At 43.9% G+C, this 288,358-nt stretch overlaps 5 protein-coding genes, 1 long non-coding RNA gene and 1 pseudogene across 17 annotated transcripts in view; 5 read left to right on the top strand and 2 right to left on the bottom strand.

Annotated features, from left to right (window-relative positions):
• LOC147033755 (uncharacterized) overlaps positions 1–6,384 on the top strand; it is a 31,259-nt gene extending 24,875 nt beyond the window's left edge. For all 4 annotated transcript variants that reach the window (XM_085870266.1, XM_085870272.1, XM_085870281.1 and 1 more), the window contains exon 5: positions 5,835–6,384. In XM_085870266.1, coding sequence (XP_085726392.1) covers positions 5,835–5,859 — 25 coding nt within the window. In that variant the 3' untranslated portion in view covers positions 5,860–6,384. The remainder of the gene's footprint in view (positions 1–5,834) is intronic.
• A 17,952-nt stretch (positions 6,385–24,336) lies between these two features.
• On the top strand, positions 24,337–61,871 carry CEP55 (centrosomal protein 55). 6 transcript variants are annotated; one of them, XM_085870186.1, is made up of 8 exons: positions 24,337–24,451; positions 24,749–24,829; positions 27,526–27,594; positions 27,860–27,986; positions 37,010–37,188; positions 51,861–52,203; positions 52,330–52,505; positions 57,811–61,871. In XM_085870186.1, the coding sequence occupies exons 2-8, from the start codon at positions 24,773–24,775 to the stop codon at positions 58,006–58,008; spliced, it is 1,149 nt and encodes a 382-aa protein (XP_085726312.1). In that variant the 5' UTR covers positions 24,337–24,451; positions 24,749–24,772; the 3' UTR covers positions 58,009–61,871. The 6 variants fall into 6 exon arrangements, 5 of the variants coding, with proteins under 5 accessions (XP_085726312.1, XP_085726319.1, XP_085726328.1 ...); XM_085870193.1 differs by having other exon boundaries at positions 24,354–24,451; positions 24,752–24,829; XR_015055191.1 differs by having other exon boundaries at positions 24,421–24,498; positions 52,330–52,576; positions 57,811–57,950.
• Positions 61,872–75,124: 13,253 nt separating this feature from the next.
• Positions 75,125–117,774, top strand: LOC147033753 (uncharacterized). Its single transcript, XR_015055181.1, has 3 exons — positions 75,125–75,674; positions 110,137–110,383; positions 117,514–117,774. It is a non-coding gene; the product is annotated as an uncharacterized LOC147033753 (long non-coding RNA).
• Positions 81,213–130,665, bottom strand: LOC147033751 (potassium channel subfamily K member 18-like). 2 transcript variants are annotated; one of them, XM_085870136.1, is made up of 4 exons: positions 130,341–130,665; positions 110,126–110,375; positions 98,770–98,925; positions 81,213–83,420 (listed from the first exon to the last, which is right to left on the bottom strand). In XM_085870136.1, the coding sequence occupies exons 1-4, from the start codon at positions 130,650–130,652 to the stop codon at positions 82,741–82,743; spliced, it is 1,398 nt and encodes a 465-aa protein (XP_085726262.1). In that variant the 5' UTR covers positions 130,653–130,665; the 3' UTR covers positions 81,213–82,740. The 2 variants fall into 2 exon arrangements, with proteins under 2 accessions (XP_085726262.1, XP_085726272.1); XM_085870146.1 differs by having other exon boundaries at positions 110,197–110,375; positions 130,341–130,616.
• Positions 126,240–126,380, bottom strand: LOC147033752 (signal recognition particle RNA; annotated as a pseudogene).
• A 24,399-nt stretch (positions 130,666–155,064) lies between the features above and the next one.
• On the top strand, positions 155,065–163,484 carry LOC147033750 (uncharacterized). Its single transcript, XM_085882497.1, has 3 exons — positions 155,065–155,192; positions 161,172–161,769; positions 163,374–163,484. Exons 1-3 carry the CDS (start codon positions 155,065–155,067, stop codon positions 163,482–163,484), a joined length of 837 nt encoding a protein of 278 aa, XP_085738623.1.
• PDCD11 (programmed cell death 11) lies at positions 163,246–287,851 on the top strand. Of its 3 annotated transcripts, none has more exons than XM_085870109.1 (30): positions 163,250–163,417; positions 163,994–164,106; positions 173,230–173,430; positions 174,987–175,148; positions 175,872–176,027; positions 194,612–194,735; positions 210,787–210,968; positions 211,197–211,298; positions 219,201–219,407; positions 219,713–219,837; positions 221,514–221,574; positions 221,954–222,100; positions 222,907–223,158; positions 224,957–225,088; positions 226,063–226,283; positions 226,383–226,424; positions 228,907–228,994; positions 234,140–234,229; positions 253,820–253,922; positions 255,449–255,686; positions 256,777–256,899; positions 257,088–257,210; positions 268,386–268,953; positions 269,246–269,362; positions 269,562–269,705; positions 269,980–270,239; positions 276,969–277,137; positions 278,092–278,245; positions 278,564–278,729; positions 286,658–287,851. In XM_085870109.1, the coding sequence occupies exons 2-30, from the start codon at positions 164,002–164,004 to the stop codon at positions 286,830–286,832; spliced, it is 4,737 nt and encodes a 1,578-aa protein (XP_085726235.1). In that variant the 5' UTR covers positions 163,250–163,417; positions 163,994–164,001; the 3' UTR covers positions 286,833–287,851. The 3 variants fall into 3 exon arrangements, 2 of the variants coding, with proteins under 2 accessions (XP_085726235.1, XP_085726245.1); XM_085870119.1 differs by having other exon boundaries at positions 269,559–269,705; XR_015055180.1 differs by lacking the exons at positions 269,980–270,239; positions 278,564–278,729; positions 286,658–287,851 and having other exon boundaries at positions 163,246–163,417; positions 269,559–269,705.
• The last annotated feature ends 507 nt before the right edge of the window (positions 287,852–288,358 follow it).

The raw sequence follows: 288,358 nt of genomic DNA, 5'->3' as shown, positions 1-288,358 counted from the left end.
CACCACGTGATTCAGAAGGATGATGGCTGGCGCTGTTTAGATTTTGGTCAAAATCGGTCAAAGGTCAAGGTCACAGTGAGGTCAAACATTCGATTTTTTTATGGTTTGGTACAGAATCATCGTAGAAACTTCTGGTTTGCGTCGCTACCTTCTCTAGAGACAGCTTTTATTAGACAAGGTCAGAGGTCAAGTTGACGATTTCGTTAGTACCAGTCTATGACTGCTTGTTTGTTTGTTTGTTTGTCTGTCTGTCTGTGTGCAGGATATCTCAAAAAGTTGTGGATGGATTCGGATTAAACTTGGTGGACATGTTGTGTGTGTGACCATGACTAATTGATTCAATTTTGGTGAAGATTCGGATCCACATCTGGATACAAGAATTATGAAATTATTAAAGCGATTCTTCACGCATGAGAGAGGGCCAAAAACGATATACACATAGCATGATATTTACCTTCGCATTCTGCGAAAGGTTATGTTTTGGTCGGCGTGTATTTATTTATTTATTTATTTATTTATTTATTTATTTATTTATTTATTTGTTTGTTTGTAATCTTGTGATTCGTATAACTCAAAAAGTATTAAACCGAATTGCATGAAATTTGGTGGGATGATTGGTTATTAGCCAGGAAGCATTCGATTAGATTTTGGGATCGTTCGGGTCAAAGGTCAAGGTCAAGAAAAGGTCAAAATCGTCTCTTTACGATAACACGGTCAATTTTTATTCAATTTGCATGCAACTAACGCCAAAATGTTCAGAATTCAACGCCTCATCTTGTGATATGAAATATGACACAATGATGCCCATACTCTTGTTACCGGTTAGGGGTCAAAGGTCAGGGGGGTCATGACCTTGAAAAATATGCGGTTTTTGTCATAACGCGGTCAATTCTTGTCCGCTTTACATTAACCCAGCACCAAAATGTTCAGAATTTAATGCCCAATCTTGTGACACAATGACGTCATAACACATGTCACCGGTTGGGGTAAAATGTCGGGGGGGGGGGGTCACGCCCTTGAAAAATATGCGGTTTTCAGCATAACTCAGTCAATTCTTATTCGATTTGCATGAAACCAGCATCAAATGAGATTACCTTCTCTTGTTGAAACATATTCACCGAGCTTGCGAGTGAAGACTCGCCAAAACGACGTGAGTTGATTGTTGTTTAGTCCGTAGCCCCCGAAAGTCGGGGGGGGGGGTCATGACATTATATAGATATGTGGTTTGTGTCATAAGACCATTAATATGAAACCAGTTCCCCACACTCATACCAAGAACAAAAAAGTAGTGGCGGCGAAGGTATGCGCTCTATGAGTGCCCGTTCTAGTTCAAAAATGTATTGGACCAGATATGTTCTCGTGGATCAGGCATTACGTGGCGGAGGGATGCTCTCTACCGAGTGCCCTTTAGCTTATGAGTTTATTCCAGACTTTTTCACTCAACCCGATAGTTTGCGGATGTGCCGGGACATTTGAACATGCACTTGCACGAAGTGCACTGTGGCTGGTTCAAACCGATCTTCACTTGAGCTGACCAACTGATCCTCCTTTCGGCCTGATCCCTTTAGTGATTTCTTCCCTAACCCGAACCCTTAACCCTTCTTCCCAATTTCACTTTACTCCTTCCCCTTGCTCTTTTTCTTCCACTGCTGGTCCAGATATTTCGAGTTACGCTCGCCAGAGGAGAAGGTATTGCATTTTGGTGTTTGCTTGTTTGTTTGTTACTTGCAAAAATCGAAGAGTTTTCAAGTATGTTGGTTGGTTGCGTGTATCATTCTATCTGCAGAATGAAGAATCGACATCGTTTAATAATCTCATCATTACCTCCAAAAAACTGTCTCCCAGACGTCATTCCAACCAATCTCCATTGCGGCACATTTACCACTGCTTGCACTCCCTGCACCCTCTCCACTGCCTCCCCCTCTCCACTGCCTGCATACTCTCCACTTCCTCCACCCTCTCCACTACCTGCACATCCTGCACCCTCACCTTGCCTCATCACTGCCTGCACTCACTACACATGCATCAATGCTTGTAATGGCTGCTTCACCACTGTTTGCTCCCACTGCACCCTCACCACTACGCCCTCCCCCCTTGGCCTCAACACTGCCCGCTCCCACCTTACCCTCACCACTGCCCGCCCCCGCCTTGCCCTCAGCAGTGCCCGCTCCCGCCTTACCCTCACCACTGCCCGCTCCCGCCTTACCCTCACCACTGCCCGCTCCCGCCTTGCCCTCACCACTGCCCGCTCCCGCCTTACCCTCACCATTGCCCGCTCCCGCCTTACCCTCACCACTGCCCGCTCCCGCCTTACCCTCACCACTGCCCACACTCGCTGCACCCTCACCACTGCCTGTTCCTGCTGCACCCTCATCACAGCCCACACACGCTGCGCACTCACCACTGCCTGTTCTTGCTGCACCCTCACCACTGCCTGCTCTTTTTCACCCTCACCACTGCCCACACTCACTGCACCCTCGCCACTGCCTTCTCATGCTGCACTCTCACCACTGCCCGCACATGCTGTACCCTCACCACTGCCCGCTCCCGCCTTGCCGTCACCACTGCCCGCACTCGCTGCACCCTCACCACTGCCTGTTCCTGCTGCACACTCACCACTGCCTGCACATGCTGCACCCTCACCACTGCCTGCACACGCTGCACCCCCACCACTGCCCGCACACGCTGCACCCTCACCACTGCCCAGACACGCTGCACCCTCATTACTGCCCGCACACGCTGCGCCCTCACCACTGCCCGTACACGCTGCGCCCTCACCACTGCCGCACTCGCTGTGAACTCACCACTGCCCACACTCGCTGCGCCCTCACCATTGCTCACACTCGCTGCATCCTCACCACTACCTGCTCCTGCTGCACCCTCACCACTGCCTGCTCCTGCTGCACCATCACCACTGCCTGCTCCTGCTGCACCATCACTACTGCCTGCTCCTGCTACACCCTCATCACTGCCCGCACACGCTGCACCCTCACCACTGCCCGTACAAGCTGTACCCTCATCACAGCCCACACACGCTGCGCACTCACCACTGCCTGCTCCTTTTTCACCCTCACCACTGCCCACACTCGCTGCACCCTCACCACTGCCTGCTCCTGCTGCACTCTCACCACTGCCCGCACACACTGTACCCTCACCCCTGCCTGCTCCTGCTGCACCCTCACCACTACCCGCACTCGCTGCACCCTCACCACTGCCCGCACTCGCTGCACCCTCACCACTGCCCGCACTCGCTGCACCCTCACCACTGCCCGCACTCGCTGCACCCTCACCACTGCCCTCACTCGCTGCACCCTCACCACTGCCTGCTCCTGCTGCACCATCACCACTGCCTGCTCCTGCTGCACCATCACCACTGCCTGCTCCTGCTGCACCATCACCACTGCCTGCTCCTGCTGCACCATCACCACTGCCTGCTCCTGCTGTACCATCACCACTGCCTGCTCCTGCTACACCCTCATCACTGTCCACACTCGCTGCACCCTCACCACTGCCTGTTCTTGCTGCACCCTCACCACTGCCTGCTCATGCTGCACACTCACCACTGCCTGTTCCTTTTTCACCCTCACCACTGCCCACACTCGCTGCACCCTCACCACTGCCTGCTCCTCCTGCACTATCACCACTGCTCGCACATGCTGTACCCTCACCACTGCCCGCACTCGCTGCACCCTCACCACTGCCCGCACTCGCTGCACCTTCACCACTGCCCGCACTCGCTGCACCCTCACTACTGCCCACATTCGATGCACCCTCACCACTGCCCATACACGCTGTACCCTCACCACTGCCCTCACTCGCTGCACCCTCACCACTGCCTGCTCCTGCTGCGCCCTCACCACTGCCTGCTCCTGCTGCAGCATCACCACTGCCTGCTCCTGCTACACCCTCATCACTGTCCACACTCGCTGCACCCTCACCACTGCCCACACTCGCTGCATCCTCACCACTGCCTGTTATTGCTGCACCCTCACCACTACCTGCTTCTGCTGCACACTCACCACTGCCTGCTCCTTTTGCACCCTCACCACTGCCCACATTCACTGCACCCTCACCACTGCCTGCTCCTGCTGCACACTCACCACTGCCTGCTCCCGCTGTACCCTCACCACTGCCCACACATGCTGCCTGTTGTTTACCTTTTAATACCCTGTTGACCCCTTTGATGACCTTTAGATACTTTTTATACATTTTAAGACCCTTTAGACCCCCTCAGACAATTCTTACCCTTTAGACCTTAAATTACACCCTTTAGACCCCTCCAACCTTTTCAAATCCTTCAGACACTTGAGACCATTTCGACCCTTTAGACATTTTCAAACCTTTCAACCCTCAGACCATTTGACCTTTGCAACTTTTCAGACCTTTGACCATTAGACATTTACAACTAGACCATTTAGACCTTTCATTTGCAATCAATGACCTTTCATTTAGTACATCCCTCTTTTTATTTGCCACACAAAATACACCACACAAAACAAGTTCTGCTGAGGGTCTGCAATCTCTGATTGCTCTTTCTAGTTCAGGATCGTTATTGGTTTTTTTTGTTCCAATGTTTTTCACTTTCCATCATTGTACGTCTGCAATAGATTATTCATGTTATGTATTGTCAAGGTGGTGTTAATCTTTTGCTCCCCGTGGTACAACTTGGCTATAAATGAACCCATTTGGGAGGTTAAAACATTTTTTGTCCTTTTCTTTTTTTGTATACAAAGTCAAGGCTCGTAGAAGAGCGAGAGCACAGTTCTAACAGATCAGGATGCAACAGAAAAAAGGAACAGCATCAAGATAAGGGGGAGCTCCAACAGCAGGTCTCGGAATAAAACAGAGGGACACTTGGACAACCAAGCGTTGTGGGGAAGAATAAGGGGTAGAAGAGGACGTATGGGGTGGACAAGATGGATACAGAAGCAAAGTCTCAGGAAGGAAGGAGATGAGCTTGGATGGGGGCTAGAGGGAGTTAACAGGGGTAGAAACTATCATGGTTCTGGATCGGGGATGATCATAAATGGTGGTGAACAGCTGCCTTGAAGATCTGGAGGGAGAACGTTGATTCCACAGGTGGGGGGGGGGGGGGAAGACTAACGAATGAGTGGAGATGAGCAGTCATTCTGGATTTTGGGAGTTTCACCAGAAGGGGATTGCTGGTGGACTGTGTGCACCCTACAGAAACTTGTGGGGGATTGGGGGGGGGGGAGAACAGGAGACACAAAACCAGGAATGAGGCAGTAGAAGACAGAGAAGCCACCCATCTGTCTGTGATGGTGAAGTCATAGGCCCATTGACTCGGCTTCAATGGCAAAGTCATAGGCCCATGGACTCGACTTAATCACGAGAGATTCCAATTATCTTCAAGGCTTTGGTTTCCATGGTGTCAAGCTGAACCAGATACGATGTGAGTCGGGGGCTCCAGCCCAGAGGGGAGAGCGGTATTCCATCAAGCTGTGGATGAAGGCCTTGTATGTGGATAAGAGTTCAGTTGTGCCAAGGAAGAACTTTACATGACGGAGGATGCCTGTTTGGCGATTGGCCTTGGAGACCAACTTTGAAATATGGTTTGTTCAAGAAAGATTATGGCTGATAGTGTATCCCATTTATGGACTTGACCCATCTGGATATCCGAGCTCACAATTGTTAGATCTCTGGCCTCACAGTGTTGTAAACTGCTGCCGGGTTGTGCGAACAAGAATTGTAAGTTACCCAATTATATCATAAATCAGTTTTTGTGGCAATTTCAAGTCATAGATTCTGGTTCTAACTCATCAATTGGTTTTCTTGACGTTGTCTGATTACGTATGTACGTGCATTTTGTACAGGTTGTCCTATGGGGGAGCCAAGTAGATTGTGGAGCAATTGCAGAACAGGAGGCAGCAAATCATTTCACACTGGCCAGGTGAACGTTCCTTCATCAATGCACAACCACAGACTGCCCAGCAATCATTGCCTGATTATGCTTTCTGAGAGCATTGTTTTTACTCGTTAAAGTTGAAATTATACTAACATGTGACAATTTGTCCGTACTGACAAATTTTGTTAAAAGCAGTCGTGGTCGGTCCTCGCCGAGGCTCATATATCAACGATTGCTTTCTTTTGTATTTCCCGCACCATCGTTGGTTGTAATGAGTTACATAAACAAGTTACCAATGTGATAAGTAAAGGGGAATTTTCATTGGCTATGGATTTAGATGTTGATGGTGATTAAAGCTGGGTTGACCCAGGGCGGTTACCTAAGTGTGGGATTTCTGGTGGCATCAGCTGATTCAGATTGACTTCATTATTTCTTTGCAATGGCCGCATCTCCTTCTGCTTTCGGTGCACCCCACCCATCTTTATTATTGAAATAAAAGTTTGATGCCCTGCTGCAGATATCACTGTTGCTAGCATATAAGACCCGTCGCTGACGGAAATACCGAGCTTTGCTGCGATAGCTAATCTACGGAGCAAGAACAAAAAAGGGAGATCCTGCCCTCCATGCGGGGATAACTAGCATCACAAGTTGACGTTTGAAGTTTTGCCACGTGTGCCCATTCACAAACCTTCCTTCCATTTTTTTATTTATATTTTTTGCATCACAAACTTTCTTGGGAATTACCCTGAATCCACTGTCGTTGGTTTCATTGAAATGCAATAATCCGTTCTCAAGTTATAGCATGACTAAGAGACGACAGACACATCTCCTTTTATAATGTAGAGTGTGCAGCAGGAAAGATGGGGCTGCCAAGTGATGTGGCATCATTATTTTATACCTCCAACTGAAGTCTCCATCAGCTCAGAGTTTGAAATGATTGCCCTATGTCACTTTGGCTAAAAGGAATGTACCACCATTCCAGGTATTGACAGGTGAGTGAACTACAGGAGGTAGTTTTATGATAATGATGGTTCTGGCCCTCCACTGAAACGAATGAAATAATTTGATGATCAAGCAAGTAAATAATTAAACAATGCTTTTGGGCTCGGCCTTGCCTCTATACCCAATTTAATTAAACAATTCACCACCACCCCTTTTAATTACCAGTTTCAGACATGACCCATGAGATGGACTCTTCTCAAGAATTACCTGTTTTGAAGGTCCTTTTGTTATTATTTTTTTCTGTTACAAGAAGATGAATTTAAATTCATATTACAATCTGGAATCTACAAATACACACAAAGAACATGGGCCAAAATCTGCAGCGTGTAATTTCATTGCAAATTTTTATGGGCAACCTGGTATTGATGCTAAGTGGTACCTAATATTGTTATAGTCATCACAGTTGCCCGGTTTGAATCCGGTGCGTCACCTCAATGCTACCTTTACGGTCAACTGCTTCGGGGTCTTCCCCACCAGATTACGTGTCTAATGCCGAGATACCATACGGATTGGAAGTCCGAATTGGCCCAGCGTCATGCTGATGAAGCGTCACACGTCTTATGTTAATTAGGCTCATTGAGCCTGACGTGATACGCAGTTCAGGTGTGCAGTATTGAGAACTGCAGACAATTACCTCAACAAGTCCTTCTTATAATTGCCAAGGAGGACCACAACGGCCAGAATTCACCCCGAAGACCAGGTAGGTTTAATTACAAGTGACGGAGAAGGGAATATACAAGAAGCAACTAGTACGTAATAAATAAATGGCAACAGCCCTTTAACCCAGACCGATGCGCGCCTACAACCCAAGTGAAAGAACGGGATTCCTTAAATATCCTAAGCCTGAGGGCCCGATCAGACACACCACATGAGAGTGACAAAGCGGGAAGGACAATACAGAAGAGTTGCAATACAGTGATGACAGGTGACGAGGTGAACGTCCCATGGGCTCAGGAGAAAGGGGGGGAGAGAGAGGCGGAGGATCCAGCTGGGTGGGGGCGTGGCTTTGCATGGCAGCTCTTGGTCAGACGTGGCTCTCTACTTGTTGCTCTTGGGATTCTCCTCCCACTTCCGTTGTTGCTCCCACCTTTATGGTCTCTGGTGTACATGTCACCGATGACGTTCCACGCTCCTCCCTTTCACTCCCCATTGGATGCTTCTTCAGTCAGGTGGGCGGAGTGACTTCTCACCCTCAAGCTTTGAGGTATCACGGCCCAGTTGCGATGGTCAGGTGGCTTTTGGTGCCAAAACTTGTGCCGCCAGCTGAGTGAAATGCTAAAAAGCACATAAATTACAGATTACAGAGCGTAAAACAGTAAAAATGAGGTGAAAAGGGTTGTTAATTTGCGACAGAGACATTGGGATGGATTGATATATTTTCATTAGAAATAAAAGCAACACATAATGTAATAGCATCATTGACTCTTGCGTCTAGACATTCACTTTAAGGAAATAACCGTTCTATTGTCAGCGGTATTAACCCCTCGGAGTTATTTCCACAACATCACCCCCACCTTCCCCCTTCACAATCTGGAGTCTGCATTCAGAAGGGGGAGCAATATTGGGCATAACTCCATTGGGAGTTATCATGCAAGACAACTCCCCACCCGGGTCTTACAACCCGCATGTGCAGAATTCACGAACAGCATTAAACCCGAGTCGATTGCATCGCTCCAATAATCCGACTCATCCATCCACCAAGCATGTAACTTAAACTATTACATCCAGATGCAATTTTGAAACAATACGGAGTTGGGATGGGGGTGGATGCACCAGGAAGGCCTCGTCTTCTTTCTCTGAAGAGTTTACGAAGCGTCTTAAATCTGGACCTCACCCCACCCGATATCAGACCCCTCCCCTAACGCTGACTATCAAGACCCTGGATCCCAGCACTACAAATGTCCTCGATGACCACAGGGCCTGTCAGCACCTGGTGCTGTCCTTTGCCCAAATGGCCTCTACACAACTGGTCTTTGTGGCCCAATACCAATTGCACAAAGGGCCCATGAGGCGTCCCACAGTAAGGAGTCTTTGGCCCGTGTAGCTCAATACATTGAAGCAAATGGTCCTTGTGGCCCAACAAGTAATAAGATAAAATCGGCCTATGTGGCCTTGAAACAGGGTCTTCGGCCTTTATAGCCCACAGCAAAAAGTGACAGCAGGCGAGTGGTAAAGCAGGTGGCTTTGCTGAACAGGTGGCTTGACTGGAAAATGGCATGGCTTGCAGGAAAGGGCTGACTGGCAAGGTGAATGGGCAGGAGAGTGGCCGCAGATGTAAGCCAGCCGATGGCACAAGCCGGCAGCAGGAATTGTCAGTGGCAGCAGAAGAAAGTGGTGGCATCAGGCAGGATGGCCGGCTTCGGCCCTAACCTCTTCTCCTAACAATATCTGCTCCATGAGGTCCTCGATTCGAATCCATGGCTCCTGCCCCTCCAAGTCCCCAAAAGCTAATCTGTCCCTCCCAGGTCCACAAATCCAATCTAACTCAGCTGCCTCCAGGGAGGAAGATCAAGGCACGTCCTGTGACACCAACAATGAAGTGGCATGGCCTCACATGACTCGCCGGCGAATTATCCCCGATGGGGCACGTACTTTCCCCTATTCGAACAACTTCAGACTCAATTGGTACTCACAAAATCTAATGACCCTATTTGGTTTATCCCACCGGCCACAGAAATCAATGACTGACTCGCTCACCTACAGACACTGCTCGATCACATAAGCTCACCAGATTAAAGTCCAGGTGAGCTAAAAATGGTGCAAAAGTGGATCATCCTCAACTATCCAAACATTTTGCAGAACACATTTTCTCTTCTTATCATGAACTCTTATTACCATGAAACACATTTTCTTGACACTAGTTCTATATAAATAATCTCCCAACTGCTCCACATGTTGATGCTCCATCAATTCAGGTCTGGCCCTCAAATTTTTTTCTTTGTCCCTTTGCACAATATTATGGTTAGGTGGTGTGGCTGTCCTTGGAGGTCCTGACTTGCTCTCAGTCACGGCATTCCATGCCGAGGGGGGGGGGCTCTCTGGCTCCCCCCAAGAGTGCCCTCATGGACATGTGGTGCCACAAGTCCTTTTCTTGGACACTCGGGCCCACTCCACAAAAACTCCAGCCCCTATGGGCTCTCTGGTCCTCCCTGGCACGTTGCACGCCCAGTGCCGGCATGCCTTTCCATTAAAACCGACTCGCTGTGAGCCACAACCTCAGCCTGTCAATTAACTTTTGCACCAAAATAATTGTTGCTGTACTTATTTCGCACCAACATTGAAACAGTATCCACGTTCTGAAACAGATGAATCCCCCCTATCTGCTGCTCACCGGAGTGGTCCAGGCAAAAATGCTCCAGTTAGAACTATAGTATATGAGAGTTGTACTTTCACAAACTATAGTTGGTAACAGGTCCTACTATGGTAGTCTGCAGAGAATTACGACAGGAATGGAATGCAATTTTTGCCTGAGGGGGATTCTCTCCACAGGGGAATGTGCTCCCTCTTCATCAATTCACACCCTCTTCACACCATTCACTCAATCAATAAGTGTCCTCCATAACTCCAAAATAATGAATCCTAGGGGCCCCAACTTTTGTATGCATACCAGAGGAACTCCAAGGAAGTGCAAGAATGAAAATAGGATGTTTGGATACATTTATACACCACTTTTTGAAGATAATTCGAGGCTTACCTCCATGAAAGCCTTATCTTTGGTCAGCCCAACTTCGCCTCACAGTGGTCTGAGCCGCCATTTTGATTCAGCTTATTCAAACATGCCCTGCCTTGGAAACACGATCCACTCTAATGGACTCATTAAAATATATCATCAAAAGTTTCTGTCAGATTTCAGGAACGGATCTTGTGGACTAAAGTGTCAAAATCTGGAATAAAATCTGAAAATGTTCACAAATCAGTGATTTTTATAACTAAGTATATTTATTAAAGCAAACATGAAACTTAACTTTTTCTCCTGAACGTATGATTATATTGAGTGAAGAAAAGATTAAGAAATGTGAAGAAAATGTAACTTCATTGATGCAACGAAAAGAATTAACGAACGGGATGGCCAAGCTCTGCAAGCTGATTTTTCAAGCCATGGTGAGATGGTCCACAGGGGTCCTTTAGGTCGGCAATTACGCACGGTTTGTTTTGTCACCGTTTTGTGAGATTTTTAATTAGAGTTAAGAGAAATATATTAATAGTTGCTGCTGCAAACGAAGACGAACATAGACAGCACTCACGGATGTGGTTGAATGGGTTCAAATGACTCCACGGTGGTGGTGCCTGCATACTAGAATACATATGTGCGGTGCGCGGCTTTTGCTGGTACGCGGTCTGAACTCGCACACAGGCTTGTGGTGCGTGGCGCTGTGGAGGAGGTTACACGGCCGTCTCAGGAACGATGTGCTTCTGCATGTGGGCTGCAGACGTGTTGCGGCACCAAAGCCCTTGGAACATGCAGTGCAGGTGTGAGGAAATCCATGTATGTGTGAGAGTGAAAGAATGAGGATATCAGCAGTGTGCGTCCTTGATGAGCATGGACCGGGAGGAGGTTGGAGGAACGTGTATGGGGGGACATGTTAAGGACTGACAGTTTAGTTTTTCATTTAAAACGGCTTCCCCAGTGTGTAGCATGTACGAATCGGATGAGGAGAGAAGTGACCAGAGGGATGCAAAGCTCATTGTATGTGCAAGCAAGCTTGTATGCGGATATGCCTTTGGCAGGTGGATTGCGTGGGCTTTAAATGCTCCTGCCTGGTTTTATGGAGAACACGGCAGTTAAAAAGAAACTGAGCTTTTTGGGTGAATTTTATAGACCCGGTAACACCCTAGTACATTGTTTTCCCTACCCTCACACTGCCTTCCCTTCCCCTCACAGCACCTTCCCCTCCCCTTATGCTACCTTCTCCTCCCCTCATGTTCCTTCCCCTCCCCTCATGCTGCCTTCCTTTCCCCTCATACTGCCTTCCCCTCCCCTCATGCTGCCTTCCCTTCCCCTCACACCACCTTCACCTCCCCTTATGCTACATTCTCCTCCCCTCACACTGCCTTCCTCTCCCCTTATGCTGCCTTCCTCTCCCCTCATGCTGCCTTCCCCTCATTCTGCCTTCCCTTCTCCTCACACTGCCTTTCCGTCTTCTTATGCTACCTTCCCTTCCCCTCACATTGCCTTCCTGTCTTCTCATGCTGCCTTCCCCTCCCCTCACATTGCCTTCCCATATTCTCATGCTGCCTTCCCTTCCCCTCACACCGCCTTCCTGTCATGCTGCCTTCCCTTCCCCTCACGCTGCCTTCCTTTCCCCTCACACTGCCTTCCTCTCCCCTCATGCTGCCTTCCTCTCCCCTCATGCTGCCTTCCCCTCATTCTGCCTTCCCCTCATTCTGCCTTCCCTTCTCCTCACACTGCCTTTCCGTCTTCTCATGCTACCTTCCCTTCCCCTCACATTGCCTTCCTGTCTTCTCATGCTGCCTTCCCCTCCCCTCACATTGCCTTCCCATATTCTCATGCTGCCTTCCCTTCCCCTCACACTGCCTTCCTGTCATGCTGCCTTCCCTTCCCCTCACGCTGCCTTCCTTTCCCCTCATACTGCCTTCCCCTCCCCTCATGCTGCCTTCCCTTCCCCTCAAACCACCTTCACCTCCCCTTATGCTACATTCTCCTTCCCTCACACTGCCTTCCTCTCCCCTCATGTTTCCTCCCACTCCCCTCATGCTGCCTCCCCCTTCTCTCACGCTGCCCCTCCTCCCCTCACGCTGCCTTCCCTTCTCCTCACACTGCCTTACCGTCTTCTCATGCTGCCTTCCCTTCCCCTCATATTGCCTTCCCGTCTTCTCATGCTGCCTTCCCCTCCCCTCACATTGCCTTCCCGTATTCTCATGCTGCCTTCCTTTCCCCTCACACTGCCTTCCTGTCATGCGGCCTTCTCCTCCCCTCACACTGTCTTCCCTCTCCCTCATGCTGCCTTCTCTTCCTCTTCCCTCACCCCACCTTCCCCTCCCCTCACCTCATGCTGCCTTCCCCTCCCCTCACGCTGCCTCCCCCTCCCTCATGCTTACCTCCTAACAAAGCCCTATCCTCTGTCCCCCATGGACGTCTCTGGGTGGTGTCCGGCCATTGTTTAGTATGATCAGTTTGAAAGTCCCGTTTTGATGTACCCCATGTCTTTCAATCGTGTACTAATACCGGCAGAAGGGGACCATATCGCCAACCCCCCCCCCCACAGTTTCCCTCAAGACCCCCTGTCAAATGCAAGTCCAGAACACCCCCTTTCCCTTTCCCTCTCCCTCTCCATCCTCTTCATTGCCACCCCCCCTCCTCGGAGTGTATAGCTATGTATAGTGAGGCGTCACTCTCCCCCCATTCCTCGCTCTCCCCCACCTTCCTAGCTCCCCCTTTATCACCTCCTCTTCCCTCTCCCACCCCTCTCCTCCCTACCCCCCATATTAATATTCCTGTCAGCAAAGCGACGGGTTGTATTTGCGACTGTGTAATACATATCTCAACTCTCTGTCCGTGTCTCACCTTATCTGGCCACCTGGCCTGTACCCACTCTCAGCACGGCCACCCAACCTCAGTGGAGGATGTCCCAAAGTACAAGACATCACTTCACCTCTCGTGATTGGTCCTGTGCAGTGGCTCCAGCTGGCTTATGCCCCGGATTGGTCCGGCTTTGATTGGGCATGTGCTTTGCTTGATCCGGATTTCACTTCTGTCAGTTTGGTGACATTTGATCAGTTCTACCTGGTTGTACAGGACTCCCTGGTGTTAATAAGAGGTGGAAAGAAAGCAGCAATCTGTGTTTTAGGAATGAAGAAGCGAAAGAGAAGGAAACTGTGTGTGTGTGTGTGTGTGTGTGTGTGTGTGTGTGTGTGTGTGTGTGTGTGTGTGTGTGTGTGTGTGTGCGTGCGTGCGTGTGTGCGTGCGTGCGTGCATGCGTACGTCGTGCGCTGTAGAAGCGAGAAAGAGAAAAACAAGGTGTGATGTGGGAAATGAACATGAAACACTATCTTTCTTTCTATCTGTATTTAATGCAGGAAGGGATGCAATGAGCAGGTGAATATTCAACAAAGGGGACATTTATTTTCAATGCAGATATATGTGGTTAGAGTGATCACGTGCTTGCACGGGATATAGGAGTGCGCGCCGCCTGAGGCGTGGTCGTTGTTGCTGTAGCCGTTGTGGCCTGGGAGCCTGTAAGTCGTGTGGCTTGTAGAGTGCATCGAGTACGTAATAAAGGGGAGTTACGGGCAACGTACGCTCACGCTCTCGCCCGTGCAATAAAGCAGGGTTGAACTATTCCCCCGCTCGTGTCTGCCTTGGAGCACCTCTAACCACTCCTCCACCACGCTCCCCCACATCATGCCCTGCCCCCGCAGGCCCGCTACACCACAACGGCAACACTTACACAGTTTTACTTTACAGACAGCGCCAACAACACATTTACTCAAAAGCAAAAGAAAAGGCCACCCTCAAAGACAAGGGAGCAGACGAGGCCTGTGGGCCAATACTTGCGCGGGACCTGAATGAGCGGTCAGGTCCGCGAGACCGGGTGTGTCCTACCCGCGTCTTTGTGATGAGCCGCAAATGTGGCAGCGCGGCGGTGCCCCGACTTCGTGCTCCTTCGCGGGTTTTGTTGGCACTGCTTGGAGTGGGGAAATCTCAGCACGGGGGAAAGGGGGAATTGTTGATGCTCTGGGGAAGGAGTATCGCTGGCTTGCTTGGGTCCCGTGATGAGCGATTCCACCGCGACCTCGTCGCCGACCGCCGTCTTCCTTGCCTCGGACCCGAGCTCCTCGGACTCTTCCCACAATTCTCCTCAGCCGACTGCAGAAAACCACCTGGACGCCCTCGCCTCCCAACTCCACTCCGCGCTCCAACCCGACTTGACTGCCTCGCAACAACAACTCTTGCGCAACAACTCTTCTTTCTCTCTGCCCCAAAACTCTCTTCGCTTTTCTGCTACTCACTCTGTTTTTCTGCTCGGCGTTTTATAGGCGGCAGGAGAACCCATATGCAAATTTCCGGATCAGGATGAGCTCGGGGGCGGAGCCACGCTCGCCCATTGGACGGAGGAAAAGGGGCGTGAATCTCCCCTGATCCTAGAATTTGCATATCTCTATTCCACACAGACGCGCCTGGAGGTGGGGCCAAGCCGCCCCGCGCTTGCAGATTGGACGGATCAGAAGTGGGCGTGGAGCATTCCTGATCCGAATTCTCCTCGGAAAGGCCGCATTTTGCACTCGCGGCTCGGCGCGTATCTTGTACGAGCCCAGGACAGCCCGACGCTCGGTGCTCACAGGTGGTGCGGGAATGGCGGTAGAAGGAGGGAGGTGAGGGTGGTGGAGGGTTTATGGTGGTGGTTTGATGGTCATGGTGCGTTTGGGAATGGCATGATGCGATGATGTGGGAACGAGTTGTGAAGCTTAAGGTCATGGCTGTTGGCGTTTTTGTTGTTGTGAAGCGGCGTTGTGGTTGGTGGTTGTTGTGTGATGGCGGTTGGTTCAAAATAAAGATAGAACAGAAAAACGGCTATCTCAAAGCGTCGCAGCCCGAATGAATCACATTTCTTCCCTCTAAACAACGGGTTTGGGGCTAACTACAGATGTACTTACAGAGATATCTCACCTACGGGACTTGAATGGTGGTTTGCGAATTTCCACAACCGTAACAATATATATATATATATATATATATATATATATATATATATATATATATATATATATATATATATATATATATATATATATATATATATATATATATATATATTGTTACCATTGTGGAAATTCACAGAACACCATTCAGGTTCCCCAGAGGTCAGTTATTTCGGTAAGTGTGTGTTCCAGGTTCGAATTCCCCACCGATGTATAAAGGGCATTATTAGTCTGCCGGGCTGTGCATCTTTGAGTTAGCCGTTATTCTGTTCTCTTTTATTTCAAACAAACAGCATCTCTTCAACGACACCACAGCGCCAACCACACTGCAACCATGCCACCTCCACAACCACAGCATCTCAGAAACCACGTCATCCCCACCACATCGCCAACCACGACCTCTCAACCACCACACCATCTTGAACAAACACCGCCATAGGAGCCACATTCTCCAGAAGGAAGACCCTCCTCTACAAACAAAGAGCCAAGCCGAACTCTCCTGGAATTTTCCCTCAGAACGACGTAAGAAAAGAATGTCGGTTATCAGACCAAAAGAGCCAAGCTGAACTCCCCTGGAATTTTCCCCCACGCGCCGAGAAGGGAGGGGCGAACGCCTTGGGGCGATAAAGGGCCACGTTGGAACGCCGAGAGGGGAGTTGGCAGTTGGTGGTTGGCGAGTGTGTGAGAGTCTCTCTCCTTAGTCTTACTCCTTGGTCTCCTTGGTCATTGGAGGCGCCGTTGAGGGCGTTGTCGGAGGCGTCGTTTGAGTCGAGAGTTGAGTTGGTTTGCTGGTGGAGTCCATGGAGTGTGGGCAGAGATATCGAGGGTTGCCCGGCGAGTCACCAAGAGGGTGGCTGGTAGCCTGCTCGATCTCTCGGAGCCCTTGCGGTCATCCCGGCTCCGAGCAATCATAAAGGCTTACTCGCCCGGTGCTTTTCTTTCTTTCTTTCTTTCTTGGGGTTTTTGCATGAAAGTCTGTGGCGCCTTGTCTACTAAGTATTGAACTGACTAAGTGCATGTAGATAATAAATAGATATCGGCTGTAGGTCTTTTTGCTCGTGTCTTGTCCCCTACCCCCATTCATTGCCTTGTTGCATATATCTGCATTGAAAATAAATGTCCCCTTTGTTGAATATTCACCTGCTCGTTGCATCCCTTCCTGCATTGAACTGCCATCATTGCGTTTGGAATATTAGCTGGTTTTTAACACCGATAAGATAATCGGGTCCGACAGGGCTTGTCGATATAAAACCGCTCGGCAATCACAAACGGTACGAGCTGCTAAAAGCGGCTCGTTTTCGTGCAGGCTCCGTTGAGGTGTAAATCCCTGGCATTTCTGTCTGCGCGAATAATTAGGTACATCAACAATTTGGCAATCAACCCTGTCGCACGTGGATAGAAGAGTTGGCTGATTTATGGTGTGGTTAACAACACCCGGGGCTGGGTTTCGGCGTTGATCCGAAAAGCTGCTACTGGATTGCTCGTCCGGTGGGCGCGTGCGGCCGCAAATTAGCTTAAGGCGTTCGCCCGCATGCCGAGCAGGTGAGAATCCACAACAATATATATATATATATATATATATATATATATATATATATATATATATGTATATATATATATATATATATATATATATATAAATATATATCTCTATCAATATTTACATATCTCTCTATCAATATTTATATATCTATTTTTCTATATCTATCTATCTGTATTGATCTATCTACATTTATATATCTATCTATATTTATATATCTATCTATCTATATTTATATATCTATATCTATATCTATCTATCTGCATCTGTCTATCTATCTATCCTAATATATAAGCTGATACGCAACACATATTTATCCACATGTATGACACACACTTAACTGAACAGATACGTTGAAATAACTATCAATGATAAATACATGTACAATGATAAATACAGGTACGATAGAAATACAGGTATGATGATAAATACAGGTGCGATGACAAATACAGGTACGATATAAATACAGGTACGATGATAAATACAGGTGCGATGATAAATACATGTACGATAGAAATACAGGAACGATAGAAATACAGGTACGATGATAAATACAGGTATGATATAAATACAGTTACGATAGAAATACAGGTACTATAGAAATACAGGTACGATAGAAATGCAAGTATGATGATAAATACAGGTGCGATGACAAATACAGGTACAATATAAATACAGGTACGATGATAAATTCAGGTACGATAGAAATACAGGAACGATAGAAATACAGGTATGATGATAAATACAGGTGCGATGACAAATACAGGTATGATATAAATACAGTTAAAAAAGAAATACAGGTACGATGATAAATACAGGTATGATATAAATACAGTTACGATAGAAATACAGGTACGATGATAAATACAGGTATGATATAAATACAGTTACGATAGAAATACAGGTACTATAGAAATACAGGTACGATAGAAATGCAAGTATGATGATAAATACAGGTGCGATGACAAATACAGGTACAATATAAATACAGGTACGATGATAAATTCAGGTACGATAGAAATACAGGAACGATAGAAATACAGGTTTGATGATAAATACAGGTGCGATGATAAATAAATGTACGATAGAAATACAGGTATGATATAAATACAGTTACGATAGAAATACAGGTACGATGATAAATACAGGTATGATATAAATACAGTTACGATAGAAATACAGGTACGATGATAAATACAGGTACGATGATAAACACAGGTGTGATAAAAATACAGGTTCGATAGAAATAGAGTTATGATGATAAATACAGGTACGATAGAAATAGAGTTATGATGATAAATACAGGTACGATGCTAAATACATGTACGATAGAAATACAGGCATGATAATAAATTCAGGTACGATGATAAATACAGGTATGATGATAAATACAGGTATGAAGATAAATACAGGTATGATAGAAATGCAGGTATGATGATAAATGCAGGTAGGATGATAAATGCAGGTACGATAGAAATACAGATACGATGATAGAAATACAGGTACGATAGAAATGCAGGTACAATGATAAATACAGGTACGATAGAAATAGAGTAATGATGATAAATTCAGGTACGATGATAAATACAGGTATGAAGATAAATACAGGTATGATAGAAATGCAGGTATGATGATAAATGCAGGTAGGATGATAAATGCAGGTACGATAGAAATACAGATACGATGATAGAAATACAGGTATGATAGAAATGCAGGTACAATGATAAATACAGGTACGATAGAAATAGAGTAATGATGATAAATACAGGTACGATGCTAAATACATGTACGATAGAAATAAAGGCATGATAATAAATTCAGGTACGATGATAAATACAGGTATGATGATAAATACAGGTACGATGATAAATACAAGTACGATAGAAATACAGGTACGATGATAAATACAGGTATGTTAGAAATACAGGTACGATACAAATACAAGTACAATGATAAATACAGGTACGATAGAAATACAGGTACGATGGAAATGCAGGTACAATGATAAATACAGGTACGATAGAAATAGAGTTATGATAGAAATACAGGTACGATGATAAATACAGGTACGATGATAAACACAGGTGTGATAAAAATACAGGTTCGATAGAAATAGAGTTATGATGATAAATACAGGTACGATAGAAATAGAGTTATGATGATAAATACAGGTACGATGCTAAATACATGTACGATAGAAATACAGGTATGATAATAAATTCAGGTACGATGATAAATACAGGTATGATGATAAATACAGGTACGATGATAAATACAAGTACGATAGAAATACAGGTACGATGATAAATACAGGTATGTTAGAAATACAGGTACGATACAAATACAAGTACAATGATAAATACAGGTACGATAGAAATACAGGTACGATGGAAATGCAGGTACAATGATAAATACAGGTACGATAGAAATAGAGTTATGATAGAAAACAGGTACGATGATAAATACAGGTACGATGATAAACACAGGTGTGATAAAAATACAGGTTCGATAGAAATAGAGTTATGATGATAAATACAGGTACGATGCTAAATACATGTACGATAGAAATACAGGCATGATAATAAATTCAGGTACGATGATAAATACAGGCATGATGATAAATACAGGTATGAAGATAAATACAGGTATGATAGAAATGCAGGTATGATGATAAATGCAGGTAGGATGATAAATGCAGGTACGATAGAAATACAGATACGATGATAGAAATACAGGTACGATAGAAATGCAGGTACAATGATAAATACAGGTACGATAGAAATAGAGTAATGATGATGAATTCAGGTACGATGATAAATACAGGTATGAAGATAAATACAGGTATGATAGAAATGCAGGTATGATGATAAATGCAGGTAGGATGATAAATGCAGGTACGATAGAAATACAGATACGATGATAGAAATACAGGTATGATAGAAATGCAGGTACAATGATAAATACAGGTACGATAGAAATAGAGTAATGATGATAAATACAGGTACGATGCTAAATACATGTACGATAGAAATACAGGCATGATAATAAATTCAGGTACGATGATAAATACAGGTATGATGATAAATACAGGTACGATGATAAATACAAGTACGATAGAAATACAGGTACGATGATAAATACAGGTATGTTAGAAATACAGGTACGATACAAATACAAGTACAATGATAAATACAGGTACGATAGAAATACAGGTACGATGGAAATGCAGGTACAATGATAAATACAGGTACGATAGAAATAGAGTTATGATAGAAAACAGGTACGATGATAAATACAGGTACGATGATAAACACAGGTGTGATAAAAATACAGGTTCGATAGAAATAGAGTTATGATGACAAATACAGGTACGATAGAAATAGAGTTATGATGATAAATACAGGTACGATGCTAAATACATGTACGATAGAAATACAGGCATGATAATAAATTCAGGTACGATGATAAATACAGGTATGATGATAAATACTGGTATGAAGATAAATACAGGTATGATAGAAATGCAGGTATGATGATAAATGCAGGTACGATAGAAATACAGATACGATGATAGAAATACAGGTACGATAGAAATGCAGGTACAATGATAAATACAGGTGCGATAGAAATAGAGTAATGATGATAAATTCAGGTACGATGATAAATACAGGTATGAAGATAAATACAGGTATGATAGAAATGCAGGTATGATGATAAATGCAGGTAGGATGATAAATGCAGGTACGATAGAAATACAGATACGATGATAGAAATACAGGTATGATAGAAATGCAGGTACAATGATAAATACAGGTACGATAGAAATAGAGTAATGATGATAAATACAGGTACGATGCTAAATACATGTACGATAGAAATAAAGGCATGATAATAAATTCAGGTACGATGATAAATACAGGTATGATGATAAATACAGGTACGATGATAAATACAAGTACGATAGAAATACAGGTACGATGATAAATACAGGTATGTTAGAAATACAGGTACGATACAAATACAAGTACAATGATAAATACAGGTACGATAGAAATACAGGTACGATGGAAATGCAGGTACAATGATAAATACAGGTACGATAGAAATAGAGTTATGATAGAAATACAGGTACGATGATAAATACAGGTACGATGATAAACACAGGTGTGATAAAAATACAGGTTCGATAGAAATAGAGTTATGATGATAAATACAGGTACGATAGAAATAGAGTTATGATGATAAATACAGGTACGATGCTAAATACATGTACGATAGAAATACAGGCATGATAATAAATTCAGGTACGATGATAAATACAGGTATGATGATAAATACAGGTACGATGATAAATACAAGTACGATAGAAATACAGGTACGATGATAAATACAGGTATGTTAGAAATACAGGTACGATACAAATACAAGTACAATGATAAATACAGGTACGATAGAAATACAGGTACGATGGAAATGCAGGTACAATGATAAATACAGGTACGATAGAAATAGAGTTATGATAGAAAACAGGTACGATGATAAATACAGGTACGATGATAAACACAGGTGTGATAAAAATACAGGTTCGATAGAAATAGAGTTATGATGATAAATACAGGTACGATGCTAAATACATGTACGATAGAAATACAGGCATGATAATAAATTCAGGTACGATGATAAATACAGGCATGATGATAAATACAGGTATGAAGATAAATACATGTACGATAGAAATACAGGCATGATAATAAATTCAGGTACGATGATAAATACAGGTATGATGATAAATACTGGTATGAAGATAAATACAGGTATGATAGAAATGCAGGTATGATGATAAATGCAGGTACGATAGAAATACAGATACGATGATAGAAATACAGGTACGATAGAAATGCAGGTACAATGATAAATACAGGTACGATAGAAATAGAGTAATGATGATAAATTCAGGTACGATGATAAATACAGGTATGAAGATAAATACAGGTATGATAGAAATGCAGGTATGATGATAAATGCAGGTAGGATGATAAATGCAGGTACGATAGAAATACAGATACGATGATAGAAATACAGGTATGATAGAAATGCAGGTACAATGATAAATACAGGTACGATAGAAATAGAGTAATGATGATAAATACAGGTACGATGCTAAATACATGTACGATAGAAATAAAGGCATGATAATAAATTCAGGTACGATGATAAATACAGGTATGATGATAAATACAGGTACGATGATAAATACAAGTACGATAGAAATACAGGTACGATGATAAATACAGGTATGTTAGAAATACAGGTACGATACAAATACAAGTACAATGATAAATACAGGTACGATAGAAATACAGGTACGATGGAAATGCAGGTACAATGATAAATACAGGTACGATAGAAATAGAGTTATGATAGAAATACAGGTACGATGATAAATACAGGTACGATGATAAACACAGGTGTGATAAAAATACAGGTTCGATAGAAATAGAGTTATGATGACAAATACAGGTACGATAGAAATAGAGTTATGATGATAAATACAGGTACGATGCTAAATACATGTACGATAGAAATACAGGCATGATAATAAATTCAGGTACGATGATAAATACAGGTATGATGATAAATACAGGTATGAAGATAAATACAGGTATGATAGAAATGCAGGTATGATGATAAATGCAGGTAGGATGATAAATGCAGGTACGATAGAAATACAGATACGATGATAGAAATACAGGTACGATAGAAATGCAGGTACAATGATAAATACAGGTACGATAGAAATAGAGTAATGATGATAAATTCAGGTACGATGATAAATACAGGTATGAAGATAAATACAGGTATGATAGAAATGCAGGTATGATGATAAATGCAGGTAGGATGATAAATGCAGGTACGATAGAAATACAGATACGATGATAGAAATACAGGTATGATAGAAATGCAGGTACAATGATAAATACAGGTACGATAGAAATAGAGTAATGATGATAAATACAGGTACGATGCTAAATACATGTACGATAGAAATACAGGCATGATAATAAATTCAGGTACTATGATAAATACAGGTATGATGATAAATACAGGTACGATGATAAATACAAGTACGATAGAAATACAGGTACGATGATAAATACAGGTATGTTAGAAATACAGGTACGATACAAATACAAATACAATGATAAATACAGGTACGATAGAAATACAGGTACGATGGAAATGCAGGTACAATGATAAATACAGGTACGATAGAAATAGAGTTATGATAGAAATACAGGTACGATGATAAATACAGGTACGATGATAAACACAGGTGTGATAAAAATACAGGTTCGATAGAAATAGAGTTATGATGATAAATACAGGTACGATAGAAATAGAGTTATGATGATAAATACAGGTACGATGCTAAATACATGTACGATAGAAATACAGGCATGATAATAAATTCAGGTACGATGATAAATACAGGTATGATGATAAATACAGGTACGATGATAAATACAAGTACGATAGAAATACAGGTACGATGATAAATACAGGTATGTTAGAAATACAGGTACGATACAAATACAAGTACAATGATAAATACAGGTACGATAGAAATACAGGTACGATGGAAATGCAGGTACAATGATAAATACAGGTACGATAGAAATCGAGTTATGATAGAAAACAGGTACGATGATAAATACAGGTACGATGATAAACACAGGTGTGATAAAAATACAGGTTCGATAGAAATAAAGGTACGATGGAATAATACAGGTACGATGGAATAATACAGGTACGATGGAATGATGTATACAGGTACGATGGAATGATGTATACAGGTATGATGGAATAATACAGGTATGATGGAATGATGTATACAGGTATGATGGAATAATACAGGTATGATGGAATGATGTATACAGGTACGATGGAATAATACAGGTATGATGGCATAATGTATACAGGTACGATGGAATAATACAGGTACGATGGAATAATACAGGTACGATGGAATAATACAGGTATGATGGCATAATGTATACAGGTACGATGGAATAATACAGGTACGATGGACCAAAGTTCCTCATTCTCCTTTCAACGTGTTTGGAAATCACTGAAACGTTTGCGGGACGAATTGAGGTGAATATCGATGTTTTATTCAGCGTGGCTGGCAGTCCATCATCCGTCCCTTTTGAGGATTTTTAAATTTTAACGTTTTGTTTTGAATAAACGTAAATATGATGTCGTGTTCCGAGGACATGTTTGGAGGGATTGGCTTTGAAATAACAAACGACCTTGCCGAAACCCCAACCCGAACAGACTTCTTCACCCGGAGGTGTTTCTCGAACGTTCTACGTCATTTCATGGTGAGGTATTCAAATCTTTGGCGGTTTGTCCATGTGATTAATTATCCGTGAGTAGATCTTTTGATTGATTGATTTATTGGTTGAGTCCATTAAACAGATGTTTCATGGAGAATTTTTACTCAGCATTGTTAACCAATCGAATTTAATTGGTGAAAGGTCGAATCGCCATTTCGTTTGTTTCCATTTCAAAACTTCCGTCTGGCGAATTGAACACACATTTTGGTGGAAAAGAAGTGGAGTTTTTAATTTCCTCTTCCCCATGACGGATATTTAGTGGATTGTTTGTTTCTCTGACAGCAGAATCAAGGGAAATGATCTTCAATGATGACGTCAAATCAGCCAATCATTCAACCAGAGAATCCAGTTTCATCACTCACGGTAAATCGTCATATAAAACAGAATTCCTTGTAAGGTAACTGTTAATCATGTAACATCGTCATATAAAACAGAATTCCTTGTAAGGTAACTGTTAATCATGTAACATCGTCATATAAAACAGAATTCCTTGTAAGGTAACTGTTAATCATGTAACATCGTCATATAAAACAGAATTCCTTGTAAGGTAACTGTTAATCATGTAACATCGTCATATAAAACAGAATTCCTTGTAAGGTAACTGTTAATCATGTAACATCGTCATATAAAACAGAATTCCTTGTAAGGTAACTGTTAATCATGTAACATCGTCATATAAAACAGCATTCCTTGTAAGGTAACTGTTAATCATGTAACATCGTCATATAAAACAGCATTCCTTGTAAGGTAACTGTTAATCATGTAACATCGTCATATAAAACAGCATTCCTTGTAAGGTAACTGTTAATCATGTAACATCGTCATATAAAACAGCATTCCTTGTAAGGTAACTGTTAATCATGTAACATCGTCATATAAAACAGAATTCCTTGTAAGGTAACTGTTATGATGTTACATCATAATATAAAACAGAATTCCTTGTATGGTAACTATGTTATCATGTTACATAATATAAAACATAATTCCTTGTAAGGTAACTGTGTTATCACAGTACATAATAATATAAAACAGAATACCTCGTAAGGTAACTGTGTTATCACGGTACATCATTATATAAAACAGAATTCCTCGTAAGGTAACTGTTATCATGGTACATCATTATATAAAACAGAATACCTCGTAAGGCAACTGTGTTATCACGATACATCATATAAAACAGAATTCCTCGTAAGGTAACTGTGTTATCATGGTACATCATTATATAAAACAGAATTCCTCGTAAGGCAACTGTGTTATCACGGTACATCATTATATAAAACAGAATTCCTCGTAAGGCAACTGTGTTATCACGATACATCATATAAAACAGAATTCCTCGTAAGGTAACTGTTATCATGGTACATCATTATATAAAACAGAATACCTCGTAAGGTAACTGTGTTATCACGGTACATCATTATATAAAACAGAATTCCTCGTAAGGCAACTGTGTTATCACGATACATCATATAAAACAGAATTCCTCGTAAGGTAACTGTTATCATGGTACATCATTATATAAAACAGAATACCTCGTAAGGTAACTGTGTTATCACGGTACATCATTATATAAAACAGAATTCCTCGTAAGGCAACTGTGTTATCACGATACATCATATAAAACAGAATTCCTCGTAAGGTAACTGTTATCATGGTACATAATAATATAAAACAGAATACCTCGTAAGGTAACTGTGTTATCACGGTACATCATTATATAAAACAGAATTCCTCGTAAGGCAACTGTGTTATCACGATACATCATATAAAACAGAATTCCTCGTAAGGTAACTGTTATCATGGTACATAATAATATAAAACAGAATACCTCGTAAGGTAACTGTGTTATCACGGTACATCATTATATAAAACAGAATTCCTCGTAAGGCAACTGTGTTATCACGATACATCATATAAAACAGAATTCCTCGTAAGGTAACTGTTATCATGGTACATAATAATATAAAACAGAATACCTCGTAAGGTAACTGTGTTATCACGGTACATCATTATATTAAACAGAATTCCTCGTAAGGCAACTGTGTTATCACGGTACATCATTATATAAAACAGAATTCCTTGTAAGGCAACTGTGTTATCACGATACATCATATAAAACAGAATTCCTCGTAAGGTAACTGTTATCATGGTACATAATAATATAAAACAGAATACCTCGTAAGGTAACTGTGTTATCACGGTACATCATTATATTAAACAGAATTCCTCGTAAGGTAACTGTTATCATGGTACATCATTATATAAAACAGAATACCTCGTAAGGTAACTGTGTTATCACGGTACATCATTATATAAAACAGAATTCCTCGTAAGGCAACTGTGTTATCACGATACATCATATAAAACAGAATTCCTCGTAAGGTAACTGTTATCATGGTACATCATTATATAAAACAGAATACCTCGTAAGGTAACTGTGTTATCACGGTACATCATTATATAAAACAGAATTCCTCGTAAGGCAACTGTGTTATCACGATACATCATATAAAACAGAATTCCTCGTAAGGTAACTGTTATCATGGTACATAATAATATAAAACAGAATACCTCGTAAGGTAACTGTGTTATCACGGTACATCATTATATAAAACAGAATTCCTCGTAAGGCAACTGTGTTATCACGATACATCATATAAAACAGAATTCCTCGTAAGGTAACTGTTATCATGGTACATCATTATATAAAACAGAATTCCCCGTAAGATAACTGTGTTATCGCGGTACATCATTGTATAAAACAGAATTCCTCGTAACGTCACTGTTATCACGGTGCATAATAATATAAAACAGAATTCCTCGTCAGGTAACTGTGTTATCATGTTACATCATTGTATAAAACAGAATTCCTCGTCAGGTAACTGTGTTTTCACCATTCTGATCATTTGGTTCACACATTGTTCTCGTTGTCCATGAATTGATGTTGTTGTTGAAGTTGTTGTTTATCTCCCTCACAGTGTGTGATCGTCTGATCCACCAAGTAAATCAGAGTGTATTCTATGAAGTTCTTCTCAATGTGTTTCTATTTCACTGTGTAGAATATTCCAGCAGATGGTGTTGTCCGTCCAACTGCTCCAGAGATGGATCTCCTTGACCAACTGAAAGATGTAAGGGAACTTGATGTTTACTCTTCTCTCAATGGAAGTTGATTTATTGTTTTTTTTTTATTTCATAACTTTGGATGCACTTTGGACAAATATCTTTCTTTACACTCTGAACGTTGCATTGCCATGCATGATTGATTGATCTTGACAGTTTGGATTAAATGGAGATTGAACAAAAATGTAATTCCCTTTCTCCTCTTCCAACTCCCCACCGCTCCCACTTCCTTCTTCCCCCTCGTTGTCCATCGTTATTGGCATGTCCTGGAAGGCACTGGAAAAGAATAGGCATTGGATGCTCTACAATCAACAGAGAGAGCTCTTTATCAGTGACCTGCAGAGGCACGTCAGCCAGCTCGAGGAGACCGTGAGAGAGATGGCCACGAATATAACCAGAGGTAACTTATCGGGGTTTTGATGAAACTTTTTCAAATCTTTATCGAAGGTTGAGTTTAATTTATTTTCTCTTTCCAAAAGCAGGTTAGTGAGTGGTGACAGAGCTTTATGAGTTGTATCTCCAGGCTGAGCTTGCTAATTTGAAAGCATGATGGATGTCTTCCCTGAATGGATTATTTTTACCTCTTCCAATGGTGAAGGAGGTTTTGTTTTCACCCCTTTCTGTTGGATTCGCTATATATATATGAGATATTCCTTATTGTCGGGTTTTCCGGCTGTGTGTGTGTGTGTGTGTGTGTGTGTGTGTGTGTGTGTGTGTGTGTGTGTGTGTGTGTGTGTGTGTGTGTGTGTGTGTGTGTGTGTGTGTGTGTGTGTGTGTGTGTGTGTGTGTGTGTGTGTGTGTGTGTGTGTGTGTGTGCGCGTGCGCAACGCGAGGCTCCACAGCAGGAACCAGCAAACCGATTTCGATGAAACTTTGCCAAGAGGTGGAATATATACTGGGAATATGCGCATTTGAATTTCGTTGCCTAGCAACCACCCGTTGCTGTGTAGCGGCTGAAAAACCGCATACAGTATTTTCAATACTTGTCCTTCGGTTTTGAATGTAGAGAAACGAGACTTCGGAATTAAACACTTCGAGATATTTAGAAAATTTTACTTGAGCCGATTTTTGATTGAGGTTTTATTTTTCAAATGATAGTCCTTCAAAAATCGGGTGTCTATTTACCGTAATTTAAGGTGTGTATACAGTGTTGGTAAGGAACTACACCGTCGTTCCACCTTCGATCTCTCCTCGATCCAAACATTATTGACCAAAGTGAAAAGGATCCAAAATAAATGGAATCACCGGCATTTCTGTCTTTGTGGATTTCTAATAATATAATATGTTTATTTATTTATCGAAAACGATTCCACGATCCACACACCACCTTTAGTTATTTATTTATTTACCGAAAACGATTCCACGACCTACACACCACCTCCAATTATTTATTTACCGAAAACGATTCCACGACCCACACACCACCTCTAATTATTTATTTATTTACCGAAAACGATTCCACGACCCACACACCACCTCTAATTATTTATTTATTTACCGAAAACGATTCCACGACCCACACACCACCTCCAATTATTTATTAATTAAAGTGGGAGTTGCGTAGGAAAGTGGGCGTGCCTTATGAAAAATATTGTGTGGCTCATGAGGTGTGGTCAAACAAGAGCATTGAGAGAAGTTTATCGTGTGTGTGTGTGTGTGTGTGTGTGTGTGTGTGTGTGTGTGTGTGTGTGTGTGTGTGTGTGTGTGTGTGTGTGTGTGTGTGTGTGTGTGTGTGTGTGTGTGTGTGTGTGTGTGTGTGTGTGTGTGTGTGTGTGTGTGTGTGTGTGCGCGCGTGTGCGTGTGCGCGCGCAACGCGAGGCTCCACAGCACAAACCAGCAAACGGATTATTTTTCAAATGGTAGTCCTTCAAAAATAGGGTGTCTATTTACCGTCATTTTTTATGACGAGTGCCAGTTGGCAAAATACGCAATAGGAAAAATCTTGCCAGGCAGAGGAACAATTGTATGTGAACCAATACGTCTTGGCAATGAATCTTCGTCGGTGGATCGGTCAGAATGAAAAGCATCGTATCCAGCGCTTCAATCCTCGCTAATCCCTCGTCGCCTACTGGCTTGTCTGTTTGTTTGTTACTTGCAAAATCGAAGATTTTTCAAGTATATTGGTCAGTCGATTTTGTCTGTCTGTCTGTCTGTCTGTCGCCAACAGGTCATAATTTGAAACCAATCTTCACGAAACTTCACCACATGGTAGAGTTTGTCACAAGGAAGAAAGAAGCTGATTGTAAGGTCAAAAGGTCAACAACTTAGATGGGTTTTCTAAAATCCTCAATTATCATCCGATTGATTTGAAATTTGAAGAGGATTTATACTTCAGGTCACTGAATTCAACTAGCCAATTATGTTTGAGGTCAACAGAGGCCAAAGGTCAACAAACTAAGGTGGTATTTCTAAAATCTTCGATTTTCATCCGATTGATTTAAAATTTGAACAGGATTTATATTTCAGGTCACTGAATTCACCGAGCCAATTATTTTCAAGTTCAAACAACTAAGGTGGTATTTCTAAAATTGTCAATTTTCATCCGCTTCACTTGAAATTTGAAGAGGAGTTTCATATTTGGTCATTGAATATAATCATCAACTATTTTCCGGTCAAATTTGTTTTTTTGACTTCACAAGTATCATGCTCTGTACGACGTCTTCTTCTTGTTTATTTGTCTGTCTGTAAGCAGGATATCTCACAAAGTTGTGGATGGATTCGGATTGAAATTTAGTGAAGAGGTTAGGTGTGTGACCAGGACAAATTGATTAGATTTTGTTGAAGATCTGGATCTGGATATGAGACTAAATTTTTTAAAGTAACTCTTCACCATTGAGAGATTGGGCCAAAAACGATATAAAGCATGCTATTTCAAAAAGTTATGATTGGATTATGACAAAACTTGATGGATAAGTTGGTTAGGTGACGAGCAAGCTGATTCAGTTTTGGTTAAGATCCAAATCCAGATCCGGCCTATCAGTGGGATACAAAACATGAACAAGAAAAAAAGCAATCAGAGATTGCAGACCCTCGCCAGGACTTGTTTTGTGTCGTGTATTTTGTGTGGCATTTGTGTACTGGTGTGTTATGTAATTAAGAGCAATAATTAGAACTGCCACTTTATAGCTGCTGCCAGTGATGACCGGATACCAAGACATCCCGCTTTGATGCAACCCCGCTTTAATTGGACACTTGGCCCTGGCCCATGACGTTTATTGTTATTCAATTGAATTTGGAATGGGATTAAAATACATTCTATTTGAATCAAATGGAAGATGAAACAGGTACAGTCCTGCATTGGAGTAATCAGAAAGAACCCAAACAGGCAAAAAGCAAAGATGAAGTCATCAGGAGGAACCTGGAGAGGATTCACATTTCAGCTGCTACTCCTCTACCCTCAAACCCATCCAGGCACAGTCAAGTGATCCTTATTAAAAAAAAACCCAGATTCAAAAAAAATTAAATAATTCTGGCTGCCACACCATGTGTCTGATCAAGTTGAAATTTTAAACATGTATTTCTCATCACTATTAGATCATAACTGTGAAGTTTCATGTCCATTGATGAACCGGTTCCAGAGAAATAATTTTTTGAAGATTTTTGCCCAATCCAATATGGCTGCAGACCATGTGACATGAATAATTATTTGTGAATACACTGGTACACCCAAGGCTTGGGGAACATATGTGTGAAGTTTCACCTCAATCTGTCCAGCCATGCTGGAAAATAAGATTTTTTTTACAGGTTTCAGTGCAAATTCAATATGGCTGCCAATCCATGTGACCTGTGACATGTGTGTGAAGGTTTTGTTCCTCATGACAGGTCAGGTATGGGAGCATGCACCAGAGCAGCACTTTGCTGCATCCACTTTCTGCCGGTGCTCCAGGGTCCTCCGTCTGGCCATCCCCCAGTCAGATGCCTGGCCCATCCCTATCTCCTTGAGATACTGATCAACCTGCTGCAATCAGGAGGCACGTGGTCGGCCCATTGGCCTCCTCCACTCACGAGGCTCCCTCACTGAGAGAATTTGGTGATCCGGATCAGCATCAGGAAAACGAGCCACATGTCCACACACCCGCAGCTGATGCTCATGGACGATGCAGGGAACAAATCTCATTTGAATCTCTCTCAGCAACCACTTGTTGGACACAAAGTCTGACCAGCGATAGCCAAGGATTCTCCAAAGAGACCTGGTACCAAAGTAATTAAGTCTCTGTCTCAGATCCCTGGTCAGAGTCAAAGTCTCAAATCTGTAGAGCAAGACTGGAAGCACCAAGGACCTGAAGACTCAGACTTTCGTCCTCCTGCACAGGTACTGGCAGCACCACACTCCATGATCCAGTGAATCCAAGACTCCACAGGCCCAACCCAGACGTCCACTGACCTTTGCCTCACAGTCAGCAGAGACATGAATATCACTGCCAACGTAAGTGGATCTCTATATAACCTCAACATCCTCACCACAAGCAGGTACAGACAGGACAGCAGCATCCAAGATGTCATTGAAAGCTTGGATCTTAGTTTTGACCCCGGAAACCCGTAATCCCAGCGGCTCCGACTCCTCATTCAGCACCTCGAGGGCCCCCAAAAGGATATCTAAAATCTTCGCAAAGATGACATCATCTGCGAAATCAAGGTCAGAGATCTTGACATTCCTAAACAATGCACTGCAGCTTGATCTCTCTGCCATCCTCTTCAGAATCCAGAAAAGTGTGGGGGTCAGTACACACCCCTGACAAACTCCAGTAACAACTAGAAATAAGTCAGAGATGGTACCACCACATCTCACAGCACTCTCAGTTTTGGTGTTGAGAGGGTGTCCAGAGGGCATCCCGATTAACTGAATTGAACACTTTGCAGAGATAAACATAGGCTACAAGCAGCCCCTGCCGAAACTCTCATCTGCGTTCGGTGAGGACACAAAGGGCAAGGATACAATCAATCTTTGACCTCTTTGGTGTGAAGTCTGACTGCTCTGGGTGCTGGTGCTCAAGCAGATGGTGGTAAACCCTATGAAGAATCAGGGGCTCCTTTCAGAGCATCCGCCGGGGTGATGCCACCCCTGAAAGTGTCTGTTAATGGCCATACCATATTCAGAGGACCTCAATGCTTCATTCGGAGCCATTTTCATTGAGGACCTCTTTTATTGGATCTGGAGCCTTCTTTGGCATCTGTTTGTGTGTTGCCACCCCCTAAAATGTGTGTTAATGGCCATTGCACATTCAAGGGTCCCCGATGTTTCATTCTAAGCCGGTTTCTCATTTGGGACCTCCAACATTTGGTCTTTTGCCTTTTGTGCAGGGGGGGGGGAGGTGCTGCTTTTGATGAGCTGGGGGCTACAGCCACCCGCTATATCCCTCGGCAGACGTCCATTTTTGAAGCTTAGAGGGAGGTTTCAAACATCCTGTGGGGTATACCCTGGGACCTCGTTCGTTGGAGTTTGATGGTCTGGGCTCTGGGTCAAATAGCACGTTTTAACAATTTTCAAAGTCGGCATGTGTCTCTTTCACTCCTTTGCGTGCATGAAGTATTGTAACAACATGTTTATTTTCTGGATCTACAGCAGTTTGGATCATGTAGTTCTTGTTCTTTGACCCTCCAATTTAGTTTGTGTTGTTCATGTTCTTTGACCCTCCACCCTCCAACAATCATTGAAGGTGAATGGAGGTTATGTTTTCACCCCTGTCTGTTTGTGACTTGCGAAAATTGAAGATTTTTCAATTGCACTATATTCGTTGGTCACATGTGTTATTACTTGATGAAAATTTTTTTTTACTCAGTATGTTGGTCTGTAGCGTTTGTCTGTCTCCTGTCTGTTTGTCAGTTTGTTACTTGGTGAAAATTTTTTTGCCAAGTATATTTGACTGCAGCATTTGTTTGTCTGTTTGTCATGATTTTTAGCCAATTCTCAAGCAATCGTTCTGAAATTTATTGTGCATGTAGGCGACTGGCCAATGACAACATTGCTTGATTTTGGTGAAGATCCGGATCTGGCCATGAGAATTTTTAATTGATTCTTCACCATTGAGAGATAGTGCTACGCCGATATGTAGTACGACATCTCAAAAAGTGATGGACGGATTTCACCCGATATGTTCTACTGGATCAGGCATTGTGTGACGGATGTACGCGCTCTACCTAGTGCCCTTGTAGTTTCGTGTGATTTCTCCTCTGGAGTTTCTTTGGAGAGTCAGTCGTTCGATGTTTGGACAGTGTGCTGTCGTTTTCATTTTCAAGGTGGACTTTAAACTCACCTCGTTCAATTGGTTTCTCAGTTTGCTTTTAATGAAATTCATCCTTGAAAACACTTGATCACACAGGTAAGTCGATCCGAAGATGGACAGAATGCCAAGTTCATATCTCTTCACGTTACTGTAGGTTTCCTGTGAAGAATTCCAAACTTCAAACACTATTTGGTCTTGTTTATTTAAGATCGTGCATTTCGGTCTATCTGTGTTGAAGTGCCAGGGTAGATCTGTGCCTTTCTAGATTTTCGAGTTTGGTCACGAAGCCTCTGAATTTTGAACTCCACATGTCCTTGTCCTGCAAATCGGCCAGTTCAAGTTCAAGTTCTGCTCGGTCTACTCCTGTAAGTGCTGAAAAGTTGAGGCAGAAGTGTCTGCTTCAAGGGGTTTCAGCACGAATGATAAAGTTGCCTTTTCCTTTCTGAATTCCTGAAATGGCCCTGCGAAGGCTTCTTGCATTTCCAGTATCACATTTTTTAGGTTCTCGGTGTCAAGTTCATAGTTTGTCTCCTCTTTTGAATTGTTTCAGTGATGGAAAATGAGCCCGCAAACCTCTCTCCGTGTCTCTCGCAAATCTCCATGTTTTCGCTCAAATGATAGCACCTCTTTTCAAAGCAAGTGAGCTGTGTTTCACTTTCCTCGCAGCTTTCTGAAAAGGCCATTTAAAAGTGAGGTGATGTCCACCATGAAGTGAAATCTCGGTAGCCACTGAGGATCTGTAAGTTCTGCATAAACACATTCACTTCTTTCAGACAGGCAGCAAAACACACAAGCACTCTTCCCCTGGAAAGCCACCGTACCTTCTTGTACAGAAGAAGGTCCGAATATTGACAATTGACCTCTTCAAGAAGTTCATAGAACTGCCGGTGGTTCAACCCTTTGGCCATTATTTTGTTGACTATTTGCATTACCAGGGTCATCACTTCTATGATCTCTGGTGGAAAGGTTTTTGCACAGAGTGCTTCTTGATGAATGATGCAGTGAAACCATAGCAGATTACGATCCATTGCTTTTTGCAACAAAGTGATAAACCCCTTGTGTGCCCCTTTCATATTCGGTGCCCCATCGGTTGCGACTGAGATGAAATGGCCGGTGCTTATTTCTTTCGTCTTTAGGCAGTCAACAATAGTTGACAAAATATCTTCTCCCCTTGTTTGGCCTTTGAGGGGCAGCAATTCAATCAGCTCCTCTTGGGGTCCTTTGGAATTCACGTACCTGCCAAGAGGAGAAACCTGTGCATTGTCATCGACATCACATGACTCGTCACAAGCAATAGAGAAGCCCAGAGCTGAATTAATGTCCTTGATCTGCTGACTGGTAATGTCTGTTGCCATTGTTGCTGTTCTATCCCTCAACGTCTTTGCAGACAATGACAAGTCTCTAATTTTTTGAACAATTTTGTTTTTGAAATCGCTGTACAGCTGCTCTGTTGCTTTGATAAAGCACTCTTATATATTCACCATCTGTGAACGGCTTTCCACGTTTCACAATCTCTTGAGTTGCCACATAACTAGCGGGAGTTGTGTTACTCGGTGATTTCATCCAATCAGTGAATGTGTTCTTACTTTGGTCTGCTTTGTGCTTCAGCTCCACTCTGGCTCTCTTTCTGGCATCTCCAACTGGATACTTTTTGCAAACGTTGTGATGTCACATGCACGTGCACCCTCCATTGAAGGAGGGAGTTATCAAAACAACATCTTGTTTGTTATTTCGACAAGTCGTTCATGACGGGATTCTCGCTTACCTGTCCAGTGAGGATCAGGGAGTCGCTAACTTTTTAGGAGGGGGTTCGAATGGTAAACTGAGGCTGCGAAACAGGTTGAAGTAATCATATTGCCGACAAGATGGTGAAAATAACTGTGTAATGGAGAGCAGGCTGTGCGTGGAGTACAACGTGTAAGTCTTGCTCGCAGGATTTGCCGCTAATCGGATGTATTTCCCTGTTTATCACTCCGTCAAAGTTCTCAATTATTATTTTATCCTTTCACGAAACTCACAAAGATGTTTCTGAAAATTAAGTTATGATGAGAAAAGGGGGGGGGGGTGTTATCGATCAGGCTTGGGAATCACACTTAAGTCCTTAAAGAGCCGCATGTTGCTGACCCCCCCCCCCTCTGACATACCGAAGTTTGTTCATGACAATAAAATTATATGGGGGAGGGAGGAGCGTGTTACCCCCCTCCCAAAAAGTATTTGCTTTCTTTTCTGAAAGCACACAATTTCGATGAAACTTGACCACAATCTTTATCACCCGTGATGTACCAAAGTCTGTTCGTGCCGTGAAAAAAAATATCCATCGGTATTTACTTTCTTCATTATATATTTTGTGGGTCATCCATGCCTACTAGTGATTCCCTGGTTATCTTCTCCGGCTGCTACCACGTGAGCACCCAGGGATATTGTCTCAATGATTCATTCTGTCTGTCTGTGTGTGTGTTTGTTTGTTTGTTTGTTTGCATGTCAATTGCTGACAGGTCACAATTTAAACCAGTCTTCACAAAATGGTAGCATTGGTCATAAGTAAGAAGCCTGCAGATTTTCAGGTTGAAAGATCACCATGGGCCAAAGGTCAACAACTCTATAATTTATAAAATCATCAATTTTCATCTGATTTCCTTGAAACTGCTTTCCCCTCAGCAGCCGCTCACTGCCTTCCCCTCAGCAGACGCTCACTGCCTTCCCCTCAGCAGCCGCTCACTGCCTTCCCCTCAGCAGCCGCTAACTGCCTTCCCCTCAGCAGCCGCTAACTGCCTTCCCCTCGACAGCCGCTCACTGTCGTCCCTTCGACAGCCGCTCACTGCCTTCCCCTCATAAATCACTCACTGCCTTCCCCTCATCAATCACTCACTGCCTTACCCTCATCAATCACTCACTGCCTTACCCTCATCAATCACTCACTGCCTTACCCTCATCAATCACTCACTGCCTTACCCTCATCAATCACTCACTGCCTTACCCTCATCAATCACTCACTGCCTTCCCTACATCAATCACTCACTGCCTTCCTTATTAGAAAACATTGTGATTTTATGAGCGTTTATCATGGTTTTCATGCATTTTTGATGCCAGACCAAGATAAAAGTGAAATTTTTATTTGAGTTGAAGTGTTTTGAAATGTACTGTTGCACGAGGAGAGACTGATAAAATGCAATGTTTTGCTGGAACTTGTCTTGTGCAGGTACTGAAAGACAGTCCTTTGAAGAGTTCCCACAATCCAAGACTGATCGAGATGTTTTAGGAGCAAGAACAACAAAATTGGAGATCCAGGTGGAGAAGCTACAAACGCAAGTTGACCAAGAAAGGCAAGAAAAAGCTCACCTGCAGATTCTTTGTTCCAAAGATGATCTCGAAGTTGAGGTAAGCTTACTGTAAGGTGATGAATATGTTTGGAATAGTAATGTCATCACTGGTGGAGTGAGGAATGGAATTAAGATACAGGACTTTGAGAAATTGAGGGAAGCAGTCAAAGGGAAAGTAGGGAAGGTGGAATAGAGTCGGAGAGAAATGGGATGGAGTCGAGATTCTGCCATTCTTGTATGTAGTCACTTGCACTCTCGCTCCCCAGACTTGTACATGCGTGGTGTGGTTTCGGATCCCGAAACTGTAATTGGCCAGATCCAAAGCTGTGCATGGGAAATAGAATCCTGTGCTTTTTTTTTCAACGGCTGTCTGCAGTAAAAGAAGACTAGCCAAAACCGCGCTCTGCGCGAAGTTTCGAAAGTGAGGGTTCGTTAGGACGTCAATATATCCAGTGTTCACAATGTGATTTATTAAATTTCTTTATATACAATGTTTCTTGTTACATTGTTTGTGTCAAATTCACCTTCTGAGGTAGTCAGCATATATGCACAAGTGGGTTTTACATTGCAGACGCTGTTTTCTCAGAATGGCATTACGCCTCTCAGCGGTGACGGTCTGTCGACGACAGACGTAATGACGTCAGCAAATGACCGATGATGTCATGACGTCATTACGCCTCTCAGAGGCAGTGTGCCCACTCCTTGGCTTTTTTCACACGATCTTGGCTATTCGTTGTTCACCTTTGCGTCTTGGTTTTCTTTAGGTTTTCTTGGCGTATAGGTTTTCTATTATCATTACTTTTCCGAAACCTTGTGAATTATTGGCTTTTTTCATTGGCTCACCTTGGCATTTATGAAAATGAGGAGTGGTCACACTGCTCAGCGGTAACGTCACATGTCGCCATGCAAACGAATGTAAAGATTAGAAAATCGCCAAAAATTCCCAAACCTCTCCGTGTGGCGCGATCTCACATAGCCCATGCTGTTCATTAGACCACAGAGCACCCGCATGCCGAAAGTGGCGACAATCCGTCTGGAAGTTTCGGAGGAGAAACGTCAAATTACACGCAAACGTTAACAGAAATAATATATAGGATGTTGCCACGTTGATAAAAAAAAAAGACAAAAATGGTCATGTAAACATGGTACTGCAACATATATATATATATATATATATATATATATATATATATATATATATATATATATATATATATATATATATATATATATATATATATATATATATATATATATATATATATATATTGGGTGGTCGCAAGACTACCATTATTCTCAGGTTTTCTGTCTGTCTGTATGTATGTAATGGACAGCTCTGGAGGCCAGAGGAGTCAACCGATTTTGATGAAACTTGACTGGTAGGTTCATATCAGGATCTAGTTGTATGCTTTTGAGCACCGTTGCTATGGACGCCACCGTTGCATAGCAATGGGGCTTTGAAATTTTTGAAAAATTCCGAAAAATATTTATATATCTATATTTTTTCCGAAAATCCAAAATCGGCTTCTGTGCTCTTATGCGCACTATAATCAACCTCTTTGTCAAAAATTTTCAGCCCGATCCTTCAAAAACTGTATGACTAGTATGCAATTATATAGCGACCACCCATGTCGCCTCCCGACAATAGGCGCGACTTGTTTGTTTTCTTGTTTGTTTGTCCGTGTGATATCTCAGCCATCCTTTGAGCGAGGAAGCTGAAATTTGGGGACAAAAGTGAAGATGTGCTTTGGCAAAAAAGATTTTTTTTGTTTTTTAATTAATTGATTAATTACTTAATTATTATCGATTTATTAATTTCTTATTTGTTTTCTTTCTGGGCAATATCTCTGGCACCCTTTGAGCTTGGAAACTGATTTTTGGACACGACGGTGAACAAGTGATTGGGCTATAAAGGGTATTTTTGATTTATTGATTAATCAATTAATTGATTAATTATTCAGTTTTCGATTAATTAATTAACAGTTGCGATTTCCAACATAATTGACCCTTTCTTGTGCACGTAACAATATTTTAGAGATGGCCACATGTATATGAATTGGTCAGACTTCATAACATTTCGACTTGTTACTTCATGAAACACATTAACAATGAGATTACCTCAGTATCTGTATTTGTAAATCGATATGTCTGTGCAACATCAAGTGTTGTACACCGTTCCTTCCCAATTCCATATCCAGGTGATGTGTGACGTCATCGCCAGGCGCTGAAGGAAGGGATTACTCAAGTTTCATTCCGTTTTCTTTCTTGTTGTACACTGCTTTTTTCCAATTCCATATCCAGGTTATGCGTGACGTCATCGCGAGGCGCTGAAGGAAGGGATTACTCAATTTTCACTCCATTGGTTTGTTTGTTGTTTGTCTGGGCAATATCTGAGCCACAAAAGTGAAAATGTGCTTTGGCAAAATGTTATTTTTTAATTTTTTGATGAATGAATTGATTAATTACTTAATTATTATCGATTTATTAATTCCTTGTATATTTTCTTTCTCATCTAAGCAATATCTCGAGCACCTTTTGAGCTCGGAAACTGATATTTAGACATGACAGTGAACAAGTGATTTGGCTATAAAGGGTATTTTTGATTTATTGATAAATCAATTAATAATTATTCATTTTTCGATGAACGACTTAATTTTCAATGAGTTACAGATTTGGATGAAATGGTGGTTGCTTAGGTTTGCTCTGAGGTAACTGATTGAGAAATCAATTATTTTACAATTATCTATTTTAATTTCACAATTAATTACTGAATCAATCAATTATTGCACACCGTTCACTTCAAATCCGTCTCCATATATTGCATGGTGAGTATCATTTGTACATATTGTTACGAATTCTGGCTCGCCTGGCGTGCGAGCGATTGCGTAACTCCAATCGCAACCGCGTCGCCCACCGGACGGCCAATTCAGTCGTGACCCTCCTGGAACTACCGCCAGGAGCCAGTCACGGGTGGGGGTTTAACCTCACCACGATCGTGCCAATTGCCCACCCGCGCAGGATAGCGTTGCTCGCCAAATTCGACCTACCTAAGTACTTGCGCGTGTAGTCGACCGGGCGATCGTACCTCGCCGCAGGTCTGCCTAGGACATGAACCGCTTAAGCGGTCTGTTCAGTGCTACAGTGATAACCAAACGGTGTTATCGCCGACCTCGACGGATGTGATTCTGTTTACCGGCGTTCAAAACCCTCTACTAATTTATTCCGCGATTCAAGATGGCACTTTCAAAAGGGAAAAAGACTACGAACGGGATACATTTCACACAAGGACATTTATTTAAACAGCACAATATACAGCCAAGGCAGTCATGCAATGTACAAGCACATTGAAGCAAAAGCAATACCACCGACTACGATTATTATTTACAAGCACAGTCACTCACACAGTTTCTACTTGGCAGGACACGGCACCACAGCATGCATACGAAAACAAAGAAAAAACCCTCCCCATAGGCAGGGAGGTAGACGGGGTTCGTAAACCTTTATGGCACGGTACCAGGAGGATCGAACGGGTCCCGTGAGACCAAAGGGTCTTACCCGCGCCCTCGTGGCGCGACGGTGGGCAGGTCGCGACGTCGATTTCCCCATGGCCTTGCGTAGCCGCGCCCTCGTGGCGCGACGGTGGGCAGGTCGCGACGTCGACTCCCCACGGCCTTGCGTAGCCACGCCTGACCTCGGGCCCCTGGCGTGGTCAGCGAGCTCTCTCCGGCGTTGCTGCTGGTGCTTTCACGACCCACGACCAAACAAGAAAAGACTGAAGGGCAGGAGGAGCTTCAGGACCAGAGAGAGAACGGATGATGGACCACAGGGCGAGAGCTCATGGACCAGAGAGAGAGAGAGCGAGCCTCGTGCGCGTCCGCCCTTTTATAATCTGAGGCTCCACCCTTCGCCCCACCCCGCGTCTGGCTCCACCTCCCTTCTGGAAGCTTCCCAAAAGGGGGTGTTCCCTCACCTCGACCGCCTCACGCTGTTCATCCACCAATCGGCGGTGAGCTGCCCTCTCCCGCCTCAGTCACACTCCTCGGAGAAACAGGCAGGAAAAATCCGCGCGCCCATTGGAACTCTTTTGGTTTCCTTTTTCGTTCGACGGTTTTCAACGTGTCTTGTTGCTTGCGTGGAGGTTTGTTCAAAATAACAATAGAAAAAGAAAAACGGCTATCTCAGAGTCCAGCCCGGTGAACACGAAGAAATCCCTTTATACGACGGTGGGGAACTATCTGCACATAAACTTAGCGTCATAACTGATCTAAGGACCCTTTATGGTGCATTGCGAATTTACACAGCCGTAACACTACCCCCTCCCTTTTTTACAGACTCGTCCCAAGTCGTCATTTTCGTGTGCCATCCTGTGTAGTTCTCCCCTAATACGTTTTACCTTCGGATCCCTGAATGTGATATTCAGTGTATTCATGTCCCCAAAATAAAGAACCTATGGGCTGAGTAACTAACTAAACAAACCCACTCATACAGACGACTTAAATAAATTGCCGGCGCTAAGACATACATGCCGGGGCGCACTCATGTACAATTACAACTTAACAACTTAACCTTATAATTTACACAACCCCATGGCCCAGGATATATGGACTCTGTGGAAAAATGAGTAAAAGTCACAAGCAGGGAGCCAGGATGCTTTCATACAGTCCAAGGCCTCCCCCTTCTTAAAATGAATGCAGTGAACAGATGGTGCACGGGGCCGCCGGTGCGTCCTGTGTTGCAGCTGCCATCAGGGCAGTCCCTGCAATTTGCGCGAGGATCCTGGCGCACATAGTAATGAACAGCGGGGGGGGGGGGGGGAATGCAAAACAGAACGGGGCAAAATGGACGAGGGCAGCAGGCATGGGGCCAAGGCAAAGGCAGGCAAGGCATGGCAATGCCGCTGTAGCAAACAGCCGGCAGATGAAGTGACCGGCACAGGCCTTGAATCAAACACAGCCGGCAGACGAACGACCGGCACAGGCCTTGCAGCAAACAGCCAGCCGATGAAGTTGCCGGCACCTTGCCTTGAGATGGAGGTTGGTGGAGGAAGTGCGATGGTGCTGGCCACTCGGAAGGTGGGCTCGGAACGACCTGACTGTCTCCCTCCCAACCTATCGCCTTTGCCTGTCCCTGTTCATACCCACCCCCTTAATTTGTCAAAACCCAATTTAGCCCCCACTTATTTTTTGTTTGTTTTTATTTTCACTTTTATTTCCCCCACTATGAATTAGTCTCCCAACCCCCTTTATCGTCCTTGTTCGACTAACCTATCGTCTCCTCGCCTACTTCCAACCCCTACGTTCCCTTGCTGGAGGGGAATAAGGGAGAGCTAGCGTCCTGTGTCGAGGCCCAATGAAGCCTCAGAATGGCCTCCTCAGATTTCAGCGATCTACTTATCCAAGGTGGGTCCAGTAGCCCACAACGAAAGCGAAGGGATGGATGGTGCGGAGGGGTACACTTCCTAATCTACCCTAACCATTTATTCCTTAAACTACCCCGGGGCTTTCAACAAGCGCCTATCGCTTAAACTATTGGTTCTAACAACCAAGATTCCCGTCACCTGTGTTGGTGTCCTCTCAAATTTCAGGCCATGCCCCCCAATTTTCCTTCCGTGCCCTCACACGGTCTCACGGCTGGGACGCGTAGCTCCCTTGGCAGGAACTACCCTCTGCCGATTCTCCAACGATGGCACCCCCGGGCACTACACTGCCTCCGAGCCGACCAGATCCCGAAACACCGGGGAGTGCCCTCCCTGGCGACTCCCCTGAAACGCTCACGTGGCAGGCTGGCGCCCCGGGCCCCTTTCCGAGGGTCGCCCGTGCCCAGTACACTGCCCACGTGGCCAATGGCGCCCCGGGCCCCCGCATCATGCGGGTGCACCCGTGCCCACTACGCTATCCCGGCCCCCACTGGACCCTTGGCCTACCGCGGCCGACAAGCCCGGTGCCCGGGGTACCCACTCAGCGATACTCACCATTGGCAGCCACGCTCCCAACCTGTCAATAGGGCACCTGCACCCCTCCAAGTGGGTTTCGAACCTACTTCCCCACCAGCAGCAAAACGACTTCCATTTTTGTCAATTTGACTAACCCCTAACTCGCATTACTCTGACCCCGGGGTCCCTTGGGTGGGAATCACTCCTCCCCCCCAATCACTCATCGCACCATGCATAACTCCTTCACTCCATACACACAGGCTCGCTGGCCTCACTCACTCACCAAGTACATTTCCGCTCTTCAACTCGCACTCCATCGCTGATCACTGCCATTCTTCGATCTGCATCCCCTAACTACCTCGTGCTCCCTCGTCGTCCCTTACAATATAGCACGTTCCTTTTAACCCTACATAGCTAAGCTACGTCCCCTCTACACATCCAAAGCTGTCACTGTCCTCAAATCCAAAAATCAATTCCCATATTCCATCCTCAGGCTCAACTACAATCCCTCTACCTAATCCATTCCACGGGCCCCATGAGGACTGATCCCTGCCCCATGGAGCCAGTCTAGCTATCACTAACCCTTCCCCCTAACTAGTTGTGTCCTGTGTCCTGGCAAGGGGTCTTCCACCCCTTGCCTGGGAATCCTGTTCACTCGAAGCGAGGCTTGCTTTTTTATATTGCCAAAACGAAGTTTTTGCAAGATATGTTCATCAGCTTGTATGTTTTTTTTTTTGTTTTTTTGTTTGTTTGTAATCATGTATAAAAAATTCTGCAGAGCACAGTTATCATAGGAAATTTTTGTAACTTCACATATCAGACGCCTATAGAGGTCCCTTTCAGCGCATAAAATTTTGAAGGTCAAGGTCAAAGGTCAAGGTCACTTTGTCGCAAATCAGGGGAGTCGACGAAACCTTTATTTTTTGAGTAATTTTAATCGGATTGTCTTCAAACTTCATGGGAACATAGTTCATGATCTGGCACTCAGCTCATTAATTTTTGGTGGCGATTGGCCTTGACCTTCATGGTTAACGCCTAAGGTCAAACATATTTGACCCCAAGGTCAAATTTTCAAGTTTTAAGAACCATATCGTGAAGTACCTCAAATTGAACACCTCGATGAGTGCATTCTAGATATGTCAAGCTTGAGACATTATGATGTCATTTGGTGACGTTATGAGGCAAACGCATAATTTTCATGGTTACTCTGTAGAACGATTCTCATCAGAATCTCTCGTGGGCAGATATTCCTCAAGGAGTCGCTCCTGGTGGATAGCAGCTCTGTTCACCTCAGTGTGACCTTAAAAAAGTCGCACGTGGTCACCTTTTGGCAAGATACGGGTCACCCTGCGGGTGACATTGGTTTTTTTTATTTTTTTTTATTTTTTTATTTTTTTTGTATACCTTGGTCGAGGCTCGAATGAGAGCTAACACACAACTCACAGCAAGGAGGCATGAGACAAGAGGGGTGGGAGTGGAAGGGACAAAACAGTGGGGAACAGACACATTAGGTGAACTGTGGAAGGGAGAGGGATGGGGATGGGCCAGGGAACATGGCGAAGAGAAGATGGACATTTCAGGGACTTTCAGGAAGGAAAGCAGGAGAAATGAAGGAAGTGGGCTTGGGTGGATTATCGGGGGTAGAAAAGATCGAGGATTTGGATGGGGGAAGATAAGAGGTGGTGGTGAACAGCTGTTTTGAAAGCCTGCAGGGAAGAATGGGAAAGAATAGAGTGAGGAAGTTTATTCCAAAGGCGGGAAAAAAGAGGAATGAAAGAGTGAAGATGAGCAGTGATTCGTGATTTTGGTAGTTTTACCAGAAGGGGGTTGTTGGCGGACCTTGAGCGCCCTGTGGAAATGTGGTGGGGACAAATCGCAGAGAGAACAGGGGGGGCAAGGCTGGAGAGCAGTCGGTAGAAGACAGAAAGACCACCGACCAACCTGCGGTGATTGAGTGAGAGGCCCAAAGACTCAGCTTCATTGCGGGAGATGCCGATTATCTTAAATGCCCTGGTTTCGACAGAGTGAAGCCGAGAAAGGTGGGAGGCAGGAGCACCAGCCCAGAGGGGAGAGCAGTACTCCATCAGGCTACGGACAAAAGCTTTGTAAGTGGTCAGGAGCTCAAGAGGGCCCAGGAAGGACTTCGCACGACGGAGGATTCCCAGTCGGCGACTGGCTTTTGAGGCGAGGTTGGAAATGTGACTTTCCCAGGAAAGGTCATGGCAGATAGTGAGACCTAGAAGCTTGAAGGAAAAGACTTCTTCCAGAGGATTGTTGAGAAAGTGGATGGGGGGGTTTTGTAAACGGTCCTTTCGAAGAGACATAGTGAGAGTGTGAGATTTGTCTGCATTGAAAGACATGTTCCACGTGTTGGACCAGTTTGTGATTTTATCCAGATCTGCAGTGAGTGAAGAAGCTGCTGCTTGCCGGTCTGAGGGATGACAGATGGTACGGCAGAGGGTGGAGTCGTCGGCAAAGAGAAATAGAGGATTTTCCAGAGAGTCCGAGAGATCATTGATGAAAACCAGAAAAAGAACAGGGCCCAGAACGCTACCTTGAGGAACTCCAGCCTGCACAGGAAGAGGGGATGAAAGAACTCCATTTAGGGCCACACGTTGACTGCGACAGGAGAGGAAGTCTGCGAGCCATGAGTGGAGATGGCCTTGAATACCATGGGAAGAGAGTTTGGTGAGTAGGGCAGGGTGCCAGACTGTGTCAAAAGCACGTGATATATCCAGGGATACGGCTCGGATTTCCTGTCTGGCATTGAGGACCTCCATCCATTGATGGGAGAGCAGAAGCAGCATATCCAGGTTAGAGTGACCTGGTCTGAAACCAAATTGATGATTAGAAATCAAGCCATTGGAGAAGAGGAAGGATTTCATGTCTGAAGCGATGATGGATTCCATCACCTTGCTGATGATTGGGAGAAGGCTGATTGGTCTGTAGTTACAGGGATCTGTTTTTGCACCTTTTTTATGCAGGGCAGTGATGTTAGCAGATTTCCAAGCAGATGGCAGATGACCTTGGGTAAATGAGAGGGTGAATAGAACAGAGAGAGGATGAGCAAGAGCAGAAGAGCAGGCTTTGAGGACACGTGGGCTGATGCCGTCTGGACCGGTTGCAGAATCTGACTCGAGGTTTGAAAGCAAGCTCTCCACCTTGTCAGGAGAAAAGGATGCAGAGTCCAGGGACAGTTGGGTGCGACTGGGTAAAGTGGGTAGAGATAGTGATGGGTTTAGGACACAAGATTTAGCTGCAAACACCGAGTTTAGACATTCAGCTTTATCACGTGTGGAATCAGCAGTGCGGCCATTTGAGGTAAGGGAGGGGATGGAGGGGGAACATACACCAGAAACAGATTTGATTAAACGCCACCAGGATTTTGAGGAGGGAGAGAGGTTTGAGAGTTCAGACTTGAGATGAGAAAGATGTTGTTTTCTGGCTCTCCTGAGGGTAGATACACACTTGTTCCGAGCTTTGTGGAAAGAACTGGTTTATTTTATTTTTTATTTGCGCAGCACCAGCGCGGTAACTCGCAACCTGCACACCAGCGTGCCAATTCACAACCGCGCACCTTTCTGCGTGACGTCATGGCAGCTGTTTGCGCACCTCGTCCCTCTTGGACGGTACCATCCGGCAGGGATACCCCTCCTGCCAGATTCCAGCCCTACGTGCAGCCATAACGTCACCCTGCGCATCAAAAACCTAGCCTCGCATTTTGAGGGGTTCCCCACACGAACACATGTGCTCCACCCGTCGGAGCTTCACACACACGCCCTCGTGGAGAATCCGTCTGGTCCAAATCCATAATCCAGCCTACCTTTTTTCCGTCGCGGGATCGGCAACATCCACCGCGGGCGTTTCCGGACCGGGCTTCACTCCCGCAAGCGCGCACGTGGCGGTCTCCTCCGCAGCACGGCCCTAACCTCCTGCTCGCTGCTGGGTAAACCCGGCACGGTCCCCAATCCAGCTGCGGCCGCTACCCAGCTTCTGTCCCTCTGTCGCCGTCGTCGTCTCCATTCAACCCACGCACTCCTGCGTGTTACGACGCTCACACACCATGTCATTACATTCACACCGGGAGACGCGGCTGCGTGCTCCCGCATGCCGACCGTCATCTCCCTTGCATACCGCTCTCTGATACACATGGTCTCTCTTGCACTCGGCCGTTCACTCACGCACAACATTTCACTTGCACAGGGGATCTCACTCACACAATGCATACTGGAAAGCATGCATCTCTGCACACTCGCAAACGCGCACACCTGCACAACCACATTGGGGATTCGCGCCACCACTCGGGGTCCCGGGGTCTCCATACTCCCCAAGCTTCGTGTGCACCCGTCTACAGCACTCGCCCCCTCTACCTCGCAAAGCTCGACCGGACCCACCTGGTCGAGATCCGCTTCAAGGGAGCATAGCGTCTCCCTCCATTCCTGAAGGATGCTATCCGGCTGCTTGCACCGGGTCACGACACAGTCCACCAGCTCGCCCCCATTAAGCCTCGCTAACTCCACGTGTGTGTGCTCGTCTTTCACCCCGTCTTTATCGTGTAATCTCTCCTCTATTTTTTCTATCTCCCGAGTCTCTATGCATTTTATTTCTTTTATCTCTTCGTGTTTATTAGTTTCTTCCTGGATCTTCGTCTCTGTTTCCTCCTTCGTTCCATTTAATTCATTCTCAATTCGGTCTATCTCCCGTGTCTCTGGCAATACTTCTCCTTTCTCTAGTTTTATTAGTGTCTCCTTTATTAGGGTTGGTCCTAATTGTTCTTTCATCCGACGAGTGGTGTCGATCAAGTCCTGCACCACTAACGTTCCTCCCTGTGGTCACACATCCCACATGTCGCACATCCCACACTATTGCGCTGTTCCATTTCCTGGCTCCTTTTGAGTCGTTCATCCTCTTGGAGCTTTTTGAGTTGTTCGTTCTCTTTCCGGAGCTTTTCGATCTCCGCTGACTCAATTTTTGCTCTCCCCTCGAGCTGGCTAATTTCAAACTCGTATAGTTTTTGTTTTCTCTCCCACTGTTCCTCATGCTTTACAGTCTCCAATCTCATCGTTTCTTTCAATTGGCTTAGTTCCTTTTCCTGTTTCGTTCGTTGTTCTTTCATTATCTCTGCGTACCTCAACCTTGCTTTCTTTTTTAATTGCTCTTGTCTTTCTTTTTTAATTTCTTTCACCCCCTGTCCCTCATTCTCCAACCTCATAGTTTCCTTCAATTGGTTAACCTCAAATTCATGTTCTTTTTTTTTCTATCCCATTGTTCCTCTCGTTCTTCCCTCTCCAATCTCCTTGTCTCCTTCAATTGACTGATTTCTCCTTCCTGCTTCATTCCTTGCTCCTTCACTTTCTCCTCGTATTCCAACCTATTCTTTTCCTTTTGTCGTTCAGTTTCAAATTCATACTCTTTTTGTTTTCTATTCCACTGTCTCTCTTGTTCCTCATTCTCCAATCTCGTTATTTCCTTCTCCTGTCTCATTCGTTCTTCTTTCATTACTCTTTCTTGCATCTCATTCTTTAATCTGGCTTTGGCTTCCAGCTGTTCAATCTGCACAGTGTGGTTTCTTAACGTTTCATTCTCTGTTGTCGTTCTTTCCTCTCTTAACACCCTCAGTTCTTTTTGTAGTTCCCTCAACTCAAATTTTTTTTCCATTTTTCCTCACTGGCCTCCTCACCTTCTTTGCATGCTTCCTTCCACATTTCTTCCATTTCATTACCGTATCTCTCTTGGCCTTCCAGGCGTTTCTCTTTTCTTTCTATCGTCCCTTCTTGGCTCTTTCTTTTCCGATTGCCTTCTTCTATCTCTCGCTTCAGTAGTTTCAATTCCACATTGTGTTCCTGTTTTTCCTCTTTCCACTTTGTTTTCCATTCCTCTTCCAAGTTCTTTCTATGCCGGGAATTACTAATTTGCTCTTCCTCTCTTATTTCGTTCAATGTGCTCTTCTCTTGTTCCCACTCATGGATACTCAACTCTACTTTCCTCACTTTTCCCTTTAGTTCTTCGAACTGTCTTGATTTTTCCAACCATTCTTCCTTCCTTTCCTCCAGATTCCCCTCTCTTCTTTTTATCTCCTGTTCCAGGCTTTCTTTTATCTGTTTGCCTGATCTTACCTCTTCCTTTAGTTGTTATAATTCCAAATCGTGTTCACATTTTTTCCTTTTCTAGCTTTGTTTGCCTTTGTTCTTCCTCCCTCCTTTCTTCCTGTACATCGGCCCATCGTTGTGACTCCGTTCGTACGTAATCCTCATGAACCCTGTCTATGTGTTGCCGTTCCTCGTCCAATTCAAAGGAAAACGAATGCAATTCCCCTATACAGTTCTCACCATTCCTCCACCGCTGCAAGGACTTCGACACTTGTCTCCGAAGCCCGTCTGCATGCTCCGGCATCCTGCCACGCCTGCCATGGCGCCTGCCACGACCACGTGGTCTGAAGCGGTGGCTGAAAGCACTCGCCTCTTGTCGTGCCGTTCGTTGCGCTAAAAATAGCCGCCTGCTCCGTGCCGCACTGAGGTGCGATCGCGCCGCCATTGTGCGACTCCGTTTGCCAGCAAAGTCCGTGCTCAGTATATGGGGTTGAGCTCCCCCCGAAAGAACTATCCCGGGCCATGGACTCTACATTAAAAGACATGGCTATGCCACCTGGCACCCGTTTGCCTTGAAAAGCCATCTTATTTCGCGGAATAATTAATTTTTAAAATCGCTCGTGTTTGGTGGGAATCGGGGGTCGCTCCACTCACCCCTGGTCCGATTCCCGTGAATTTAGTTTGAGGCGGGATGGATTCGAATCCCACTCCCGGACACCAGTGTTACGAATTCTGGCCCGCCTGGCGTGCAAGTGATAGTGTAACTCCAATCGCAACCGCGTCGCCCACCGGACGGACAATTCAGTCGTGACCCTCCTGGAACTACCGCCAGGAGCCAGTCACGGGTGGGGGTTTAACCTCACCACAATGGTGCCAATTGCCCACCGGCGCAGGATAGGGTTGCTCGCCAAATTCGACCTACCTAAGTACCTGCGCGAGTAGTCAGCCGGGCGATCGTACCTCGCCGCAGGTCGGCCTAGGACACGAACCGCTTAAGCGGTCCGTTCCATGCTACAGTGATAACTGAGCGGTGTTATCGCCGACCTCGACGGATGTGATTCTGTTTACCGGGTGTTCAAAACCCTCTACTAATTTATTCCTCGATTCAAGATGGCACTTTCAAAAGGGAAAAAGACGACGAATGGGATACATTTCACACAAGGACATTTATTTAAACAGCACACGTATATACAGCCAAGGCAGTCATGCAATGTACAGGCACATAGAAGCAAAAGCAATACCACCGACTACGATTATTATTTACAAGCGCAGTCACTTACACAGTTTCTACTTGGCAGGACACAGTGCCACAGCATGCATACGAAAACAAAGAAAAAACCCTCCCCATAGGCAGGGAAGTAGACGGGGTTCGTAAACTTTTATGGCACGGGACCTGGAGGACCGAACGGGTCCCGTGAGACCGAAGGGTCTTATCCGCGCCCTCGTGGCGCGACGGTGGGCAGGTCGCGACGTCGACTCCCCATGGCCTTGCATATCCGTGCCTGACCACGTGCCCCTGGCATGGTCAGCGAGCTCTCTCCGGCATTGCTGCTGGTGCTTTCACGACCCAGACCAAGCAAGAAAAGACTGAAGGGCAGGAGGGGCTTCAGGACCAGAGAGAGAACGGATGATGGACCACAGGGCGAGAGCTCATGATGGACCACAGGGCGAGAGCTCATGATGGACCACAGGGCGAGAGCTCATGATGGACCACAGGGCGAGAGCTCATGATGGACCACAGGGCGAGAGCTCATGATGGACCACAGGGCGAGAGCTCATGTGGACCACAGGGCGAGAGCTCATGATGGACCACAGGGCGAGAGCTCATGATGGACCACAGGGCGAGAGCTCATGTGGACCACAGGGCGAGAGCTCGTGTGGACCACAGGGCGAGAGCTCGTGTGGACCACAGGGCGAGAGCTCGTGTGGACCACAGGGCGAGAGCTCATGTGGACCACAGGGCGAGAGCTCATGTGGACCACAGGGCGAGAGCTCATGTGGACCACAGGGCGAGAGCTCATGTGGACCACAGGGCGAGAGCTCATGTGGACCACAGGGCGAGAGCTCATGGACCAGAAAGACAGAGCGAGCCTCGTGCGCGTCCGCTCTTTTATAATCTGAGGCTCCGCTCTTCGCCCCACCCCCTTCTGGCTCCATCTCTCTTCTGGAAGCTTCCCAAAAGGGGGCGTTCCCTCACCCTGACCGCCTCACTCTGTTCATCCACCAATCGGCGGTGAGCTGCCCTCCCCCTGCCTCAGTCACACTCCTCGGAGAAACAGGCGGGAAAAATCCGCACGCCCATCGGAACTCTTTTGGTTTCCTTTTTCGTTCGACGGTTTTCAACGCGGCTTGTTGCTTGTGTGGAGGTTTGTTCAAAATAACAATAGAAAAAGAAAAATGGCTATCTCAGAGTCGCAGCCCGGTAAACACGAATAAATTCCCTTTAAACAACGGTGGGGGACTATCTGCACATAAACTTAGCGTCATAACTGATCTAAGGACCCTTTATGGTGTATTGCGAATTTCCACAGCCGTAACAATATTTACCTCAGTTCACGGCTCCCTCCCAATTCCGTCTCTACTTGCTGCACAGTGGCATTGGCACCCCGGCAGTTTCACTCGCTGGAGGATTTATTTATTTATTTGGCATGGGGATGGGATACTTTGAATGTACCGCGACTTGTTTTCTATTGTGTTTCTCTGTTACAGATTGTGGCACAGAGAAGAGAAGTAAGCATGTTACAGGAGCAACTCGCTGAGAATGAGGAGCATTTAAAGGAAACTAATCAGATTAATCGGCAGATGCCGAAGAAAGAGCTGAAGAAGATTGAGGACCAATTAGCAAAGGAGAGAAAGGAATTAAAAAAAACAAAAACTGACCTGTTGAACCTGCTACAGCAACTGGAAGATGAAAAGCGAAGTGCTGCACATCTACGTGAGCTACAGATTCAGACCGGGGCGGCTCTGGCCAAAGCCGAGAATGCTCGAGAGGAGCTGCTGAGGAAGTTTGTGGAATTGCAAACTCGTTATGAAAAGCAAAATCATTTCATAGGTAACATCTCATGATGACATGTTTTGTTGATTTTACAAGTGCCTAAGTTTTATTGAGTGTCAATCGACGAAGTGATTGGACAAGTGTTTAAGTTTACTCATTGTCTGCTTTGTGAACCTCATTCAGATAATCTCAATAAAGATTTCAAGAGTGAGCGTGAACTTGCGACAAAGGCGGAAGCTGAGAGAGAGTTGGAGTACCGGAAAGTCTTGGAGGCCACGGCAATGGCCAAGAGTGAAAAAGATCGTGCAGATTATTTGGAGAGGCAACTGAGAAAGGAGCAGAAAGTGAGAGAGGCCCAAGTACGGAGCAAAGCTTGAAAATTTAAACTTGGTCTCTTTTGGATCAAAAGAACTTCAAAGTTGCTGAGCACGTGAGAATGAAAAACTGTTCCACTGAGGGTTGAGGCTGAACCAAACTCACGTATCTGTGATTGTTGCTTGTTTATAAGATGAAGATCATCACTTATGTTGTTCATCACTATTTTGCTGAAAATATATTTTGCATTTATTCCCTCTATACCCTTCATTACCTGAAACATTTCCATCACATTCCCTCTTAATCACCTCCTTTCTGATATGTGAAGTCCTCTCCTCTTCAACCACTCCTCATAACTAAGTCTAGCTAGGCCTGGAATAAATCTAGTAGCCCTACGCTGAGCCCTCTTTGTCAACTTTGTCCTTCCGCAGATGTGGTGACCAAAACTGCACACAATATTCTACATGAGGCCTCATTAAATGAATGTAGTGTTACCTCTTTTGATTTATAATTTATCCCCACTATGAATACAACCTAAACCCCTGCTTGCTTTCCCGATACCTTTACCTGTTTGCACATTATCTGGCCCCGGAGTTTTATCTACTCTGAGCTTTCCGAGATGTTCCTTTACTTCCACCACTCTGACATTGATCTTTTGTAAAAGCACTTCTTCACCTCCTTCATATATATATATTCTCAGCTAATGGAAATTCTCCTGACTGTTCTTATGTAAAAGTTGAAACAAAACAACTGTTTAACAAGAAAAAGAGCAATCAGAGATTACAGACCCTCGCCAGGACTTGTTTTGTGTGGTGTTTCTCAGCCATCCTTTAATGTATTTTTTGTGGTGTTTGTGTACTGGTGTGTTACATAATTAATGAGACATAATTAGAACTGCCACTTTATAACTGCTGGCAGCGATGACCGGGTACCAAGACGATGACCGGGTACCAAGACGTCTCGCTTTGATACAACCCTGCTTTGATCAGACACCCGGCCCATGAGGTTTCGTATTATTCAATTGAATTTATAATGGGATTAGAATAAATTCGATTAAAGTCAAATGGAAGACTGAATCGGTACAGTCCTGCATTGGAGTAATCAGAAGGAACTCAAACAAGCAAAAAGAAACGATGAAGTCATCAGAAGGAACCTGGATAGGAATCGGGTTTTAGTTCCTCCTCGACCGTCAAATCCATCCAGGCACAGCCAAGTGAGCCTTAATTTTATAGAAAATAAAAAAGAACCCAGATTCAAAAAATCTAATAATTATGGCTGCCAGACCATGTGTCCAATCAGGTTGAAATTTAAAACATATATTCCCCATCACGGTTCGATCATAATTAACAAACATTCGATGAGTACAACAAAATTTAAAGAGGCATTTCAATAAAATAGACGTTATCAAAGCTTTTCGACTTGCACTCCTCGGAATAAAACTGTAAGCAGATGAAGAAGAAGCACCAAACGCTCATTTATAAATTTACAATGTAATGTCCTCAACGTTGATTGGTTGAGAGAAAAAAGGATGGGATTACCTGATTGGTGGAACCACAGAGCTTCATGAATAATGAATAGGTGGAAATGAATCACCAAGAAACCGGCAGAAACATAATGCTAATTCGCGGAGGGCTAGTCGGGGAGGGGAGGGGTGGTTTTCATGATGACTCAACGTTGACTGTGGTGCAGTTGTCACACAGTTAAGCTATCAGTCAAAATAGATATAAAGTTTCAACAAATTCTTTTTGTCGACAAAGAATAGGATTGGTTGACCTGATGAGTGTGGCCTCTATTGCACGAAGGTGAGCTAAACTGTGTCCTCTACTCAGGATTTTAAACCAGCCGATATGATATTGCTCTGCACACTGAGGATTATTCAGTAAATGGTAACCAATTGTAGAGGCACAGAGAATATTTGTCACACTATGTACATTCTTGCAATCCTGAGTTGGTTGTCTCTGTTTGGTTGTCTGATCCCCAAAGGGACACGTTGTTCAATATGATCCTTCAATCTCAAAGATGTGCGGCGATATACCGAGTATCACACTCGCACTGAAATTCATAAATAATTTTACTTATATGAGAAGCGGGCAGAACATCCTTCTGGACTGATGAAAGCAACCGGCAGGTGGTGACAATCACTCGTAGTTGAACAGCACAGTAAGAATGGGACACTGTCTGTCTGTTCTACTTTTCAAACCGTTGAGAAACTTTGCCTTTCCACGGTAGTTGTACTGTAGGTATACCGGACACTTTCCAGGTCCGATAATAGGATTCTTTGGTGGGTTCAGGTGTGTGTGTGTGTGTGTGTGTGTGTGTGTGTGTGTGTGTGTGTGTGTGTGTGTGTGTGTGTGTGTGTGTGTGTGTGTGTGTGTGTGTGTGTGAGATACATATATATATATATATATATATATATATATATATATATATATATATATATATATATATATATATATATATATATATATATATATATATAATCTTTTCAGTATAACCATCATCCAGAAGAATAGTCTTGATGGTCTTCTGCTTCAAATGCTTGTGGTTTTAACCTGAGGAGTGCAAGTTGAAAAGTTTTGATAATGTTTATTTTATTGGAATGGATAGATGAAGCTGTTCAAGAGAGAATTTTTAATGATTTTTGCTCAATCTAAAATGGCTACCAGACCATGTGACATCAATTATTCGTGAACACCCTGGCATCCCCAAGGTTTGGGGTGTGTGTGTGTGCGTGTGTGTGCGCGTGCGTGTGCGTGTGCGTGCGTGTGTGTGTGAAGTTTACCCTTGATATGTTCAGTCCTTCTGGAGAAGATTTTTCTTTGAGGTTTTAGGGTAAATCCAATATGGCTGCCAAATCATGTGACATATGGCATCATAGGTGGGAACATTTTATTCCTCATGTATAGGCATCATCGCTGTAAAGTTTTGCCTCAATCTGTTCAGCTGTTTCAAAGAAATTGCTTTTTAAATTTTAAATTTTTTTTTTATATGGCTGCCAAACCAGTGACTGATGACGTCATCCAAATTTTTTTTTTCTGTTGAATTTATCCTGAGAAGACTCAATTTTTCATACTGAATGGATTTAGCATTCGACGTATTCAGTTATGATGTCATAACGAAGGCACCTATGACATCATACAAAAATCATACTTTTTCCCCATGAGGAGTTCTTGCCATGTACCGCTTTAATTTTTCCCAAGGTGTGGTTTCGGAGATACAGAGGTCCAAGGTTTTTCATTTTTTTTTAAATATGGCTGCCACACCACATGACCTATGACATAATTATCATCCAAACAATTTGCAGTAGTCGCTCTTCTGGTGAAAATTTTAAATATGGCCGTTAATTATCTTCAAAAGGGGTGTTTTGATTAACCCAAACACCCAATTTTCACTCTTGCACTTCCTTGGAATTCCAAAAGTATGCATGCATAGTTTCAGGCTGATAGGTTTCATGGTTTTGGAGTGATGGAGGACACACACACACACACACACACATTGACATTTATTAGTATAGATAGAGTGTGTGTGTTTTGTTCATAAAGCAAAACACTTTCTCTTTGCTAACTCCCCTCTCCCCACTTCTTCTCCTCCCCTCTCTTAACCCCCTCATAATGCAGTGCAGCACCTTTTCACACATCTCAAACACACCTCTCTCTCTCTCTCTCTCTCTCTCTCTCTCTCTCTCTCTCTCTCTCTCTCTCTCTCTCTCTCTCTCTCTCTCTCTCTCTCTCTCTCTCTCTCTCTCTCTCTCTCTCTCTCTCTCTCTCTCTCTCTCTCTCTCTCTCTCTCTCTCTCTCTCTCTCTCTCTCTCTCTCTCTCTCTCTCTCTCTCTCTCTCTCTCTCTCTCTCTCTCTCTCTCTCTCTCTCTCTCTCTCTCTCTCTCTCTCTCTCTCTCTCTCTCTCTCTCTCTCTCTCTCTCTCTCTCTCTCTCTCTCTCTCTCTCTCTCTCTCTCTCTCTCTCTCTCTCTCTCTCTCTCTCTCTCTCTCTCTCTCTCTCTCTCTCTCTCTCTCTCTCTCTCTCTCTCTCTCTCTCTCTCTCTCTCTCTCTCTCTCTTTCTTTCCCCCCCCCCCCCCCCGGTGTGTCCGAGTGGTGATTTTGTCTGGACGTTGTTTGTCTCCTGACGTGTCCAGGCGGTGTTTGTCTCTGGACATATCCGGGCGTTATTTATCTCCGTGTGTTGTTCATCTCCAGACCTGTCCGGCCGTGTTTGTTTGTCTCAGGACGTATTTATTGTATGACCAGTAGAAAATGGATTTCAAACATTGTTTTGTTTCCATCTTCACTGTTATTCTATGCAGAATTATTTTGATGAGACGGTATGAATCGTAATTAACACTTCACCACACGTCTACCTTCCCTTCCCCCACTCCCCCTCCCCTCCTCGCTCCCTCCCATCCTCGCTCCCCTCCCATCCTCGCTCCCCTCCCATCCTCGCTCCTCTCCCCTCCTCGCTCCTCTCCCCTCTTCGCTCCTCTCCCCTTTTCGCTCCTCTCCCCTTTTCGCTCCTCTCCCCTTTTCGCTCCTCTCCCCTTTTCGCTCCTCTCCCCTTTTCGCTCCTCTCCCCTTTTCGCTCCTCTCCCCTTTTCGCTCCTCTCCCCTTTTCGCTCCTCTCCCCTTTTCGCTCCTCTCCCCTTTTCGCTCCTCTCCCTTCCTCGCTCCTCTCCCCTCCTCACTCTCCTCCCCTCCTTGCTCCCCTCCCTCCTCACTTCCCCACTCCTCCTCGAGTGTATATACACACACATACACATTAATGTTAATACTTTGAGACCAGAGAGTGCTCCATTGCACCTTCTAAAACCCCCATATGAAGATAATACACACACACACACACACACACACACACACACTCACACACACACACACACACACACACACACACACACACACACACACACACACCCACACACACACACACACCCACACACACACACACACACACACACACACACACACACACATACACACACACACACACATATACACACACACACACACACATACACACACACACACACACATACACACACATACACACACATACACACACATACACACACATACACACACATACACACACATACACACATATATACACATATATACACACACACACATATACACACATACACACATACACACATACACACATACACACACTAATGTTAATACTTTGAGACCAGAAAGGGCTCCATTGCACCTTCTGAAACCCCCATATGAAGATAACAACCAACAACACATACACTTCTCGAATTATACATCGTATCGTATGAATTCAAATTTCAAATTTTTGCTACTTTAATGATGTTGGAGTTGAGGTTACTATTGTTTTTTCTCTCTTGTCCTTCCAGGCTTCAACTGGTAATTGCAAAAATGGTTTGACTCTGCCAAATCAAGAAAGGAAGAATAGGCACATGATGAGCACAATGGGATGTGGCAGACCTCATCTTGATCAGGAGAAAGAAATTCTCGAGTGCCCTCGATGCCACATCATATATCCTTTGTCTCATAGTCAGGACCTTGTGGACCATTTGGATGTCTGCAGCTAAGCAACGAAAAGGACGCCAAACACAGAAATGCTCTCAATCACGTACAGAGATATTCAGATTTCATTTTATATCATGTACTTGTATGTTAATTTATTTGTGAGTTCCTCAACATCTTCGCAACTCAAAGCGAAAAGTGGGGTTAAGCAATCGGTTCATGTACGTCCGTCCACCTGCCTGTCTGTCTGTCTCGTCAGTGTATAATCGTCAATTTGTGATCGGGGAATAACTTATTGAAAGTTATTGTCGTCTCTGGTCTTCTCCTTGGTCTTGGTTCGTTGGTGCGTGGCTGGTTGGAGAGCGCGGTCCCTGGTGCTTGGTGCGGCAACGAAGTTGTGGGTTCGAGTCCCCCCCCCCCCCCCGAACCAGCTCGTCTCGACCAGACTGCACGAGGCGGAAAGGTGCCCAACCGGCCCCATTTCTTTTGGGTGTGTGTGTGTGTGTGTGTGTGTGTGTGTGTGTGTGTGTGTGTGTGTGTGTGTGTGTGTGTGTGTGTGTGTGTGTCGGTGGTGCCCGTCCTGTAAGTAGAAACTGTTTAAGTGCCTTGTACATTAAATTGCATTTCTGATAGTCGGTTTAACTCTGCTCTTTGTGCTCCCCTACCCCATTATAAATAACCCCCCCCCCCAATTGTTCGATGTACCAGCTCATCGTCGTGCTTTCTCCCATTGACCCAGCATGGTGCGTATTGAGAATTAGTGAGGCCGTCGGTGCCGTAAATCCTTCATTTGATCCGGCGCGGCTTTGGTAACTTCCGCTCGGTTACGCCGGATCCGAGTTGGGAACAGCGACTCAGTTTGGACAAAGTTGGCCGAGGGTGTGGTTTCCCCGGTAGCTAGACTGCGTGGTTATTTCGGTATATTGGAGATCGAGACAATTAACTCTATGCCACGCGGTCCAAATATTGGCGTCCACGGTCTTTTAAGTGACCCGTCGACTCCAGAGTTATCCGGGGTGACGACCTTCCATTCCGGTGTTCAGTGGGAGATGGCCTAACTGCTCCATCTAGCGGTCGTCCTCGCCACCGAACCCCGGCCCACAACAATATATCAATAATAGCGATACCCGTGCACATGCACGGGATAGCAGTACAACATAGCTGGAAGCAGATGACAGACCGTACATGGGGAATGACAAAAATATGCATTGTGCAAAATGCAAGTGGTACTATGGAACGCCAAGACTTCTCAAACTGTCGGCCTGTCCACTAAGTGCCACTGCAATTTCATAGGGATCGTGTGACGGCGAGCCGAGTTTTTGGTGTGCAAGCTTGGTATTATAATAGAGATACAGCATGAGAGGGTGTAGCATGTGAGAGGGTATCAATAAAGCCACCATCTCATCTATGACTCAACATCATCTTATTACAATGCATAAGGGTGGTGTGTATAATTGCTTCAGTAGCAATAAACTTTCAGATTGTTTTTTTTAAACAATCTTTAAAATCATTATTTTATTAAAGTTGAAGTCTATATATTGTTGCGAATTCGCGCCCGCCGGCGTGCGAACGGCCGCGTCACTCGAATCGCGACCGCGTCGCCCACCGGACGGACAATTCAGTCGTGACCCTCTCGGAACAACGCCGGGAGCTAGTCACGGGTGGGGATTTAACCCCACCACGACCGTGCCAATTGCCCACCCGCGCAGGATAGGGTTGCTCGCCAAATTCGATCTACCTAAGTACCTGCCCGGATGGTCGACCGGGCGATCATACCACGCCACAGGCCGACTCCGGACACGAACCGCTTAAGCGGTCCGTTCCGTGCTACAATGATAACCGAGCGGTGTTATCTTCGGCCTCAATGGTTCCGATTAATTACCGGGCGTATTAAGCCCACTACGAACCCTTTACGTGAAGCAGGATGGAGGGTCAATAAAGAAATGACGAAGCGAAACGGGAAAACGGTTCACACAAAGCACATTTATTACGCGACACACGGAAAGCACACATATACAGCCAAACAGTCAAAATGCACATATAGCAATCAAAACAAAAGCAACGACGACGCAGAGTTACTACCGACTACGCGCACACACGGCAACACTTATACAGTTCTACTTTACAGACGACGCCAACACACATTTACTCAAAAGCAAAGGAAAAGCCACCCTCAGACAAGGGGGCAGACGGGCCTGTAAGCCAATATGCGCGCGTGACCTAAAGGAGTGGCCAGGCCCGCGAGACTGGGGGGGGGGGTCCGACACGCGTCCTCGTGACGCGTTGGTGGACGAGCCTCAGATGTGGCCGCGTGGCTGTGCCCCGACTCCGTGCTCCTTGGCGGGTTTCGTTGGCACGACGTTTGGAGTGGGGTGGGAACGGGGTCCCCTTGTTGCACTATCTCAGTGCGGGGGAAAGGGGGAATTGTTGATGCCCTGGGGGAGGGAGAATGGCTGGCTGGCTGGCTTGGGTCCCTCGACGAGCGATCCCACACCGCGACCTCGTCGCCGACCGCCATCCTTCTCGCCTCGGACCCGAGCTCCTTGCCTCTTCCCGCAACTCTTCTCAGCCGACTCCAGAACCCAACTCGATGACACACCGATGCCTTCGCCACCCAACTCGACTCTGCCACACCGATGACTCGACTCGCTCTTTCTGCCCGACTCGACTCTCTCTCCAACCAAAAACTGCCTCTTCTGCCTTGCGCTCGCCGTTTTATAGGCTGACAGGAGCAGCTAATATGCAAATATCCAGATCAGGATGACCTCGGGTGCGGAGCCATGCTCGTCAATTGGTCGGAGGAAAGGGGGCGTGAATCTCCCCTGATCCTAGAATTTGCATATATCGATTTCACACAGACGCGCCTGGAGGCGGGGACAAGCCGCTCCGCGCTTGCTAATTGGATGGAGGAAAGTGGGCGTGTCGCGTTTGTGATCCGAATTTTCCTCGGAAAGGCCGCTATTTGCCTTCGCGGCTCGGTGCGTATCGCTGAACGAGCCCAAGACAGCCCAACGCTCAGTGTTCACAGGTGGTGCGGGAATGGCCGTAGAAGGAGAGAGGTGAGGGTGGTGGAGGGTTTTTGGTGGTGGTTTGATGGTCATGGTGCCGTTTGGGAATGGCATGATACGATTATGTGGGAGCGAGTTGTGAAGGTAAAGGGCGTGGCTGTTGGCGTTGTTGTTGTTGTCTGAGGGTTGGAGCGTGGTTGCAGTTGGTGACGACGCCTGGCGTGGTGGTTTTTGTGTGATGGCGGTTGAGATGTGGTTGGTTCAAAATAAAGATAGAACAGAAAAACGGCTATCTCAAAGCGGCGCAGCCCGGATGAATCACATAAATTCCCTCTATACAACGGGTTTGGGGCTGACTACACATGTACTTAGAGATATCTCACCGACGTGCCCTTCATGGTGTAATGCGAATTTCCGCAGCCATAACAATATCGTGCTTAAACACTGCTTGGGGTATCGTGTTCTATGAACTCTCGAGTTTCCAAAGTAATCATTTCTCTAGAATCTGAGTTTTATTTTTGTAAAACTCATGCAAGGTTATATCATTACTTGTGTCAATATTAGTAGGGGAGTTTTGTTGGTTCTGGGACTATACCACTTCCCCGTTGACTTAATGTTCAGTCAGGGAAAAACTATTTGACCCTGCCAATAAAAAGGATTGAATTTTTTTCTCACAAACAGATCTCCTCTGGCACCAACTTCTCCTTATCCCCCCCCCACCTCTTCCACTCATCCTGCACCAGCTTCTTTGCATCAAATTGTTTGTGGGACCAAGCTCTTCTGTGAGCCTCAACTGTGAATCAATTTTTTTTTTTTATGCCTCCACTTTATTTGAACCTTGACCACCCACCCTCCACCCTCTTTCTCTTACCTATTTATACCCCCATTTGAACAGAGATTCCTTCCCTTTACTTCTCTACCTATGAATAATACTCCCTTGTGCTATAAAATTTTACATTTAAAACGATATATTTCAGATATCTCATCAATTACAAAAATTAGATGAAGCAAAATTACTTCTATATACAAGTAAATTACCTCAAAACTCTGGAAAAGTATAGAGCCAAGCAAAAACCAAACCAAAGATTAGAGAAAAATTACAATCTTGGTATTTGAATGGGAAACATAATGAATGTGGACAGTATCAAAAAAGTATCATCGAAGGAATAACAAGACAACTTTAAATAAAGCACACACAGACTGAGAGGTTTTAAATGATTTAATGTATGTCAAGAAAACAATGGAAAAATAATTTACGACAATTTTAGAATGATATGTGGTTCAGGAGGACCTCAGAGCAGAACGCTGAGGGAGGTTCATCATTTTGTCTCAACTCAACAAAGATATTTTACTCAAGAACAAAACCCCAACCTATTATGTATCAACATTTTCAATGGTGATGAAATTTATAAGAAAAGGTGTTTTAATAAACCACAAACCCAACAAATACTTATTGGTCGCCTGTTTGAATTCATTTTGACATACAAACACACTTTTATGCTTAAAATTTATGTATAAATCAGTAAGCGATTTGACCAAGAGAATTTTATTGTAAACGCAAAAATATAATGTGCAAATGGGTCCGAGAAAAATCATCTCTTACTGATTTATACTTTCGTGCTTGAAATAAAATCTTCTGAGTGATCACTGATCAGAAAGAGATCTTGCCAATAAAATTTTATTTTCAACACAAAAGTAAAATATATAAATCAGCAAGATATTTTACCAATAAGATTTTATTTCCGTGATGATCTCACCGTGAAGGATGGGTCAGGTCAGGTTCGATCTGTGACCTGCTACAGGTACCATGTAAACCTGTACTAACCTGTTCCATGGTCGGGTTGTCGGCGACTAAACCGTCTCCCCCACCAGGTTTTCTGGTGAGGGGGGTGTTTGGATATGGACACCCAGCAGGATTAAAAACAAAACCTGTCAAAGGGCGGAAGAGCTCCTTGTGAGCCAACGGCCATCCATATCTAGTGCCCAACTGTGTCTGCAGACGTCCTCCTGCAGTTGGGTTACTTCTTATTAGGAGGTTGGTGGCAGGATTTGCACTCCGGCCACCGTAAAACCCTTCATTCCGCAAAACGCAAAAACGCAAAAAAAATCTGAAAACCCACTCCTTGGGAGTACCTCCTGTGCAGCTTCCCTTCGCAGGGCAGCTCACCGGATGACGGGATTGGGGCAAAGCCTTCGGGACCCCCAATCTTTGATAGGAGGGAAACCACGGGGTAACATCCCTGGGTCAGATTGCGGGAGAGTGTGTCGGAGTGGTGCTGAGGTGTCGTCCACCAGACAGCGGTCTCCTTGGGTTAACCAGAGGCGGTCCCTTCGGGTGGGTGCCTGGAATGTCCTATCCCTAAGAGAGGATGATCACCTGTCTCTGTTATCATCTGAGCTCAAGCGTTTGGACATCGGGATTGCAGCTCTCTCTGAGGTTCGGAGACCGGATTGCGGCGAGATAATGGTGGGTGGTTACACCTACTATTGGTCTGGTCGCTTTGATGGTTACCATACCCAAGGAGTTGCTGTAGCTGTGTCCAACAAGCTGACCCCAATGATAATTGAGGTAACACCGGTCAACGAGCGTATTATGAGATTAAGGATTCGTCACTCCTTAGGTGTCATTTCCCTGGTCTCTGTTTATGCTCCGACTGAGGCGAGTGATCTCACCGTGAAGGATGCATTCTACGCCACACTCGAGTCTGTGGTTGATCAGTGCCCCAGACGAGATACACTTCTAGTCTTGGGGGATTTCAATGCATCGACTGGAACTGATAGGGATGGTTATGAGGTGTGTGTTGGTCCCCATGGGTCAGGAACTATGAACCAGAATAGCACTAAGTTCCTTGACTTTGCAAGAAGTCATGGACTTAGGGTGGCTGGTTCATGGTTTCAGCGCCCACAAGCTCATCGCTGGACTTGGTATTCCAACGCTGGCGGTGTGGCAAAGGAGATTGACCATGTCCTCATTGACGGTCGTTGGAGGATGATCCAGAACGGCAGGGTCTACCGGAGTGCTCAGTTCCTCAATACTGACCACAGGCTTGTTGTAGCAACTCTAAAGCTGCACCTTAAATCCTGGAGAATGGTACCATCCCAGCCTAGGCTGGATGTTGCCAAGCTCAGGGATGAGAGAGTAGCTGAGGAGTTTGCGAACAGGCTGAGTTGACACTTGGGGGGTCTGGATGCTTTGGGGGGTCCTGAAGAGTTGTGGAGCGGCTTCAAGACCACCGTCCTTGATGTTGCCGGTGGATGTCTTGGAACTCACCGCAGGGCAAAGAAGAATTTTGTCTCTCAAGGGACACTGGATACCATTGACCAGAGTCGCAGGGCCAGGCTGAATGGCAGAGCTGAGCTGTTCAGAGAGCTGAGGCGTAAAACTGTACTTGCACTGAGGGTGGACAAGGAGGCCTATGTGCGAGGAATCTGTGAGGGGGTAGAGCATCACCTGTGGACAGGTGATTCTCGTCCCGCTTACAGGGGAATTCGCGCATTACGTTCATCCAAGCCCATCTCTCGGAGCACTGCAGTTCGAGCAGAGAGTGGTAGGCTCTTGACAGAGGTGTCTGAAGTGAAGGCCCGCTGGGCCGGTTACTTTGAGCGGTTGTACCAGGCTGATCCCCCAGCTGTCGAGTTGGACGTCAAGGGTGTTACAATCCCTGTTGCTGACCCACGAATCAACTGTGGTCGACCTTCGCTTGTGGAAACACGGGCTGCGGTGAACCAGTTGAAACGGGGCAAAGCTCCAGGGATTTGTGGCATCCATGCCGAACTTCTCAAGGCTGGTGGAAATGCTGCACTCGTGTCATTGCATGCAGTTTTGTGCTCTGCCTGGAACACAGGCATCATCCCAACTGACTGGAAGAGGGGCCTTGTTGTCCCTCTCTGGAAAGGGAAGGGTGATCGCCAAGACTGCAACAACTACCGAGGGGTGACGCTGCTCTCAGTGCCGGGCAAGGTCTTTGCTCGGATAATTCTCGATAGGGTTCGCCACCATCTGCTTGAGCACCAGCGTCCAGAGCAGTCAGGCTTTACACCAAAGTACAACTCCCCAGCTGCCTGGCAAAACCCAATCTCCAAGGGGGACAATTTCACACTAGGACAGCCCCCTTAACCTCCTCAGATCTGAATGCTGCAGCCCGGGGACCAACTCCCACAAAGGCTGCTCCAAAACAATTTGAAATTATTGGCCCCATGTTTCAAAATGCAGCTGCATATAATTACCCCATTATCTGTCTTGTCTGCCCCCTCCTGCAGCCGCTGGGGGCATTGACCATCCTGTTCTTCTCACCTTCCTCCATTGTCATGAATCACCAGCTGCTCATGACTCACAGCTCTGACCTTTACATTCACAGCACAAAAACATTTACATCCGAATCGGGACTCCAACTGACACCAGCCCACATTGGCCTGTCTTTCTAAGTTATCTCCCGTTACATTTATTTCTTACCCGCTGCCCTTTGGCTGCCCAAACACACCCCACGTGCCACGGAGTGACAACTGGACCACGGGCACCGTCGTCCGTCGACCACGACAGGGTCCACCCTGAACACCCTGGGAACCGACACAACCTCCGCTGACACCAGTTCACACACGACGACGGACACAGCCTCACTCTCCAGCGCGAGCTCGAACCCGCACACCAGAGACCCGACCTCGCTCCCACCACGAACAAGCTTGCCCGTCGCCCCCCACGACAGGTTCAGGTTCGGACGCCTGCACGTACCTCGGAGCCTGCGCCGCGTCACACCCTGATGGTCCCCGGTGCGCCAGAGGAACCCCTGCCCGGTCTAACCACGCACCCATGACATGAGTGGCTTCCCGCAAACTACGGAGGTATCCTCGTACACCAAGGAGCCTAACCCCTCTTCTATACCCTCCTTGGTGCTTGTCACGTAGACTGTCTCTTTCAGGGGCAGAATGACATCCACACAAGCACGATCTTCTTTTTTGTGTTCACTGGCATTGTCAGAGCCGCGAGGCTCGATAAACGCCACGCACCCAAACTCATCGGTTACAACCAAATACAAACAAGAAAAAGAGCAATCAGAGATTGCAGACCCTCAATAGGACTTCTTTTGAGTAGTGTATTTTTATAGGTTTCAGGGTAAATCCAATATGGCTGCCAACCATGTGACCTATAATATCATATGTGTGAACCTTTTGTTCCTCATGGACAGGCGGTCACATGTGTAAAGTTTCACCTCAATTTGTTCAGCCACTTTAGAGAAGAAGATCTTTGAAGGTTTTGGTTTTTTTAAACATGGTTGCTGAATAACGTGAGCAGCTAAACTTTATACAAATCAAACTTTATACAAATCATTGAATAATTTTCATTAATCAGCAGGGGAGTGCTGGGACTGTTTGGAGTTCGACCCTCTGCGTTTTTGGCCTGAGAGACTGAATATTTTATTAATCATCTTGGAGGAAAACCCCACCTCGCCCAGATGTCTGACGGCTGCAGTTGAACCTAGAGGGGGAGCACTCGGTGGAGTGCAAAACCTCCGCCGCCAATATGCTCTCTCTGCGATTTGTCCCCACCACATTTCCACAGGGCGCTCAAGGTCCGCCAACAACCCCCTTCTGGTAAAACTACCAAAATCAAGAATCACTGCTCATCTTCACTCTTTCATTCCTCTTTTTTCCCGCCTTTGGAATAAACTTCCTCACTCTATTCTTTCCCATTCTTCCCTCCAGGCTTTCAAAACAGCTGTTCACCACCACCTCTTATCTTCCCCCATCCAAATCCTCGATCTTTTCTACCCCCGATAATCCACCCAAGCCCACTTCCTTCATTTCTCCTGCTTTCCTTCCTGAAAGTACCTGAAATGTCCATCTTCTCTTCGCCATGTTCCCCGTCCCATCCCCATCCCTCTCCCTTCCACAGTTCACCTAATGTGTCTGTTCCCCACTGTTTTGTCCCTTCCACTCCCGCCCCTCTTGTCTCATGCCTCCTTGCTGTGAGTTGTGTGTTTGCTCTCATACGAGCCTCGACCAAGGTATACAAAAAAAAAAAAAAAAAAAAAAAAATACTGCTGGGTCACTTAAGTGAACCTGATATCCTATTCATTGTAGGTCAAAACGGATCAGACTCTACTGAACCACGATTGAATAAACTAAACTCGATTGACGCGCATGTAGAAATGGCAAAAAAAATCGAAATTTTTTTGAAGAAAAAGGTGCAAAATTTGTTTTTTTTTCTCTAACAATTTTTTTTTTGGGGGGGGGGGGTTGGAAATCACTTAAAACATTAGAAATGCAAAAAAAAAAATTCTAATTTTTCAAATAAAATCGAATTTTTTTTTTTAAAGTTGCAAACTTTTGTTGTTTTTTTTCCTCTAACAATTTTTTTTTGGTTGGAAATCACTTAAAACATGTAGAAATGCAAAAACAAAAATTCAAATATTTTTTCAAAATGGCCGCCATAGCGGCCATATTGGACTTTGGACCAAGTCCAAGATCTAATGGCATGATCCTTGGACCATACCCAATCCCCCACCAAGTTTCGTTGAAATCCGTCCAGGAGTTTTTCCGTAATACTGTTCACAAACAAACAAACAGACAGGGGTGACAACAGTAACCTCCGTCCATCTTCGATGGCGGAGGTTAATAATAATCATTTTCTCCGATCTGTTCCCTGCTTGAGCTGTACAGTTTTTACTACTTCGGTGATAAAACCAATTTGAACACAAACTTTGTAATATTCACATCCACGTCAGTGATTGCTCTCTCAGTTCGACATTCTGTATCTTTCATCTCAGGCTGAACTCCCACCGATTTAGTGAGAACGTTAACTGGGTCTTCAGTTTTGGTCTTGCTCCTAACGACGTTTACTGGGGTCTCAATTTTGGGGACCATCTGGACAGCCTCAGCATAAGACAATTTCCCCTGTGTCTTCACCAGTTGGATCTTGGCAGCTCTTTGGGATTCAGGGCACCCTCTGAAGGCTACACTGTGGTCCCCACCACAATTAGCACAAGACATTTCTTCACGAATGCAGCTTCCGTAGTCGTGCTCTCCATTACATTTGCTGCAGCATTGTTTGCCTCTACAAGGTGTAGCTGTATGACCGAACTTTTGGCATTTGTAGCATCTTTAGTGGCTGGAACGTACTCTCGTACAGTGAAGGCTTGTTACTCCAGGAAAACCTTTGGGGGAAGGACTGGGTTGCCGAAGGACAAAACCACTGAGATGGTATTGACTTTGACCCCGTCCCTGACCGTAGTGAGATGGCGGACGTCGAGCACTCCTACCTCTGATTAATGGCTCTTGATGTCGTCCATTTCCATGGAGGGATCAATCCCGTAAATGACTCCTCAACTCTCCCTTAGATACCTCAGAATCTGACACGAGACCCGGACCCCGCCAAAAAGCGAGGCACTCATCACCATCTCCCATTGGTCGACCGATTTACTTTCAATGAAAAGGTCGCCGGATCTGAGCTTTTTGGCTCTGGACACGTCTCCAAATTCTTTTTTGATCAGTGTCGCCATTTTAATTGGGTTGTCAGGGGTTCCGGGTTTAAAGCCATCAGAGGCCGAAACTATGACCAATAGTTTGGCAGAGTACTCATCAGAGATAGAGAAGGCCTTAACCACTTTGGGAGGTTCCGACCCGTCGGTACTTTCCCGTCGTGGTCTGCCCCCAACCAAGATGAAACCTCATCTTCGCCAGCCACGTTGATCATCCTTAATCACCTCCCAGCACCCAGGAAGATTAAATTGGCCAAATGAGCTGAGAATCCACCGTGATACAAACTAAACAGAATACCGGAAAAAGCCGATGCACCCTCGACACTCAAAACCGTCCTGTGATGGCGTCCGCCCGAACTCCCTCGGCCGACTTGACTCCGACCTGCCTATCCAGTCAGCGTGATGTTCTTCCAGGCCATTATTATTTAACAAACATGTCTCCGTGGAATTTTCCTTTGTCCCCTCCCCAAAGTCAATCCAACCTGCCATTCCAGCTTTAATCTGTGCCCCTGACTGTGCCGCTAAAATTTCATTATGTTTATTCATTTCTTCACCCATTTTATTCATTTTTTTATTTGTTCATCCATTCTATTCATTCGCTCTTTATTTTCTGTTTTAGTCTCATCCATTTTTCCACTAAATTCTCTCATTTCATTCATCATTTCCCTTCCATTTTCATTCATTTGTTCCATTAATAACTGAAACAACTCCTGGTTGGACATCACACCCGCTTTCTGACTCATGCTGAAAGGAACTTTCGTCCCAATTTCAGCTTTCTTGCAGAAGACAGCAGGTTTTCCTCTCGGATTTTTCTGTATTTTGCTCCATCCATTTTCCCTTCTATCATGACAAGTGCCCCATTCTCTGCTGATGATAAACATCTCCATAACATGATGCTGCCACCACCATGCTTCACAGTAGGGATTGTGTTCTTTGGCTGATGTGCTGTGTTGGGTTTGTGCCAAACGGAAAGTTTTGCATTTAGGCCAAAAAGTTCCATCTTGGTTTCATCAGACCACAAACCGTTTCACCACTTGGCTTCAAAATCTCTGCGGTAGGTTTTTGCATACCTCAAACAGGTGGGATTTTTTGAGGAAATGGCTTCCTTCTTGCCACCCTTCCATACAGGCCAAACTTGTAGAATGCTTGGGATATTGTCACATGCACACAGTGAGCAGTCTTTGCCAAAAAGGCCTGTAGCTCTTTCAAAGTTGCCATTGGCCTCTTGGTGGCTTCTCTGTTCAATCTCCTCCTTGCTTGGTCATCCAGTTTGGAGGGACGGCCTGATCGAGGCAGCATCTTGGTGGTACCATACGCCTTCCACTTCTTAATGATTGTCTTGACTGTGCTTCAAGGGATATTCATGTCCTTTGAAATGTGTTTATACCCATCCCCTGATCTGTGCCTTTCCACAACTCTGTCCCAGAGATCTTTTGAAAGCTCCTTGGTGCTCATGGTTGAGTCTTTACTGTGAAATGCACTACCCAGCAGAGGAAACCAACAGGCACAACTGATTTTATTCTAAAATAATCAATCACTACAATTTAACACTGTTAAAGACCAATTAACTTGGTGTGTGATTTTGAAGGTGATTGGTTACACCTGATCTAATTTACAATTGCTATGAGAAGGTGGGTTGACACTTATCCAACCAAGATATTCTCATTTTGTATTTTTAATTAATTTTCTGAAATTTGTAGCATTCGTTTTTCACTTGGAAGTTGTGGGTTACGATGTGTAAATGAAGGTGGAGAAAGTCTCATTTAATGCAATTTAATTCCAGGCTATAAGGCAACAAAAGGTGAAAAATTTGAAAGGAGGTGTAGACTTTCTTTTGGCACTTTATTACCATGCACCACCCCCTGTGTGATGCACATTCAAACAGGAAAATTCTTTAGCTGACATTTTCCTACTTGTACATCGAAATGGTTAACCACTCGTACATGGGCCATGCTACTCTCTAAATTCCTATCTGCTCTATGGTGATATCTTCTTGCATATGGCAGCTTTGCTGCCAGGTAGCTATCATTTTGTTGGGGCGCAGTTGTGCCGCTGATGCTGTGCCCCAATACCAGTACATTGGTACTCATTTCGCTGACCTCGGAAGGATGACAGGCTGAATCAACCCCACCTGGTGTTAATTTAGCGGAAAATGGGGCTCGAATTCAGGACCCTAAAATCCCAAGCCAGCCACCAGAACCGTTAAGCCAATACCAGGCTTGCTGGTGATACCTAACCCCCACCCCCTCCACCACAAACAACAATATTATGATATCTCAAAAAGTTGTGGACGAGTTGTAACAAAACTAGGTGGATGAATTGGCTTGGTGACAAGAACAAGTAGATCCATTGAATGAGTGCAGATTTTTATGCAGTCGATACACTTTGGTACATCATGGATGATAACGGTTTTGGTGAAGTTTCATCGAAATTGTGTATGTAGTTTCAGAGAAGAGAGGAAATACCTATTTTCTTTTTTTTGGGGTGGGGGGGGTCAAACTCCGCCTTGTAGGCCCCCTTAATGAGCACAGATTTTGAAACAGTCGATACACTTTGGTACATCCTGAGTGATGAAGGTAGTGGTAAAGTTTCATCGAAATTGAGTGTGTAGTCTCGGAGAAGAGAGCAAATACCTATTTTGGGGGAGGTCACAAAACCCCCGTGTGCCCCCTTAATGAGGGCAGATTTTGATAAACCTTTGCCCGGCCTCAGATATGAAGCTTCTGGCCAAGTTTCACCAAAATCGTGTGTTTGTTTCAAGCGATAATGACTGAAGTGTTTTCGGACTAACTCACTCACTTACTCACCTACAGACGCTGCTCGTTCGCAGAAGCTCACCTAACTAAAGTCCAGGTGAGCTAATAATGCACAGCCCAACCAATGTACTTGAAAATTCTTTGATTTTTGTCAGTAACAAGAAAGATGTATATTGCACAATACTTTCGAAATCCATAAAACAAATTTGATCTGAAAAATAAATGGTGGTTGAATTAAATGAACAAATGTACAAATACTCTTCAAATTTCAAGTGAATCAGATGAAAATTGACAATTTTAGAACTTTGTCCGATGACTTTTTGGCCTACGTTGACATTTTGGCCTACATTGACCTCAAAAATACTTGTTTGTTGAATTCAGTGACCTGAAATGTAAATCCTCTTCAAATTTCAAGTCAATTGGATGAAAATTGAGGATTTTAGAAATACCACCTTAGTTGTTGACTGTCAGAGGATGGAGATTCGTGCACACCTTCGGGGCTCCCTTCCCTTTGGTATACTTATATAGTTCATGGTGCCAGATTCAGCGCGTCCTCCAACGACTACAATCCAAGCTTTGAGCTTCACGAGTCCGGACGAACGTACAGGTCAGTTCCCTCTCAAATAGGATCTTTGTCAGTTGATGTCTGTGACTTCTAAGTGGCGTTACAATGACCACATCAACAGCGTGACGTTTTTGAAACTTGTATTTCAAACAAATCGACAATACAAAGTCAAACGAGGAAGTTCACCGTTGTGTGCGATGTCCAACGACGATTCCCACATTGAGTTGTTTCCACCGCCCAGTGTCCCAGTCCTGCTGGCACAACTCACGCGTCTTCACCTTGTCCTTCGGAAATGTCGATTCTTCAATTCCCGTCGCGGTGTCCTCTCGTACGATGGCCGGTCTCGGATGATTTCAAGAACTCAAAGGAATTATTTCCTGATACACAATCTTAATGAGTTTTAAACAACTTGTGTACGATCGGTTCCACGCGTTAACTGCTCTTGACATTAACACCTCATTCACTCAGAGTTAAATCAAGCACGGGACGATGGAAACACACAGCTCGCCACATATCACCCTTCTCTCCACCTCGCTCTTGTGGAACAACAATCCTGTCTTCCAACAAATGCGATTCTAGTCTATTCTGGAAGTTTCATCTGAGAACATTCCAGCACCTTCACGAATCTCACCAGGCAGTTTACAGTAAAATACTGTGATCTGTAGTCAAAATTATCTCATTAGTTCAAGCAGTTTATATACCAATTTACCGATGTGTGCTAAACAAAACTTATAACATGTAACCCTCAATTTTAATCGTTCCTTTAGATGTAATTATGAATATTAAGTTTACCACAAATATCGCTTTTAACTGACTTTGACCTTTTGCCAATGTTGACCTTTTGACACATGTTGACCTCAAAAATAATTGGTGGTTGAAATCAATGATCTGATATGCAAATCCTGTTCAAATTTCTAGTCAATCGGATGAAAATTGAGGATTTTAGAAATCTGACAAAATCGTTGACCTTTGGCCTATGTTGACCTTTTAACCTCAAAAACAATAGGCTTCTTACTTATGACGAACCCTACCATGTGGTGAAGTTTCATGAAAATCGGTTTATAATTGTGACCTGTAGGCAATTAACTTACAGACAAATAAACAGATAGAGTGAAAAATCACTCATTGAGTGTGTGACAACTTTGCAAAACAGCACAAAGTAGAACGCCACTCGGTGGAGTGCTTACCTCCACCAGGTGGAACAGTTCATGTTTTGTATCCTACTGATGGGCTGGATCTGAACCAAAATCCAATCCGTTTGTTCTTGTCACATATTCAACTCATCCACCTTGTTTTGTCATAACACGTCCACAACTTTTTTATGATATATTGATATATTTAGTTTTTGTCCCATCTATCAATTTTGGAAATTAGGCCTGTGTTGACCTTTTGACCTTAAAAGTAATTGGTAGTTTAATTCAGCGACCTGGCATGAAAATGCTCTTCAAATTTCAAGTCAATCGGATGAAAATTGAGGATTTTAGAAAATTTCACCCAAATTGGTCTTTTGGCCGATTTTGACATTTTGGCCTATGTTTACCTCAAAATTAATAGGTGATTGAATTCAGTGACCTAATATGCAAATGCTGTTAGAATTTACCTCACGAAAATAATTAATTCAATATTATATCAAATGCAATCGTGCTCCATCACCCAATAGGAACTTGTTCACACGAAAACCAACCAAACTTCAATGAAAGGTGACGATGGAGTCGAAAGATATCATCACAAGACCTGATCAAACAATTAGCCAAATATCCTTTGTTTAACAAGATGGAAAAAACCTCAGCACGTTCCACAAAATCATCCTTAACTGAGCAAATTCTTACAAATCTAAGTAGTTGAGATGAAAAGTCATTGAAGCCCATTTTAATTGGTACATTGCTAACTGGAAAGGTGTACAAGACTACAGAGAAACTGAAATAATCAAATTTATGATTTCTACTTGTACAAAAACCATTTTGTCCAACTCTAACTAACACATCCAGATATGTAGCAACTGGACAATCATTACCACTCCTGTTTACAATCAGGCTATCTGGATAAATTTTGTGAAACTGTCTATCAAAAATATTACAATTAACCACACATATATCATCGACATAACAACATGTATGAGATAATATTTTCGCTCATCCTATGTTTTGTTCTCCTTCATCAGTTTCTACATGAATGAAAATTCACAGAAAATAAGAAAAATATCCGCTAGTCGGAGGGCTGCAATGCCCACCCATGGGAATACCCTTAACCTGTTGAAACATTATCCCACAAAAAGACATAAAAGTATAAAAAAAAATTAACATCATCCTCAAACTTCTGCTCATCAAAACAATGAAAACTTAAGAATAAATTTTTAGTAAAGAATGTTCTATCAAACCTGACATATAAAAACTTATTAAAAGAGTTTAAAACCTCATCAATCACTTTGGAGAATGAATCCCTCACTTGGACTAAATCCAAATTTGTAAGTAAAGTTAAAAAAATCAAAAACTTCAACTGACATGATATTGAGGCATCTAATCCTATCTAAGAACTCGAAATAAGAATTAATGTTCCAGAAAGTGTTAATACCACAATTCTTCTTGATTGTTGAACAATATTTCCTGAACTGTTCCCGATCAACTTGTAAACATGAGTTAACTATGATCGATGACTGTTTGGTGGAACACTGCCTGGCACCCGCTATAAATCTATGCTTGTACGGGTTCTTATGAAGTTTTAGGATCCAGAAAAGCTGAGAAATATAAAGATTTACCTCTTTACACGTAATACTGAAATAACGAACTAAAACTTCCTGACGTTCAGAGATAATATCTTGGAGTGACTTCTAACAAGGAGCATGGGTGCTATTTCCTGTACAAGTGAAAGTAACCGTATCAATGCCTCACTCTCTTAATAAAAACTCCACATAAAACTTTTTACAAACCACAACAAAATCATTAGCAGCTTTATCCGCTGGAACTATTACGTTGCTATCATGGAGATCCCGAATGTCTTTACGAACACTTGGCTTGTTCAACATTGGTTTAGACCGACCCAGTGAAAGCAAGCCCCGACTACTAAAAAACTTCATCCTGTTATCCAGGACTTCCACAACTGTAAAACCACGCATTAAAACTGTTTACAGATAACTGAAACTTGGTGCACACTTTGTTCACAAAATTCGAGACAAAATCCACAACTGAAGACCCAATGCAGCTCCAAGGTTGAGTTCCTGGTTTCCTATGTTTCGCTCCCATTTTCATCAGATCCCTAATTTCACGATTCCTAATTATATTCAAATCCCCAGAAACTACGTTTCCACAAGGACCATTTATAAAAGGGGAAGACGAACATGCACAGTCTGTTTCCAGAATGTTCTTTGCTATATCTATCATAAGAGTTTTAAGAAATTTACCATAATTGAATTAGGATTGTCCTATGGTCTTGATGAAAGTGAAATAAACCTTCAATGGGGTTCGCTCCCTAATTTTATCTGGTGATAAACTCTCTACACGAGTATCCCTAAAAATAAAATGAAGCCGAAGCCCATCTACCTGCTTGCTGGAAAAAAAATCACAAACTAACACCTCGTGGATCCGATCAACTTTGTGAGTGGTCTTCTTCACCAGAAACCTGCTACAAAAAGCTTCCATCAGAGATGAAGAAATGTCGTATGAACCTGCTAAACTCCGGAGAATATTAACCAAGACGTGTTTGGAACGTGACCTTAGAAGAATATAAAAATCATGAAAAACCTTTCCTTCATAAAAACATTTGAGTTTATCAATTAGCTCTGGTGATGACAGGTGATGAAGATTGTGGTGAAGTTTCATCGAAGATGTATGTGTTGTTTCAGAGACGAAGGTGCAATTATTTGCAGACAGACAGATGGATGGACAGACGGATGACGCGCCATCCCATAAGCTCCTCAGAAATATGTTCCAGGTGAGATTTTTTTTAAATCTTCGATTTTCGCAAGTAACAAATAGGGGTGAAAACAACCTCCATGCACCTTCGGTGACAGAGGTAATAACATAAAAACTTACAGCCAGAGGTTTGATGTGCGGGATAGAACAACAGTAGTGCAGGGAAAACAAACATCTCACGGCACATAGCGACGCGGCCCTAACCTCACAATTAATTACATTATGCTTATTTTAAACAAACATTCATGAGATAACTGAACTCCACTTGGCAGTTTCATTAACCCCTCAGAATCATTCCCATAACAATATCATCATTTTCAACTTACCCTGTGCATTGACAAGCCCCAGATATGACCTTCCCATTAATGTGAAGAAGCAACTAAAATGAGATATGGTGTCTCCCTTTGGGAAGTCGACCTGAATGCTAGTCTTTCCAATAGTAGATGTCCATTAAATAAATCACCAAGCCTGCCATGTCAACGCAAGGTAGTTCCACAATGTTGAAAGTGCACTCAATGACAGGGATGATCGAGGAGGTTGGGTAGAACACACCCGTCCACAGGCCTTGCATGAGTCCACATCGTTGGGATTTTTGCAGTACAGGCTGTAAGATAAACTTTTGGGTGACTTGATCAGGAAGTTCTCCAAATCTTTCGTTGTGCAGAGGCACAGCCCTTTCTCAAAGGTACTTTTCCAATTATTTTCGGCTTATTTTGGAAGCTTTGTGATCCATTTTAGGTCACCATCCTTATCTGGCACACACGATATACTTATCCTGCCCCAATGACTGCTACTGCGAGGGTTTTCTGCACATGCGGGCTCAGTATTCTGGGGTGGATTACGTCACTGTGAAAGTCGTGTATTACTGGCCTGTTGATGCTTGAAAATGTCATCAGGCAGTACAACGGTGCAGGTTCGATTTGACTCCATTGGCTGAGCTTTGTGTTAATCTGGTGACCGGCAACAATGGGGTGGTTGTGATAACTTACGCAGTTTATTCCTCGGGGTCACTCTATTGGTCCCAGTCATGACGACGCAACCTTCAGATCATCTACATGCACTTGAGTGAGCACAGGTGTCGTGAATTTTACAACATGAAGGCTACAATACATCAAATCGGACGACAATGAACTTTTATTTCTCAAAAAGGAAATTCCACATACAGTATGCCTGGCTGCGTTTCAGTTCTTCTTTGTGGATTTGTGCTCTCCATGTCATATAAGTCACATAAGCAAAGCAAAGGTCAAAACAGGTAACATGCAACATTTGGAGCTGTTACCTATGAGGGCAGTTCCAAAATATGCAGCACTGACAATATATACTCGATGGGCTGGCAGGATAGCTGAGTTGAGGTGTACACACACACACACACACACACACACACACACACACACACACACACACACACACACACACACACACACACACACACACACACACACACACACACACACACACACACACACACACACACACACACACACACACACACCTTTGAGCTATATGGACTTGGTTCAAAACGCGACCCAGCTTTATTAGCTGTCACCCTGGTGTTCCACATCCAGGATGATACGTAAATATGTGCACCGTCCGTTGGATGGACGTTAAGCCGGAGGACCCCTTTCTCAGCACTGGATGTCGGTGGACATTAAATGTCCCATGGAGTCTTTTGTATAGAGTAGGCGAGTTAGTGCCGGAACCCTGAACAACCCCTGCCAAAATCAGCTTCAGTCAAACGTCATGCTTGGTCATCCAGTTCGTGAAAGACTTGAGCCAAAAACATTCGCCAGCCAACTCCACAAAAAGGTGGGAATAATTGTAACCGTTGAAGTAGTCATAGTGATTAGTGAGTGCAAAGCACGAGTATATACCCTGAATTGACGAGGACATGAGGTGCATTGGTTAAAAATGCATCTAAACATGGCTCATCATCACATTTCCATAATTAATAGGAGGGGGGGGGGACTTGTCATGCCAACGTGATCAAAGCAGCAGATAAAAGGCTAAGACGAGGAAGGTGTGAGTGTAAAATGAATTTTTCTGCAGCGACATCAGATTTGTAGATGAACGTGACATGTTAATGATACACTCACCTGCAGCACATGCAAGGCATGGTAAACTCCATTATGATACATTCACCGACATACAAGGCATGGTAAACTCCATTATGATACACTCACCGACATACAAGGCATGGTAAACTCCATTATGATACACTCACCGACATACAAGGCATGGTAAACTCCATTATGATACACTCACCGACATACAAGGCATGGTAAACTCCATTATGATACACTCACCGATATATAAGGCATGGTAAACTCCATTATGATACACTCAGCGACATACAAGGCATGGTAAACTCCATTATGATACACTCACCGACATACAAGGCATGGTAAACTCCATTATGATACTCACCGACATACAAGGCATGGTAAACTCCATTATGATACACTCACCGACATACAAGGCATGGTAAACTCCATTATGATACACTCACCGACATACAAGGCATGGTAAACTCCATTATGATACACTCACCGACATACAAGGCATGGTAAACTCCACTATGATACACTCACCGACATACAAGACATGGTAAACTCCATTATGATACACTCACCGACATACAAGGCATGGTAAACTCCATTATGACACACTCACCGACATACAAGGCATGGTAAACTCCATTATGACACACTCACCGACATATAAGGCATGGTAAACTCCAGTATGATACACTCACCAACATACAAGGCATGGTAAACTCCTTTATGACACACTCACCGACATATAAGGCATGGTAAACTCCACGATGATACTCACCGACATACAAGGCATGGTAAACTCCATTATGACACACTCACTGACATACAAGGCATGGTAAACTCTATTATGACACACTCACCGACATATAAGGCATGGTAAACTCCACTATGATGCACTTCACCAACATACAAGGCATGGTAAACACCATTATGACACTCACTGACATATAAGGCATGGTAAACTCCACTATGATACACTCACCGACATACAAGACATGGTAAACTCCATTATGATACACTCACTGACATACAAGGCATGGTAAACTCCATTATGACACACTCACTGACATACAAGACATGATAAACTCCATTATGATACACTCACTGACATACAAGGCATGGTAAACTCCATTATGATACACTCACTGACATACAAGGCATGGTAAACTCCATTATGATACACTCACTGACATACAAGGCATGGTAAACTCCATTATGATACACTCACTGACATACAAGACATGATAAACTCCATTATGATACACTCACTGACATACAAGGCATGGTAAACTCCATTATGATACACTCACTGACATACAAGACATGATAAACTCCATTATGATACACTCACTGACATACAAGGCATGGTAAACTCCATTATGATACACTCACTGACATACAAGGCATGGTAAACTCCATTATGATACACTCACTGACATACAAGGCATGGTAAACTCCATTATGATACACTCACTGACATACAAGGCATGGTAAACGCCATTATGATACACTCACTGACATACAAGGCATGGTAAACTCCATTATGATACACTCACTGACATACAAGACATGATAAACTCCATTATGATACACTCACTGACATACAAGTCATGATAAACTCCATTATGATACACTCACTGACATACAAGGCATGATAAACTCCATTATGATACACTCACTGACATACAAGGCATGGTAAACTCCATTATGATACACTCACTGACATACAAGGCATGGTAAACTCCATTATGATACACTCACTGACATACAAGGCATGGTAAACTCCATTATGATACACTCACTGACATACAAGGCATGGTAAACTCCATTATGATACACTCACTGACATACAAGGCATGGTAAACTCCATTATGATACACTCACCAACATACAAGGCATGGTAAACTCCATTATGATACACTCACCGACATACAAGGCATGGTAAACTCCATTATGATACACTCACCGACATACAAGGCATGGTAAACTCCATTATGATACACTCACTGACATACAAGGCATGGTAAACTCCATTATGATACACTCACTGACATACAAGGCATGGTAAACTCCATTATGATACACTCACTGACATACAAGGCATGGTAAACTCCATTATGATACACTCACTGACATACAAGGCATGGTAAACTCCATTATGATACACTCACCAACATACAAGGCATGGTAAACTCCATTATGATACACTCACCGACATACAAGGCATGGTAAACTCCATTATGATACACTCACCGACATACAAGGCATGGTAAACTCCATTATGATACACTCACTGACATACAAGGCATGGTAAACTCCATTATGATACACTCACTGACATACAAGTCATGGTAAACTCCATTATGATACACTCACTGACATACAAGTCATGGTAAACTCCATTATGATACACTCACTGACATACAAGTCATGGTAAACTCCATTATGATACACTCACTGACATACAAGTCATGGTAAACTCCATTATGATACACTCACTGACATACAAGGCATGGTAAATGCCATCAAGGTGAAAATTGGATCCGAACAGGAATCAAAGATTTCATGGATCCCTGATAGAAAAATCAAACCACTCAATCAAACTCTAACACTGTATCATTTACAAATACCTCGGAACTATGGTGATCGGACGACCGGTGACAAGATTACCATATGGTGTTAAAACTACGATACTTCTTATTATAATGATCATACAATGTATAAAACAACCTTCGATATACTATAACTTCGAACTTTCAACAAAACTTGGGGATGCTGAAGAAAGGATGCTCAAGACCGAAAGACTTATGGACGCTTTTGTCGGGGTTTAGGACCATGGATGTCATGAACCTTTTTATGGCGGTGAAGAACCACGGACATTATGGACCTTTTTATGGGGGTTAAAGACCATGGGTGTCATGGACCTTTTATGGGGGTCAAACATCCCACAGTATCTTTTGTGAAGAGTAGGAGAGTCATTTCTGGCACCCTGAATTAATTACAAACTTCCATGGCACATTTAGTGGAACGTCACACCTGGTGGAAACACTTGTTTCTGTTTCGTGAAACTTGGGCCGACGTCACAATAAGTGAGACATGATTGAGGTAGTTGAAGTAGTATGGTAAGTAATGGTCGTAGTGGTACATGTGTCAACAAAAAACGCTTGTCTACCTCCTGTTTGTGTTATCATTGTGGAGTTTTCAAATAGAAAATGGTTCGTTCTCAGAAAGAGTGTGTGCTATAGCTCGTTGTACATTATAAAATAGGATTGTCTTTCTGCCTTGTGGTGCCCTGTCTTCAGAATTACATGTTTCGAGGGTGAGCAATACATTATCACATGTTTTAAAGGTGAGCAATCCATTATCACATGTTTTAAAGGTGAGGAATACATTATCACATGTTTTAAAGGTGAGCAATATATTATCACATGTTTTAAAGGTGAGTATTACATATCACATGTTTTAAGGGTGAGCAATACATTATCACATGTTTTAAGGGTGAGCAATACATTATCACATGTTTTAAAGGTGAGCAATACATTATCACATGTTTTAAAGGTGAGCAATACATTATCACATGTTCTAAAGGTGAGCAATATATTATCACATGTTTTAAGGGTGAGCAATACATTATCACATGTTTTAAGGGTGAGCAATACATTATCACATGTTTTAAAGATGAGCAATACATTTGATTTCCCCTGCTGTATTTTTGGTCCAGCATATCGTTACTTCACTATGAACACATTATTTATTTAAATGATCATGAAATCATCAGTAAATGAACAAAATGCCACAAGTACCCATGGACTAGAAGTATTTTATAATATTCAGATGTACTGCATACGAATGTACAGTTTCCTACAGATGTACTGCGTACTAATGTACAGTTTCCTACAGATGTACTGCGTACTAATGTACAGTTTCCTACAGATGTACTGCGTACTAATGTACAGTTTCCTACAGATGTACTGCGTACTAATGTACAGTTTCCTACAGATGTACTGCGTACTAATGTACAGTTTCCTACAGATGTACTGCGTACTAATGTACAGTTTCCTACAGATGTACTGCGTACTAATGTACAGTTTCCTACAGATGTACTGCGTACTAATGTACAGTTTCCTACAGATGTACTGCGTACTAATGTACAGTTTCCTACAGATGTACTGCGTACTAATGTACAGTTTCCTACAGATGTACTGCGTACTAATGTACAGTTTCCTACAGATGTACTGCGTACTAATGTACAGTTTCCTACAGATGTACTGCGTACTAATGTACAGTTTCCTACAGATGTACTGCGTACTAATGTACAGTTTCCTACAGATGTACTGCGTACTAATGTACAGTTTCCTACAGATGTACTGCATACTCATATACAGTTTCCTACAGATGTACTGCGTACTAATGTACAGTTTCCTACAGATGTACTGCATACTCATATACAGTTTCCTACAGATGTACTGCGTACTAATGTACAGTTTCCTACAGATGTACTGCATACTCATATACAGTTTCCTACAGATGTACTGCATACTAATGTACAGTTTCCTACAGATGTGCTGCATACTAATGTACAGTTTCCTACAGATGTACTGCATACTAATGTACAGTTTCCTACAGATGTACTGCATACTAATGTACAGTTTCCTACAGATGTACTGCATACTAATGTACAGTTTCCTACAGATGTACTGCATACTCATATACAGTTTCCTACAGATGTACTGCATACTCGTATACAGTTTCCTACAGATGTACTGCATACTCGTATACAGTTTCCTTACTAATTCATACTCGTCTCTGCAAAACAAAATGACAATACAAATTGATTCATTACTTATGGCTTTTGCATTTCACTTCCATTCCATGTTTTAAATGCAATCGAATTGACCTTCCATTGCACTTCACTCTGCAACAATCTTCAAACAGTGTCAGTATCGGCAACCAAGGCCACAACTGTGACCCTCCGGCCTATAGATCCTGGATCTTCTAAGAACCCTGGGATTCTTTTTTCCTAAGACCATGTTATTTGATTCTATCCAACCTGAATTTTCTTTCTTCGTTGTTGAACACTTTGCTGTAGAGATTGTAGATCCGCTCTTGGGTGAGTTTGAAGGCCATCGAGATTACAGCCATTCCGATGATGATATAGACCGAGGTGAGCATGAAAAAGTTTGGGTGCTTTGGTACAATGTCACCAAGACCAATGGTGGTCATGGTTACAAAGCAGAAATAGAAGGCATCGAGGTATCCCCATTTTTCCCAACACGGCAACAAAATGGCACCGACCATCAGGTAGGCAAATACAATCAGAAAGATGAGGCTGAAGGGGACGTCGAGGGCCTTGGATTCCCTTTCACTTCCTGCGGTATCTTCAGCTGATTCTTCGGGCTTGGGGTGGATTTCAATGTTCTCCATAATCCTGGCAACCGACTGCTCACCGTTGTTGGTGTCGTTTCTTATTGACTGTTTTGTGCACGGACCTTCCGCGGAGCCAGGTGGTGCGAGCTTGTGATGTTCCTCTCCATCACCTCCAGGTGGGGTGGTAGCACGGTGCTTGATGGACGTGTAGCAGCGGGTCAGACCACGTGCAAAAAGGTCTCCCAGATCGGTGAGGACAAGAAGCATAAGCGGAATGCCGATTGTGGCGTAAAGCATGCACACCACCTTACCCAAATTGGTGGAGGGAGCAATGTGTCCATACCCTGATGCAAAACAGATACACACGTGACAAACATGGCTCACTTCAGATAGGTTTTGACCAATGGGATGATCATGCAGATAATTCAACCAAATTTAGTAGCCATAGTTAAGGGGGAGCTAAACTCAGATTTCAAAAATTGGCAAACAACACTTGATTATCAAATTATTCATTTCGTGGATTTATATTAACAAATACAGTTTCATAAATTTCCCATGAAATCATATGGTGTGAAATGTGCATGTGACTTTAATATTGCTGAAATTGAAGACCATTCGAGAAGCATGACCCTTGCGTTGGAATTGGCTCCCTTGGGAATGGACTGTTCCAACACGGTCCTCAAGGCCAATCACTGCGTACGTGTGGTTGGGCTGTCTGGAAAGCGTGAGTTTTGGTCGCAACACTTGCAAATGATAGACGTGACCCCCACTGAAGTTGCAGGTGAGAGGTTATGGCAGGCATTTGGGATTTAGCTGGGGGGAGGGGGCGGGGTCGTAAACAATGGCCGACTCTTGCACACACTCCTCGACTTTTGTCACATCTTGTTGTGTTACAGCCTGAATTAAAATGGATTAAATTTAAATATTTTGTCACCAATACACCCAAAATACCCCATAATAACGAAGTGAAAATATATTTTTACAAATTAATTAAAAATTAAAAGCTGAAATGTCTTTCGTTAGTAAATGTTAAACCCCGAGTCAATGCTTTGTTGAAGCGCCTTTGGCAGTGATTATAGCTTCGAGTCTTCTTGGGTATGTGTGTATCGGCTTTACACACCTGGATTTGGGGATTTTCTCCCATTCTTCCTTGTAGATTCTCTCAAGCTCTGTCAAGTTGGATGGGGAGTGTCGGTGAACATCAATCTTTAAGTCTTTCTGCAGATTCTCAATGGGATTTAAGTCTGGACTTTGGCTGGGCCACTCAAGGACTTTCACGTTCTTGTTCTGAAGCCATTCTCAGTGTTGCTTTGGCTTTATGTTTGGGGTCATTGTCATGTTGGAATGTAAATCTTTGCCGCAGTCTAAGATCGTTTGCACTCTGAAGCAGGTTCTACTCAAGGATTTCCCTGTATTTGTCTGCACTCATTGTTCCCTCTATCCTGACAAGTCTCCCAGTCCCTGCCATTGAAAAGTATCCCCATAGCATGATGCTGCCACCACCATACTTCACGGTAGGGATGGTGTTAGATGGGTGATAAGCTGTGCTCAGTTTCCGCCAGAAGCAGCACTTTTTATTCAGGCCAAAGAGTTCAATTTTTGTCTCATCAGACCACAGAATGTTTGACCTCATGCTCTCAGAGTCTTTCAGGTGCTTCTTTGCAAGCTCCAGGTGTGCTGTCATGTTCCTTTTCTCAGGAGTGGCTGCCGTCTGGCCACTCTTCCATAAAGCCTGATTTGTGAAGTTCTGCAGAGATTGTTGTCTTTCCAACAGGTTCTCCCATCTCAACCAAGGAACTCTGTCGTTCTGTCAGAGTGGTCATTGGGTTCTTGGTCACCTGCCTGACTGAGGTCCTTCTTGTCTGGTTGCTCAGTTTAGTTGGACGGCCAGCTCGAGGAAGAGTCTGGGTAGTTCCATATTGTTTCCATTTCCGAATGATGGAGCTCACTGTGCTCTTGGGAACTTTCAACTCTAGAAATTGTTTTAAACCCTTCCCCAGAACTATGTCTCCTCACAATTATATCTCAGAGTTCCTTGGACTTCATGGTGGAGTTTTTGCTCTGACGTGAACTGTCAACTGTGGTACCTTATATAGAAAGGTGTTTCTTTCTAAATCGTATCCAATCAATTGAATTGGCCACAGGTGGACTCCAATCAAGTTGGAGAGACATCTCAAGGATGATCAAAGGAAATTGGATGCACCTGAGATCAATTTGGAGTGTCCTTGCAAAGGTGTTGATACTTATTGATGCAAAACATTTCAACTTTTCATTTTTAAGAGATTTTTTTTAATTTCTAAAAACATGTTTTCACTTTGTCATTTGGGGGTATTTTTTGTAGATCGGTGATAAAATATTTAGATTTAATGCATTTTAAATTCAGGCTGGAACAACAACAACATGTGACAAAAGTCAAGGAGTGTGAATACTTTCTGAAGGCACTGTACACCTGCAGGAAATACTTACAAATCAGGACTGAGCTTTCCTTCCAAGGGACATGAACTCAATTATTTTATGCCTTGCCTGTGAAACGCCAGGGTAACAGTTTATGTTCAGATTGGAAATTAAGCCCCAACTTAATCCTGCCAACCCCAACTTGAATGTTTCTCAGAAATGATTCCACCTTCGGTCGTAACATGTCATCCTTCAGACAGGCAGGCAGCAGCCTGTTCCCTCTCTGCAGACTTTGATAGAATTAGGAGCTGGTCCAACACCTGGAATATGTCTTTCAACCCTGAGAAATCCCATACCAGCACCATGTCTCTCTGAAAGGACCATCTGGCAATCCCTTCCACCTACTTCCTCAACAAAATACTTGAAGAAGTTAAGTCACTCAAATGTTTGGGCTTCACAATCAGCCATTAACTGTCTTGGGAAAACCATATTTCCTTGACGGCCTCCAAAACCATCCAGCGACTAACTATTCTCCATCATGCAAGATTTTTTCCATGGCTAATCTGAACCTTTGACAATCCACAATTATTTTTTTGTATACCTTGTCGAGCCTCGTATGAGAGCTAACACACAACGCACAGCAAGGGGGGCATAAGACAAGAGGGGTGGGAGAGGGAAAGACAAAACAGTGGGGAACAGAGACATTAGGAGATCTGTGGAAGGGAGGGGGATTGGGCGTGAAAAATGGGGTATACAAGATGGACATTACAGGGACTTTCAGGAAGGAAAGCAGGGAATTTAAGGAGGTGGGTTTGGGGTGGATTAACGGGGGTAGAAAAGATCGAGGTTTTTGGATGGGGGAAGATAAGAGGTGGTGGTGAACAGCTGTTTTGAAGGCCTGGAGGGACGAATGGGATTGAACAGAGTGAGGGAGTTTATTCAAAAGGTGGGAAAGAGAGGATTTAAAGGGTGAAGGTGAGCAGTGATTCGTGATTTTGGTAGTTTTACCAGAAGGGGGTTGTTGGCAGACCTTGGGTGGGGGGACATATTGCAGACAGACCGGGGGGGGGGGGCGAGACCAAAGAGGAAATGGTAGAAGACAGAAAGGCCACTGACCTTCCTGCGGTGAGAGAGTGAGAGGCCCAAAGACTCAGCCTCGTCGCGGGAGATACCAATGATCCTAAATGCCTTGGTTTCTACAGCGTGAAGCCGAGAAAGATGAGAGGCAGGAACACCAGCCCAGTGGGAGAGCAGTACTCTATCGGGCTGTGGATGAAAGCTTTGTATGTGGTCAGGAGCTCAGGTGGGCCGAGGAAGGACTTTGTACGACGGAGGATTCCCAGTCGGCGACTGGCTTCGGAGGCCATGTTGGAAATGTGGCTTTCCCAGGAAAGATAATGGCAGATAGTGACACCCAGAAGCTTGAATGAAAGGACTTTCTCAAGAGGATTGTTGAGAAAGGAGATGGGGGTGGGGGGGGTTCCAGATGGTCCTTTCAGAGAGACATAGTGAGAGAGTGAGATTTGTCAGGATTGAAAGACATGTTCTACGTGTTGGACCAGTTTGTGATTTTACCCAGATCTGCAGTGAGCGAAGAAGCTGCTGCTTGCCGGTCTGAGGGATGACAGATGGTACGGCAGAGGGTGGAGTCATCAGCAAAGAGATAAGGAGGATTTTCCAGAGAGTTTTAGAGATCATTGATGAAAACCAGAAAAAGAACAGGGCCCAGAACGCTACCTTGAGGAACTCCAGCCTGGACAGGAAGAGGGGATGAAAGAACTCCATTTCGGGCCTCACGTTGCCTGTGACAGGAGAGGAGTTTGTGAGCTGCGAGTGGAGATGGCCTTGGATACCATCGGAAGAGAGTTTGGTGAGCAGGGCAGGGTGCCAGACCTTATCGAAAGCACGCGATATGTCTAGGGATATGGCTCTGATCTCATGTCTGGCATTGAGGAGCTCCATCCATTGTTGGGAAAGCAGGAGCAGCATATCCAAGGCAGAGTGACCTGGTCTGAATCCAAATTGATGGTTGAAAATGAAGCCATTGGAGAAGAGGAAGGATTTAATGTCTGAAGCGATGATGGATTCCACAACCTTGCTGATAATTGGGAGAAGGCTGAGTGGTCTGTCATTGCAGAGATCTGTTTTTACACCTTTATTTATGCAGGGCAGTAATATTTTCTGATTTCCAAGCAGATGGCAGATGGCAGATGACCTTGAGCAAATGAGAGGGTGAACAGAACAGAGAGAGGGTGAGCAAGAGCAGAGGAGCAGGTTTTTAGGACACCTGTGCTGATGCCGTCTGGACCGGTTGCAGAATCGAGGTTTTACAGCAAGCTCTCCACTTTGTCAGGAGTGTCCACAAAGGACACAGAGTTCAGAGACAGTTGGGTGTGACTGGGTAAGGTGGGCACAGAAAGCGATGGGTTTGGGACACAAGATTTCGATACAAACACCGAGTTTAGGCATTTAGCCTTTTCACGTGTGGTATCAGCAGTGCGGCCATTTGAGGTAAGGGAGGGGATGGAGAGGGAACATACACCAGAAACAGACTTAACTCGACACCACCATGATTTGGAGGAGGGAGACAGGTTTGAGAGTTCTAACTTGAGATGAGAAAGATGATGTTTCCTGGCTCTCCTGAGGGGAGACACACAGTTAGTTGTTCCAAGCTTTGTGGAAGGAAATCAAAATAAAAACCAATTACTGCACCATTGTCCCAAGAAAAAAGCCAGACATAATGTACTGGTAAGTACTTACAAACACTATTTTATTTGAACTTATAACCTTAAGTTATAAGCAATTTACTGATTTCCCAACTGCCCGGATCATCAGCTGGTAACGGTTTATCATCGTGGTTTCAATCCTTTCAGCCCAGAACCTCTCCAAACGGCTGGTCCACAACTCCGGTCACAGGTCCACATCAGTAGATTACTCCACATCAATGGACCCACAACCTCAAAGTTGTATCCAGACAGTCAGTCAACACAGCAATGCAATATCTATATTCAAACTGATTTAATTTTTACGTTTATTTAAAATATTACAACATTTGAATAACTTTCATCATACACCACTTTATATGATAATATATTAAGTGATAAACATTTTACCTTGTCGACATGTCCACTACACAGCACCTCCATCTAACCACACTCAAACTGTCATTCAAACATTCAAACTGCCATTAACAACCGATTTTAACAAACTGCACTGCGTATCCTAGTAACCACTGCGTATCCTAGCAACCAACAAATTATATTACAGTTTTTCTCGATTGTTTACACACTGGAACTGGTGCTGTCGACCGAATGATGAAAAATTTGAGTTCATGTGCAAAAAGAAAGACAATATGAGCAAATTTCACTTGTTTCACACAAATTTCAGTCTCATTTAACCTTTTCCAAAACACTTCACTCGATTCTCTTCATTTGGCACAATCTTCATGAAAGAAATCCCTTGTGTTCACATGGAAAACACGACCATTCAAAATACTAAACTTCAGTTATCAATTGAACACACTCATCCCTCACATGTCAATCACGAGTTACTTTAATTATTCAATCAGCAATCGGAGCTTTAACACAAATAAAAGGGCTACAGGTGAGCTCTCCTTTGCTGGAGAACAATGACTGACAACATTGTAGCAAGAGGGAGAGAGAAAGGAAGGGTGAGAATGAGAGGAGGAGGAGGACAAGAAAGAGGACGAGGAAGAGCAAGGAGGGCAAATATCAGACGAGATCGGGGCGACTTTGGTTGACCAAGTGGTTTGACCCTGAGGGAGGCCGGGCAGAGAGTTCAGCCAAATTTGAGCCGCTTCGCTGTTGCCTCTGTCATCCGGACATTCAGAAAAGAGAATAGGTCAGTAAAAATTGGAGAAATCTACCTCTACTCTGGAAATCTACCTCTACTGTTATTTACTGTGACATACCCAATAGATATATCCATCCCTCGGAGCACTGCAGTTAGAGCAGAGAGTGGTAGGCTCTTAACAGAGGAGTCTGAAGTGAAGGCCCGCTGGGCCAGTTACTTTGAGCGGTTGTACCAGGCTGATCCCCCAGCTGTCGAGATGGACGTCAATGGTGTTACAATCCCTGTTGCTGACCCTCCAATCAATTGTAGTCCACCTTCGCTTGTGGAAACACGGGTTGCGGTGAACCGGTTGAAACAGGGCAAAGCTCCAGGGATCTGTGGCATCCATGCTGAACTTCTCAAGGCTGGTGGAAATGCTGCACTCGTGTCGTTGCATGCAGTTTTGTGCTCTGCCTGGAACACAGGCATCATCCCAACTGACTGGAAGAGGGGCCTTGTTGTCCCTCTCTGGAAAGGGAAGGGTGATCGCCAAGACTGCAACAACTACCGAGGGGTGACGCTGCTCTCAGTGCCGGGCAAGGTCTTTGCTCGGATAATTGTTGATAGGGTTCGCCACCATCTGCTTCAGCACCAGCGTCCAGAGCAGTCAGGCTTTACACCAAAGAGGTCAACGATTGACCGTATCCTTGCTCTTCGTGTCCTCACCGAACGCAGATGAGAGTTTCGGCAGGGGCTGCTTGCAGCCTATGTTGATCCCTGTAAAGCGTTCGATTCAGTGAATCGGGATGCCCTCTGGAGGATTCTTGGTCTTCGTGGGGTGCCACCAAAACTGATCGATCTGATGTCTGAACTCTACTCTGGTACTGAGAGTGCTGTGAAGTGTGGTGGTACCATCTCTGACTTATTTCCAGTTGTTACTGGAGTTTGTCAGGGGTGTGTACTGGCCCCCACACTTTTCAACACTTGTATGGACTGGATTTTAGGGAGGATGTCGGAAAGATCAGGCTGCGGTGCATCGTTTGGGAATGTCAAGATCTCGGACCTTGATTTTGCAGATGATGCAGTCATCTTTGCGGAGACTTTAGATATCCTTTTGGGGGCCCTCGAGGTGCTGAATGAGGAGTCGGAGCCACTGGGATTACGTGTTTCTTGGGTCAAAACTCAGATCCAGGCTTTCAATGACATCTTGGATGCTGCTGTCCTGTCTGTGCCTGTTTGTGGTGAGGATGTTGAGGTCGTGGAGAGATTCACTTACCTTGGCAGTGATATTCATGTCTCTGCCGGCTGTGAGTCAGAGGTCAATAGACGTCTGGGTCGGGCCTGGGGAGTCATGGATTCACTGGATCATGGGGTGTGGCGCTGCCGGTACCTGTGCGGGAGGACGAAAGTCTGAGTCTTCAGGTCCTTGGTGCTTCCAGTCTTGCTCTATGGATGCGAGACTTGGACTCTGACCAAGGATCTGAGACGGAGACTTAATTCCTTTGGTACCAGGTCTCTTCGGAGAATCCTTCGCTGTCGCTGGTCGGACTTTGTGTCCAACGAACGGTTGCTGAGAGAGACTCGGATGAGATTTGTTACCTGCATAGTCCGTGAGCGTCAGTTGCGGCTGTATGGACATGTGGCTCGTTTTCCTGACGCTGATCCTGCTCACCAGATTCTCTCAGCGAGGGAGTCTCGTGAGTGGAGGAGGCCAATGGGCCGACCACGTGCCTCGTGTTTGCAGCAGGTTAACCATCATCTCAAGGAGATGGGGATGGGCCTGGCATCTGCCTGGGGGAAGGCCAGACGGAGGCCTCTGGAGTACCGGCGGAAAGAGGACGCAGCGACTCGCTGTGCTGGCACATGCTCCCATACCTGACCTGACCCAATAGAGGAGTTTGAAGAAGTTTTATAAAAACTCAATGGAGGAGTTTTTCTCGGCATGGTGGTGGAAGGTGTATGACCGCAACCCCCACGACCTTGTTCCCCTATTCCAAGCAATGGAGGAGGAATGTGGGGATATACCAGCACAGTCATGCCAGAGATGGGTGCGTCATGCCAGAAAATATTTCCCCCGCTGCTTGACCAGGGAGAACATTGCTTATGATGTTGATGAAAGTCTCTGGCCTGATCCAGAGCAGAGACAGGACCCTGAATGATTTCTCATTGTATTATTTCTTTGTTTTCTTTTACATGTTTTTTTTCTTTATCCTTAGTATTCTTTCTTTAGATAATTGAAGTTTAACAATTGTTTTGGTTTTTTACTCGTCTCCCTTTACTGTGTATTTTTTTCTCCTGTTTCTTTTTCTTTTACGTTGTCTCTTGCCGACAGTACTGTAATTTGGAAAAATAAAATAAAAACAACAAAAACAATCTCACTGTGTTTGTGTGTTCTTTTTAATATTTGAGTAGGCCTGTATACGCTGTAATAATTTGGAACAACGAGCGACTGTACGTAAGTGTACATTACAACAGTAAAAGCAAAAGCATACCGACACCTAAAGATGATCATAATAGTGTCTTCCATTGATCACACCAGTGTGTAATTGGTATTCATTTAGGTCTATTCATTAGATGGCTTGTGTGTATGATTTGGATGCAAAATGTCATTTTGAGGGGGAAAAACAGGGTTTTGAATGCAGTGTTGTCGTGTCCAGGGGTTTAGCCCCTACCTGGACGGATGGCCAAACAGTTCTCCCTTGGAGGTCCACAGCCGAGACTCGCGGAGATGAATGCGCGCGCACGAAAGAAATGGCGGTAAAGGACGGAGGCACACAGGTTGTACTCGACCCATGACAGATACACGGACACGAGCAAATGATATTAAATTAAATGGATAATTTAATGACTAATCAAATATTTACAATGACAATAATTCAAATATTATAATAATGAAAGACAAATGTGAGATAACCAAAATCTAAATCTAATTTTGAGGCGCCTACGCACAGACAAGGGAACAGATAAAATAAAGAAATCCCTTTTCGTTCCTTCACTCTGCTGAGTCCAGGCGATCTTTTAGGACTTGACGATCGAACTGCATCGTCAGCGTGCGTGGAACCGTGCTCCAAAAATGGCGTCGAGCAATTCGTGAGGTAATATCCGATGTCAGGGCTCCCGAACCGCGGTGTTGCTTCTTCGTCGACCGCTCTTGCCAGTCCCGCTCTCACTCTGTTGCCGAGACCTGCTCTGGTTTCTCTGACCGCCTCCCTCATACCAAACTCCAATCGTGCGTGTGCTTCTTGCTACGAGTTGCTTCCCCGTGCTCTGACGAATGTCTCCTCTCTCTCACTTTCTCTTCTTCATACATCTCACGTCAGCCCCAGGGGTGTGACTTCGTCTGCCAACACCCTTGGAGGAATTTCATGGGAAAGTTAGGATTGAATCGAGTTGTTTGGTCCGTCGATGTGTAGGTGACATCTCGATGTAATTAAGTAAGGAAACTGTGAGCTTAAGTGTTATGTGTCGCCACACGGGGGGGGGGGGGTGGGTGGTGCGGTGTTAATTAGATAGGGATTAAGACCAAGTTCGCCATTAGGTGATTGCCCCCTGTGACATATGCCTATGTTTTTGCATTTTCAAGCCAACCAGGAAGAAGTGCATTTTTGTAATAACCACAACAATAACAACAGGCGAGCCAGGCATGCCGAGCCGGCAGAAGCCCCGCCTTCCCGGGTTTTGTGTGAGCAAGTCATGCCCCAGAGGTGGAACGGTTGTTCGGTATGACGTCAGAGAGAGATCAGGAAGAACGCATGAGTGGAGTGAGGGACGCACGCGGTCGATTGAGATCGTAGCTTGGAGATGGCCTGTAAGAACAGGGCTTTACGATTGGCTTTCCTTTGATGCATGAAGTGTGCTGAGGTGAATTGGCTAAAACCCTGAGCAAGACGCTAGCTATTGACTGTTCGGCTGAGCCGTGATGTGTGTGTTTCTGAGGAGGGAAGGAAAGCATGCCTCGTGGCCTGATCACGGGTTCTCAGAAATTGTCTCGTCGTGTGGGCGATTGTTGTAAACAGGCCGGGTGCAAGGAGGGACGGTAGACATATTCGCTCATGAAAAGAAGCTGCACGGGGACTCTGAGCCTTGGTGTTGAATACCGCTCACGAATCACCTGACGTACGTTTTCCCGCTGCGAAAAAGTGGCTTGGTGCCATTTTTGGGGCGTGTCTATACGTGCAGGACGAAGCGCCTCGATTCCAAGTTCCACAACGACCATCTCTGAACCAAGTTAAGTGCCAGAATAAAGGAAGGATTTTCTTTTGTTTCATTTTCTCCTTGTCCGTATTTAAGTCTGTGTGTCGAGACGCCTTGACTTTAGGATTTATTTACTTCATGTTGTTATTATTACCTTCTGGATTATTGTCCCTTGTAAATATTTGTCCATTTTCATGAAATTTCGAATTTATTTTAAGTTGATGTGCCCATGTATTTGTCATGGGGTTCAAGTCTAAACCCCTCTGTGCATCCATCTGTGCCTCTGTCGCTCTGCCATCACATCCAACCCCTCCTACGCAAGTCATAATCTTCGAGGATCAAAGTGTCCGCCTCAGGAAAACTGCTCGGCTATCCGGGCTGGCGGTGTCGACCGCCTGTCACCACAAATTGGGTCAGGGGGATTAACGTTAACCCCCAGCATCACCCCAGCATCATGACAATATACATGCACACATATTACAAGTGACATATGATACATATTATGAACATACATAACTGGAAATGATGAACCCACGAAAATGTTTAAATGTGGGGGGGGGGGGAGGGGGCAAGAGGCAGAGAGACAGGGAGATATATATATATATATATATAGAGAGAGAGACAGACAGACAGACAGACAGACAGACAGACAGACAGACAGACAGACAAAGAGAATGGGTAGAAGCTCCAAATCATAATTGTATTGAGAAATTACCAAACCAGTAAATGGCGAAACTGCTAATGCTGAACCTGCGAATGGGTTTCAAGTGAAGAGAGCGCAGCTTCGTACGAGCGGAAAATCAAAATCATAATTGTATTGAGAAATTTATGAAAGCTCCCACCCACGTTAAGACAGCTATTGGAACCCCAAAAGGTTACACAAAAAGTTTGCCGGGGTTCGCCCCAAAACTGTCTGCCTGTCTGTCCATCCCCGAACAGTTCCCTCAAACAGCCCTGCTTTATAATATCGATAGTAGGATTGTCTGTGCATTGAAGGTTGTGTTGAGAGTTATAACAACGAGAGTGGATGGGAAGGAGCAGAACTATGTTGGAGATGATCAGTTTGGATTCCAGGGAGGAAGAGGGACGAGAGAAACAATTGGCACTCTGAGATTAATGAGTGAATGCAGTTAGAATTTGTGCAGGAAGTATGTGTTTGTTTTGTAGAATTTGAAAAAGCATTTGATTGGGTTGATATGATTTAGCTCTTGACGGTGCTGACGGACATTGGAGTAGATTGGAGAGAGGGATGACTCATTAGAAATCTGTACATGGGACAAATAGCAACATTGAGAGTAACCAGCAGGTAGTCGGAACCATGTGAAATTGAAAGAGGACTTCGACAGGTGTGTTGTTCATCACCGGTCCTCTTCAATGTCCATGCAGAAGTGATGAGTCAAGAAATGTTTGAAGACACAGAATATGGTGTTAAAATTGAGGGGTGAATGGTGACATCAGTCAGGTTTGCAGCTGACAAAGCTCTAGCAGCAAGTACAGAAGAAAGATTACAAGATGTAGTCGATAGATTAGGAACAGCAGGCATGATGTTTGGAATGAAAATAAACATCGGCAAAACCAAAGTGATGCACATCTCAAAATCACCAATAAATATTTACATAATCATCGAGGGAAAGAACGAGAACAGGTGAGACAATTGAAGCTGTTAGGAAGCATCACCTCTGCAGATGGAAGGTGCAACGAAGATATAAGAGCAAGGATATCAATGGGGATGGCTGCATCGAGGAGGAAGTGACAGATGCTAACCGAAAGGCTGAACGAACAACTCAGGAAGTGATTTGTAAAGAGCTCGGCGTGGAATAATGTGGTTTTGTATGGATATGACATTTTGACTTTCTGGAAAGAGGAAACCAACTTGTTAAATGGCTTTGAAATGTGGGGTTGGAGGGGAATGGAAAAGATCAACTGGGTAGAGAAAGTAACAAATGATGAAGTGTTGAGGAGAGTGAATGAACAAAGAAATCTGTTGAAGGTAATTAGGAAGAGGCAGAGAAACTGGCAAGGGCACATCCTTAGAGGAAAAGGACTGGTAAGAGATGTGATGGAGGGAAGATTTTGAGGGAAAAGAAGAAGAGGAAGGAAGACATCAATGCTGGATGACTTGAAAATTTAAGGAAGTTCTTGGAAAATGAAAAGACTGGCACAGGACAGAGAGACATGGAGAATACCATGAGCCAGGTGCTGTCTTTAGGCAAGGCACACATGATGATGATGATGTAATCATAAAGTTGGAATGCAAAGATATGGTGAGTAAGCAATGATAATGTTCGTGTGCAGTCTTCTTCGTTCAGATGCAACACAAGGCCGAGCGGTTGCATCATTGGGTGAGGGCACAGCTGTGCTGATGCTAATTAGGGCAGGGATTTGTCAGAGTCGATGGAGGAAGAAACACTTGGCAGAGGATTGAAGTGTTCATCACAAATTGTGATTGATGCAAAGTGAGGAAAATGTTTCACTCAGCAGCCATGGGTATCGAAGCTACACCAGTAAGGACAATGGAGTCAGGAATTACCCACTCAATCACTAAAGGACACTGATCAGGAAATGGAAGGTAATTTTGATAGGGGTGTGGATGAAGTTCAGACAGAATGGGTCCAATGGCCTCCCCCTGTGTATTAGTTTCCTTGTCTAATTGGCAATCCTGGGATGGAAATGACCTTTTTTGATGGAACTTTATCCATTGCATTGATCCCAGGTGCCCTTTGACAATGCTCTCGAGGTTAAAATGTAGAAATTGCTAAAAAGCATTTGATGAAGGTTAAAACGCACAAGTTCTTCAAGCTATTCTGTCAAAGTCTATCGGGTTAGAGAGATCTCCAGTCATAGGAACTTTCGCATAACAACACTTATGATGGTAATTCATGATGCAAGTGAGATATGATTCTGGCAATTGATATGTGCACCAGCTATCGAGTCTCATAACCGCTCTCCTGGCACTGAACACAAACATACATCGATGGCAGCTCTTGGTGTAACCGTTGTTTGCCATTACCTCGAGCTCATGTTGCATCAACGAGCAAAGATAAAAGTGACTGATAATGCCCTTCAAGAGTTACAGCAGAGACCATAAAGTGTCGATGAGCTATAGATCCTTATAGGAGGGGTGTTAAAAAAAAATTGTCGGAAAGAGATCGTTAAAATAATCCAAGAAACAGCAACTCGTACAAGTGTACATATATCATTAGAAATTAATATTATATATATATATATATATATATATATATATATATATATATATATATATATATATATATATATATATACATATATACTGGAGTTTTGAAAGATATTCAAACACCGGCATTTCTTGGACTATTGTGAGCATCCCGTTCCGAGAACTTTTGAACACACCTCGTACCATATCCTTTTATTCTCTTATATTTGATAACAATGAAAACTATTACAAATAACGGTCAGTTTTATATTTGCAAAACTTTAAAGTCTTTCGAATGCACAAGTGAAATTATCAAGTTCAGCGGAGCTCGCTCACTTTACAGCGTTGCTCTTTCATGGGAATACCCCACCCAGTCCATTTTAGCTCATGATCTTGGACTGACCAGGGTAGCTCATAGGTAGTGGACTGGGAGGCATGCAATCTCCTTTGGATTTAGATTATCGGCCTGATGTTGTGCAAACAGGGAATTGCAACAATAAGTAAACTGTCTTTAAGTGCTTGTCTTAAACCGGCTGTCACATCAACTCGCATGTTCCGGTGCATGTATGGAATCCCACGATATCTTTCAAAAAGAGGTTACGTATGCCAATATCCTGGACGAATTAGAATTTTTTCTTCCAATCATCAAAAGTGCTGAATCATTAACATAGATATCCCTCAGTAATGATGCAACCAGCAGACTGAATTCACAATTGTTTGCTTCCAAATCGTATCTACCATATGGTATGGCAACCATATTGAATGAAAGGAAAAAAATTGGACATCATTTTCTCTGAAACCACTCAATGAAAAAAATGGAAACTTGGCATTTGTCATCAACTTCCCATCTGGGTATATAGGGTGATAACGATGACGTCATCGGTGAAGTGGCATTCCAGCCATGACTGGTTGAATTGAAATCCTAATCCAAAAAATCTGAAACTTCATATATCTGATCTGTGATCTGATGCGAGTGAAGAATTAAATTTATCACCTTCATAACCCATTCTAAGAAACTGTGACATATATGTATATATGTGTATATGTATATATGTATATATGTATATGTGTATATATATATATGTATATATGTATATGTGTATATGTGTATATATATATATATATATATATATATATATATATATATATATATATATATATATATATATATATATATATATATATATATATATATATATATATATACACGTCCTGACTAAACGGAAAATATACTGGAGTGCATGGATGATGCAAATAATAGGGTGCATATACTAGAGTATATATACAGGAGTGCAAAAAATATACTGGAGTGCAAATAATAGGGTGCATGGATGATTCAAGTATATGGGCCATAATAGTAGTGGGCCTTAATAGTAGTGGGCCTTAATAGTAGTGGGCCATAATAGAAGCATGTTCAGTTAACGATGGTATTTTTGTTCAGAATGAATGCGTGAGGCAAGACGAATGCACTCTCCGAGTGCCGTTCTAGTTCTTAAAGAAGTTGAAAATGATCACTTATTATGCTTTGATTCCTTCATCGTTGCTGTTGATTCATTCATCATTAATATTCTTCTGTAAGCGAATCAATGGGTATCTTCACAATATTCCAATATGTATTCACGTCCTCTCTAAGGGGTGGGCTGCACTGTCCTTTTCAATTGGCTATCTTAACGGATATGAGGCTATCTGTATTCCATGTGCAGGGGGATGGAGGAAAGCAAATGGTTCAGCCATTTTTGCATATGTGGTATTGACCCAGTCCCTGAATACCATTCATTTATTACGTACACATCGTATGGTTAGTGTGAGGTGAGCGGCAGATGGAGAAGTTCAGCCTTGAACGTACATGGGCAAAGGGTGAGGGGAAGGGGTTAAGGGGTAGGAGGAGGAAGAAGGGAGGAAAAAAATTTAATTATCCCCATATTTGCATATGTCATAAACTGATGGTCTTCAATTAATTAGAGAGCACAGATTGAACAACACTTGTTGATCTGAACTTTGAGAGGCTGACCCCCACAACTTCAAAAGTTTAACAGTGTAATGAAGCCTTAATCAATTGATCATTTGTTACCATTAGTAATTCATATCAACTATTTGAAGCGCACTGCATTACTGATGGAGATAAGTTACATCACTATTACCGATGGTAGTAAAGACGGTGCAACAGAAGAACAGCGAACCCAGGAAGCTCCATTGCAGCCCATAGTCAGGTATTTCTCCTGACAAGCTCTTCAGTTTGGATTGAAGAAACATCTGCAGCTCCTCAGTCTTGTTTTCATCGGCACTGAGATGTGATGCTGTGTAACCAAGAGCAAATTGCATTATCGACATGAAACCGTATTAACCGCAACAAACATACTCAAGCGGTACGAATTATAAAATCAAATATAAAACCTTTTAGTGTCAAAATCATCTTCAAGACCTTCATTATCATTGCATTCCATTTGATACAAATAAACACATCACCTGTTTTGATACAAATAAACACATCACATGATTTAATACAAATAAACACATCACATGATTTAATACAAATAAACACATCACATGATTTGATACAAATAAACACATCACATGATTTAATACAAATAAACACATCACATGATTTAATACAAATAAACACATCACATGATTTGATACAAATAAACTCATCACATGATTTGATACAAATAAACACATCACATGATTTGATACAAATAAACACATCACATGATTTAATACAAATAAACACATCACATGATTTAATACAAATAAACACATCACGTGATTTAATACAAATAAACACATCACATGATTTAATACAAATAAACACATCACATGATTTAATACAAATAAACACATCACATGATTTAATACAAATAAACTCATCACATGATTTGATACAAATAAACACATCACATGATTTGATACAAATAAACACATCACATGATTTGATACAAATAAACACATCACATGATTTGATACAAATAAACACATCACATGATTTAATACAAATAAACACATCACATGATTTGATACAAATAAACTCATCACATGATTTAATACAAATAAACACATCACATGATTTAATACAAATAAACACATCACATGATTTGATACAAATAAACTCATCACATGATTTGATACAAATAAACTCATCACCTGTTTTGATACAAATAAACTAATCACACGTTTTGTGTGTGCCATCCCATCATATGTGAGGCATCGATGTATGTGCCGTCTCTCAGAAGAATGATAAGCTAAGCATTCCGTCTGCCGGTATTAGTAAACGTTAAAGATCCCATGGTGTGCTCTGCAATAAGTAGGCGAATTATTTCTGGAACCCTGAACAAATTCCAAATTTCTTCCCAAACCAGCAGGGGGCTGGCACAGCCACACCATCAGCAGCACAGCCACACCATCAGCAGCACAGCCACACCATCAGCGAGTGATAGACTCACAGCCTCATGCTGCATGCGATAGAAGAAGAAGAATCAAATATAATGAATATGGCCCTCCAACCCAACATTGAAAAAGGCACACCACGTGAAAGGTTTTAAGCTATGATGGAGTTTTTGGTGAAGCTACTGGGGATTATCTGGACCCCAAAAGCTGCAGTTCAGCTTTTGAAATAAAACCATTCAGCGCAAATGTTGCCTGATCACTTGTGAAGAGTCGCTAGACAGTATGCTCATTACCCTTGATATAATCAAGAAATGTTCGACAGAAAGGTACTCTCGATTATTTGTCACCTGCTGAAGGTATCTGCCTGGGCAAACTGAAGCTTAATACGCGGATGCAATTCAAGGTCCTTGATGAGTATTTTTCTTACGAAGTGCGGATGTGTACAGTGCACAGAACAGGTCCACCAAGGCTTCTCATCATTCATTTGAAGAAGGAGATTCATTCGTATGGAAGTGACATTTGAATACTCTCTGAGCTTGAACAATTGAGCCAGTTGTAAGGATCTGGATGGACAATCAAACAAATTCTATCGATTTCCTTGCTCATCACTGGTGGAGGTTCATTCTCTTCAATGTCTCGGCTTCAATATTAGCCATGACCTTTCCTGAGCCATCCACATACCAAACCGGCCTCCAAAGCCAGCCGGAGACTGGGGATCTTCTGTAGATTCAAGTCTTTCCTTCGAAAATCAGAACTACTCAGTCAACAAGGCCTTTGTCGAAAGGTCAATGGAGTACTGCTCTCTGTTATTAGCTGGTGCTCTAGCATCAAATCTGCCTCTCCTGGATTCTATGGAATCTAAAGCTATCAAAATTATTGAAATCTCCTGTGATGAGGAAGAAGCATAGGGTCTGTTGCTGTAACATCGCAGGTTGGTCGGTGGTCTCTGGTTTGTTTGTTTTTCCGCCTCTTGTCTGATATTGCTCCCTTTTCTCTCTCAGTCCTCCTACGCTCCCTATCCACTCCAGGATGCACGAGTTGTTCCAGTAACTCCTCATGGTTATTCCTCACTTCTCCTGTCTATGTACCACTTTCCAGCGGCTGTTCTGTTTCACTCTTCCCTCCAGGGATTACTGCAAGTAGTGCACCACCATCTATTGTCATCTTCAAATTCTGTCTAAATGATCTTTATTACCCCCATTAACCTTTCCTAGCCCAACCATCTTCCTTGCTCGTTTCAGTGTTTCCTCCCCTCTTCCCTCTCCTCTTTTCCTGTTCATTCTTCATTTTATATGTGTCCCATTGTCAGCTCTACCATGCTCTTCCATGAGTCTTGAACCTGAAAAGAAAAAGCAAGTTAAACTAGAAGGGTTCTCTTCAAAGTCTCTCTTTTTTTTTTCACGACCTAACCAGATATGCCTCTGCCCACATTATTACATCATAATACATATTTGTACCAAGTTTGATTTAAATCTGTGAACGCAGATTCAAAATATTAAATAATTCTGACTGTCAGACCATGCGTCCGATCAGGTTTAAATTTAAAACATTTATTCCCCATCGCTACAAGATCATCACTGTGATGATTCATGTCAATTGATGAAGTAGTTCACGAGAAATATATTTTTAAAGATTTTCGTTTAAACCAATATGGCTGCCAGAACGTGTGACTTATTATTTGTGAACACCCTGGTATCTCCAAGGATTGGGGAACATGTGGGTGAAGTTCCCCTCGATCTGTCAAGCCATTCTGGAGAGGCAGATTTTTAAAGGTTGAAGGGTAAATCCAATATGGCTGCTAAACCATGTGACCTATGATGTCATAGTTTGAGAACTTTTTGTTCCTCATGTATAGGCAATCATATCTGTAAAGTTTAGCCTCGATCAGCTCAGCCATTTCGGAGAAGATTTTGCATGTTAAAAACAATATGGCTGCCCAACCACATGACTGATGACATCAAAAATTTCCCCCATACAATTTAGCCCAAGAGATGCCCCTCAAAAGTTTTAATACTGATCAGATAAAGCGTTCGACATATGTAATTATTAAGTCATAACGAAGCTTTGACATCATAAAAAAAAGATCACACTACTTTCCCATGGGGAGGACTTCACATGTGTCAAGTTTCAATTTTTTCCATGGAGTGGTTTCAGATATCGAGGTCCAATTTTTCCCCTTTTTTTCCAGCATGGCTGCCACACCACGTGACTTATGACGTCATAATTATCATAAAACATTATACATGAATAGTCGCACATATACTGAAAATTTTGTGTTGATCGGACAAGCGGTTGCCGAGAAGATGAGTTTTTAAAATGCAGACTTGCACGTACGTACGCAACCGAATGCCTAACCGTGCTTTTCGCTTCGCGAGCGCAGGTTAATTAGCACGTACGTACGTATGTACAGACAACCCAAAAACATAATGCCACTGGAGACTTCGTTAGCGGAGACATAGAAAGGTGTTTTCTTGAGCTATTGCATCATTCCTATCACTTTTTAAAATGGCCCATTGTGTGCACTGGATTATATCACAAGGATATACAAGGAGCTTGGACACGTTACATTCACAACATCACCTGTATACAAACACACATTCTGCCCCAACTATCCAGCATTCCTGCCAACGTCCATGTACCGCTCTATCCCCAATGCTCCCAGTTATTGATGCCACTCCGGTTTAAACCCACCTACCGTTGCTGCTGCTACTACTTTTCCAGGAGGCCATTTCATACATTGGCTTACTCTCTGAGTGAAAGACTCCTGCCTTGTTGAAAGATCTTTTGTGTCCACCCATTGATAATCATGTAATTGTTTTTCACTTATTAATCAAAGCTTTCAACTGTGCTCTTACTCCACTGAAAATCTGAGATCAATTATTTAACCAAGGTATCAATCCTAACTTCATCTTGTCCACTAATTATATGTTTAAAAGCGAAAAAAAAAACCTTCCCATAATTATATTTCTTATTATCTTTATGATAGCAATTAACTTGTCACATGTTTCCTGCCTTTCATCCAAGCCCATTAATACCATACACCTGGGTATGGAAAAACATAATCTTCCCTGTCAAGCTCAGGAATAAAGTCTTCGTTGTGTGAGCAAAAATAACTTCAGGAAATGTTTTTGTGGAGCGAGGATAAGTATCCTTTTAAGGTTGGTCCATGAAGATGGAGGAAATGTTTTTGTGGAGCGAGGATAAGTATCCTTTTAAGGTTGGTCCATGAAGATGGAGGAAATGTTTTTGTGGAGCGAGGATAAGTATTTTTTTAAGGTTCGTCCATGAAGATGTAGGAAATGTTTTGGTGGAGCGAGGATAAGTACCTTTTTAAGGTTGGTCCATGAAGATGGAGGAAATGTTTTTGTGGAGCGAGGATAAGTATCCTTTTAAGGTTAGTCCGTGAAGATTGAGGAAATATTTTGGTGGAGCGAGGAGAAGTACCTTTTTAAGGTTGGTCCATGAAGATGGAGGAAATGTTTTGGTGGAGCGAGGATAAGTATCCTTTTAAGGTTGGTCCATGAAGATGGAGGAAATGTTTTGGTGGAGTGAGGATAAGTACCTTTTTAAGGTTGGTCCATGAAGATGGAGGAAATGTTTTTGTGGAGCGAGGATAAGTAACCGTTTTAAGGTTAGTCCGTGAAGATTGAGGAAATATTTTGGTGGAGCGAGGAGAAGTACCTTTTTAAGGTTGGTCCATGAAGATGGAGGAAATGTTTTGGTGGAGCGAGGATAAGTATCCTTTTAAGGTTGGTCCATGAAGATGGAGGAAACGTTTTGGTGGAGTGAGGATAAGTATCCTTTTAAGGTTGGTCCATGAAGATGGAGGAAATGTTTTGGTGGAGCGAGGATAAGTATCCTTTTAAGGTTGGTCCATGAAGATGGAGGAAACGTTTTGGTGGAGTGAGGATAAGTATCCTTTTAAGGTTGGTCCATGAAGATGGAGGAAATGTTTTGGTGGAGCGAGGATAAGTATCCTTTTAAGGTTGGTCTGTGAAGATTGAGGAAATGTTTTGGTGGAGTGAGGGTAAGTACCCTTTTAAGGTTGGTCCGTGAAGATAGAGGAAATATTTTGGTGGAGCGAGGATAAGTACCCTTTTAAGGTTGGTCTGTGAAGATTGAGGAAATGTTTTGGTGGAGCGAGGATAAGTATCCTTTTAAGGTTGGTCCATGAAGATTGAGGAAATGTTTTGGTGGAGCAAGGATAAGTACCCTTTTAAGGTTGGTCCATGAAGATGGAGGAAACGTTTTGGTGGAGTGAGGGAAAGTACCCTTTTAAGGTTGGTCCGTGAAGAGAGAGGAAATATTTTTGTGGAGCGAGGATAAGTACCCTTTTAAGGTTGGTCCATGAAGATGGAGGAAACGTTTTGGTGGAGTGAGGATAAGTATCCTTTTAAGGTTGGTCTGTGAAGATTGAGGAAATGTTTTGGTGGAGCGAGGATAAGTATCCTTTTAAGGTTGGTCCATGAAGATGGAGGAAATGTTTTGGTGGAGCGAGGATAAGTATCCTTTTAAGGTTGGTCTGTGAAGATTGAGGAAATGTTTTGGTGGAGCGAGGATAAGTATCCTTTTAAGGTTGGTCCATGAAGATGGAGGAAATGTTTTTGTGGAGCGAGGATAAGTATCCTTTTAAGGTTGGTCTGTGAAGATTGAGGAAACGTTTTGGTGGAGTGAGGATAAGTATCCTTTTAAGGTTGGTCCATGAAGATGGAGGAAATGTTTTGGTGGAGCGAGGATAAGTACCCTTTTAAGGTTGGTCCATGAAGATGGAGGAAACGTTTTGGTGGAGTGAGGGAAAGTACCCTTTTAAAGTTGGTCCGTGAAGATAGAGGAAATATTTTTGTGGAGCGAGGATAAGTACCCTTTTAAGGTTGGTCCATGAAGATGGAGGAAACGTTTTGGTGGAGTGAGGATAAGTATCCTTTAAAGGTTGGTCCATGAAGATGGAGGAAATGTTTTGGTGGAGCGAGGATAAGTATCCTTTTAAGGTTGGTCCATGAAGATGGAGGAAACGTTTTGGTGGAGTGAGGATAAGTATCCTTTTAAGGTTGGTCCATGAAGATGGAGGAAACGTTTTGGTGGAGCGAGGATAAGTACCCTTTTAAGGTTGGTCCATGAAGATGGAGGAAACGTTTTGGTGGAGTGAGGGAAAGTACCCTTTTAAGGTTGGTCCGTGAAGATAGAGGAAATATTTTTGTGGAGCGAGGATAAGTACCCTTTTAAGGTTGGTCCATGAAGATGGAGGAAACGTTTTGGTGGAGTGAGGATAAGTATCCTTTAAAGGTTGGTCCATGAAGATGGAGGAAATGTTTTGGTGGAGCGAGGATAAGTATCCTTTTAAGGTTGGTCCATGAAGATGGAGGAAATGTTTTGGTGGAGCGAGGATAAGTACCCTTTTAAGGTTGGTCCGTGAAGATAGAGGAAATATTTTTGTGGAGCGAGGATAAGTACCCTTTTAAGGTTGGTCCATGAAGATGGAGGAAACGTTTTGGTGGAGTGAGGATAAGTATCCTTTAAAGGTTGGTCCATGAAGATGGAGGAAATGTTTTGGTGGAGCGAGGATAAGTATCCTTTTAAGGTTGGTCCATGAAGATGGAGGAAATGTTTTGGTGGAGCGAGGATAAGTATCCTTTTAAGGTTGGTCTGTGAAGATTGAGGAAATGTTTTGGTGGAGCAAGGATAAGTACCCTTTTAAGGATTGTCCATGAAGATGGAGGAAACGTTTTGGTGGAGTGAGGGAAAGTACCCTTTTAAGGTTGGTCCGTGAAGATAGAGGAAATATTTTGGTGGAGCGAGGATAAGTACCCTTTTAAGGTTGGTCCATGAAGATGGAGGAAACGTTTTGGTGGAGTGAGGATAAGTATCCTTTTAAGGTTGGTCCATGAAGATGGAGGAAATGTTTTGGTGGAGCGAGGATAAGTATCCTTTTAAGGTTGGTCTGTGAAGATTGAGGAAATGTTTTGGTGGAGCGAGGATAAGTATCCTTTTAAGGTTGGTCCATGAAGATTGAGGAAATGTTTTGGTGGAGCAAGGATAAGTACCCTTTTAAGGTTGGTCCATGAAGATGGAGGAAACGTTTTGGTGGAGTGAGGGAAAGTACCCTTTTAAGGTTGGTCCGTGAAGATAGAGGAAATATTTTTGTGGAGCGAGGATAAGTACCCTTTTAAGGTTGGTCCATGAAGATGGAGGAAACGTTTTGGTGGAGTGAGGATAAGTATCCTTTTAAGGTTGGTCCATGAAGATGGAGGAAACGTTTTGGTGGAGTGAGGATAAGTATCCTTTTAAGGTTGGTCCATGAAGATGGAGGAAATGTTTTGGTGGAGCGAGGATAAGTATCCTTTTAAGGTTGGTCTGTGAAGATTGAGGAAATGTTTTGGTGGAGCAAGGATAAGTACCCTTTTAAGGATTGTCCATGAAGATGGAGGAAACGTTTTGGTGGAGTGAGGGAAAGTACCCTTTTAAGGTTGGTCCGTGAAGATAGAGGAAATATTTTGGTGGAGCGAGGATAAGTACCCTTTTAAGGTTGGTCCATGAAGATGGAGGAAACGTTTTGGTGGAGTGAGGATAAGTATCCTTTTAAGGTTGGTCCATGAAGATGGAGGAAATATTTTTGTGGAGCGATCATAAGTACCCTTTTAAGGTTGGTCCATGAAGATAGAGGAAATATTTTTGCGGAGCGAGGATAAGTACCCTTTTAAGGTTGGTCCATGAAGATGGAGGAAACGTTTTGGTGGAGTGAGGATAAGTATCCTTTTAAGGTTGGTCCATGAAGATGGAGGAAATGTTTTGGTGGAGCGAGGATAAGTATCCTTTTAAGGTTGGTCTGTGAAGATTGAGGAAATGTTTTGGTGGAGCGAGGATAAGTATCCTTTTAAGGTTGGTCCATGAAGATTGAGGAAATGTTTTGGTGGAGCAAGGATAAGTACCCTTTTAAGGTTGGTCCATGAAGATGGAGGAAACGTTTTGGTGGAGTGAGGGAAAGTATCCTTTTAAGGTTGGTCCGTGAAGATAGAGGAAATATTTTGGTGGAGCGAGGGTAAGTACCCTTTTAAGGTTGGTCCGTGAAGATTGAGGAAATGTTTTGGTGGAGTGAGGGTAAGTACCCTTTTAAGGTTGGTCCGTGAAGATTGAGGAAATGTTTTGGTGGAGTGAGGGTAAGTACCCTTTTAAGGTTGGTCCGTGAAGATTGAGGAAATGTTTTGGTGGAGTGAGGGTAAGTTCCGTTTTAAGGTTGGTACATGAAGATGGCGAAACCTCATGAGCTGCATTGACATATACCCTGTAGGAGCACCACATTTGGAGTTAATATTATCGGTATAGAATAGCTGGTCTGGCAGCTTGGCCTGGAGGTACTCGCCTTGAAGCTGTTTTGTCTGGGTTTGATTCCTGACCCAGTTATAAACAGTCAACTCGGTGTTTCACAGGCAGGGTGATTCATCGATGTGTGTGTGTTGGCCCTCGGATGGACGTTAAAAGGGCGTCCCATCTGCCGGTGTTAGTTGGTGAGTGTTAAATATCCCACAGTGTCCTTCTCGAAGAGTGTGCGAGCTACCACCAGGACCCTGAACAAATTCCAAATTCCTGTCCCAGCCACCCGAGGGCACTGCATCAGCAGCACAGCCATGCCCTCAGCCAATGATGCTGCCACGTAACCTTGTGGTGTATACAAACGAACGACGAAGAATAATATAATCATTTCACAAACTCTCGTGTTTGTACGACCTGACAAGCAGAGCAGCTGTTTATCTGTGTGAACTGTGACTCACACATGGGTTTGGCTATTCAATCAAACTATCAATGCAGAACTGGTTTGGGTGTCATGAGTACACTCACACTGTGTTCTGAATGTTGACTTTCAATGGATCCTCAATGTTTTGTGACATTTGTAAATGGAGAGCAACATAGGTTGATTAATCAGATCGTTCATATGAGGCTAAACACAATTTTCCTTCTTTGTCTTGGCTGTGACGCAACCAACCGCCAGGACTCAAGTTACTAACAGATGTGACCACACCCAATGATGATACATTTACAACTGGCAGGTTCAGACATGAGGGGAACAGAGACATTAGATCTGTGGAAGGGAGAGGGATGGGGCGGAGAACACGGGGTACACAAGATGGACATTACAGTGCCTTTCAGGAAGGAAAGCAGGGAATTTTTAGGAGGTGGGTTTGGGATGGATTAATGGGGGTAGAAAAAAAAATCGAGTATTTGGATGGGGGACGATAAGAGGTGGTGATGAACTGTCGTTTTGAAGGCATGGAGGGAAGAATGGGATTGAATAGAGTGAGGGAGTTTATTCCAAAGGCGGGAAAAAAGAGGAATGAAAGAGTGAAGGTGAGCAGTGATTCGTGATTTCGGTTTTACCAGAAGGGGGTTACTGAAGGACTTTGAGCGCCCTGCGGAAATATGGGGGGGGAGGCATATCGTAGGCAGAGCAGGGGGGCGAGGCTGGAGAGGAGATGGTAGAAGACAGACAAACCACCGATCAGCCTGTGGTGAGCAAGTGAGAGGCCCAAAGACTCAGCTTCATCGCGGAAGATGCCAATGATCCAAAATGCCTTGGTTTCTATAGCATGAAGCCGAGAAAGGTGACAGGCAAGAGCACCAGCCCAGAGAGGAGAGCAGTACTCCATCAGGCTGCAGACAAAAGCTTTGTATGTGTTCAGGAGCTAAGGTGGGCCGAGGAAGGACTTTGCACGACGGAGGATTCCCAGTCGGTGACTGGCAATGGAGGCCAGGTTGGAAATGTGGCATTCTCAGGAAAGATCGTGGCAGATAGTGAGACCCAGAAGCTTGAATGAAAGGACTTCTTCCAGAGGATTGTTGAGAAAGTAGATGGGGGGAGGGGGCGTTCTAAATGGTCCTTTCGGAGAGATAGTGAGAGTGTGAGATTTGTGTGGATTGAAAGACATGTTCCACATGTTGGACCAGTTTGTGATTTTACCCAGATCTGCAGAGAGTGAGGACGCTGCCACTTGCCGTTCTGAAGGATGACAGATGGTATGACAGAGGATGGATTCATCAGCAAAGAGTTAAAGAGGATTTTCCAGAGAGTCGGAGAGATCACTGATGAAAACCAGAAAAAGAAGAGGTCCTGAATGCTGGCTTGAGAAACTCCAGCCTGGACAGGAAGAGGGGATGAAAGAACTCCATTTAGGGCCACATGTTGACTGTGACAGGAGAAGAAGTCTGCGAGCCATGAGTGGAGATGGCCTTGGATACCAAAGGAAGAGAGTTTGGTGAGCAGGGCAGGGTGCCATACCGTGTCAAAAGCATGCGATATGTCTCGAGATATGGCTCTGATTTCATGTCTGGCATTGAGTACCTCCATCCATTGTTGAGAGAGCAGAAGCAGCATATTCAGGGGAGAGTGACCTCGTCTGAAACCAAATTGATGATCGGAAGTCAAGTCATTGTGAAGAGGAAGGATTGATCTTTAATAAAGTTTTAAGTAGATCTGTGTGCAGACTCGCACACTTATGCATTCACACACTGACACACAAACCGATTGCAATGGCCTCTTCCATCTCTTCCAGAAATTGGTGTCAAGGTTAAAAATGTCACCTTAAACATCATCGTTTTTTGATATAGATTGTGTGGGCCATCTACACATTAGGATGGCAAGGAGAGGAAGGGGTTAGAGGAGTAAATCGAGAAAATACAATTGGAGCAAATGAGAGTAAGAGGGCGAAAAGATGAACAGATGGGATATATGACAGGATGAGATATGTAAGAGGGTGGAGAGGGTGGAGCAGGGGGAGGTGGAAAATTATGTCATTTTGTTTAAGTAATAAATAGATGAACTATCACTGTTGTCAAAGCAACAATCCTTGCTTGCACAAGTCGTAGGTTGTTTATTCATTTAAATATTCGGTAATAGCAGTGCGTGCATATCAATGTACATTGTCAGCTGCCAAAAGATAGAACAACCACGGCAGGCTCGATTGCAATGAGAACACATTGTTTTCTGTGCAGATGAAGTGGTAGAACATCATAGCTTGTCTATCACTCAAAGCCTGCAGCAGATATTATTCAAAACCAATCAATAAGAATATGACTACTGTGTGATCAAATGACTAAGCCATATGGTCTCCTCTGCCTTCTTGCCTTCTTTGTAGAAAAGCAATGTGCGGTTCACGATCTGCTCAACAAGTGTGTCCAGACGATTTTGTGCCAACCTGTCCCGCTCATTCTCTGACGGTCTCTCGATGAAGGAGAACGCGACAGCTCCCAAGAAAGCGAAGACCACCAGTAGGCCGATGAGAAGAATGTGAGTGGAGGTCTCACGCACAATTTGCCCGCTGGACCACCCGCATCCCAGCTTGGCTCCCATTGCAGGCCCAGCCTCGAGATGAGTCTAAACGAGTAAGACAATAACAGTTGACATCCTATTTACTTACTTTTTTTGACTTCACTCATACAGTACTATTTACTTGATGTTAACACATACTCTCCTATCTTTCTGTAATAGCTACAGTTAGAATGAGGTTGATAGCGCACAATTGCAGAGCGAGGTCTCCATGTGTTCCATTTAAAACAAGGTTAAAAGATGGCAAAACGTTCCACCTAAAACAAGGTTAAAAGATGGCAAAACATTTCTCCTAAAAAAGGTTAAAAGATGGCAAAACGTTTTCCCTAAAAAATGTTAAACGATGGCAAAACGTTCCACCTAAAACAGGGTAAAAAGATGGCAAAACGTTCCACCTTAAATAAGGTTAAAAGATGGCAAAACGTTCCACCTAAAACAACGTTAAAAGATGGCAAAACATTTCACCTAAAAAAGGTTAAAAGATGGCATAAAGTTCCACCTTAAACAAGGTTAAAAGATGGCAAAACGTTCCACCTTAAACAAGGTTAAAAGATGGCAAAACATTTCACCTAAAAAAGGTTAAAAGATGGCAAAACGTTTCACCTTAAACAAGGTTAAAAGATTGCAAAACGTTCCACCTAAAACAAGGTTAAAAGATGGCAAAAAGTTCCACCTTAAACAAGGTTAAAAGATGGCAAAACGTTTCACCTAAAAAAGGTTAAAAGATGGCAAAAAGTTCCACCTTAAACAAGGTTAAAAGATGGCAAAACGTTTCACCTAAAAAATGTTAAAAGATGGCAAAACGTTCCACGTAAAACAGGGTAAAAAGATGGCAAAACGTTCCACCTTAAACAAGGTTAAAAGATGGCAAAACATTTCAACTAAAAAAAGTTTAAAAGATGGCAAAACGTTTCACCTAAAAAAATGTTAAAAGATGGCAAAACGTTCCACCTAAAACAGAGTAAAAAGATGGCAAAACGTTCCACCTTAAATAAGGTTAAAAGATGGCAAAATGTTCCACCTAAAACAAGGTAAAAAGATGGCAAAACATTTCACATAAAAAAAGGTTAAAAGATGGCAAAACATTTCACCTAAAAAAGGTTAAAAGATGGCAAAACATTTCACCTAAAAAAGGTTAAAAGATGGCAAAACATTTCACCTAAAAAAGGTTAAAAGATGGCAAAACGTTTCACCTAAAAAATGTTAAAAGATGGCAAAACGTTCCACCTTAAACAGGGTAAAAAGATGGCAAAACGTTCCACCTTAAACAAGGTTAAAAGATGGCAAAACGTTTGACCTTAAACAAGGTTAAAATATAGCGAAAGGTTCCACCTAAAACAAGGTTGAAAGAAGGCAAAACGTCCCACCTTAAACAAGGTTAAAATATGGCAAAACGTTCCACCGAAAACAGGGTAAAAATTCGGCAAAACGTTCCACCTAAAACAAGGTTAAAAGATGGCAAAAAGTTCCACCTTAAACAAGGTTAAAAGATGGCAAAACGTTTCACCTAAAAAATGTTAAAAGATGGCAAAACGTTCCACGTAAAACAGGGTAAAAAGATGGCAAAACGTTCCACCTTAAACAAGGTTAAAAGATGGCAAAACATTTCAACTAAAAAAGTTTAAAAGATGGCAAAACGTTTCACCTAAAAAAATGTTAAAAGATGGCAAAACGTTCCACCTAAAACAGAGTAAAAAGATGGCAAAACGTTCCACCTTAAATAAGGTTAAAAGATGGCAAAATGTTCCACCTAAAACAAGGTAAAAAGATGGCAAAACATTTCACATAAAAAAAGGTTAAAAGATGGCAAAACATTTCACCTAAAAAAGGTTAAAAGATGGCAAAACATTTCACCTAAAAAAGGTTAAAAGATGGCAAAACATTTCACCTAAAAAAGGTTAAAAGATGGCAAAACGTTTCACCTAAAAAATGTTAAAAGATGGCAAAACGTTCCACCTTAAACAGGGTAAAAAGATGGCAAAACGTTCCACCTTAAACAAGGTTAAAAGATGGCAAAACGTTTGACCTTAAACAAGGTTAAAATATAGCGAAAGGTTCCACCTAAAACAAGGTTGAAAGAAGGCAAAACGTCCCACCTTAAACAAGGTTAAAATATGGCAAAACGTTCCACCGAAAACAGGGTAAAAATATGGCAAAACGTTTCACCTTAAACAAGGTTAAAATATGGCAAAACGTTTCACCTTAAACAAGGTTAAAATATGGCAAAACGTTTCACCTTAAACAAGGTTAAAATATGGCAAAACGTTTCACCTTAAACAAGGTTAAAATATGGCAAAACGTTTCACCTTAAACAAGGTTAAAATATGGCAAAACGTTTCACCTTAAACAAGGTTAAAATATGGCAAAACGTTTCACCTTAAAAAAGGTTAAAAGATGGCAAAACGTTTCACCTTAAACAGGGTAAAAAGATGGCAAAACGTTTCACCTTAAACAAGGTTAAAAGATGGCAAAACGTTTCACCTTAAACAAGGTTAAAATATGGCAAAACCTTCCACCTTAAACAAGGTTAATGATTCGGGCACTCTGACGTTGCGATGTCACCAGATATACCTCCACCATATTATTAGATCATTACACATACTTGTACCAAGTTTTATATAAATCCCTGAACCCAGATTTAAGATATTAAATAATTCTGGCTAACAGACCATGCATCCGATCATCATGAAATTTTAAACATATATTCCCCATGACGACTGAAGCATAACTACAACGTTTCACATCAACTGATGAAGCGGTTCAAGATAAATAATTTTTAAAAAGATTTCTATTCAAACCAATATGCGTTCCAGACCATGTGACCTATGAATTATTTGTGAACACCTTGGTATCCTCAAGTCTTGGGGAACATGTGGGTGAAGTTTTCCCTCGATCTGTCAAGCCATTCTAAAGACGATGATTTTTAAAGATTTGAGGGTAAATCCAATATGGCTGCGAAACCATGCACGACCTATGACGTCATATTTGGAGAACATTTTGTTCCTCATGGATAGGTGGTCGTACCTGTGAAGGTTTACGTTGACCTGTTTAGCCGTTTCTGTGAAGATTTTTGAATGTTTGTATGTTAAAAACAATATGGCTGCCGAACCACGTGACTGATGACGCCATCAATTTTTCCCCCCATACAATTTATCCCTAGAAGACCCTCAAAATTTTTCATACTGATATGATAAAGCATTTTACGTGTGCAATTATGACGTCATATCGAAGCCACCTTTTGACATCATCAAAAAAATCATTCATTTCCCATGGGGAGTACTTCACATGTGCTAACTTTCAATTCTTTCCATGGAGCTGTTCTGGAGATACAACGGTCCAAAGTTTTTCCATTTTTCCAACATGGCTGCCACACCACTTGATATATGACATAATAATTATCATAGAAACCTCCATGAGTAGTCGCATCTATGGTGTAAATTTTGTGTCAATTGAATAAGCGGTTGCAAGAAATGTTCAAGTGAAACCATCCCCCATCTTTTTTTAAATAATAGTTAACCCTAGAAAAGACAGTTACAATGAAAACACACACACACACACACAATATTTTCAAGGGACAACTCTCTACGTAGAGCCTACATATAGTTGGGATGAAATTGAACCAGGGCTAAACAGCTCAACCCAGGTGAGTGTGCATACTTCTGGGTTATCGTGCCAGTCTCAACACATATGTCCTGTAGAAGTGGTTTTCCTTTTAATAAAAGTATCCGTGGTTCCTCTCAGTGAAGCATTAAAAGTTGTAACTGGTCTGATAAAGGCATTCAGCCCAAGTAACAATATCTTAATTCAACCTATGTAATATGCTATAATTGAGATGATTCCGTTAGACACATAACTATTCATTTTAATTGGTACATTTGCATTCTATGAAGCATATACTGGCTGAAAGTGATAATGATTTGCTATGCATTAATTATATTGACTAAAACTATGTAATTACCTGGAAATGTCACATGAGTTCCAGTGGAAACTTAGATAAACCAATTACTTCATGATTAATATAACTTTTACATATTCTGATTCAACTCACAACTTAAAAAGTATAGGAACATGGCTCTGTGTGTAAGAGGGCATTGTAGCAACCTGCTCTCATCATTGTCACGAGTAAGAATGTGGGGAATGCTTTGTTTACTCTTATTAGCACTGGGAACGTACAAGGGTAACCGGTCAATCCTTTCGTCTGTACTGTGCAGTACTTTGAACTTCAGTACTGCTGAAAGCCTGTTTTATCCTCTTGGGACCTTGAGTAATTGTTTGTGCTCTCTTCTTATTGGCTGCACTCAATTTGACTCCAGACCTTATCTGCCTGGTACTTTATCACAGTTTCGACTTTTTTTTCCACCCTTTCCTTCTCCATTGGTCAGATCTGGATTTCACCCCAGACGTATCTGACTTGAAGCCTTGAGCAGGCTGCTTTTCCGAAACAAAGGCTGGCCACAGCTATTTCTTATCTCACCCTCTATTCCCCCACTTGTTCTTGCTTGGGTATAAAATAACCCAGGCTAAGGAACTTAGTTAGAGAAGTTCATTGACTTTTTTCTGTGCATTTCTCTCCGTGATCATGTATTACAGATGATCTTTTGTTACGCTGAACCTGAGTGAAAATTAAAGTTTCTTCCACATCACAAATCTTGGCCAGTTTATTACCCTCACTGAAGGCCCAGTCACACCTTGACGTTTTAGCCAGCTTATGCCGATTTTTGGATAATTTGTGTAAAACGCTGGTACACGTCAAATACGTTATGGGTAAGTTTTGATAACATTGAGAGCACGCTGAAAAACACTGCCATACGTCGTAGTACGCTGGCTTTAAACGTTGTACTTTGTGGTTGTCCTCAAATTTTCCATGCTTGAAATTTTAAGACTTATGCCAGCGTATGACTTGCACGTTCCGCATAACGCTGGCCATAAGTTGTAGGCACGTTACGCGATCATTGACTCACGTCGACACAGTTACTTGTAAGTTATTCATAAGTCGAAACACGTCGAGGTAATGTTTAGCGTACCCGAAACTTATTTCTAACCTATGAGTAACGTGTTGTTGGCAAGTTACGCGATCGTTGACACACATCGACACACGTTCCTTGTAAGGTATTCATAAGTCGAAACACATCAAGCTAATGGTTAGCGTCAGTGTTCCAGACTACCTGTTTTTTTTTTGTTTTTTTTCTTCGGTATGACGGTGATGTTGACACTTCGATTTCTCGTGCGGTTATAATATAATATAATTAATAGGCTACCGCTCAATGATTTAAATCATAACCGCACGAGAAATCGAAGTGTCAACATCACCGTCATACCGACGGAAAAAAAACCAAATAAACAAAACAGGGAGCCTGGAACACTGACGCTAACCATTACCTTGACGTGTTTCGACCTCTGAGTACCTTACAAGTAACTTTTGTCGATGTGTGCCAACGTTCGCATATCGTGCGTACTGCGTACAACTTATTCCCATCGCATGCGGAACGTGTGAGGCATACGGCAAGTACGTCGTAAAATGTTTAACACGTTTAAAATTACAAGACGTACTCCACTTAATATGACGTATGATAGCGTACTTTAGCGTTTAGTACGCTGTTAGTTTAGTTACTTTAGCGTTCTATTCACGTATACCAAACTTACCCATACCGTATTCGACTTGCGCCAGCGTTTTAGATGCATTTTTCAGAGGTCGGCATACGCTGGCAAGATCGCCAAGGTGTGACTGCGATGTTGACACTTCCATTTCTCCGGCGGTTATGATTTGAATCGTTGTGCGGCAGCCTTTTAATAGGCTACATCACGTCATCGTCGTCGATACGTGCAGCGCGCTATGCATAAGTTAGACTATCGTTGGGCATAGGTTGTGAAGGCCAACAACAGGCTAAGCATTCGTTGGTATAAGTTATCTATAACACAACGAAACGATCTGTGTCCATTACCAATATGTTATGCATACGACCAACTCGTTATGAATACGTCCGAATCTTTAAAAAAAACATCAAAAGTTCAATGTAAGCCAGCGTTTTACATACATTTTGATACGTTGCTATTGCTGGCTAAAATGTCAAGGTGTGACTGGGCCTTGAAGGAGAGGGGATTGCTTTTGTGTCAGTTTGTTTGTCCACACAGAACTTTAGTGTTTTTCTCTGCAACCGCTTGACAAACTGAGACAAAATTTTCACCATAGGAGCGACTGACTACTCATGTAGATTGCTTTCTTGACAATGATGATGCCATAGGTCATGTGGTGTGGCAGCCATGTTGGAAAAGATGGAAAAACTTTGGACCTCTATCTCTGAAACCACACCAAAGAAAAAATTGAAACTTGGCACATGGGTATGTACTCCTCATGAATAATGAGTGTGATTTTTTTTTCATGTCATGATGTCATAGGTGCCCTCATTATGATGTCATAAATACATATGTAGCATGTTAAATCTGACCAGTATGAAATTTTTGAGGGTCATCTCGGCATAAAATGGTCCACAGAAAGAAAATTGATGACGTTATCGGTCTTGTGATTCGCCAGCCATATTGTTTAAAAAATAAAAAAATACCTTCAAAAATCTTCTCTGAAGTGGCTGAACAAATCAAGATGAAACTTTACACGCATGACCGCTTATCTATGAGGAACAAAAGATTCACACATATGATGTCATAGATCACATGGATTGGTGGCCATATTGGATTTACCCTAAAACCTATAAAAATCTTCTTCTCCAGAACAGCTGAACAGATCAAGGGGAAACTTCACACAATTTTAAGTGTACACAATGGTGTACAATTTTAAGGAATAATTGATAGGTCACATGGTTTGGCAGCCATATTGGATTGAAGAAAATATTAAATATTTTCTCTGGAACCGCTTGATCAATCAACGTGAAACTTCACAATTTTGACCTAGTCGTGATGGGGAATTGCATCTGGATTTTTTTATTTTTTATTTTTATAAGGCTCACTTGGCTGTGCCTGAATGGGTTTGAGTAGAGTCCCTACATAGAAGAGTTACGACATGACTAGTCCAGAAAAAAGTGGTCACGTGGTCTGTGGACGCCATGTTGTTTCCGGCTTTCTTGGCACGTTTTGCACTTTGCGTTTGTTTACATCGAAGATCACTATTTTTGTGTTGTCTACATTTGCTAATTTCTTGAAAGATGATGGGTTGCTGTGCCTTTGGGTGCAGTAATCGGTCAGAGAAGGGATTTCACATGTGCAGATTCCCGAGAAATCCTGAAAGAAGGAAACTGTGGGTGAATAGAGTCTGGAGACTAGGATGGGAACCGACCTCCTCGTCATTTCTGTGTCAGGTTAGTCATAGTATAGTAGTCCCGTACACATACTTTGATGTGGCCTTTTTTTTTTTTTTACTGTTGATTGCTTCTCGCGGTTTTAATTTTGTCTACGAAATCAAATTGAATAAAAATTCATAATGCAGTACCAAGTAAATACAATATTATTGCGATGTGTATGTGTCGTCCTCATTTTTTTTTCAGGAATATAATTGATCTAGGGGTCTATTTATTGAAGAAAACACAACTTTAATTAGTCTCGAATCTAATTCAAATTTACCGGAGGCCGAGTAGTGAGTGAGTGGCACTGGCCACTGCCACTGGTAGTGGTAGACATGAAAATGATGAGTCTAAGTCAGATTGCAATCTGAACCCGGTGCGATGGCAGCATCATATATGTCAGATATATGATGACCATAAAGCTGGAATATAGTCAGACTGACATGTCTGATATTACCGAAAACGATTGAGCTGTTAGGTGTGTGTGTGGATGTGTGTGTACAACAATTTACCTTTGCATGTATAAGACATCATTGTAAGGTAGACCAGCAAATTAGAGTGGGAAAGAGAGAGGGAGAGTGGGGGGGGGAGGGAAAGGGAGATATATATATATATATATATATGTATATATATATATATATATATATATATATATATATATATATATATATATATATATATATGACTTTTATTACAAAAATGGATTGCCTCACATGCAGAGGCTCACACAGTTGCACACAATTTTCATAAACAAACAACATGAAAGTTTAGACAGAGGGTATACAGTAACTAACTAATGAGTGAATTTTAACTGACCCTCAGATACTTGACAGAAAGCATTGTTTATACACCATTGGGTCTCAAACACCTGTACCTGAGAGCAACACCAGAACTCCAGTTTGATTCTTGAAACACAAAGGGCTTTAAACACTTCTAAGCTATCTGTTGTATACAAATCATTACACATTTTTGATTTTCTTGTCTTGTATATCGCAAGCTTAGCTTGTGAAAGGAAAAAATAAATTAGGATTGCCATTGGGGAGTTGAAGGGCATACTCGGGCCAAAAATAAAGGTTGGAAAATCAAAATGACTCAAGCGACATGCCAAAAGTATCTTCAGGAAAACAAATAAAGGGGTTAAACAGTTACAGCGTATATACGTGCAAGGTAGTGTTTCGGTTTGTCCACAGAAGGGACATTGCTCACTTTATGTTTGTGAAAACCGGTGAATTAAATAATTTGTTGGCAACACCCAATGTGCGATTCTCCATTGGAGATCTCCAACCCGTTTTGGTACAGGCTGTCTATAGTACCAATTCCAAATAGGATAAAGGGGAGGGGTTTTTGGTAAGACTGTGACCCATCTACAGGATACAGGGGAGGACAAAGAGGGAAAAAGGACTTTTAGGCATTGTATGTTCAGGGTTTTTCGATTATTCCCAGAAAAGGATCGAGATCGGCCAAAACCAATGGGTTCTAGACTGGTAGAGCCAGATAGATAAAGGTTTGGGAAAGGTGGGGAAAAGTCAGAGGTGGGTATGGGAAGGTTTTTTTCCCCAAACATTTTGTGAGGCACAGTAGGTGTGTTGTTCTGATTTCAGCACGCTGTCCACTTTGCGACATGATCTAATGCCAACCTCTGACGCAAGAGCAGTGGCACTTCGCCACCTATCATTGGTGGCATTCTTCAAGTGGCACACTTTCGTTATTGCAGTGTTTGTGAACTGCTGAATGAAAGCATTTTCCCCTTCATTGCCTTCAAATAAACTGTTATGAAACAGTGGCTCGTTGAAGAACATGGGTTCAGTGTAGGTCGAGGGGTCACGACGGCAGCCGAAAGCTTGCCATGTATTGAGTAGGCTTCAGTGAAAAGCAGGTAACCCAGACAAATCTATCTTGGTTGAGTCCATCAAGAACAACTTTGTGCAAAGTTCAATTTTCCAGCTTGTCGGAAGATGCAACTGGTGAGTTATCTCCAGACCAAACAGGGTTCATACAAGAAGTGCCATACTGTTCGCAGCCGGAAAGCCATGATGCAGCACTTGACATTCACAAGTCCTTGGCCACCTCCAGCCACTGGTAAGTTCAGGATTTCCGGTCGCAGCCAGTGCTTTCCAGACCAGAAGAAATGAGTGATGCATTTCTGTATATTGCCCACGATGTCTGCAGGTGGCTGTAGGGCAAGAACCTTGTACCATAACGTTGAGGTGACCAGACTGTTGATGACTAGTACCTGCCTTGGTAGGACAGTTGGCAGAGTAAACTCTTCCATTTGAGTAAAATTAGTTCTATGCGTGCCAACAAACCTTCCCAGTTATGCCTCACAAAATTGCCCGGACCAAGAAACACTCCCAATAACTTGATCCTGTCACTTTCCAAGAAATATTGCCAGGGAGACAAGGAGGGAGAGGGAAAGGGGGGGGTGGATAAGGGATTGGTAGAGGGTTGGAGCCACAGTGCTTCTGTTTTAGCCCAATTTTTTCTGGCTGATGATGCTTTACTAAAAAGATTCAAGGTACTCATCATCTTAATGTCTTCTGCATGATTTATGCAGACACAGAATGATGTCATCTGCATAGGCTATGCTTTTTAAGGGATTAGTTCCCATAGAGACACCAGATAAGGATTTATGAAGAGTGTTTAAGAAGGGTTCAAGAGAAAGAGTATACAATATTCCTGAAAGAGGGCAGCCCTGCCTTACCCCTCTCCCAACCCCAAAGGGGGGTACAAGTTCATTTTTTTATTTTTAACAAGGCCATTATGTTTGAATAGCAGAACTGTATATGTGAAAGAAAGAGGGGGCCAAAACCAAAGATTTTAAAGCTTCAAAAAGGTATGTGTGAGAAACATAGTCAAATGCTTTCTCCTGGTCTAAGAAGACCAGGCCACAACTTCCATGATTTATCTTTCAGATTTCAATTACATCTCGAATAACAGAGATACTATCCTGGATATTACGCCCGGGGACACAGTAGGTTTGGTCCATATGTATAATATCTCTTCTTCTTCTTCTTCTTCTTCTTCTTCTTCTTCTTCTTATTCTTATTCTTATTCTTATTCTTATTCTTATTCTTATTCTTATTCTTATTCTTATTCTTATTCTTATTCTTATTCTTATTCTTATTCTTATTCTTATTCTTCTTCTTCTTCTTCTTCTTCTTCTTCTTCTTCTTCTTCTTATTCTTATTCTTATTCTTATTCTTATTCTTATTCTTATTCTTATTCTTATTCTTATTCTTCTTCTTCTTCTTCTTCTTCTTCTTCCTCCCGTTAGGGGTCGCCACAGCGGATCATCCGTTATGATCCGCATACTGATTTGGCACAGGTTTTACGCCGGATGCCCTTCCTGACGCAACCCTGGTCGCCTCTTACGTTTCAGGGATAATGTATAATATCTTTTAGTGGAGGTGAAATCTGTAAGGCCAAAGCTTTTGAAAGGATTTTATAGTCTGTACACAGCAGGGACACTGGCCTCCACTGTGAGATGAGCAAGGGATTCCCTTTTTTCGGAATCAAACTAAGTACAGCTCTTCTGCAACTTAGTGGGAGTTCATTCTTCTCCAGACTCTCTTGGAAGACCAGAAGCAATTCAGGTCCAATCAGGTCCCAGAATTTTTTGAAGAACTCCACTGGTAGACCATCCAGCCCAGGTGATTTCCCTCCATGCAGGCTCTTAAGGGCAGCAGAAAGTTCCTCGAGTGTGAGTGGTGATTCTAAATCCAACTTTTGCGATCTTGTCTTAACGGGTTCCTTGAGGTCTACCCGTCCTTCCTGCCTTGGTGTATGATCGTTTTTATTTGTATTCTCTCCATATTACGTTCAATTCCTATTTTCCCCACTCTCCCAACGTCCCCCACCCCTCCCAACTAAACACTCTGTTTCTTGTCTTAAATTTGAATGAAAAAAAAACTACCATATCCACGAGTCCCGATCCTCCTTCTCCTTCTGCTTCTTCTTCTTCTTTTTCCTCCTGCCGGCACACCATCTTTCTTCGACTTGAGCTGACCCTCTCTCACCATTACCTTCATGATTTCTTCCTACAACCTTCCATTCCCGAATCTTACCTGTTCTTCAAAAATCCATCAAATAATAATTTTCCTTGTATCCTTTCCATCTATACACGTCCTGTTACCACGTGTCTCTCCTTTCTTCCTGGTAAATTTCGTTGATCCTTCAGCTTCACTCTGCGTTTACAGTTCCAAATTCACCATACACCTCCACAATTTTACTTCAACCTTCCCTTTTCCGAATGTTATGCAATCCTTATTTAAAATAAATAAATAAATTCACTTTTGACTATACACCTCCCATAGCCACGTGCTTCTCCCGTAACCACGCGATCTGTTTCCACCTCCTGCGTTTACCGATCCCAATTCACCATTCACCTCATGACTTTTTCTACACCCTTTCCATAACTTAATCTGATGAAAACTCTCTCACAAAAATAAATAAATCAATAATAGTCTTACCATAACTAGAAGCACCCGCTCCCTACGTGAGCCGTCAAGGGGGTCATGTTATTACATTTATGCCGATTTTACTCTAAGGGGTGCCAGGATTGCACACCCAAAAAATGGTTGCGATCGGTTCAGCCGTTTTTGTGGAACCTCTGAACAGACAGATGGACAGATGGTGAATTAGAGTAAGATTCAAGATTCAAGACGAACAAGTCCAAGTTTCAATTTAGCACTTATCATCTTCTTCAGGATGAACCTATCAACCTTTTCTCTCAAGGTTGGATTTTGTATGAAAGATAAATTGTACAACATTTCTCCATCCGCTTTGTGTTTTTCTTTAAACGCCCTGATATTTCCATAATCAATATCGTGCTTCATACACACTTCATCAACCCTATTTAGTAGTTTCGACCAAGGTTTAGGATTGTTAGCCTCATCCAATCTTTAATATTATAATTTTGGGTTTAATCCTTAATATTCTAATGTTTCAAGGTTTAGACCAAGGTTTTGGATTGTTAGCCTCATCTAATCTTTTATCCAAGCTTGTTCCCAGATCATAGAAAGAATACTCTGGTGGATGTAATTCCCCTAGTATTTCAGTTGTTGTAAATTTACTCCCCGATAAAAAAATTTTGAATATCTCCCCCATGTTTTTGTTTGGATGTGATTTTACTAATTTTGGAGACACACCGAACATCCCTTTTTTATAACCCTATTATTTTTTACTTTAAACATACGAGATATTTTTAGTAATGGTTTTCTTTTTACATTCGAAACAATAACTCATTTATTTATGAGAAAAAATCCTACAGAGTGGGAAAACCTTTTTAGTTTACAACATATACATTTGAATCTTAATTTTTAAAACATAAAGAATCTTTCGAAATGCTTTCACTCTCTCCTCCATTTATTTAAGATAAAAATGTAAAAATTTAACCACAGTCAATAACACCATCATCAATAATATAATCTTTTCCTTCTTTCTCTTTTTTATCGCCACACTTTCTTGTTTACATCTACTCCCTGAAATTGATGTTAATACTCTTGACCCATATATTTTTAATAGACTTGTTAATTCTTTCTTTTCCTCCTTAGTGTGTTGAGATCGATTGATTTTCTGTAATACCTCCAATCTTTTTCTAATCTCACTGGTTTCCATATTTTTATAATCATTCCTTCTTTCTCTCTATCCTCCCTCTCTCTTTTCTCCCTTCCCTCATTCTCTCTTTTCTTCCTTGCCTTCTTCTCTTTCTCCCTTTCCTCTTTTCTTGCTTGCCTCCTTCTCTCTTTTCTCCCTTGCCTCCTTCTCTCTTTTTTCCCTTGCCTCCTCCTCTCTCTTCTCCCTCTCCTCCTCCTCTCTCTTCTCCCTCTCCTCCTTCTTCCTTGCCTCATTTTCTTCAACTCCTTCATCATCCCATACTACCCTTGAGCCACTTTCACCCCAGAGAACATCATACATATGTTCGTCTGGATTTCTTTATATTCTTGTGTCCAAAATAATTATTTTTACAACAGGAAACCAATAAAAATTTCTTCTGAATGTCTAAAAGAGCTATAAATTTTATCAACTTTAAAACTTTTTCATTATTTAACATTTTTGTTAAATCCAAACTTGTTGGTTTATCAACATCAGCATGAAGCCAATCTTTCATTGAAAACCCCCCATTCTTATGTTGTGGAATATATTTATTAAAATTCCGAATACCCTTTTCTTATAGGTATGCTTGGAAACACATAAATGACAGCAAGAAGGCTTCAAGAAAATTATCATTTCTCTCAGAAATATATGATAGATTCATATGATGACAGGTAATACCTCCCCATCTTCCTTTTGTTAAATCAGTTTGTATTCCCTTACTTATGATATAAAATCCTGTTCTTTGTGTTTTCATTATATAAACTATGGCAAAGCTGTTATTGATTTTAGCCTTATTAAATTCCTTTATTTATATCTTTGCAAAACACAGCCCTTTTATTTAAGGATATATATTGGGATAAATCACTTAATCTCACCAAATCATTTGTATATGTAAGACTTGGATAATTTATTAATTTATAAGCATTTTTCAAATTAATATTTTTGTTCTACTATATTTCTGTCATTCAGCCTGTGCCTTTGTATAATAATTTGATAAATCAATATCCAGTTCTTGGGTGAGACCAAAGGTAGAACCATCTTTTCCAACATAAGTCATTTATATTAGATTAAAAATAACTTCATAAATTTTTTATTCTGTTGAGTTGAAATAACACATCCAGACATAATTGACCATAACAATTGGAATTTAATTACTGGACTTGACATGTTTGATATACGTACACCATTCTGTAAGAATTTCATGACTTCAACAGGTGGTAGAAGACCATAACTATCAAAATAATATTTACCCTGATTATTATAAATACAAACCCAATGAGAACCATTTCCATTATGATCTTCTAAATTCATAATAATATTCTTTGTATATTTAGACAAGTTTATTAATTAATCCCTCATACAAATAACCACATTATCAATTTTTAATTTTTTTACAATATTTGGCAAGTTCTAAATTTGATGTTGTATTCCTTCCAAATTATTTAAACCACTCATCAATGCTCATTTATTTAAGAGAAAGATATAATCCATTTCCCCTTTTAGTTAATTTTATGTCTGCTTGTGCGACAGAAGAAAGCATATCTCCAACTAACAATCTCGCTTTATCAGGGAGGATTTCAAGGTTTTCAGCAAAATCTACAATTACACCACTTCCACTAATTTATTTCTCCAACTCTTTGTTATGTCTTTCCAACTCTTTTTGAGCCTGTATTTGAGCCTTGTCGGAGTGGTGTCAGAGTGTGTCAGAGTGGCGACCCATCCAGGATTGTACACAATAGCCAAGGAGACTGCTTTGGCAGCAACAACGCTCTGCACAGAGTATGGTCCCAATAGATGGATGGATTTGAACCTTCCTTTCACCGCTGCTGAAATACCACCCATCAACATCTCACACTTAAACCAGCAAATAAAGGAATTAGAAATGGGAGAAATCCTCCACTCATCTCTCTCATTGAATATTTCTTCAATATTGGTTTTGACATTTTAATGTTAAGTGAGCCAGTATCGTTTAGGATTTTCACCTGTTCTCTTGTGAGCAAAACATCAATTCTTACTGCTCCTTTTTCTGAATTGTATTAACTTTAATCATCCAAGGCTTTTGATTTTTAAGACAAGATGATTGTTAATTAAGATTGATTTGATTAACATATCCCAGTTGGTACTTTACTACTCATTTATTTTTCAAAAAACTTATGTGAGACGAATCATAACATGATCTGTGTTGATCTGTAATTCTGTTTCTTCCAAAAGCAAACAATATGTATCAACTTCATCACTCTCTCTTTCAATAAATAGGGAAGTATCCACTCTATTAGACTTTATTAGAAACTGTTAAAAAAATTTAAGTTTAATAGTTGATTTTGAAGTTTGTTTTTGATTATCCATAACAATATTTTTTGGTTCATCACCTTGTTCTTTCATAAGGCGAGCAATTTCGGAAGATAATTGAGAAATCTCATTTGCTCCGGGTGAAACTGTTATAGTTTTGTTTCCACTTTCCGGATTATAACTAAACTTGTCATTTTTCTCTGTGATGTTAAAAAGAGTATTATAAGTTTCCATAGACAATAACGATGCCTCCTATTCTTTTTTTGGGTCAAGTTGTCGTGGGTAAGGGAATGAAGCCATGTGATCACTCGTGAAATTAAAAACTAAGAATTGTGCTTCTCATCTTATTAATGTGGGATAAAATATCTTTGTATTGATATTTATTAATTATTTTCATATTCATGAACTGGTCAAAAATGGCTGATGCTCCGTGAAAACAATTGTTATTTTCATCCTTCTTACTACCTAACAGCAATAACAATCTATGAACTAATTGTTATGGGTCATTTGGAAGAAAACTAACACCTGAACCAAGCCTACTTAAAGCCTTAATAATGTTTCTCCTTTACATTCCTCTTTTTTCTCCCAGCAACATACTTCTTTTTCTTCTTTCGGCTGCTCCCTTTAGGGGTCACCACAACGGATCATCCGTTGTGATCCGCATACTGATTTGGCATAGGTTTTACGCCGGATGCCCTTCCTGACGCAACCCTGGTCACCTCTTACGACACAGGGATAAGGATTGGATTTCGCCATGATTCCGGGCTGCCCTACACCCTCTCAAAGCGTGGCCCAGCGCAGAGCTCCCGTCCTCAAGCGATCCTCCAACCCAAGCCTCCGAGTAGCCGGATTACAGGCGCACGCCACTACACCCAGTATCTCCAAGCAACATACTATACACCCCATAATCAAGTGAGTTTAGTAAATCAATATATACTCTATCATCTTCATTTTCCATTTTAATGGTTCATTGAAATAATCTGAAACTTGATTCTTGGTTAAAATGTAAATCCATCTTTGGTTGAAAGAAACATTAATCTGTGGGTTAATTTAACACGTGGTCATACAGAACCTAAGAACCTCAATTCATCATTATATATCAATACCTTTTCTTAAACAAGATGGAATATTGCTGCTTGTTCTGTTGGAATGAGACCTGCTATTGCTTTTGAATCTGATGAATATTCATTGTTTTGGGGAGCATTCACAACATAATCAGGGAGTTGATGTATCTCTTCCAGTTGTTGAAATAATCCTTCATCATCATATTCTTATTCTCCTATATCTTCTAGTTCTTGATCCATCATTTGACTAAAATCTATTATCATTTGATGTTTTTTTAGGAGTGTGCTCTATCGCAGGAACAGCAGAAACATTGATCATTTTTTGTTGGGAAGTTTTTTAAAGTGGTTTAAAAATTTTCTCTTGTTTTCTTTCAAACGCTTCTTCACCCATTAGTTTCTGTCTGTGTTTCTTCCTTATGTCTTCCTGTTGTTTTACAATTTTTGAAACCAACTATTCGTGTTCCTTAAATCTTCTTGCTCGGTCTTTCACATCCATTTATTTATTGGAAAATATTATTTAATGAATTGTAAAGGTCAGTCGGGAAATTTTCCTTTTCTTCATCATTAAAGTAGATGTGTTCAAATATATTATTTTCTTTAAATATTTCATCAAATTATTGATTAGAAGTAATACGAGTTGTAATTTCTTCTTCACTAATACTTGTACCTCTGCTTTTCATACGTTTACGTTGAGTTTCTTCATCAACATCAAAACCGAATGATAAAATCTTAACTCCATTACCACTCAGATGTTTAATAATTTGTCTCATTCCTTCTGGATTCGTTTCTAATAACCCAGACCACCATATTTTAGTTAATTTAACTCACTCCTACAATGTGACTATTTTGTTGCACCAAGAGAGACCTCCTCAAATATTTGACCTTTGTTCCTCAATTGCATATGTTCCTCGATTGACATGTAGTAATAATCTTTATCTTCTACTTCTCCTGTTCGCATTACTCTGCTTGTTGTACATACAATATGTTTCACAGGGTGTTGTTTTTTAAAAACACCAGTGCAGGCCCATAGGTGCAGGCCCGTACGTGCGGGCCCGTACGTGCATGCCCATACGTGCGTGTCAGTACGTGCGTGCCCGTAGGTGCGTGCTTGCACGTGCGTGGCCATACGTGCGTGGCCATACGTGCAAAAAAACAAAAAGAAAAAAAAGAATTGTGACGTGATCAATCGTGATGTCATAGCACCGTGTCCTGTCATTGGTTGGCAAATAAATGGCCGTAACTTGGGAACCGCTTCTCCGATTAATATCAAACCTTGAAACGACATATCTACAGGTCCCCAGCAATATTCCTGGCAAGTTTCAATTAGATCAGACCAGTGGTTGTCGAGAAACAGCGGTCACAGACACACAGACATACAGACACAGAGATTGCAAGAATTATAGATAGATGTAATCTTTTCATTTTCACTATTCAAGAACCTAGATTTATGAAAGCTTTTTCCAGAAGCAGATTTACCCACAATATTGATAATAACAACTATCATTTATGAATGTTATTGTTTATAAAATAAAAAAAATATATCCTTCAATATCTCATCTTGTTTCACAATAATGTATTTATATTTTCCAGCCGTGTGTTTCATATACTCCTCAAATTATTTTTTAACACATAATGTAGAACAATTGTCTCTCCAAAAATTGTTCATATCTGTTGAATTTAACTTGAATAAAATAAAAGTATTCGCATTATTTCTTATTGAGCGCCGAGGGAGTTGAAAGTAAGATTGATTCAAACAAATACAATTACAAGAAGAATGCCTCCCTCTTGTGTAATAACTATCCATAAGCGTTTGGTTTCTCTCATTAACACAATCATCAAAGATAACGAGATTCTTTTTTGATTTATCCAAATCTTGGGGTGAAGGTATATCATCCATATTATCACCAAGAATACAAGTTACAGGTTTTGATTTATTTTTACATTTCTGTGTTTCAAAAAATAATTGTATTATATCTTCAATGTTGTAATCATTTAGCTTGTTTTGAAGTTTAAATAAACTGATTATGTATTATTTTTGAAGATCTGCATTAAAACCTTGTGAGAGTAGTTGAGACTCAGGTTGAAAACTTGGCTTTGTGAAAATTATTAAATTATCATAATCTACAAAGTTGGGAGTGGGGAGCATCTTTAAAAGTCAGCAGGTTTTTCCACATCCACTTGAACCAACTATTAGACATCTTAATGAATTTGGAAGATTTTATGATTGTTAAATTTTATCTTATTTTCCCAAATGGGTAAAAAAATCATTCATTTATGTGTTTAGAAAATAAATTATATAAATTTATATCGGCTTTTTTTAGAAACTATGTTTTATCACGAGTTCAGATTTAATTTTAAGATAATCCATTATTTTATTTATACAATATCTTGTGTTAATATTTCCCTGAAAATGACAATCATGAATAATATACATCATCAATCCATGTAACACTACCGTCCTTTGTTGAGTCTCTTCTCTTGTAAGAAAAGGTGTATTATCACCCTCATACTTAACATTCATTTGTCTTGTTTATCTTGTAAAGTAATTCATTTTTTGTGTAATTTTGAAACAGTTATGTTCCTTTTTATACTTTTTTTATTTTCATTAATTAGATCATCACAGAATATTCATAGTTTATAGGCTTTGACTCTGTATTTAATCCTACTCTGTCACATGCAGGATAATTCTCAAATTTGTTATCTGGCGTATCGGGAAATTCAAGAGGCTCAAGATGAAGTACACTATTCATATATCGTAAAACTTTACTGAAAATAAAATTAATCTTCATTGTGATCTTTGGTACTTTCATTGGTGCTTTCACAATCATCCACAAAACTACTTTCATAACTATCATTTGAACACAAATTCTCGGGATCATAACTGTCTTCTGTTACAAGAGATGCGATCATCACTATCATAATCTTCAAAATCTTCACTTGAGTTATAACTCATATTTAATTAGAAGAAAAAATCATCTATATCCATATACTTATTTTCATGAACGGATTCAACTACTCCATTTTTTATCTTCAAGGTAATAATAAAATGGCCCTTAGCTACGACTGAACGAAATGTCATTTCACCTGATATATTAACATCCTTTATTTCATCAAGATTTTGCATCTTTAGGGTTGTTGAAAAAATTACAAATTTCTCCTTGTTTATTACCTCTGCCACTGAACGTGAAGGAAGTTATGTTTTCGCGTCTTTCTGTCTGTTTGTCTGTTTGTGTGCAAGATATCTCAAAAAGTTGTGGACAAGTTTGGTGTGTGACAAGGATGAACTGATTAGATTTTGGTGAAGATCCGGATCCAGATCTGACTACTCGAATTTTTTAAGTGATCCTTCACCATTGAGAGATAGGGCCAAAAACCATATAGTACTGTATAGCATGATAGTTACCTCTGCCACTGAAGGTGAACGATGTGTGTGGATAGAGTGATGTGCACCGAATGCACCTTGTCACGCACGTGGAGTGTACACCGGAGTGACATGGACGTGTGCGGAGAGAGTGATGCACACCGAACGCACCTTGTCACGCACGTGGAGTGCCGACCGAGGTGCGCGTGGATGTGTGTGGATTATTTCTATGCTCGATCCCATTGGCAGAGGAAACTGGGGTGGAAAGGGCTAAACGAACCTGCAGTCTAATGATGGTGATTATGATGATGATGATTGTTGATGATACCGAAGGACGATCGGAGTTAAATGGCTGATAAGCCGCAGATCATAACAGACCAAGCCATGGAGGATTCGTGTTGGAGGGTCTTACCGATAGAAGGTGTAAGAAATGTTGCTGCAAAGTCGCCTTGAGAGCCGGGGGGGATGGTGGAGGTTGGACGAGGTGGCAATGCTGAGTAACCAAGATGATCCTCTGATAATCAGCGGAGAAGTCTGCTTGGCTGTCGGTCGTGTTCGCCTTCCTAGGGAGAGAATAAAGGAAGAAATGAGAATGAGAGGGGTCGTAGGAGGGCAGATGATGGAGGCGCGTGGGTCGTTCATTTGTGATCGGGTGACTGGGGAGGAGAGGGTGTGACAAAGACGAACGAGGCGGGGTGATAAAGGGCCGGGTGTGGGAAGTCATGGGTTCACTGCTGGAAGCACTGCATCGTTCTCACGGATCGGTACGTCGTCCCTCCATGGTATAACACAGCCGTCCCTCCCTCCATGGTATATCAGGTATTGAGGGGGGCTAAAGGTATTTGTGTATGATAAGTGAATAGAATAGTTTAAAAACCTGATCAACATGAAGTGAACATTTGAGTACGAATTAATTTACTGATCGCCCTAATTAACACAGGACTGTACATTTAATAAATAAAAGTGATAATTTGATGTTAATATGACGAATATCTTCTTTCATGAAGAGTAAGCCAGTGATCCTGAACAAATTACAAATTCTTCCCCAAACTACCGCAGGAAAGACAATGGCAAATCACCAAGTGTGGTTTTGCAAAGCTAAAAGTTTTTTTTTTTTTTGCGGTGTGGCTGATGCAGAAGAACGACCTCAAGGGAAGCAAGACAGACAGATATATATATATATATATATATATATATATATATATATATATATATATATATATATATATATATATATATATATATATATATATATATATATATATATAGTTACGGATTCGCGCCCGCCGGCGTGCTGACGGCCACGTAACTCGAATCGCGGCACGTCGCCCACCGGACGGACAATCCAGTCGTGACCCTCTCGGACTAACGCCGGGAACCAGTCACGGGTGGACCTTTCGGTCTCACCGCGATCGAGCCAATCAGCCCCCGCGTGGGATAGGGTTGCTCGCCAAATTCGACCTACCTAAGTACCCACACGGAGGGTAGACCGGGCGATCGCACCTCGCCGCAGGTCGACTTCGGACACGGGCCACTTAAGCGACCCGTTCCGTACTATCGGGATAACCGAGCGGTGTTATTCGTCGACCTCGACGGTTCGATTAATTATCGGGCGTATTCAGCCCACTACCAACCCTTTACGTGGAGCAAGATGAGGATTCAATGAAAGAAATGACGAAGCGAAGCGGGAAACAGTTCAACACAAAAGCACATTTATTCACGATGAACGGAAAGCACACATATTCAATTCCACCAAAAGCACATAGAAAAGGAAAAGAACACAATGCAATTCCACCAAAAGCACATAGAAAGAAAAGAAACACAATGCAATTTTTACACAAAAAGCAAATGCGACAATGCAGATCTAATACCGATTACGCGAGCACACGGCAACACTTATACAATTTTACTTCACAGACGGCGCCGACAACACACATTCCCAAAAACAAAAGGAAAGAGAACCCTCAAAGATGAGGCGGGCCTGAGGCCGAGACCGGGTCGGGCCTACCCGTCTGGTGATGAGACACGGAGCGGCGATGGTGCCTCAACTCCGCGGGCCTCGCGGACAGTGTCTGGTAGGGGGTGGGAAAGGGGCCCCCTTGGTCGCACTATCTCAGCGCGGGGGGGGAAACAGGAGGGGGTTGCTGATGCTCGGGGTATAGAGGATTTCTACTCTGCCTCGAGTCCCGCGACGAGCGTCTCCACCTCGGCCAGGTCGCGCCGTCGGCCTCCCTGGTGTGCAGCTCCCTGCACGACGCGAGCACCCCCTCGTCTGCCCTCGCCGCCTCTCCACAGCTCCGTCCCCTTTGCTCCGACTCCAACGCACACGACGACGACCAACTCCTTCTTGCTTCTTCTTCCCAACTCCACCGCCCGCGAAGTCTTAACTCTCTTAACTCTACTCACTGGACTGACGAACGCGGCCGCTTATATAAGCCCCGTGGCTTCGCTCTCTCATCTTTGACCCCCTGCCTTCGACCTTTCACCTCGCTCCCCATTGGCCCGAGAAAAAGTGGGCGTGAATGCTTTTTGATCCATAAATTTGCATATAGCGATCGCCCTCCAACGCCCTGGAGGCGGGGCCAAATCGCCCCTCGCTCACCGATTGGACGGAACAAAAGTGGGCGTGTGTCGTTTTTGAAGTGGAAAATCCGTGGTTTTGTACACGCTGTTCGGCGCGCGCCCTGCACGAGTCCAACACCGGTACCCACAAGCGGCGCAAGAACGGTGGCGATGCGACGGTTGCGAGGTGTGACGTGAAGCGGCGCCGCGGTGGGTGGTTGATGTTGTGGTTGGTGGTGGTAACAATGGCGGTTGGTCCAAAATAAAGATAGTAAAAGAAAAACGGCTATCCTGAAGAGTCGCAGCACGCATGAATGACATGTATTCCCACTAGACAACGGGTTTGGGCCTAACTACACATATACTTACCGAGATATCTCACCTAAGGGACCTGAATGGTGGTTTGCGAATTTGGTAACCACAACAATATATATATATATATATATATATATATATATATATATATATATATATATATATATATATATATATATATATATATATATATATATATATATATATCTCGAGATTATATGGATCGAGATCTCTGCAATACAGAGATGGAGATAGATAGAGATATCGAGATGGATGGAGATATAGAGAGATGGAGATGGATAGAGATATAGAGATGGATAGAGATATAGTGATGGATAGAGATATAGAGATGGATAGAGATATAGAGATATGGAGATGGATACAGAGATGGAGATGTATACAGATATTGAGATGGATACAGACATTGAGATGGATAGAGATATAGAGGTGGATAGAGATATAGAGATGGATAGAGATATAGAGATGGATAGAGATATAGAGATGGATAGAGATATAGAGATGGATCGAGATATGGAGATGGATAGAGATTTTGGGATGGATAGAGTGATGGAGATGGATAGAGATATAGAGATGGATAGAGATATGGAGATGGATAGAGATATAGAGGTGGATAGAGATATAGAGGTGGATAGAGATATAGAGGTGGATAGAGATATAGAGGTGGATAGAGATATCGAGGTGGATAGAGATATAGAGATGGATAGAGATATAGAGATGGATAGAGATTTTGGGATGGATAGAGAGATAGAGGTAGATAGAGATATGGAAATGGATACAGATATAGAGATGGATAGAGATATGGAGATGGAGAGAGATGTAGATATGGATAGAGAAACCGGGCGTAGTGGCGTGCGCCTGTAATCTGGATACTCGGAGGCTTGGGTTGGAGGATCACTTGAGGATGGGCGCTCTGTGTTGGGCCACGCTATGAGAGGGTGTAGCACAGCCCGGAATCATGGCTAAACCCAATCCTTATCCCTGTGTTGAAAGAGGTGACCAGGGTTGCGTCAGGAAGGGCATCCGGCGTAAAACCTATGCCAAATCAGTATGTGGATCATAACAGATGATCCGCTGTGGCGACCCCTAACAGGAGCAGCCAAAAGAGGAAGAAGATAGATATGGATAGAGATATAGAAATGGATAGAGATATGGAGATGGATAGAGATATGGAGATGGATAGAGATGTAGAGATGGATACAGATATAGAGATGGATACAGATATAGAGATGGAGATGGATACAGATATAGAGATGGATACAGATGTCGAGATATTGAGATGGATTCAGATATATAGTGTGGCAGATAACAGCAATTTTTGAGAGGAATCGTGCAAATGATGATACAAGCATCAAATTTGGCACATTTGTTCTCCAGGGGATTCTAATCAATTCTGCCTGATTGGCCATTTGAAAATCCAAATTTTGAAAAGTTTGAAAAAAAAAAAAACTTCAAAAAAGTCAAGATTACAAATCAATGTTGGATGCTGGCTGAGATTGGTGAATGTTTCAGAAACATCATCAAAGACGTTCCAAGTCTGCCATGCAGTTTTCTTCCCTTTTCCGCAGAAGGCAGACACGACGTCACATCCAATGAACGCATGGAAGTATGGGATCCCTCTCGCTTTCTCAGGCCCTATTGCAGAAACTACCTCATGGACTGGAATCCATCGCGCCTTGGCTCCTTGGCCAAAGGCAATCCACATGTTCTCAAGACCTAGTTCCTGTAAGGATGGCAGTACAGATATTGCTATGACTAGTACGTCCGTGTCATTAGCCTTAATGATAATGGACTTGCTACCATCCGTCGTTGCATCCCTGGCGTGTACAAATATTCGAGTGTCAGCTTCTTCATGACAACATGGAGACACAGCATCCAGTGACTTCCTTGTGTTGCTAATGGCATCTTCTCCTTTTGTGACAATGACTGTGCTTGTCGTCTGTTCTTCACACATCTTTTCCGCAAGGAAGTGAAACAGCTCAGTTTTGTTGCTGTCATCTCGAAGAAAGCTTCTCCAGTTACTTGGGGTCTTACTGGTTCCTGTCACTCTTCTTCTGATTCCTTGCCCCCTTTTCGACCTTGCCTCGGACTTCAGACTTGACTTCTTGTACACGTCAAACCCTACGTCCACCCTCTCGTACCTGGCACCATAGGATTCCACCTTTGGGATGATGTCTTCTTTAGCATAGTCATCAAATATCTTTGAAGTGCATGGAGGTAGGGCATTGATAAGTGCTGAGCCATCAATGATGACTGCATCTCCCCTTGGTTCTCTGTCTGGGATGTTCACTTGCGCTTCAAGAATTTCAGCCAGCTGTGACTTCAAATTTTTTTGAAGTTTTTTTATTTTTTCAAATTTTTCAAAATTTGGATTTTCAAATGGCCAATCAGGCAAATTTGATCAGAAAGCCCTGCAGAACAGAAATGCCAAATTTGATGCTTGTATCATAATTTGCACGATTTTTCTACTATCTACTACACTAATAGAATAGAGATGGATACAGATATAGAGATATGGAGATGGATATAGATATGGAGATGGATAGAGTTATGGAGATGGATACAGATATAGAGATGGATACAAATATAGATACAGAGATGGATGGAGATATAGAGATGGATACAGATACAGAGATACAGAGATGGATAGAGATATGGAGATGCATAGAGATATGGAGATGGATAAAGATATGGAGATGGATAAAGACATGGAGATGGATAAAGACATGGAGATGGATACAGATATGGAGATGGATAGAGATATAGAGATGGATAGAGATATAGAGATGGCTCGACATATTGAGATGGCGAGAGATCGAGATATATAGAGATGGATAGAGATGTATATATGGATGGAGATAGAGAGATAGAGAAATGGATAGAGATGTATATATGGATGGAGATAGAGAGATAGAGAGATAGAGATATATTGAGAGATTTCATTCCTTTTTATTGAAGGAAAAGAACAATTTCAACAAATGTAGACAGGTAAAAAGATATGTACAGATCGTGAAATTATTCCACAAAAGTGGACATGTAAAACAAGATATGTTCAGGCCATCAAATACAAAAAAGATGTGTATGTGCCCATTATTCAGGATGAAATTGATATTTACAGTCATAAAAAACAACAAGAAAACAGGACGGAAATTATTGGTTTATCTTAAGGACTCCATCAGTTAAACTACAGAAGGAGCACGACACACACCATCATTGTCAAAGTGGACATCTCTCTGGCTGTTATCAGAGAACCACCTCAGTGCCGTCGAGTCTGGCATTTCACTCAGGTCATCAGGCAGGGTCTTCAAGCGGCCATCAAACTTCTAGACTGGTCTCCCATCTCAACTTTCTCCAACATCACCTCATCCTGGGAATTCTTTCGAAGAAACTTGCGCTCTCTCATGCACAGATTTATCCCCTCTCGTCTTCAGTTGTCCTACCCTTCCTCCCACCCATGGTTCACTGAAGCTTGTGGGGAGGCAGTTATCCTGAAACAACTTGCCTTTGCCTCATGGAAAGCAAACCCAACTGAGGGTAATATCAGTTCCTTCCAAAAAGCTCAGAGCAAGTGTGTATCATCTACCCTCAGGAGAGCCAGAAAACAACATTTTTCGAAGCTCAAGTCTGAACTCTCAAACCTCTCTCCCTCCTCCAAATCCTGGTGGTGTCCAGTTAAGACAATTTGTGGTGTATGTTCCCCCTCCATCCCCTCCCTTACCTCAAATGGCCGCACTGCTGACAACGTACGTGAAAAGGCTGAATGCCTAAACTTGGTGTTTACATCGAAATCTTGTGTCCTTAACCCATCACTTTCTGGACCCACCTTACCCAGTCGCACCCACCTGTCCCTGGACTGTGTGTCCTTTTCTCCTGACAAAGTGGAGAGCTTGCTGTCAAACGACGACTCAGATTCTGCAACCGGTCCAGACGGCATCAGCCCACGTGTCCAAAGAACCTGCTCCTCTGCTCTTGCTCACCCTGTCTCTGTTCTATTCACCCTCTCATTTGCTCAAGGTCATCTGTCATCTGCTTGGAAATCAGCAAACATTACTGCCCTGCATAAAAAAGGTGCAAAAACAGATCCCTGCAACTGCAGACCAATCAGCCTTCTCCCAATCATCAGCAAGGTCATGAAATTCATTATCACTTCAGACATGAAATCCTTCCTCTTCTTCAATGTCTTGATTTCCGATCATCAATTTGGTTTCAGACCAGGTCACTCTACCCTGGAGATGCTGTTTCTACTCTCTCAACAATGGATGGAAGTCCTCAATGCCAGACAGGAAATCCGAGCCGTATCCCTGGACATATTATGTGCTTTTGACATGGTCTGGCACCCTGCCCTGCTCACCAAACTCTCTTCACATTGTATCCAAGGCCATGTCCACTCATGGCTCGCAGACTTCCTCTCCTGTCGCAGCCAATATGTGGCCCTAAATGGAGTTCTTTCATCCCCTCTTCCTGTCCTGGCTGGAGTTCCTCAAGGCAGCGTTCTGGGCCCTGTTCTTTTTCTGGTTTTCATCAATGATCTCTCCGACTCTCTGGAAAATCCTCTTTATCTCTTTGCTGATGACTCCACCCTCTGCCGTACCATCTGTCATCCCTCAGATCGGAAAGCAGCAGCTTCTTCGCTCACTGCAGATCTGGATAAAATCACAAACTGGTCCAACACGTGGAACATGTCTTTCAATCCTGACAAATCTCGCACTCTCACGATGTCTCTCCAAAAGGACCGTTTGGACCCCCCCGCCCCAATTTACTTTCTCAACAATCCTCTGGAAGAAGTCCTTTCCTTCAAGCTTCTGGGTCTCACGATCTGCCATGATCATTCCTGGGAAAACCACATTTCCAACCTGGCCTCCAAAGTTATCGCTGACTGGGAATCCTCCGTCGTGCAAACTCCTTCCTCGACCCATCTGAGTTCCTGACCACATCCAAAGCTTTCGTCCATAGCCGGATGGAGTACTGCTCTCCCCTCTTGGCTGGTGCTCCTGCCTCTCACCTTTCTCGGCTTCACGCTGTGGAAACCAAGGCATTTTGTATCATTGGTATCTCCCGCGATGAGGCTGAGTCTTTGGGCCTCCCACTCTCTCACCACAGGCAGGTCTGTGGTCTTTCTGTTTCTACCGTCTCCTCTCTGGTCTCGCCTCCCTTGCTCTGTCTACGATACAGACCATGAAGGCACAACCCCCCATATTTATGCAGGACGCTCAAGGTCGGCCAACAACCCCCTCCTGGTAAAACTACCAAAATCACGAATCTCTGCTCACCTTCACTCTTTCATTCTTCTTTTTCCCCACCTTTGGAATAAAGTGCCTCACTTTGTTCAATCCTATTCTTCTCTCCAGGCTTTCAAAACAGCTGCTCACCACCATCTCTTTTCATCCCCCATACAAAATCTCGATCTTTTCTACCCCCATTAATCCACCCCAAACCCACCTCCTTCAAATTCCCTACTTTCCTTCCTGAAAGTCCCTGTCCGTGTCCATCTTGTTTACCTCATGTTCCCCGCCCCATCCCTCTCCCTTCCACAGATCTCCTAATGTCTTGGTTCTCCACTGTTTTGTCCTTCCCACTCCTGCCCCTCTTATCCCCCCCCCTTGATGTGTGTTGTGTGTTAGATCTCATACGAGCCTTGACAATGTATTCAAAAAATTCTGATGAAACTTCACCACAACCTTCAATACCCATGATGTATCAAAGTTTGTTCATGACATTGGAAAAATCGGGCTCTGAGGAGGTTTATGGGGGGGGGGTGCCCCCAAAATATGTATTTGCTTTTTTGTACGAAACTACACACACACTTTCGATGAAACTTGACCACAACATTCATCACCCATGATGTGCCAAAGTTTGTTCATGCCATTTAAAAAAAAATTGGGTTTAGTGGGTGTACAGGGGGGTTGCCCCCAAAAATATGTATTTGCTTTCTTCTCCAAAACTACACACACAATTTCGGTGAAATTTGTCCACAACTTTCAACACCCATGATGTACCAAAGTTTGTTCACACCATTCAAAATAAAATAAGATAAAATTTGGGTCTTAAGAGGTCGACCAGGGGGGTTGCCCCCCAAAATATGTATTTGCTTTCTTCAAAACTACACACACAATTTCAATGAAACTTGACCACAACCTTCAACACCCATGATGTACCAAAGTTTGTTCATGCTATTTCTTAAAAATCGGTGTCAAAGAGGATTTACTTGGGGGGAGGGGGGTGTTGGGTGATTGTCCCCCAAAAATAGGTGTTTGCAATAACATCGATTCATTGGTACATTTTGCTGATTCCGTCCCACATTGACTTCCTCCTCCTGATCTTTACTCTACCAGGTGAGCGTCAGGTGTATTGCCCCTGTTATTAACTTTGTTTGCCTGCGAGACAGGCAGACAGAGTAGAAAATATTATCTCACTCCTCTGCGCATGTGCAATCGGGACGGATTCAGAACCAAAGTACGGTAACAACTACAGATTCGTTTTCTGATTCATGTTCAAAATGTAACATCCAATTTAAATTAAGTTGTTCCTTGATCATAAACTGACATTTGTGGACAGACAGACAGACAGACAAAGTTAACCAATTGATTAACCTCGCCTCTGCTTCGTGTTTGTGGGGTGTGGCAATATAGCAAATCATTGTTGCCTCGTAGTACATGAACACAATCTCTATTGTTGTGCAGTCTTTGCTGATGTACGTTTAAAAACCTTAAAATGTGAAACTTTTCCCTCTGGTGAACGGCAGCATTTCCACATTTCATAAAAACAGGTGAATGATCTTCATTTCCCCTCCATGAGTCTTTCCTCACACCATTTCAGGGTTCACCTCTTGTCACCTATTCACTCTTATGCACTTTTTCAGAAACAGCTGAATAAGATGATGCACACTTGGAACACCGGTCCTCAATTCTGAATCAATTTCGTCCTTTGATTGCCTCACCTATGATAAGTAAAGAATAGATAATTGAGGACATGATCAGTTGCAATCAGATCAGTTGGATCACACTTTATCACACCCCACATGATGTTTTACTCTGATGTACTGCACCAAATCATGCCAGTTTTTCATTGCTGGAGAATGTCATCAGAGGGAATTGCGAATGTTCAAAGGTCAGATCCCAAACAAGTCATTCATTTTTTTAAAGGTTTATTTGTTCCGTTGGTGCTGTCGGATCAGCTGAGCAAACAGGTGTCTGGAAGGCAGAGCCCAACCTTTTCCAGTTTCTTTCAGGAGCTGGCAGCTGACCAAATAAACTGCTTCTGTGGAAATGTTTGCCAATGCTGTAATTACATACCGGGCTGCACCAGGCATACTAATGATGAAACCCAGAGTGCCCGAGCTACACGGCATAAAGAAAAGGAGTCAGAAACATAAGATATTTGGATTGGCACTAATGGACGGAGCTGGAGCCCGCAAAGCTCAAACAGATGTGCAGTTTCACAGTAGGCTTCAATATATGGATAACTTGAAAGCCCCAGGGGAAGAGTGAGAGTGGATAAAAAGTTCAACCTGTTGAATCAATTCCTGAAACCTCTCTCTGTCCATTACCAATGATTCATTTATTAGACTACAAGGCTTAACTGATCAGTCTTCAGTCCTTTGTTTGTGAGTCTGCAATTTTTGTTGTTTATAATCAATCTACAGCAAGCATTGTCCTCTTCGCATCCTCCCTCTCATGCAGAAATTCTCCTTCACCAAGATCAATCAGGATTTCGAGCCACATTGACAAGCCTGTTGGGTATTTTCTCTCGTGTCCAGTGAGCTGGAGCAGAGGTCCAACAGATGGTCTCAGGGAATTATGCACCAGGGCCCCGATGGTGAAACAAATCTTCTCATTATGATACAATCACAAAATGAGCCAACAAGTATCAAATGAGCTCTTGCAAATGCGATCATTCATTTACTTTACATAAGTTCAATCTCACGACCCAGACGTGCACAGAAGAAAGAACAGAGCCAAAGGAAGTACAAAAATCAAATAATTAATTTAACTGCACAAGCATTTACCAAAGCGATTCCCATATAATAACATTCAATTATTCATCCAAACACTTGGATGTTTAGTTTTGCAAAACTAGAATGCCACTCGGTGCTACACATGCAGTTAGTGGGCACAAAAAAATGGAAACACCAATGTAAAGTCACTTAATACGGCATTGGCCTCCGCGTGCGGTCAATACGGCCTGTATGCACCATGGCATAGAGTCCACTAATGTCTGTAATTCTGCAGGAAGGATGCGGCACCATTCTTCCACGAGAAAGTCAATCATCTCACACCTGTTTGATGGAGGTGGAAAACGCTGTCTCGGGCGTCGTTCCATAATATCCCACAAATGCTCGATTGGGTTCAGATCTGGTGACTGAGAAGGCCTGACACATGGATAACATCAGTCATGCTCATCAAACCACTGAGCGACCACACGTGCTCTGTGGATGGGGGCATTGGGGGAGGGGGTCTCCTCTTGTAGCTATGCTAGATATAATTATAGGGAACCACACCTGTGCATGCTGGGATGGTAATTTGCTTCATTCATACATGGGCCACACCAGTATGGAAGCCATTGCTTGGTATCCCTCATTTACCCAGGTGTTTCCATATTTGTCCACGACCTGTACCTCCGCCACGCTGAGCAATTTATGTCTTGTGTCCCACTCAGAGGCGGATTGAGGAATTTTTGAAAGGGTGGGGGAGGGGAGGGTCCAGAAATGAAGGGAATGGGTACATACTCTCCCAAATGCTGTGAATGCAAAGCCGCAAAGCATGTGGTTTGGAGTCTGCATAAGGACTCTGAAAGCTTTGGGATTTTAGATGCTCTCAGGTGCACTCTGAGCATCTCCTGACCACATTGGCTACACGTTGGGAGGGGGGAAAAAAACATCACAAGTTTCCATTATAAAATAAATTTTATGTGCATTTTCATTGTCAATTTTGATGTGATTGAGTTGGAATCTGCGCCATTGTTAACTTAAAGGAATACCAATTACTCAACATTCCTTTTCAACATTTACTCTGAATGAAGTTTGTGATGTTTAGAGTGCCTGCCTGCAAGTGGTAGGCACAAAATCAAGTGTGATATGAAAATATGGACCTCACCCAATCGGTGAACTTTCCAACCATGATTTCTCTCAATGACACATCCTCCCTTCTGAACTTGGTAATGACGAATTTTCCTACAAATGTAATCCATGAGTCTGCTGGTCCTCTTCTGCCCCAATATGTTCATCTGATCATGTGCTTGTGAGAGTCAACATCTCTCTGGCGATTGTCAGAGTTCCGTATAGTCTGGAAGTTCACTCAAGCTAACTGGCACGGACTGAAAGGATCCCTCTCATGCCAAGACAGGTCCTTCATTTCCACCTCGCCTGATATTAATGCTCTCCTCTCCTAATTTGAGAAATTTGACAAATTGTTGATCTTTGGTCTATGTTGCCCTTTTGACCTCAAAATCAATACGCTTCTTGCTTTTAACCAACTCTAAATTTGTTGAGGATTTGTGGAGATCGGTATAAAAATATGACCTGTAAGCAATTGACATACAGACAGATAAATAAACAAACAAGAAAGAGCATTATACTTGCGAAATCCCTGAAACATATTTGACCCCAAAAAATAGTTGTTGGTTGAATTCAGTGACCTGATATGCAACTCGTCTTCAAATTTCAAGTAAATTGGAAGAAAATTGACGATTTTAGAAATACGGCTGATGTTGACCTTTTGGCCTATGTTGACCTCAAAAACAATGGATGAATGAATTCAGTAACCTGATCTGCAAATCCTGTTCAAATTTCAAGTGAATTGGATGAAAATTGACAATTTCAGAAAATTGGCCCATGTTGCAGACCTATTGGCCTATGTTGATCTTTTGTCCTTTTGACCCCAAAATCAATAGGCTTCTTGCTCATGACCAACTCCACCATTTCCTGAAGTTTTGTGAAGATTGATTTAAAATTGTCACCTCAAGGCGATGGAAATGTCGACAAACAAACAAGGTGTCGTGCGGTAATCTCACAGGTCGGACGAAAATCATGCAAATGATGTCACTATCATCTTGATCTTCGACATATATATAGTCAAATAAACATTGACAACCTCACTTTTGTCCTTTAGAATCCTCTGGTAAAGTTTGACGGAGTTGGCTGAAAGTGCTCGCAAGTTATCACACACACAGACAAACACACATACAGTACATACATACAAATATACATACATACATACATACATACATACATACGTCATACATACATACATACATACATACAAACAAGAAGAAGACGTTGTGCAGATCACGACACTTACAAAATCCATAAAATATATTTGACCTCAAAAATAATTGGTGGTTGAATTCAGGGACCTGAAATATAAATCCTTTTTAAATTTCAAGTCAATCGGATGAAAATTGACAATTTTAGAAACTTGGCCTGTGTTGACCTTTTGGCCTATGTGGACAGCAAAATAATTGGTGGTTGAATTCAGTGACCTGATATGAAAATCCTCTTCAAATTTCAACTCGATCAGATGTAAATTGAGGATTTTAGAAATACCACCTTAGTTGTTAACCTTTAATTCAATGTTGACCTTTTGGTCGATGTTGACCTCAAAAACAATTGGTGGTTGAATTAATTGACCTGAAATATATGTTGTTGTTTGTCTTTCGGCTGCTCCCGTTAGGGGTCGCCACAGCAGTCATCTGTTATGATCCGCATACTGATTTGGCATAGGTTTTATGCCGGATGCCCTTCCTGACGCAACCCTGGTCGCCTCTTATGACACAGGGATAAGGATTGGGTTTCGCCATGATTCTGGGCTGCCCTACACCCTCTCATAGCGCGGCCCAGCACAGAGTGCCTGTCATCAAGCGATCCTCCAACTCAAGCCTCCGAGTAGCCGGATTACAGGCGCACGCCACTACGCCTAGTCTGACCTGAAATATGTATATCCTCTTCAAATTTCAAGTCAATTGGATCAAAATTGAGGATTTTAGAAATCTCACCGAAGTTGTTGACCTTTGGCCTTTGTTGACCTTTTGACCTCAAAAACAAAAGGCTTCTTTCTTCCTCATGACAAACTCTACCATGTGGTGAAGTTTTGTGAAGATTGGTTTAAAATTGTGATTTGTAGGTGACAGACAGACAGACAAACAGACAGACATAATAACAAGAAGACGACGTCATGCAGCAAAGCACAATAATTGCAAAATCCAGAAAACAAATTTGACCTCAAAAATAATTGCTGGTTGAATTAAATGACCAAACATGCAACTCCTCTTCAAATTTCAAGTGAATCAGATGAAAATTGACGATTTTAGAAATCCCACAGAAGTTGTTGACTTTTGGTCTATGTTGACCTTTTAGTCGATGTTGACCTCAAAAATACTGGTTTGTTGAATTCAGTGACATGAAGTATAAATCCTCTTCAAATTTCAAGTCAATTGGATGAAAATTGACAATTTTAGAAATCTGGTCCCTGTTGACCTTTTGGCCAATGTGGACCTTCCACTGGATCTTGTTTTAGTTGAATTTGACGTTTTTCTGTTGTGCACAGTCCAGTACCTTGCGTGCGATGGCATCATGCTCAGTAGGGGAGGTTGCAGTAAGAATCATGTCATCTGTGATGCAGAAGACCCCATCAATGTCTCCAAATGTGCTCTCATTCCTCTCTTGGAGAACTTCACTGTCTGACGTCACACCAAACGGTAGACGGTTAAAACAATGACACCCCACAAGAGAATTAAAAGTGCACTTGAGGGCACTCTCTTGATCTAATTGAACCTGCCAGAAAGAGTCCTTTTGGTCAAATACACTGAAGACCTTTCCGGTGAGCTGACCCATGACTTCATGTGTTGGAGGGATGGGGTGGTGCTCATGCTAAAAAGCCTTGTTGAGATTCCTGGGGCCGAGACACAAACGCAACAATTTATCTTTCTTCTCAATGAAGACAAGACTATGCACCCAGTCCGTTGGTCCATACACCTTAGAAATGATACCCTGTGCCTCCTATCAAGCAGTTTGGCCTTCAAGCACCCATGTAGGCAGAGAGGCACTTCACGAGGTGGCTCGATGACTGGCTGAATGGACGGAGCCAGTTCAATGTGGTACAGTGTGTCAAACTTCTTCAGGCCAGTGAACAAATCTGCATAATCAGCTTTGACTTTGTCCAGTGTAAGGTCAGGCTGTGGTGAAGCCACTAATGTCACAGCCTCGACAGACAGCAAGCGACTGTTGGAGCCCTTCTGGATAAGACACAGGCATGTCGACGCGTGAAGACTGAGAATAGGAGGCACTTTGGTGTCAACCACATGGAAGTCAAAGCGCCCCGTTGACGACCCAGGAGTGCATTGTCGTTTGGCCACTCAATGATGAGGGATGGTGCCCCCACTGTAGCTTTTCAATAGGATCATTGAGTTAATAGTCTTGACTGGCTTTTCCATGGAATTGAATATTCTGCGAGGGAGTATCGATACCTGTGCTCCAGAGTCAACCTTCACCTTTACCCTATGGCCATTGATGTTGATGTTAGCAAACCAAGAGACGTTCATGACCTACGTGTCTCCTACCAGCAGTGTAGACACGCCATCAATGTACAAGTCACTAAGAGACGGCAGTTCGGTCGATGCCGTGCTCGCTTGGATTGTCGGCAGAGCTCTGCAAAATGGGTTTTGTGGCGAATCAAGTCAATGTCTTGGGAGACACAGCAAGATGGTGACCTTTCGATTGTTGCTCGTCAACTCGAGGCCGGCAACCTCAAGATACCAGTCAAGGTCATTACTCCAGCGTCGCCAGTTCTCAGCTACATTCCCATCGAGCCGGAGATAACCAGGCGGTTTAAATGCCATCACCATTGATGAAGAAAATCCCGAACCTCTGACACCATGTAATGACGACGGACACGAATAGGATCACCTTGTGTGGACCAACTGCCGCATTTATTGGCACATGAGCAAAACAAGTACAGGCCAGAGGAATACAGCCAATCAAGCAAGCATATAATTCAAGAATATTATAACATACTCAAGCTTAGCTTTTGAGACACCACTCAGACTGGACGAAGTAATCAACCTTTAGCGGTGAATGCAAGTCGATAACTCGATTTTCGATAAACTAAATTTGGTCTAAATGGAGAGGAGTGCAATTGAAAGAATCATAAACTCTGGCTATGTGTGCAGGCTAACAAAGTGGGTTGTGTCACTTATTTTATCCCCTTCAGGGAAGGTTGTACTGCAGTCTTATAGATACGAGAACATTGCATTCTCAACCAAAATGGGTCACCTCACCCGCGGGTAACGCCAGCTGTGAGCATGTCATCTTGCGGGCTGCTCTGTCATCAACACAAACAAATGTGCCCACTCCCAATTGAGTGGCCACGCATCTCTGAGGAATTGAATGGCACTCTCGAGCTACGACACACACGGTACCTTGGCAGTTTGTGATGTCTCTCACACCTTCACATTTGCATCGCACTTTCAGAATCCTTTTCTCAATTTAAACCCCATGTGCAACATCGTGACCACAGACCACGTTATCTGAACATGGCGCCTAACTACCCAAGCAATGTTCCTTTATATTTCCACGTACTATTTGTGCCCCAGTGCCCTCTAACTTCGTCGTGCTGTCATCAATCCGTGAGTCGTGTTACTGTTTCGTACAACAAAATGATTTGCCCTTATAGTGGAGCAGCAGGGGCCAGAAAAGAGGCTTATTTAGTGAGATACCCACACCTACAGTACCACATTTTCGAATGTGGTTATTATTGACCACCTACTATCCCTGTACATGAAAACCAATGATGCCAGTCTGGGAAATGGTGGCATTCTGAGAAATATGTCAATTAAGGTTGATGAGCCCTGAATTTGGCAATATTTACTAAAACGGCTATAATTTATATAATTTTCATGTTACAATACCTTGATATACATCAGACTGATCCTAACACAATAGGCTATAAGATGCAATAACAAAAAAAACATGTGGCTGATAATTGTAAGTGCAGAACCAATTTTATTACAAATTTTGCCCCCAAAATCCAAATTTTCGCAATTTTCAAATACTTTTAGCATTACTAAGCACATGCATAAGATAAAAGTATCAAATATTAAGCATTAAAAAGTTTTTCTAGGGTCTCCTGCAATTATTCATATATAACATATTCTATTATCTTAAAGGTAAATCATATTTTCATCACATTTTGTCCAAGATGTCTGAAAATACCTGAAAATGATATTATTCAATACTCAAGGCAAATGACCATTAATTAACTATGAAATGTCTTTGAAATAATATTGTTGTAAGGAATTATAATTGTTGATGAGTATATCAATAACACACAGGGATAGATCCAGAATTTTTGGAAGGGGTGGGGGAGGGGGTCACAAATACCTATGTACTAACACCCCCTCCCCCTTTCTCAATATCACTAAATACATTTGCACTAAAAAAAGTGCCACCCCTAAATCCTGAACCAACCATAAAATAATGCTAATAATGAAATTAGGTCAGTCACACTTGAACAGATGCGATAGACGACACATACTGCAGCATGTTTTATGTGACACTCTCTTCTCTGTTAAAATGTAAGTATGAAAATATTTGTTTCTATTTTTTTTTAAATTATGAATAGTCTTGTGATGAAGATATATTACTATGTAGCAAATTTTCTGATGGAAAAACATGTGGTATACTGAATGTTTTGCCTACAGGCTGTTGAGCTGGGGTTAAATAGTATTGTCATGAGAATGTGTCTAAAATGGAAGTCATTACTGCATAAATTTTATGCAAGGTACATGGTGTTGTGAAAAATAACCCCCCTAAAAGAATATAGTCCTACGAATAGGGTTTATCCCTAGGTATAAAATACTTATGAATTTACATTGAATTATTTTCAATTTAGTGGATTAAATAGACTTGTTCTGCCAAACTATTGGTGACCAATATTTTTTACGCTTGCAGGCAGATCCACATTTTGTCTTAGTGTACTCAAGATTACTTCAACAGCACAGAACAGTTTATTATTACAATATGGATGCAGAATTTGACACTGCTCCCATTTCCAAGAAAGCTAAGGGAGAAGATACCATTGACATTGATAAGTGTCTTTTCTGCACAAAATCCTTTTCATCAAAGGAACAGCCAGTCGCTCCAGTTCTTAACAAACTACGGTCCTTATTCTCAGCATGCAGACAACGGAATGACTCAGTTAGTCAGAAACTTTTGGCCCATGAATCTGATATAATTTCTGGAACAGTGGTGTTCAGGTATCACAGACAATGCAGATCAACATATGTAAGCCAACATCACATCAGAAGAGCTGTTAAAACAGTTGATAACTCTGATGTAGTTTTGGATGATGGTGGTAATTCTAGTAGTGGTAATGGTGATGGTGCAAGTGGTGGGTGTGCCAACCACTTTACAAGATCCAAGGCATCAGTTGTGAAGTTTGACTGGAAATCTCGCTGTTTCATCTGTAGTGATCCTTGCAGCTCAATGCACCGATTATCTTGGTCCATGGTAGAGTCATGTGTGAAAGATGACCCTGAGCATCCCAACATATACACCCAAGTTCTTCAAGCTGCAAAGGCGAAGCAAGATGATGACATGATAACCAGACTTCAGGGTGTACCCAATGGTGATCTGGTTGCCATTGAGGCTCGTTACCACAGACAAAAGTCATGCAACATCAACTATGTCAGTGGTCGCTCTATAACTGCAAGTCAGAACAGAAAGCAACAATTTGCTGCACACAGTACATCAGTGAGGAGACTGATCAGCGAGTTTACATCACCCATCATTGAACACAGACAAATATTCTTCCTGAGCACCTTGAGAAAGCGGTTTTTGGAGATCCTTGCTGAAGAGGGAGTGGACCTATAAGAGGGTTCATACACATCCTATAATCTCAAAAGACAACTTATAAAAGAGTGGCCAGATGTTGCATTCATGCCACAACCAGGCAAGTCAGATCTTGTTTGTTCTTCAAAGACAACAGTAGGAGATGCTTTGCAAAAGGCATATGAGATGTCAAAAGTTTTGAGGGAAGTAGCTGAGGATGAAGAGACAAGTTTGAAGACAGATTTGACATCATCAATGGTCGATGAAAGCATTGTTCCAGCCTCTTGGTCTGCTAGGATCTGATGAGCAAAACATTTCAAAGGAGATAGAAATGGCAGCCACAAAGTTTGTTGGCTACATGTATGGCAAGATAAACTGCATGTCATTGAATGCCCTGAGGTGTCAGAAGACTGGACAGAGGAACATCCAGGGAAAGAAACTACCACCAACAGAAGACGCTTTCAGTCTGCATCGACTTTGCTCTGCTTATCAGCTGTTAATATGGAGACAAGCTGCTTGCCCTTCTCCAACCTTACCTGATGCAACAGCATATGGCTTCGAACACAGCCCAGGTGGCACTGGTCTCCAGCCTCAAATGATGAGTCAATCGCCAGCTGCTCCAGAGTTGTTAAATGACCTTGTGTGTGACTGTCAACCCAATACCTGTGCAGTGGAGTGTTCTTGCTTGGAGAGTGGCTTACCATGCACAGCAGCATGCACCTGTGAAGCCTTGGTGGACGGATGGGACAAATCATGTTCAAATCCCTTTACTCTGTCTGCATTTTACAGTGATAATTCAGACTCAGATGCAGACTAGATATCAACATCATATGTAACAATAATGTTGACAGTTTCCTGGCATTTATCTTAGTAACTGATAATTTTGTTAGAAAGAATGCATTTGATGCCAAAAGTGGAGAGTTTGTACAAACAGCCATTATAGTCCTCAATATTTCTTTGAAATTTATTTTCAACAAAGTACATTGAAAAATTACCATTTAAAAAATATTTATAGTATATAAGAATTTGTACCCCCCCCCCCCCATTTACACAAATCCTGGATCCATCCTTGTGTGTTGTTGATATACTCATCAACAAATATAATTCCTTGTGACAATATAATATTTGAAACAAATTTTTCTCTTAATAAATATGAAATTAATCAAGTTAATGGTCAGATGCCATGAGTACTGAATAATACCATTTTCAGGTATTTTCAGGCATCTTGGACAAAATGTGAGGAAAATGTGATTTACACTTAAGATAATACAATGCATTATATGTGAATAATTGCAGCAGACTCTAAAGAAACTTTTTAAGGCTTAATATTGGATACTTTCATATTTTGCATGTGATGAGTGATGCTAAAAGAATATGAAAAATCTGAAAATTTGGATTTTTCGGGCAAAATTTGTAATAAAATTGGTTCTGTACTTACTATTTTCAGCCACATGTTCTTTTTTGTGATTGCATGTTATAGCCTATTTGCTTAGGATCAGTTTGATGTATATCAAGGTATTGTAACATGAAAATTATAAAAACTATAGCCGTTTTAGTAAATATTGCCAAATTCAGGGGTCAATGACCTCAATTGACCTATTTCTCAGAATGCCACCATTTCCCAGACTGGCATCATTGGTTTTCATGTACAGGGATAGTACAGGTGGTCAATAATAACCGCATTAGAAAATGTGGTACTGTTGGTGTGGGTATCTCCCTCTGTTGGTGGCCCCTGCTGCTCCACTATTAGTGGAGTACTATGCTGTATAAGTGAGATGTATCAGTAGTTTATGATAATGCATGCATACCTGGGTGCACCGGGGTGTGGTTCAGTGGAGAGATTGGACCCATCCATGTTCCGTGCTGTGCTGTGCTGCGTTGTGTTGTGTGCCCGTGTCTGAATAAAACCTATTGTTCCCACTTCAGAGCCTTTGTCCCTATCTATTGAGTACATTACAGTGGCGACGAAGATGGGATGTCGTTTAGTCCAGTGTAAAAGGTATGATATTGGGTTGAGGTGTGTTTTTTGGTACGTACAATGTTTTATTGTTGTTTCTCGGTGTTTGATATCTACTGATATAATAAATCAAGAGGGTGCCAAAATCACACCCTTGGGGAAGTTTTTTTATACACATTTAAAAAAAATGAATCATTCATCAAAATATGCCCACTTTTCGGACGGTATTAAATCCTCCAATGTTGAACACACACAAGTGCTGTGCACACAACACGTTTATTTGACCTATACTATATCATATTGTGATATTTTCATTAATCTTTCGAACACGATATACATTTTTCCACACATAAACATCGTAATATTTGATAGAAGATTGAAATATGCGATGGCTGAAAGGAAATAACAACAGATGGTCATCTAGCTTACATGTCATCGGACTGGTCATCTAGCTCGTCATCAGCGTGGGAGTTGCCGGTTTTTGTTCGCTCATTGCAGTCGTCGTCACTCCCGTTGCAGCTGCAGAACATGGAGCAGGCGAGTTGGACCACAACATATCCACATCTGCCTGTTGAGCATGGCGTGTTTGACGAACATCCACATTTGATGATTTTCAGAACTTCAACAGGAACAGGTGGCACCTTGTCTGCCACTGTCACTGGAACCAAACCCCTGACCAGATTCATCCTTCGACCAGCCATACCGAACAGGATCCAGACTGGGTGGGTCAGGGGACAAAGCAGACTTCCAGGTGATCATCTGGTAATGTGCCCGGTGTACATGCTGAAGGAACGACTCAGTTGTGGGAGGAAGTGTCTTCACTTTAGGTGCAGCTGTAATCTTCTTGTTTGACATCTTGGAGGACCATACATCATAACAAATGGTTGACATATTGTTTGTCTGTTTGGATCCATAACAAGCACCAATGAACCTTGTGGCCTTGAAAACAACTTCATTCATCTCTGCTTCAGGATCTCCAAGACTTGATAACAGATGACTGAGTCGTATCTGTTCCAGCGCTGTTGCCTTACCTATGCCCCACATATATGAAACCGTGTCACAGCCAGTCATCGCATGTATTGCAAGGAGTTGCTCTGAATTTCCTCCCTGTTGCTGTGATGTCGCCTTGATGTCCAAAATTTGTCGACCAGCAATGGGACTCATCATCATTACTTCACATCTGAGTTTCTGTTGATGGTACAAATGGACGAGCAACACGAAGATGTCAGTGTCGTCACACACAACTGATATGCTTTTCATCCTAATTGACGTCAACTGTATCATCCGCTGAGCTATCATGACATCAGCTTCCTCATGTGTTGTTCTGAGCTCCTGTCTCGTCCTCTTTGTACCACTGCTTACTTCTATGGGGACTGGGTCTTTGGCAGTGATGACGAGTTTCGGTGTGTTCCTTAGTAGTTCTGTGACTTTCTTCGACAAGTCTTCACACAAGATGTCAATGAGCTGGACCTTGTTTGCTGTTACTGTTAGCATCACTTTCTGTGGTGGCAGTGGTGTTTCTGGTGAAAGCTGGTGTCGCCTACTTGCATCCTTGCCAGCACGGCTTAGCCTTGCCATGTTTTTGACACTTTCGTCATCGTACCGGTCAAAAATCAAATGGACTTCAGTCATCAGCAGTCGGTTGATAATGTTCTTGGAGAAGTTCTTAGCAAAGTCTTGTACTGTTCCACTGGCTGGCCACTGTACAACCAATAGTAGTGCACAACCATCAATGATTGTTACCTGTGGACTACATACTAGTCCACTCAATCGTTCAACTTGTAGTTTTTTCTCGATTGTGGATTTTGTTGTCGTGATCCTCATGTCACCATTATCTTCAAACATTGAGGAAGGGACTGGTGACAGTTCGTACGACAGTACATCCTTCACATCGATTTCCCTGGACTGTTGGAGGCACATCACCCTTGTGTATATGAACTCGGTGTCATCGACAGGCAAACCATCCACTTTTATGTGCTTCTTGCTCACAGCCATCGTAACAACTTTGTTCGGAATAACACTGTGGAACCCTTCTGGCCAAGTAGATTCAAATTCCTGCATCTGTTTGTTGCCAATGACAAGTGATTCTGCTACATTCACTTTATCGGAGGCGATCTGTCCCGTCACGATATTGACAAGACAACCAGGATGGCTTTCAGGTTTCAGTGGATCAATTGAAGCGCTCAACTTGGTTTGGATTTTACATCTGTCCTCAGCATCTTTGGCTATTCTGCCTGGATTCTCTTCTTTGTGGCTCGTCACAGCATCCTGACCTCCCTGTTCTGTCATCAGCGACAAGCCTTTCAGCAGTGTGCTGCAGATGTGCAGGCTCAGTGCCCATCTCGTCACAGTGGCTGATTTCAGAGTGATCCCAAGCAGTCCACCCGGACCTTTACCATACCGCATAAAGGTAGTTTCGATGAACATGTCTGACCATATTCCATTCCATAGCCCACGGGAGTGACGCATGACATGTTGTCCCCGAAAGAAGTCCTCCAAGATGTCATCAGGAAGTCGCTCCATAGACCGCAGGTAGTAGAGCCCATACCTGGCATAGTTTGTATGTCCAGAAGCAAAGAAGTAGGGGATCATCTGTTGAACTGCCCACATGTGCAAAGGCCAGTCCCCTTCACGTTCTGCCCGTATGAAAATCATCATGATGAGCACCGGCTTGATCAGATTGTCGACCCAAAGTTTTGTTGTTGTGCTGAGTGCTGCTTGTGTGTCCAGTCACTCCATTGGGTCGTCTTGACCCTCATCGTTTGACAATGTCTCTCGCAACAACTCTTCCACCACCATTCGCAACGCTCGGACATTTTGCTGGAACATTTTTCCAGACAGCATTTTTGGGACTCCTCCGAAGGCAGATTGCAAGATTTCTTCCAAGTCGCTGTTGCACATGAGACTCCCCTCAGCACCGACGAAGCTCATTAATATATGCATGCCACCCAGGCGTGGAATGAAATTCGGGAACTTCTCTGGGTATACCCACAGCACATGTACAGCAACACGATAGAGCTGCTGATCGTTGGTGAATAACGTGAAGGCTTGGCCTGTACTAAGAGTCATTTTCTGTGCTTCGTTCATCACTGTCATGATGGTATCCGGTTCTGATGGGATGATGTCAATCAACGGCATATAGATGGCTTTGGTCGCTGGATGAATGGACTGTCCTTGTTCTCGTGAGGCCCGGGTGTTAAAGCCGTTGTACTCTGGGACGCCTTTCTCCCGGATGACCTTTTGCAGGAAGTCATAATCAACAGCTCTTGCCCTTGCCAGTGATATCTGTTGAGAAGCAAGCATCTTGAGAGATGGTACTGTACGTGTTGCTTCTTGCACTGGCATTGGGGGGGTTTCCTTGGTCCAGTATAGCGCTGGATGGGGATTGCTGGAGATACTTCATTTTTCATCTCTTTCTTTCTTGATACGCTGAATCTTTTCATTTCCAGCTGATGAAAGACTCTCATCTGTTCTGACCTGGGTGAGGAGAAGGGCAAGATAATGTGTTGATCTCAAGCCATTAGGAGAAGATATGGTGGCGTCGAAGTTGTCAACCACAGCTTGCACGAGACCGGTCTCACTGTCGAATACCCCCCGAATAAGAAGGTTGATTTTCTGGGATGCAGCCTGGACAGCAGAAGCCTTGAACCTTATCACCTCGTCATAAAAGCAGGTGATTCCGAAACCATAACACTTGTCAATCAGGCTCTTGTCCTTCATCAAAAGACCTAGAGATACTTGCAAGGTTGTTGCTCGATGATTCACGGTGCTGGTGATGACGTTGCCGATGAGAGAAGCCTGCGAGGTGTCTCCTAATTTTGGTGAAATCTGTGAGAGGAGATGAAGCAAGGTCGGACTACAATCATCACGAATGATGTCAGCACTTATTTCTGTCGCATAACTGTTCAAGTCAGGAACAAGTTGTTTTGTCTCCTTTGTTATTCCTGCTGCGACTTTGCGGATGTCCAAATCATCTTGGTCATCGTCGTCGGGTATTATCTTGAGGAGATGAGAAGCTTTGCTCCGGAACACAAGAATGCTTGCAACTCCAACTCCGGAGAGGGCTACAAAGTCTGACCCAAAATGTGTTGAAAGATGTTCAATCAATGTGCGTCGTTTCAGCTGAATTCCCTGAAGAGATACATACAGGTTGTATACTTCAACAGAGTTCCAGATCCGTGTTGGGTCATTGCTGAGTTCATGGATGACCTCTACAAAGGCAGGATCTGCATGTTCATCTGTGTGATGCTCCGACTTCCGATGGGCATGCATCCTACCTCTCAGACCCAGGAACTTTGCCATGCGCTCCTTGTGGTGCTGTGCATCTGCTGCATGAAGGTCGCTGACAGCTCCTTGCACCCGCATCCTGAAATGCTGGGCAATTTCATCCTCTCGAATGGAACATACTTCCAGAATGGAATCTTTGAAGCTCATCATGCTGAGTTTATAGATAAACTCGAAGAGATGTTACGTGACTTCTTTATAATCGGCATCGATGAGGACTCGATCCTGCGGAAACTCCTTCCTGAATCTGACCCCAATTTGGCTAAAGTCATGGAAATAGTTGCTGCGTGCACGCAAACTGCCTGCGTGTGATCTCTAACAAGTCAAAAGTTAATCAGCAGAATCCATCGGTTAACGAGGTAACCTTTGGCGACAAGAAAAAGTGTTTTCGCATGGCACCAGGTTCACCTCCACCTCATGACATTACTGAATCCACCCAGAAGGTTGGGTTAACTTGTTGGTGTTGTGGTGGTAATCATCAAGCTTTCCAATGCCGGTACAGGAAATATACCAGTGACAACTGTGGTTAGTGGGGACACTTGAAGTGTCGTTGTTCTCGATCCAAGTCGAAGACCTTGTCTCCTGCTTATCACGTTGGGGTGAACCCAGATGCAGTGGACGATATGTCACAGAGCACGACCTGCAGCCGAGAGTCAAGTGAGACACTTCGTGCGGTTTTCTTTGTTGGAACAAAGAGCTCCGATGCTCCAATTATAGTTGATGTAACAATCGATAAGATCCCGGTGAGAATGGAAGTTGATCCCGGCGCTTCCAGATCAATTATGAGCGACAGCAAGTTCACCTCCATCTACCCTCCGATAACGGCTCCTGCACTCCGGCCTGTATCTACTGACTTGAGAACATACACCAAGGAGGTGGTTCCTGTTGTTGGCTCAGCTAACATAACTGTAGGATATGGAAACAGGACTCATGTCCTACCACTACTGATAGTGAGTGGAGAAGGACCAACCCTCTTAGGCCGAGATTGGTTCCGAATAATCAGACTTATTTGGAGTGACGTAAACAGAGTCTCCAACTCTGATGTTGGATATGATACTGTGCTCAACAAGTACCATGGCCTGTTCAGCGATGGTGTTGGTACCTTTGCAGGGCCCAAAGTGAGGATTCATGTTTCTGCAGATGCTCAGCCATTGTTCCACAAGGCTAGACCTGTGCCCAACATGATGTGATCGATGATCGCATGTGAGCTTGACCGCCTGCAGTGAGGGCATCATCTCACCAGTCGAGTACTCCGAATGGGCAGCACCTCTCGTTCCAATACTCAAAGCAGATGGAACAGTGCACATTTGTGGGAACTACAAAATGACGATCAACCGCTAATCAAAGCTGGATGGCGACATTCACAAAGCTTGACTTGACCATTACCGATGCTCAAATGGAACTGGATGATGATTCCAAGCCCTGTACATGCATCAACACTGATCGAGGACTCGACCTGTACAACAGATGCCCATTTGGTATACGCTCTGCTGCAACAACCTTCCAACGCAAGATGGAGTCATCATTGAAAACTGTACCAAAGACAGTCGTATTCCAGGAAGACATACTCGTGACTGGGAAGTCACAACATGAACACCTCGAGAACCTAAACAAAGTCCTCAATCGGCTGTCACAAGCTTGGTTACACACCCAAGGCATGAGAAGTGTACCTTTATGGCACGTGAAGTTGAATACCTGGGTCATCAAATCTCCTGTCAAGGCATTTTGCCCTCTCCGAGCAAAGTTGAAGCAATTGTGAATGCACCAATGCCACAAAACATTTCAGAACTTTGTACATTCCTGGGTATGTTGACCTACTTTGGTAATTTCCTGCCTCAACTAAGCAGGACCGTCGAGACTCTGCATCTTCTCCTCAGGGAAGGCGTTGTCTGGAAATGGGAAGCTGCCCAAACGAGAGCGTTATGACTCTTCATTGGTTTACCACCCTGTTCGGGGAATGTACCGTGCTCAGTCGCTTACCACTTCCCAGAACCTCCACAATCTGGCGATATCATTCATCTCATGGTTAACGTCATTCACAATGAGGCGCCCGTAACCGCTAAGCGGATTGCTTGTGCTACCATTAGCAATTCAGATTTGTCACAAATTAAGGGCTGTGTTATGTCAGGTGATTTGGCATCACGACAGGAAGGGGTGAAACCGTACCTCATCCGGAAGGACGGGCTCTCTATTGATGCAGACTGCCTGCTTTGGGGGAAGCCGAGTGATAATTCCACCTGAACTCCACGGGAAATTTATATATCAGTGAACTCCACAATGCTCATACAGGCATAGTCATCATGAAGACTATTGCCCGAGCCCATCTTTGGTGGCCAGGTTTGGACGGTGACATTGAGTCCAGTACACGCCATTGTTACACTTGTCCAGCCCATGCCAAGACACCACCACAGTCTCCATTGGCCATGTGGTCGTGGCCATCAACACCATGGTCTCGACTCCACATGGACCATGCTGGTCCATTTCAAGGGAAGCTTTTCCTTAGCGTAGTTGATGCCCACTCCAAGTGGATTGAAGCTCTCGTGGTGCCATCCTCATCCTCTGCTGTAACAATGGAAGCTCTACGTACCCCGTTCGCGCAACATGGTATTCCAAACTCCATTGTATCAGATAATGGATCATCATTTACGAGTTCAGAGTTTCAGAACTTTTGCAAAATGAATGGCATGAATCACTACACATCTGTCCCGACAAACCTGCCAGTAATGGTCAAGCCGAACGTGCTGTTCAGATCATGAAGAATGGTCTAAGCCGCGTCAAGGAAGGCTCCATTCAATCTCGTCTAGCTCGTGTCTGTCACCCACTTCTGGATTAACACTACCTGTGTTTGAACCTGAGGTGTTTCCTCATGAAAACTTTTCACCCATCAATGTACCTGAACTCCTTCCTGACCCTGTACCCCTTATTGAGAACCCCACGGCAGTTGCAAGCAAGGACAGCCCTCCACTAGCCTTGAGAATACCAGCTCGTGTCTGGAAGACTCCTGAACATCTTGATTTGAAAGTAAATAAATAAGTAAACAAACAAACAAACAAATAAATAATAGAATTTTTTTTTTAAATAAAATAAAAAAGGGGGGGGGGGGTGGGAGATGAGATGTGTCAGTAAGTTTATCATAATGCATGCCATGCATACATGGGTGTACCGGGGCATGGTTAAACAGAGATTTGACCCGACAATGCTGTGCTGTGCTGTGTTGTGCTTTGCTGTGTTGTGTTGTGCTTTGTTGTGCTGTGCTGTGTTGTGCTTTGCTGTGTTGTGCTTTGCTGTGTTGTGCTGTGTTGTGTTGTGCTGTGCTGTGTTGTGTTGTTGTGCTGTGCTGTGTTGTGTTGTGCTCTGTTGTGTTGTGCTGTGCTGTGTTGTGTTGTGCTGTGTTGTGCTGTTCTGTGCTTTGCTGTGTTTTGCTGTGTTGTGCTTTGCTGTGTTGTCCCTGTGTTGTGCTGTGCTGTGCTGTGCTGTGTTGTGCTGTGCTGTGTTGTGCTGTCCTGTGTTATGTTGTGTCTTGCTGTGTTGTGTTGTGCTGTGCCGTGTTGTGTTGTGCTGTGCTTTGCTGTGTTGTGCTGTGTTGTGTTGTGCTGTGCTGTGTTGTGCTTTGCTGTGTTGTGCTGTGTTGTGTTGTGCTGTGTTTTGCTGTGTTGTGCTGTGCTGTGTTGTGTTGTGCTTTGCTGTGTTGTGCTGTGTTTTGCTGTGTTGTGTTGTGCTGTGTTTTGCTGTGTTGTGCTGGGCTGTGGCGTGCTGTGTTGCGTTGTGCTGTGTTGTGTTGTGCCGTGCTGTGTTTTGCTGTGTTGTGCTGTGTTGTGTTGTGCTATGCTGTGTTGTGTTGTGGTGTGTTGTGTTGCGTTGTGTTGTGCTGTGTTGTGTTGTGCTTTGCTGTGTTGTGTTGTGCTGTGGTTGGCTGTGTTGTGATGTGGTGTGCTGTGTTGTGTTGTGCTGTGTTGTGTTGTGCTGTGTTTTGCTGTGTTGTGCTGTGTTGTGCTGTGTTGTGTTGTGCTGTGTTGTGCTTTGCTGTGTTGTGTTGTGCTGTGTTGTGTTGTGCTGTGTTGTGCTGTGCTGTGTTGTGCTGTGTTGTGTTGTGCTGTGTTGTGCTGTGTTGTGCTGTGTTGTGCTGTGTTGTGCTGTGTTGTGCTGTGTTGTGTTGTGCTGTGCTGTATTGTGCTGTGTTGTGCTGTGCTGTGTTGTGCTGTGCTGTGTTGTGTTGTGCTGTGTTTTGCTGTGTTGTGCTGTGCTGTGCTGTGTTGTGCTATGTTGTGTTGTGCTTTGCTGTGTTGTGTTGTGCTGTGCTGTGTTGTTGTGCTGTGCTGTGCTGTGCTGTGTTGTGCTGTGCTGTGTTGTGCTGTGTTGTGCTGTGCTGTGCTGTGCTTTGCTGTGTTTTGCTGTGTTATCCTTTGCTGTGTTGTGCTGTGCTGTTGTGTTGTGCTTTGCTGTGTTGTGCTGTGCTGTGTTGTGCTTTGTTGTGCTGTGCTGTGTTGTGCTGTCCTGTGTTGTTGTGTCTTGCTGTGTAGTGTTGTGCTGTGCCGTGTTGTGCTGTGTTGTGCTGTGCTTTGCTGTGTTGTGTTGTGTTGTGCTGTGCTGTGTTTTGCTGTGCTGTGCTGTGTTGTGTTGTGCTGTGTTGTGTTGTGCTGTGTTGTGTTGTGTTGTGTTGTGTTGTGTTGTGTTGTGCTGTGCTGTGTTGTGTTGTGCTGTGTTGTGTTGTGTTGTGCTGTGCTGTGTTGTGTTGTGTTGTGCTGTGTTGTGTTTTGCTGTGCTGTGCTGTGTTGGGCTGTGTTGTGGTGAGGTGTGTTGTGTTATGCTTTGATGTGTTGTGTTGCGCTGTGTTGAGTTGTGCTGTGTTGTGCGGTGTTGTGTTGTGCTTTGCTGTGGTGTGTTGTGGTGTGCTTTGCTGTGTTGTGCTGTGCGGTGTTGTGTTGTGCTGTGTTGTGCTGTGCTTTGCTGTGTTGTGTTGTGCTGTGTTGTGCTTTGCTGTGTTGTGCTGTGTTGTGTTGTGCTTTGCTGTGTTGTGTTGTGCTGTGTTGTGTTTTGCTGTGCTGTGTTGCGTTGTGCTGTGTTGCGTTGGGCTGTGTTGGGCTGTGCTGTGTTGTGTTGTGCTTTGCTGTGTTGTGCCGCACTTTGCTGTGTTGTGCTTTGCTGTGTTGTGCTGTGCTGTGCTGTGTTGTGTTGCGTTGTGCTGTTGCGTTGTGCCGTACTTTGCTGTGTTGTGCTATTGTGTTGTGTTGTGTTGTGCTTTGCTGTGTTGTGCCGTACTTTGCTGTGTTGTGCTTTGCTGTGTTGTGCGGTGCTGTGCTGTGTTGTGCTTTGCTATGTTGTGCTGTGTTGTGGTGTGTTGTGCTGTGTTGTGCTGTGCTGTGTTGTGTTGTGGTGTGCTGTGTTGCGTTGTGCTGTGTTGTGTTGTGCTGTGCTGTGTTGTGTTGTGTTTTGCTGTGTTGTGCCGTACTTTGCTGTGTTGTGCTGTGTTTTGCTGTGCTGTGTTGTGTTGTGCTGTGTTGTGTTGTGCTTTGCTGTGTTGTGCCGTACTTTGCTGTGTTGTGCTGTGTTTTGCTGTGTTTTGCTGTGTTGTGCTGTGGTGTGCTGTGTTGTGTTGTGTTGCATTGTGCTGTTGCGTTGTGCCGTACTTTGCTGTGTTGTGCTTTGCTATGTTGTGCTGTGTTGTGGTGTGCTGTGCTGTGTTGTGCTGTGTTGTGCTGTGCTGTGTTGTGTTGTGGTGTGCTGTGTTGCATTGTGCTGTGTTGTGTTGTGCTGTGTTGTGTTGTGCTTTGCTGTGTTGTGCCGTGATTTGCTGTGTTGTGCTTTGCTGTGTTGTGCTGTGTTTTGCTGTGCTGTGTTGTGTTGTGATTTGCTGTGTTGTGTTGTGCTGTGTTTTGCTGTGTTGTGCTGTGTTGTGGTGTGCTGTGTTGTGTTGTGTCGTGCTGTGTTTTGCTGTGTTGTGCTGTGTTGTGTTGTGCTATGCTGTGTTGTGTTGTGTTGCGTTGTGCTGTGTTGTGCTGTGTTGTGTTGTGCTGTGCTTTGCTGTGTTGTGTTGTGCTTTGCTGTGTTGTGTTGTGGTGTGTCTTGCTGTGTTGTGGTGTGCTGTGATGTGTTGTGCTGTGTTGTGTTGTGCTGTGTTTTGCTGTGTTGTGGTGTGCTGTGTTGTGTTGTGCTTTGCTGTGTTGTGTTGTGCTTTGCTGTGTTGTGCTGTGTTGTGTTGTTGTGCTTTGCTGTGTTGTGCTGTGCTTTGCTGTGCTGTGTTGTGCTGTGCTGTGCTGTGCTGTGTTTTGCTGTGTTGTGCTTTGCAGTGTTGTCGCTGTGTTGTGCTGTGCTGTGTTGTGCTGTGCTTTGCTGTGTTGTGCTGTGCTGTGTTCTGTTGTATCTTGCTGTGTTGTGCTGTGCTTTGCTGTGTTGTGCTGTGTTGTGTTGTGCTGTGTTGTGCTTTGCTGTGTTGTGCTGTGTTTTGCTGTGTTGTGCTGTGCTGTGTTGTGCTGTGTTGTGTTGTGCTTTGCTGTGCTGTGCTTTGCTGTGTTGTGCTGTGTTGTGTTGTGCTTTGCTGTGTCGTTTTGTGCTTTGCTGTGTTGTGTTGTGCTGTGTTGTGTTTTGCTGTGTTGTGCTGTGCTGTGTTGTGGCGTGCAGTGTTGCGTTGTGCTGTGCTGTGTTGTGTCGTGCTGTGTTTTGCTGTGTCGTGCTGTGTTGTGCTGTGCTTTGCTGTGTTGTGTTTTGCTGTGTTGTGCTGTGCTGTGTTGTGGTGTGCTGTGTTGCGTTGTGCTGTGTTGTGTTGTGTCGTGCTGTGTTTTGCTGTGTTGTGCTGTGTTGTGCTGTGTTGTGTTGTGCTGTGTTGTGTTGTGCTGTGTTGTGTTGTGTTGTGCTGTGTTTTGCTGTGTTGTGCTGTGTTGTGTTGTGGTGAGTTGTGTTGTGCTGTGTTGCATTGTGCTGTGCTGTATTGCATTGTGCTGTGTTGTGTTGTGTTGTGCTGTGTTGTGCCATACATTGCTGTGTTGTGCTTTGCTATGTTGTGCTGTGTTGTGGTGTGCTGTGTTGTGCTGTGTTGTGTTGTGGTGTGCTGTGTTGCATTGTGCTGTGCTGTGTTGTGCTGTGTTGTGTTGTGCTTTGCTGTGTTGTGCCGTACTTTGCTGTGTTGTGCTTTGCTGTGTTGTGCTGTGTTTTGCTGTGCTGTGTTATCTTGTGCTGTGTTGTGTTGTGCTTTGCTGTGTTGTGCCATACTTTGCTGTGTTGTGCTTTGCTGTGTTGTGCTGTGTTGTGTTGCATTGTGCTGTTGCGTTGTGCCGTACTTTGCTGTGTTGTGTTATTGCGTTGTGTTGTGTTGTGTTGTGCTTTGCTGTGTTGTGCCGTACTTTGCTCTGTTGTGCTTTGCTGTGTTGTGCTGTGCTGTGCTGTGTTGTGCTTTGCTATGTTGTGCTGTGTTGTGGTCTGCTGTGCTGTGTTGTGCTGTGCTGTGCTGTGTTGCGTTGTGCTGTGTTGTGCTGTGTTGTGTTGTGCCGTACTTTGCTGTGTTGTGCTTTGTTGTGTTGTGCTGTGTTTTGCTGTGTTGTGTTGTGCTGTGCTGTGTTGTGCTTTGCTGTGTTGTGCCGTGCTTTGCTGTGTTGTGCTGTGTTTTGCTGTGTTGTGTTGTGCTGTGCTGTGTTGTGTTGTGTTGCGTTGTGCTGTTGCGTTGTGCCGTACTTTGCTGTGTTGTGCTTTGCTGTGTTGTGCCGTACTTTGCTGTGTTGTGCTTTCTATGTTGTGCTGTGTTGTGGTGTGCTGTGCTGTGTTTTGCTGTGCTGTGTTGTGTTGTGTTGCGTTGTGCTGTTGCGTTGTGCCGTACATTGCTGTGTTGTGCTTTGCTATGTTGTGCTGTGTTGTGGTGTGCTGTGCTGTGTTTTGCTGTGCTGTGTTGTGGTGTGCTGTGTTGCGTTGTGCTGTGTTGTGTTGTGCTTTGCTGTGTTGTGCCGTACTTTGCTGTGTTGTGCTGTGTTTTGCTGTGTTGCGTTGTGCTGTGTTGTGTTTTGCTGTGTTGTGCCGTACTTTGCTGTGTTGTGCTTTGCTGTGTTGTGCTGTGTTTTGCTGTGTTGTGCTGTGCTGTGTTGTGTTGCGTTGTGCTGTTGCGTTGTGCCGTACTTTGCTGTGTTGTGGCCGTGTTTGAAGAAAACCTGTGGTTTTGTTCTCACTTCAGAGCCTTCGTCCCTCTCGATTGAATACGTCACATTAAGAGAGGAATGGGAGGCGGTGTATTGGTAACGCATTTCATTTGGTCACACGGATTTTGGGATACCCCCCTGTGAAGTGCGGTTTCAAAATGTCATTTGAAAGGAATTGACTTTAAAGTAATTATTTCGTCACGGTGTGCGTTCACCACGGGAGGCCATTTCACCGTTTTTGACGAACCGGGTGACCAGTCGGGTGACGTGCTGCTTGTGTGAGCACGTGCGGTTCGGGGTCCTCTCGGCCCCACAGCTCCACGAACACATTGTGTACACTTTCTTGTCCACATTTTCTCACCTCCTCAGTCGGGTTACACGGCGGAGTGCGTCAGCACAACCTCGTTCATCCGGTGTGTTCATCGTCGGGTTCGGGTTCGGGACCGGGTTCGGCCTTGCGGCCTCGACGGTCTCGACTAGATGTTACCCGGTGCGCTGAGCACGCTTCCCGGGGGGAAGATCGTTCTCGGGCCTCGTGGTCACATCGGGGCCGTAACGGGCATGTTGTTACTTACACGTACATACATGTGTGTGTGTGTGGACGAGTTCGAAACCGTGTGTTTGTGCAGCTTATGTGGGAGATGGAAGGGTTCAAACGTTTCAGGAGGTACTCAGTGTGTGTGTGTGTGTGTGTGTGTGTGTGTGTGTGTGTGTGTGTGTGTGTGTGTTGGTGTGGGTGTGTGTGTGTGTGTTGGTGTGGGTGTTGGTGTGTGTGTGTGTGTGTGTGTGTGTGTGTGTGTGTGGGTGTGGGTGTTGGTGTGGGTGTGTGTGTGGGTGTGTGTGTGGGTGTGTGTGTGGGTGTGTGTGTGGGTGTGTGTGTTGGTGTGGGTGTGTGTGTGGGTGTGTTGGTGTGGGTGTGTGTGTGTGTTGGTGTGGGTGTGTTGGTGTGGGTGTGTGTGTGCGTTTTCGTGTGTGTTGGTGTGTTGTAGGGTTTGACATGGATTTGGTGGAAGAAAATTTCCCTCGAGGGGGCAAGAAGGCCAACACGACCCCCATCTCATCCCGGAAAAAGAAGACCGTTACAAACGACAATCTTTTTGACGTAAGTGAAAGTAAAGGTAACTTTTACCTGATGATCTAAGACCCCTCTGGATTGCTCATCTAGGGATGGACATGTTTATAACGAGCTTGTGTGTGCGTGTACCCGACCGAGTGGTGTCGACATGGTCGGTGCACTGAACTCTGTGCTCAGTATTAAGGGTTCGATTCCTAATCCCAACCCGACTATAAACTTGGCAGAACGAAGAACTTGTCTTGCTGGTGAGGCTTGATGTCCCCGCGTCGTCAGACAGGTAGAAAGATGGATGATGTCCTCCTGTCATCAGTCAGGAAGAAAGATGGATGATGTCCCCGCATTGTTGGACAGGTAGAAAGATGGATGATGTCCCCGTGTCGTCAGACAGGTAGAAAGATGGATGATGTTTTCAGACAGGTAGAAAGATGGATGATGTCCCCGCATCATCAGATAGGTAGAAAGATGGATGATGTCCCCGCATCATCAGATAGGTAGAAAGATGGATGATGTCCCCGTGTCGTCAGACAGGTAGACAGATGGACGATGTCCCCACATCATCAGACAGGTAGAAAGATGGATGATGTCCACGTGAAGTTGACCAAGCTGATCTCACCGCCGTGGGAAGCAAGCAAGTGAATGAATTGAAGTAGTGATTTCACCAGGTGCTACCATTACCTGGTGGACATTAAACACCCCAAGGTGTCCTTTTTTATTAAAGTGAGGAGTATGTGTGTTATCTCCGGCACCAGATATTACAAATCCCTGCCCAAGTCACACCTGCTTCATCGGTTCATGAAAGACTTACAGACCGGGGGTCAGCCTAGCTGGAAAGTTAACCAATTTTCATGTATATAGCATTAGTCCATGTGCATGTCGATGTAAAGGCCCGGTCACACCTTGACGTTTTAGCCAACATATGCCGATTTTTGAATTTTTTTTCTAAAACGCTGGCACACGTTGAATACGTTATGGGTAAGTTTTGATAACATTGAGAGCACGCTGGCATACGTCGTAGTACGTTGCCATACGTCGTTGTACGTTGGCTTTAAACGTTGTACTTTTAGGTTGTCCTCAAATTTTTTCATGCTTGAAATTTCACGACGTATGCCAGCGTATGACTCACACGTTCCGCTACGCTGGCCACAAGTTGTAGGCACGGTCTGCGATCGTTGACAGACGTCGACACATGCTACTTGTAAGTTAATCATAAGTTGAGACACGCCGAGGTAATGTTTAGCGTACACGAAACTTATTTCCTACCTATGATTAACGTGTTGTTGGCACGTTACGCGATCGTTGCCACACGTCGACAGACGTTACTTTTAAGTTACTCATAGGCTGAAAGATGTCGGTATAATGGATCGTCCTTGCTTCAGCGTCCACGGCCACGGCCAGGACACTTATTTGCAGCATTCTTCAAACTTTTCTTCGGCATGACGAGGATGTTCACACTTCGATGTCTAGCTTGGCTACGATTCCAATTGTCCATCGTCAGCGTCTATTTAAAATAGTCGAGTTTGAGCGTTTTAACACGTTCAGAAGAAACGTTTCAAATTTCCAAACCCCAGCGTCAAAAAAAAAACAAAAACAAAAAAAAAACAAAGGCGAGTGACAGCAATTTAAATCTTTCATTGTAAACAATGAAACTATCTGAGTGGTACCGTTTAAAAGTCGTTGAGTGTAAAAAAAATCCAATTGTTGAGCGCAAGCGTCTACTTTTAATAGTGGAGATGCAGCCATTTAAATCGTTGAGTGGCAGTCTATGAACCTACCCGTGGACACGCGGACGCAAGGACGATCCATCATAACCCACACCCTCCCCCTCACACCCACCTACTACTGCCAACATGAACAAACTACTACTAATACTGATACTGATACTGTTACTGCTGACATGGACATCGACTCAAAAAGGACTCAAAAACACTGTTGGGTTCCCCTTTTATGAACACCATTTTTATATACCAATTCCCAAAACCGCTGGGAACACGTCTTTATATGGCAGTTGTAAGGTAGAAACACATTCATTTTATTTTTTTTTTTGTCGACTGGAAGACGTCATTGGAATACGTCTACATACGTCGATGTGTGTTGGGACTACGTAAAGAATTGGTTCAAAGCACATCAAACATAAGTTAGAAATAAGTTTCGCGTAAAAAAGACATTACCGCGACGTGTTTCGACTTATGAGTAGCTTATAAGTAGCGTTTGTGGACGTGTGTAAGCGTCCACATATCGTGTGTAAAACTTATCCTCATCGCACGCGAACGTGTGTCATACGCCGAGTACGTCGTAAAATTTTGAACATGTTCAAAATTTCTTGACGTACTCTACTTACTACGACTTATGATAGCGTACTTTAGCGTTCTACTCGCACATACCAAACTTACCCATACCGTATTCGACGTGCCCCCAACGTTTTAGACACACTTTTTGTTACGTCGGCATACGCTGGCAAGATCGCCAAGGTGTGACCGCGATTTTGACCCTTCCATTTCTACGGCAGTTATGATTTGAATCGTTGTGCGTTAGCCTTTTAATAGGCTACGTCACGACATCGTCGGCGATGCGTGCAACGCGCTATGCCTGAGTTAGACTATCGTTGGGCATCGGTTGTGTAGGCCGACAACAGGTTCAGCATTCGTTGGTATAAGTTATCTATAACACAACGAAACGTTCTGTGTAGTTACCAATGCGTTATACATAAGACCAAGTCGCTATGAATACGTCCGAATCTTTAAAAAAAACATCAAAAGTTCAACGTAAGCCAGCCTTTTACATAAATTTTAACACGTTGCTATCGCTGGCTAAAACGTCAAGGTGTGACCGGGCCTTAAGGAAATGGACGTCTGCCGGGCACATTCTGGTGGGTGTGGTCAGAAGGGCCATCAGAAAGGGACCCCAAAATGGAGCTACATCAGCTTTGTGAGTTAACCTGATGAAACCTAGTGGAAAATGTTCGGCATAGTCCGGAGTATCATGAATGGCCACTGCCAGACATTTTCAGTGGTGGGTTGTGCCCGCCAGAAACCCCCGAATGCCCCCACTCCCAAAATTGAGTGAGATCAGCTCTTAAGGTAACCCGGTGAAACCTACAGGAAATAGTTTGGCATAGTCCAAGGTATCATGAATGGCCAGTGCCAGACATTTTCAGTGGTGGGTTGTGCCAGCCAGACACCCCTGAATGCCACCACCCCAAAATTGAGCTAGATGAGTTTGTGATTTAACCTGATGAGAATAACATTGAGAATAAAATACAATGGAATAACAGCAACATAACTTTTGAAAATCAGATGTTTTATTTCAAGTCATGGGAAAAGAAGGGATTTCTAAGGTAAAACACGTCATTTGACGTGGGTGTTGAAAAGACGCTGACATTTTCTGTTTAATGCAATACATTGCCGAAACTATTATTTTCCTTTAAGTTTGTAAAATTAAAGAAAGCGTTTCTGAGATTATGGTTGGATAAATTGCATACTGCTGAAACAGCTATGGATTAATCAGGGGAACAATTTATAGAAATGTCAATTGCAGTAGATGCTATCAATGTTTTAAACATGAAAACAAAACACTTCTTCTCATTGATTGTAGAGAGAAAAAAAAAAACAGATAGAACCTGTTGTATTTAATCTCTGGCAACAACGATGAGCTTTGGTACTAAAACGCATGCCAGAGATCTTTTGCACGAGTTGAAATATGAACTGATTTTTTTTTAACAGTAACCCAAACGAAAGAAATGACAGAAGCCAGGTAGAAAGATTGTTTGACATGCTACGGTGCAGAATTTGATTTCATTCGTCTGTACATTTATGTTTTGTAGTGTGATTATCATATGATGAAACAATAAAGTCCTTCAAATGAGGCAAAGAAAGAAAAAAAAAATTAATGACCACTTGACATTTTCTATGGTGGAGTATGCCTGCCAGACACCTGGAACCCCCTCCCCAACTCCAAAAGACTGAACTAGATCTGAGCTCATGAGTTACCAATCCTGATGAAAGTGACTGAAAATGTTCAACATAATACGGTACTGTGTTGCCCATATGAATGACCACAAGCAGATGTCAGCCATTCATTAAAACAAATTCAAATTCTCTAGAGTGGTCTCCTATCAGTAATCCCCGTCTTCCTCCTCTGATTCTGAGTCTTCACTCCATGCTTCGCCATCTGAATCTCTCAATAATCCATCAATACTTTCTACTTCCAACTCCGACTCGCTGTCACCTTCGACCTCTATGTCCTCTGCATTGTTGCTGCCATTCGCAAACAAACTGTCTGGTATGGCTGGCCCTTCAAACCAGATTGTCTTCAGGATGTTGTCATTCACAGACCATCCATAATCGGTTGGTGACAAACCGTCCCCAGTTTCTTCTTGCGTCGGTTTCTTCCTACTCGAAACTCTATTGGATTAGTATTGGCATGTTGGTCATCTTGCAACATATTTTGGTAGGTGTGACCAACTGTCGCATGTAACGTTTCTTTCCCGTCTAGAGTTTCCACGTTTGAATCATTGTTATCCCACACACAGGCTGTTGCTAAATTTGGCTCAAGGCGAATCCCATCTGGAGTGTCGCGTTCGTCACCCTCAATTGAATCGGCGAATTCAGTCTCGAGAGCCTTGGTCTCACTGTAGCTTATACAGTGTCCTGTTCTGTTCAGAATCTGCATGGCCAGTTTTGATCCTGTGAGGGATGCAAGCCCGAGACCCACGGCTGTGTGTTTCCATGGTTTTATGGTACCACGAGTGATGTTGTAAATGGCATCCGATGCCATTGCAGTTACCTTTCTATCGACTGTAACCTTGTGTGCACCACTGAAAGTTGGTGTCATGCCACCAAGGAGACATCTGAAGAACAGGTCCAGCTGTGCTGGTATCTCTGCAGCGCGTTCCTTCAAATTTTGTACTGTTGCAGGATTCGGGGTCTTGGTCTTCGGGAGCTGCATAATCAGAGATCTAAGATGGAGAGCGGCCCATCTTAACTTATTATCCTCTTCATACCATTCAGAATCCTCATGAAGGCGAGGCCTTGGCATCCTCTTCTGGAAGAGCAGAACTATAGATGAAGTTGCCTTTCTGATGGTCTGCCAGTTTTATTGTGATTTCTTCTTTGAAATGGTCTTTTACCTTCCTGGTAAGATTTTGAGCTGTGTATGCCTGGACGTCTGCCCCATCTCCTCCGACACTGGTGTCCTCCTCTTTGTGCATGCCAAGTAAATCACTAACGAACACAGATCGTTGCTTTTCTCCCACCTCATTCTGGATATATGAAAGCAGAGATGCAAATGCTCTCTTGTGGTAGGACTGAGATGAGCTCCCTTCATTGGGCCTATCTTGATCATCCGTCTCCCTCAGGAACTGGACACGGCAGGATTTGTGGTATTCTGCTTCCTTTGCGATCAGGTCCACGCCACTCTGAATGAGACTCTTGATACGTTCGTTTTGAGAAGACTTTACCCAATGGCAAAGTGACTCGCAACCGGCAACTGTCGCTATCTTCAGTCTCTGCTCCTCTTTTCCATTTTTCTTCTTATGCCTTTTGCCACAGAAAATACAAGTCCATTTCAACAGGCCCTGCTGATCAGACTTGGGAAGGACACTGCAGCGTCTTGTTTGGATAGAAGCCTTTTTGGCGGTTGGTTCATCATCAGGTGGCAGGGGTTCTTTCGGACGCTTCACTGCTCTGTAATGCTTATGACAGGAAGGGTGAAAGCTGAAAGTAGATTTGTGATCACTGCTTATCAAAATCTTTTGTGTGACCTCAAAGTATTTGTCAGATTTCAAATTTTTACGCAAGGCAGCAGCATTCTTTACTGTTGTCCATGTCCTGTCACTGAACTTTCTCAGCTTGCCGTCCTCTTCCGTGCACTTGTGACAGATATAGCAGCTTGAAACACCCTCAGCGTCATTGTTCTGGAATGAAAATAGGGTCTGTTAATGTGGAGTAAAAATGAAATGGTCCAGGGACCATATGATCGCATGTGGATATAACTGTCAGCGAGGCAACCGCATAATGTTTGAATCGATATTCTGTGTGAATAAATCGACCTGTAACCTTTGATCTAATAACCCCAAATCTAATCGTGTTGCCTCTTCTTCCAAGTGCATACTGGTAAAAAGTTTGACGAAAACCCTTTCAACGGTTCTTAAGACATCGCGATAACGAGACTCGGACGGACGGACAACCCGAAAGCATAAATTTGTGGCGGAAGCATAATGACGTTTGATATTTGGTTATGGGGATTCCGAATTTCACCTCTGTCCTTGAAGTTACAAAATTATGCTAACTCGGTAGACATTTTGAGAGATTTCTCTAGTGGCTTGGTGAGTGGTATCTTCTCGGTGCTTTAGAATGTGCAAATTAAGTTTCATTACCCTTACCTCTTGATTGACAATAGTGGATGAACGATTTGATCCTTGGGCTGACTCTCCCAAACATTGCTCTTCTGAAGTCACACATGTTTCTTCTGGATCCATCCTCCTGGGTGATTCTTCCGAACCTTGCTCTTCTGAAGTCATCCTCCTGGCTGACGTCGATAATCCAAAGCTGAAAGTATAGAATAATGTATTTTATTAAAAAAAATCCCCAGAGCCACACTTTTGCTAACACCCATTATAAAAAGAAATGACTACAGTAATATTAAATATTAATTGAGGGGAATCAAAATTGACATTGATCGTAGTATGGGCATGAGCTTACCTTGAGGGAAATGGTTCAGTAACATGTACAAGAATCATCATAATGGTCCAGTCAGACACAAAAAATATATGCCTTCATTTCCCTCAATCAAGAAAAGAGTATACATTCATTGTTTCGCTTTGAAATTAATGACCGTAGACCGAAGCATATCGGCTCCACTTGTAGTATATAGTGTGAGTAACCTTGGCTGCATAAGGTTCATTGAAATATCTATTTCAGTCGCTAAAGTAGGCCTAATTAATGGGCAAGTGGCCCTCCATATGATGGATGGACAGCATCAGCAGGAGGATGAGGGTTAGGTGAATCCTATGTAGTTTGTGATTAGGCTTCGGCGCTATCCTGGTAACATACCCGTACCTGATGGATTCAAAGGTATGTACATGTACATGTACCACTTTGCACCACCATAAACACACTGATTTTGAGTATAGTTACAAAGCAGAGACTTCTCTTAAATCTTTAAGGTTTTAAAGCTTGATTAATGAGATAAGAGGTGGCAGCATGATATCTATGGGGAGCAATTTAAGTAACAAATCTTACCTCTCCGACTGTGTCGAATATCTTCTTGGATGTGTTGATGACTCTGATCCTCAATAAAATAAGTTGGGTTGTAGTGCAAAGAGAACTTGACTACTTGATTCCTATTTTAAAACTGACACATATACCGGTAAAAGTGTCACAAAACGTAATACATCTAAAGTAACACGCCTGGCACCTTAATGTTGTCGATGTTCAGGCTTGGTCAAATACTTGCTGTATTGATAATTGTGAGTAAATTACAATGCCACAGAATCAAGAGATACATTGGGCTTTTTCTCAGAATTCCGTCTGGCTCAATGGAGGACAGGCATTTTGGGGTGTCCGGTAGGCACATGCACTCCGCCACTGAAAATTCATGATACACGGAGTTATGCTGAACATTTTCCAGGAGGTTTCATCAGCGTAACTCACGAGCTGATCGAGCTCAATTTTGGGTGTGGGGGCATTCGGGGGTATCTGGCGGACACACCCCACTACTGAAAATGTCTGGCAGTGACCATTCCTGATACTTGGGACAATGTCAAACATTTTCCAGTAAGTTTTACCGAGTTAACTCACGAGCTGATCGAGCTCAATTTTGGGAGTGGGGGCATTCGGGGGTGTCTGGTGGACACAATCTACCACTGAAAATGTCTGGCAGTGTTCATTCATGATATCTGGGACTATACCGAACGTTTTCCAGTAGGTTTCACCGGGTTAACTCACGAGCTGATCTAGCTCAATTTTGGGGTTCCGGTTACGTCATCTGGCAGGCACACCCCACCACTGAAAATGTCTGGCAGTGGTCATACATGATATTTGGGACGATGCCGAACATTTTCAACTAGGTTTCATCAGGTTAACTCACAGAGCTGATCTAGCTCAATTTTTGGGTCCCTTTCTAATGGCCCTTCTGACCACACCCACCAGAATGTGCCTGGCAGACGTCCATTTCCTTACATCGACATGCACATGGACCATTGCTATATACATGAAAATTGGTTAACTTTCCAGCTAGGCTGACCCCCCTGGGCTCCCGGTCTATTAGGCCCAACTTCCACCATGGTGAACCCCGCTCGAAGCTCTGAAAAACTGGGGCTGTTGAAGAACGAGTGATATTGGCGAAACGACTGCCTGGCCAGTTCAGTCGGTAAAGCTGGGGATTCTTAATCCCAGGGTCGTGGGTTTGAATCCCATGTTTGGTCGAGTTCTTATTCATTTGAACCACACTTGGTGCAGTGGTTGTAGCGTCCCTCCGAGTTGGGGAGGTCGGTGGTTCATATCGCAGCTGAATCTCAGCAGACTTTGAAAATGGTGCATGATACTGTACTTCCTACTTCCTTGGTTGATCCTCTGCATTTAAAAGGACAGAGCATGAACAACCAACCGTATGTTTGTAATAACAGTGCACGCTTTGACTGGCCGAATGCCCCTGTCATACATCAAAATTCTGAGTTTGGGAATTATTATTATTATTATTATTATATTGGTAAGAGATGTATAAATATAAATCCATTGGCATGTGTGTTAAGCCTGGTGTTGGCTTAGTGGTTAGGGTGGCTGGCTTGGGATCTTCGGGTCCTGATTTTGAGACCTGTTTTCCACTAAATGAACACCAGGTGGGGTTGACTCAGCCTGTCATATTTATAGGGTCGGAAAAATGAGTACCAGTGTACTGGTAGAGGGGCACAGCATTAGCCGCACAGTCGCGCCCCACCAAAACGATAGCTTCCCGGCAGCCAAGCTGCCATGTGCAAGAAGAAGATGATTGGTATGTGTTCATCTCATTCCGAGAACATTTTAAATGTCTTGCATTGATTCCGTATACAAACGTGGAGGAGTTTTGAACCTCCGGATATCCTCGGTTTGTAATCTTTTGGCCGTGCTGTTATGTCTTGATTCGAGTGTTGATGTTCTGGTTCACTTCTTGCAGCTGCACAGGAAGAAGGATGTAGAAGTGGCAAAGAATAGCAAGAAGAATAAGAAGATGAAGGTCTCTGCAGACAAAAGGCATGAACCAATGAAGGAATATGATGATGATGATGATGATGACGATGATGATTTTCTGATGGTGAATCAGAAAGGCCTTCCAAAGCCAAAGTACGCGTTTCACAGTGACATCCTGAAAATGAAGGTACGATTTCACTCGATCTCTTTCAGGGGATGTTTGGTCGAGCCGTTACCTGTGTTAGTCACATTTGATCGTCTGATTATATCAGGAGTTTGTTTCGTTCTAACTTTAAGGAACACGTTGGGCATATTATCATGTGTCTGCATTATGGTCATGGCTAAAAAATCCTGGACATCAGTTTTTATTTTGTAAAATATCAATTTATATTGTGTATATTTCAAGGAAAGTATGCAGAATTTTGCTTGTCAATGACCAATTGGTGTCACTCCCAATCTGATGACATCATCCGTCCGAAACTTCGAACCGCTACACGGAGAAGCCACAGTTATCGAGCGCGGTTGATCGTGTTGCTTTTCGTTTCTGGAGACCAAACTTGCGATGAGTGGGGTACGACCTCGTTCGTCACTTTAGCGATGACACCTCACAATCGAGCGATTGAAAGACTGGAGGCAGGTGTGAGCACTGAAAACTCCGACAGGTGCACATGTGGGTGCAGTGTATCTGCTGCCATGAAGTTTCTGCTGTGATTTCACTGAACCAGTCTGACAATGAAAGTTGTCTGACAGAAGACTGAGCGTTTCTGACCGTTTGTCTGAATCGGGACTTTCCTGAAATGGCGCAAGTTCTTTCACATGACGCCAGTACTCTTGGGCCTCAGGAAAACCCTGTACTGACAGGGGTGTCAAATGCACACTCACTAAATATTTGACATGAATAAAGATCGATCCTGGATGATTTGCCTCAACAGTCGTTCTGTACAGATTTCTTTCCTCAAGACCGAACAAATACATTAACTTGAAGGGCACTCGGTAGAGCACATACCTCTGCCACGCAATGCCTGATCCACGAGAACATATCGGGCCCAATACATGTTTGAAATATCATGCTGTATATCATTTCTGGCCTCCATCTCTCAATGGTGAAGAATCACTTTGAAAATTAAATAAATCTCGTATTCAGATTCGGATTCAGATCTTCACCAACATCGAATCTATTTGTCCGTGTCACACAATCCAACATGTCCTCCGAGTTTCGTCCGAATCCGTCCACAACTTTTTGAGACATCGTGTTGTATACTGGTTTCACCCGATCTCTGAATGGTGAAGAATCACTTTTAAAATTATCAGATTCGCATCTTCACCAAAATCTAATCGGTTTGTCCTTGTCGCGCACCCAACCCGTCCACAAAAATTCATCTGGATCCGTCCACAACCTTTTGAGTTGAGTCACAGGATTTGAATGGTGGTTCTTGTGTTGTCAATGGTTAGGGTGTCCCACATATTCACAGATCTAGGGTTTGAAACCTGGATGATTGAATGAAAGCCTTTCCAAAATGCCCCGAGCTCTCCTTTTAAGGTAAAATCACTTTCCTGGGGAGAAAAAAATGGATGCCAGACGATCATTTTGGTGTCTTGTGGGCTTGTCATTTTTTTTTTTTCCTGAATGGCCTGAAAGTGAGTTTAAGATATTTTTTGCAGAAGACATTTAAACCTTGATTTCTGTTCTTGGCAGCTTGTCTGTGCCTACCTGTTAAAAGTGCTCGTGTTGGTATGTTGCAGAACATCTCTGAGGGTATGTTACTGTTGGGCAGCATTAAAGAGGTGAGGCAATACGAGATCGTCGTCTCACTTCCTGGAGGCCTCTCTGGATATGTTGATGTTGAGAATCTCAATCAGGTGGACACTAACACCCTCATAAAGAAAGGAGAAGATTCCCACAAGGTGAAGGTTTGGTTATTGAGTAAAAAAGCCTCCTGTTAAGTCAATGGTTACCCAAATGTTTTGTCTTCGTTATCCCAGGCGTGTGAAGTGAAAAGTGGGTTTAAGCAATTTGTTCTCTTTGTCTGTCTGTCTGTGTGTCTGTCTGTCTCTGTCTCCAAACATCAGTTTATCATCGAGGAGTAACTTCATTTCAATTGAATGTTATATTTTGAACATCGTTCGGAAAACGAAGTTGTAGTTTAGCAGTTCTTTGGTTCTCAATTCGTCCAGATAACGCATGCGCAGAAAGAAGTGGGATGTTTTTTTTTTTTTTTTTAAACTCTGCCTGTCTGGCAGTCAAGAAAAATTAAAAATCATTCCAAACATAATTTTTATTTCGATTGATTTATGTACTTGAACACTGTAGAATACAAGTTGCGTTTTTGCCACTTTCAAAACTCTTGTGTTTGGCAGTGGCCAAAATATTACAGCATTTTATGTCTTCGTGACCAATCAAATTTGCCGTTGCCAGACCCCGCCCATGTCCTTGTTTCTCAAGACTGCGCGGGGTAAAGTGTTCGATGAAGTGATTGACAGGGGTAGAAAAGATCAACCTTTTGTTGAAATGTTAACTTTTTGTTGTGGTTATTATTTTCATAGTTTATGCAGAATAATAGTTTATACCATTTTTCTGTATGTTGTGGTTGAAACAACATTCATGAATTTTGTCTTTTGGTTGTGTAGCTCCTGCTGGTGGACTTGTACCCTGTGGGCCTCGCGGTGCGCTGTCGGGTGCTCGGTGTGTTTGAAACAATGCATGGTGGGCGAAGCATCAAACTGTCCCTCAAGCCTCAAGATGTAAACAGTGGACTTTCTGCCACCATACTCCATCCTGGCATGGTAGGTGGGCTTCCTCAACTGGTGATCTCAGCATTATTGAATACAGTCCTAACAAATACCACCCGTCGCTTACTGACAGGAATATTAAGAAAGTGGGAAGGTGAGACACAGACAGGCACACACACACAAGCATGCAGATACAGAGGGTGTTCTGGACTTGCGTGTTTTTTTTTTTTTGTGTATACGTTGTCAAGGCTTTTATACGAGCTAACACACAGGACACGATACAAAAGGGGCGGGAGAGGGAAGCACAAAATATTGGCTAACAGAGACGTTAGGAGATCTGTGGAGGGGAAAAGGATGGAGCGGGGTTCAAGGGGTAAACAAGATGGACACTTCAGGGATTTTCAGGAAGGAAAACATGGAATTTGAAGGAGTTGGGTTTGGGGTGGATTAACGGGGGTAGAAATGATCAACGTTTTGGACGGGGAGGAAGATATGAGATGGTGCACAGCTGTTTTGAAGACCTGGAGGGAGGAGTGGGATTGAAGAGAGTGTGAGAGTTTGTTCCAGAGGCAGGAAAAAAAGAGGAATGAAAGGGTGAATGTGAGAGCAGTGATTCTTTACTTTTGTAGTTTCACCAGAAGGAGGTTTTTGATGGGGTAGCAGAGCAGAGCACAAACACAGCAGGGTGGGGGGGGGGGGGCAAGGCCAGAGGGGAGACGGTAGAAGAAAGACCACCGACCTTCCTCTGGTGAGGGAGTGAGAGGCTCAAAGACTCAGCTTCATCATGGGAGATGCCAATGATCCCAAATGCCTTGGTTTCTGCAGCGTAAAGCTGAGGAAGGTGAGGCAGGAGCACCACCCTAGAGGGGAGAGCAGTACTCCATCAGACTGGATGAAAGCTTTGTATGTGGTCAGGAGCTCAAGTGTGCCAAGGAAGGCCTTTGCGTGATGTAAGATGCTCAGTCAGTAATTGGATTTGGAGGTCAGCTTGGAGATGTGGCTTTCCCAGCAAAGATCATGGCAGATAGTGAGGCCCAAAAGCTTGAATGAAAGGACTTCTTTAAGAGGATTGTTGAGAGAGTAGATTGGTGGCGGGGGGGGGGGGGTGGGGGTTGCAGACGGTTCTTTCGCAGAGACATAGTGAGAGTGTGACATTTGTCAGGATTGGAAGACATGTCACCAGTGTTTGACCAGCTTGTGATTTAATCTAGGTCTGCAGAGTGAAGAGGCTGTTGCGTGCCAATCTGAGGGATGAGAGCTGGTACAGCAGAGGGTGGAGTCATCAACAAAGAGAGAAAGATGATTTTACAGAGTCGGAGAAATTGATGAAAACGAAAAAATGCACAGGGTCCAGAACACTGCCTTGAACTCCAGCGTGGACAGGAAGAGGAGATGAGATGAGAGAGAGCCATGAAGAGCCACGTTTTGACTGCGACAGGAGAGGAAGTCTGGGAGCCATGAGTGGAGATTGCCTTAGATACCATAGGAAGAGTGGTGAGCAGGGCAGGGTGTCAGACCCTATCTAAAGCATGTGATATGTCTTGGGAGAGGGCTCTGATCTCATGTCTGGCATTGAGGACCTCCATCCATTGTTGGTGTATCACACTCCACATCAGAAAGCTCCAGTAGAGCTGCACAAAAAAAAAATGCCGCACGCACGCACGCACGCACGCACGCACGCACGCACGCACACAACCCGATGAAGAGGAGTTGATAAAGAGAAAAAGGAGAGGAGATGAGGCTAACAGTCTTTCAATACCTTGCACGATTGCCCGATCGTGCCACCAATACGTTTTGGGGGGGATGCTCCGCTGGGCGATACCTCCCTGACAACTGGTGCACCATCTCTTGCTTCGTGCAGCTTACGTCGGTCCAGAGAATGAGATGCGACGGTCGGGCATGAAGGGAGGGACTTAGGTGGAGAAGGTGGACTCGAGAGCGAGTGGACGGAGTGGTAGACAGGGCCAGGTGGATGGGCGGAGTCAGCAACGTGTGGGCGGAGAAGTGGAGGTGGAGTCGTAGGCGATGACGGGCGGGTGAAGAAGGACGAATTAACGGACGGGCGTAGAGATCGCTTCGCCTACGGGTCAATAAAGTGTGGGTGTGGGAGAGAGGGGGGAGGCAGGTTTAGGGTGAGGGGGAAGTTGAGGCAGAGAGGATGAAGGAAGGGGAGTTGGGGGAGGGGGTGGGGAGAGCGACACCTCACCAAATGTTGCTATTCACTATGGGAGGGAGGTGTGCGTAAGAGAGACAGGAGAGAGAGAGAGAGAGCAACAGAGGTGTGGAAGGAGAGTGCTGCATTGTATGAGGAAGGGGGAGTAAGGAAGGAACAGTGAGAGAAAAGGGTGGGGGAGAGGGGAGGGGAAAAATCAGGTGAGGGGTGAAGGTGGGGTTAGCAAAGAGAATATGTGATGCTTCATGACCGAATACGAAAAACAAACAAAACTTGTCAGAACAGCTGTACACACGATGACACAACAGAGTTTGTGAAGTTCACCGCTGGCACATCTGCAAACTTTGATATTTCAGTTCCAGAAAATTTGTGGGAAAATTAACCAAAAGCAATCACTGAAAACATGGAAGAAAACAGTATAAAAACAAAAAAAATATCATGCATGACCTTATGATCCAAACAGGCATGAACATCGAAAACAAAGCATTGCGACCAGATATCATAATTCGGTGCAAAAAAAAACAAACAAAAGAAGGCATTGCTAATTGAGGTGTTAATACCGGTGATTTGGACTAACGATGCAGAAATCGAAGGAAATGACCAAATGCGAAGACCTCAAGCATGACGTGAAAAGATCCTGGAAACTAAAGAATGCCAAAGTTGTACCAGTGATAGTTTGGGCGAGGGCAATGATGACGAAGAACCTCACATAGATATTAAATCCGATCTCTGGGAATATCACGACAAAGGAACTACAGTTGGAAGCCGTCCTCGGCTCAGTAACGATCCTGAAGAGAACCCTCGGCGCAAAACTTTGAGGAGAGAAAACTTCACGGCTTGATCCATGAATCGTGACCCCCTTACTGAGATGAAGGTGGACACTTTGAACCCACCCTGGAAGAACTCCATTCCATATTCTGAAACACATACACATATACACACACACTTTTAGACCTGGCAGGTCTCTGTTTCACCTTCTGAAACCCACCCACATGTGGAGATAGCAAGCAACAGCAACAACTTGCACATGTACACACACACACACCCACAAACTTCCGTTATGGTAATTCAGTTTATGTACGTACACACATAAAATACATAAAAACGACAAACAAAGATTTACCATAAGGCCCTGTCACACCTTGACGTTTTAGCCAGCTTATGACAAGGTATCAAAATGTATGTAAAACGCTGGCATACGCTGAACTATTGATGTTTTTTTCGAGTTTTGGACGTATTCATAACGAGTTGGATGTATGCATCACGTATTGGTAACGTACACAGAACGTTTCGATAACGTATAGATAACTTATACCAACGAATGCTGAGCGTGTTGTCGGCGTTCACAACCTATGCCCAACGATAGTCTAACTTATGCATAGTGCGGCAGCGTATCGCCGACGATCACGTGGCGTAGCCTATTAAAAGGCTGCGGCTCGACGATTCAAATCATAACCGCACTAGACATCGAAGTGTCAAGCTGCTGTCACACCTTGACGTTTTAGCCAGTGTATGCCGACGTTTGAAGAATTTGCCGAATACGCTGGCACACGTCGAATACGTCATGGGTAAGTTTTGTATACGTTAAGAGCACGCTGGCATAAGTTGTAGTACGCCGAGTACGTCGACAAATTTTCAGCATGTTGAAAATTTTTCGACATATGCCAGTGTATGATGCACACGTTCTGCATACGCTGGCCATAAGTTGTAGGCACGTTACGCGATCGTTGACACACGTTGACACACGCTACTTGTAAGTTACTCATAAGTCGAAACACGTCGACGTAATGTTTAGCGTCAGTGTTCCAGACTCCCTGGTTTTTTTTTTTTTCTTCGGGATGACGGTGATGTTGACACTTCGATTTCTAGTGCGGTTATGATTTAAATCATTGATCGGCGGCCTATTAATTATATTATATTATAACCGCACTAGAAATCGAAGTGTCAACATCACCGTCATACCGAAGAAAAAAAAAACAACAAAAAACCAGGGAGTCTGGAACACTGATGCTAAACATTACGTCGACGTGTTTCGACTTATGAGTAACTTACAAGTAGCGTGTGTCGACGTGTGTCAACGATCGCGTAACGTGCCTACAACACGTTACTCATAGGTTAGAAATAAGTTTCTGGTATGCTAAACATTACCTAGACGTGTTTCGACTTATGAGTAACTTACAAGTAACGTGTGTCAACGATCGCGTAACGTGCCTACAACTTATGGCCAGTGTATGCGGAACGTGTGAGTTATACGCTGGCATACGTCGAAAATTTCAAGCGTGTTAAAATTTGTCGACAAGCTCTGCATACTACGACATATGCCAGCGTACTACGACGTATGCCAGCGTACTACGACGTATGCCAGCGTACTACGACGTATGCCAGCGTACTACGACGTATGCCAGCGTACTACGACGTATGCCAGCGTGCTCTTAACGTATTCGACGTGTGTCAGCATTTTAGACATATTTTTCATACGTCGGCATACGCTGGGTAAATCGTCAAGGTGTGACAGGGCCTTTAAAACAGAGTTCTTTGAAAGAGGAATTCAAGGGGAAGATCATCAAAATTCAATTGAAAAAATATGTCAAGATACAGAACTCAAAATATCGATCCATGCTCTCTGCCTTCACAATCAGATCACAGCAAACACGTGGTCGGGTCGGATGGACCTTATTGTTTTTATATATACTCCACCAATCAAAAGTTTTAGAACACCCCCATTTTTCCAGTTTTTACTGAAATTTAAGCAGTTTAATGCTTCATTGTACTCTGAAATTAACGCATAGAACAAATAAACCATTGCAGATAAAAAAGAAATCATGGAATCGTTTTGTTGAACAAAATTAAATCAAAATTTTTGACTCATCAAAGTAGTCACCTTTTGCAGATATAACAGCCGAACATACTCGTGGCATTCTTTCTACAATGGAAATCAAATATTGTTCGGAAAGTTCTTCCCAACACTGTTGGAGAAGTTCCCACAAATGTGTTGCACTTGTCGGTTGCTTTGCTTTCACCCTTCTGTCCAGTTCATCCCAAACCAGCTCGATGGGGTTTAAGTCTGGAGACTGTGCTGGCCATTCCATCATTTGAAGCCTACCGTCTTGTTCTTTTCTTCGAAGGTAGTTCTGACATTGCCTGGTGGTATGTTTTGGGTCGTTATCTTGCTGTAGGATGAACCCCTGACCAACTAGGCGTAGACCAGAGGGTATTGCATGGTGCTGCAAAATGCTTTGGTAGCCCTTTTGGTTCAGGGTGCCAGTCACTCTGTGCAAGTCACTGACTCTGGATCCAGCAAAAGGATCCAGCAGACACTGAGGCACAGACCAACAAAGAAAGAAAGGTTCATGCTTTGCTGGCAGAAAACAATCAATTTCAAGAGAAATGGACAGATGAGTGTTTATTTACGCTGAACGTATCTGGCACGAAGCCAGTTTGTTTATTTTGTAAGCATTAATGTTCAGCTTTTAAGCGCAGCAATCCTACACAAAAACGCATGGCAACTTTAATGGCAAATACCCACCTGGTAGTAACATTTGGAAAAATAAAATCGAGCAACTCACCACTTTACTTAAAGGTCAGCAAAAATTGCTTCAGAGATGTAGGTGTGTTGGCCATAGTTTTACATAAGCTTCATTTGAAATGGGCATGGATTTTATCTCGACACAAGAAAGCTTTACCGATGCAGAGTTTGTTAAAGAATGCTTTTTTGGCTTCTGTGGAAATGATGTATGCCAATTTCAGTAAAAAGGATGCAATCTTAAAACAAGTAGCAGGACTTCAGCTGTCTGATACAACCGTAATGAGAAGGGTGGAGGGAATCGCGACAGACATTCAGCAACAGCTAACGGAGGATATCATGGCTGCACCGTGTTTCAGCATCGCGTTGGGCGAAAGCACGGATGTGTGTGACATTGCACATTTTTGCTTATGGGTATGTTTCCCATAGGAGGAATTCTTTTGTGGGGAACTGTTGTGTTTGTGTTTGATATCATTGAAAGGTCAGAGCAGAGGTGAAAATTTTCTTGATTTGTACTGGACTTCTTTTTTTTTCCCCCGAAAATGACTATAACTGGTCCAAGCTGGCTGGCATCTGTATGCACTGACGGTGCTCCAAACATGTGAGGAAAGGAGAACGGCTTTATCTGTCTGATGAAAAAAAGAGAGGGAATACCCAAGTTTGCCACTTTTCATTGCATCATACATCAGGAAGCACTCGTAATTTAACTCAAAAACTCTGAGATGCAAAGTGTGATGCAGCTGGTTGTCAAGGTGGTCAATTTCATTGTATCGAGAGCACCGAGTCAGAGTTTCGAGCACTACTCGTTGAGTATGAGACAGAGTAAGTACAGTACGCTGACCTGGTGATGCACAGCAAGGTTAGATGGTTGTCGTGTGCCAAAATACTGGAATGACTTCTGAGTCTCCTTCCTCAGATTCGAGAATTTGTTGAACACAAAGGGAGGAGGGAGGAAGAGTTGGAAAACCCAGAGTGGGTAATCGAGCTCGCATTTTTGACCGACATCACTTGCCACTTGAATGTGCTGAAGCTCCTGCTGGAAGCGAAGCATAAATTTCCCGGTATCATGCTGCGTGTCGTAACGGCATTTCAAAACACGATCACAACACTGTTCATACCTGACAGGCAGTTTGCGCACTTCCCAAAACTCAAAGCGATCACAACAGAAGATCCTGAGCTGTTTTTTTTCATTTCAATTACGATATTCATCTGTGCACATATTGCAGGAAATGTGGGCAGAGTTCGAATCTAGATTTTGCCGTGAAGGAGTACAAGGACTTGTTCAACTTCATTGAGACCCGGTTCAATGTGCCAGTGTTATCTGTGTCACCCGTCATCATAGACCTCTGTTCTAACTGTGCCAAATTGGAGAGTGAAATTGTTGAGCTTCAGACAAATGACATCCTGTGGTCTGAACTTCAGTCAGCTGTTCATCATTTCTGGAACATGCTCCCTGACACACAATACCCAACTGTCACACACTGTATGCACAAAGCGTTGTCCTTGTTTTCAGTACATATACATGTGAAGAAACCTTTTCAACAATGAAGAAAACAGAGGAACAGATTGACAGATGAACATTTGGATTGCCTCACGAGGATTGTTATGGAAGATTACAAATGCAGTACTGTATGAAGAGGGTCATGGAGCATGGGGCACATTTCCACTCATCCACATTTTAAAGTGAGGTTGAAATCTTATTGTATTATTACCTTCGCCACGAAGGTGAAGGAGATTGTTTTCACTCCTTTGTGTCTGTTTGTCTATTTCTTTGTTTGTTTGTTTGTGTGCAGGACATCTCAAAAAGTTGTGGACAGGTTCGGTGTGTGACGAGGACTAACTGATTACATTTTGGTGAAGATCCAGATCCGACGACTAGAATTTTAAAAGTGTTTCTTCACCATTGAGAGATCGGGCCAAAAACGATATATAGCACGATAGCTCAAAAAGTTGGGGACGGATTCGGATGAAACTTGGACATGTTGGGGGTGTGGCAAGGATAAATTGATTCGATTTTGGTGAAGATCTGGATACGATAATTATTGAATTTTTTTAAGTGATTCTTCACCTTTGAGAGATTGGGCCAAAAACGATATAGTACTGAAAAGCATGATGTTTCAAACATGTATTGGGCCCGATATGTTCTCATGGATCAGGCATTACTTGGTGGAGGTATGTGCTCCACAGAGTGCCCTTCCAGTTATTACTGTAATATTTGTATTATTTTGCTGAAAACACATTCCTTCAGGAGGTGGCTTCATATTACATTTTTGGTTTCTAATAATTAAGCCTATATTGTTTTATTGCACATGCAGACTTCTATTTAGTTAACCTAGCTGTTGTATATCATAAGAATTGTATTATTTTGTCTTCCATGTGGTGTGGCAGCTTTCATACTGATGTCTTATTGGTAAAAGTGCAACCCCCCCTCCCTCCCCTCTAAAAAATAGTGAAACTCACTGGTATAAATGGTGAAGGGTCCACACTGTCTAATCGATCTGAAGGGTGTAAGGGGCGTTACAGGTCTTGAGGGTCTGAGGAGATGAAAGGTCGAGCTCGATGGTCCTTAAGGGTTATCAGGGTCTTTTTCAAGCTGAGGTGGTGGATGATGAAAATACCGTAAGGACAATCGCAGGGTTGGACTTGGTCATTGTGCCAAATTTGGCGGTTGTCGGCCCAACTGTCTTTGCAAACACACAAGCAGACAGACACGACCCATTTTATTTATTAGATAGAAGGGGAGAGAGGAAGGAAGGGAGTGGGGTGCAGGGGGCGAGTGATGCCTCATCACATGCGGGAGGTAAGGCGTGCGAGGACACAGACAGACAGACAGACAGACAGACAGACAGACAGACAGACGAGGAGGTGGGTTGACAGAGAATGATATGTTATGCTTCATGAGCATGACACACGCGCACACACACACACGCGCACACACACACACACACACACACACACACACACACACACACACACACACACACACACACACACACACACACACACACACACACACTCACAGACATATCCTGAAACTCACCCATGTGTGGAAACAGCAGCCATCAACAGCAACTTGCACGCACACACGGATATGCAAACATATATGCATATCTGCAGATGTTCACGCATACACATACACATGTGAAGGTGGATGCTTCGAGACCTGGGAGGGCTCCATTCCACCTTCTTAAACCTGCATATGGAGATGACAACTAACAGCGCTCCCCACACGCTCGCTTGTGAGTGGACCATTGTGACCGAGGCACCGGGATTGTGTCAGCGAGTGTGTTGGTGTGTCTGTCTGTCTCTGTCTGTCTGTCTGTCAGTGTGTGTGTCTGTCTGGCAGTGTCTCTCTGTCTGTCTGTCAGACAGACACACATACAGTGTGTGTGTGTGTGTGTGTGTGTGTGTGTGTGTGTGTGTGTGTGTGTGTGTGTGTGTGTGTGTGTGTGTGTGTGTGTGTGTGTGTGTGTGTTTTCTCCATAACTCTAAAACTATAAAACCTCAGCCTGAAACTTTGCATGTGTCCTAAGAAATCTCCAAGGAAGTGCAAGAGTGAAAATTGGGTGTTTGCGTTAATTCAAACACCCCTTTTGATGATAATTAACGGCCTTAATCACCCATTAAATGCTCAAGCTACCTAAAAGTCCTGTCAACATCCATACACCTCTCTATCTCCATAACTTACAGGTACCTATCTAATTCTAATTTAAACTTACCTACTTTTTCTGCCACTACCTTTCTAGGGAGACCATTCCATTCATCAACCACTCTCTGAGTAAAATTCCCCGACCTTACTACCGTCCCAACTCTCCTATTCTCGACTCTTCGGCTATGGCCCCTGGGTCCTATCACTGTTTACTCTGTTGAATAATTCATCTGCACTTATTTTATCTATACCTTTCATTATCTTAAACATCTCTATCATATCTCCTCGTAACCACCTCCTTTCTAGTGAATAAAGCTCTGTCTCCTTCAGCCGCTCCTCATAGCTGAGTCGAGCTCGGCCCAGAATCAATCTCGTAGCCCTGCGCTGAACCCTCCATGGCATCTACGTCCTTCCTGAGTTGTGGTGACCAAAACTGCACACATTATTCTCGATGTGGCCCTCACTAAATTCCTGTACAATGTTAACACCACCTCTTTTGATTTATAATTGATCCCCCTCTGAATACAAACTAAAACCATATTTGCTTTACCTATGGCTACCTGGCCCTGTGCTGCCTGCTTGCCTCCCACATCCATTACCACCCCCAGATCCTTCTCCTGGGTGACATGCTCCAAAATTACCCCTTTACATCCTGTAATGTCTATTTTCATTGTTCTTACCCATCCCCAACACCTCACACTTGCTCAGGTTAAATTCCATCTGCCAATCTTTTGCCAAATCTATGGAAGTTTCACGACATTCTTGAATCTAATCACCACCCCCTCTGCTGTCCACTTTACCTCCAAGCTCTGTGTCATCTGTAAATTTGGAAAGCTTGCTCTTCACGTCATTATCCAAATCGTTGATGTAAAAAATAATGAATGGTAATGGTCCGAGTACTGATCCCTGAGGTACCCCACTATTTACATCCTCCCAGCAAGACATCCTCCCACTCACAGCAACTCTTTGCTTCCTACCACCAAGCCAGTTTGCAATCCAATTAGCTACCTGACCAGTCACTCCACAAGCCCTCACCTTGGCTAACAACCTCTGATGTGGTACCTTATCAAATGCCTTCTTAAAGTCGAGATATACTATGTCCACTGCCATTCCCTCATCCACCCAATCAGACACGACTTCATAGAACTCCGGATGATTTGTTAGACAGGAACGACCTTTGGTAAACCCATGCTGACTCCCTTTAATTAGTTTGTATTTATTGAAATGGTTCCTCATCTGGTTCTTAATTAATGTCTCCAACACCTTCCCCACAACTGAAGTCAAACTAACAAGTCTAAAGTTTCCCAATTATTCTTGGGATCCTTTTTAAATAATGGTGTTACAGTTACTACTCTCCAATGCTCCTGTACCTGTCCTGACTCCAGTGAGCTATTGAAAATATCCGTTAACATCTCGCTTATCTACTCAGCCACCTCCATTAATACTCTCGGGTGCATATTATCTGGACCCGGAGCCTTATCTTCTCTTTGATTACCTAGTTGTTCCTTTACTTCCTCCACTCCAACCTGAATCTTCTGTAAAAGTCCTTTATCACCTCCTCGATAGATACACTCAGCTACTGGCAATTCTCCTGATTGTTGTGTAAAAGTTGAAGAAAAAACCTGTTTAATAAGTCTGCCATCTCACGTTCATCACCAACCACTCTCTTGGTGCTATTCCTCAATGGGCCCACACTGGTATAAAGTATAACATTCTCTGCAAACTACCACTATCACTACCTCACTCTCACTCTCACTCTCACTCTTACTCACATCCTGCTCTCCCCCCCCCTCACGCTGCCCCGCTCTCCCCTCCCCTCATGCTGTCCTGCCCTCCCCTCCCCCTCACGCTGTCCTGCTCTCCCCTCCCCTCACGCTGTCCTGCCCTCCCCTCCCCTCAGGCTGTCCTGCCCTCCCCTCCCCCTCATGCTGTCCTGCCCTCCCCTCCCCCTCACGCTGTCCTGCCCTCCCCCTCCCCCTCGCGCTGTCCTGCCCTCCCCCTCTCCCTCACGCTGTCCTGCCTTCCCCTCCCCTCCCCTCACGCTGTCCTGCTCTCCCCTCCTCTCACGCTGTCCTGCCCTCCCCTCCTCCTCGCACTGTCCTGCCCTCCCCTCCCCCTCACGCTGCCCTGCCCTCCCCTCCCCCTCACGCTGCCCTGCCCTCCCCTCCCCCTCACGCTGCCCTGCCCTCCCCTCCCCCTCACGCTGCCCTGCCCTCCCCTCCCCCTCACGCTGCCCTGCCCTCCCCTCCCCTCACGCTGCCCTGCCCTCCCCTCCTCTCACGCTGCCCTGCCCTCCCCCTCAGGCTGTCCTGCCCTCCCCTCCCCTCACGCTGTCCTGCCCTCCCCTCTCCCTCACGCTGTCCTGCCCTCCCCCTCTCCCTCACGCTGTCCTGCCCTCCCCTCCCCCTCGCACTGCCCTGCCCTCCCCTCCCCTCACGCTTCCCTGCCGTCCCCTCCCCTCAGGCTGTCCTGCCCTCCCCTCCCCTCACGCTGTCCTGCCCTCCCCTCCCCTCACGCTGTCCTGCCCTCCCCTCCCCCTCACGCTGTCCTGCCCTCCCCTCCCCTCACGCTGTCCTGCCCTCCCCCCTCGCGCTGTCCTGCCCTCCCCCTCTCCCTCACGCTGTCCTGCCTTCCCCTCCCCTCCCCTCACGCCTGTCCTGCCCACCCCTCCCCCTTCCCTCACACTGCCTTACCCTGCCCCCCCTCATGCTGCCCTGCCCTCCCATCCCCCTCACACTGCCTTCCCTTTGCAGGGTGCTCCAAGGTCTGCCAAAAACCTCCTCTTGGTGAAACTGCCAAAATTCAGTCACTACTCACCTTCATATCTGCAAAATCAAGGTCCGAGATCTTGACATTGCCAAACGATGCACCGCAACTTGATCTCTCCGACATCCTCCCTAAAATCCAGTCCATACAAGTGCTGAAAAGTGTGGGGGCAAGTACACATCCCTGACGAACTCCAGTAACAACTGGAAATAAGTCAGAGATGGTACCACCACACTTCACAGCACTCTCAGTACCAGAGTAGAGTTCAGACATCAGATCGATCAGTTTTGGTGGCACCCCACGAAGACCAAGAATCCTCCAGAGGACATCCCGATTCACTGAATCGAACGCTTTACAGAGATCAACATAGGCTGCAAGCAGCCCCTGCCGAAACTCTCGCCTGCGTTCGGTGAGGACACGAAGGGCAAGGATACGGTCAATCGTTGACCTCTTTGGTGTAAAGCCTGACTGCTCTGGACGCTGGTGCTCAAGCAGATGGTGGCGAACCCTATCAAGAATTATCTGAGCAAAGACCTTGCCCGGCACTGAGAGCAGCGTCACCCCTCGGTAGTTGTTGCAGTCTTGGTGATCACCCTTCCCTTTCCAGAGAGGGACAACAAGGCCCCTCTTCCAGTAAGTTGGGATGATGCCTGTGTTCCTGTGAAAAGAAGAGCGGCACAGGTTTCTCTGGGACTGATAGGAAACCTTCCCCACCTTGTTGATTTTGGAAGAGATAGTGAAATGGCAGCAACAGAATGTGTCATTGATGAGGCCAGAGTATACTGGACTGCTCTGCATGGCCAAAAAGGGTTCAGCTGTTTGGATACCCTCAGGCAGCATATGTTTGTCTCTTCAAAATTAGACCTTAGGTCACTGCCAGCAACAGAAGATGCGTTTTACTTCCTTGTTTTAAGAGCATTGTATCAATTGCTTATCACATCTCAGTGACCGAGCACTTCCCCCAGCCACAACATTTGGCAGAACCCTTATCAATGGAAAACTGGTCCCAATTCTCATGTCTAAGCCAGCCAAGCCAAACATCGACAAAACTGTGTCTTGCATGTGCAAATTATCCAAATGTCTGAAAGGATGTTCATGCAAAAAGGCTGCTGTGCCTTGCTGAGTGGCATGCATATACCTTGGTCAGAGAGGTTCATGTGGTGGAGTTGTTTCAGAGAGTGACTCTTCCTCTGAAGAGGATGTTTAATGTCACAATATTGTGTTAATCCATTTCTAATTTTATCTTCCTTAAATCCATGGCATGTAAAAGTATGTTCTTGTTCCTGACCCCATTGGTAGTCAAGCATTTCTGAGTTACATAAATCTTTTGTTGTTTGACATATAACCTTGTCAATTGTAGGTAGGTTAAATCTACACCAATTGTGATATAGGAAATGAGCTCCTCTTTAATATGAGGGGTCATTTGTGTATATAGGTTTAGCGGTTATGATTTTAGGACAATATGAATTACCCCTACCCCCATCCTACATCTTCGCTTTTGCCAACATTTTGTTATCAGAGGGGGCTTGCAAAAGTGTTGACTGTGTTGTTGCGCAAGAGTTTCACCATTGCCAACATTGTTTTTCATATACTCAAAGGGTGTCTCTTTATGAAAATCAACACAAAAATTTTATAGCAGACCGGGCAATTTTTTTTTAATTTTGATCGGTTGGCTCCCGGACTAGTCCGGGAGCCAACCTGTGTACGAGGCTGTTTTAGGGTTGGACCTTACAGCCTCTGCTATAAAATTTTACACCCCCAGGATGTTTAGATATATGTTTGCAGTTCATGAAAACCAATGTTGGCAATTCATAAGCTCTTGCGAAAAATTTTGGCGCACGTTTTTGTTTGAGGAAGATTTGAAAAATTTGATAAAACAGCAATTGTCTATAAAATTTCTAAAAAAATTAAAAAATCACATTCATGAAAAATAAATGTGAACTAAATGTAAGAATTCAATCAGTGCATTGTAAAATGACAAAAAAAAATTGCCTTTGTGGAAGTAAACCTCGTAAAAGTACATAATTTTGTGAAAAATGCCTTAAAAATAACGTTTTTTGAAGATGGCCTTTAGAACTTTTCTTATCATAGGCAGATGCTGCATTAGAATACTAATTTCTCTTAATGTGATATGAACATGGTATCCATGGCTAATTAAAACAGCAAATTTGAGTGAGTTCTATCAATTTTTAAAGAGAAAATTAACATTTTTGTCAACCAAAGTTACCCCTACCCCCAAAATCCTCTTACTCTATTGAACACAGTTCGGTTAAGGTTTGCTGGATCCAGGTTGGGTACTTCACAGTTCACTCTTCCAAAGGAAAATTCAATGGTGTTTGGAGTGACATGGCCCTGGAGCAGACATACAACAATGAAGGGAAGACATCTCTGTTCAAAGGCATATCTCAGGCACCAGCTGCTCGAGATAAATATGTGAAGACAGCACCATTTCTCACAGCTGTATCAGAGTACATAAAGTCTATGGCTAATCTAGGCCAACAGGAATCTACTCATCATGGAGAAACACATAAGCAGGCAACAGAAGAACATATGCATGTTGAGGAGATCAAGAAAGTGATATGCCAGCAGATGATAAACCCATTCCAGTGTAACAACCAAGTGGATCTGCTCAATAGAGCAACTGGTGAGAAGGATGCTTCAAAAGACTTGGTCCATGCTCAAGCTAAGGGCATGGAAGCCATTATGAAAGCAGAAGAGGTGGTCTCTATTAAGATTGAACCACTGAAGCTGGTAACTTTCTCCTCACAGAAGAAATCAAACCCATCAAGGAAACAGAGTTTAATCAGGATCTATCAAGATGAGACTGCAACTACACGTGTGCTGTGTTTCTATCGAGATGCCGACCCAGTCACAAGACAGATTGCATTTTCCCATGAGTGGACAGACTATCCATCATCCCTGTTTGAGGTTGATCCACGCTTAGCACAGGGGTTTGTAATGCGCAAAGGCAACAAGTCTGATTTCGTGGCAGTGCTAATTGCTGAAGCTGAGCAGGATGTTGTTTTACAGCTGCCATCATTACCACAGAGTGACCTATACACAGTTTATCTGGTAGACACAATGGCATTTGTAAATAAATACCAAAAAATGGGTGCAAAAACATTTGGTGAACTTCCCCAGCTGTATCTTCGCAAGCTCCTGCAGTTGAAACCTGAAATGTGCAACTGTGTCAACATCATTGGTGATCAGTATGATTTTGATGATAGCCATACTTTGAAGGGTGATGAGCAGCAGAGGAGAAACCAGACAGACCAGGCAAGACAATTCTCACCATCCAAGAGTCTAGAAATTCCAGACTGGAATTTACTCATGAAGAATCCAAGAAATAAAGGAAATCTTCAGAACTTCATTGGCACTTCCCTTTGTGAGAGTCCTGAAGCTATTCCGGATGGAGTGACCATCATTCTTGGTGGTATGATGGAAAACAAACGTCACACTCTTTCCATCACATCAGCATCAAGTTCAGTTCTGGACTTACCTTGTGAAGAACATGAAGAGGCAGACACAAGGATTATTGCTCATCTTGCATATTGTGTGGAATGTCTTGATCACCATCGAGCTGTTGTGCATGCAACAGATACAGACATAATTATGCTGTGTATATATCACTTCTGCTGCTTGAACACATTGCAAGAACTCTGGATACAACGGCAGAATCAATACCTACCTATTCATGAGCTGGTAGAAGTGTTGAGCAAGAAGTACCAGAAAATCCTCTTGATGTCGCAGCCACACTTCTGTGCACATATGTGTTGTGTGGATGTGACACAGTGAGCTACCCATTCAGAAGGGGAAAAGAAGAGGTCAGGTCAGGTATGGGAGCATGTGCCAGAACAGCGCGTCGCTGCGTCCACTTTCTGCCGGTACTCCAGGGGCCTCCGTCTGGCCATCCCCCAGGCAGATGCCAGGCCCATCCCCATCTCCTTGAGATGATGGTCAACCTGCTGCAACCATGAGGCACGTGGTCGGCCCACTGGCCTCCTCCACTCATGAGACTCCCTCGCTGAGAGAATCTGGTGAGCAGGATCAGCGTCAGGAAAACGAGCCACATGTCCATACAGCCGCAGCTGACGCTCACGGACTATGCAGGTAACAAATCTCATCCGAGTCTCTCTCAGCAACCGCTCGTTGGACACAAAATCCGACCAGCGATAGCCAAGGATTCTTCGAAGAGATCTGGTACCAAAGGAATTAAGTCTCCGTCTCAGATCCTTGGTCAAAGTCCAAGTCTCGCACTCATAGAGCAAGACTGGAAGTACCAAGGACCTGAAGACTCGGACTTTCGTCCTCCCGCACAGGTACCGGCAGCGCCACACCCCATGATCCAGTGAATCCATGACTCCCCAGGCCCGACCCAGACGTCTATTGACCTCCGGCTCACAACCTGCGGAGACATGAATATCACTGCCAAGGTAAGTGAATCTATCCACGACCTCAACATCCTCACCACAAACAGACACAGACAGGACAGCAGCATCCAAGATGTCACCGAAAGCCTGGATCTTAGTTTTGACCCAAGAAATCCGTAATCCCAACGGCTCCGACTTCTCATTCAGCACCTCGAGGGCCCCCAAGAGGATGTCTAAAGTCTCCGCAAAGATGACTGCATCATCTTATCATGCTTTCATTCCTCATTTTTTTCCCGTCCCCTGGAGCAAACTTCCACATTCCCCAATCCCTCTCCGACCTCCAGGTCTTCAAAGCACCAATTCACCATCGTCTCATATCTTCCACCATCCAAAATCTTGATCTTTTATTCCCCCGTTAATCCACCCCAAACCCACTTTCTTTCCCTCTTTTCCTTCCCTGTACTACCATCTTGTTTACCCCGTGTACCCCACCCCACCCCACCCCACCCCTCTCCCTCCCACAGATCTCCTATTGTCTTTGTTACCCACTGTTTTGTGATTCCTTATTCCGCCCCTCTTGTCTCTTGCCTTGTTGTATGTTATGTGTGTTAGTTCTTACACGAGCCTCGACAATGTATTCAAAAATAATATTTCACCATTTAAATTTTTATAATTGATTTAGGTTGAGAGATTCCAGAGGTTATCACATGTGTGGAAATGAAATAAGCCACAAACACTGGTATCTCCGGGCGTTTATAACCGTTGTGAAGTATCCAGCAATTCAAATGTATGATGATGATGAGGCATTCGATAATATGAGTAGTGAGAGTGGAGGGAAAAAAAAATTGAGTACTTTATCATTAAGAAACTGTTGTGGCCTGTTCCAAGTCAAGGCATTGTTGAGCAGGCCAAACAAAATGGTGAATCAAGACCCCAGCAAGCTGACTGAGAGGCTGACCAAGGATGAGCCTTGACAAAGGATAACCAAGGCCCTTAATTATCTTCATAAGGGGTAATTAAATGAACCCAAGCACCCAATTTTCACTCGTGGAGTTTCCTTGGTTTGCATGCAAAGTTTAGGGCCACTAGGTTTCATGGTGTTGGAGTTATCGAGGAGACTGTGTGACACACACTGACATTTATGATCAAAGATTTCGATTCAATTGAATGCACCTCCCCTTTGGTTCGGAAGCCTTTGCTTTGCAGAACTTTATTCACCAGTTGTTAAAGATTAACTGGGTCTTCAAAAAAATTAGGAACATGAGATATTATTATTATATTATTATTATTATAACGATTATTATTATTATGTCCATTTTCCCTTTGCATCCCTATCGGAATATATAAATCGACCACCAATTTGTAAATTAAATTAACTTGATGACTTTCTGTTGGAGTAGCCAAATCTTACTTTTGTTGGACCCTGCTTTGCTTCAACGTCTCATCTGTCACCTGAAGTTGTATTTGAATCCAAGACTTCTGGAATGCCTGAGTGTTTTGATTTATTTGGTGCATCAGAGAATTGTGCAGAAGCTGCCTTTGCCTTGTGACATTTGTTGGTCATTGAGTCTGACATTTGGAGATTCCTGGCTGTGGGCATTCCCTGCAGCTGAAAACGTCCGAGCGGTGCCCCACAGTGACGTAAAATTTGGTCGGCCATGGCAATTGATCCGTGAGGCCTCTGTATTTGAGCAGGCAAGCGTTGCAACTAAAATGTCATGTCGGGGGTTCCCTCCGGAGATTTGAAGACGCTCGAGTCGCCTGTGGTTTACACACATCTCTGCAGATGTTACCCTTTTGCTATAACCTTGGGATTTATTTATTTATTTTGTAATGCTGCATCCGTTAAACATGTCTTGGAGGAATTAAATTGCAATCACCTTCGAACAATCAGTTTTAATTATTGCTCATGTCAATGAGAAATGGGGAAAATTTGGAATTGTAATCTGTTTTGATCCCTCCCATCCTCCACCCCTTCTCAACCTCTCCCTTATCCATTCCCAATAGTTGGTTCTCTTGTTTTGTTCGAAGAGAATGTGTTCGTATCATCTCAGTTATCTTTATTTGATTCTCGTTTTGTTCTGTTGAGAGAATGTGCTCATATCATCTTAGTTGTCTGTTTGGTTTATTTTTTTTACTATTATTTTTGTTTTGCAGGTGCTCTCAGGCTGTGTCTCAAGTGTGGAAGATCATGGTTACATTGTGGACATTGGAGTGAAAATTTCTGCTGTTTTTCTCAGTAAAGCCAAGTCCAAGAAATATGAGGAAAAATTCAATGGTGGTATGGTTACTCCACACGAATGTATTGCAGGCATTGGGGGTTTTTGTGGGCACATGGATTTGATTGATGCAGAGCTTCTGTGAGAGGGGGTGGGATGGGGGGGGGAGAGATGAGTATGATAACGGTGATGGGGTATTGGATGGGTTTGATAAATGGGAAGTTTACACATTGTGCCTCCAAGTGGTGGTGGTTGAGTGTAAATTGCCAGGAGAGGCATGTGGGGGAAGGATAGTGAGGTTGTAGTAAAGATCGACATAGAGATAGAGAGATTGGGCAGAGAACAGGTATGGAGGAAGTAAAAGGTGATCTTTTTGAGGCGCGTTGTCGATCCAATTTGTCGGTATGTCAGTAAATGAGTGACACACCCTTTTGTCCCATCTCTTAGTTTTGCTCATTATTTAATGTTGATGATCAGGTGAGTGTTCTCTGTTACCTTTTTGATGAGACCATGTGAGACTACCTCCATAAATTACCTGTTGCTATAGTGAGCCCCTGTTGCACTTCGTGTGAAACTGAGCCTGATGGATTGGGTCTCGTTCAGCCGTGCGTCCATCCACAACCACATCTCGGACATGTATGGACCGATTTTGTTCAAACTTGGCAGAAATACAATGCATGATGGTATACATATGCACATCATTTTGTTTCGCGATTCGATCAAAGATAGCTGACTGGCGGCCATTTAAGTTGTAAAAACCCGATGTTGAACACGTCCTCGATCATTTCTTGGACATACATTTAGTGATGTTGTTCTATTTTTTATTATTATTATTATTATTATTATTATTATTATTATTTATTTATTTTTTCGTACCTATACCATGAAGCATCTTTCCTGAAAATTAGAAAAATATTCTGATTACTCTTTTCAATTTCACCCTAACCACATTTGAAGTCCAGTTTACAAAAACCGATCAGGCAGCATTTTCATTGAATGATAATTTTCTCTTGTCCACACTCTGCAACTATCTTACACAATATAACTACGTGACACACATCATTAATATTCATGACCGAATAACCCAATTGTATGCAATCTTTCATGTCACGTGACAATTCGAGTGAGTTGCGCATTCATAAATCTTGTAAATATGGACTATCCCTTTAACTCCGTACAGCAAGATTACTAAAATCACAGGGGCTATGACATTTTATGGCTTTCTCCTTGTTATTATGAGGGTACCAAACCTTTCAGGCTGGGTAACCTTTTGTTTTTGTTCTGTTTATTCTTGTGCATTATTAGCCCACGCTCGCAAAGTGAAAAATGAGGTTAACTAGAACGGGCACTCATAGAGCGCATACCTTCGCTGCCACTACTTTTTTTGTTCTTGGTATGAGTGTGGGGAACTGGTTTCATATGAATGGTCTTATGACACAAACCACATATCTATAATGTCATGACCCCCCCCCGACTTTCGGGGGCTACGGACTAAACAACAATCAACTCACGTCGTTTTGGCGAGTCTTCACTCGCAAGCTCGGTGAATACAACGTTTCAACAAGAGAAGGTAATCTCGTTTGATGCTGGTTTCATGCAAATCGAATAAGAATTGACTGAGTTATGCCGAAAACCGCATATTTTTCAAGGGCGTGACCCTCCCCCCTGACATTTTACCCCAACCAGTGACATGTGTTATGACGTCATTGTGTCACAAGATTGGGCATTAAATTCTGAACATTTTGGTGCTGGGTTCATGTAAAGCGGACAAGAATTGACCGCGTTATGACAAAAACCGCATATTTTTCAAGGTCGTGACCCCCCTGACCTTTTACCCCTAACAGGTAACACGAGTATGGGCATCATTGTGTCATATTGCATATCACAAGATGAGGCGTTGAATTCTGAACATTTTGGCGTTAGTTGCATGCAAATTGAATAAAAATTGACCGTGTTATTGTAAAAAGACGATTTTGACCTTTTCGTGACCTTGACCTTGATCTTTGACCCGAACGATCCCAAAATCTAATCTAATTAGCTTCCTGGCTAATAACCAATCATCCCACCAAATTTCATGCAATTCGGTTTCATACTCTTTGAGTTATACGAATCACAAGATTACAAACAAATAAATAAATAAATAAATAAATACACGCCGACCAAAACATAACCTTTCGCAGAATGCGAAGGTAACAATCGGTTGTGTACATGCATACGTGTGTGCATTTTGTTATTCCCTTTTCTCTGGAACTGATAATCAGATTGACATAAATTTTTCACCATTTGTGCAATTACTCGTGTCAAATATTTTAATGATAATAATTATGACATCATAGGTCATGTGGTGTGGTAGCCATGTTAGAAAAAAGTCAAAGCATTGGACCTCTATCTCAAACCGCTCCATGGAAAAATTTGAAACTCTGCACATGGCAATTTTTTTATTTGTTTTTCAAGAAGTTAAGGGGTGCCAATTTTTTTTAAACAAATTAATCACACATGTTCTCATTATCTTATATATTTTTGTTTTCAAGGAACACAAAAAGCTTCCCTTTCTGAGGGGTTTTAACCGATCTATGGAGGGCGCCCCTTTATATGAACTTTTCTCGAGCATTACTTGGTTCCTCCTCAGAACACCAGGGTAGTTCAGCGCGCGCGCGCGCGCACACACACACACACACACACACACACACACACACACACACACACACACACACACACACACACACACACACACACACACACACACACACACACACACACACACACACACACACACACACACACACACACACACACACGTTTTCTTTGACTGTGCCATATTTTCTATCGTCCTGCATTTCCCACAAGCGATGAAATGTTCCTTCTTTTGTATGGTCTGCCACACTGCACATACCATATACAGGAGCATTTTCTACGCCCCTGGCATTTTCCCCGAGAATGGAACGGTTTCTCTGTATTACATACGGTATTCCATGTTCACAGTTTTCTTCTACAATTCGAGCACCTGAAAAACCAATGTTTTATTCCCAAGTCCACTTTTACGGTGTCCCTAATTTATTCGATGTTCCTTATTATGTGGCTGCGGGTAACATCAAAGTCTCAACAAGTGTCCCTCGATTCATATTCAACATTTCATGAACTTTCATCCAACAGTTCATAAGTTACGGGTTCTCGTGTTTCACAATTTTACTACTGCAGTCAATGTTTTACGTCCAACTTTTTGGGGTTCGCCCCTTTGAAGGGGCTGTCACATGTTGACGATTTAGCCAGCGTATGCCGATGTATGAAAAATTTGTCTAAAACGCTGGCACACGTCGAATACGTTATGGGTAAGTTTTGTATACGTTAAGAGCACGATGAAGCACGCTGGCATACATCGTAGTACGCCGAACTCGTCGACAAATTTTAACATGCTCAAAATTTTTCGACGTATGCCAGTGTATGACTCGCACGTTCCTCATACGCCGGCCATAAGTTGTAGGCACGTTACGCGATCGTTGACACTCGTCGACGCACGTTACTTGAAAGTTACTCATAAGTCGAAACACGTCGAGGTAATGTTTAGCGTACCCGAAACTTATTTCTAACCTATGAGTAACGTGCTTTTAACCTATGTGTAACGTATCTCCAATGCATATTGACGTATGTAGACGTATTTGACGTCTTCCGGACGACCACAGAACTTACTGAACGTGTTTCTAACTTACAGCTACCGTATAATGGCGTATTGGCAGCGTTTAGGGGAATTGGTATATAATAATGGGCTTCACAGGAGGAACCCGTCAGTAGAAAAACCTACTACTGACATGGACCTACTACTACTACTACCACTACTACTACAACTAGTAATGACACGCTCACCTACTACTACTACTACTACTGATACTACTGACATGGACATGTACTCACCATGGAGTCTGAAACACTGACGGGTTCCTCCTGTGAAGCCCATTTTTATATACCAATTCCCCTAAACGCTGCCAATATGCCATTATACGGTAGGTATAAGTTAGAAACACGTTCAGTAAGTTCTGTGGTCGTCTGTCAAGACGTCAATCAAATACGTCTACAATATACACACGTCAATGTGCGTTGGAGATACGTTACACATAGGTTCAAAGCACGTTACTCATAGGTTAGAAATAAGTTTCGGGTACGCTAAACATTACCTCGACGTGTTTCGACTAATGAGTAACTTACCAGTAACGTGTCAACGATTGCATAACGTGCCTACAACTTATGGCCAGCATATGCGGAATGTGTGAGACATACGCTGGCATACGTAGAAAAATTTTGAGCATGCTTAAAATTTGTCGACGTGCTCGGCGTACTACGACATATGCCAGCGCGCTTCAGCGTGCTCTTAACGTATACAAAACTTACCCATAACGTATTTGACGTGTGCCAGCGTATTCGGCAAATTTTTCATACGTCGGCATACGCTGGCTAAAACGTCAAGGTGTGACAGGGCCTTGACACTTCGATGTCTAGTGCGGCTATGATTTGAATCGTCGAGCGGCAGCCTTTTAATAGGCTACGCCACGTGATCGTCGGCGATACGCTGCCACGCTATGCATACGTTAGATTATATTATCGTTGGGCATACGTTGTGAACGCCGACAACACACTAAGCATTCGTTGGTATAAGCTATCTATAACAGTGGTTCTCAACCTTTTGGAGCCGCAGCCCCCCCAAAAATTTAAGTTGGGGGTTCGCGACCCCCCTCCCGACTCACACTTGAAACGCTGCAGTGACGTCACGGAGCGCATAAAAAAATCCACAGTGCCTGGAGCACATTGGTCAACGCCTAGGTACTGCAAGCTGTTAAAACTAAACAGAACTAAACTAAACTAAACTGGCATCACAAATTAATTATTTACACTCTGATGTATAACAGTAAAAACAGCCAGCCACATTCATAAAACTGCTTCTGTAATTGCAAAGAGCGTTCTGTAGCCTATTTATGCACACGACACAGACTGGAAGATTGAGCGACCCTCTGCTGCAGACGGAGGTTACTATCACACATGACAGCTACCTGACGTACACAAACCTTGCATTACTGACCAAATATATTGTTACGAATTTGCGCCCGCCGGCATGCGAACAACCGCTTTTCACTAATAGTAGCCGCTCGCCCACCGGACGGACAATTCAGTCGTGACCTTCCGGAACAATGCCGGAACCCTGTCACGGGTGGGTCTTCAACCCCATCATGGTCTCGCCAATTTTCTACCCACGCAAAATAGGGTCAGTCGCCGAATCTCGATATACCTAAGTACCTGCGCGGGTTGCCTACCGGGAGACCGTACCCCGGCGCAGGTCGGCTTGGACACGAACCGCTCAAGTGGTCTTTTCCGTTCTGCAGTGATAACCGAGCGGGTATTATCGCCCGACCTCACCGGATCCGATTCTATTTAACGGGTATTTAAAACCCAACTATTATTCCGAGATGCAATATGGCGATTCAATGGGGGAAAAGACACGACGAACGGGTTACATTCACACAAGCTCATTTATTTTACACAGCACACATATACAGCCATGCAATCATGCAGGTATGGAAGCAAATAAAGCGAAAGCACCACGACCGACTATAAGCAATTTATGTACAGCCACTTAACAGTTTTACTTCACAAGACACGGCGCCACAACATGTATTCGAAAGCAAAACCCAAGGAAAATAAAAGACTACCCCCACAGACAGGGGAGTCAGACAGGGTCCGTAGACCTTTATGGCGTGGGACTTGGCAGACCGAACGAATCCCACGAGACTGTTGCCGGTTACCTGCACCCTCGTGGTGCGATGGTGGGCGAGTCGCGACGTCTATCCCCCACGGCAGCTAGGACAGCCGCGGCTGAGCTCGGCCTTCCACGGAGCCAGCGAGCTCTCTCCGGCGCCTCCCGTCCGCGTCCCTGGTGCCACGCCCGGACTCCCCACCGACTGCGAGCTCCGACGACTCGACCCGAACCACCGAACCCAAGACTCTCCGAAGACCAAGCCGACAAAGGAGAAGAAGCCCCACGCACCACCGAAAACCACCACGGAGAAGAAGACAAAACAAAGTCCCCGACAAAAAACACACACGAAGGAGAAGAAGGCCCCGAGCTGGCGTCCTTCGCCGCCTTATATCCCCCAGTTCCAACGCCTCGCCCCTCCCCTTTTATCGCTCCACCCACCTTGCAGCTCCTGCAGGAAGCTTCCAGAAAAGGGGCGTGCCCTCTCGCCCCCCTCCCCGCACGCCTCACGGGGGCCGAGAGAATCCTTCTTGGCACAGGTCCAGGGAGATTCATTCCCCCAAAATCAGTCCCCCACCTTTTTCACCTTTGACCTCTGGCTCAAATCGCACCTCCCCCATACCAAAGCGTGGGAAAAGCATTAGGGAAAATCCGCATGCCATCGGTAGAGAGTTGTGGTTTGGTTTGTGGAGAAGGGGATCGGCAGTTGGCATCGCGGGGAAGGTAGTCAGGTGGTTGAAATGTGGTTGATGCGATCATGGATGTTGTGATGGTGGCATTGTAAAGGTGGTTGTGGTGGTTTGAGGCGATCATGGTTGTTGTGATGGTGGCGTTGTAAAGGTGGTTGTGGTGGTTTGAGGCGATCATGGTTGTTGTGATTTGAGGCCGTTGAAATGTGGTTGTTGGTCCAAAATAACGATAGTAGAGAAAAACGGCTATCTCAAAGGATCACAGCCCTGTGACACGAATAAATTCCCATTAAACAATGGTGGGGAAATCTAACTGAACACAGACTTATCGATCTCACTGAACTGTGGACCTTTATGGTGTTCTGCGAATTTCCACAGCCGTAACAATATACAAAAAAAAAAAAAATCAATTTGGCTTTAAGTGCAGTTTTAAATTTTATTCAAGATCTGACAGCACAACTCATTGTGAAGGAGGCAACAGGACTGCTTTACAAGCTGATGGCAATAGGCTATTATCATTCATTCTCATATAGCTGGGCCTGCAAAACAGCTTTAACCACAGTCCAAATACCTTTCAGTGTCCCTACAGGCTTATTATTCTAAGTTCATTCACAGTTCTTATAACAGTTATGCCCGTTGTAGGCTTGTAGCCTATTATCATTCATCTCATTTTGCATTTTCCCCTTTATAACAACAATTGTCAATGGGTTTTCAGTTTCATTTTTTTTCAGATTGAACACAATAATTCAGATAATACTGACTCACAATAATTGAACACAATAATTCAGATAATACTGACTCACAATAATTGAACACAATAACACACAATAACTCTTTTTTTTAACAGTTACATCTGTAAAGGCAGGCACAGGCTTGTATTGTCAGATTGTATTTTCTTACTCATTTTAGTGGGATGGCTGGGCCTGTTTCTTTGAACAAAGCAGCTGTATTCTTGGTTTTAAGCTGGAGACTGCAACACGAAGATCATCCTCAACTCTTATGAGCCGTGATCCGTTGTTTCGTCAATTTGGAGGGAAAATCTTCCACTTTTCTTCACTCGATCAATGAGCTGCTCTTTAATGTCGTTGGCCATTTCACCAATGCGCCTCGCCATTGTGTCATTAGACAGTGGAATAGTCTCAAGTGTGCTAGCTATTTTTTCACCATGCATAGCTCTGGTCATTGCAATCGCTGCTGGGCGGATCAGGCTCTCTGCAATAGTATGGGACTTTTTGGATTGAGCAACAAGGTATGCCACTTGATGTGAAGCCAACAGGGCTTTGACAGGGATTGTAGAGTGCTCACCTACAGTTGAATTTTTGCTCTGTAGTTCTCCCTCCTTACGACGAAAAAAATCTAATGGTTTATCAATGTAGGATGGGTGTTTGGTTTGTAAATGTCTCTTCAATTTCACTGGTTTCAAGCTTTTGTGAGCAAGCACTTCTGAACACAGAATACTCTGTGGATATTCCACTTCATTTTTGGTTAGGCATGTGAATCCGTACTGCAGAAAGTCAGTCTGATATTTCCGACGCTTGTTGGAGGCCAAATCTGCCACCGGCGCCTTACGTTTTTCAGTTGAACTTGTAACAGTTGGCCCACCTTCACATGTGTCTTCTTTGTCTGCATCTTGAGCTGGCAGACGTTTTTTGACAAGCCACAGATTCATATTCAGCCACCTTGCAGTAGTTAGCTCGCGCTAACATTGACTTTCAGCACCCGCCACTGTGCTGCTCGCTATCTCTATCTCTATCTCTATCTCTATCTCTATCTCTATCTCTATCTCTATCTCTATCTCTATCTCTATCTCTATCTCTATCTCTATCTCTATCTCTTTCTCCACACACACTAATTTTACTTGCTGCTCAAATCTGTTTCATAATGACTACATTATAACATTGGTATGGGAGATTTAATTGAAAAATCATTTTCAAAAAATATTTATGAATTTCTTCATTATATATTTGCTTTGACAACCTTCCCGCGACCCTCTGGTTGAGAACCATTGATCTATAAGTTATCGAAACGTTCTGTGTACGTTACTAATACATTATGCATATGTCCAACTCGTTATGAATACGCCAAAAACTAAAAAAAAAAAACATCAATAGTTCAGCGTACGCTAGCGTTTTACATACATTTTGATATGTTGCCATACGCTTGCTAAAACGTTAAGGTGTGACAGCCCCTTGAGCAAAAACTCGTAAAAAAGCAAACATTATGGCACTTAGGTGGAATTTGTTTGGAAAGCCATGAATTGGACATATTGGCCGATGTATATTCCAAGTTTCAGCTCGTTTCAATGTATAGCCTTTGAGATATGAGCACCAACACATTACGGACAGACAGACACCAAAGTGAGTTTTTAGGGTTGTCGTTAAAAACTCAAGAATGTGGAAATGGACGTTGCTGAAATTTGGAACATATTACCTCGACATACAAAGGATTTATTTCTGAAATCTCCAGCCGATTTCGTCCTGAAAAAGCCAAGAAATGAGTTTTCAGTCCCTGTGTTGAAGTTGCACACTGAGAAATGGTCCCATACAAGCCAGTAGGCGACATGGATGGTCGCTATATAATTGCATACTAGTCAGACAGTTTTTGACGGATCGGGCTGAAAATTTTTGACTAAGAGGTTGATTATAGTGCGCATAAAAGCGTGGAAGCCGATTTTTGATTTTCAAAAAAATATATATATATATATTTCGGTTTTTTTCAAAAATTTCAAAGTCCCGTTGCTACGCAACGGTGGCATCCATGGCAACGGTGCTCAAAAGCGTACAACTAGATCCTGGTATGAACCTACCAGTCAAGTTTCAACAAAATCGGTTGACTCCTCTGGCTTCCAGAGCTGTCCATTACATACATACAGACAGACAGACGGAAAACCTGAGAATAACGGTAGTCTTGCGACCACCCAATAAATGGAGGGGTGCTTTGCACCTCCCTTGATTAAAGACGACGTCATAGGTCACGTGGTTTGAAATTTCCTCCTGTTGGACAAGGGATGCTTGGGCCCCTGCATCACTGATCACAAATTTAATCATTAGGGTACCAAGCCTTTAAGGTTTGGTAACCTGTTGTTTCTCTTCTGTTTATTATTAGCTCACCTTGACTTTAGTCAGGTGAGCTTTTGCGACCGAGCAGTGTCTGTAGGTGTCGGTCAGTCCGTAAACAGTTCAGTCATTTTCTCTTGAACCAAACACATGGTTTTGATGAAACTTGGCCACAAGCTTCATATCAAATGCCAAACGAAGGCATATTGACTGCACTAACACACCAAATTCTGTACTCATTAATGGGGTCGATGGTGGTGGGGGGAAGGGGGGGTGTTTGATTGCCCAAAATAGGTATTTGCTCTCTCAAAAACTACACACATGATTTCGATGAAACTTGACCACAACCTTCATCACCCATCATGTACCAAAGTGTATTGACTGTATCAAAATCTATGCTCAGTAAGGGAGTCTGCTGGGAGTGGGGGGGGGAGGGGGGTTCTGACCCCCCCCAAAATGTTTTGCTTCATACCTGACAACCTAAAACAGGTATTTGCTCTTCTCTGAACGACGCGCACACAATTTCAACGAAACTTGACCACAACCGACATCACCCGTGATGTACCAAAGATTGTTCACGACATTAAAAAAATTGGGGTCTAAGCGGGTCTGCAGAGGGGTTTGAGTGACTCTTGCTCCTGATCCAGGTGAGCTTCAGGACAGGCAGTCCTATTTTTTTTTATTCCGCCATCAATTTTTGGGTTTATTCCCTTTTAAATTCATTTTCCCTGCAACTGCATGTCGGATTTACACAAAAGTTTCACCATAGGTGCGACTATTCATATTACTCCCAATGCTTGAAATATTCACCATCGGTGCGATTGTTCATATTGTGGTGCGAACTTTTATTACTTTGTGTTTGGGTTATTTAAATACCAATTCAATTGATACCAATGATGTCCCCGGTAAAAATGGTCAACTTGCGTACGTAATAAATAGATTTAACACTTCGTGTTAATCGGTCCGTAACTCGTCAACCCTGTGTTGTAACAAAGCATGGTTGTATCAAAGCCGGACGTGTTGGTACCCCGTCATCACTGCAAGCAGTTATAAAGTGACAGTTCTAGTTTGTTACTTACGAAATCTTTAGATATATCTATATCCCCTTTCAGCACCCGCCTCTATCTCTATATATATATCTAACAAAGATATATATATATCTTTAGATTTCGTAAGTATATTGATGGACTTCCGTTTCTGTTTGTTTGTTTGTTTGTAGGCACGATAACTCGAGAACGGAAGAAGCTACCAATGTCAAATTACACCACGTGATTCAGGAGGGTGATGGCTAGCGCTGATTAGATTTTGGTCAAAGGTCAAGGTCACAGTGAGGTCAAACATAATTCCGTAAATTCACGTGGAGAAATGGAGTATTTTTGCTTCGCTCGACGTTACGAGTTCGTTTTAACTTTGATTTTAATTTTGTCTTCGGTTTTTAGAATCGCTTAGGATGCTTAAAACTTGGTTGTTGAAATTCTGGTAAAAATCGGATGTTTTGGAGACGTTTTAAGATTGTATAAAAAATATTTCACTCGTCGCGTCACGGGTCGTCCCATGATGCAGTGCGCTCGAGCAGACGCATCGTTGAGTCGCGTTAAGGTTTTGCGTGCGCGCGCTGACGGTGTTTTCGATAAAGATTGTGTTTAAAAGTAATTTTTTATCCCAATAAAGGTTATCGTCGCATGCCTGACTCGCTAAGCCGTCGAATTATGTAAAGATTGTTGGTGGATGGTCGAATATTACGGTTTTGTTACTTTGATAAAATAATATAAAATAATTGCGTGGAGAAATTTAGATTTTTGCTTTGGTCGATGTTACGATTTTTGATGGTTTGGTACAGAATCATCGTTGAAACTTCTGGTTTGCGTCGCTACCTTCTCTAGAGACAGCTTTTATTAGACAAGGTCAGAGGTCAAGTTGACGATTTCGTAAGTACCAGTCTATGACTGCTTGTTTGTTTGTTTGTCGGCACGATGACTCGAGAACGGAAGAAGCTACCAATGTCAAATTACACCACGTGATTCAGGAGGGCGATGGCTTGCGCTGCTTAGATTTTGGTCAAAATCGGTCAAAGGTCAAGGTCACAGTGAGGTCAAACATAATTCTGTAAATTAATGTGGAGAAATGGAGTATTTTTGCTTCGCTTGACGTTACGAGTTCGTTTTAACTTCGATTTTAATTTTGTCTTCGGTTTTTGCGATCGCGTAGGACGCTTAAAACTCGGTTGTCGAAATTCTGGTAAAAATCGGATGTTTTGGAGACGTTTTAAGATTGTATAAAAAATATTTCACTCGACGCGTGACGGGTCGTCCCATGATGCAGTGCGCTCGAGCAGACGCTTTCGTTGAGCCACGTTAAGGTTTTGCGTGTGCACGCTGACGGTGTTTTCGATAAAGATGGTGTTTAAAAGTAATTTTTTTTATCCCAATAAAGGTTATCATCGCATGCCTGACTCGCTGAGCCGTCGGATTATGTAAAGATTGTTGGTGGATGGCCGAATATTACGGTTTTGTGACTTTCATAAATTAATATTAAATAAATGCGTGGAGAAATGGAGATTTTTGCTTCGCTCGACGTTACGAGTTCGTTTTAACTTCGATTTTAATTTTGTCTTCGGTTTTTGCGATCGCTTCGGACGCTTAAAACTCGGTTGTCGAAATTCTGGTAAAAATCGGATGTTTTGGAGACGTTTTAAGATTGTATAAAAAATATTTCACTCGACGCATCACGGGTCTTCCCATGATGCAGTGCGCTCGAGCAGACGCGTCGTTGAGTCACGTTAAGGTTTTGCGTGTGCGCGCTGACGGTGTTTTCGATAAAGGTGGTGTTTAAAAGTAATTTTTAATCCCAATAAAGGTTATCGTCGCATGCCTGACTCGCTAAGCCGTCGGAATATGTAAAGATTGTTGGTGGATGGCCGAATATTATGGTTTTGTGACTTTGATAAAATAATATAAAATAATTGCGTGGAGAAATGGAGATTTTTGCTTCGGTCGACGTTACGATTTTTGATGGTTTGGTACAGAATCATCGTAGAAACTTCTGGTTTGCGTCGCTACCTTCTCTGGAGACAGCTTTTATTCGACAAGGTCAGAGGTCAAGTTGACTATTTCGTAAGTACCAGTCTATCATTGCTTGTTTGTTTGTTTGTTTGTAGGCACTATAACTCGAGACGGAAGAAGCTACCAATGTCAAATTACACCATGTGATTCAGGAGGGTGATGGCTAGTGCTGATTAGATTTTGGTCAAAATCGGTCAAAGGTCAAGGTCACAGTGAGGTCAAATATTCGATTTTTGATGGTTTGGTACAGATAACTCGAGAACGGAAGAAGCTACCAATGTCAAATTACACCACGTGATTCAGGAGGGTGATGGCTAGTGCTGATTAGATTTTGGTCAAAATCGGTCAAAGGTCAAGGTCACAGTGAGGTCAAACATCCAAAACATTCGATTTTTGATGGTTTGGTACAGAATCATCGTAGAAACTTCTGGTTTGCGTCGCTACCTTCTCTCGAGATAGCTTTTATTAGACAAGTTCAGAGGTCAAGTTGTCGATTTCGTAAGTACCAGTCTATGACTGCTTGTTACTAGATTTCTTAAGCATATTGATGACTTCCGTTTCTGTTTGTTTGTTTGTTTGGAGGCACGAGAACTCGAGAACGGAAGAAGCTACCAATGTCAAATTACACCACGTGATTCAGGAGGGTGATGGCTAGTGCTGCTTAGATTTTGGTCAAAATCGGTCAAAGGTCAAGGTCACAGTGAGGTCAAATATTCGATTTTGATGGTTTGGTACAGATAACTCGAGAGCGGAAGAACCTACCAATGTCAAATTACACCACGTGATTCAGGAGGGTGATGGCTAGTGCTACTTAGATTTTGGTCAAAATCGGTCAAAGGTCAAGGTCACAGTGGGGTCAAAAATTCAATTTTTGATGGTTTGGTACAGATTCATGGTAGAAACTTCTGGTTTGCGTCACTACCTTCTCCAGAGACAGCTTTTATTAGACAAAGTCAGAGGTCAAGTTGACGATTTCGTAAGTACCAGTCTATGACTGCTTGTTTGTTTGTTTGTGGACACGATAACTCGAGAATGGAAGGAGCTGCCAATGTCAAATTACACCACGTGATTCAGGAGTGTGATGGCCAGTGCTGATGAGATTTTGGTCAAAATCGGTCAAAGGTCAAGGTCACAGTGAGGTCAAATATTCGATTTTTGATGGTTTGGTACAGATAACTCGAGAACGGAAGAAGCTACCAATGTCAAATTACACCACGTGATTCAGGAGGGTGGTGGCTAGCGCTGATTAGATTTTGGTCAAAATCGGTCAAAGGTCAAGGTCACAGTGAGGTCAAACATCCAAAACATTCGATTTTTGATGGTTTGGTAGAGAATCATCGTAGAAACTTCTGGTTTGCGTCGCTACCTTTTCTTGAGACAGCTTTGATTAGACAAGGTCAGAGGTCAAGTTGACGATTTCGTAAGTACCAGTCTATGACTGCTTGTTTGTTTGTTTGTCTGTTCGCAACTTTACGGCAAAACGGCTTTAGCAAACACTATCAAATTTAATCCACAGGTGGGCAATGAACCTTGGACGACCCCATTAACTTTTGGGTCCAATTGGATCGAAGGTCAAGGCCAAGGTCACGAAAAGATCAAAATCGTTTTTCGCTCATAACTTCGTCAAAAATGATCTGATTTACTTCAAACTAAGGTTATAGTGAACCTTCTTCTATTTGTCACTTATAATCCTACCCATTCCTATAGTGAAAAAGGCATATTTGTGAAGATCAGTAGGGTCCGAAGTTTTGGGGGTCATGGTCATCGGTCAAAATTACAAATTTTCCATTAAAAATCAAAAAGGTTAGGAATATGCGTGTTTGCTGTGGAAGACATATCAAGTCCTTTATTGGCTTTCATTTGACACCATGACCTTTGACCTTACGTGGCCTTGAAAGGTCAAAATCATTTTACGGTCATAACTTCATCAAAAATGGTTTAATTGACTTCAAACTAAGACTAAAATATTCCTTATTCTATTCCTTATAATCAACATTCACGTTAAGGATGTATCAACTTTAAATTTGATCCACAAAATAACTTTATGCCTTAAATGGGTGAGATTTGTTGTGCATGGCACCACTTGTTATTATTATTATTTGCTCATCTGGAATTTGAATTCCAGATAAGGTATTATCGTGCACCGTCTATCCGTCTCCTTTTTTCAACTTCTCTGGCCAACTCGCTTGGCCAATCCGGTTGAAATTTGGCAGCAACTTTCCTCTCCTGACTGGTAATAGGAATTTCAAAGTTCGTTCCAGTCACGTGATTTTAAGTAGGTCAAAATGGCCGACTTAGTAAATTTCTTCAAAAATCTTCTTCTCCAGACCCACCAGTCAGAATGCTACCAAATTTGGGTTACAAAGTTATGCCAGGGTAGGGATGTTAAATTGAGGTTATCATGCTGATCACATGACTGGAAGGGTGTCAGAATGGCCAACTTGGTCAATTTTTGGGAAAATCTCTCAAATTCCTTCCAAAATCTTATTCTCCAGCCCTACCAGAATGCGACCAAATTTTGGTTGCAACATTAGGATAGGGTCATGGCGTTAAATTGCGGAGGTCATATGGATCACGTGACCACCCAGAAGTGTCAAAATGGTGGACTTAGCAATTTTTTTGAAAAATCGTGTAAGTTCCTTCAAAAATCTTCCTCTCCAGACCCACCAGTTAGAATGCTACCAAATTTGGGTTATAACATTAGGCCAGGGCCCAGATAAGCTACAGGTCTCGTGGTCCTATTTTTATTATCAATTAAACCAGATACAGTATTGTTTTACTCGTATTATCCAATAACAAAATTTGTGGCTATAGTTTCTTGGATAAAAGAACAAGACATGCCTTCCAGACTTCCTTTCCTTTATTAATTCGTGGATTTCCTTTAATTATTTACATTGTACCTCAAAATATGTTTGAATTTAGATGAGTTTAATTTGCCTTCCCACTGATGCCATGCTAGTAGTAACAAGAGCTGTTCTGGAGTGATTTTCTGCGATTGGTAAATAAACAAAAATTGTGATTTTTTTTTTTTCTCAAAACCCTCTTTAATGGACTTTATTTTCTCGTATCATCATTTCAAAGTAAACAACATGGATATCGTTTGGAATATGCAAATTGGCAAGTTTTATTGCTTGAGTTAAAGAAGACATTCATCTCGGATCTTGTGCATGTCAATCGGTCCCAGAATCCAATTCCCACCCTCAGGCAAATCATCGAAATAGAACTTGTGCAAGTTTAATGAGAAACCCTACCACCATCTTGGTCTCCTTGTGTAATTTGTGATGGTCCCTTAATGAGTCAGATAAGCAGTGCTGCCTTCATTCTTGTAAGCTTATGAAAATAGTTTGGACTGCCTGAACTTGATGAACCGCATCGAGTGTCACTTGGTTTACCCACAAGTCCTACCCTGCTCTTATTGGCATGCCATCTTGTACTCTTTGATATGATGCAAAATGTTTTTGTTTTTTTTAAACAAGCCAAAGGCTTTGTTCATTTATAAAAACTCAGTACCATGGAGGAAGTGAACAGGTGGTTTTACTGACTTATTGGCTTATATTGCTTTCCAGGTAGGGAGCTTGCCATTGGACAGCCAGTATTTTGTGTTGTGGAAGCGGTGAAGGCTGGTGGTCGCATGGTGCAGCTCTCGGCTGAGTTGCCGGTTTTGCTTCGAGCTCTGGCCACTGTTAACCAAGGCTGGACTTTGTACACCCTCCTGCCTGGTCTTGTCGTTGAGGCTTCCGTAACAAAGGTGGCACCTGCTGCTGCTGCTGCTGCTGCTGCTGTTTCTACTATAACACAACATGCTTTCATGCCCATGCTTGTACTTTGCACAGTATCTCACACGATGGACATATTGAGCAGATTAATAGAACAACATTGTGATTAAAGCTCGAAAGGTTTGACCTCCCAGCTATTGTATCATGTAGCGATGAATAGACGAAGTTACCATGGCGTCGTGTCTTCTTGTGATTGTAAGGTAACCAGGAATGCTGTGATGCTGGAGTTTTTGTCATCATTTGAAGGCATTGTGGATTTGATGCATCTGACCTCGACTACGGGTCCAAGCGTAGGGGATAAGGTTCGTGGAACATTGTCCTTTCCATTGACTTGGTTGGTCGGGTGTGTATAAATATCTGTAAATTGTCGAATTGGCTTTTGACTCAGCTGGCACAAGCGAGCTTGCTAGTCATGGTATAAATCAATAAATAGACTTTTGGTTCTTCTTGCTGAAACATGAAATTTGAGATTTTGCGTGTGTACCTGGAAGCAAAATGATTTATGATGGATGTTATGTTGGGAAAGCCTGTCTACTTAAAGGGCAGGAATAGTTCGTTATCTTTCCTTCCCTCTTCATCGTCCTCCTCCTCCTCCTCTTCTTGTGTTAATATTTCTCTTGTTTATCCACAATTCCTTCCAGTAATGGGTTTTTGGTTCTCTCGGGGGAGTCTCTGCTGACTCTCAAAGTTAGGTTTCCGGTCGTTATCTGTCCCGTTTTATCTGTTTATTTTCTCACCTCCATGTTACTATGTGTTCCTAGTTCGGTTTTGTTTCAAAAATCGTGCTATTTTGCGAGTTTTCGTCGACCTTGTCTTACCGGGTTCCTTGAGGCCAACCCGTTTTTCCCGTGAAGGTGTACGGTCGTTTTTATTTGTATTCTCTCCCTATTACCATCGTTTCCTATTTTACCCACTTCTCCCCCCCCATCTCTCCTTCCCAACTACACCCTCTTTTTCTTGTCATAAAATTAAAAAAAATATATAACAAAAAAAACAAAACCCTTTCTCCCTCCATACACACGAGTACCGATTCTTCTTGTTCTTGTTCTTCTTGTTGTTCTTCTGGTTGTTCCAATTCCAATTCTTCTGTTGTTATTCATGCCCCCCCCCAGCACACCATCTTCGTTCTATTTGAGCTGACCCACTCTCACCATTACCATCACGATTTCTTCCTTCAACCTACCATTCCCGAATCTTACCTAATCTTCAAAAATTCATGAAAAATTAGTAATTTTCCACATATCCTTTCTATCTATACACCTCCTGTAACCACGTGTCTCTCCACCCTCTTCCTGATACTTTTCATCGATCCAACAGCTTCACTCTACTTTTACCGTTACAAATTCACCATACACCTCCACGATTTTATTTCAACTTTCCCTTTTCCGAATCTTATGCAATCTTTATCAAATAATGGTAATAAAAACAATCTCTTATAATACTTATCTTCCTCTTTCACACGTGTGGTTCTCATTGCTGTATCATAATTCATGACTCTTCCTATTCCAAAAGGCTGCTCTCAATTCGACCTTTCATTCATACCTTGCCTAAAAATTCCATCTGTTACGACGTCTCTTTTCTCCATTCTCTTAATTCGCCTTTATTGCGTCAATCAAGAAATGTCTTTAATCGCATCTCAGAACAAAAAAAATTAAAACCGTTTGCTCGAAGTGTTCACTTTCCATCAAGCATTCTTTTTCTCCAACTACAGTGCCAATTCACTCCTCTCACCCCTCCATCTCAAAGCGACCATCACACTCTTCTCCCTCCAAGCCTCCTCCTCACCTTTCTCAAAAACTCCCCCCCTCACCTTTCTCAAAAACTCCCCCTCACCTTTCTCAAAAACTCCCCCTCACCTTTCTCAAAAACTCCCCCTCACCTTTCTCAAAAACTCCCCCTCACCTTTCTCAAAAACTCCCCCTCACCTTTCTCAAAACTCCCCCTCACCTTTCTCAAAAACTCCCCCTCACCTTTCTCAAAAACTCCCCTCACCTTTCTAAAAAACTCCCCTCAACTTTCTCAAAAACTCCCCCTCACCTTTCTCAAAAACTCCCCCTTCAACTTTCTCCCTCAACTCTCCCCACTCACCCTTCTCCCTCCATTCACCCCCTTCACTCACACTTCTCAAAGTTGCCACCCCCCTCACATCCACAAAGCTGCCTCCTTTCTCTGCCCTCTCTCCTCCATCTCATCACTCCACCTCCTCAAATCCTCAATTGCCTTCTGCCCCCTCTCTTATTACTCCTCACTGTACCTCAACCCAGCACCACAGAGCCTTTTCTCCTCATCCGGCCCCCTCCCCGAGCTCTTCTGCAACCCCCCACACTCTTTCAACAACTCTCCTTACCTCCCCTCCCCCTCCTCCCTTTGTCCTACCCTCCCCCTCCCTCCCCTGCACCCAAAGCCTCCTCCCTCCCTCTTCCTTAACAGTGTGGATGTCAAATATCCGAGGCCTTCGCTCAAACCTTACAGATCTTTCCATACAGGTTGCCACTGACAAACCAGACACAATCGGTTTAACAGAAACTTTCCTCCCTCAAGAAGTCTCTGAGTCCCAAGTATTTCTCCCTGGTTACTCCCTCCTCGGGTCTGATAGACCTGAGCCTCGTCCTGGTGGAGTTGCTCTCTTCATCAAAGACTCTATTCCTCACTCTCCATGCACTGCCCTCACTCCCCCACACCCCCAGGAATACCTCTGGCTACGGCTTCCCTCCACTCCCACCTCACTATCGTCCACCAAACAGTGATGACTCCATTTACACCTCACTATCTGAAAACGTGGACCAACTTATATCTTCTCATCCAAACTCTCTCTTCCTTGTATGTGGTGACTTCAATTGTCATCATGTCAGTTGGCTAGGTGTGGGTACCTCTCTCACCTGTCATGTCTCTTCAGCAAAAGCTTTCTGCGACTCATTGGGACTGACCCAATGGGTCAACTTCCCAACCCGGATTTCAACCAATGTTACTCCATCTCTTCTGGATCTGATTTTGACAAATTTCCCTGAAAATATCTGCTGCTCTTCCTCCGCTCCAATCGGTTCTCCTGTCCACATGTTTGTCAAAGTAGATTACTGTCAACTGGTGAATTTGTACTCTTTCATTTGTTTTTTATTTTATTTTATTTTATTTTATTTTATTTTTGCCCCAAAATTGTTTTATTTTAAAAACTGTACAATTAATAATTCTCCATTTTTACAATCCTTCTATCAATGGAGTACAGTTGTTTTAACCACAAAAGCTCTTCATGGCTACTCTTTGCGCATTGATGATTTGGGATGCGATTTGTGGTGAGCAAACAGTGTTGTGGATAAGCCTGGAGTTGGCTAAGGCCTAGGTCACATTTGCTCTCCGGCGAGGATACGGCGGCCGTACGCCCTCTGAATTGACAAACGTGCGGTGGCCGCAGAGAAACTGAGGTGGCCTCAGGGAGGCCCTATGCCGTTTGGCTATATTTTACAGGCCGTAGGGGCGCCGTGGAATTATAGCGCGGAGTTATAACTTTTTTTCATTTCTACGTTCGCCGTAGCAATTCGACAAGCCAAGCTATGACATAGATGTGTTCCATGTCGACCGTACGTAGGGCGTACGGTGGGCTTGCGTTATTCGTGCGGCTGCCGTAAGCTCTTCTCAATGAAAAATGAATTTTCCCAACCCCCAAAAAATTACGGCGGCCACACTATTTCCACGGTCGAAGTACGGTGGCCTTGCGGTCTGTGTGACTACCTGCGGGCAACGCAGGGTCGACACACTGTTCCCTTACGCCCGCCGTGCACTTACGTAGGCCTCCGTGGCAGTCTGCGTCGACCGTGCGTCCACCGTGCGCTACCGCTAGAGATCGGAGTAGAGGTGTTTGCATATACAGTGGTGCCCCCAGAATCCCAATTTAATTCGTTCCAGGAGGCTGTTCGAATTGCAAAAAGTTCAGATTCCAAAAATATTTTCCCAATAAGAAATCATGGAGTGAATTAATCCGTTCGCGGACCCAAAGAAAACCCACTATCAAGACACTTTAAACTGAAATTCCCCATGTTTAAGGTAAAATAAGATGAGTAAATGACTTTCGGTGGCGGTGTATTGTATGTAAACTGGTACAATCACCACATCCAAAGGTCCACACAGGCTCGAGCTCCGTCCTGGGTTCCGATCGCTCGCGCACTCTGCGAGAGCGCTGCCCCCAGGGCAGCTCATCAAACATGATGCCTCCAGAACCACAATCACTTTCATCAAACGCATCGGGCTGACGTAATCATGGATATTCCAAATTACAACTGGTTTTGCAGTGAAATTCAATCCTTGCCCGACAGTCCGTCACACCACGTGATCGGATTGCTTTTTTTGTTATTAATTAAAACACATGATTACAAAAACAAACATCACAAATGAAGGTGAAAACACGAGGTAAGGCCTAAGTCACATTTGGCTCGGCGGCCGGAGGGTCTACAAAATGTACCGGCACTAGCAATTATAAAGCGGCCGCAGTATTTCCACGGTCACACAATGTAGCAGTCACATATGTTTTTATTTTTCGGGTAGACGCACGGCGTATTTATAAATTGTCGAGAACGAAAATGTGGGGGGTGCCGTACGGTCTTTGATTTGATGTCGCACGGTGACCTTAGGGCGTTCCTGCGGCGGCCATAGAATTTTCAAGGCAGACGCAAGGTGCCCGCAAAGCGACCGTAGGGGGACCGCAGGGGGGCCCGAAGCCGAAAGTGCGGCCAGACAGACGGTAACGAATGGGTTAATTTTTTTTTTACCAGTTCTTTAGTTTCGGCTTGTCGAATTTCTACGGCGAACGTAGAAATGAAAAAAGTTATAACTCCGCGTTATAATTCCACGGCGACCTTACGACCTGAAAAATATAGCCATACGGCGTCGGGCCACCCTGAGGCCACCTAAGTTTCTCTGCGGCCGCCGCACGTTTCTGTCAATTCAGAGGGCGTACGGCCGCCGTATCCTCGCCGTAGAGCAAATGTGACTGAGGCCTAAAGTATCGATCGACACACGAGAGATGCTTTCACGAGGACTTCCACTGACGAACTGAATGAACAAAGCACGAAGATGCGGCTCGAACAGGTGGGGGAGACACGTGAACAAACATGAACTCTTCGTTGTGTTCGGTTTTTTAAAATGTATTAGGTTTTTCGGGCAAAATTTTCTTGAAAAAATTGTTCGGATTCCAATTTGTTCAAACGATGGGGTGTTCGGCTTCTGGGGGCACCACGGTATACTATAGTTATATTATATTCAGTTATATATACTGGTATATTTTTATTTCAGTAAAAAAAGAACTTGTATATATACCCACTCGTTACCATCCGTCTGGCCGCATGTTCGCCTTAGGGGCCCCCCTGCGGTCGCCTTGCGGGCACCTTGCGTCTGCCTTGAAAATTCTATGGCCACCGCAGCGACGCCCTAAGGTCACCGTGCGACATCAAATCAAAGACCGTACGGCACCCCCACGTTTTCGGTCTCCACGATTTCTAAATACGCCGTGCGGCTCCCCGAAAAATAAAAACATCTGTGACTGCTACATTGTGTGACCGTGGCAATACTGCAGCCGCCGTATAATTGCTAGTGGCTGCAGATTTTGGAGACCCCACGGCCGCCGTGACAAATGTGACCTTGGCCTTAGCGGTTAGGGTGGCTGGCTTGGGATCTTCGGGTACTGAGTTTGAGTCCCATTTCCACTGAATTAACACCAGGTGGGGTTGACTCAGCCTGTCATCCTTCCGAGGTCGGCAAAATTGGTACCAGTGTTCTGGTGGAGGGGCACAGCATCAGTGGCATAGTTGCGCCCCAACAAAATGAAAGCGACCCGGCAGTCAAGCTGCCATATCCAAGAAGAAGAAGAAGAAGAAGAAGAAGAAGAGTAGTGGATTATTTATCTTTAATCATCAATTATTTTTGCATCCAAAACAACAATAAACTGCATTCGTGGATACCTATTCTATTATTCGACACAAGGTGATTGCTTCCCATGCTGAAACCTAACTGCACACCTCACCAATTTTGTTCCTCTTCTCACCTGCCACCTCCGATGTGGAATTTCCTTCCTGAGGCTGTTCAATCCCACTCTTCCTTCCAAGGCTTCATGCAGGCAATGCACCATCTCATGTAATTTTTCCATCCCGACCTTTGATGTTCTCTACCCCAATTAACCCACCACACTCACCCATTCCTCATCCTGACCCTCTCACTTTCAGGTTACTCAGGTCCTTCGATACTGTCGTGGAAAATAACTCTATTTCCACAAGTTGGATCAGCATACCAAAGGAGAATCTTTAATTTCGTACATACGGAGGACGAACATTGAATGCTTGACGGAAACATTTGAATGGACTTCACTGAAACAAAAGCCTGAAGCAATTCTTCTTATACACAACTTGACATTTCAAAGAATGGGAGGGGAGACATTTGGCAACTCAACTCAGGGTTAGCTCATAAGCATTAGGCAAAATAACTCAAACTGCAATACGTGTCCACTGGCTGAAAGAGAATGACATAATCATGGCAAAAGTTGCAGTGTTATCAACCAGGTCACCCTGTTTCATTGTAAGACATTACTTTTATCAATATGTAGGTCAAAAGACTCTTGGGTAAGGCCTTAGTTATTTTATAACTTGGTTTACGGATCCGCCGACGGTACATTTGCCGAAATGAAATATAAATGTAAAACACATTTTTAGCCTTTTATATTCATAAATTTTCCGCCGAAGGTGCAAAAGTTTCAAAACCCAAAATGTAAACGTCTGCATTTAATTTCAAAATATAATTTTGCGCGCGCGCACCAAAATGCTGAGTCACCTTTAACCAAACTGCGCAGTATTCTTCGGTCATGGTGTCTGAGCAGTGGCCAGCGTGGTTCAGATTGACTGTGGTTTCTGGGGTGAAAGTGATTGTTAAGGAGTATGTCAGCGGTATAAATTTGAGTCACTGTATTGGTGATTTAATCACGCAACATCTTGACGACGAATATTCTGGCCAAACGATTGCATCAATTCAGTGCAGCAGCAGGGATGATTCGCAGGCTACTCTCGATCGTGCCGATTTTGTTTCCGTCGAAAGTTGTACACCGCTGTTCGTATTGAAAGATTTCGGTGCCAAGTACGTCAAAGTTTCCCTGTGAGATGCTGATATTCAGCCTTCAACGGACCAGAAATCAGCCTTTGATGTGCTCATGGGGATGGGGAGACAGTACGATCAGATGCCTGCTGAAAAGTAAGAGCTGGTTATGGCTCTGATTGATCGTTTTGAGTGTGTTGACTCCGGGTAGACACCTTTTTTAATCATATCCAGCACTATGCACTGGTGTGCACGCACACATCTACGACTTGGACAGTAATTTTCTCAGCATTGTTTCCATTTGTTTGATGATCCAACAGGTTTTGACAAGAAAAACATGCCAGACTATATTGTAAAAACAAGTTTTAATCCTTCTTTATAGTTTTTCACATCAGATGATACAGTGAACATGGGCATCCTGCATTTGAATGGTCTTCCATCTTCAATGTTTTCTTCGATCCTCCTGGTCCGGGATTTATATTTATTTTTCCCCTACCTACCCTTGTCTTTTCCATGGAACATCCGAAAAAAAAATCATAAAAATATATAATTTCTAAAAATTGAAATTATATTTATATTTCGACCGACCGACCCTACATTTTAGCTGAAGAACTGTGTAAACCAAGTTATAAAATAACTATGGCCTCAAGGGAAACATAACTATAGCCAATTTGACTATAACATAAAGATTAAATTTATAAAGCACCAGCAGCAATTATAATTGAGAGTACATGAATGTAATTATTTTTCTTCCACAATACCCTCTCTCCTCTTTTCGTGTTCATACATTCATTGCTTGTGTCATCCTGTTGACCTGCTCACCGTAAGGATATTGCCTTTATGCCATTTATCACCTCGCCCTTTGATAAGCCCCGAAAATGCTCTCCCACCTCATTTTTGAAAATGGTACCAAAGCAAAAGGATTGTGCCTTGTACGATCCAACAAAGTTCAATGTGTATCGATTATAATCAATATCACCAATGTGTGATTAGCTCACAAAAAGGAAGCAGAAAATGTCCTAAAGCAAGAGTTGGACTCGCTCCCTGAGTCTGAATGGTTGCTACCAAGATTTGATGGCGTTAACAGTGTGTGTGTGTGGGTATTTTATTCTCATTCACGCTCATCTCCTGGGCAGGTGAAAGCATGCGTGCTGTACGTGCATCCAACAAAAAGATTAGTCGGTCTGTCCCTGCATCCCAAGCTACTGCGGTCTGCACCGTCCATCCCATCACCGGCCGCACCTGATCTGGGCACCATCCAGCATGACTGCACAGTCACCTCATACCTGGCGGGCACTGGTGTCTTCCTGACCCTCAGCAATGGCACAAAAGCATTCGCGAAGGTAAGGTTTAGTTTTCGTTGACACCTTAGAACTTGGATTATTGAGGTTCTTTCACACTGAGTTGTGGTGTTCTCTTTTTCCTTTGAGAAAACAATGACCAGACAACACCGTTATTTTTTTTAATACAAATAGTTTTTCTTTTAACGTGGGGCAGACAGCAAAAGAAAACCTCCATTTTTCTTTTATGCAAAGCTTGTAAATTCACATCTGCAAGTGTTTTTGAGCTTTGGAGGAAAACTGCTTAAACTTGCCACCTTGCTCCCCCCCCCCCTACCCAACCCACCAATTCCTCTTCCTGGTTGCAGATGAAGGACCTTTTAGATGACGTCTCCGTTGAGCCCAAAACTATCTTTATTGTTGGTTCGAAGCACTCTTGCCGCCTACTTGATATCAGCCCCATCGACCAAATGGTCATTGTGTCCTTGAAGAGGTTTGCACTAATGGATTTTTTTTGTTTTTTAAACAGCCAAACTACCAATGGATACCGTCAATTACTACTAATCCGCATACTCAGATGAGGGGCGTAGCTACCCCTTCGGGGGTTCACCCTTCTGCCCTTCATTCCCTTGGGACAGGGGGAATATGAGGAGGGCAGGAATTTTGTAATTTCTTCATGGTGTCGGTGATAGCTCGCCTACTTGTGGAGGACACCACGGGATCTTTAAGGTCCACCAACTGTTTCTGGTAAATGGACACCCCTCTTAATGTTTATCCAAAGGATGGCACAAACTTTGAATCATCCTGCCTGTGAAACACCAGTTTATAGCTTTATGGCTGGGGTTATTAGATGACAGTTTAAAGCTGGTTCGGGATTCAAACCCAAGCTAAACAACTTTGAGGCGAGTATATGGCCATCCTGGATACCCCGGGGTTTTTTTGGAGCATCGTATAAAGTCTTTTGCTGAAGCCAAGGAAGTGTGTTTATTGCAAAGATCAATGTTACTGCCAGATGGTGGATTGGAATGGCACTCGGTGGAGCTCATACCTCCACCAGGCTGAAACAGTTTACATTTTGTATCCCACTGAGGGATCGGATCTGAATCCAGACCTGAACCAAAATTGGATCTGCTTGTTCTCATCACTTAACCAACTCATCCACAACTTTTTGAGATATGCTGTACATAGTTTTTGGCCCCATCTTTCAATGGTGAAGAATCACTTTAAAAATTCTAGTGCCTGGATTTGGATATTCACAAAAATCTGATCAATTCATCCTTGTCACAACACCCAACCTGTCCACCCAATTTCATCTGAATCCGTCCGCAACGTTTTGAGATATCCTGCTCATAGATAAATAGACAGCTTGCGGTGAAAACATAACCTTCGGTGGAGTAACGATGAATTGAAGATCTCGTGATCTCTTCTGAAAGTTTTATATATAGACAAGCCGAGTACCCGCCCTACGTGCGATCTTGTTCCAAGCACGCAACAGGTTCTTCTGATCCGTACCGTTATTTGGGTGGTGTATAGGCAACTGACAGCTCTGTGTCGGCTAAAAATAAACAAATAAATAAACCCATGAAGTTAGGTGCATGAAGCAAAAACTTACCGACCACTTGTAATTCAAAACGCTTCACTGCACTGGAAAACGTGGGGACAGGAATACTGAACTGTAAATGGGGGAGACTTGTAATACCATCCCTCACCTGGAGGCGGTGCGACAGAGATACACATTTACACAGAGAATTTGCATCTCCCCCAGGCCCGCTGAAGACCACCAGCAAAGGACAAAAACACCCCTGTACATTAATTGGGGTCATGCTGATCCTATGTAGCAAATTGGGATTTAATCATCCCAGAACTGTAGGAGTAGCATGACAAACAAAGCAACACACAAACACCACTCCGTAAATTCTCATCAAGATTGTTGTTAATGGTAACTATCTGTTGATTATCGCCACAAAACAAGCATAAAGTGCTGTTAGGGTTAGGCATGTATAATCCCTTCTTATAAGGAGTGCCGTGCCATGCCCGTGCTGTGATTTATTTAATTTTATTGTCGGTGTGATCTCGTGTTCTGGTGGTGTTGGATGTCATCACAATGCAGACAACTCGTTTTGACGACTGTTTTCACTTTTCGAGTTCTTTACTTTCACCCGCATGTAGGAGTGTGATGGAAGCTCCATTTTTGTTTCTCTCGGATCTTCACATCGGGCAGATTGTAGAGGTGAGTGGTAACCTGACCATCTACGTGGCTTGGCTTGGCTTTCTTCTTTTGAGCATGTTTGCATGTTTTTTTTTTCATTTTGGGAATGAATAACTCATCTTGATGACAAAGGCATCTCAGCCCACTTTTGTTCCAAGGAAGGGTTAACGGCCAAAACGTCAACTTCTTGCTTCCTTCAGCCATTGGTATATTTTGATGAACATTCTGTTGATATCGTCCACACTTGTTTATTTCATTGAATGCACATGAATGTTGACCAATATAAAATGGCCTAATTGTCATCAGTGATGGAATGTGGAGACACTTCAACATTAAAGTGTAATTTGTGAGGCGATACAGACTCTACGTGACTCACCAATGGCTTGCTTTGCTTGTATAGGGCAAGGTGTTGTCGGTGGATGAGCGTGGCATGTTTGTGCACCTGGGGGATTACCTGCGTGGTTTCGTTCCCCGGATACACTTGGCCGATGTCCCTTTATCGCATCCGGAGAGAAGATTCAACCCTGATGAGATAATCTCTTGCAAGGTGTGGCTTTTAACCAGAGGAACTTTTTATTTGGATCTACTACACATTGGAATCGATAATCATTCACAGATTTGTGTGATTGGGTCAAAATCAAAATCTTGGAGGGTCAACATCTGAATGATTCCTTCACATTGGCACTTATGAGAATGGTATACAAAGACTGGGGCTGGCAGCATGGCCGAGAGGTACACGCATTCACCTCCAAGCTATCTAGCTGGGGTTTGAATCTTGACCCAGCTATGAACTGTCATCCTGGTGTTTCACAGGCAGGGTGATTCATCAATGTATGTGCCGTCCCTCCGATGGACGTCAAGTAAGAATTCTGTCTGCCAATATTAGTTGGTGGACGTTACAGATCAAACGATATGCTTCATTAAGAGTGGGTGAGCTATCGCCGGCACCCTGAACAAATTCCAAATTTCTGCCCTAACTACTGCTGGGAAGGCAATGGCAAACCACCCAGTATTACCCTTGCCAAGAAACTGCTTCAGCAGCAGCGACCCTCTGTGACCGAGTACGGTAAATCAGGAAACAAAGACTAGAGAATGTTTGAAGGCCTGCTAACAATCTGATTCTGTGAATTGTGAAACGTTGTTGTTCTTTGGACCTGACTCTTGGGGACACTTTTATTGACTTGTTTCGAGAATCTCCAAATATCGCTGCTGTCTAACTAAGTTCCAGGTCTTTATATGCTGCATCCTTGAATTCTCTTTCAGCGTGCAGAGTTAAAAGATGGTTTCTAATATTAAAAAAACAACCTTGCCTCATTGAACTCATCTGCATTTCTCCCTCGTTCCTGTGAGCAGGTGCTGAACTTGGATCATAAACGTTGTGCCGCGGTGCTCACCTGCAAACCGACGCTACTTGCGTCGCAGTTGCCGCCAGTTTGCTCACGGGAGGCCGCCGTTCCAGGCACGGTGGCCCATGGGTGTGTCATCTGTGTGCGTGATTTTTGCATTGTCGTCCAGCTGCTCGGAGATGTGCGAGGAGTCATTCCTCGTTGGCAGTTAGGCCTCAAGCCACACAAAAAGCCCTCGGATGCGTATTACTTAGGACAGGTTTGGTTTGATTTTGTTTGCATCTCTCTTTATCTTTATCTCTGTGTCTCTGTCTGTGTGTCTGTGATCTCTTTCCCTTTCATGTTTGGCTATTTATTTTTCATGCGCATTTTCCTTTGTTGGGCTACATTGAGGAAATGGAGTTTATGGTCCAACATTCCGATTGTATATCCACGTCCTTTATTAGCCCCCGTTGGACTTGGTCCGAAATGGGGGCTGATTGATTTCGTCTCAATTTTCGTGTCCGTGCGTGCGTGTGTCTGCAACTCTATCTTGGACATGTATGGACCGATTTTATTCATAATCTGTACAAAGACCACATAATGTTGGACATATGCACCTCATTTTGTTTCACAATGCAATCAAATATGGCCGACTGGTGGCCATTTTAGTTTTTAACCCCCCCCCCCCCCGGTGTCGAACACATCCTCCACCATTTCTCGGACATGCATTTACGGATGTTGTTCAAACTTGGCACCCACATAATGAATGATGGCTTACAAATGCGTATCTCTTTTTATTTATTTTTGACATCATATCCAAGATGGCCGACTGGTGGTCATTTTGTTACTGAAACGTGTCCCCAACCATTTCTCAGACATGCAGGGTCCGATTTTGTTCGAACTTGACACAAGCACAGCACATGTTGGCAAACACGTGCCCCTCACTTTATTTTGCGATCTGATCAAAGATGGCTGACTGGACCGCTGATGGCGGCCACTGTAGTTGTACGTAATATGGGCTAACCCTTTAACTCCATACAGCAAACTTGATAAAACAAAGGGGGCTATGACATTTTATGTCTTTAAACAATATTTATTTATTTATTTATTTTTACTTGTTAGGTCAGCTCACTGACCTAATAAAACCGTTTCATGTCCTCAGGTCTGTCTGCCTGTCAACAATTTTTATTTTTCTATCTCCTCCTAGACGTCTCAGCCGATTGAGTTCTAACTTGACATGATGATAATACTAGTTGCTCTGTCTGTGTTTGTCACGATTTTTGGCCACAGTTTTCAAGCCATCGGTCTGAAATGTTTTGTGTATGTAGGTGATGGGCCAAGGACAGCAGCACTTAATTTTGGTGAAGATCCAAATCCTGATCCGGATACTAGAATTTTTGTTTTTTTATGTGATTCTTCACCATTGAGAGATGGGACTAAAAACGACATTGCATGATATCTCAAGAAGTTGTGGACCGGTTGGATGTGTGACAAGGGCAAATTGATTCAATTTTGCTGAAGATCCAAATCCGGATCCAGCTCCGAGATTCTTTTGAGTGATTCTTCACCATTGAGAGATGAAGCCAAAACCTATGTATATTTTGATATCTCAAAAAAATTGTGGACGAGTTATGACAAAACAAGGTGGATGAGTTGGTGAGGTGACAAGAACAAGCGGATTCGATTTTGCTTCAGGTCCGGATTCAGATCTGACCTATCGGTGGCGTATAAAATGTAAACTGTTCAGCCTGGCGGAGATATATATGCACTCTGAGTGCCGTGCTAGTTGTTTTGTCCATTCTAAAAGCGTTTGTCATCGTTTTAATGAAAAAAGAAGGTGCACCAATGTTCAAATCACCCCACAAAAAATTCAAATCCAAAATTTGTACTTTTGGGCAAAGTGTTGATCCACTTCAGCAATTTGACCAAAAGCGTTTGTGTGCAGATGTGCAAAAAATCACCCCAACGTCCTGACCATGAGTAAAACAAAGCATCACATTCCAGAGATTGTTGTGTTAGCATCGTACACCCACAGTACTTTTCACCACAATGTTAACTGTTGTTTTTTTTTTTAGGTGCTGAAAGTTTGTGTGTTGGGATATGACGCATACAAAGATCAAATAATGTTCTCCCTGGAAACAGCAATAGCTGAAGAGAGGAAAATGGCTCCAGAACGACTGAGCACTGATGACCATCGAGCAGCACAAGTAAATCCTTTAATTATTTTTTGTATACATGGTCGAGGCTTGTGGAAGCGCGAGAGCAAAATGGAAATGGGGAAACACCAACAGCAGAGTCATTGTGAGCGAGTGAGATCAAGGGAAGGTGGCGAAGGACGCACAGGGGTGAAGAAGCTGCACACTTGCTAAAATACAGGAATAAGAAGAAGAAGAGGGAAGTGGGGATGAAACAAAAAAGGAATAAACCAACCGCCAACAAACGAAAGGGGTCAGTGAGAGGGGGGAAAATCACAATAACCTGAAAAAAGGGAGTGCTTGGAAACGGGGTCATTTGGGGGTAGAAGAGATGATTACTATGAATGGGGTGACCTGAGCTTGTGATGACCAGCTGTCTTGAAACTTTGCTCAGAGGAATGGGACTGCACAGACTAGAGAAGTTCATTCCACAAATGAGAGAAAAGAGGAACAAATGAGTGGAAGTGAGCAGTGTTTCTGGATTTTTGTGTAGTTTCACCATAAGGGTTGATGGTGGACCTTAGGGGGTTGGTGGAGCATGGAAAGAGCAGAGGGTGCAAGACCAGAAAGGGGATGGAATAAGACAGAGATCACCGACCCGTCTGATGTGAAAGTCAGAGGCCCATCAATTCGGCTTCATCGCGGGATATTCAAATGATCTTAAGGCCTTCGTTTCCACAGTGTCAAGCCTAGCAAGGTGTGAGGTCGGGAGCCAGCCAGAGGGAAGAGCAGTACTCTATTAGCTTTTGTTGTTCTATCTAAACCTTTGCCATGTTGAAACCTTTTGATGGTGAGTTGGGGTTGCAAATAGGGGAGATAGATGGAATCGATAAGATTATTTTGATTTTGATGACACTCCACTGAATTTCCTGTCATCCAGCACAAGGCTAGCGAAGTAAGTGGTGAACAGCTCTGAATATTGTGGTGTCGATATTTTTTAAATCTCTCGCAGCTTCAAATTTTATAAACTCTATTTCTTGTTGCAGGAGGTGAAACCGAAAGAATTGCAACTGGGAAGCAGAACATCAGGAAGGGTGAAGTTATTGAAACCATGCCACGCGTTAATCACGCTGCCCGGTGGTCTAGTTGGTCGTTTACACGTGTCGGAGCTCTTCAACTCTGTGGAGCCAGGTTCTTTTCCGATACAATCACTCAAAGTTGGTCAGAAGATCACAACCACGGTCATTGGGAACTGGAAGTCCAAAAAGTATGGCCTGCTTACCCACCCATGTTGCAGTCCGATGATTATTGAATTTGTGCTTGGGTTGACATTATGATTATCTCTCTTTTTCTGGCTGTCTTGTAGGTCTCTTCGAACTTCCCGACTGGAACTGAGCTTCCGTCGCAGGTTGGTTCAGCCCCCTCCCCCCCTCGCCCACACTCCCTCTTTCCTACTATCGTTTTACTCTGGTTTATTCACTACTTGGTGAAAAAAAATTCCTGCCAATTATGTTTGTCTGTGGCATTTGGCTGTCTGTCTTTGTCTCAGTTTTTGGGCACAGTTTTCAAGCAATCATTCTGAAAAAAAATTTTGTGTATGTAGGTGACCGGCCAAGGACAGTAACGCTTAACTTTGGTGAATATCCGAATCTGGATCCGTGTCTGATTTTTTTTTTTCCGGTGATTCTTCACCATTGAGAGATAGGGCCAAAAACGATATACAGCACAATATCTCAAAAAGTTGTGGACAAGTTGTGACAACTCAGTGGATGAGTTGGTTGGGTGACGAGAACAAACAGATTCAATTTTGGTTAAGGTCTGGATTCAGATTCGACCCATCGGTGGATACAAAATGTAAACTGTTCAACCTGATGGAGGTGTTGCGAATTCGCGCCCGCCGGCGTGCGATCGGCCACGTAACTCGAATCGCAAGCGCGTCGCCCACCGGACGGACAATTCAGTCGTGACCCTCCTGGGACTACCGCCAGAAACCAGTCACGGGTGGGGGTTTACCCTCACCACCACCCAGTCCGCAGTCCACCCGCGCGAGATAGGGTAAATCGCCGAAAGTCGATATACCTATGGTACTCGCATGGGTAATCTGCCGAGGGATGGGACCACGCCACAGGCCGACTCCGGACACGAACCGCTTAAGCGGTTCGTTCCGTATTACAGGGATAACCGAGCGGAGTTATCGACGGCCTTGACGGTTCAGATTAATTGCCGGGATGTTGAAACCCACTACGAATCCCTCACGTGATGCAGGATGGAGAGTCAATTAAAAGAAGGAGACGAAGCAAAGCGGGAACAATTGGACAAGTACATTTATTCCGCACCACGCGGCAGCACGGAAGGCACCTATAATACAGTAAGACACCAAAAGCAATACACAGGAATACAATAAAACCAAAGAAACACACGTATGCAGTGGTAAAGAAACAAAAGCAATGCACGAACGCAGATCTACTACCGAATAGGACTTACACACGGCAACACTTACACAGTTTTACTTCACAGACTGGCGCCACCCACAGACATTTACACAAAAACCCCAAAAGAAAAGAAGTCGCAACTTCCCTGGGCGCATCGTCCAGCCTTGGCGACCACAGCCTCGAGTCCCTCCGGCGTGGTGCACCGAGCTCGTGCCGCGCGTAGCTTGCGTCGTCCGCCCGACAGCTCAGACGGGGTTTTTGGGGGAACTGAACCGGGCTTTGCCGCTATCTCGGTGCGGACGGGGTGGGAAATGGCAGGCGCTCCGTGCAGGGACTGCACCGACTGGCTTGAGAAGTCCCGTGCTCAACCGAACCACGAACAGAACGGACGATGCACACACAGTACGAACCTTGCTCCGACAGTCTCGAGCCTCTCCTAGTTTCGAGCTTCTCCCAGGGCGATCCGATGCACACACCAAGAGCAAGGACTCTCCACCCCTCGACAACCGACCGAACAAGAGCCTAACTCAAACCCGGGACAAGGGAACAACCAACAACTAACCACACGACTCTTCACGCCCACCCTTTTGTAGGGTAGGGCTCCGCCCTTCGCCCCGCCCCATTTCTGGCTCCACCTTCCTTCTGGAAGCTTTCCAAAAAGGGGCGTGCCCTCTCAGTCCCCCCTCCCCGCGCCGTGCGGGGGACGAGGAAAGTCAGTTTTGGCTCGGGGCCAGGGAATTATTCCCCCAAAATCAGGCCCCCACCTTTTTTCACCTTTGACCTCTGGCTCAAATCGCACCTCTCCCATGCCAAAGCGCGGGCGTTTTTGGCGGGAGATCTTGGCGGGAGATATTCAAGCTGCCACTCCGCTCCGTTTCATCCGTCCCGCGGAGATCGTGACCGCACGGTGCTCGTTGAATGGCGAGTGGCGAAGATGTGGTAGCGTAGTTATGGAAGGTGGCGTCGTGGTGTGAATGGCGTGATCGTTGGCGTCGTGTAGTGAATGGCGTGATCGTTGAGATGTTGGTTGTGGCGATGTTCGTTGTTGTTCTTGCACCAAATTAACGACAGCAAAAGAAAAACGACTAACTGAAGAATCGCAGCCCAACTGGATCACATATATTCCCTCGATACAACGGGTTTGGGCTAACTACACATGAACTTACCAATATATCTCATCTGAGGACCCTTTATGGTGTAATGCGATTTTCCACAGCCGTAACAGAGGTATGCCCTCTACCGAGTGTCGTGAAGTGTCGCTCTGAGTGATTTTTTTTTCATTAATTTGTTGGTGCCTTTTACAGTTTGCATTCATCATAGTGCGATATCCAGTTCACTCATTGACCTCATCTTGTAGTTTTTAGCGAAATAAAGATCATACTCACCTTTTCCTTTATTGATTGATTTGTTTGTTTGTTTGTTTATTCTCCTGCCCTAAACTTAATCACAAATTCACAGAAAGGTGTCGGCAAACACTCAAGATGATCTCAAGAGTTTCTTGGCATCTTACAGACCTGGTCAGAAGGTCATGTGCTTTGTTCAGTCGGTAAGTTCATTGTTTCATCCCCTTTTAACTGCCTGCTTATGTTAATGTTTTTGCCTGAAAATTCTGACTTTTGAGTGACGTTATTTTTGTTTTGTTCTGATGTCGAGTATACTTTTGTGTTTCACTCACTTGCACTGTGATGAAGGAAAAAAATGAAATAAAAATTCTGATGCGAGAGGAGGAAATGTATTTTTGGATCAGCAGGAGTGGGGGGGGGGGTCAGGGATCTATATTTATGGGTAAAACTCACAGGGCAAGAGTATTCCTTGAGCACAGATGAAGTGAAGATCAACATAAATAAATGTTTGTTCTAATGGAGTACTTTGCATACGTGATCGAGGTTCGTGGAAAAGCTGGAGCAGAATGTAAAGGAACAAAATGGAAATGGGGAAACACCAACATCAGAGTGTGAGTTCAAGGGTAAGGGGACAGGTACACACGGGGGTGAACAAGCTGAATGAAATGCAGCAAGAGGAGGAAGGGGACAGTGGGGATGAAACAGAAATGGAATAAAACAACTGATAATTGATAAACAAAAAGTGGAGAGGTGGTGAGGGTGGGGGGTCACAATAACGTTGAAAAAGGGAGTGCTTAGGCCTAGGTCACATTTGCCACGGCGGCCGCGGAGTCTCCAAAATCTACAGCCACTAGCAATTATACGGCGGCTGCAGTATTTCCACGGTCACACAATGTAGCAGTCACATATGTTTTTATTTTTGGGGGAGCTGCACGGCGGATTTATAAATTGTGGAGACTGAAAACGTGGGGGTGCCGTACGGTCTTTGATTTGATGTCGCACGGTGACGTTAGGGCGTTTCTGCGGCGGCCATAGAATTTTCAAGGCAGACGCAAGGTGCCCGCAAGGCGACCGCAGGGGAGCCCTAAGGCGAACATGTGGCCAGACGGACGGTAACGAGTGGGTTCTTTTTTTTTTTACCAGTTCTTTTGTTTCGGCTTGTCGAATTGCTACGGCGAACGTAGAAATGAAAAAGTTATAACTCTGCGTTATAATTCCACGGCGACCTTACGGCCTGTAAAATATAGCCAAACGGCGTAGGGCCACCCTGAGGCCACCTCAGAAACTCTGCGGCCGCCGCACGTTTCTGTCAATTCAGAGGGCGTACGGCCGCCGTATCCTCGCCTTAGAGCAAATGTGACTTAGGCCTTAGGAATGGGTTCATTTTGCCTTGAAGGGATCATGTCCCAAAGAGATTTTATCATGAGCATTCATTTCCTTGCACATTTTACCTATCGGTCCAAATACTTGGAAATCATTTTGTTTCGAGGCCTGGTGTTGGTGTTAATAAAGTAGTCATTTGTACAATCTTTTATCGTTGAAAAAAACTGAAAAGTACTGAAAGCCACATTTTTATTATTTATTTATTTATTTATTTATTTTTAAGTGGTAGAGTTCTTAAACCTCTTGAAAAGTTGAGGTGAAGGTCTGTTTTACTTTCATGCATCTGTAAGACCAATGATATTGTCATGTCCAGGGGGTTAAATGAACTACCCCGACCCAATTGTCGTGGACGGGGCAGGTAACACCTATGAACGGATCGCCAAACGGTTTTCTCCCTTGGAGGCTTTCCGCCGAGATTCTCGATGATTATGGTGTGCGAGGGAAGGAAGCAGCGAGGCACTTCACCAGAACGGAGGCACGACTTATACTCAAACCCACGACAAATAGACAACACAAGCAAAGTTAATAAACAGAAATCAAATGTTTGTAATGGAAATAAATCAAAATGGGATAATAATGAAATGTGAGGTAACCTAAATTCCGATTTGAGACGCCTCCACACAGACTTTAATACAGACAAGGAGACAGAATAAACAAAAGAATAATCCTCCCTTTCTCCCGGCACTTAGCTGTGTGCCCAGAGATGAGTTTCTGCCGCTTGGGGTTCGCAAAGCCGCGTCGTCACTGCGTGGGAAATGTGCCCAAAATGGTGCCAAGCCGCTCTGGGTGGGAAGCGTACGGGAGATAGTTCGTGCCGATGGTCCTTTCGTTAAAGGCCCAGAAGATGGTGTAAAAGTTCCTCCTCACGATTGAAATTGCCGACGCCACTGCTCTCTGCAAAATGTTGCCGCCATCTTCCTTGATAGCACAACACGAGGCTCCGAGGTGTGGTCTCACACGACCCAGCCGAACAGTCAATGGCCAGTGTCTTGCTCCATCACGCGAGAAAATTCACACAAACGAACAATGGGATTCGCACCGCCTTTTCTGTTGCGTCAAGGGCGGCCAGCCAGAGCCTGTCTTGATCGCCTTCCTCACAGAACCTCCTTATCGCTTCTTGTTCATGTCCCGATTGCCGATCCTCTCCTCTACCCTATGACGCCGCCGCCCCTGCCCCCCCCACACCCATCATCCACCCCCAGGGGTGTGTTCTCGCTAGTTGTCATTCCTAGAGGCGGGGTTTTCGCCTGCTTGGAAATGTCTGGCTCGGTTGTTGTTCTCAGGATATGATTCCTGTTTATCTCCGGTCTTGAAATGCAAAAACATAGGAAAAGGGCAGTGTTCATCACATACTGGGAGAAATTAGCCTGAGACCCTACCTACTTTAACACAGCACCACCCCCTGTGTGGTGACACGTAACACTTAAACTCAGTTTCCCTACTTGATTTACATCAAAATGTCTCATACACGTCCACGGGCCATGCTACTCTACACAATCCTACCTACACTATGAAGTTCCTCCATCTACCCCACAAACATAACAATATTTTTATTTTTATTTATTTATTTTTGTGACAGGCTCATGTACATCTCAACAGTTGCACAAATGTGTTTGAAGTAATTTGATTTGTTTGAGTTGTTTGTTACCTCTGCCACCGAAGGTGGAAAGCGATTGTTTTCACCCCTGTCTGTCTGTCTGTCTGTCTGTGAGCAAGATATCGCAAAAAGTTGTGGGTGGATTTGTACACAACCTGGTGTACAGGTTGGGTGTCTGATGAGGACAAATTGATTAGATTTTGGTGGAAATCTAAATCCAGATATAAGAATTTGTTTTATTTTTCAAGTGATTCTTCACCATTGAGAGATGGGGCAAAATATGATACAGTAAACCCTCAAATATCATGGGGCTATGATACAGTAAACCCTCAAATTTCCTGGAAAATTCCGTGATGGTTAAAACCGCAATGGTGGAAACCAAGGGCCAATGGGAAAAGGGGGGATCGGTTTCTGGGCTTCGAGGAAATAGAGGAAGGACGATGGCAGCCATAAATAAAGACATTAAAATTAAAATATACACGTGAAATAAACATCTAAATCCAATAAATGCAGTGTGAATTAAACAAAACCACAAGATATTTACCTTTTACATTTATTACAAAACAGCGAGGTGATTTAAAATGGAGAGGTGGGTGAAGGTAAGAACAGTACATACTCTTACTGTACCTGACCGTAAATGTAAAACATAAGAGTCCGCTCGGGATCATGATGATGCTGTTCGAGGGGGGAGCTGGAAAGAGTGAGCGGAAAGGGGAATTCAGCCATCGGAAAGAGCAGCATATTAGCTTTACGATGAAGTTACCTGCACCATTGCCGCATAGCAGAAGGGAAAGATGACCCTTAATCACCTTACCTTGAACATCGGAGCCGTTCTTTCCTGCTTGGCAAGGAAGGTGTGAGGTGGCATCATCTTCCAGAATAATCCCGTCTCATCAGCGCTAAAACCTGCTCTGGCATAAATTCCTCGCCTCGATTAGTTCCATGATCTGCGGGAGGTAGTTTTTCGCAGCATCATGGTCGGCTGATGTTATTTCCCCGAGTAATTTTACATGACGGAGGCGGAATCCTTTTTTGAATTTCTCAACATAGCCCTTGCTGGTGCGGGATGTGCGGATATTCCTGGTTGAACTGGAGCCTTCGTTTTGGTTACCTTGTTTCAGGAAGCACCTCTTTTGATTCAATTTGACTGGGATGCTGGAACGGCAGAGAACCACGCAATTGCAATGTTAAAGTGGCGATTATTCGGTCAAAACCCTGGTGAGGTGATATGGTTTGTGAATGTTTGTTTGAGAATGGGGGTTCGAGTCCGGGTGTCGGAAAATGAGTGTTTTGGAATGGGGCTTGAATACAGAGTTGGGAATGAGGAAGAGAACAATAGTGAAGGTTCTATCTACAATCATTGATCCCGTAATGGTGGCCCACAGATGCCGCACTTTCACCTCGAGTCAACCAATCTAAGAACTTGATATTTTCACCTCAACGTCATAACCTTTCTCTGTATTTTAGCACATCTAACTTTGTCCATCGCTTTACTTTTGGGTGCCATTAAAAGTGGTGTGCAAAAAAACCCGCAAAGCTCGTAATGGCAGATAATCATACGCGCAGTCGCGCACAGGACGCAAATGATGACTGCTCAAAAACCACGATCAGTCGAAATGAAACCCCATGATAACGAAATCAGAACACGATAGGTTGCCCACGATTGTTCGAAACCCGCGATATTTGAGGGTTTCCTGAATAACCTGATAACTCAAAAAGTTGTGGATGGATTATAACAACTTGGTGGATGAGTTGGCTCGGTGATGAGGACGAATGATTAGATTTTGGTTGAGGTTCAGATGCAGATCTGTAACCCTCATTGGGTTACAGCACATTATTCTATCTGGGTCTTCAAAGCAGCTGTTCACTACCATCACAGTTCATCCCCAAAACCCATATATTTTCTACCATTGTGAACCATCCCCTCCCACCCCTAAGATTTCCCTCTCAGATTTCCAGTTTTTCCTTCCTGAGAGGTTCCTTTTATATCCATCTTATTGATTCCTGTTCCCATTCATCCACACACTCATTGTTTGTCGAAATCTCCCTCAATCTTGGCCTTCAACTCTGCTGTTGGTGTTTCTCTCCCCCACCCCTCCCTCACTGTCCCTTTTGTCCTGAACCGTTCAGTGTACTATTACTCGCTCTTCCACGAGCTTCAATTATGTATCCAGGAAAACAAACCCATCAGCCTGTCAGAGGTATGCACTCTACTGAATGCCGATCTTGTTATACCTGCATTGTTTCTTGTGTGAAGCCAGATTTGTATTGTTAAATATTGTGGTAAACTAATGTTGTGTTTTGGTGTGGTCGGGGTATTATGTGGTGCAATGAATCCTTTTTGATTTTGAACATTGTTTGTGTGCAGTACAAGAAGCAGCAGAAGGCGGTCTGGGTCAGGCTTACACCTACAGTAAGAGGGAAGGTGGAGCAGCTCCTACTTGACCTTCGGCCGAAGGTTTGTTTGGATCTTCACTGCTTCTTTGGGGTTAAAGAGCCATGAAAGGTATACTGGGTTCACTGAAGGGAAAGTTCTCCAAGATTTCCATCCATCCTCCGCTGAAAGGCAATTGCCCTGCGGTCACTGTTACCAATATGGTGGCAAAAGGAGGAAGTTGATGCCATCATATCAAAGTAAACAGTTAACCATTCTCTTTCTCGTATTCTGTGTGTTTCACCGACTTGTGCAACATGACTTACAACAGATGTTCCAGACTATCATTGATTGGTGCTTTCTGTTTTATTTTTAATTAGTAATCACCACATGTCGCTTTGCTGACAGGAATACTAAAAGGGGAGGAGGAGGGGGGAGACAGACACACAGACAAGATATATATTGTTACGGATCTGGAAACAATGAGCACCCAACATACAGGTCCCAAAGGTCAGGTATTCCGTTAAGTAGGTGTGAGACAGGTCCCTTCCTTTTGTCGAGTGGGAGAGTCGAATATGTGTGTTGTGATGTTTTTTTATAGTTAGGTTATTACATCTCACTACCTGCCCATCACGCTCCATCACCACCGTTGGCTGCTCATACCTTTACTTGCCGAGAGGGGGGCCTCACGGTCCCAGTCCTCGGCTTCCACGAACGTTCCACACGCAACCGTGGCTTCACCACCATCCACCTTCCTCAAAAACGCATGCAGGGGAGGGGCGGCTTTCTCCGGGCATGGCCGAAACCCTGCCCAGGAAGGCTGTGCCCGTAGGATCCTGGCCAATTAGAGGCGGACAGCAAGGTGTGTTTTGCCAAGAGCCCCTCCCCATGGTGGGAGGAGAGATATATCACCGAGACTCTCTGGGAAAGAGGAGTTCTGTGGACGAGAGTTTGTGTGGGTTTTGGAATTTTTGTTCACGTTGCCTGAGTCAGTCAGTCGGGGTTGGTTCACGGTGGCCGAGAGGAGTCTGAGAAGAATCGTGGTTGTCGGCACGAGCACGAAAAAGAGTGGTGGTTGTCGTTGGCGCTGAGAGAGCTTGTTCGCGGTGGCGGAGCGGCAGAGTTTGGTTCACGGTGGCTGTACGCGGAGAGGAGTTTGTGGACCCCGACATTAGCCATGCGAGTTCCGCCATGAGCCACGCGTCTTGCACGGATGCCCGGACAGTGCCCCGATGACCTTTGGCATGTGCCGCATCACCGAGCACGCTTTCCCTGTGACGACCAGGTACCCATGAACTCTGACCCCCAGCTCGTCTCTCTCATCGGCTGAAGTGTCCAATAAAGAACTCTGGTTTCTTTTCTGTGTGTGTGCGTGTGTGCGTGCGTGCGCGCGCGCGTGCGCCCGTCTTTAAGTAGAACTGAATAAGTTCGTGTTAAGTCTTTTCGTGTTTCGTGTTAAGTAAATATTCGTGTTAAGTCTTTTCTTTGTCTGTTTCTGGAAATAAATTATTAGAAATGCTCCCAGTCTGTTTCTGTCCCTTCTTGTATTGGTCCAGCATGGTCCGGGTCTGAGTAGAAGCGGGGTTTCATCCCTGGTAATCGGTACATCGTAGCCGGAACGTCCTGGGCAGGCCCGCTCGACTGCATCCGAGCCGGAGTTGGTAGGTGATAGTTGATACTCTACCGTAGCTGGTAGAGTGATCCAGTTCGGCCAGACGTTCCGAGGGCATGGATCCCCGGTAGACAATATTGCATGGATACTTAGGTACTTTGGCTCTAGACAAATAACCCAATTCCACACGATCGAGATATTGGCGACCATGGTCGGTTCTGCGACCCACGGCTCACAGAATTATCCGGAGCGACGGCCGACAATTCCGGGGAGCCTGGTGGAGACTGCGTAGCTTTCCCCACCTAACGGTCATTCTCACCACCGATCCCCGGCCTGCAACAATATGTATATATATATGTATATATATATATATATATATATATATATATATATATATATGTATATATATATATATATATATATATATATATATACATATATATATGTATATATATATATATACATATATATATATATATATATATATATATATATATATATATATATATATATATATATATATATATGTATATATTGTTACTGTGCCGGGTCTCGGTGGCGAGCACGCTAGGTGGAGCAGTAGAGTCGTCTCCACCAAACACCTGGAATTTAGGTCGTGACCCTCGGATAAGTCCGGAAGGCACGGGTCCCTTACAGGACCATGAATCGCCAATAATTCGACAGCGTGGAGTCGGGTCAATTGCCTAACCTCAATATACCTAATTACCCATGTGGCAAAGATACCTGGGAATTCACACCCTCGACAGACCTCGAGCGGGACGAGCCGTTACCATACCCGGACCGTCGTTTGTAACCCGAGCGGAGTTTACCGAGGCCTGTTGGTCCAAATGAACAATTTACTGCCTCGCTATTTCTCAACACACACCGTGCCATGCCAATGAAAGAAATGACAGGGAACAAGCTGGGACGTTCAACAATAGGGAAATTTATTACAATAATAATCGGGGCAGGAAGCACGTAAGGGCAGAGTTATCCAAATATCAGGCAGGCAATGTACAGTGAGCAAAAGCACTTAACAATTCTACATAAGAGATGGGGCCCACACACAGAAACGGACCCCGTCGGGTCTTTATTGAAGGCTTCCAGCTCGAGGAAAGGTGAGCTGGAGGCCATAGCCTGTGCTTGGACCTGTCTGCCACATGCGGTCTTCGACGATCTGGCTCAGTGGTAGGACTCAAACCCGCAATTTTCACGTGGCGTCAAGGACGAAGGCACCATGAGTGGAGCGGCAGACGCCAGCACGATCCGTACAGCAAAAACAAGCGAGGAGGTGGCGAGGCAGGCGAAGCAAGTGATTTTCTTCAGGCTCCGACACACAACCAGGCTCCGACGCCAACACAAACATGAACACACACCTCCAAAGGGAGCCTGGTCTTTTTATCCGCTCAGTGAGCGGGGTGGAGCCTCGGTGTCGGACGCTCTGTGCGCGCTTGGTTGGACAGGGATCAGGTGTGTTGATGCGCTGTTCGCTCCTGATTGGACAGGGAGCAGGTTTGTTGATGCGCTGTTTGCTCCTGATTGGACAGGGATCAGGTGTGTTGACGCACTGTGAAAACTCCAACTGAAGAGCAAGGGGAGCCTGGTAAAGCGCTAGTTCAGTGGAGGAGTTGTGAATGGGAATGGCAGGGTGGTTGGTTTATCGGGTCTAAGGAATAAAGACCTGACTATAAAACAACTTCGCAGCGCACGTACACTTAATTACACTGAACAACAAATTTCAAAATTTTTTTTTTACTGGAGATGTGTAAAGTGATTAAGACTAATTTGGGTACGCTGATTTCAAAAATCATAACCGTTTTGCTGTATCACGTCAGGATTTTCAGGAACAGAAATATTCCCATTGCCTAGAAGTCAGGATTTCAATGAAATTTACATATGTCTTTAACATGTCTATTTCGTACAATTGTTGTTAACTTGTGTTATATTTCTTTCTTTCAGATAAAGATGAGTAGGCGTTCCTGTACCAATCATCCTGACAACTTCTGTTATGTCTGTGGTCGGTATACCAAAAAGATCAACAGCGAAGTATATCTACAGCAGTGAAAATGAAGGCCGCCTACTTTCACTACTTCGGGTGTAAGGTGGGGGACCAAGAACAGAGCTGGGCACCACACATCTGCTGCACAAGCTGTCACACAACCTTGACTCAGTGGTTGGTGGGCAAGCGCGCGAGCATGCCATTTGCGGTGCCCATGATATGGCGTGAGCCGCAGAATCATCATGATGATTGTTATTTCTGCTGCACAAGCATCGCCGGCTTCAACAAGAAGAATAAAGGTCACATCAAGTACGCTGACTGCGTCTCTGCTCGTAAATCTGTGCCTCATGATGACGAGAACCCCGTTCCAACACCTCCAGCTGATCAGAACATAGCTGTAAGCAGTGGTGAAGAGGATGGTGATGATGAACCTTTTGAACCCGACACTCAAGAATCACACCTTCTGAACCAGGGAGACTTAAATGATATTGTAAGAGATCTCTCGCTGTCAAAGGCGAAGGCAGAGCTGCTTGGATCAAGGCTGCAGCAGTGGAATCTACTTGAACCTAACACCAAGATATCCTTGTTCAGAGCACGTCACAGAGACATGGCTGAGTTCTTTGAGATGGAAGACACGATGACATTCTGCAGTGACATCAACGGTCTGTTGAAAGAACTTGGGTGTGATCACGATCCTGCAGACTGGCGCCTCTTCATCGACTCGGGGAAGAACAGCTTGAAGGCTGTTTTGCTCCACAATGGCAACGAGAAACCATCAGTCCCACTGGCTCATGCGTTCGGCATGACAGAGACCTATGAGACTATGCGGCAGCTGCTTGATTCCATCAAGTACAATGACTTCAACTGGCACATCTGCGGAGACTTGAAAGTGGTGGCGCTGTTGTTAGGGCTGCAGTCAGGCTACACGAAATACATGTGCTTCCTTTGTCTCTGGGATAGCAGAGACGACAAGAATCACTGGACGAAGAAAGATTGGGAAGAGCGAAAAGAGCATGTACCTGGTCGACACAACGTGAAGCGTGTCGCCCTTGTCGACCCAGCCAAGGTTTTCCTTCCACCACTCCACATAAAGCTCGGCTTGATGAAAAGTTTTGTACGGGCAATGGATCTGAATGGGCGTGGGTTTTTATACCTCAAGGAAAAGTTTGGCAACACCTTGTCGGAGGCCAAGATCAAGGCTGGTGTCTTTGTTGGACCGCAAATCCGACAGATTATGAAGGACGAAACTTTTCCGACAACTCTAAACCCCAAAGAGCTGGCAGCGTGGAGGAGCTTCAAAGCTGTGACGGACAACTTCTTGGGGAACGAGCGCGCGGACAACTATGAAGAAATAGTGCAGCAGCTGCTGGAGTCCTTCAGGAAACTTGGCTCCAGGATGTCCCTGAAAATCCATTTCCTACACCAGCACCTGAACTTCTTCCCTGACAACTTGGGAGCAGTCTCGGACGAGCACGGCGAGCGATTCCACCAAGAGATTTCACTCATGGAGACGCGTTACCAAGGGCGGCACAACCCGAACATGATGGGCGATTTCTGCTGGTTCCTGCATCGTGAAACTGACACAGAGCAGCACAAACGCAAAGCCAAATGCCTAAAGCATTTTTAATTCCATTCTAGTGGAGTTTTTCTGTAATTTCTATAATTTTGAAGCATTCATGATGAAATAAATGAATAAATGAATTTTTGTAAATTTCATTGAAATCCTGACTTCTAGGCAATGGGAATATTTCTGTTACTGAAAATCCTGACGTGATACAGCAAAACGGTTATGATTTTTGAAATCAGCATACCCAAATTAGTCTAAATCACTTTACACATCTCCAGTAAAAAATTTTTGTTGTTCAGTGTTACCCATGAAACAAGGGATGGGGCCCAAACTAGAAACACATACTTACCGATATAACTGATCTATAAGGACTCTGGCTGTTGTGTGCAATGGGTTCCAGATTCGTAACAATATACGTACAGATATATATATATATATATATATATATATATATATATATATATATATATATATATATATATATATATATATATATATATATATATATATATATATATATATATATATATATGTATACACAAACATAGACACGTATATATCTCTCTGTACATTTTATATATATATATATATATATATATATATATATATATATATATATATATATATATATATATAATTATATATATATATATATATATATATATATATATATATATTGTTATGGATCTGGAAACCATATGCATTCAACATACAGGTCCCAAAAGTCAGTTATTCCGTTAAGTACGTGTGAGATGGGTCCCTTCCTTTTGTTTAGTGGGAGAATTAAATGTGTGCGCTGCGACGGCTTAGTTAGGTTAATAAATCGCTTTCTTTTATTTTTACATCCCCCATTGCGATCCACGGTACCATCGTGCTTGCACCCTTGGTTCGCGGGCCACAGTGCACCTTTGCCTGAGACAGATTCCCGAGAATGTTCGAGGTGGCTTCACCACCATCCACCTTCCTCAAACACGCGTGGAGGGAGGGTCGGCTTCCTCTGGGCATGGCCGAAGGCGGTGGCCGTAGGAGCCTGGCCAATTAGAGGCAAACAGCGAGGTGTGCTGTCTCAGGCCCCTCCCCACTGAGGGAGGTCCATAAATTCCTGAGGACTCTCTGAGGTGGCGTTGCCGCTGGGAGATCTGGAGTACCTGAGTGACTACAAGTTGGTTTACTGTGGTTGGGCTGGAGAGTGAGTGAACCAGCCTGTTCGTGGAGCCTTGGTGGGTCCCGTCCGTGACCCTGATCTCTTCCCCGGAGCTCCGATTGCTCCACGCGGCTGCCGCCATGAGCCATGAGTCTCACACGTGCGGCTGGGACCTTGGACGACCCACAGGTGCGCATCCAAATTCTGACCCCCAGCTCGTCTCTCTCATCGGCTGGAGGGTCCAATAAAAAATCCGGGTTTTCTTTTCTTTTTGTGTGTGTGACTGCGTGTGGGCCTGTTTATCAGTAGAATTGAGTAAGTGCTTGGAATCATTGTAAATTCCTGCTCTGCATTGTCTCCTTGTCTTTAATTGTAAATACATTATGAGAAATGTTCCCAGCTCGTTTCCGTCCTTTCTTTATTTGGTCCAGCATGGACCGGGTCTGAGTTCAGACGGGGTTTCATCCCCGATAATCCGTTAATCCCAGTCTGCACGGCTTTGGCAGTTTCCGCTCGGCTGCAACCGAACCGGAGATGGTAGTCGGTACTTGGAACTCTACCGTAGTCGTTAGAGTGACCCGGTTCGGGAAAGACGTGCTGAGGTCGTGAATCCCCGGTAGCCAAGACTGCGTGGTTATTTAGGTATATTGAGATCTCGACAATTAACTCTACGCCACGCGCTCGAGATATTGGCGTTTCATGGTCGATTAATCGACCCGCTGGCTTCGGAGTTATCCTGAGCCACAGCCTACAATTCTGGCGAGACCGGTGGGAGACGGCGTAAACTTCCCCACCTAGCGGTCATTCTCGCCACCAACCCCTGGCCCACAACAAAATATATATATATATATATATATATATATATATATATATATATATATATGTACAGAGATATATTGTTGTGGGCCAGGGGTCGGTGGCGAGGAACGACTGCGAGATGGAGCAGTGGGGCAGTCTCCCACAGAACACCCGGAATTAAAGGTCGTCACTCCAGATAACACCGAAGTCGACGGGTCACTTACTGGACCGTGGACACCAATATTTCGACCGCGCGGTTCGGGTCTTTTTGTCTGATTCCAATTTACCTAATTAGCCACGCGGTCGAGCTACCGGGGAAGCCACACCCTCGGCCGGCTTTGTCTGAACCGAGTCACTGTTACCGACTCGGATCTGGCGTAACCGAGCGGGAATTACCAAAGCCGCGCCCGTCCAAATAACAATTTACTGCACAATCGGCCGAACCATGCTAGGTCAATGGAAGAAAACAAAGACAACGAACTGCAACATTTAACAGTTATTTATTTACAATAATCAGGAAGGGAGACAGTGCAGACTTGATCACGAATAAAAAATGCAGGCGAATGTACATTGGCAATCACTTAAATGATTTCTACTTATCCGACTGGCCACAGACAGACACGCACACACCCAAAAATAAATGGACCTCGTGGTTCTTTATTCGGCCTTTCAGCTTGGGAGGGAAGGCGAGCTGAGGGTCAGAGTCTGGCTGGGTACCTGGCCGCCTCGTGCGGTTTCACCAACCCGAACTTGTGGGGCTCGGAGTCCGTGGAAGGGAACGGGGATCCCCAGCTCGAGCGCTCCAACACAACCCACCATGGTGGGACTCGAACCCACGACCCAGAATCCAACGGGCGCAGCCAGGATCCCACGAATGACCCGGCTAGCCACGAACAACGTTCGACGACATGAGCACCACGAAGCACCTCCAACACGACCACCGACCACCAAGGAACCCCGAAAAAGACCTGCCAAGACCGACTCTGATACAGCTAGCCACCCTTCTTATCCCTCCCCCGGGCGGGTGGAGGGATCCACTCTGAGGTAACTCGCCTCCGGATTGGTCGGGGGCAACGGGCGATCGGTGTCCTCCCCTCATTAGACGAGGCGAACATTCCATCTGGCTGGGGCAGGGTCGGCACTGAGGTGATCTCACCCCTGATTGAGTGAGGGGAACATTCCATCTGGCTGGGCGGGGTCGGCTCTGAGGTGATCTCACCCCCGATTGGACAAGGGGAACATTCCATCCCGCTGAGGCGGAGTCGGCTCCGCGTTGATCTCACCCCGCTTATGTCCGTGGACTCGAACATGTGCGGAATGGCGCTGAAGGAGTGGAGGGGGATTTAATGCAGAAGACTAACTAGAAAGAAACTCAGTGCGCACACATTAAATTCCCATTAGACGTAAGGGAGGGATTCTAACTATCCACATATACTTAATGAGATAACTGAACTCTGGGACTGCTGACTGTCTGTGTGCAAAAGGCTTCCAAATTCGTAAAAAAAAATATATATATATTATATATTATTTATATATATATTATATATTATTTATATATATATATATTATTTATATCTTCTTCTTCTTCTTTCGGCTGCTCCCGTTAGGGGTCGCCACAGCGGATCATCCATTATGATCCGCATAGTGATTTGGCACATGTTTTACGCCGGATGCCCTTCCTGACGCAACCCTGGTCGCCTCTTACGACACAGGGATATGGTACACCTATTTTAACCGGGGTATACACCGGCCCAGTATACTGGTACTCATTTCGCCGACCTCGGAAGGATGACAGGCTGAGTCAACCCCCTGGTGTATTAATTCAGTGGCTCAACGGGGCTTGAACTCAGGACCTCTTGGATCCCAAGCCGCTGCCCTAACCACTGCGCCAACACCAGGCTATATATATATATATATATATATATATATATATATATATATATATATATATATATATATATATATATATATATATATATATATATATATATATATATACATATATATATATATATATATATATGTATGCATATATATATATATGTATACATATATATATATATATATATATACATTTATATATATATATATACATATATGTTTATATATATATATATATACATATTCTTATATATATACATATTTATATATATGTGTATACATATATATATATATATATATATATATATATATATATATATATATATATATATGTATATAAAGAGAGAGATGTGTAGATAGATATGCAGATAGAGATGTACTGTACAGTATTAGGGAGTTTGCGGAGAGAATATTTTATGTTTTATGAATGCAAGACACACACACACACACACACACACACACACACACACACACACACACACACACACACACACACACACACACACACACACACACACACACACACACACACACACACACACACACACATTAGCGCTTTGCCGATATCGGCAAGTTTTCTGTTCTCAAAGTATCTACCTTCATTTCAGTATTGGGTCAAGGATTCATGGACCAAGCTGTGAAGTCTTCTGTTCTTAAAGTATCCCCCTTCATTTCAGTAAAGGGTCAAGGATTCATGGACCAAGCTGTGAAGTCTTCTGTTCTCAAAGTATCCACCTTCATCATTTGAGTAAAGGGTCACGATTCCTCGACCAAGCTGTGAAGTTTTCTGTTCTCAAAGTATCCACCTTCATTTCAGTAAGGGGTCACGATTCATGGACCAAGCTGTGAAGTTTTCTGTTCTCAAAGTATCCACCTTCATAATTTGCGTAAAGGGTCACGATTCATGGACCAAGCTGTGAAATCTTCTGTTCTCAAAGTATCCCCCTTCATTTCAGTAAAGGGTCATGATTCATAGACCAAGCTGTGAAGTTTTCTGTTTTCAAAGTATCCACCTTCATTTCAGTAAGGGGTCACGATTCATGGACCAAGCTGTGAAGTCTTCTGTTCTCAAAGTATCCCCCTTCATTTCAGTAATGGGTCAATGATTCATGGACCAAACTGTGAAGTCTTCTGTTCTCAAAGTATCCCCCTTCATTTCAGTAAAGGGTCAAGGATTCAGGGACCAAGCTGTGAAGTCTTCTGTTCTCAAAGTATCCCCCTTCATTTCAGTAATGGGTCAATGATTCATGGACCAAACTGTGAAGTCTTCTGTTCTCAAAGTATCCCCCTTCATTTCAGTAAAGGGTCAAGGATTCATGGACCAAGCTGTGAAGTCTTCTGTTTTCAAAGTATCCACCCTCTTTTCAGTAAAGGGTCACGATTCATGGACCAGGCTGTGAAGTTTTCTGTTCTCAAAGTATCCACCTTCATTTCAGTAAAGGGTCACGATTCATGGACCAAGCTGTGAAGTTTTCTGTTCGCAAAGTATCCACCTTCATTTCAGTAAAGGGTCACGATTCCGAGACCAAGCTGTGAAGTTTTCTGTTCTCAAAGTTTTGTGCCGAGGCATCTCTTGAGGATCGTTACTGAGCCCTGGACAAGCTTCCAACTGCAGTTCGTTTGTAATAATATTCCCAGGGATGGTTTTTAGCTCACCTGTAAAGTTGTTCCAGGGAGCTGATGGGATGGCGCGCCATCCGTCTGTCCACAAATACTTGCAACTTCTTCTCAGAAACTGCACATACGATTTCAATGAGATTTGACCACAACCTTATTAAAAAAACAAAAAACGGGGTCTGAAGGGGTCCACAGAGGGAGTTTCTGGGGGGAGGTGGAGTGGGTTGCCCCTCCACAGAGGTATTTGCTTCTCAGAAACAACACATACGATTTCAATGAAATTTGACCACAATGTTAAAAAAACACGGGGTCTGAAGGGGTTTACCGAAGGAGCTTATGGTGGGTGGGAGGGGGGAGTGGGTTGTCCCTCCAAAGAGGTATGTGCTTTCTTCTCAGAAACGATGCACACAATTCCAATGAAACTTCACGCCAACCTTCATCACCCATCTCATACCAAAGTTTGTTCATGACATTATAAAAATCTGGCTTTAAGGGGTGCTGCCCCCCAAGATATGTATTTGCTTTCTTCTCCAAAACTACACACACAATTCCGACGAAACTTGACCACCATCTTCACCACCCGTGATGTACTGAAGTTTGTTCATGACATTAAAAATAATTGGGGTCGAGGATGGTGTATGGGGAGAGGGAGGTTGACCCCCAAAATATGCATTTGCTTTCTTCTCAGAAACTACACATCCCAATTTTCATGAAACTTGACCACCATCATCATCACCACCCGTTATGTACTAAAGTTTGCTAATGATATTAAAAAAATATTGGGGTCCAAGGGATTCTACAGGAGGGGAGGGTTTCCCCCTAAAATATGTTTTTGCTTTCTTTTCTGAAGCCACTCAGACAATTTTGATAAAACTTGACCACGACCTTTATCACCTGAGATGTACCAAGGTTTGTTCATGGCATTAAAAAAAACATCCATCGGTATTTACTTTCTTCTCCGTTATATATTTTGTGGGTCATCCATACCTACCAGTGGTTACCTGGATATCCTATCCATCCTCCACCAGGTGAGCACCCAGGGGTGGTTTTTTTTTTGCTAATTTATGTTTGTACGGATTTTATTGTGTGTGCTTGTGTGTTTTGGATTGTTGGATTACTCCTTCCTTCCTTGATCCTCATTCTGCACTGTGCAATTGCGCTGCTTGCAGTGGTAACACAATTGCAATCATATTGACAAAAAGGTATTTGGAGCTGCATTTCCTTGCGCAAGTCATGGAGATTGCCTCAATATGTCTGTACACGATGGCATTCTCTCAGTGCACACTTGGATGTGAATGTGGAAACGATGATGGGGAATTGCCAATCTGGTTGGATGTCCATGTGGGGATGCACATTGGCACCAAATATGTTTTTATAACTCACAAAACGTTTCTTACCCTTTTTCTATTGAAGTAATCCTACTGTTACGGTCGCTGGATTTGAGCCAGTGTCCCAATCCCAATCCCCATGAACCAATGTTATGGTTGAGTGGGGGTGTATTCGAGATCAAAACCTCCACCCACACGATCACCAATTTAGCGACAGTTTTCCTGGCGGACTGTCTCTTTCGATTATCTGTGTTGATCTTTACATCGGTTTGCGGTGTACAGATGGCTCTCACGAGGATCTGCCGCTCTGGCCGGTCACCCCATCCAAACGGGATGGAAGCCCGAGCGGTGGCTTTGACGATCCGGCAGTAGTTTCATAAAACCTTTCTGATGTAATGTTACCAATTTCCCACAATCGTGCTTTTTAACCACACTGTAATTAATAATCAAATGATGAACCACGAACCAGGCAACACAAGTTCATTGAAGTAATCAGATTTAATAAATGGGGAAGGGGAGATTGGAGGAGAGAAAAATAAGCATCAACAATTACAAAATTAATGTACAGTTCTGTACTATAACTATCAAATACAGATCATACAGTGATAAACTTAAATAAGCATCCTTCCGGTTCCGGGTTTGGAGCGACGAGAGGTCTCCTTAGGGGCTCTCTTCTGACGTTCTCAAAGTTAAGTTTCCGGTCGTTATTTGTCCCGTTTTAACTGTTTAATTTTCTCACCTACATGTTACTGTGTGTTCCTAGTTTGGTCTTGTTTCAAAAATCGTGCTATTTTGTGAGTTTTTGTCGACGTTCTTGCCGGGTGTTTGAGGCCTAGGCCTTGGCCTAGGCTTGAGGCCTACTGGTTCCCCTCGGTGTTTGATCGTTTTTTTTTTCTCCCCATTACCTTCAATTTCTATCCTCCCTATTACCTTCAATTTCTATCCTCCCCACTTTCCTAACGTCCACAATTCTCCCAACGAATCTATTTATCTTTTAAAAAAAAAACAAACAAAAAAAAAACAACAATACGCGAACCTTCTCCCGATTCTGCTTCTTCTTCTTCTTCCTCGATTTTTTTTTTCTACAACACTTCCATGACCTAATCTGTTGAAAACTCTCAAACATTAATAATAATAACAAAAACGATCTTATCATGCTTCATCTTCCTCTCTCACACATGTGGTACTCTTTACAGTTTCACAATGCACTACTCTTCTGCTATTTTAACAGACTGCTCTCATTTCGACCTCTCCTTCATTCCTTGCCTAAAAAATCCAACTGTTACAGCGTTTCTTCTCTCCATTCTCTGAATTCACCTTTATTGCATCCATCAAGATTTGTGTTAAATCGCATCTCTGACCTAAAACTTTTTAATACCCCAGTTTGCAATGAATGTTCGCTTTCCATCAACCATTCTTTTTTTCCAACTTCAGTGCCAACTCAAACCTCTTACCCCTCACTCTCACTCTCAAAGCAACCATCCCACTCTTTTCCCTCCAAGCCTCCCTCTCACTTCTCACAAAAATTCCCCCCTCACCTTTCTCCCACCTTTCATCCCCCTCACTCATCCTTCTCAAAGTTTCCCCCCCTCTCATCCACCAAGCTGCCTCCCTCCACTGCCCTCTCACCTCCATCTCTTCACTCCACCTCCTCAAATCCTCAACTGCCTTCTTCCCCCTCTCTTGTCCCCCCTCTCCCCCAGCACCACAGAGCCTTTTCTCCTCCTCATTCGGCCACCTCCCCAAGCTATTCTGCCAACCCCCCCACTCTTTCAACAACCCTCCTTACCTTCCCCCCTCGTCCCTTGTCCTACCCTCCCCCTCCCCCCACCCCCTGCACCCAAAGCCTCCTCCCCTACCTCTTCATTAAAAGTGTGGACCTCAAATATCCGGGGCCTTCGCTCAAACCTTTCAGATCTTTCCATACAGGCTGCCACTGACAAACCAGACATAATCTGCCTCACAGAAACTTTCCTCTCCCAAGACGTGTCTGACTCCCAAGTATCTCTCCCCGGTTACTCCCTCCTCAGGTATGACAGACCTGAGCCTCGTCCTGGTGGAGGTGTTGCTCTCTTTATCAAAGTCTCTATTCCTCACTCTCCATGCACTGCTCTCACTCCCCCACACCCCCAGGAATACCTCTGGCTATGGCTTCCCCTCCACTCCCACCTCATGTTTATATGTGTACTGTACCGTCCACCTAACAGTGATGACTCCATCTACACCTCACTATCCGAAAACATGGACCATCTTCTATCTTCTCATCCAAACTCTCTCTTCCTCTTATGTGGTGACTTCAATTGTCATTATGCCTGTTGGCTAGGTGTGTGTACCTCTCTCACCTGTCATGGCACCTCAGCAAAAGCTTTCTGCGACTCATTGGGACTGACTCAATCGGTCAACTTCCCGACCCGGATCTCAACAAATGGTACTCCATCTCTTCTGGATCTGATTTTAACAAATTTCCCTGACAATATCTGCTGCTCTTCCTCCGCTCCAATCGGTTCTTCTAACCACGTCCTTGTCAAAGTGGACATCTCTCTGGCTGTTATCAGACAACCACCTCACCACCGTCGAGTCTGGCATTTCACTCAAGCCGACTGGCAGGGTCTCCAAGCAGCCATCAAACTTATAGACTGGTCTCCTATCACTACTTTCTCAAACATCAACTCATCCTGGGAATTCTTTCAAAGAAACTTGCTCTCCCTCATGCACATATTTATCCCCTCTCGTCTTTAGTTGTCCTCCCCTACCTCCCGCCCTTGGTTTACTGAAGCTTGTGGCGAGGCAGTTGTCCTGAAACAACTTGCCTTTGCCTCATGGAAAGCAAACCGAACTGAGGGCAATCTCAGTTCCTTCCATAAAGCTCGGAACAAGTGTGTATCTACCCTCAGGAGAGCCAGAAAACAACATCTTTCTCATCTCAAGTCTGAACTCTCAAACCTCTCTCCCTCCTCAAAATCCTGGTGGCGTTTAATCAAATCTGTTTCTGGTGTATGTTCCTCCTCCATCCCCTCCCTTACCTCAAATGGCCGCACTGCTGATTCCGCACGTGAAAAAGCTGAATGCCTAAACTCGGTGTTTGCAGCTAAATCTTGTGTCCTAAACGCATCACTTTCTCCACCCACCTTACCCAGTCGCACCCAACTGTCCCTGTACTCTGTGTCCTTTTCTCCTGACAAGGTGGATAGCTTGCTTTCAAACCTCGACTCAGATTCTGCAACCGGTCCAGACGGCATCAGCCCACTTGTCCTCAAAGCCTGCCCTTCTGCTCTTGCTCACCCTCTTTCTGTTCTATTCACCCTCTCATTTGCTCAAGGTCATCTGCCATCTGCTTGGAAATCAGCAAACATGACTGCCCTGCATAAAAAAGGTGCAAAAACAGATCCCTGCAACTACAGACCAATCAGCCTTCTCCCAATCATCAGCAAGGTTATGGAATCCATTATCGCTTCAGATATGAAATCCTTCCTCTTCTCCAATGGCTTGATTTCCGATCATCAATTTGGTTTCAGACCAGGTCACTTTACCCTGGATATGCTGCTTCTGCTCTCCCATCAATGGATGGAGGTCCTCAATGCCAGACAGGAAATCCGAGCCGTATCCCTGGACATATCACGTGCTTTTGACACAGTCTGGCACCCTGCCCTGCTCACCAACCTTTCTTCCTATGGTATCGAAGGCCATCTCCACTCATGGCTCGCAGACTTCCTCTTCTGTCTCAGTCAACGTGTGGCTCTAAATGGAGTTCTTTCATCCCCCTTCCTGTCAAGGCTGTAGTTCCTCAAGGCAGCGTTCTGGGCCCTGTTCTTTTTCTGGTTTTCATCAATGATCTCTCCGACTCTCTGGAGAATCCTCTATATCTCTTTGCCGATGACTCCACCCTCTGCCGTACCATCCGTCATCCCTCAGACCGGCAAGCAGCAGCTTCTTCGCTCTCTGCAGATCTGTATAAAATCACAAACTGGTCTAACACGTTGAACATGTCTTTCAATCCAGAAAAATCTCACACTCTCACTATGTCTCTTCGAAAGGACCGTTTAGAAAACCCCCCCATCCACTTTCTCAACAATCCTCTGGAAGAAGTCTTTTCTTTCAAGCTTCTGGGTCTCACTATCTGCCATGACCTTTCCTGGGAAAGCCACATTTCCAACCTCGCCTCCAAAGCCAGTCGCCGACTGGGAATCCTCCGTCGTGCTAAGTCCTTCCTCGGCCCTCTTGAGCTCCTGACCACTTAAAAAAGCTTTTGTCCGTAGCCTGATGGAGTACTGCTCTCCCCTCTGGGCTGGTGCTCCTGCCTCCCACCTTTCTTGGCTTCACGCTGTCGAAACCAGGGCATTTAGGATCATCGGCATCTCCCACAATGAAGCTGAGTCTTTGGGCCTCTCACTCAACCACCGCAGGTTGGTCGGTGGTCTTTCTGTCTTCTATCGTCTCCTCTCCAGTCTTGTCCCCCCTGCTCTCTCTGCGATTTGTCCCCACCACATTTCCACAGGGCGCTCAAGGTCCGCCAACAACCCCCTTCTGGTAAAACTACCAAAATCACGAATCACTGCTCACCTTCACTCTTTCATTCCTCTTTTTTCCCGCCTTTGGAATAAACTTCCTCACTCTATTCTTTCCCATTCTTCCCTCCAGGCTTTCAAAACAGCTGTTCACCACCACCTCTTATCATCCCCCATCCAAATCTCGATCTTTTATACCCCCGATAATCCACCCAAGCCCATTTCCTTCAATTCCTATGCTTTCCTTCCTGAAAGTCCCTGTAATGTCCATCTTCTCTTCCCCATGTTCCCCGTCCCATCCCTCTCCCTTCCACAGATCTCCTAATGTGTCTGTTCCCCACTGTTTTGTCCCTCCCACTCCCTCCCCTCTTGTCTCATGTCCCCTTGCTGTGCGTTGTGTGTTAGCTCTCATACGAGCCTCGACAAGGTATACAAAAAAAACATGATTCTCTGCACCCACAATAATCCGTTTTGCTTAACCGTTCACCCTCCCAATCCACTCAACAAACATCACGACACACACTGGGGAAATTCACAAACAAACACGATCGGCAAACACAGAGGTTAGAGCCTGGCAAAGTGTCTGGAGGCAGTTTGGTTCCAGTCCCTGCATGAGGCAACCGCTCATTCTGCACGTCACTCGCGGAAGGAACCAGGAACGCAGCTATTTCGGCCAGGTGCATTTCAGTTGCCCCCTCTGCAAGCTCGGCACATCCTGAAGCACCGAGGTGAACACAAAAGTCCTCCCTAAGGACCCCAGTTTGCAATTCGATGCGGGTCTAAAACTGGTCTCCAGCTGTTCTTTGTCTGTTGACCCCAGCACTTTAATCTGCCGAGAATAAGCCTTTATTTTGGTCTTTCAGCACTTTTATCATCTGCGATCTTAAGAGCTTTATTTCCGTCTCCAATCTTTCAATATCCGCTGCAGTGCATGATCACCAATCATTGGTCTATTTCCATGTGCCTTAACGGCTTTATCCACGTCCTGCGGAGATGCTCATTGCTCATTGCCAGCTTTAGCAGCCTCGAGACTGTGTACGACTGAAGGAACATTTAACGGAGATGACAGAGGATTGAAGGGTCCAATTCAAATCTGTCTCGACATGCTTCCATATGTTGTAATCTTCAAACACAAATACCATATTCCTCAGCTACACATTTAATAATGAAATAACCGCACTACCTTACTCCCTTTAACCCAAATCACATCCCAGCTACAGTATAATGCTAAAAGTGCGTGCTTTCATGCAATCTTTTACAATACAGCAAGCGAACAGGATTTTAACCTTATTTGTGGTATTTTGCCCAAAGCTGATATTTTATGAGGGTATCTACAAGATGCTTTTATGTTATGGGAAATGTAATACTGTTGTGGAGCCGGGTATCGGCTGCGAGCACGACCGCTTGGTGAGGCGGTAGGGTCGACTCTACCGAACACCCGGAATCTAGATCGTACCTTTCGGAAAACTCCGAGGGTACGGATCCCTTTCCGGACCGTGAATCGTCAATAATTCCACCACATGGTACAGGGTTATTTGCCAATCTTCAAAATACCTAGAGATCCACATGGCGAGTTACCGAGTCTTAACACCCTCGACGGCACTCGTACGAGTCGAGCCGTTAGCATGCCCGACCCATGCGCAACCCGAGCGGATGGTTGCCGAAGTACCGTCGGTCCAAATGTACATTTACAGTGGCAACAGCCTTTGTAATTCACCAACACGCGCCATGCTAAGCCAATGGAAGAAATGCAGAAACAAGCTGATCCATTTAACAAATGGGGAATTTATTCACAGTAATCGGGGAAACGAGGGAAACACGTAAGGGCAGAGTTATCACGACTCATAGAGAATGCAAATTTACACACAAGCACTTAAACAATTCCTACTTAAAGATGGGCCCACACACAGACGCACACCCAAAAGAAACAGACCCAAAATGGTCTTTATTATCCCTTCAGGTCGGAGGGAAGTCGAGCTGAGGGACAAGAATGTGGCAGGCTACCTGGCCGTGAGCATGCGGCTCGACGTCCGCACCTTCCCGTAGCACCAGTCGGCCAAGAACGGACCACGGCAGCCAGACGCAGACCACACCAGCCACGAGACGAGCCGAGAACCAGAGCACGCCAGCGATGAGATGCCTTTTTCCCAGCCTCGAGAGATGCGTTTTGAACGGGCACGAATTCTTCCTCTCCGCGCTCGAGCAGATCCACCCGATTATTTGCTCTCCGTTCCTTTTGTTCTCTCTCGGGTGTGGTTCGCTCATCGTGGCCCGCTCTCATTGGGTGGGACGCGACGCATTCCCTTATTTGGCACGCAGCCAAGCGAACCGGTTCATGACCATATTCGGGATGGAATTCAGTCCGCTCATCGTGGCCCGCTCTCAGTGGGTGGGACACGACGCATTCCCTTATTTGGCGCGCAGCCAAGCGAACCCGTTCATGACCATATTCGGGAATGGAATTCCATCCCCGAACAAATTCCGAACACTCCTGCATCCCATAGAGCGCGCGGAGAATGCCAGGAGCAGAGGGTTGTCGCTGTGAGAGCGAAGATGGCGTTGTTGTAGTTGGAGATGTAGTAGCCGTAGTTGTTGTTGTGAGTGATGTATAAATCCTAACTATCAAAATAACTCACAGCGCATGTACATTTATTCACCCATTAAACGAGGGACGGGGACCCTAACCAAAAACCACATACTTACCGATATAACTGTTCTATAGGACCTGTATGTTGAGTGCTCATGGCTTCCAGATTCATAACAATACAACAGCAGGCCTGCCAGGATGGTCTTGAGATGCACACACTCACCTCAAGCTGTCTACCCTGGATTTGAATCCTGACCCAGATATCCTGACCCAAACTGTCATCCTGGTGTTTCGCAAGCAAGGTGATTCATCAACGTGCGTGCCGTCCCTCGGATGGATGCGTCTGCCAGCAGTCGTTGGTGGACGTTAAAGGTCCCATTGGCTTCATTTGTAAAGAGTAGGCGATCTATCGCTGGCACCATAAGCACATATCATATTTAAATTATTTAAATTTAGCATATTTAAATTTGCACATTCACTCACACTCCCCCTTTGCATACATAATATGTAGATTATCTGTAACGAAGAAAAATACATTCAAAAAGCATTCTTGTGGGAAAATACTTGGATCTACACATTATTGATGTATTACTTTTGTTGAATCATTGTTTGTTTGTTTTTTAATGGTGAAAACAGGTAGCCAAATGCCCTGGCAAGCATCTGAAAAGAGGACAGGCCGTTGAGGGCAAGGTGATCGCTCGGCGGCCTCGGCTCAACCGTCTGGACATCTCTCTCTCTGGTCTGTTTCCCCAAGCAGTCACTTTGTATTTCCTTGATGTTTATTCGGGATCCAAACCTTCTAGGAGGGATACCTATTGTTTTTGTTCTGTTTATTATTCACTCACCTGGAACATAGTTCCACGGTGCTAATGGGATGGCGTGTCAGTCCATCCATCCATCAGTCCATAAACACTTGCAACTTCTTATCATAAGTTACACACACAATTCCAATGAAACCATCACAACCTTCATCACCTGAGATGTACCAAAGTTTGTTCATGCCGTTAAATCTGGGTCTAAGGGTGTCTACAGGGTGTTGCCCTCCAAAAGAGGTATTTCCTTTCTTCTCAAACAACACAAGCAATCTCGATGAAACTTGATCACAACCTTCATCACACGTGATATACTTAAGTTTGTTAATGACTTTAAAAGACGAGAAGATCACTTGGTATAGCGCATACCTCCGCCACGCAATGCCTGATCCACGAGAACATATCGGTCCCAATACATGTTTGAAATATCATGCTATACAGAACTATATCGTAGCACATACCTCCGCCATGCTATGCCTGATCCACGAGAACATATCGGGCCCAATACATGTTTGAAATATCATACTAAACAGTACTATCATTTTTGGCCCCATCAATGGTGAAGAATCACGATAAAAATTAAATAATTCTCGTATCCACATCTGGATTCGGATCTTCACCAAAATCGAATCAATTCATCCTTGCGACACACCCAACATGTCTACCAAGTTTTGTTTGAATTCGTTCACAACTTTTTGAGATATCGTGCTATAAAGTTTTTGGCTCGATTTCTCAATGGTGAAGAATCACTTAAAAAATTCTGGTCGTCGAATCCGGATCCGGATCTTCACCAAAATCGAATCGGTTCATCATTTTCACACACCGAATCTGTCCACACAATATCATCCAGATACGTCCGCAACTCTTTGAGATATCCTGAACACAGACAGACAGAAAGGGTTGAAAACTTCACCTCCTTCACCTTCGGTAGTCGAGGTAAAAATCAGCCGTTTCCACCCCAAAGTAGGTATTTAATTTCTTCTCCGTGACATATTTTGTGGGTCATCCACACCTACCAGTGGTTCCCTCGTTATCTTATCCAGCTGCTCCCATATGAGCGCCTTCTCGGAGGGATATGAGCGCCTTCTAGGGGTTTTTCTCCTATTTATTTTTTTTTAATACTGTATTTTGAATTGATTTGTATGAAGAGGACATCGTGTGTCACGTGTCCGATGAAGGCGGGGTTCTATCAAAGCGGGGCAGATTGGATCCCGGTCGTAACTGCCCGCAGTTATAAAGTGGCTTGTAATTGGCCATTCGATTCTAATGTTATTGTTTTACCATATTACAGGATCCTGATTTTATCTTCTTTATGATTCAGCATTAAGTGTGTTCTGATTTATTTCCCTAACATCCATCATATTCTTGCTTTAAAACTGCTTCATATAAAGGAATAATAATCATCGACTTGCTCTGTTCACCTGCCCATCTCACTCTCATGCCCAACTATTAGGTTTCCACAAACCAATCCCAGGCTCGCTGACCTTGGCCTTTGTGCAAGAGGTCAATCCTGCATCAGGGCTGGTGCTTGAATTACCTCAATGCAAGGTCGGGAAGGTGGGCCTTACGGAAATGGCCGACTGCTACAGCGATCAGCCACTTGCAGGCTTTGCACCAAAGGACGTGCTCCTCTGTTGCATTCTTGCGAAGGATGAGAACGGGATCTTCGTGACGTCCCTCCGAACCTCCCAGTAATATTTGTTATAATAAGGGTACCTTTCAGGCTGGGTAACCTATTGTTTTTGTTCTGTTTATTCGTGTACATTATTATTAGCTCACGTGGACTTTAGTTTGGTGAGCTTATGCAATTGAGCAGTGTCCACAGGTGAGAGAGTGAGTCATTCAGTCAGTCAGTGAGTCTGTAAACACTTCAGTCATTATCGCTTGAACCAAACGCACGATTTTGATGAAACTTGGCCACAAGTTTCATTTCTGATGCCCAACGAAGGTTTATTGACCACATCAAAATCTGTGCTCATTACGGGGCTCTACGGAGGGGGGTTGGGGGTTGGGGGTTGGTTGACTGCCTATAATAGGTATTTGCTCTCTCCTCTGAAACTATACATGATTTCAAAGAAAGTTGACCACAACTTTCATCACCAGTGATGTACCAAAGTGTGTTCATGGCTAAAGAGCCTGTATACCCTTCAAGTGTGTGCGTGCATGCACGTGTGTGTGTGTACACACTCTATAACTCTAAAACCATGAAACGTAACAGCCTGAAACTTTGCATGCATACTAAGAAAACTCTAAGGAAGTGCACGACTGAAAATTGGGTGTTTGGGTTAATTAAAAACACCCCCTTTGAAGATAATTAACCTCCTTATTTAATTATATCCTTTATCAGGTGCATCCTCAGATCTAATGTCACAATTAATCACTTTACACTTCTGCTAGACATTTACGTTACAATATGCTTTTTTTTTAAACCCCTGGGAGCCATTTCCACAACATCATGATAATTTGTTTTATTTTTATTATTCTGTTTTGTTTTATGGATGAAGCATCGAGTTGATTATTGTTTCGTAAAGTCATTGTTGGGCTGTTGCCACCTTGAGCAGATAGACTGATTGTTCTTCTGAACTTTACATTTCCAAGTTAGCAGATGGAGTGATGTGCATTTTTATTTTCACACTCAGCTGTAGACATCTTCATACGAGGCACAGAGCTGGTGACATGAGGCAGGACATTGGGCAACAAAGATCACTGCAAGCCATTATCTGTGTATTGTCTCAATCGGTGAGATTCCGTATTTGAAAACGTGTTTTTGGTCTTGTCCAGCATCAGACCAGAAGTGGCAGAAGATGCTCTCGATAAGACTGTGTCATCGGCGGCGGATGTCGTTGAGGGTTCGTGCATGCGCGGCTATGTGCAACGGGTTTCAGCGAGGAACGCCTTCATAACGTGAGCATTTCTTGTTCAGTCTACTACTGTGTAATGTTTCCTTGCTTTTTATTTTTATTTTTTTCCATGCTCAAGAAACACCTCAAAGCTTCTATTTTTATAAATGGTTGGATTCTTATAACAATATTTCCCAAAATATTATTGAGCCGTTAGTGGAACTTGGGTTCTCGCATGTGCATTCTTGGCAGTCTTTCATGGACGCTCAAAGGTCGACTGTCATACCGAAATCTCAGCCAATACTCCGTAAATGAGGCAGCCATCTTCAAGAAGCACCTACCATTGGGTCGCCTCGTCACTGTCAAAGTGATCAGGTGGGTTCGACTGGAGTCGGGGAATGTGAGATGCTGATTCATTTCTATCCTGACTGTTGACATGTGATTGTGGTGATGATGTCGTTTGGGTTATTTATTTATTTGTTTGTTTATTTTTCATTGATTATTATATTGTGCAGACAAGAGGCACTCCTGCCCTCCTGGTGGAAGTATTCTTCTTGGCCCACCTTTGGTGGGCAATGTGCTATGGCACATTCTTTGAAGTGCACTTCATAATTTTTTTCATTTTTGAAATAGATTTTGTCAATCACAACATTTCTTCTTCTTCTTTTGGCGGAGCCAGTACACTTAATCTCCACTCCTCCGGCATCCTCTCACTTCCCAACACTTTATTAAACAATCTGGTTAACAACCCCACTGCCATCTCTCCTAAGCATTTCCATGCCTCCACTGGTATGTCATCTGGGCCAACCGCCTTTCCACTTTTCATCCTCTTCATAGCAGTCCTCACTTCATCCTTACTGATCCACCCCACTTCCTGATACACTATCTCCACCTCTTCCAACCTTCTCTCTCTCTCATTTTCTTCATTCATCAGCTCCTCAAAGTACTCCATCCACCTTCTCAACACACTCTCCTCGCTCGTCAGCACATTCCCATTTACGTCCTTTATCACCCTAACCTGCAGCACATCCTTCCCAGCTCGGTCCCTCTGTCTTGCCGATCGGTATAAACGTACTCTTTACTGTTTCACAATGCACTACTCTTCTGCTATTTTAACAGACTGCTCTTATTTCGAGCTCTCCTCAATTCCTTGCCTAAAAAATCCAACTATTACAGCGCTTCTTCTCTCCATGCTCTGAATTCGCCTTCATTGCACCCATCAAGAATTGTGTTAAATCGCATTTCTGACCTAAAACTTTTAAAAACCACAGTTTGCCATGGATGCTCGCTTTCCATCAACCATTCTTTTTTTCCAAATTCAGTGCCAACTCACCCCCCTCACCCCTCACTCTCACTCTCAAAGCAACCATCCCACTCTTCTCCCTCCAAGCCTCCCTCCCACCTCTCTCAAAAATGCCCCCCTCACCTTTCTCCCACCTTTCATCCCCCTCACTCTTCCTTCTCAAAGTTGCCCCCCTCTCATCCACCAACCTGCCTCCCTCCACTGCCCTCTTACCTCCATCTCTTCACTCCACCTCCTCAAATCCTCAACTGCCTTCTTCCTTGTCTCTTGTCCCCCCTCTCTCCCAGCACCACAGAGCCTTTTCTCCTCATTCGGCCCCCTCCCCTCGCTGTTCTGCAATACCCCACACTCCTTCAGCAACCCTCCTTAACTGCCCCCCTCGTCCCTTGTCCTACCCTCCCCCTCCCCCTCCACCTCCTGCACCCAAAGCCTCCTCCCCTTCCTCTTCATTAAAAGTGTGGACCTCAAATATCCGGGGCCTTCGCTCAAACCTTTCAGATCTTTCCATACAGGTTGCCACTGACAAACCAGACATTATCTGCCGAACAGAAACTTTCCTCTCCCAAGACGTGTCTGACTCCCAAGTATCTCTCCCTGGCGACTCCCTCTTACGGTATGACAGACCTGAGCCTCGTCCTGGTGGAGGTGTTGCTCTCTTCATCAAAGACTCTATTCCTCACTCTCCATGCACTGCTCTCACTCCCCCACAACCCCAGGAATACCTCTGGCTTCGGCTTCCCCTCCACTCCCACCTCATGTTTATATGTGTACTGTACCGTCCACCGAACAGTGATGACTCCATCTACATCTCACTATCCGAAAACATGGACCATCTTCTATCTTCTCATCCAAACTCTCTCTTCCTCTTATGTGGTGACTTCAATTGTCATCACGCCAGTTGGCTAGGTGTGGGTACCTCTCTCACCTGCCATGGCACCTCAGCAAAAGCTTTCTACGACTCATTGGGACTGACTCAATCGGTCAACTTCCCGACCCGGATCTCAACCAATGGTACTCCATCTCTTCTGGATCTGATTTTGACAAATTTCCCTGACAATATCTGCTGCTCTTCCTTCGCTCCAATTGGTTCTTCTGACCACGTCCTTGTTAAAGTGGACATCTCTCTGGCTGTTATCAGAGAACCACCTCACCGCCGTCGAGTCTGGCATTTCACTCAAGCCGACTGGCAGGGTCTCCGAGCAGCCATCAAACTTACAGACTGGTCTCCTATCACTACTTTCTCAAACATCAACTCATCCTGGGAATTCTTTCAAAGAAACTTGCTCTCCCTCATTTACAGATTTATCCCCTCTCGTGTTCAGTTGTCCTCCCCTACCTCCCGCCCTTGGTTTACTGAAGCTTGTGGCGAGGCAGTTGTCCTGAAACAACTTGCCTTTGCCTCATGGAAAGCAAACCCAACTGAGGGCAATCTCAGTTCTTTCCACAAAGCTCGGAACAAGTGTGTATCTACCCTCAGGAGAGCCAGAAAACAACATCTTTCTCATCTCAAGTCTGAACTCTCAAACCTCTCTCCCTCCTCAAAATCCTGGTGGCGTTTAATCAAATCTGTTTCTGGTGTATGTTCCCCCTCCATCCCCTCCCTTACCTCAAATGGCCGCACTGCTGATTCCACACGTGATAAAGCTGAATGTCTAAACTCGGTGTTTGCAGCTAAATCTTGTGTCCTAAACCCATCACTATCTCTACCCACTTTACCCAGTCGCACCCAACTGTCCCTGGACTCTGTATCCTTTTCTCCTGACAAGGTGGAGAGCTTGCTTTCAAACCTCGAGTCAGATTCTGCAACCGGTCCAGACGGCATCAGCCCACGTGTCCTCAAAGCCTGCTCTTCTGCTCTTGCTCACCCTCTCTCTGTTCTATTCACCCTCTCATTTGCCCAAGGTCATCTGCCATCTGCTTGGAAATCTGCTAACATCACTGCCCTGCATAAAAAAGGTGCAAAAACAGATCCCTATAACTACAGACCAATCAGCCTTCTCCCAATCATCAGCAAGGTTATGGAATCCATCATCGCCTCAGATATGAAATCCTTCCTCTTCTCCAATGGCTTGATTTCCAATTATCAATTTGGTTTCAGACCAGGTCACTCTACCCTGGATATGCTGCTTCTGCTCTCCCATCAATGGATGGAGGTCCTCAATGCCAGACAGGAAATCCGAGCCGTATCCCTGGACATATCACGTGCTTTTGACACAGTCTGGCACCCTGCCCTACTCACCAAACTCTCTTCCCATGGTATTCAAGGCCATCTCCACTCATGGCTCGCAGACTTCCTCTCCTGTCGCAGTCAACGTGTGGCCCTAAATGGAATTCTTTCATCCCCTCTTCCTGTGCAGGCTGGAGTTCCTCAAGGTAGCGTTCTGGGCCCTGTTCTTTTTCTGGTTTTCATCAATGATCTCTCGGACTCTCTGGAAAATCCTCTATTTCTCTTTGCCGACGACTCCACCCTCTGCCGTACCTCTGTCATCCCTCAGACCGGCAAGCAGCAGCTTCTTCACTCACTGCAGATCTGGATAAAATCACAAACTGGTCCAACACGTGGAACATGTCTTTCAATCCAGACAAATCTCACACTCTCACTATGTCTCTTCGAAAGGACCGTTTACAAAACCCCCCCCCCCCATCCACTTTCTCAACAATCCTCTGGAAGAAGTCTTTTCTTTCAAGCTTCTAGGTCTCACTATCTGCCATGACCTTTCCTGGGAAAGTCACATTTCCAACCTCGCCTCAAAAGCCAGTCGCCGACTGGGAATCCTCCGTCGTGCTAAGTCCTTCCTCGGCCCTCTTGAGCTCCTGACCACTTACAAAGCTTTTGTCCGTAGCCTGATGGAGTACTGCTCTCCCCTCTGGGCTGGTGCTCCTGCCTCCCACCTTTCTCGGCTTCACGCTGTCGAAACCAGGGCATTTAAGATCATCGGCATCTCCCGCAATGAAGCTGAGTCTTTGGGCCTCTCACTCAATCACCGCAGGTTGGTCGGTGGTCTTTCTGTCTTCTACCGACTCCTCTCCAGCCTTGCCCCCCTGCTCTCTCTGCGATTTGTCCCCACCACATTTCCACAGGGCGCTCAAGGTCCGCCAACAACCCCCTTCTGGTAAAACTACCAAAATCACGAATCACTGCTCATCTTCACTCTTTCATTCCTCTTTTTCCCGCCTTTGGAATAAACTTCCTCACTCTATTCTTTCCCATTCTTCCCTCCAGGCTTTCAAAACAGCTGTTCACCACCACCTCTTATCTTCCCCCATCCAAATCCTCGATCTTTTCTACCCCCGATAATCCACCCAAGCCCACTTCCTTCATTTCTCCTACTTTCCTTCCTGAAAGTCCCTGAAATGTCCATCTTCTCTTTGCCATGTTCCCCGTCCCATCCCCATCCCTCTCCCTTCCACAGTTCACCTAGTGTGTCTGTTCCCCACTGTTTTGTCCCTTCCACTCCTGCCCCTCTTGTCTCATGCCTCCTTGCTGTGAGTTGTGTGTTAGCTCTCATACGAGCCTCGACCAAGGTATACAAAAAAAATAAAATAAAAAAATCCTTTTCCCCTTCTTTTGTATCCAACTTCTCATACAGCTCGTCATATGCCTTTTTCTTAGCCTTTGCCACCTCTCTCTTTGCCTTTCGCCTCCACTCCTTGTACTCCTGCCTACTTTCTTCATCTCTCTGACTATCCCACTTCTTTTTCACCAACCCCTTCTTCCTTATACTTTCCTGTACTTCCTCGTTCCACCACCAAGTCTCCTTATCTTCCTTCCTCTGTCCAGATGTCACACCAAGTACCTTCCTTGCTATCTCACTCACCACTTCTGCTGCAGTTGCCCAATCATCCCACCCATCTTTACCACCATCCAACGCCTGTCTCATCTCCTCCCTAAATTTCACGCAACAGTCTTCCTCCTTCAGCTTCCACCATCTGGTCCTTGGTTCAGCCCTCACTCTCTTCCACAACCTCACCTCCGCAATCATCCTACAGACCACCAATCGATGCTGTCGAGCTGCACTCTCCCCTGCCACCACCTTACAGTCTCTAATCTCTTTCAGGTTGCATCTCCTGCTTAAGATGTAATCCACCTGTGTGCACTTTCCTCCACTCTTACTGCCTTTCCTCCACTATACGTATTTACCACTGCCATTACCATTCTTTTTGCAAACTCCACCATCATTTGCCCTTCCACATTTCTCTTGTTGAGACCATACCAACCAATCACCTCCTCATCCTCTTTATTCCCTTCCCCAACATGTCCATTGAAATCTGCTCCAATCACCACTCTTTCATCCTTGGATACACTCTCCACCACTTCATCTAACTCACTCCAGAAATCTTCTTTAATCACAACATATCATACTCGATATTATAATTTTGAGAAGGTTCCATGATATGTGAAGAAGATAAAGGAAGAAGATTTGTAATGCTGGCTCCCACCAAAGGTGGACCAGTGTACGGGAGAACCCATTGTGGATTTACTCGGACTTTGAGTGGACCAGTGTGTGGGAGAACCCATTTTGAATTTACTCGGACGTTGAGTGGACCACTGTACGGGAGAACCCATTGTGGATTTACTCGGACTTTGAGTGGACCACTGTACGGGAGAACCCATTGTGAATTTACGCGAACTTTGAGTGGACCAGTGTACGGGAGAACCCATTGTGGATATACTCAGACTTTGAGTGGACCAGTGTACGGGAGAAACCATTGTGGATTTACTCGGACTTTTAGTGGACCAGTGTGCGGGAGAACCCATTGTGGATTTACTCAGACTTTGTGGACCAGTGTACGGGAGAACCCATTGTGGATTTACTCAGGCTTTGAGTGGACCAGTGTACGGGAGAACCCATTGTGGATTTACTCGGACTTTGAGTGGACCAGTGTGCGGGAGAACCCATTGTGGATTTACTCGGACTTTGAGTGGAACAGTGTGCGGGAGAAAACATTGTGGATTTACTCGGACTTTGAGTGGATCAGTGTACGGGAGAAACCATTGAGGATCTACTCGGACTTTGACTGGACCAGTGTACGGGAGAAACCATTGTAGATTTACTCTGACTTTGACTGGACCAGTGTACGGGAGAAACCATTGAGGATCTACTCGGACTTTGACTGGACCAGTGTACGGGAGAAACCATTGTAGATTTACTCTGACTTTGAGTGAATCAGTGTACGAGAGAAACCATTGTGGATTTACTCTGACTTTGAGTGGACCAGTGTACGGGAGAAAACATTGTGGATTTACTCTGACTTTGAGTGGACCAGTGTACGGGAGAAACCATTGCAATAAAAAATTGACAATTTTAGAAATTTTGGCCTCTATTGATCTTTTGGCCGATGTTGACATCCAAAATAAGTGGTAGTTTAATTAAATGACCCAATGTGCAAATCCTCTTCAAATTTCATGTCAATCGGATGAAAATTGAGGATTTTGGAAAATTGGTTGATGTTGACCTGGTTTTCTGGCTGGCTGGTTTTCGGCCTATGTTGACCTCAAAAGAGTGACCGCTATATAACATGATCATGTGACGTGGTAAAGTTTCAATTTCCTCCACTGAACAGTTTTTGATGTCTGCTTTTAACAAAATACAGACACTTATGATGTACGACATACGCCATACGTATTGTTATGGCTGTGGAAATTCACAGGACACCATAAAGGATTTCCCCAAGATCAGTTATATCGATAAGTGTCTGTTCAGATGGATTTCCCCCACCGATGTCTCGGGGAAATGTTCGTGTGACCGGGCTGTGATGTTTGAGTTAGCCGTTTTTCTTTTACTATCGTTATTTTGGACCAACCGTCATTACCACCACCACAAAGCGCCACCAACCACAACAACCACAATCACCACAACCACCTTCACGTCAACCGCCAACATCCCCACAGACAACGAACAGCCGCCTTCAGAACAACCACCTTAACTACAACCGCCCAACCACACCACCCTCACGACCACCACAAAACGCCAGCCACGCCACCATTACAACAACCACCGTAACCACCACCGCATTTCCACCTCTGCACACGGTTGCGAGAAGCCTGGCATTCATCGGGGGAAAGCAGACGACGGCCCCACCCCCCAATGAATAACATCTGCGCCGGCCAACGCAGCAGGAGAATGACCCAACACCAAGGATTATAAAGCGACACTAGTTATGAAGAAAGGAAAAGAATGAGAAAGGCCCCGATTTGGCGAGGAAAACGCCCTTCTTCTGGAAGTTTCCCGCGTGTGCTGGAAGAGGGGGGTGGAAGGGAGGGGCGAGGCGCCGTGGAGATAAAAGGGCGCGCTGAACGCAAGGTCGTGGGGCGCTGGAGGTTGTGAGGTGTGTGGAGGAGAGAAAAGAGTGTCGTGTCGGAGTTGTGGGCAGTGTGTGGAGCCGCGGTAGGGGACTGGAGAGAGCAGAGCGCAGCGGAGCCAAGGCGCGTGGTCTGCCGTACCGTACCTTACCGTGGGTCACTGGAGAGGGGACGTCGAGGGTCGTCCTAGCGAGTCACCACGAGGGACAAGGTACCCAGCCCGGTCTCTCAAAGCCTTTGCGGTCTACACGGCTCCGTGTTTGTAAAGACCCCAAGAGGTCCAGTCTACCCCTCGTCTGTCCTGGGGTTTTTCCTTTGTTTCTTTGCATGAACGTTGTGGCGCCATGTCTTTAAGTCGAACTGTTAAGTGTGTACATAATAGATAGACGGTAGTAGCTCTTTTGCATTGCTTTTGTTGGTTGTATAATTGCATGCGTGCTTTTGTTTTGCCTTTGTCAATTGCAAACTGCATGCGTGTCTTGCCTTGCTTGGTTACATGACTGCATCACTGTTTACGTGTGCTGTGTAAATAAATGTGCTGTTTAAATGTTAACCTGTTCGTTGCGTCCTTTTCCCTAATTGAACTGCCATATTGCACTCGGAATATAGTTGGTTGTTAAATAGCCGATAAAGTGATCGGGTCCAACGGGGCTGCGCGATAAATACCCCGCTCGGTTATCCCAAAACAAAGCGAGCTGCTTAAGCGGCTCATTTCCAAGCGGCCCCGTTGAGGTACAGTCTCTCGGAAGTCTGCCCGCGCGATTAATTAGGTATATCGACAATTCGGAGATTTACCCTGTGGCGCGGGTAGAATATTGACTAGGCTGTGGTGTGCTCAAAATACACCTGTGGCTGGTTTTCAGCGTTGATCCGGAAAGCCACGACTGGATTGTCCGTTCGGTGGGCGAAGCGGCCGCTATTGGTTAAACGCGGTCGTTCGCACGCCGGCGGGCGGAGAACCACAACAGTATGTACGCTACCGATTGCTTAACCCTGCTTTTCGCTTTGCGAACGCAGGGTAAAATCCGTGAGAATTCCAATGTTTTAAACGCACGCCATGTTAAGGTATATAAAGCAGCTTCATCCGTCGTCCTACCACGGCATGGCATTCTGATTACAAAATAAGTAACAAAAACAATGATAACATTGTAATGAAACATTTATTAATTAGAAGGGCACTCGGTGGAGTACATACCTCCGCCACGCAATGCCTGAGCCACAAGAACATATCCGACGCAATACATTTTTCAAATATCATGCTATGTATAGTTTTTGGCCCTCTCTCTCAATGGTGAAGAATCATTTTAAAAATTAAATAATCCTCGTATCTGGATCTGGATTCGGACCTTCCCCAACATCGAATCAATTCGTCATGGTCACACACCCAACCTGTCCACCAAGTTTCGTCCGAATCTGTCCACAACTTTTTTAGGTATCCTGTTGTATTGTTACGAATTTGGAAGCTTTGTGCACACAAACAGACAGCAGTTCCCGCAGTTCAGTTATTTCGATAAGTATGTGTTTATAGTCAGGATTCCGTCCTTCTGTCTAATGGGAATTTTGTGTGTGCACTGTGAGTTATTTTATAGTTCGGTTTATTACATCAACAACAACAACAACAACAACGGCACCGTCCCTGACTCAACCCGGTCGCCATTGCCCACGTGTTTTTGGCTGAAGGCGTGGGCGGAGCCTCCATCACCTCAGATCCGACTCCACCCCAGAAAGGTGGGAGTTGCCCCGCCTACCGTGGGCCTGTCCAATGAGGGACGGCCAGCGGATCGCGCGATGGAACCGTCCAATTAGGATGCGAGTGGCGAGGAAAGAAACCGGTCCCACCTCAAGAGAGTAGAGAGGGATCGTGGCGACTGCTTAGCGTCTGAGTCTTGGCGGCGATTGGCTTCATCTGCAGTCTTGGTGGCGATTGGCTTCGTCTGCAGTCTTGATGGCGATTGCAGAGCGTCTGCAGTCTTGGTGGCGATTGCAGAGCGTCTGCAGTCTTGGTGGCGATTGCAGAGCATCTGCAGTCTTGGTGGCGATTGCAGAGCGTCTGCAGTCTTGGTGGCGATTGCAGAGCGTCTGCAGTCTTGGTGGCGATTGCAGAGCGTCTGCAGTCTTGGTGGCGATTGGCTTCCTCTGCGGTCGTGGAAGGCTTGGTCTCAGTCGTGGGCCGTGGACTTCGGGTCGTGGGTTCGAGTCCCACCGTGGTGGTTTGCAGTCGGTGTGACCGCACGAGGCGGGAAGGTACCTCGGCCCGGCTCTACCGAATAAAGACCCACGGGGTCCAGGTGTGTGTGTGTGTGTGTGTGTGTGTGTGTGTGTGTGTGTGTGTGTGTGTGTGTGTGTGTGTGTGTGTGTGTGTGTGTGTGTGTGTGTGTGTGTGTGTGTGTGTGTGTGTGTGTGTGTGTGTGTGTGCGTGCGTGCCCTGTCTGTAAGTAGAATCGTTCAGTGCTTTGTTCATTGTACATTACATTTCCTTATTCGTGATAACTCTGCTCTGTCTCCCTTCCCGATTATTGCCTATTGTAAAATAAACCCCTGTGTTAAATGTTCCAGTTTGTTGTTAGTGTTTTCTTTCATTGACCTAGCACGGTGCCGGTTTGAGAAATAGTAAGGCCGTTGGTACCGTAAATTGTTCATTTGGACCAACGGATCTTGGTAATCCCCGCTCTGTTTACACCTGGATCGGCTCGGTAAACGGTCCGTTCCGTCGAGGGTATGTTTTTCTCCGCTAGTTGGACGACGTGGGTACTTAGATATATTGAAATTCGGCAATTAACCCTACCCCACGCCGTCGAAATATTGGCGACCACGATCCGCTCAGCGACCCGTGAACTCTCGGACTTATCCAGTGGCGGGGTTGCTCCCCAAAATATGTATTTGTTTTCATCTCCGAAACTGCACACACAATTTCAATATAACTTTACCACCACCTTAATGATCCGTGACGTATCAAAGTTTGTTCAGGGCATTAAAAAAAATCCATAGGCATTTACTTTCTTCTCCATTATGTATTTTGTAGGTCATCCATGCCTTGGTTCCTTGGTTAACTTATCCAGCTGAACCAATGGTTCCTTGGTTAACTTATCCAGCCGCTACCAGGTGAGCGTTCAGGGGAGTTGCCTCTGTTTATCTATTGATGTGGGTTTGGAAGCAGACCCAGAGATTTCAGATAGGTTTGAATGTTTATGGGGCAGACAGAATAGTTCAGCGACAGTGAGCTAACCTTTGAGCCATCTCATCTGGGTTAGATTCCTGATCAACTATAAACTGTCATCCTGGCTGGCCTTTGGAGGGACGTTGAGCTACATGTCTATCTGCGAGCATTCTCTGTTGGACGTTGCAGATCACATGGTGTCTTTCATAAGAGTAGACCTTTGCTTGCTGTCATCCTGGCCAAACTATTCCAAATTCCATCCTTGACTACTGCTGGGAACTGCAATGACAAACTGTACAGCATAATCCCTTGTCAGGAGACTGCTTTGGCATTGTCAATGGACTCATCGTGATGGGAAAAGTTTTTACTTCGTATCATCGTGAATGTTAAAGTATTTGCTTCTTTGATGGCTTATAAACTTGCACCTTACACATGTCTGGGATTTAAATCTCATTCTGTGTCAGGTTTTATTTATTTGTGCATCGTGTTTCCAATACTAAGCCACATTTGGAAACTTGTATTTGTAGTGCATGAAGGACAAGAACAATGAGACATGTTTTACGTTCATATACAGTGATGGTTTTCTGATGTCCCTGTCTTGCATGTGATGCATGTGCAAGCTCCTCTCTGGGCCTGAGACACCAGAGATAAAAAAGAGTGATATGATGAGCACAGTGTATTGGATTTGAAGTTTGCATTAATCATTGCCCCCATGAGTTTTCCTCAAGCCAAGATACCTTTGCGATTTGTGGATTTTGACACTGTGTCCTTGGCAACTGTGTGCAGTGTGAACGGTGAGACGGGGCTCGTGGAACTGTCCGCGCTGCCACAGGACACCGGGCAGGATGACTTGCTGCCAGAATCTCTTGGCCTGCCACTCCGAGGGTCCACTGGAAATGGAGCAACAAAGGATGCTGACAAGGTGGTCCCTCAAAAGAACATGACACATGCCTCAGTCAAGGAAGAACCACTGGCGACTGTGATGGTCAATGATGTCCCTTTTACTGGCACAATGGCTGTGGATGAGGTGACGGTAGCGGTTACAGTGGCTCCCGATAAAAGAAAAAGAAAAACCGTCAAGCAGACCGAAGAGGAATCTGCGTTTGATAAAACAGTTCCTTTCAAGGTCACGACGGTCAGTGAATCTGCAGATGTCAAAAAGGGAAAGAAGACCAAGCAAAAATCCTCGGTTGCAAAGGCAGTAAAAAATGTGACTGCCGTAATGAACAGGTCTGCGGAAGAAGTTTTGCCTAAACCTTTGGCTGATAAAAGTCCTGCGCTCGAGAATAAGTCTTCTGCTAATGTAGCCAATAAACGCAAGTCTGAGGAGACGCAGATCGAAAGCATCAGCAAGGTGAGGTGTTTCGCCGACCTTATGAAGATCGGATCTGTGGATCATGTTGTGAAGTCATTGTATGTGATTCCTTTGTTGCATCAATATTGGGTTTTTGTTGTTAAAAGTGAGGGTTTTGATTTTGCGCACACCATCTCAATGTAAGCTCTAACTTGGCGATATGTTGACCTTGCTCTTGGCAACAAACAAAACAACCTTTGTTGAGGGAGGGGGCAAGGTGTAATTTCAAGGTATTTGCAAAGTGTGGCCATCCGCAGGACTGTGCTCTTTACTTCCATTTGTACTACATTAGGGTGGACCTGCCAAAGAGGATTGGACCAACATGAAGGATGGAGGAGACGGTGGTGTGGACATGTACATTCAGGTGGGAAGTGATGACAGAGAAAGGAAAAATGAAATCGTCCGAAAGGTAGGTGGTATGTTGGTTAGTAATGATTATTATTGCTATTATTATTATTTTTTTTTTAAATGTATGGATTATATATTGAGATGTCTGGTCTGGGTGACCTCCCTCAATTTTGAACCAGAAGTGATTTGGCATTCAGAATTGAGCATCTCATCTTAGGTATGGTTACCTTATTCCTTATTCTCTTCATCACGGCCAGCAGTGTAACCAAGGCAAGCCGCCTGAACAGAAAGCTCCACGACTGCAACTTGACGAAGGCTTTGTATGGGATGTCACGGCAGCAGATCTGCATGTTCCGATGGCCAACGCTGACGACTCCAGCAGTGAGGATGACTCTGATGCTGAGGTGTGCAAGTAGGGAAGGAAGGGATCTTGTGCAATAAAGTAAATAGTTCTAATGATTACAAACTCTATGTTGCAATCAAAATGGTTCAATAAAATATATAATACAACAAATAGAATTTGTTTGCTTCCTTAACTGTAGCATCAGTTTAGAACTTTCCACCGAGTTTGTTACAACGCTGATCTTCCACAATCCACAAATGTTAAAATGCTCAATGCTACAAGTGCGATGTCCTCTAACTGTGCTAATAGCATCAACACAAATATCTTTCTCGTAGGCTTGCACGTCGCCGATCACAGGCCGCCGGATGACCCGCAAGGAACAATTGCGTGAAGAGCGAAAGCTTGCATGTCGTGAGCGCGAGATGGCAGACCCGACGCAGGTTCCTCGGTCTGTGGATGATTTTGAACGGTTGCTCCTTGGCTCACCCAACAGCTCACTGCTGTGGGTGCAGTTCATGGCATTTCACCTGCAGTCCTCCGAGGTGGAACAGGCCCGTGCTGTTGCTGAGCGTGCCCTGCGTACCATCTCCTTCAGGCTCGTGCATGTTAAATGCATCTTGTACCATTTTGGGAGTGGGTTGGGAGAGACAAAGGCATTACTTGTGTAGATGGCAATGCTTGTTACCCTGCGCATGCGTCGTGAAAAGCTTGGTTAACCGATTTGTTCACTTTCTATCCGTCTGTCTATCTGTCCTGTCCACAAACGGCAGTTTATGATTGAGGAACAACTTGATTTAAATGGAATGTTATATTTTGAGCATGAATCAGAAAATGAATCTGTAGTTTTACCGTACTTTTGCTCTGAATTCTTCACAACCAAACATGCAGAGTGGATTGAGATAATGTTTTTTTAGTCTGCCTGGAATGATTTTCAGTTTTGTTTAACTGCCAAACAGGAAACTTACCGTTTTTAAGGACCTCACAAAGGACACAAACGGGCACGAATAACTAAAGTAACGTGCTAAATAAGGTGTTGTAAAAGCCACTGCATCAATGGTGGTAAACTTCAGATTCAATGGGGGTTTTTTTTTCCTGCAACCTCTAAAATCTTTATTTTATTTCAATTTATTTATATTCTTGAACACTGCAGAACACAAATCACATTTTTGGCACTTTCAAGACCCTTCCATTGAGCAGTACTTGGACAAAATATTGTGGCATTTTACATCTCAACCAATCAAATTTCTCGTTCCCAGACCGCCCATGTCCTTGTTTTTTAAGACTGTGCGGGGTAACGTGTTCCATGAACTCCCTCGTTAACCCTCCCTTTCCACTCTATAAGATGGGTGAAGGGTCATACCTGTTGGAAGGTTGTTTTTCTGCAATTATTGCCTCCAGCTTTTAATGGTACCGAGTTTCTTCGACCCCAGAGGAGTACTATTTCGGTTGTTTATATTTTTCTTTTTCTTCCTGCACTCCCCAATGTCTAAGCTGTATCTTGGAGCCAGCTAAGGCCTTCGGAATGTAATGTTGCATCAGGTCAGGTCAGGTATGGGAGCATGTGCCAGAACAGCACGTCGCTGCGTCCACTTTCCGCCGGTACTCCAGGGGCCTCCGTCTGGCCATCCCCCAGGCAGATGCCAGGCCCATCCCCATCTCCTTGAGATGATGGTCAACCTGTTGCAACCATGAGGCACGTGGTCGACCCACTGGCCTCCTCCACTCATGAGACTCCCTCGCTGAGAGAATCTGGTGAGCAGGATCAGAGTCAGGAAAACGAGCCACATGTCCATACAGCCGCAACTGACGCTCACGGACTATGCAGGTAACAAATCTCATCCGAGTCTCTCTCAGCAACCGCTCGTTGGACACAAAATCCGACCAGCGATAGCCAAGGATTCTCCGAAGAGACCTGGTACCAAATAAAAGGAATTAAGTCTCCATCTCAGATCCTTGGTCAGAGTCCAACTCTCGCACGCATAGAGCAAGACTGGAAGTACCAAGGACCTGAAGACTCGGACTTTCGTCCTCCCGCACAGGTACCGGCAGCGCCACACCCCATGATCCAGTGAATCCATGACTCCCCAGGCCCGACCCAGACGTCTATTGACCTCTGACTCGCAGCCAGCAGAGACATGAATATCACTGCCAAGGTAAGTGAATCTCTCCACGACCTCAACATCCTCACCACAAACAGACACAGACAGGACAGCAGCATCCAAGATGTCACCGAAAGCCTGGATCTTAGTTTTGACCCAAGAAACCCGTAATCCCAACGACTCCTCATTCAGCACCTCGAGGGCCCCCAAGAGGATGTCTAAAGTCTCCGCAAAGATGACTGCATCATCTGCAAAGTCAAGGTCCGAGATCTTGACATTCCCAAATGACGCACCGCAACTTGATCTCTCCGACATCCTCCCTAGAATCCAGTCCATACAACTGCTGAAAAGTGTGGGGGCAAGTACACATCCCTGACGAACTCCAGTAACAACTGGAAATAAGTCAGAGATGGAACCACCACACTTCACAGCACTCTCAGTACCAGAGTAGAGTTCAGACATCAGATCGATCACTTTTGGTGGCACCCCACGAAGACCAAGAATCCTCCAGAGGACATCCCGATTCACTGAATCGAACGCTTTACAGAGATCAACATAGGCTGCAAGCAGCCCCTGCTGAAACTCTCGTCTGCGTTCGGTGAGGACACGAAGTGCAAGGATACGGTCAATCGTTGACCTCTTTGGTGTAAAGCCTGACTGCTCTGGACGCTGGTGCTCAAGCAGATGGTGGCGAACCCTATCGAGAATTATCCGAGCAAAGACCTTGCCCGCACTGAGAGCAGCGTCACCCCTCAGTAGTTGTTGCAGTCTTGGTGATCACCCTTCCCTTTCCAGAGAGGGACAACAAGGCCCCTCTTCCAGTCAGTTGGGATGATGCCTGTGTTCTAGGCAGAGCACAAAACTGCATGCAACGACACGAGTGCAGCATTTCCACCAGCCTTGAGAAGTTCGGCATGGATGCCACAGATCCCTGGAGCTTTGCCCCGTTTCAACTGGTTCACCGCAGCCCGTGTTTCCACAAGCGTAGGTGGACCACAGTTAATTCGAGGGTCAGCAACAGGGATTGTAACACCCTTGACGTCCAACTCGACAGTTGGGGGATCAGCCTGGTACAACCGCTCAAAGTAACCGGCCCAGCGGGCCTTCACTTCAGACTCCTCTGTCAAGAGCCTACCACTCTCTGCTGTAACTGTAGTGCTCCGAGGGATGGGCTTGGATGAACGTAATGCGCGAATTCCCCTGTAAGCGGGACGAGAATCACCTGTCCACAGGTGATGCTCTACCCCCTCACAGATTCCTCGCACATAGGCCTCCTTGTCCACCCTCAGTGCACGTACAGTTTTACGCCACAGCTCCCTGAACAGCTCAGCTCTGCCATTCAGCCTGGCCCTGCGACTCTGGTCAATGGTATCCAGTGTCCCTTGAGAGACAAAATTCTTCTTTGCCCTGCGGTGAGCTCCAAGGCATCCACCGGCAACATCAAGGACGGTGGTCTTGAAGGCGCTCCACAACTCTTCAGGACCCCCCAAAGCACCCAGACCCCCCAAGTGTCCACTCAGCCTGTTCGCAAACTCCTCAGCTACTCTCTCATCCCTGAGCTTGGCAACATCCAGCCTCAGCTGGAATGGTACCATTCTCCAGGATTTAAGGTGCAGCTTTAGAGTTGCTACAACAAGCCTGTGGTCAGTATTGAGGAACTGAGCACTCCGGTAGACCCTGCAGTTCTGGATCATCCTCCAACGACCGTCATTGAGGACATGGTCAATCTCCTTTGCCACACCGCCAGTGTTGGAATACCAAGTCCAGCGATGAGCTTGTGGGCGCTGAAACCATGAACCAGCCACCCTAAGTCCATGACTTCTTGCAAAGTCAAGGAACTTAGTGCCATTCTGGTTCATAGTTCCTGAACCATGGGGACCAACACACACCTCATAACCATCCCTATCAGTTCCAGTCGATGCATTGAAATCCCCCAAGACTAGAAGTGTATCTCGTCTGGGGCACTGATCAACCACAGACTCGAGTGTGGCGTAGAATGCATCCTTCACGGTGAGATCACTCGCCTCAGTCGGAGCATAAACAGAGACCAGGGAAATGACACCTAAGGAGTGACGAATCCTTAATCTCATAATACGCTCGTTGACCGGTGTTACCTCAATTATCATTGGGGTCAGCTTATTGGACACAGCTACAGCAACTCCTTGGGTATGGTAACCATCAGAGCGACCAGACCAATAGTAGGTGTAACCACCCACCATTATCTCGCCGCAATCCGGTCTCCGAACCTCAGAGAGAGCTGCAATCCCGATGTCCAAACGCTTGAGCTCAGATGAAAACAGAGACAGGTGATCATCCTCTCTTAGGGATAGGACATTCCAGGCACCCACCCGAAGGGACCGCCTCAGGTTAACCCAAGGAGACCGCCGTCTGGTGGACGACACCTCAGCACCACTCCGACACACTCTCCCGCAATCTGACCCAGGGATGTTACCCCGTGGTTTCCCTCTTATCAAAGATTGGGGGTCCCGAAGGCTTTGCCCCAATCCCGTCATCCGGTGAGCTGCCCTGCGAAGGGAAGCTGCACAGGAGGTACTCCCACAGAGTGGGTTTTCAGATTTTTTTGCGTTTTTGCGTTTTGCGGAATGAAGGGTTTTACGGTGGCTGGAGTGCAAATCCTGCCACCAACCTCCTAATAAGAAGTGACCCAACTGCAGGAGGACGTCCGCAGACACAGTTGGGCACTAGATATGGATGGCCGTTGGCTCACAAGGAGCTCCTCCGCCCTTTGCATCAATAATGGGAATAATAAGTTTGCAGGGTTGACATTTTGACCTGACAATTTTTAAGGTCATGACCTAATTATAGACGATTTAACATTTTATTTTATCTCTTTATTTTTTCACCATAACTCGACTTAGGTTTGTCTGATCGTAACGAAATTGCTCTATTCCTTCACTCTCCTCTCTCTTGAGACAGTTTGGAGTCCGAGACCCTAGAGCAAGGCGCATTTATGCTTAATTTACACCATACCCCTCCGGGTTGAAAGTCAAGCTCAAATGGTCGTCTGAAGAAAATTTAAAATTTTTTTGGTTTTTGTCATCGCTCAATTTTGCCCATGCGGGATCACCAAGACTGCTTGTTGTTGTTCGTCTTTCGGCTGCTCCCGTTAGGGGTCGCCACAGCGGATCATCAGTTATGATCCGCATACTGATTTGGCACAGGTTTTACGCTGTATGCCCTTCCTGACGCAACCTTGTCGCCTCTTACGACAAGGATAAGGATTGGGTTTCGCCATGATTCCGGGCTGCCCTACACCCTCTCATAGCGCGACTCAGTGTAGAGCTCTCGTCCTGAAGCGATCCTCCAACCCAAGTCTCCGAGTATCCGAATTACAGGCGCACGCCCCTACGCCCGGTATCACCAAGACCGCTTCGCCTTCTAATATTTTCTTTCATCGTAATAGCGTACCTGCACTGAAGTTGTGCTCCTGTTATTTGTTTCATGTCCTTGACCTACTTTTTTTGGATTGTGACCGAATTAACAAAAAGTAACTTTTTGATGTTAACTTGAAGAATTTTCCTCCGATTTTCAAAAGTTTTACGGATAGACTGTAGATTGGGACACATTTTCATAATTTACAACCCTAAATGTTGAAGGTCAAGGTCATATGATGGTCAGAAAATAATTTGACCATCATTGGCTTGCTTAGGGGAGGCTTGCCCTTGGCGATCACTTCTGATCTCAGATATCTAGTAACCCTCGCCAGATGAGATGGCATTGCATTCGGGTCTGTTTGTTACTTGGTGAAAAAACAAAATTCGCTAAGTATGTTGGTCTGTAGCGTTCGTCTGTCTGTCTGTCTCTCAAGATTTTTGGCGACAGTTTTCAAGCCATCGTTCTGAAATTCTTTGTGAATGTGGGTGATCGGCCAAGGACAGTAGCGCTTAATTTTTGGCGAAGATCCGAATCCAGATCTGGATCTGAATTTTTTCAGTGATTCTTCACCATTGAGAGATTGGGTCAAAAACGATGTGGAGCACGATATCTCAAAAAGTTGTGAACGAATTCAAACAAAACTTGGTGGACATGTCGGGCGTGTGACAAGGATTAATTGCTCCACTTTTGATGAAGATTCAAATCCGGATCCAAGAATTTAAGTGATTCTTCACCATTGAGAGATGGGGCTAAAAACTATGAATAGCATATCTCAAAAAGTTGTGGACGAGTTATGACAAAACTAGGTGGATGAGTTGGTTAGGTGACAAGAACTAACCGATTTTATTTTGGTTCAGGTCCGGATTCACATCCAACTATTCAGTGGGATACAAAATGTAAATTGTTCAGCGGAAGTATATGCTCTACCAAGTGCCGTTCCTTTTCACCAGGTGTCACTGAGTTTTTTTTGGGTAGTCGATCCAGTCGAAAAAAAAAAAAATTTTGATCTACCCTTATTATCACTTTTTCCGTCGATATGTTTGTCTGTCTGTCTGTCTGTCTGTCTGTCCCTCTGTTCAGTCCAGTGCTCCGTTAATACAATGGCGATTTCGATGAAACTTGGTTGGTAGGTTCATACCATGACCTAGTTGTGTGCAAATGACCATCGTTGCTATTGACACCACCGTTGCCTAGCAACGGGACTTTGAAATTTTTGAAAAATCATAAAAAATGTATTTTTTCAAAAATTGGGCCACGAGTGACTGGGCAGTACATTCAGCCATATTGTCAAAAATTTCCAGCCGGATCCTATGAAAACTGTTGGAGAAGATAGACTTTGAATGAGCCCTGGTCGAAAACTAAAAAAACGAAGTTCGTTATATCTCAGAGACTATGAGTCAGATATACATGAAACTGGTATGGTGGGTTCATGATATGTCCTAGTTATGTGTGAGAAAGAACCGTTGCTATGGACCCCTCCATTGCCTAGCAACGGCCGAAAACCTCAATGTGGGGGTATTTTAACGAAAAAACAATCTGCAGCATTAACCCTTGAAGTTAGAATCATGTATTTTCTTGTGCTTAATCCTCAGGTCATTCCCCATCGAACGGGCCCACCGTGTCAGGTTCTATTGGGTAGTCGACTACCCATGTCCGCCTACCAGCTTGTTTTTTTGTTTGTGTGGTTTTTTTCAGTCTCCGTCTGTCTGATTGTTTGTTTGTATGTCAATCGCAAACGGGCCACAATTTTAACCCGATCGTCATGAAACTTCACCACATTCTCCGATTGCTCTTTTTATTGTGAGAATTTTGTTTTTGCTTCTTTGCAGAGAGGAGCAGGAAAAGCTGAATGTATGGGTTGCACTTCTCAACCTTGAGAACATGTATGGCTCGGAGGAAAACCTGAACTCCGTGTTTCAGCGAGCCCTGCGCTATAACGATGCTCTGAAGGTGTATCATCGACTGGTGCAGATCTACACCCACTCGGACAAGCCGCAGGTAAATGGAGTGCCAATTTCGCTTGGCCCTGAGGAAAACGGGGAGACGGGTTCCTTAGCAATGCAGACAAAACAGCGATGCAGCGTTAGTTGAAAAAGGCCAGATAACTTGGCTCTATGTTGTGCACACATTTGTCTGAACTATCCAGTGCAGTTTGTACCTACTTATCATTTCTAAGACAAGTTGAGTTGCGAGCTAGAAAGTGTGCTTCTGTTCTCTTGCTTTAAAATTATATCTATCTCCATCGAGTCTGTATGCCCATCTTTATACTGGGAGCGTCTTTTTTTTTTTAAAAATTCGGATGAGAATAATGTTTTGTCTTTAAAGCGAGCATCAGGATGAAAATAATGTTTTGTATCCCACCGAGACCGGATCTGCATCGGGATCTTAACCAAAATCTGATTGGCTTGTTCTTGTCATTGAACCAACTCAACTCATTTTGTCATAACTCGTCCACAACTTTTTGAGATATAATGCCATATATCGTTTTTGGCCCCATCTCTCTCTCAATGATGAAGTATCACTTAAAAAAATTATTGTATTCAGATTCGAACCTTCAAAATCTCATCAGTTTATTCTTGTCACCCACCAAACCTGTCCACAAAATTCCCTGAATCGTCCACAACTTTTTGATGTATCCTGCTCACAGACAGGGGTGAAAACATAACTTCCTTCCATCTTCGGTGGTGGAAGTAATGGTTGGGCTGGATCGTTATCATTTTGTTTCTTGGTTTGTAACTGCTTGTGATGGAGTCGTCCTTGTACCACAGCCCTCAAGCTTCAACTCTGGAAGAAGAAAAAAATACAACACTCATTTAATTCGTCCAATAATTGCTTAAAATGTACTTGAAGTTCCCCATTTATCTTGAACCATTTCACTTGTTTCTTCCCTCGTTCACCCACAATGTTTCTATTTTCCTGCCTCCAAATACCCCTGACCCACACTCGCCCCAGAAAGCGGAGGCGCTGTTCGAGACCATGGTGCGGAAGTTCCGGCAGGAGAAGACCATATGGGTGAACTTTGGCATGTTGCAGATGCAACGTGGACAAATGGAAAGCGTTCGGAGTCTTCTTCAGAGAGCGCTGAAGTGCCTTCCCGACCGCGATCGTAACGTTCCCAAAAACACTCGATTCCATCCCTCCGCACAAGTCTGTGTCCTAATGGTTGTCACTGTGTTGAGTTTGATGTTTGGCTTCTTTCATCCATACCTCAAAACTATGTGTTTGTCCCTTCTGTTTTATTTTGTGATCTTGACATTTGTTGATTATGTACAAGTGTCAAAATTTGTTTGTTCATTTATTTATATGTTTACTTATTTATTTATTAAATTTATATCAGCTTTTCTAGTCCAAAATGAAGTGGTGAGTTCAGGGTGTGTAGTGTGAACCCTTTGCCAACCTCATTTCACGAACTTCCTTCCCACAGATATTGAAATTATTGTGAAGTTTGCGCAGCTCCATTTCCGCTCGGGGGGCGCTGCTCACGGTAACAGCCTCCTTGAAAATGTTGTCACCAACTTCCCTCGACGCACTGATGTTTGGTCAATCTACCTGGACATGCTTATCAAGTACACCACACCTGAGCAAGCCAGGTAATGTGTGCACTTGCTTAATGATTAATGTTCTGTCTCTCTTTCTATGTATATATGCTAAATAGTTTCTCATTACTAGAATGGTGATTGTGGACTCTTGTGCCACGGCAAAGCCCATTGCAAGGGTTATGACCAATAAAATACCCCTACCTGTTACTTGCTAATAAAAGGCTTCAAAGTCGTGTCGGCAGACTGTTGCAGTCAGCAGTACAGCAGTTGACGCTGTTTTTTCAAGAGGCCACCTCTGTTTTTCACAATGCAACTGAGCCTGCCAGGTGTGTACCTGTGTGCATGCATATATGCACCTTTCCCTATCCTGTCAATACAAGGTGCCATTCACACAGCCATGCTACCCTGAAGATGGGGAACAAAGCTTTGATTTGAGTACATTGTTGTAGTTGGTGGTCTGTGTCGCAATGTCAGTCCTTCCTTAAGGCGCTGTCACACCTTGACGATTTAGCTAGCAATGGCAACGTATAAAAATGCATGTAAAACGTTGGTATACGCTGAAATTTTGATGTTTTTTAAGTTTTAGTCGTATTCATAACGTGTTGGTCGTATGCATAACATATTAGTAACGGGCACACAACGTTTCGTTGTCTTATAGATAACTTATACCAACGAATGCTTAGCCTGTTGTCGGTGTTCACAACCTATGCCCAACGGTAGTTTAACTTAGGCATAGCGCGCTGCAAGTATCGCTGACGAAGTCATGGCGTAGCCTTTTAAAAACCTGCCGCACGCCGATTTAAATCATAACCGCCTGAGAATTGGAAGTGTCAACCACGCAGTCACACCTTGACGATTTAGCCAGCGTATGTCGACCTATGAAAAATATGTCAAACGCTGGGACACGTCGAATACGCTATGGGTAAGTTGTGTATATGTTAAGAGCACGCTGAAGTACGCTGTCCTATTTAGTGGTATGTCAAGTACGTCGTGAAATTTAAAGCATGCTGAAAATTTTACGACGTATTCGCCGTATGGCTCACACGTTCCGCTACACTGGGAATAAGTTGTAGGCACGATATGCGATCGGTGACACACGTCGACACAAGTTCCTTGTAAGTTACTCCAAAGTCAACATGTCGAGGTAATTTTTAGCATACCCGAAACTTATTTTCTCCGTCAAGGCACATTTTATTTTTTTCTCCTTGACTCCGTGAAGGCACGTGATGAAATATCTGAAGTTGTTGTTGTTGTTGTTGTTGTTGTTGTTGTTGTTGTTGTTGTTGTTGTGTTTTTTTTTTTTTTTTTTTTTTTTTTGTTAAGGTCTATCACGAATTTTAAAATATATTTGGACAATTGCTTTTAAGTTTCGACGTCTACGTGACAACATCCTCAAACAAAATATTCACAGAGGAGGAACTAAGAATAAGACGAGCAAACTGAAGAGGCAATCGGACGTGACGTAACGGCACGTGACGAAATATCGGAAGTTATTGTTTTTGTTTTTTTAAATGCTGCCAATATGCCATTATACGGTAGCTGTAAATTTGAAACACGTTCAGTAAGTCCTGTGGTCGTCCGGAAGATGTCAATCAAATACGTCTACATACGTCAATATGCGTTGGAGGTACGTTACACATAGGTTCACAGCACGCTACTCATAGGTTAGAAATAAGTTTTGGGTACGCTAAAGGCCTGGTCACACCTTGACGTTTTAGCCAGCGATGGCAACGTATTAAAATGTATGTAAAACGCTGGCTTATGTTGAAATTTTGATGTTTTTTTTTTAAGATTCGGACGTATTCATAGCGACTTGGTCTTATGTATAACGCATTGGTAACGGACACAGAACGTTTCGTTGTGTTATAGATAACTTATACCAATGAATGCCGAACCTGTTGTCGGCCTACACAACCGATGCCCAACGATAGTCTAACTTAGGCATAGCGCGTGGCACGCATCGCCGACGACGTCGTGACGTAGCCTATTAAAAGGCTGACGCACAACGATTCGAATCATAACTGCCGTAGAAATGGAAGTGTCAACATCGCGGTCACACCTTGGCGATCTTGCCAGCGTATGCCGACCTAAGAAAAATGTGTCTAAAACGTTGGGGCACGTCAAATACGGTATGAGTAAGTTTGGTATACGTGAGTAGAACGCTACAGTACGCTATCATACGTCGTAGTAAGTAGAGTACCTCAAGAAATTTTAAACATGTTCAAAAATTTTGGACGTACTCGGCGTATGACACACGTTCCGCATGCGATGCGGATAAGTTTTACACACGTTATGTGGACGCTTACACACGTCCACAAACGCTACTTATAAGCTACTCATAAGTCGAAACACGTCGCGGTAATGTCTTTTTTACGCGAAACTAATTTCTAACTTATGTTTGACGTGCTTTGAACCAATTCTTTACGCAGTCCCAACACACATCGACGTATGTAGACGTATTCCAATGACGTCTTCCGGTCGACAAAAAAAAAATAAATGAACGTGTTTCTAGCTTACAACTGCCATATAAAGACGTGTTCCCAGCGGTTTTGGGAATTGGTATATAAAAATGCTGCTCATAAAAGGGGAACCCAACAGTGTTTTCGAGTCCTTTTTGAGTCGATGTCCATGTCAGCAGTAACAGTATCAGTATCAGTATTAGTATTAGTATTAGTAGTAGTTTGTTCATGTTGGCAGTAGTAGGTGAGTGTGAGGGGGAGGGTGTGGGTTATGATGGATCGTCCTTGCGTCCGCGTGTCCATGGGTAGGAGACATCTTTTCACCATTGTTCGAAGTTCTTCGCAGCTAATTTTTTATGGGGCTTTTTCAACAATGAGCTATAGCTTGTTTTTACGATTTAGGTCTATTCATAACGGGTTGGACAAATGCACAATGAACTAATAATGTGCATAGAGCGCTTTGATTACTTATAGATACGATATACCAACGAATAATTATCGTGAAGCCGGTGTTCACAAACTATGCCCAACGATAGCCTAACTTATCCATATCGTGAGGCAGTTTATCTTTGCCGGTGACGTAGGGTTTTCTATTCATAGGCTGCCACTCAACGATTTAAATGGCTGCATCTCCACTATTGAAAGTAGACGCTTGCGCTCAACAATTGGATTTTTTTTACACTCAACGACTTTTAAATGGTACCACTCAGCTATTTTCATTGTTTACAATGAACGATTTAAATTGCTGTCACTCGCCTTTGTTTTTTGACGCTGGCGCTCGGAAATTTTAATCGTTTCTATTGAACGTGCTAAATCGCTCAAACCCCACTATTAAAAGTAGACGCTTGCGCTCAACAATTCGATTTTTTTTTACACTCAACGACTTTTAAACGGTACCACTCAGCTATTTTCATTGTTTACAATGAACGATTTAAATTGCTGTCACTCGCCTTTGTTTTTTGACGCTGGGGTTTTGAAATTTGAAGCGTTTCTTCTGAACGTGTTAAAACGCTCAAACTCGACTATTTTAAATAGACGTTGCCAATGGACAATTGGAATCATAGCCAAGCTCGACATCGAAGTGTGAACATCCTCGTCATGCCGAAGAAAAGTTTGAAGAATGCTGCAAATAAGTGTCCTGGCCGTGGCCGTGGACGCTAACGCAAGGACGATCCATTATACCGACGTCTTTCAGCCTATGAGTAACTTAAAAGTAACGTCTGTCGATGTGTGGCAACGATCGCGTAACGTGCCAACAACATGTTAATCATAGGTTAGAAATAAGTTTCGGGTACGCTAAACATTACCTCGGCGTGTCTCAACTTATGATTAACTTACAAGTAGCATGTGTTGACGTCTGTCAACGATCGCAGACCGAGCATACAACTTGTGGCCAGCGTAGCGGAACGTGTGAGTCATACGCCGGCATACGTCGTGAAATTTCAAGCATGAAAAAATTTGAGGACAACCAAAAAGTACAACGTTTAAAGCCAACGTACAACGACGTATGGCAGTGTTTTTCAGCGTGCTCTCAATGTTATCAAAACTTACCCATAACGTATTCAACGTGTGCCAGCGTTTTAGAAAAAAAATTCAAAAATCGGCATACGTTGGCTAAAACGTCAAAGTGTGACCGGGCCTTAAGCATTACCTCGGTGTGTTTCGACTTATGAGTAACTTACAAGTAACGTGCCTACAACACGTTACTCATAGGTTAGAATAAGTTTTGGCTACGCTAAGCATTACCTCGACGTGTTTCGACTTATTAGTAACTTACAAGTAACGTGCCTTGACGTGTGTCAACGATCGTGTAACTTGCCTACAACACGTTACTCATAGGTTATAAATAAGTTTCGTGTACGCTAATCATTACCTCGACGTGTTTCGACTTATGAGTAACTCACAAGTAACGTGTGTCGACGTGTCACAGCGATCGCATAACGTGCCTACAACTTATGGCCAGCGTAGCAGAACGTGTGAGTCATACGCTGGCATACGTCGTAAGATTTAAAGCATGCTAAAATTTGAGGACAACCGCAAAGTACAACGATGAAAGCCAGCATACTACGACGTATGGCAGTGTTTTTCAGCATGCTCTTAATGTTATCAAAACTTACCCATAACGTATTCGAAGTGTGTCAGCGTTTTAGACAAATTTTTCATAAGTCGGCATACGCTGGCTAAATCGTCAAGGTGTGACAGTGCCTTTAGCAGCTGCTGAACCATCTGTTTGTGGGAGAAATTTTACACAAAGAGAAAACGCTTTATAATCTAATCGATCGTTTATTGTACAAAAACACATGTTCTGGAGAGAAAGGCTTGTCTCAAGTGTCCAAGCAAATGTCTGACTGAGCCAAAATACATGGTCTTTTATATGACTGGAAATAGGGAGGGGTGAAAGTATCAAAGGGTACTGGTTAATCAATACCAGACTACAAGAAAGCTTTGGTAAACAAGAGGTCCTTCAAAGTGAAGAGAAACAATTATGTACATTATAAAACAAGACAATGCAGTGAAACAATGCATGCCTTGCTTCCGGGCATTTGTGCACAGAGAAACTTTCACTTACATAGGCAATGGTAAGCATTCAACACAGCAGGCCGGTGGAGCATCTGTTCACACAGATAAGGTATAGTTTTGCAACACAATGAGAAATCCATAGTCTCAGCAGTCCGATGAGACTCCTGTTTTACAATCTAAATATGGTACAACTTTGAAATACAATGAGAAGGCCGAATCAATGAGGCTCCTGTTCATACAACTTTGCAATACAATGAGAAAGCAGAGTTAATGAGACTTTGCAATGTCACTGGTGCCAACCAAAGCAGCTTTAATTTCACTTGCCAACTAAGTACAATAAAAAAGGGATTATATTGTTACACAGTTAACTAACACACTATATGAGTATCTATTCATTATCAAACAACCATCAGTTTACATTGATCCATTATCAAGTTTATTTTAAAGTATCAGAGCAGCAAACATAACGGATGGTACATCTTTCATATTAACTAAGTATGGTTTGATAACAAGATCTTTCACCAGGCCCAGATGTGCTTGGGCCAGTATGGGAATTATACATTCGTTATTATTATTGCCATCTGGTTTGAAATGTTCGCTTTGAGTGGTACAATGACGGTGTTGAATATTTACTATTAGATTCAGGAGAGCACATTCTCATCAAAGAAAGGCAAACACCATATTCAAAATTTAAAAATAATATATGTTACAGTTGTATGGAATTAACAAAACCAAAGTATTGTTACGGATCTGGAAAGCATATGCATTCAAACATACAGATGTCCCAAAAGTCAGTTATTCCGTTAAGTACATGTGAAGACAGGTCCCTTCCTTTTGTCTAGTGGGAGAATCAAAGGTGTGCGTTGCGATGTTTTTTTAGTTAGGTTAAATAAATCTTTACCATCCAACAAACATCCAACAACCAACCACGGTACCTTCCAGCGCTTGCAACCCTCGCCTCACTGGCCACAGCATATGGGGCAAAAACGTCCAGTCCGCCGTTCCTTTGCGCTTCTACAAACGTTCCTTTTCAATATTGGATCTTCCTTCCCCTTGATGAGTCCACACGCGTGGAAGGGGGGGTGGGGGGGCGGGCCTCCCGGTTTGGCCGAGGCCCCGCCCAGAAAGGGTGGACCCCATATAGACCCTGTCCAATCAGTGTGGACAGTGACATCTGTTCCACAGAGCCCCCACCCCCGTTCAGGGAGGTCGATAACCGACGACAAAAACCTCAGTTCAGTGAGTTCTGTGTGGGGAAAATCAGCTCTGGATTTGTTGGAGCATCCGTTGCAGTTCTGCGTGGGGCGTTTGTTGGAGTTTTGCTGGGTCTTGTCTGCGACCCTGATTCCTGCCCTGGGACTCCAACTACTTGACTCTAGTTCCTCTACGGGCATGAGCCCCACGTGTGTGATCGTGGGCCAAGCTGCACGACTATTGGTCGGTGGAGCACCCCCTCACTCCAATGTGCTGGTACCCAAGTGAACTGCGACCCCCAGCTCGTCTCTCTCCCTGGCTGCGAGGGTCCAATAAAACACCTGGGTTTTATTTTCGCCTGTGTGTGTGTGTCCGTGTGTGGTGCCGTCTCTAAGTAGAATTGTTTCAGTGTTTATTCCATCATTGTAAATCTTGCTGTGTATATCCACGATAAGCTTGCTCTGTGTCCTCCTTGTTGTAAATAAACCATTATTAGAAATGTTCCCAGTTCGTTTCCGTCCTTTCTTTCATTGGTCCAGCATGGTTCAGATCTGAGTTTTAGCTAGGTCTTTATACCTGATAATCGGTTCATCCTAGCCGGTACGTTCTTGGCAGGCCCGCTCGACTGCATCCGAGCCGGAAAGGTAGTTGGCAGCTGGTAGTCGGTAGAGTGATCCGGTTTGGGAAAGACGTGCCGAGGGCATGGATCCCCGGTAGCCGAGACCGCGTGGTTACTTAGGTAAATTGGTTCCAGACAAAAAGACCCTACGCCACGCGGTCGAGATATTGGTGTTCCACGGTCGGTTCAGCGACCCGCCGGCTCACGGAATTATCCTGAGCGACGGCCTACAATTCTGGGGAGTCTGGTGGGAGACGACGTAACCTCCCCCACCTAGTGGTCATTCTCGCCACCAGCCCCCTGCCCGCAACAGTATATTTGAACAGAGATTCTGTTCCACTCACTCGTGGCCTGTCAGTATTAACTCACAAATCTGCAAACGTAATGAGTTCTGATGAGACGAGCAAACAAAGAAACTCATACCATGAGCAGTCCATTCCTGCAAATGTAATGAGTTCTGACCTTGGCATTGTGAGAGATCTGTTGAGCATGTTTCATGCTGCAGATCTTTATCTCGACTCTGTCTCTGTGTCTTTGCAGACGATGTTTTCCTGGCAAACCATTCCTTGTATGGTGATAAAGTGATTTTAGCCAATGCTTTACAATAGATTCCATACTTCTATATTGTTTAAAAGCATTTGAAAGCAAATAGAGAAATGAGTATGTAATTTGTCCAACTCACTTTGTACAAAATCTGTGCATGTGTATCTGTGAGTCTCAATGATGTGAAATACAAAAAAAAATGGATCTTTTATAACATGGCTGTTGTTCCTGTTGTGGTGGCTGTGGTTGTTCTTTGTGTGCTGTTCCGTGTAATCACACTTTATTCTAAAGAGTTCCTGCTGTTGTCGTACTATTGGAACCGCTACATGAAACCTTCAGGGTCTGCCCCTCCTTCCATCCTGGAAAGATGGGCTTTCAGAACAGGATTTTTTTTTTAAATAAAATGAACTGATTTTTGTTCCGAGTAAATTGATTGAGCTTTAAAACCACATTAAATTGATTACAAGCTTTCCATACGGATTAAATTGATTACGGTAATAACTTTTCAAACTGATTAAATTGACTATAAGCTTTCAAACGGAACCTTTTATTTTATTACTCTCTGATAGGAGCCCTTTCGAGATAGTTTCTTCATCCTTTGAATTCCATTGTTCTGAACTAACCACTTCCTGTTTTCCGCACAGGCTGCTGTTTGAGCGTGCCATCAACATGGATGCACCTTCGAAGCAGATGAAGTTTTTCTTCAAACGTTACATGGATTTTGAACGCAGCCACGGTGACGAGCAGAAGGTTCAGTACGTGCGTCAGCAAGCCCTCAGTTACGTGGAGAAACAAAGCAATTTGCCCAAGGATGGCTGAAGACTTTCCTGGGTACAATGACCTGTAATTGCTGGAGCATCGGACATCTGGGCTAGATGTTGGCTTGCATTGCTCTCGTTAAATGGCATGGTTATGTGGTCTTGGGTCAAGCATAACAGCATCTTCAGAATGATTTGCTACCCTCAAAATTGTTTCCAAGCAATGGAAAAGTGCATTCCCTGGACCTTTTGGAAATGTTAATTCCTGTAAAATATCTCAGGAGGAGGGGGGGTGGGTTATTGCTGAAATAAACGTATTGATGATGTTTGTGGGGTGGGCGGTTGGGATGAAAACTTCAAGGGAATATGTGGACCATTGCTGGGGGATGAGGATTATTATGCCATGTTTTTCACAGGTGATAAATAGAGGATCCTTTTCATAGCAAAATGGGCGTGAAGTTTATGTAGAAGGTACAGCTTGCCATTTTCCTTTTGCCCATTCACCAGTCTCAGGACCATCTACATATTTGTATTGGAGGTGTGTGGGGGGGGGGGAAGTAAATTGTGGGTTGTGGTTGACATTTGTATAGGTTTGTGAACACATATTGAGTAAGATGCAGATTAAAAAAAAAAATTTGGCGCAAAGATTAGTATGTCGATGGTCTGAAGATTATTTTTATTTTGCGCTTTGTCAATGCCAATGGGCTCATCCCTAATCTGATTTGAGAGTCGAAGAACTCTTCATAGAAGCAAGATGGGATTTCATGTTCCATCTCCTTGGTGTATATGGTGTACCCTTGGTCTTCAACAACCTTGTACAGAAGAGACATTTGATTCTCCGAACAGTACAGAATGAATTATTTTATCACATTTTCTGGCATCGATTCAGCGTGTGTGTGGAACCTCACGTACACATATCGGCAGCTTTCTTACCCCCAAACCTTCTTCCAAAAGCCGTCTGTTGAAGAGGGTCTCGATTCTTGGAGCTGAGGGATTTGCTTCTTACCATTGCTGCCGAACATTTTACATTCTTTATATTTCTTTGCAGAGTATTTTGTAATAAATCATGTTTGAAGTGTACCATGACAGTCTAATTTGTTCAATTGAGAGGATCATTTGAAAAACAAGTTTTAGGACTACATGCGTTTGTTTGTTTTTTAAAATGCACTTAAAAGGAGAATGTTCATTTCCTTTGCCAATTCCTTTAAATTTCAGAATTTTTAATTCATTCATATTACGCAAAATAAAAGTGGGTGGCTGCTTCTTGTGCAGTGCTCAACTCTATTCATCATGAATATGATTTTGCGGTTGCGAAAGGCATGGGTGATTTCTAGTGGATGGACAAAAGCCCAAATTTTGGTCTGGGTGTTGATGAATGCGTTGGAATGTGTAGAATACGGTAACGACAATTTATTGTTTGGGACGAATGTCCTTTTCTGAGAAATTGGAGTTTCTTGTGTTAACTTTGGCTGCGAGAAGGAGTTTATGACTGATGGGGATCTCTGGTAGAAGGACATGAGTTCGAAAGTCAAACGAGGTGTTAATTAATGTGTTATGACATGTAGAATACGCTAACTGTAATTTTGT

The sequence above is a fragment of the Eptatretus burgeri genome, chromosome 1 (genome assembly GCF_056783735.1).
Source record: "Eptatretus burgeri isolate ZD-2024b chromosome 1, Ebu_testis_v1, whole genome shotgun sequence".
NCBI lineage: Eukaryota > Metazoa > Chordata > Myxini > Myxiniformes > Myxinidae > Eptatretus > Eptatretus burgeri.
Note: the sequence above shows the minus strand (reverse complement) of the source record. Positions and strands in the feature narration are given on the sequence as shown.

Excerpts from the sequence above, each read along its gene's own strand:
- PDCD11 (XM_085870119.1), top strand. The coding sequence starts at position 164,002 with ATGGATTTGGTGGAAGAAAATTTCCCTCGAGGGGGCAAGAAGGCCAAC. Across the intron at positions 278,246-278,563 it reads GTGCCTTCCCGACCGCGATC|ATATTGAAATTATTGTGAAG; the intron begins GTAACGTTCCCA and ends TCCTTCCCACAG. Across the intron at positions 278,730-286,657 it reads ACCACACCTGAGCAAGCCAG|GCTGCTGTTTGAGCGTGCCA; the intron begins GTAATGTGTGCA and ends TTTTCCGCACAG.
- CEP55 (XM_085870186.1), top strand. The coding sequence starts at position 24,773 with ATGATGACGTCAAATCAGCCAATCATTCAACCAGAGAATCCAGTTTCA. Across the intron at positions 27,987-37,009 it reads GGCCACGAATATAACCAGAG|GTACTGAAAGACAGTCCTTT; the intron begins GTAACTTATCGG and ends TGTCTTGTGCAG. Across the intron at positions 52,506-57,810 it reads AGAAAGTGAGAGAGGCCCAA|GCTTCAACTGGTAATTGCAA; the intron begins GTACGGAGCAAA and ends TTGTCCTTCCAG.
- LOC147033750 (XM_085882497.1), top strand. The coding sequence starts at position 155,065 with ATGTTACGTGACTTCTTTATAATCGGCATCGATGAGGACTCGATCCTG. Across the intron at positions 155,193-161,171 it reads TGCACGCAAACTGCCTGCGT|TGTTGTCGCTGTGTTGTGCT; the intron begins GTGATCTCTAAC and ends TGTGCTTTGCAG. Across the intron at positions 161,770-163,373 it reads TTGTGCTGTGTTGTGTTGTG|TCGGGTTACACGGCGGAGTG; the intron begins GTGAGTTGTGTT and ends TCACCTCCTCAG.
- LOC147033751 (XM_085870136.1), bottom strand. The coding sequence starts at position 130,652 with ATGACTTCCCACACCCGGCCCTTTATCACCCCGCCTCGTTCGTCTTTG. Across the intron at positions 98,926-110,125 it reads ATTGCTTTTCTACAAAGAAG|CATCACATCTCAGTGCCGAT; the intron begins GCAAGAAGGCAG and ends TTGGTTACACAG. Across the intron at positions 83,421-98,769 it reads CACCGTCTTTACTACCATCG|GGTATGGACACATTGCTCCC; the intron begins GTAATAGTGATG and ends GTTTTGCATCAG.